Source organism: Armigeres subalbatus, unplaced genomic scaffold (assembly GCF_024139115.2).
Source record: "Armigeres subalbatus isolate Guangzhou_Male unplaced genomic scaffold, GZ_Asu_2 Contig515, whole genome shotgun sequence".
NCBI classification, from domain to species: Eukaryota; Metazoa; Arthropoda; class Insecta; order Diptera; family Culicidae; genus Armigeres; species Armigeres subalbatus.
The window spans coordinates 486,440-774,797 of NW_026943277.1; the positions used below are offsets into that span (position 1 = coordinate 486,440).

Here is a 288,358-nt window from a genome sequence, read left to right on the forward strand (position 1 = left end):
CTTGAGAGCGCCGTTCGGAACTCCATCAGGCCCTGGAGCTTTGTTCGTTAACATGGAATTGGCCACAGAGAGTAACTCTTCGTTCGTCACCGGAGCCACCATTTCAGCCGCACCCATATTGCCTTGTGGTGCAGGAGGCCAGAGGCTTGTGGCTCGGGACGGGAATAGTACCTCGATAATCCTCGCCAACCTATCCGGAAACTGTCTGGGGGTGATGAGCTCCCTTTGGTCTTGGCCATCATCATCCCAGGCGTCAAATTCGGATTCACGTTGGCCCCTTGGCACAGCCTGTTCATCTCTCCCACTGCTCTTGGCGCCCTCGCCGCGCCAGCTTCGCAGCTTGGAAACGCTTCTCGGCGGTCCGCTCTTTCATCCTCAGGCGGGCACGTTGCATCCTTCAGAGGCAGGTTGATCGAAGCGTCGCAATCTAGGGACTCCACCAGTATGCCAGCCGTCTGCCATTTCTCGACAGGGCTTTCCTCGGCATGGTGGCGTCATTACACGCGCGTGATAGGACAGTTCTCAACGCATCCCCGCTTAGACCTTCAGTGTTGGCTTCCAGTCTCAGGGCCGCGGTGAAAACTTTCGCTGTTGAAGTGATTATCCCTCCACCCCGGACCTGACAGGGATCCTCGTACCTCGGATACGTTGCACGCCATCGTTTATCTGAAAGCGAATTCCTAGATGATCACTAGGGGTGTAACCCTCGTCCAACCTCAAGTCCAAGTCTGGTGCCAGACCAGGATTGACAAACGTTACGTCAATCCACGACACATCGTTCCTTCTGAACGCGAAGCGGAACCATCATTGACTAGAACTGCGGTCGAGCCTCGCTAGCGCCTCTAGTAACGCTTGATCCCTTCGGCAGCGGCTGCCCCACTCCACTGCCCAAGCGTTAAAATCTCCTACTATGACGACCGGCTTACGACCCATTAGGTCAGACGACAGCCTATCTATCATCTGATTGAACTGTTCTAATGGCCACCTTGGTGGGGCATAGCAGCTACAATAGAACTCACCATTGATCTTAGCTATCGCGACACTCTCAGCAGAGAAGTGTACCACCTCTTGGATCGGCTATCGTCCCGTCGTGCAAATAGCCGCCATCCTAGACCCGTCCGCTACCCAATTGCTGTTATCGATAGGGACGTTGCATGGCTTGACAGGAGGGCGACATCTGTCCTCGACTCTGGAGACCGACTGCCACAACAGCTGCTGGGTAGTTGCACAGTGGTTGTGATTCAGCAGTTACTTGCACGGCTTTATTATTCTTATTTTTTCTCCGATGGGACACGAAGACCCACCCATAACGTTGTTACACTTTGGTGCCTTATCACATTCATGCGCCTTTGTGCCCTTCCTCACCATTAACGACGACACAGGGTTGCTACGGAGCATTGGACCCTTATAGTTGTAGGACTTGTGTCCCAACCCTAAGCACCACCGATAGCACCTGTCCACTGAATGCGGTTGGAGTTTGTTCACTGCGCCACTGACCAGCCGATCTTTCAACTTCCTCGCTCTATTACCTTTTATTTCCCCAATCGGTAACCTAAGGTAGGCTTCCTTCCAAAGGGACCGCCTCTTACGCGTACAGAGGTCTTGTCGACCTCTATACCCCACTGGTCTCAATTTACATTCGATGAAATTTCCATCCGACTAAATGTGTTACCACTGAAAGTTCTTTCAATACATGTTGCAAAACTCCCGCTGCACACCGTGCCTCGTAGAATAACTAATGGAAACATTTTTCACCGAGTTATTGTCCAACATTCTGCTTACGTGCCCGGCCAATGGGAGTTGACTGACGCTCGTGATGGGCGTGATGCAGTCAAAAAATGTTGATGCAATTCATGGTTCATTCGTCTCCTCCAATTACATCTGCAATCTTCTTCTATTTACCATAGATGGTCTTCTAGAGATGTACGTAACTAGTGAATGATCCATTTTGATACAGTTCGGCATAAGAATCTTACGGACACTAAAAACAATTTTAGTATATACTATTACGGAAGATTTCAATACAATCATTGTATTTAAATTTTACAATTAATTCCATAAAGTTGAAAAAAAAATCTATTCAACGTCAAGATGCGTCTCTTAATTTCTCTGCAGGTATACACATTTATGGATAACCGGTTTTCGTCACCTCCTATGCTATTTCATTATGGGTAGCTAACATTGTCTTGTCTTACAACTTCATGTTCAAATTATTGATGGTTAGTCCTCTTAGCTCTCCACTTCTGTCTAATGTGGTGGCCTCCTTCATCATCAGTTGTTTTTCAATCTGATAAATTAATCCAGCTTTAGGGATTGAATATAATGTTTGTTGTATGTGTATTGACTTTGGTATACTAAATTTAACCCTTAAAGAAGATTTCATTGCATAGGTGAAACATAAAAAAACGAATGATATCTAACTTAAATGGAAGCAATAAACAATATCACCTAAACTCACCTAGTTGGATAACAAATATGTATATAAATTATTACTTACATAAAACATCAAATCAATAATCATAATTATAGTCTTGCGTCCTTGTTTTCTCTAAACTATCACCTAATTAAACATCCATTAGTGCAAGTTCACACAATGAGCTCAAGAAGAGGACCGACAACAGAATTGTCAGTTAAACTCGTTTAAGGTCCAATTACTGGGGCCCCCGTGACATGATCCTTTTCACTTCCTTGGATTGTTGACTGAGTGAACGCTGTCAATGAGATATATGTAGGGGAGAACTGTCCGAGCCACACCTCTTAAGCTTTTTCGATGTTTACACCAATATAAACGAGAATACCGAACCATATCAACGAGTAGATGCAAAGTTTACAAAACCAGCTACATTTCACAATGATCTCCTATCTAAAACGACGAGGAGGTTTTCATGAGTTTCTAACGCATTTAAAAATGACTCAATTGCATGTAAAATAATGGTGAACGAATGGTTGTTTGTTTTTTTTTTCAAATCGTTAAATTTAACTGAATATAAAGGAATTTTGCTCATTGATGTTTAATATTGAATAAATATTATTGCATTTAATGGTAATATTTGATCACAAACGTTCTATAACAGTGAGTGATTTTATGAGTGAGGCCTTTTTGTCCCGTGGGTGCGTTATGCACTTTTCTCCCCTACGTTGGGTGCCCACACCACCACAAAATACTTGTCAACCTTTCCGGTCTCGTTTTTCACGTTTCTAAACCTAATCACCACCGGCACGCGATGTTTCAATTGCACATGGCCGGGTGTGAGGGTGGTCAACGGTCACCTGATCATTCTACTGCTCTGGATAATGATAAGCAACTGTTGATCGCAGAGACAATACATCGAGGACTTGTTTTCACTTCTTCGGCGCATTACCGTCGCCGATTCATTGCTCGAAGTTATCAACGGGATCAGCACAATATAGAGTCTCGAACCGGCACGGAATGTAATCAATTTAAAGTTAAATATAGAGCGGATTGAAACGGAAGGTTCTTGATTCACCGGCTCCCGTGTGCAATTTCTGCACTGTTCAACTCTGATGCTGCTACTTCAGGAAGATTGATAGCAAATTGTTTTTGTTTTCTACTTGTTCTAACAAGTTGAAACTGTAAGCGGTGCCAGGTCGCGCACTCAGTTGTTTGATCTCCACCGTAATGTGTGAAAACTTCGGTCAATTTGTTTCAGTGTAGAGGTATGAAAAAATAGATGCCGACTACGCCCATGGGCGTGAAGCGTCTTGAGAACAATCGAATACAGATCACGTTCTCATCGCAGCGAATCGCAAACGGATGATGATTGAATTATTTTTGTACGGGGCATGGGATTGATCTCAGCCGGCCGATTGACGTCCGCCAGTCAGTGCATTCATTCCCGCAACCCGCAAACAAAACATGGGGGTGAGGGTCCTCTTCATCATTGCAGTGTGTGCGTGCGTTAGGTACGTTCTGGCATTAATCTCCGCAGTCAATGCAGTCACATAACGTCATTCTCTTTGCACCAATGGTGATTGGTATGTGCGTCGCGTGGTGCATTGGAATCCAATAATTGCACGCCGGTTGCTCTATGCTGCGAATAGCGATATCCTTCGCGGTCAGTCAGTCGGTATATGGTGGTGTGAAAGCACGGCCAACGGAACGATCGGTATTCAAACGACGATTAGTTTTGTGTTCAAATGCCACCGAGCATGTTGAGGAGCTGGGAACTGGATAACGAATGCCTATCGGTTTTACTGATGACGGGGCTGTGGTCTGATACGTAATATTTCACGAAAGCATTCAAATAGCAATTTTTGTGTGAATTATTCAACAACATAGAGTGAAAAACCATTTGGGCATCACTGTCCTAGAAGTTACTCATCTAGTGATAAAAATCGGGGACGATAAAAAGGGTGCTGTTCAAATAGCACTGAATTCTATCACCTTTAGCAGAGTAGAGTATATTGTTAGAAAAAAAAAGTCTACCAATACTTGATACACACAAATATGTAAACGTTGTATAGGTTGTATTAAATAAAATATTTTTAAAGTATATTAAAAAAGTCGTTCTTGAATACATACTTTTAACTACATCCATCGAAGCGGGCTGAAAACTTAATAATTTATTGGAACCAAAGAACTTTAGCATTTTTCCCTACCTCAATTTTTCTTAGGCTCACTTCCTTGCCGAATTCCGCGTGGTAGTCTACGCTAACAGCGGAGGAGTGGTCAATTGTTTCTATCAACATCATCGTTGTCATCGTCGTCGGTGTTGTCACACTGCACTGGCGTGTAGTTGTTCGGCGACAGACATTAGACACAGCCGTCCTCTTTGCCATTGATGGAAAAATACCCCCATAAGGAAACCCCCTCATTAGCATAGAGATTATCGTTGCTATTTTGCTTTATGAGTGCGGGGATTTTCTTTCCAGGCTTGATATAGCTTAGGAAGCGGGGCGTTTCTATGGCCTCTTGTGTGTGAGGGCTCGAGGTGGAAGTGATCTTAGAATGGTCAATTTATATAAATGAATTGCTGAGTATAATTTGAGTGAGTGGTTTACGCATTTGGGTGTTGTCTCCTACAGGTTTTTGCACTGCAATAACTCATCCATCCTACTATAATGTGTCAGAAAACCATTATTCTTTTACAGAAGAATTATTAATTACCTAATTTGACAGAAACCTTTTGAAAATACAATTTATATTTCTGGAAATTATATGAACCTAAAGTTGGGAGCTGTCTTCCTTGGAAGAATTCAGAGGAATTTGCTGTGAAAAATGCAGGGGAATTTTCTGCGGAAATTAAAAGGTAGGGACACGGCAGGTATTTCCGTCCATCGTCGTAGGGGCTAAAACCAACGAAAGCAACGTACATTTGCTAGAACTCCACTATAGCAGAACTTTTCTTCTGAGTTTACGATTTGATGCGTATGAGTTTTACAAAAAAGCGTCTCTTTTATTGGTTTTCGAGACTATGACGAACAGACGAAAATACCTGCCGTGTCCCTATTTCGTGGCAAAAATGGTTCATGCGGAAATTCAGAGTATCTCGTGAAAATTCAGGGAAACTTCCCCAGGTGAAGCTCTCCTCGCAGCAGAGATGCATCCTGAACAGAACATGACCCGGGGAGACGATAATAGCTCATCAACAGTAAAACTTGATGCTAATAACAAAACATGATGTGAACTTGTTTGAAATAAGAGGAAGGTAACAAGCGTTGTTAATAAAATTTGTATCGGGATATCATAAAAATACTGTGGCTTTTGCTATCAACAAGAGCTTATCAATATCTTGAGCTTACAGTTTGTTCTTGTTACATAGTTAAAACTGATATTTTTGCAATATTTCGGTGCATTTTTTGTTATTTTCGCTCGTTATTTTTACTCTAATTTCAAACAATTTCATATCATGTTTTGCTATCCATACAATAATGTCCCGATTTTTTCACCCCCTGGTGAATTTTGGGGTGATAAACAGGAAAGAAAATGTGACAAAAATCTAAAAAAATATTTTCAATTTTAAATTCATTTAAAAATATGAATCAAAGGTTGCCTTGCCTTTGAAACGTAAAATGTGTGATTAGCACCTGTTATTTCTTGTGGAGAAAGCTTAAAATCCTTTGACAGGTACTCAGAAGTCGATTTATAATAAACCACAGGCGGGGAAAGTTTTTTCATGGAAATCAATGTTGTTTGCGGTATTATTTACAAAAATAAAAAGAACGACCAAAAATTTTTGGGATGACAAAATCGCATTCTTCGAACCGTTTTATGATTCCAGGCACCGTGGAGTGCGCGATTCTCTGCTTTTTTTTCGATTCTTATTCTTAAAGGACTCGTGGGAAGTGTTTTCGTGCATGCACCGTTCTTGCGGCACCATTTTAAAAACTTTTTGCGCACTTGATAAAATCAACCCACAGACTGTAAACAGTACACACTTAACGATGTTCAAGCAAAATTTCAATTAATTTTACCGAACGGATAAAAGTTGGCGCAATTTGATTGCGAATTTTCAACGGTACAACCTTTATTTAAATATGATTGTAATACAATATTGTATTATACAACATTGTCACTTAGAGTTCACGGATTCAAGCGTTTCGGCAGAATAATAACTCTCCGATCGAAATTGCATAAAAAAATAATGATAGGAGAAGCCATTCAGGGGGCGTACAAAAGTACTTATGGGGAAAAGGTTCTGTCATTTTTTACGTTCTATATAAATAAAAAATAATATGTACACAAAAAAATTTACATGGGGGAAGGGGGTCGAAAACCCCAGAAAAATGCTTAAGTAATTATTCTTCCGACACATGTTTCGAATTATTGTTCTCCCTAAGTTGTGCTTACCCAAATAGCAACATAAAACTTTATTCATTTTCACCTACTTAATGCTGCTAAGCAGGGAAGACAAGAAAGGTTGAGAGATAGATAATATTTTGTCGAAACTCAAATCAGCATAATCTCGTTTGCCTAGAATAATCCGATTTTGATAAAACCGAGACCATCAAGAAGCAGACACTCTTCTGGTATACTGTCCTCAGATAAAACCTCAGATTGGTAAGAGAAAGGCGAGACTTTTGTCGGTGATGTACTCACCAGCCAAAAGCGACGACAAAACCAACTAATAAAAAAGGTGTCAGCAGCTTTCGTGCACAGAAAATGGGTAACAAACGGCATCTCCACCTCAATACGACCTGCCTCAATTGTGCCCAAAAGAAACCAAAGCAGAACTCGGAAATAGATCGTTCGTGCCTACTGTCCCATTCTATTTGTCGCAATTGGACACATTCCATTTTCACTGTAGCTGCCAGGTCGCTGTAACAACCCGTTGTATCGGAAATGTTGCAATCGTTTAACTCTCTTGGTCTTCTAGGAGCTGTTGATGTGAAAGCTAAAATACTGATACAAATGATTTAGGAAGAACATTGGTCGTGAGAAGACCAACTGTTCGAAGAGCACGCTTCCCGATTGGCAACCTATCGTTCGAACCTCAAATGGCTTCAAGCCGCCCCTCAATGCTGCGTAGAGCGCTTCAGAACCAACAACCGACAATACACGTTGTCTCAACTGTTAAACTTTTACAGTACTACAACTCGGAAGTTTACTTTCTCGGTCCGAAGAGTCAGGACTGGCACGATGTTTCGGACCGGTTGTGGCTTTTTTCAAGGGTCTGTTTCGGCGACAACCCAATGGCCAAAATGTCGGAAGCGAAGTAAAAAGCATCGTCCTGATTTTTTCTTCACACTGGGGCACCCAACCTCCGAGTATTATCTTCATCCAGTCGAGAAATACCCTTGAACAGCACCACAGTCATCTACTGGACAACCAGAACTGTTATTTGCTTTACTACGTGGACAGTTAGTTTCTCAACTGTGCGCCGCCCTGATCGGTAGCTGACGAGCAACCAACGTTTTGGGTGAGCTCCAGCATTGCTTTGCATTGGTTAAAATCCCAGTCGAATATCTGAAAGGCCTTAGTATCGAATCCATCTAGCGCCCAACCAGTGCAGTGTGTAGTTTCGACGCCAGATGCTAATCATTTACAGCAGGATGCTTGTTAAGTCCTCTTTATACACGGTACTGTCGTCGAAACAACAGTCTTCGATGGTTTTCGGACCAAGCCAAACAGATACGAGTATTAGCACCATGCTATCGGTTCATTAACAAATGCTCAGCTCCCTCAAAGTGACCACCGATGCGATTCACTAATCTCTTTAAAAAGGTAAGCATGGGCTCAAAATAATCAAACCCAACAGGAGAGCTTCCAAATTGAAATTTGCCGTTATAGTCGCATCCAAGGTGCACGGCTGTTGCTAGTTTGACAAAGTCACCACTCAAGGTGCTGAAGTTGCTCACGGATCAGTTTGGATTGCTCAGACTATGTGCAAGACTTGCGAACATGAGAACATGCTTCGACAATCACCTTCCGGCACTGCTCCCTACAGCTACATCCTAGACTCATTCGTCCGATTGTATACTATACCGCCGAAAATCATTACGCAGAACGATATTCCACGGAATGTACCATTTCTCCGAAAGTCATTCCGCGGAATACCAATTGGCGGAATTCAGTTAGAATAATTATCGTTGAAATATTTATTAAGTTCTACTTAATTACATGGCGCTAGTGTATTGTAATCCGGTCTACATTCTTTTGGATTGTGGTTTGGAGCAATGATTTTTTTTAAATGAGTGCTTCTGGCCGGTATAAGACAAAGTGAGGGAGGACTGAGGAGTTATTGCCTTTTTGACACGTTTGCTTGAAAATGCGTTTTCCCGATTCAAGATGAAGGGAGGAAATAATGCCTTCTTCAAAAGAAGGCATCTGCCCAGTATAAGGCGAAGGGAAGGGTAATGCCTCCTTCAAATGGTAGCATCTGCCCGATGCAAGGCGGAGCGATGAGATACCTTTTTTTAAATGAACACGTTTGCTAAGTACATAGCGAAAGGATGGTTCTTCAAATGGATGCGCGTCTACGCGGTAAAATGCGCGTGGAGAAGGGATAATCCATAATTTAAAAGGGCCTGCCTGGTATACCGTCGTCTGGGGCTCCTTTTGACTCCGGGACTACTTTAGGTTTTTGAATCTATAAAAAAAATATCGAATTTGAAACAGAAAGTTGCCATCAACTATCAACAAGACACCCGAATGGTGATAATGGCAATTTGATAGTAATTTACGGTTTGTCAAAAGAAGCCCCGCACGACGGTAATAAAGGTAACGACGGTAATTGTACGGGCAGTTAATTTTTCGAAAACTTTTTCTACTCTGAGAGGCCTTTTTCAATCGTGCGATAAGATGCATAACTGCAAAGCAAGACTATGCTCAAGGCGACTGGGTTTGACTCCCGGTCCTGTCGATAGAAAATTATCCCGACAACTTTTCAAAACCTGAAGTTTCAACGTATTAACCCTCAGTGATATACGAATGAAAACAGAATGGTAACCCGAAGTAACCTCGCAGTTAATAATTGCTGGACAGCGAAGAATGACATTGTCCTGATGGGGGATGTAAAGCCAAGAAGAAGAAGAAAAAACCATTCTGAAACTATTCTGAGAAAATGACAATCTGCTAAATTCTACACCACCACCATTCTACACCAAATCATACACCATTCTCACTGAAAGAATGCCAATCTTCTAAATGCAATATTCCGCGAAGTGATACATTCCGCCAAAAGTCTTTCGGCGAAAGAGTGCACACATTCGCCAAATGTCGTACCGCGAAAAGTTACACACCGCCAAATGTTATTCCGTGAAATATTCAACCGCGAAAACGAATTCCGCGAAATGGTTTTCGGCGAAATGTTACACAATCCATCACGGAATGTCTTGGGAGAACCTATTGAAGGGTATATTTTCGTTTTTAGAACTGTCATGCGAAAACTTATTTCTCAGACCAAAATGTGTCATGCGACCAGTGATGGGAAATGTCAAAAAATGTCATGGGATTGGCATTACTAATTTGCTAATAACTTTGTTCAAAGGTTATTTACAATTCGTTTTTGTTTATTAAAGTGTAATGCTTAAAGGATCCGCACACTGGGACTTAGCCGCCTCGCAGCTTAGTGTCCATTAAGCGCTCTCCACAATTATTAACTGCGAGGTTTCTAAGCCAAGTTACTATCATTTTGCATTTCGTATATCATGAGAATGCCTTGATGATACTTTCATACCCAGGGAGAGTCGAGACAATTTCCAAACCGAAAAATTATCTAGAATGGCATGAGGAAATCGAACCGAGTCGCCCTCAGCATGGCGGCCTTGCTTGCGCGCTGTAGCCGCACGTCTTAACGCTCACTCTTCGCAGTTTCTCATGTGTACACATAAAACATTACAGGGATTTTCGGCTTTCAATCACATGCAAATGTTGATAATTTCAAATCATTACTTAACGTTTCGATCCGGGGGTTTTGATTTTTCATCAGGGCTCTCAAGATTGATAAACCTGTATCTGGCATGAAAGCCGAAAATCCTAATTATTAGCAACTAATACAGTCAAAATCCCTAAAAAAATTATGCATAAACTTCTGGTGTTCTTATTAAGGGCGAAAAATGTCATTAGCCACTCCCAAAACCTCAGGGAAGGGAACATCCCGGAGGAACATGTAGGAAGGGACATTTCCGTTAACGAACTAAAACGGGCAATGCGACAACTAATTGTTCGTGATTTCTCACGAATAATTGCTTTTAGCAAATCCACAAACGTTAGATTCCATCGAATTTCATATTTTTTTGCGTTTACTGTTGAACATAATGAAAAACAAAATGTTTATTATGTTTCTACTTCAATTACTTTTAGGAGTCAAATAACGTTCAGTTATGTAGAATGTTTAAAAACATGTTGTGAAATGTTTATAATGTACATCTACACATGGTAATAGAATCGTTTATACTTATAAGATTATTGGTCTTGTGGTACTTGCTTTGCGATTTAAAAGATTGGAGTGGTTTTACAATCTTTTGACTATCACTTTTCCCTTATTTTACCTTGAGTTTTAATTCGAGTAAGAGAATCGCAGCATTAGTAGTTTGTCTATAACTCATTTCAGTGGCGCTGTATTCCGTAATGTGGACTTCTGGCGCTATACTTTTCTCGAGAGTTCTACCAACCGAACGGTTTGTTTTGTTTTTGTTTTTCAATTCCAACTAGTTACGGAGTTATTGAGGCGCTTAGTTGCAGTAAATTAAAATTATTGTAAAAGCCTACCCTTGATGTTCTGTCCAAAGCAAATAGTCCATCTCCGAACCAAGTGAGTCTCATCTATTTTTCATGATGCACTGACAACTAGAGTTCTATTGCAGTAAACTTGGTTTGGCTCAATTTAAATTGAGTTATTAGATGGCAATTCGCCTAAAAGTCACTCACAATAAACATCCATTATCCGGATATTCGAAAGCTTCCTTTCATACGGCACGGAATGATGCAACTTTAGATTCAATACCGATTTATTATTGCATGGATTGGCGTATAATTTAACTTACATGGAACTGTTACAGCGACCTTTCCCGATGGCGTGGGCAAATAGATTCAGCTACATAGCAGACAATCGTGTATGCTACACTGGCTAAGAGCTGCGAATAGCCGGGACACGTACCATAGCTCACCAACCTATAAGTAATTGGGCATTTATAAATAGTTATTTGTATCCCATTCACACACCGACTATTGCAGGGTGCAGTTCCAGGTGCTCATAGCCGAGAGAGTATCCTAAACTGAACAATGTCCGTGCATAGTGTTCGTGATTAGCCGTAACGTTGCTACACTCATCCTATATGCGTTTCCAGCAACGTACAGCGGTTCGAGCTTTGTATCCACCTACTCCTCCACATCGACCACGGTTCGTACTAATCGATCCATTAATAGATGCATGATGTAAAAAATCCGAATTACGGCATCATCCATTCCCCTGACTCATACATAAATTATTGTATGGATTTACGTCGCAGCCATAGTGCCTCCCGCGCCCGTGCGGGTGGCGCCTTTCACTCACCACCTTCAAAGCACAGGAAGCTTGCAATTATATTCAAAATGAAGCAGGTTTTACTTTCCAGTCATGTTTGAATGGGATAGCTTCAATTGTTTGGACACCGACTGAAAGCTTCGGGCTGATATTGAAATTGGAAATTTGTTTACTCAATAAACTGCCGATTGCCGCCAGTGCAGTTAACGCATAATAAAATAGTGATTTCTTAAGTTAAGAATGTATGGTGATGCTTTAGCGACAGATGCGCATCTTCTTCCGATGTCGGTACTTACTTGAAGTTAATTTGATCTACATTTCAAGTGGTTTCAAATTCCTAGATTGAATAAACTCTTCAACATCCTTGCAATATGCTCGACACTGAAACTTTCCTTACAAAATCTGACCTTACATCTCATATTTGTTGTTGATATGGGAGGTGCTCTATTCTATTAGGCAGGATGAAAATCCTTCCATTAGGGCTGTTGAAGCTCCTGAGCAGGTCCGTGTATTATTCACGCTTCATAAATTATGCACATGGTACCATTTGCCATCCCTGTTTGATTTCCCAATCGTTTGCAAGAAACAGAATTGGAAAGCAGCACAGACGTATTACTTCCCTATATCGTTATATGTAGAGTAGCAACAACTGGCAACTGCATGGCACCTCTACCAAATCGGTAGCATCAAATCACAGTTGAGCCAATTGATCGCTAATTGAGTTATGCATATCAAAGGTCACACCCATCAATGATAAAATTATCGCCTCTATATTTCCGGCATATAGAATCTCCAATACGCTCTTTTATGTGTTTCCAACTCCGCATTGACTATACCCATCAGATAAATGATTCATAAGCAATTCCAGAAACCAATCCAAATCGTAGCCTGGATTGACAGTGTGGAAAAATTGCCTGCTTAGCTGTCGGAAGATCCTATCCTCTATGCTATTCCGTCACGATATCCACCGAGCGCTTCCCCGCGCTCATTGTTCTCTGCAAGACATTTTATTAATGCACCAGCGTCGTCAACGTCAACGAAAGCTCTTCTCGCGGCATGTGGCCCAACCGATATGGCGATGGAGATATACGATGGAGGTTGCCACCCACCACCACCCATGTCATGTCGGTAGCATAACTAACCGCCACCGCATCAAAAACGTTCAGGACAGCTCACACAATGCATGAAAGGAGTAGTGCTTCATCCTGCGCGAAATCGAACGAGGTCGTCTTTCTTTCGCTCGAGATGGATTCTACGTCAATTCGTCTTCGGGGTTGGTATGAGATATAAGAAGAAAATTTCGTTGGTTTTTATTTAAAGAAAACCAGTTTGCTTTAACAGTAATTGTTTGAACCGATTTCAATTTCTAGAAATGTTCCACATTAACTTTTTAAAAGAGATTAGTTTCATTGGATTGTGATTCCATATTTTTTAGAACTTTTAGTTTCACTATATATAAAACCACTATATAAAACTGCATAAATAGCTATGCACAAGATGTGCAATCAGAGAATGTTTTCACAATCTTACTATGTATTGATAGTTATCCAAAGAGATAGGTGCTGTTAACCGAGTAGAAATGGAATCCGATCTGAACCGTTCCATCCCTCTCATCAAGCCCAGTCCCAGTAGATGAGGTTCCTTTTAAAGACAACTGAACAGAACAAATCATAAAAGTACCGAACATGCCCAGAAGAGGCTGGCTGCCACCAGATAAGGCTATCCTGTTCTTATCTGTAAGTCCTTATTAGTGGTGCTGAAAAAGAACTTGCGGTAGGGCTTTGTGCTGCGCAATTCCGTTGTTGGCTGGTCTTAAAATGGTGCCTTAAAGGTGTGTGACACAGTTTCTCCACTTCGTCATCGTCAGCCGGTCTGGCCGAGAAGATGTGATGGAAACATGCGGTGGAATTTTATTCCCGATGGTAGAGGAGTTTCTATCTGGCTGAGAAAGTGTGTCGATGCGACGTCGATTTCTGCATTTAGGAATGGACGTCCCGGATCCTGATACACGTAATCAAACCGAGGTTTATAGGGAGTTTGCTGTCCGATTTCTGGTGAAACGTGATGAATCGTTACGCAGTACAGCAAAACTGGTGTGATAAACGCAAAATTCGCCTGATTTTTTTTGTATCATTGCACTTTTTGCATAACAATCAAGGATATTATCGATCATTTAGTTAACTGGGTTTGATCTTTTAGTAGTTTGTCAATAACTTATTCCATAGGCTGAATTTCAAAATGTGTTTAATAGTTGACTTCGAGTGTGAAGATTTTTCTTAAGCTCTGCTCCTAACAGTTCACGTTGACTTTGAATTCCACTAATAACTCAGAGCTGTTACACAGTTATTACTGGAATTCCAGAACAATGAACTAATTAGGTAAAGTTGTTAAATATATTCGCACTAGAAGTCCACATCGATTCAACATATATTTTTGAAATCCAGCCTCTAGAATGAGTTATTGACAAGAACTACTAAAAGATTGGAACTTAAATGAATTTGATTGAAATATGACATCCACTACTTTTGGGATTTCTAGACCCTTCCCCCGCATCTCACGCTTACCTGGGTAGCTGCTGTCACCAAATCTTACACCCCCCTCCCTCTAAAACCTGTGACATCATTTTTGGGCAACCAGAATACTAAAATCGATGTATAGCATCATTGATAACATCAATTAAGGAGATGGCAGAATGCTATATTGCATTGTTTCTTAGCACTTCTTCTAACCTTCAATGTGCTCTACATTCTAACTGGAACTTGTCGGCTTTTCAACTGTAGTATTCTATTAGAATTTCCTCAATTGTTAAGCTATGCCCGACATTGCATGAATATGTATCTTGTGTGACAAAGTACACTGGATACACCACCATTAGTCCAGGGTGTCCGAGAAAGTTTCCAACCCGAAAACATCCTAGACAGGACCGGAGAATCAAAGCCTCGCCATCTCCGTATGGTATTAATCTACGCCTTTGTTCTCGGCTACTGTAAAAACCATTGCAGATGGAAAAAAATTCTGCCAAACCCACTTTTTGTTCTCTTAGTTAGTAGGGGAACTGTTCCGATCCTTGCTCCATCTCGATTGTAGCCATGCTCTCCAAACAATCAATCATTACTAAATCTCCCAAAGAACTTTTACGGCACCAAATCTTTCGTCGCTTCTTTATACAAGTTTGTCAACATGCGCTTTGCTCACTGTTCTTGTAAAAATGAGCATTAAAAAATAACTATGGAGAGAAACCAAATGTTGTCCTTTCCATTTGGCACCCCCCTTTTGTTGTTTTGATGGGATGGAAATCAGAACTATGAGATTTCAAGCTGGCGAAATCGCTTGTTGCCTATTTGGCTGCTGATTTGAGATTTGCTGCGAAATCCAGGCCAATCAGAGTGTTTGAAAATACCTCGTCACTCATTCGATCTGATTGGTTCTGATTATCAGAATTGACTAAATTGCAAGCAACTGATTGGTATGCTGAACAATTTGGAACATTTACAAGATGATCAAATGAACTTTATATGTTTCGGCTGATTTATTAGGAGCTGATTTTATGTATTTTGGGTTTTAGTCAAATCATGTCAGCCAAACCTGTAAAATTCCATTTGTCATCATGTGTTCAAGAAATTGTTCTGCTTGCTTCTTTGCCGCTTTGCAAACTTTTTGAGGTACATCTTTTGCCGATCATTACCACAAGTGGAGTTAATCAGACAATCAGGGCCAATTGCAGATCGATGGGTGACGGAGAGAGGTGCAAGAACGAGTTGTTTTCTCACCCAAAGAACTTACAATCCTGGGGAGAGGTGCCGCTTTGAATTAGTGTGTTCTTGCTGGGCCAGTCTATTATGAGCGCTTACGGCTAGAGCATAAAATATTCACGTTCTTAATTCAAAACAAACAAACGTCGCAATGATTATTCAAAACATATATTAAAAGGATTAACGGAATCAAATTGCATCACTTTCAAAGATCCGGAAGTAAAATGTTGCCTCCTGGGTTGATTATAATGAAATTTTGTGTAAGATGACTTCAGCATGTGTAATTTACACACTAGTTTCATTGCGAAATTGCATTATTTATTATTTATTCAGACTAATGCCGATAGTGCGGCCTGTGCGGTATATCTCAACAGAGTCCCTTCTCCCATTCCGGCGGCTTGGTCCATGGCTACACGTCGCCAACCACACCGCAGTCTCTACCCGGAGAGGGTCCGCAAGTCATCTTCCACCTGATCGAGTCCACTTTCCCCGCTGCGCACCTCGCCTTCTTTGTGCTCGTCGGATCGTTGTCGAGAGGAACCATTTTCACCGGGTTACTGTCCGACATTCTGGCTACTTGCCCAACCCACCGCAGTCGTCCGATTTTTCTGCGCGGTGTGAACGATGGATTGGTTCTCCCAGCAGCTCCTGTGCAACTCGTGGTTCATTCGCCTCCTCCGATGTACCAAATCTGCTGCATCTAGCACCCACACCATAGATGGTACGCAGCACTTTCCTTTCGAAAACTTTCCAAAGTGCGCGTTGGTCCTCCACGAGAAGCATCGTCCAGAGTCTCTCGTGTCCGTGAGGACTACCGGTCTAATAGAGCGTTTTTGTAGATTGCCAGTTTGAGTACGGCGGCGAACTCCTATTCGATCGGAGCGTCTTTGCTGCAGTTCCCAAAGTACGTGCGATTTCCAGCCACTATACATCTCGAATTTCTCTGCATGGTATCATTTTCGGCAGTCTGGTGAGCCTAAGTACACCACAAATTCTTCTACCACCTCTGATTTCGTCACCACGATACCAAACGCTGGTGGGTGGTTCCACGTGTCTTCTCTTGAACCCTTCCTATCCATGTACTTCGTCTTCGACGTGTTGATGAAGCTAGTCCGATCCGCTTGGCTTCCCTCTTTAGTCTGATGTAGGCTTCCTCCATCTTCTCAAAGTTACGTGCTATAATATCTATGTCGTCGCGAAGCCAATGGCTGGACGAACTTATTGAAAATTGTACCTCGTGTTAATCCCACTCTTCGTATTACCTCTTCCAGCGATGTTGAATATATGGCAGACACGAAAGACCATCACCTTGCGCACGTAACCCTCTGACCGGGTTTCGAGAGGGACCTTCGAGAATGCCCTGAAACTCGAACTACGCACATCACCCGATCCATCGTCGCTTTGATCTAACCGTGTCAGTTTATCCGGAAATCGATGTTCGTGCATTAGCTGCCGCAACTGGTTCCGATCGGTGTATCATATGTGGCTTTGAAGTCCGATGAATAGATCGTAATGTATGGGCACGTTTTGTTATTCGCGGCATTTCTGCATTACTTGGCGAATGGTGAACACCTTGTCCGTGGTGGAGCGTTCGCCCATACAAAACCCGCCTGGTACTGTCCCACGAAACTCCCCTTGCAATTGGTGCCTAGTCGGCCAGCGCGCATAAAATTTGGGAGAGTACCTTGTAGGCGGCGTTCAGCAGTGTGATTGCGCGGTAGTTGCTACGAATCCAGCTTATCGCCCTTTTTGGTAGATGGGACACACACGGCACCTTCCATCCCACTCCTGCGGCAAAACTTTCCATCCCAAATCTTGCTGTATTGGAGTGCAGCGCCTCACCGTGTTTAAATATCCTGGTGATTCAAAAAGTCAGTCAGGGGGCTTTGTTGTTCTTCAATACAGCCCAAACTCATCATAGTTTCCTGGAATCCGGAGCAATAAGATAATGTCTGTGCACGTTCTCCCAGGTCCCATCACCATACCATATCTTCGTGCCACATGCCATTCAATTCTCTCTTCATGAATTACTGCCACTTGCCCGTGAACAGTTGAACCTCGCCATTTTCATTATTTACAAAGCATTTAGTTGTCCATCTCTTCACAGTCTCGATCTTCCCTGCTGGCTTTCCTCCGGAAATCGGTTTTGTCTGTTCCGCCTGTTATATCATCCTCGTTCCTTACTCGTGCGGTCTATTTGTGAGCAATCTCGCCCATGCTGCATCTCTTCTCTTTTACTAACTGCTCACATTCGCCGTCATACCGCAGATCACGTTTCTCTGATCCGGGGGCACCGTGCCAAGTGCAGCCCCGGTTAAAATGGTGCTTCCAATGGCTTGGATCGAATATCTCCAGCCATCTTCAAGAGACGATGCGCCTAGCTGCTCTTCCGTTGGGGAATTGCCACTTCCAGCTGCTGCGCGTATGCTTGGGCTAGTCTAGCGTCTTATAGCCGCCCAATGTTAAGCCGCGGCGACCGTTTTCGACGCGTGTTGGCATGCCACCGTCGAGAGTTTTGAGCGTAGGCATGCTGCAACGAGGTAGTGGGTCGGATTCAATATTCGCACTGCGGTAAATTTTGCGGACGATTCGTGATGTCGGAGAAGAATTTCTACCGTCGATTCAGAACAGTGGTGCATTTGGTTTTCCGTTTCTTGATTAGGTGATCTCCATGTGGCCTTGTGGATATTTTTGCGGGGAAAGAAGGTGCTTCGGACTACCATTCCGCGGGGAGGCTGCGAAGTTTATGCATCGTTGGCCGTTGTCATTCGATACGGTGTTGTTGAGCTATCCCGGTCCGATGACCGGTTTATACATTTCCTCTCGCTTTACTACCTGTGCGTTCCATGTCGCTTCGATGACGATTTTGACGATCACGCAGTCGGTATCCATCGTATGTCTGCTCAATAGCTGTGCGTAGAACGCTTCTTTCTCGTCGTCAGGTCTCCTCTTCGTATGGGCAGTGCACGTTGATGATGCCATAGTTGAAGAAACGGCCGCTTTAATCCTCAGCTTGCACATCCTTGCGTTGATTGGATGCCACCCAATCACCCGTCGGCGCGCATCTTATTTCCTGCACTATGAAGCCGGTTCCTCAGCTCGTTGAGTGGTGCCACAGCTTTGGTAGAAGGTTGCAGCCGCTCGATGCCCGCTTTTCCACCGCACTTTCTGTCCTGTCCAGCAAATCTCCTGCACGGCGCCACGACGTCGGAAGTTGCGGGGATGTAATGGTCATCGGCTAGATCATCCTGTTGCAACCTGCGAAACCTAGCAAATTGCAGTTCCATGTACGCAAGCTTCCAATCGTGATCCTTTATTCGTCGCCTAGGGTCTTTGTCGATTATAATGGTCGAGTCGCATTATCTCTTATATTGTTCGTAATGATTGGATTTTCCTAGGGCGGCTTATTGGGCCTGCGCAAACCCTCGTAATGTAAATCGTCGGAGGGCCGTCGTGTCCAGGGCTGTTTTTAGCGTCCCACACCACCCTAACACCAGGACTTGGGCTTGTGCGCTTTGAGCAGCACACGGTCGTCGTTTTGGTGGGGCCTACTTGCAGGATACATGCAGCTTTTTATGAAGAGGTTTCCAACAACGGAGGCCCACACTGTCAAACTCCCCCACCAAGAATCCTAGGCAAGACCCCACAACCTCGCAGATGGCCTGTTGGGGAGGGATCGTCAAGCCCTCTGGACATAGTCCACACTGCTTTGCCCTCATAAAGTAGGAATAATATAGTAGGAAGGAAGGGAATTTGAGGGTGCTTAAGTAATTACGATGCTGATGTTCACATAGTTGACATTCTTGGCGATGTTTCACATCTGTAACCAGGGACAAACATTTTTTTGGGAGACAACAATGAGAGGAAGACATAACTGGCCAAAACTATGTCAATCATTTTCTCGTCTGTAAATGCATTCAATATAAACAACAAAGTGTATTTTTTGTATTTATGCTCTTTTGATTCATCTGGCATGGTATGACCATCTGGTATGACCACTGGCGGAGTCAGTTGTTGTTATTTGATAGAGCACCACTTGGCGCAAGAAAGCTGACTTTGAGAACAACAGCGTTCTTGCGACGAGTGGTGCCCACCTCTGGTTCCATCAGTGACTATGATCTTTCTTATGTTAACCTTCATTCTTTGATTATTCTTATTGACTATTTTTTGGTCAAAATATTAAAAAATACAAAACACGCTAAAAACACTCACCCATATTTTTTAGCATTTTTTGTGACCGAGAAAGGCACTAACACTGCTAGGTGGATTAATAAGGGTTTTTTTTTTCGTCTAGCTTTTTTAGCAAACTTTACTTTATATTAAAATAAAAATAAGTCACGATTGCGTAACTAAGGATGCGTGAAATGCTTTTTGTGGAGATTTTCATAAAAACTCCAAGCATTCCAACGCTGATAATTTTGTTGCTTGGACGAGTTTGGAACGTAATTAAAAGTTTAATTTAGTAAATTAGTAAATTTAGTTATATTGTAAAAAAAGGTAGAAAAAAACTAGTAAATAAAATTTTGATTATGGATTTTCTGAAAACGGTTTCAGATCAAATAACTTTTGAAAACGTTTTACATTCCCTCATCATTGATACCTATATTGATTTTCATCTTAAAAATCACTAAAAACCAAGAAAAACACGATAAACGTGAACATTTTTTCATGTACATTTTTTTTATTAAACTAGTGCATGGAATTATGGGTAAAGTTTTGACAGTCAGCATTGCTTACAAATAAACAATATTGTCTCAAAAAATCCGCCTTGGCAAACTATTATTACTATTTGAGAGTTCAAAAGACGAAAAATAACATGGAAATATCAAACAAATTTGTTTTTGACTTTTGGCCAGGATTTGGGCTGAAATGCTCCTCAGTGCGCCATTAGCTTCATGTGTAGTTTTAACGCGGAAAGGAAACCCGTGGCACTAGCCAAGAACGTGAAGTGTTCAAAAAGTAATTAAGTGTGTAGAGGCTCCAGCAACAAGTGGAATAGAAAACACATCTCAAAGGATTGTACAACATTATTCTGAAACATGTGCTGTTCCTGCTCAGATGGGGCTGCAGTGATCAACCGTTAACATCAACTTAAACCCCTAGCAGCAATAATTCGAACCATTCTAGGTTGCTGCAACTCGTCAAATACGACCGAATTTAGTTGTGCATAAAAGGTAACATAAACCTATATACCACATGTGTGCTGTTCGGGCCTTATTTCCAAAAAGGGGTACAACAATCACGCAATATTTTCCATTGACGGTCTCCTTTCGTGAAACTGCTCTAGTCCGAATGGCTTTGAAGGATGGTATATCGTACAGGATTCTTGCTCAATCTGATTCGCTCAATTCGCTTGGGTTTAATCACTTCAGTTTTTCAGGTTTTCAGTAGAATTTCAAAACCCACAATTCTGTTACGATGGGATAACGAGTTGACTTCGATTAAATTAAGAAAATTCAGCGCCAGCCAGTGTTGGGAAATGCTGCAGTAAAACACCTGTGATTAGCTGCGAATGCTTCTTACATTTTATCCGGTCCAGATTTCATGCACCGCACGAACCGAAACAGTTTTCCAAAAAAATTGTAGCGCCCTCATTAGCGGTACATTTTTTGCCGATAAGGCAAACTGTTTGTTTACTGCTGCGTGATGGAACGTACACACGGTCAAGCAGTTCGACCAACATTGACTCCACCTCCCGTTTATTCAAACATTCATCAATTTTTATCAACACCGACACGAACAATCAATTTATTCGATCCAACAATATCAGTTACTACTGAACGACCGTAAGCACTTCAACTCGAGCACCAACCATCAAAAAATATATGGGGTTTGTGCAACTTCACTACAAATGCTCAAACATGTTCGGCGAACACTTCGACTCCACCCCCGATAACTCAAACCAAAATCAAAACCGTTTTAATTTTTTTCCAACTGAGCCGCCAACTGTCAAATGGTTGTTCGGAACAACTGTCACACACGTTCCAACAAAGCAGCAACCGAAGCGTTTTCTTGGGGGTGGAGTCAATGTTCGTCGAACTGCTTGACTGGTGTGTACGTAGCATGAGAGTCGGAGCCGTCGGTGCGGTCCCAGCATTTGCATGAGATTTCTTGTTTCGGTTCGTGCGCAGCGCAAACCAGAACAAAAATCAGGTTTTATTATTGCCTGTGGCGCAAAAGCTTTAGAAAGAATGCTAGCCGTTGGTACTAATTAATTAGTTCTAGTCTCTAAAATGAGCAAGGGAGTAATGAAATAATCATTTACTACGAAACACGGTCATACATCTTGAAATGTGCGTACAGAAACGTTAGAGGGGGGGGGGGAAAACAATAAAATCGCTGACTGTCGTCTGCTTGGTCGTGGCTGCTGCTGCGGCTGCCGTGGTTTTGTTTTGATTTTACTGCGTGGCAGAATGAATGATAAAAAGAAATGTCAACCGTTCCCATCCCTGGCGCCAGCTTTAGCGAATGGACGACGAATTGACAAGTTGACGAAAGAACTGGCATTGGCTGATATCAAGACACACTGGAATAGAATGTTATCCATGCACAAACGGTTCTGTTAGTTTAAGGGACCCGTTCAAAAACAACTCTGATCGAAGTGAAGCTTCAATCCAAATTCAACTTCAGTGGGGATGAATTTATGGAGGTAGGTGAAATGCTTCAAGCCCTCGAACCTGTTAAAGCTGCTGTGAAACTACTTGAGTTCTGCACTTCATATGAAGCTGTCATGGCGCTCCAATTTATGTTGGAGCAATTATCAAATCAAACTATAGAAAATGCCTCCAAGTTTTTCGATGCTCTCAAATTCCTGCCGTCACGCAATCGTTCAGAAATGATTTTGGAAATTTCTTCAAGATATCCATACTTTTGATTAAGCAAGCGGACCAGATGTTGAATCGTCTAATCATTCCTGATGCGATCGTCGAAGCTGAGACAAAGACCACACCTGATAACCAGTACGAAGAAGATGCGTCTGTGGATTCGAGGAGAGACTGCTTCAGAACAAAACTCTTGCAATGCCGGTGGCAACTACGCTGACGTCAGGATCCTTGATCCCATAAAGAATTCACCTACTATGAATCTGAAGGGATTAAAAGCAAGTACTTGACATTGATTTTTGGTGCTCTTGGGACCAATTGTCAAATTTTGGGTGAACCCGAGAGGGCATTCTCAGAAGCTGACAATATTTCCAACAAAGCGGATTGGGTGATGACTTGCTTATAATGTAAAATGTCTATTTAAGTTTCACTTTGCCCAGCTCAACAAGCAATGATTTCCACATTTGAAGTTTGTCTTCCACCCAAAAGTCCAAATCAAGAGAAGTCCCTAGGGACTCCCTTTACCCCACTGTGAACCCTATTGAGTGGAGATCTCAACAAGTCCTTTCTTATGAAGAGATTCGCCGCTGCGGTTGAGGCGCTCCGATCAATCGTACTACTAGAATTGGAAGATTATATAATTGCAGATGGCGTCCCCCTTGCGGATGTCATAGTATCCTTCATGTTACCTTAGTTGCCTTTATAGGCAGTTAGCTGCAGGGAGATCATGCTAGGGTTGGCACTTGTGTGGCCAGAGCGTGATTAGCGTTAGTCAAATACCTATGCTTTATCTGAACCAACTTCCACCCGGTAGGCAAAACTAAGTGGCACGCTTAAAATAGCGTGCTAAAAAGGCCGGCATGGTTTTATGGGACTGAAAACAGTACACCCACCGTTTTAAGTTGTTGCCATCCGGCTTTTCTAACAGAGGAAAATGGCATGGCTGCCTGCCCGCGCTTTCACAAGTCATCAATAGCCACAAACGCTGCTAATGACGTGCCTGCCAGAATTTTAATTGATTCATCATTGGATAGTTAATGCAAAAGTGTAAGATAAGATCCGATTCGCGTGATTAATATCTAATTAGCTTGGACCCAGCAGCCAAAGTACAGGTGCTATATGTGTCAAACCGATGTAGGTGAAAATCCAATACCTTGAATAACTACAGTGCCACTAGCGTTCTAGTACTAATGTTTCTACTCATTGGTCTCAATTTATCAATGCGCTACTGAGCGCTCCCAGATTGTAATTCATTTAGCCGACTAGCCAATTTAACTGACGTTGACGACTATCGATGTTATGATGTTGCTCTGCTCTTAAAATGCCACATTCCTTAGTTTGCAATTTTTGTTAGAAGTTTCGTTGGAAAATTTGTTTTGAATCTGTTTGACTGTATACTATGTGATGTTCATGAGCATAATATAACTTCTGTTGAAACGGGAAAATATGACAATATGACAATGATCCTTGTATAACATCTGACACGATTCTAAAACCCCACCAGAAACAGGTAAAGCAGCAACTGTATGAAATCGGCCCACCAGTAAGATTGATGCCATTTTTGCTTTCCGTTCTGCCTTCAAGCTAAGCATCCAGCAGCCATTCAGCGCACATGTTGACGATCATCATCCGCCTTCTGTTCTGCTTTGAATGGCAAACCTATACAGTGTGGGTGCTGATGGTGCAGGAATTTGAAAAATCCTCATTTAATGAAAGTTTCATTATCTGCAACTATGTACGCTGGAGTCTGGCGAAGTGGGTGGGCGAGGTGAATAGGAGAAGCATGACGGTGGCGCGGCGAAGCGTAGGCATTCAAATGAGCGTCTGCAAAAAATGTCACAACGATGGATCGATATTGTTGGAACGTGAAAACGGTGTTTGAGCACGTCAAACGGCTACTATCAAGATTTAGTAATGAACCTCCGTTTGTTCCAGTTTTGCTGTGCGCAAAATGTTCTCACGTTTGCTTTAAACGATGTAACAACCGTTGTGTTGATTATTACAAACTTATCGAGAAAGTAGAACGATTCATAATTTAGTACATAGTCCTTCCTAGAAAGTAGTTGCATTTGGTCAGCGATGGTTACAAATTGTAATGGAATTTTAAGTTCCCCCAGGAAAAGATATCCTTGGGGTAGAGTAAATCAAATTTGTATTAACCTCCTGTGTAGATACATGATTGGGTGTTTTCATTGTTCACGCATTTTTATTATTGCAAAAATGACAACGTTTGGATGCTAAATTTATTTATTTATTTAATTCATTTAAACAGTAACATAAGACCACAGTCTTTTCAAATTGTTACATAAGCTTTCGTTAACGTTAACATGACAATGTAAAGTTCAAGTCATATTTTCATGTATTTTTTTTTTTATGGATTTGGTTTTATTTTCAATGGGGAATTTATTTGGCTGGTTTCAAGCTTTCATACCATATCTCATTGCGACCGGAAAATCAACTACTAGTTGATATTGCTCTAACGACTGCTTCTTACATTATCGCTGCGAAAGTTATACATCGTGCAGTCATGTTTCGATACGTCCTGTCCAGTCATCGGCCTTGTATTTTATACAATCACTGAGAGGGGATTCCCTACTGAACCATCGCTTGTAGTCAAACGTTTTACAGATGACGTCAATCCGATCTATGAGTTGAAGATTGATTCCACATTTGACAGTTAGTCATATGCCTGCATGCTTTTAGCACGGGATCGAAAACACAGGGGGCAGCCAGATGTGTTAAGCAAATGAAATCAAAAGTATTCAGTTTCAGGAATTTGTGAAAATTGATCCTCCTGGCACTCGGTTGTTTTGACCAATGAGAGTACATAAAAATAGTCTCATTTGGCCTCATTGGAAGTGCTGATGACGATGCAAGAATAACAACAACAACAAATGCCCACCGAAAAAAACCGTCAATTTTTCGTCTCCGGGTCTCATCCTTCGGGAAATGGCTGGATGGACCGAGTCGCTGAGCTACGTCAGTTCCATGTCGGCGATGGCGGCGGCGAGGACAACAACAATGGCTCATATAGCAACTGCGATACGACCCCAAAAATAGCCCATCATCACCAAACCGAGTGGAAAACGCCGATGACGACGATGATGATGGCGTGTGCCATAGAATCCAATTCAGTGTAGTTTCGAACATCGGGAGATTATGTTTCAGCAGGTTTCCATCATCGACCATCCAGACGGATGCGTTTTCATGTTGTTGCCAACAACCAACCCCATTCTCCCGACAGTACGTGAATACCGAATGTTGCGTTGTTACCATGTGTGAGAACTACTGAGCTGGAAAGCACAAATTTAGAGGATGCTGATTTCCATACTCTCGGATGAATAAGCTGACTAAATATGCTGACGCAAGGAAAGGACTTTGAGAAGTCGGTGGGGGCGTGCTGGATTTTGCTTTGTATTGATGATAAATGTGGGGCGTTTGATTTGAATAATTCAAGCATGATTTTTCAAACGGTTATACGTCCATAAAAGAGACATTTTGTATGTATTCTTTACCATTTACCACAAAACCATAGACAGGTTAAGATCGAAAAACAATAAGCTTGCCCAGCGTATAAAAAAAAGTAAAATTGCTAATCATTTTCGATACATTTCCAGTCACTTATCTTGTGTAATGGAAACGAGATGTAGTTTTTCATGTTGATTATATTACAATGTTGCGAATATTAAAATTCTCATATCTCATGCATGAATCAAATCGCGAGCTAAAACCCACTGAACTCATGGCCCAGATAATCGTTCATTATTCGTTTCGCAATATCGTTATGAATAAATTAATTTGATAATTCAAATATTCTTTTACCAGAACTCCACCGTATAAGAATGACCCCCTGAGGTCATCTAGACTTTCTGATATTAGAGCGCTGAACTTTCGGAAATTAGCATTATTCTGCACAATTTGAGTTGTTGCATCCCCAATTATGGCTGACTGCTCATTAAAATAGTTGGGGCAAAGTTTTTTTTAGGTTTATGTCGCTTGCCACCGATAGTGCTTTTTTATTCTCACGAAGTTAAATGAGCAGACCAAAAAAGGAACTAAAATATTGATCCGATAGATTTGTGCTGCTGACTTGGTTCCTTGCCGGCGCTGTTGCCGCCGAGCTAGCTCGCCGTGTTTCCATTTGCAGCGTGTTTCCTTCTCTAGGTTATGATGAGCAGAATCGAGAATTCCCAAACGCGGATTCTATAGTTGGTAAGGTGTTTCATTCTGTTTTTTTTTTATCTCCACAGCACCCGTGTTCCCTCGTAGCGAGCGCAGTATTCGGAATAAATAGTTTGTTTGGCTAGCTTCCAAATTGTTTCCACTTGAAAACTATTATCCAGGTCAATGATCGGCATTTGTTCTTTCCCCCACGGGAAAACTTTTCCGGGGTGCTTATTTTTGCCTTGGCTTCTCTCAGTTTTTTTATAGATTTTTCTTTCATTAATTCTTTTACAAACCAAGTTCGCTATGCCAATGAGAAAGCAACTAATGATTTTTTTTCTCTCCCCATCGTTTCCATCTTCGTTTTTCTTTCCCCGTTCTATCTTCGCTGTCCGAATTATGAAAACCCCCGATGTTCGGAAAACCGCAGGCACAGAGCGACGATGAGGACATGCCGGAAGATGTGGCCGTGCCGGTGGAGGGCAGCTTTATGGAGGATTTTTTCAACGAGGTGGAAGAGATCCGTATCATGATCGACAAAATCCAGGCGAACGTGGAGGAGGTGAAGAAAAAGCACAGTGCCATTCTGTCGGCCCCACAGTCAGATGAGAGTAAGTCTAAATTTTGGATTGTTTTTGTTGAGTTTTTTTTTCGGATGAATATTTGTGTGCTTGTTAAATGAGGAAACTGTGCCAATGGATCGGTCGGCGGCAAATCAGTTTAGATTATAAAGATTTTGGAAATTTGGGAATTTGGGCATTATGTCACTTCGGAATTAAGGAATTCAGAAGTTTCAAAGCTTAGGATGTTAGAAAATTGGGAATTTAGGAATTAGGAAGTTTGGAAATTTAGGAAATTAGAATGTTACATTTTTGGAATTTTTCAATTTTCGAATCTTGGGAATTGGAAATTTTGGAGCATAGGAATTTGGGTATTAAGAAATTGAGGAATTTAAGAACTCAAGAGCTTAGGGAAATTAATAATTTAGGAAATTGGGAATTTAGGTATTTCAGAATTTAGGAATTGAGAAACTAGCAGTTGAGGAATTAAGAAATTTAGGAATTTGAAGGAGGAGTTGAGGAATTCTGGAATTTAGGTGTTCACGAATTTTGATATTTAAGAATTGATGAAATTAGAAATTCGGGTATTGAGGTATTAATGAATTAAGGACTTTGGGAAATTAGCAGTTGAATTAAGGGATTTAAGAATTCAAAAGTTAAGGACGTGAAGAATTTATTAATTTAGGAATTTTAGAACTAAGAAATTTAGGGATATAGGAATATAGGCATTTAGTAATTTGAGAATTTATGAATTGAAGAATTCAGAAATTTTAAAATTCGAGGATATAGGCATTTAGGAATTTAGGAATGAAAATTTAGTAATTAAGGAATTTACGGTTTTTAGATTTCTGGAATTTGGAATCTGGGAATTGAAAAGTTGAGGCGGAATTGAGAAGTGAGGAGTAAGAATTCAGGAAATTAGAAATATGGAAATTAATAATTTTAAAAATTTTGGAATTTGGGAATTTAGAAATTTAAGAATGGGTTTCCAGTAGCCTTGCGAGCGAAGGCGTAGGATTGCCAATCCGGAGATAGCGAGTTTGATTCTCGGTCCGGTCTAAGATGTTTTCGGGTTGGAAACTTTCTCGACTCCCTGGGCATAGTGTATCCATTGTACTTGCCACACAAGATACATACTAATGCAATGGCGGGCCTAGAAAAGCTTTCAATTAATAACTGAGGAAATGCTAATAGAATACTAAGTTGAAAAGCAGGCCAAGTTCCAGTTGGAATGTATATCCAAGATCCATATAAGAAGAAGATTAGATTATAAATAATTGAAAAAAAAAATTGGAATTTAGGAACTTAGGAATTAATGAATTTAGGAGTTTCAAAGCATAGGATATTAGAAAATTTGGATTAGGAAAATTAGAAATTTTGAAATGTTAAAATTATTGAATTTTGCAATTTTGGAAGTGAGAGGAAAATTGAGGAGCATAGGAATTTGGGAATGGAGGAATTGAGGGATTGAGCTTAGAAAATTCAAAATTTAAGAATTCAGGAATTAAGGTATTTGAGAATTTAGGAACTCCGAAGTTTAGGAACTTAGGAATTCAGGGGTTGAGGAATTAAGAAATTTTGGAATTGGGGAGTTAAGGATTTCTAGGATTTTAAGAATTTAGGAATTTGGAATCTGGGAATTAAGGAGTTGAGGAGTTTAAGATTTCAGGAATTCAGAAATATAAAAATAAAGGCTTTTAGAAATTTTGGTATTTTGAAATTGAGGAATTCAAGTATTCAGGAATTGAGTAATTTGAATTTTAGGCATTTATAAATTTAGAAATTCAAGAATTTAACAATTTAGAATAATAATTTAGGAATTTGGGGTTTTATATTCAGAATTTAGAAATTTAGGGAATTTCGAAATTCTGTAACCAGAAATTTCCTGTCGATCCCACAGTCAGGTAACAGTAAGTCAACATTTGGATTGGGAGAAACTTTGGGATTTTAGGATTTAAGGAATTTAGAGTTTTTCGAGCTCAGGATATTAGAGAATTAGGATTTTAGAAAAAAGAAATTTTAGGAATTTGAAAATTTTGGAATGGTAAAATTTCAGAATTTTGGATCTATGCAATTTTGGAATTTTGGTAATAAGAAGTTTGGAATATTATTGGAATTAGAAGTTTGGGAATTTAAGAATTTAGTATATAGGAAATTAAAATATTTGAGAATTTAGGAATTGAGAAGCTTAGGAACTCAGGAGATGAGGAATTCATGAATTAAGGGGTTTGGAAATTAAGGACCTGAAGAATTTAGGAATTCAGGAATTAAGAATGTCAAGAATTTGGAAATTTATGAACTTAATAATTTGGAATTAAGGAGTTGATGAATTCTGGAATTAAGGAATATTGATTTTTAAGAATTGTTAAAATTAAGAATTTGAGTATTAAAGAAATAATTAATAACGCCTTTTGGAAATTAGCGAACTGAGCAGTTGAGGAATTAAATAAGGAATTTGGGAATTCAGGTATTTAAAAGTTTAAGAATTGAAGAATTTATTCATTCAGAAATTTGGGAATTCAGGTATTTAAAAGTTTAAGAATTGAAGAGTTTATTCATTTAGAAATTCAAGAATTCGTAAATATAGGAATTCATGAATTTGGGAATTTAAGAATTTAGTTATTGAGAAATTGTGGAGTTTAGGAATTCAGGAATTAAGAAATATGGCATTTTGGAATTTCAGGAATTTTGGAATTAAAAAATTGAGGGATTTAGGCGCGGGGTTCTTTTGATTCCGGGAGCTACTTTGTATTTTTTATTTTCTGAAAAATATAAACGAAAAAGCTACATAATTTGAAACAGAAAGATGCCATCCAACTATCAACAAGACACCTGAATGATGATAATGGCATATTCCGAACATGACTCATATTCTGAACACTTGCTTTTAATCTGCCATTTTGGCTTTATTCGTGTAATTTTCTCGATAAGATCTTGAATTTGTTTGTAATCTTGATCCTCAGCACGGAAAATCTATGAAAGTTTTAGTTTTAGCTTTTGACAAAAACGCCAGTGTTTTCAATATGAGTCATCTTCGGAATTTGAGTCAAAACAGTGGTATTAAGGATTTAAGTAGAATTAGGTGTTAAGAAATTACGGAATTTAAAATTTAGAGAGATGTTGGAAAAGTTTTTATGCCCAATTTGGAAGTGAAGAACTGGGTGATTTGAGAATTTCGGTATTTAGAAATTAAGGAATGAAAGCAAATTTAAATTGCATTTTTATTCTGCAACTCAGCCAATACGAAAACTACTTAATTTTTTGGTTAATATCTTGGCTGTGCACTTTGCACAGCACATGCATCGAAATGAACAAATTGATATGAAATTTGCGAAAAAGAATTCACGTGTCTTGGAGGGACTCGAACACTCAACCTCCTACTCTCTAGATAGGCGTGATAACCCCTACACAACAAAACTACGTAAAGGTCACGTTTGCGGAAAAGCAATTTAAGAATTCAGGCTTTCAGAAATTTAGGAATCAGGGATTTAGATATTTAGAAATTCAGGAATCTAGAGATTGAGGAGTAGAGAAATTTAAGAATTAAGTAATTTACGAATTCAGGAATTTAAAAATTTTAAAGCTTAGGAACGTAAGAATTGCCTAGTTAAGGAATTTAAGAATTCAGAAATTTGGGTATTTAAGAACTTTGGAATTAAGGAATTTAGGTATTAAGGAGTTTAGGAGTTTAGGAATTTTGGCATTTTGGAACTTAGGAATTTGAAAATTCAGGAATTTAGGAATTTGAGAACTTAAGTGTTTAGTAATTAAGAAATTGAGGAGTTGAGAAATTTAGGAATTGAGTTTAAGAATTCAGGAATCTAGGAATTTGGAAACTGAGGAATTGAGGAATTAAGGAATTTAGGTGTTTAGTGATTAATGAATTAAGGAATTCAAAAACTGAGGAGTTTTGGATTTTAAGACATTCAAAGTTCATTAATTTAGGAATTCAGTGATTTAGGAACTTTGAAATTTGGGAGTTTAAGAATTCAGGAGTGTAGAAATTTAGGAAATTAGAAGTTTTTAGGACAAAGGAATTAAGGAATTAAGGAATTAAGGAATCAAGGAATTAAGGAATTAAGGAATTAAGGAATTAAGGAATTAAGGAATTAAGGAATTAAGGAATTAAGGAATTAAGGAATTAAGGAATTAAGGAATTAAGGAATTGAAGGAATTATGGGAATTGGGGTGAATTAAAGGAATTGAGGAATTAAGGAATTAGGAATTACGAAATTAGAATTAAGGAATTAAGGAATTAAGGAATTACGAACTAAGGAATTAAGGAATTAAGGAATTGAATTAAGGAATTAATTGAATTGAACCACGAACTCAAGGAACTGAATTAAGGAATTAGAATTACGAACTGAAGGAATTATGAACCACGAACCAGGAATTAAGGAATTAAGGAATTAAGGAACCATTAAGGAATTGAACCACGGAACCAGGGTGAATTAAGGAATTAAGGAACTATGAACCAAGGAATTAAGGAACTTAAGGAACCATGAACCAAGGAATTAAGGAATTAAGAATTAAGGAATTAAGGAATTAAGGAATTAGGAACTACGAACCATGAACCATTAAGGAATTAAGGAATTAAGAACCATGAATTATGAAACCAAGAAACTAGAAATTAAGAAATTAAGAATTACCAAGAAATAAGAAACTAAGAATTAAGAAATTAAGAAATTAAGAAATTAAGAAATTAAGAAATTAAAGAAATTAAGGAATTAAGAAATTAAGAAATTAAGAAATTAAGAAAATTAAGAAATTAAGAAATTAAGAAATTAAGAAATTAAAATTAAGAAATTAAGAAATTAAGAAATTAAGAAATTAGGAAATTAAGAAATTATGAAATTAGTAAATTAAGAAATTAGGAATTAAGAAATTAAGAAATTAAGAAATTAAGAAATTAAGAAATTAAGAAATTAAGAAATTAAGAAATTAAGAAATTAAGAAAATTGGAAATTAAGAAATTAAGAAATTAAGAAAATTGGAAATTAAGAAATTAAGAAATTAAGAAATTAAGAAAGTAAGAAATTAAGAAATTGAAATTAAGAAATTAAGAAATTAAGAAATTAAGAAATTGAAATTAAGAAATTAAGAAATTAAAATTAAGAAATTAAGAAATTAAGAAATTAAGAAATTAAGAAATTAAGAAATTAAGAAATTGAAATTGAAATTGAAATTAAGAAATTAAGAAATTGAGAAATTAAGAAATTAAGAAATTAAGAAATTAAGAAATTAAGAAATTAAGAAATTAAGAAAAATTAGAAATTAAGAAATTAAGAAATTAAGAAATTAAGAAATTAAGAAATTAAGAAATTAAGAAATTAAGAAATTAAGAAATTAAGAAATTAAGAAATTAAGAAATTAAGAAATTAAGAAATTAAGAAATTAAGAAATTAAGAAACTAGGAAATTAAGAAATTAAGTAATTAAGAAATTAAGAAATTAAGAAATTAAGAAATTAAGAAATTGAGAATTAAGAATTAAGAAATTAAGAAATTAAGAAATTAAGAATTAAGAAATTAAGAAATTAAGAAATTAAGAAATTGGAAATTAAGAAACAAGAAATTAAGAAATTAAGAAATTAAGAAATTAAGAAATTAAGAAATTAAGAAATTAAGAAATTAAGAAATTAAGGAAATTAAGAAATTAAGAAATTGAAGAAATTAAGGAATTGAAATTGAAATTAAGAAATTAAGAAATTAAGAAATTAAGAAATTAAGAATTAAGAAATTAAGAAATTAAGAAATTGAAATTAAGAAATTAAGAAATTAAGAAATTGAAATTAAGAAATTAAGAAATTAAGAAATTAAGAAATTAAGAAATTAAGAAATTAAGAAATTAAGAAATTAAGAAATTAAGAAATTAAGAAATTAAGAAATTAAGAAATTAAGAAATTAAGAAATTAAGAAATTAAGAAATTAAGGAATTAAGAAATTAAGAAATTAAGAAATTAAGAAATTAAGAAATTAAGAAATTAAGAAATTAAGAAATTAAGAAATTAAAAATTAAAAATTCAAAATTAAGAAATTAAGAAATTAAGAAATTAAGAAATTAAGAAATTAAGAAATTAAGAAATTAAGAAATTAAGAAATTAAGAAATTAAGAAATTAAGAAATTAAGAAATTAAGAAATTAAGAAATTAAGAAATTAAGAAATTAAGAAATTAAGAAATTAAGAAATTAAGAAATTAAGAAATTAAGAAATTAAGAAATTAAGAAATTAAGAAATTAAGAAATTGAGAAATTAAGAAATTAAGAAATTAAGAAATTAAGAAATTAAGAAATTAAGAAATTAAGAAATTAAGAAATTAAGAAATTAAGAAATTAAGAAATTAAGAAATTAAGAAATTAAGAAATTAAGAAATTACGAAATTACGAAATTAAGAAATTAAGAAATTAAGAAATTAAGGAATTGAGGAATTGAGGAATTAAGAAATTAAGGAACTATGGAACTAAGGAATTGAGGAATTAATGAACTAAGAATTGAGGAATTGATAAATTATTTAGGAATTCAGAAATTTAGAAATTCCGGTTCTAGAGATAACCCAGCGCCGGGCTGCAAATTTCTTAAACAAAGATAAAAAAGAAATTCAGGTAGGAATTTTGGAGTTTAGGATTTTAGCAATTTAGAAATTTTGGAATGTAGAATTTAAAGAATCATGGAATTTAGGAATTTTGGAAATAAGAAATTTCGAAATATTGAAAAAAGGATTTAGAAATTTTATAATTTTGGAAATTAGGGAGTCAAGAGCATAGAAATTTCGGAATTTAGGGACTTTAGAGAAATTTTGGAATACTGAGATCAAGAATTTTGAAATTTAGGGCATTGGGAAATTTAGGAATTGAGAAGTTAAGGAATTTGGAATTGAGGAATTTGGAAATTGAGGAATTTGGAAATTGAGGAACTTATGGATTTCGTAATCGAGCAATTTAGGTATTTGAAAATTGAAGAACTTATGGATTTAGGATTCAGAAATTCAGAAATTTTATTAGGAATTTTATTTAGGAATTCTGGTATTTTGGTATTTGGGAATTTATTTAGATTTTCAGGAATTTATGAACTTAGGAATAAAGGAATTAGACAATTTATAAATTTGGGTTTTGAAGATTTTGGATTTCAAGAATTTAGGAATTTAGGCAATTTGGAATTTAAGAATTGCGGAATCTTGGAGTTTGGGTATTCAGAATTTTAAACATAGGGTCAAAATTATTTCGTAATATAGCACACAGTGTTCATACCTACCAGCATTCGCGCACCGACCCAAGAGTGATTATTTTTCTGTCCCACAGAAACCAAACAGGAACTCGAAGACCTAATGGCCGATATCAAAAAAACTGCCAACAGAGTAAGAGGGAAGCTCAAGGTAAGCACGGAATACCGTCTTCGAAATCTCAAACCACTAACCGTTCCGTTCCGTTCCTCAGGGTATCGAACAGAACATTGAGCAGGAGGAGCAGACGAACAAGTCCAATGCCGATCTTAGGATACGGAAGACACAGCACTCGGCGCTGTCACGCAAATTCGTCGAGGTGATGACCGAGTACAACCGGACCCAGACTGACTACCGAGAGCGGTGCAAAGGAAGAATACAACGACAATTGGAAATTAGTAAGTGACCCGTGATTTCCTGTCCGTCCCGGGCGAGCTTCTAACTTGTACCGGCGTCGTCGTCGACGACTATGTTCGTTTATCTTTGCAGCGGGTAGAGCGACGACAAACGAAGAGCTGGAGGAGATGTTGGAGCAGGGCAATTCCGCAGTGTTCACGCAAGGGGTAATGTCGCGCCTTCCTGTGACGGCGAAGCACCGTGGACCGGTGTCAGTGTTGAACTAATCTCGTATTTCCCGCTTTTGTTTCTTCCCCATCCACAACCGCGCAGATTATCATGGAAACCCAACAAGCAAAACAAACGCTTGCCGATATCGAAGCACGGCATGCAGATATTATAAAATTGGAGAATTCAATTAGGGAGCTACATGATATGTTCATGGATATGGCGATGCTCGTCGAGAGTCAGGTAAAGTGGAATTCAATTACTATTATGCCTCGGCGACTCCCGGTGAGTCTCTCTGTCTCAAGTCCTTGATGATGATGACGATGAATTTTGCCGAACGAACCGACCGTGCCACAGATACGTCTTGGTGGCATGCAGCATCCGCATCCAAGGGGGTGGGGAAAGCTGCATGTTGCAAGTTTGTGACTGTCGAACGATCGGTGGCAGAAGCACCATATCACAGCGCACCTCTTACATCGAGGAAACAACTATACCTATAAGTAAATGTAAGACACACAAAATCCATACGACAATCTTCAGCCAGATTACCCCTGTTCTGTATATTCGGAGTAGAACGTGTTGTGTCACAGACATTGGAAGTTAGTGAGTGGGTGCTTCTGAAAAAAAAGCAGCACTCAGCATCAACAACCTACTTTTATCCCAGTTTGTTCAGTAGATCTTACCGATTCTGTGTTCGTGTATGTAGTTCTATAGCATAGCGTGTGTTCACTATATGATGCAATTTCCCTTTCCTCCTGGTCATTTTATCATTATTTCTGCTGATTAGAGTTGTGCGATTTAGAACAGGTGATGTTTGAGTGGGAAGATGCTGGTGGCGCAATTTTTAAGCTATTCACAAGCGGAAACACCTGAAAACTGTTTTTTTTGGAAATTCATTTAAAAACTATCAGTCGGGTGCCAATTTTTTTCATACAATTTGAACCCACTCTTTTCGAATTTTACAGCGCTTCTAATTCGTCTGACAAAACGAATTGGCATTCCATAGTTCAGTTTCATTTATCTGGATGCAAACCACGTCTGAAACATTCAATTTGTTGATCCTTGCCTGACGGACGGTGCGAAAGTTCGACAGTGGTGCAAGCAGCAACGAATGTTGGCGCTATCCGCCCATAACTGCTTGTTGAGCTGGTGCGAATTATTATTCGCTCCTCTGCCGGTTTAATTTAATTTACTCGTTATTTATCATCCCGCGTGTTGACCGCGCGCCGCACATTCATTCAAAGTGCGAGATAATAAAAGATGCGCCAGCCGCTCTCCACTCTTCGCCCCACAGATTTCGCACAGATCTAACTGCCTACATCATCGTTTTAAATTGTGTGATCCGACCATTCGTTTCGTTGGTACAGTTTTACTGACCCATTCCTTTATCCAGCATCATTGTCGTTATCGTTGCAGTCATATAGTGAACAGTGTTGTAGTTGCCTCCCTTTTCTTGTTTATGTTGTCAGCCTTATTTGTACCATCAACGGAGTAATTTTTTTTCAAAATTTTATCGTCGAATTTTGGATAATGTTTTCTAGTAAAATTGGCCTTTCCCGTCATTTTTTCATAGATTCTTTAACTTATTTATTGGCAACTTTTCCAAAGAACCAAAATTTCTTATGCCTTCAACTGAATTTGAATGTTTAAAACTAAAAAGTTATTCCCTTTTTTATTTTGACCTAACCGAATTCCAAATTTCGGTCAATTCTGCTGACCCTTTCACACCGCAGCACTTTTTCATTTTCATTATAAAAAAGTTTAGGGTTTTCAAAATATATGGGTTCTTCGGAAATGTTGATCGTAAGTAACTCAAATAATCAACTAAGACAATGAAACGAGATAAAAGCTTTATACCGTTTTATTGTCTCAGTTATTTTTTTCTTACTTATTTGATCAACATTTCCAAAGGACCTATTTTTTAAAATCTCTATTTTGAAAACCGAAAATGAAGACTGAAATCACGCTGCACGTATGAATCGTCTTGTATAATTTGTCTGATGTTGGTTCAAAATCGGGCGAATATTAGGCCACACTTAAAAAACAGTACAGATTCGATTTTATTGTTTTTGATTTTAAAAATAGTTAGAGGCGTACAAAAAATATGGGATCTTTGAGAAAGTTGTCCCTAAATAAGTTAAAGAATCGATTGAGCAAATCAAATAAAAAAATTTGCCTGGAAAGGCCAAACGAGTTTTTCAAAGAAAAGGTATTGTGAAAATTCTAAAACGATTCACCTGAACTCCAATTTGAAATACAGACAATTCAATCAAGTACTAGCAAAGGTTTTCAGGGGATTCTTTTAGGTTCTTATTGTATAATTAGGTTTTCCGACTATTTCGCTTCGATTTCTTAATTACTGCAACCCCTTTCGTTTTTAATTATTGCTTGGATTACATTTCCTCCGCTGTTACAATTAGTTTGAAACTGTTCACCTTAAAATGCTTGTCGAGCACTTCCTTAAAACCGTACATCAAACATTATCAAACGACGCAGTTAGTTCCAATACCGTCGAAACTCCCTAAACCGGATCGTTTTCGACGGTGTTGTTCGATTACAGCTGACTCCGATCCCAGGATCGAGCCATATGCAACACAGAAGTGACCTCCCGTCCCTGATGGGGAAAGCGGGGTCCAAGGACTTTGCGTTGATCCTCAAGCGCTACTTTGGAGGCTTACTACATCGTTCGACGACGCTACCTGTTGGCTCCACGCACACCAAGCCAAAGCCAGCTCCTCACAGCTCCAGCGAATAATCGAAGACGACGGCCAGGAAGAAAGCTTGGTGTAGCACAGGTAGCACCGACCGCCAACGAAAGCTAACGCCCGAGCAGAATCGACGGAATGTTCTCTCTGTCTGTGTGCGTGTGTTGTCGTCCTATACCCTCTCTGTCACTCTTTCACTGTCTCTGTCTGTTGATGTACCGTGCCTATACCTGATAACTGGATCGTGAATAAGTTGCTGTGTTGCTGCCAGGCCAGTTTTGTAAACATCCAGAGTAAGAACCACACTGACTAATGATGATGTAACGCCTCGTGATTGTAGTTCTGTATTTGTCTGTCCTATTCTTTCAAACTATTGTAACTACCTACGTGTAAGAGCAACGTGTTTGACCTAATGGCCATGTTTCTTGACTATGTGTCTGTCTCCTTTCCGAATTGTTGCTGACAGCAAATGATACACTGCAATGACCTGTATTTCACAAAAGTTATGATTGGGATTACTATTCTATGTTCCCCGCTCCACTGTAAACTGTGACTGTAACGTTTCCTGCTTATTTGTTTGGCTACGCGTTTCGAGAAACCATTCGAGCGCAAACTTCCAAACGTGAGCTTATGTGTAGGTTTCGGACAGCGTCGACGTGTCGTAGAATGATGAAACTTAGTGCCTGGATGTTTTGAGGGTTTAGGTACATATTGTCAAACTATTATATCTATATTTCGCGAAACAGTGTTTTCAAATTTGTATTACATTTAACCATTTTGAATTGAATGGAATTATTGTATTCAAAGATCAATCAAACATGCAATGGGGAACCAATAGTTGGAGCTTGGGATTAAGCGCTCAACGTCAGTGTGCACAGATATTGAAGAATCAATAATGGCGCGGGTCAATTCCTTACGGATTTTTAAGGAGTGCGGGGCGAAATTCTTTATTACCTGATGAGACCAAGATCAGTTATGAACAGTAGTGTCAGGAGGTACATTTTTAGTAGAGACGAGATAGAATTTGGATTGGAAAGTGATATGATCCATGCAGCCATAATGATTAAAACAGACAATGTAACTACTCGGCCGGGTTGCGAAGGCTGACGGAGGTCCTTCAAAGCTGTATTTAAAAAAAAAAAACCTGTCAGGCGAACTTCCAATACATTGAAAAAAATCGAGGTTTTAAAATTGTAATCGTTTTTCTCGATATTTTATAGACCTGATCTTATCTACTACACATCCCAATATCTGTAACTGTATCAGTAATATCTGTAACTGTATTTGTAACAGATCTGGCCGCCATGAAATGTACTCGGAACATCGACAATTCCGTTCCGATTGACCACTTTTGCAAAAAAAAACAAATATGGTTTGCTGAGCATCATTTGAGATATATGAGATATATCCTGGTGTTATTTCATAGATTTATCCAGCAACTCTTTGGAAAGTCTTCTAGACATTTTTCTGTAAATATTTTAAAAAATCTATAGGAAAAACCTCCAGGAATTAATAAAAACATTCTTCAGGCATACATTCATTATACAGAAATACAGAAATCCTCTAGATATTCCATCAAAAACCATTCCAGGAATTCATTTTAAAATTCCGACATGACTTCCTTTGGTAAATCCTTCGCAAATGAATTCAGAAACTTCTTCAGACCCTCTTAAAGAAGTTTTTCCAAATTTTACTTCCCACAAATTCCCTTGGGAATTTTTATGGGACAACCTAAGTAAGTTACGTAAAGAATTCTTTCGGAAATTTGATCAGAAATACTTCTAGGGATTATTAAGGGAATTCTCCCAAAAATTCTACAGACATTATTTCAGAAATTATTTAATTATTTTTTATAGAAATCGCTACATGAATAATTCCGTTAATTTTGAAATTTATCCAGTAGTTCATTTGGAATTTTCTCTAGAAAATTCTAGGACCAAGCTCTAGGAGTATTCGAACGAATTACAAAAGGTATTTCCAAAGTTTTGTAAAAAAATGTTCGAAACCCAAAATCAAAAAAAAAAATCAGAGGATTTTTCGAAGAAACTTCCTGAGAAATTTACAAGGACTTTTCCGAAGGTATTCCTGGAAGAATGTGCAATGGAATTACGGGGGGATTTTTTGATAATTATTTGGAACTCCTGGAGGAGCCCCGAAAGTATTTTTAGAAGAATATACAAATGAACTATTGAAGGATTTTCAGAAGGAGGATTTTCAAATAGTTTTTCTAAAGGAATTTCTGAGAGAATTGCTAAAAGAATTTCCGAAGGAGTTTCTAAAAAAATTCTTTTAGGAACTTCCGGATGAATCCCTGAAGCGTTTTTCGAAGGAATTTACATTGAAATGTCAAATGGATGTTTCTAAAAAGATTTCTCAAGGATTTTTTTTTCGGGATTTCGGATTGGCGAAAAATTATTTTTACGAACAATTTTGGCGTAAACAAATAAATTTGAGGGACAATATTCAGTTTAGTGGGTTGCGTGCATCATTGTGTCCCAGTTAAACTCCGCCAGTATATTTTTTCTAAGTAATGATGTACACGTAATAAAATGTTTAATAAATGTTTGAGTTGCGTTATGAATTGTGCAGTCAAGAATCCAGACGACTGGATGTGCTTGAGCCTTGAAAGTAATTACGTTTATGGCAGCGCACTATTATTATCTCTCTCTATGTTGAAGAGGGTACGGCAATTCAATATGATCCTTCGTCCTTCGAGATGGATTATTGGGAAACTATACGGTTCGAAGGACCAAATGTTGGGTAGCTGGCTTGCCTTCTTCGTTTTCAATCAGTGGGACCATCCTTCACTGACTCCGACTGGTTCAGGAAGAATCCTAAATGTCACAAAGATTGTACACACGGCTGTTTAAACTTAGCTTCAGGATTAGAACACAAGAGCAAGAGTGTTATTCAAGAATTTAAATAGGATGTTCGATATCACTGAATGAATTTGTTATTTGCAACAAGTTTCATGGATCATACACAAGAATTATTTTCAATGTGATTCTTTATTGGACTTTAGGCAGTGGTAATCCGGTCAATGATCGATCAATGATCGATCAGAAATAAATCAAGGAAAGGGGGAGGGAGGAGTATCAGCGTGGAAATTTATCTCTCTTCCCTTTCTCTTCAAATGGAAGCTTGACAGAAGTTCGTTCGATTCAAATCGTAACGAAAGTTGTCCACGGCTCGCTTTTTAAAATCCACTTCTATATATTTTTTTAAAATTTCTGTCGTATCTAAATGGAACTATCAATTCTATACTTTCGCCTCTAATTCTATAATGAAAATGTACATCTGAGTTTGGAAGATGATGTATATTTGTATTTCTACATCTTTGTAAAATGCGGTTAATCTTATGCAGAAGTAATTCCATAAATCAAAGAGATTCGAATGTTGTTTGTCTGAAATTAATAAATTGAAAACAATAAAATTTCATTTTTTTTAGAATTTTAAAAACATTCTTTAATAAATGCATGGATTGAGTTTTGATTTTTTCATTTAAAAAATAATTATTATTATCTCCTCTTGACCTTTCGGAGACCAATAGGACATAACTTCCAATGAATATTTGTAATGGTCTTTCCCTCTAAATAGAAACCCATATATCAGAAACTTACATATGTATTGTTTACTCTACTTGAACTAAATTTGAAACCACACCAATTGAAACTAAAAATGTGAGTAAAAAAATCCGTTAATTTCCACAGAAATATTCAAATCTCCGTAGTTTTATCTAGAAAGCATTCAATTCCGTAAATCTACGGAAATTTCCGTAGATCTGGCATCGCTGATTCGAGATTTTGCATTCATTGAGCTACTTCCTTTTTTTTCGCTGTTAATGAAAATAAGCATAATAGGATATATGGTCGGGGTTCTGCCAAATCAAAATTAACCGTCTTAAAAATAACTTTTTATCAGCCCAAGTTTTATTGATTAACAGATTTACCTGATTACAAATCTTAGGGGTCTCCAGTAGCCTTGTAAGAAAAGGCGTAGGATTGCCAATCCGGAGATGGCGAGTTCGATTCTTAGTCCGGTCTAGGATGTTTTCGGTGGGAAACATTCTCGACTCCCTGGGCATAGTGTACCTATTGTACTTGCCGCATAGTCATGCAATGGCGGCCATAGAAAAGCTTTTAAATAATAACTGTGGAAATCCTAATAGTATATTAAGTTGAATAGCAGGCCAATTTCCAGTTGGAATGTAGAGCCATTGAAGAAGAATAAGAAGAAGAAGATGATTAAAAATCTTATTGGATGTTCCTCAATCCCGTAACTGAGAATATCCTACAGCAAATGTACGTATGAATTGATTTCCGTTTTCCTTTTAAGAACAAAATATCGCAAGTCAGTCAAAAAGCCGTTTGGTGCAATTTGGCAGAACCCCGACCATATGAAAAATGGATCCGGAAACTAACGGGATATAAGGCTCTCCGGAATATAAGGATTCCCAACATCTTGAAAGGAGGCTTCCGAGCCTCTTGAAAGGATTGCACCCTGTTTGGCATAAAGTCGTTTGGCATAAAGTCATTTGGCATGATTGTTATTTGAACTAAACTTGCCGAGCCATTCAGCTACGTTGGTTTCACTATATGGGCAATACATGATAATTGGAAACAGGATTATATGCCATGGCAAATCTATATACGTAAAAATGATTTTCTGTTTGTTTGACCCTGTTTGTAGGCGTGAAAATTTGTATGCGGTGGTTTTTGGGGCTGTGTAAGGTTTTTAAGATGGTTCGAGACCTCTTCCTGCTCTAGAAGTGGGGGCTCCCATATAAATGAAATTCATATTTCTGCATAACTCGTCAATCAAGCAAATGGAACCCAATGAGGAATGTGCAAAACATGTTTTGACTTTTACTCTGCCAAACGAATCGAGCAAACATTAAAACTTAATTTGTGAATACAAAATAGATAGACTAACATCTTTGAGGCGAGACAAAGCTCGGCGGGTCTGCTAATTAAGAATAAAGAAGATTCCTGTAAAAATGGGAAGATAAATCAGCATTCAATTAATTTGACATTGGTGGCTAGTTTTGTTTTTCATGTAAGGATATGCCAGAAAACTTGCCCATTTCACCTTTTTATTGGGAAAGGAATTCGTATTCTCTCATGCGCTACGTATATGGTGCGTAAAAAAACTACAAACCCCCCTCCCCCCATAAGTGCTTACGTAATTTGTGTACGACCCCTAAGCAAATACTTGAAAGAGGGAACTATATCATCTTTTGATTTCTGATGGAACTTTTTTCATCCTTTGAAAGAAGCGATCATATCTTCCTAATTTTTAAAGCGAGCAAATTCCTGAATTAGAGGAAGGCATCATATCGTCTTTTGCCATCTGCCGGGCAAATGCATCCTTTAAAAGAAAGGATCAGTGAATCAATATTCGGGCAACGCCTAACAATATACTCTTTGTCATCAACAGAGTTTGTTACTGACAAACGCACCTAGCGACAAACCTTTATCCGAACCCGAACACAATATGACAAGAATCATTTGCTTTGCATGCTCTGATATTTCCGAAAATACGATGCTAATGTTGTAATCATTGTTCGATTCTCGAATATTTCCATAAAAGCAGAAACTATGATAACATAAAAGCGAAATTTGCTCAAGAAATAATGCAAAACAACGGGTTGAAAAATTAGCGACAAGATTGTCTTCTTTTTTGTTGTTGACAAATTTGTTCGGATCTTTGTCATTATTATCTCCAACAAAAATAAAGCTTTGTCGTTGGTACGCTTTTGTCGCTTGTTTCGCACGCGCATTCCAGAAAAAAAGATTCCCTGGAAGGGATCATATTCTACCTTGCGTTTCACCGAGTGAATGCCTGAACTGAAAGTAGAAACCATATCGTATTTTGCCTTCTGATGGGCAACTGCATTCTATGCAATATGGGATAATATCTTCTGTTGCCTTAAACTGCGCAAATGTCTGAATGGAATAAGGGAACCATGTCGTATTTTGCCTTCTGACCTGACCAACCTTTGAAAAAAGGGTTCATATCTTCCATTGCCTTAAACAGAGCAATTGTTTTAATTAAACAAATGAAACATATCCTCTCTTGTCTTTTGCCGAGTAAATGCATCCTTTGAAAGAACTTTCCTTTAACTGAATAAATGCATACATTGAGAATGAAAAGAATACACATTCTCCCTTGTGTTATGCCGGGAAAATGCATTATTTGAAAAAAGGAATCATATCTTCCGGAAAAAATCATTCTTTGAAGAAGGAAGTGTATACTTTTTAGACTTATGCGCCACAAAGTGTGCTAAAGAGATGATTATATCTCCACTACAAATAATCAATAAACTAGTTTTTGCTCTTGAGCACTTACAATTTTGTTATTCGAGTTTCCGCCTTTTGTAGTTTGTCTTAGTCAATGACGATCTTGCAATTGACTCAGAGGTAAAAGGATGTTATGTGCGAAAAGCAGATAATTAAAATTTCATGGAGTCTACCAATGTTCCTTCGAGTAGTGATTTGATACAATCTTAAATTCATCACAAAACAATTCAAAGCATCTCTCTTATAGTGTTCGAGCGATAATTATTAATATAAATATGATTAATTGAACATCGCCCGAAATCGGTGATTACATAACAATTATGCGAAATGACCATTATGCCAAACAGCCGTTATGCCAAACGAAATTATGCCAAACGACTTTACGCCCTTGAAAGGAGGCTTCCGAGCTTCTTGATAGGAGACCTCCGAGCCTCTCAAAAGGAGGCATCCGAGCCTCTTGGAACTTTCGAGCTGCATGGAAGTAGGCTTCCGAGATAAAAGGAGGCTTCCAAGTCTTTGGCAATGAAGCTACTGAGCTTTTTGGAAAGATGCCTTCATGTCTTTTAAATTCAGGCTTCCGAAACTTTAGATTTTAGATTTTTGGTCAGAAGTCAGATTACAATGAAGATTCAAGTCTTTTATTTACTGATTGACGTGCATATTATGTACAATACAAAGTTTTTTCTTGAAAAATCATACAATTATAAAAACTGTATAAAGAAGTTTTTATTGAAATTGTACTACATCCGTCATTTCGAATTCTGATCCGAGGTACCTCCTGTGGTCAGCGAAGGTATGTACCAGGTTGAAAATCGCCTAACTGTGAAATTCAAGACTCTCAGGCCATTGTGGAATTGAAGGAAATAAGAAAGCTGATTTACTCGCAAGACAAGGTTTAAGTGCTCAGTCATGTTAGAAGGACCTCCAGGCAACTGAACAAATCATCATTTCATTTAATAAAATTTCAAATAAATTGTAAAATCTGAGAAAAAGTTATCTGAGAATAGTGATCGGTCTTTTCACAGGTTGCTGTCTGATAAAGGATCGTTCAAAAATTACATTGCATTGCACAGCTTCAGGCATTAAGGATTTGCGAAATACCATTTTGTATTTTTATCTTGACATTTTCAGAGGTTTCTTCATACTTAGAAGTGCTTCGAAGAAGTATGTTTTTAAGAGTGTGTGTTTAAAATTATTCATCTCGAAATGAAATCATCAAAAAAAAAAAAATCGCTTCTCGGCCTAAAGGCTAAGATCAAAGTGTAGTATCTGTTCTTATCAGCTTAAAAAAAAAGAAATCATCAAAAAGTGGAGTTTAGATGTTTTCCAACTCCTGTTCGTCGTTCACATGGTTCTCTGTACAATTTTGCAAGTTCTAGTCTATGAAGGAGTAACAACTACGAATTGTAAGGCTTATGCTCATGCTCATTGTGTAAGATGTGATTTTTTTAAAAAAATTATTGAACCTTGTTGCTTGTGGGTTTCGAGAATCACTTTGGTACTTTGATAAAAATGTTAAGATTGTTGCGATTCCATAGAAAATGTTAGGGGAATATACCCTAGCTAAGAATAGACTGCTTTTATGCCTTAGCTATAACGATTTTCATGGGTGTTTCTACCTCATGCAGCAGTTAAACAAGATAGCTAGGCTAGGTGTACCAGTTGTGGCTATAGCACCAGTTGTCGCACTAGTGCTTTATATGCCAAATGGCAAATCGAATCACCGCAAACCAAGTTCAAATCGATAAAGCATATTCATATGATACGATAACACCTTTGATTTCCTCCCAAACAATCAAAGCATAATTGTAAAAATTGATTTTGCTTAATTTTTGACGTCCTTTGCACCAGTTGTGGCACTAGTGGTCCCTATTTGGCCAGTCCCATAAGAAAACAATGGGATTTGCCAAATAAGGAACCAAAATTAAGAATAGTGCCACAACTGGTGCATGCGTTCCTATTATGGATTAATCAATTTTGAGGATAATAACAAATTTTATTGTGGTTTTCACAGCTGTACTAAGGAGCAGGAAGTAAAATCTTTCGCTTGATATATAAAGTCCACCCACATGCCTTTTACTTATTTTTTAAAAATAGTTGTTCTTATGTATGGCGACAATTGGTACACCCACCCTAGCTGATGCCATATTAAAATTAGAAAAAAAATCTCAGTCATATTGATAATTTTCACATTTTAAAAAAGTGGTGATATTTTGTTGCCGGAAACATGAGGCAAAACGCCTTTAAGCCGGCAGTTTTTAGAAAACAGCGCATCACACGTCGGGGAATCATCATTCTGGTATGTATGGTGCGTGGAGACGCGTAGTACTTTGTAGGTTAGTTCCACTGTGCTTCCCAGAAATCAGAAAAAATATTTTAAGCTCTTTATAGTGGAATGTATTCAACCGTCTAAGATGAGTTAAGCTTCTTCTTCTTCTTGGCATTACATCCCCACACTGGGACAGAGCCGCCTCGCAGCTTAGTTTTCATTAAGCACTTCCACAGTTATTAACTGCAAGGTTTCTAAGCCAGGTTACCATTTTGCATTCGTATATCATGAGGCTAGCACGATGATACTTTTATGCCCAAGGAAGTCAAGACAATTTCCAATCCGAAAATTGTCTAGACCGGCACTGGAATCGAACCCAGCCATCCTCAGCATGGTTCAGCTTTGTAGCCGCGCGTCTTACCGCACGGCTAAGGAGAGCCCCAAGATGAGTTAGGCACTCTCCATTTAATTCCACTACGTACGTACGTAAGTACGAGACACTGAAAACAACCCCACAGTTTTGGTCGAAATACGTATCTGCAAAGATAACCTAACGTAGTGGAAATAAATGGAGAGTACTAAACTGGTCTGTTAGATGTTAGATGTTTCGTCAAGATGTGGAAAATTTTGGTTTTTTCCTAGCCTACATAATTTTACATCTAGTTTTGGTAAGGCTATCTCAAACATGGTAAACATAAGTGAATACCCAAAAGTTGTTTTGCCCCGGGGGCGTTTTAGGGCCGCTTCCCCTATACGTCGTTTGGTTTACTTTAGATGTTTTTTGCTTGTTTATCGTGTTTAGGAGACTATTGGATTTTGTTAGAATCTAAATACTGGAACAACAGCTTCAGGGCCTCATCATTTGATGAATGATTATCATTTGTCAAATGATTTGCGAAACAGCATTTTTGAAAATTTTGATTTTCCGTTTTCGGGTTTGTCGCTCAAAAATCCCCTTCATACGAAATTCATTCGAGGTACCGATTGAACTCTTTGTGCAGAATCCCGGTTTTTATGGTTGAATCATGTTGATCACAAATGCTGTATGGGAAAACAGTAGAAGCATAAGTACTAGAACGCTAGTGGCGCTGTAGTCATTTAAATTATTTTGCCAAATTATGCTTCAATAAACTTCAATTCTCGGGTACTTATTCAAAAGGACGTATGTGATTTTGTAAACAAAGATTCAAACGTCGATTTGTCCGATCTGATGGCACTCCCACGCAAACCATTACCATAGACAGATAGGGGGAGGCTTCGGCTACCTGGTGGTGGTGTTGGTTTGCGTGGGAGTGCCATCAGATCGGACAAATCGACGTTTGAATCTTTGTTTACAAAATCACATACGTCCTTTTGAATAAGTACCCGAGAATTGGATGTTTGGTTTCATCACCAACATCGGTTTGACACTTGTAGTACCGGTATTTTGGCTGCCAGGTCAAAGTAATCTAAATGTTAGTTACGCGAACAGCAAATATGTATATACATATAAAAATACACTGCTTTTAACGCGTTTTTTTACGTGGGTTGCTTTTACGCGATTTTTTTCGCGGATTTTTTCAAAAGTTTTTTACTCAGTTTTTTTTAAAAGGTTAGGACACATGTAAAACCACAAAAAAAAACGATTTTAGTGAAGTCGTTTTTAAACGTTTTTAAGCGGTTTGGTTTTACGCGGAACGTATCTCCCGCGTAAATCGCATAAATCGCGTATATTTTGAATCAACTGAGAAAACAGCGCTTCTAGCGTTCTAACAATTCTGCGCCTACTTTGTAAATGAATGAAACTGTAAAATGCACTGGAGATCTGGTCTCATTGTGTAAATAAGGCTTTGCACTACCAATCTGTGTTGCTTGGAGACCGAATTATCAATTTTCTTTTTTTTTTAATTTGGCGATGGCGACTCGAAACCAATAGAAATAAATATCATTTTCCTAGACATCATACAGATAAAACTTCTTGAAAATGATTTATCCGTTGATATTTTGCTACGTTTTCAATAAAAAATGCCTCGTCGAGTATGTTTTTTACGTTTAATAATTTTTTGGTGGTGAATAATCCATTAATTTCCATGAAATCGTTACTTCAATAAAGAAGTAACATACATTCAACTTTTGGGTTCGGAGACGAGCCAGCCTCGGGCTGAAAGTCTCTTTAATAAAGACAAAAAAAAAAAAAAAAAAACTTTTGGGTTATCGAAGTTGAAGTAAACCATGTGTCGAACTAGACTAGTTGAAATTTAATTAAGCGTTACATTACTTACCCTAATATAAAAATTGGGAACCCTGAGATTTAAAAAACTGTTTTCAGAAAGAGAAATGAATCAAACAATAAAAAAATGATAACAATTAACTGTTCAAAAAATAACTTATATCGTGTACTACATGAACGATTCATGATAATTCGTGAAGAAATTAATAGCAATTCATTTTGCAAGAATATGTTTAAATACAATATGAATGCATACTAAAAACCTATAAAAAACTTCCAGCAATATGAAATAAAAAAAATCCAAGCTTCGTCATTCTACGATTTGGTCTTATTCGTCGTCGCTGTACATTCCCTGTCTATCGATTACCCAAGCTCTTTCTCCGTTGCTACTGTTGTGTAAATAATGTTGTTTAAATGTATTGCTCCTTCGTGTGTAATAACTAAGTATAGAATCTGGAAGACACAAAACCCACATTTCTTGTTTGTTGATCTACTGTTGATTGCTAGAGTAATTCCCTCTCTCAAACCAAATGCTGTAGCAAAGTCGATACCCATCTAGATTTAATCAATGAGAGGTAAATCGCCGAAATCAGCACATCTCTCCGTCAATTACCGGCTCCGCACGCAAGGAAAACACGCCAAGGATCAACGATTGACGTTACCAACTAGGGACCGAACTATTCAAATTCACGCCGAAATTATGACTCCCACCTCCCCTTTATCGAATACCGAATGTCACCCCTTTTCTCTACCGTTTGCCGTTCTTCTCTCTATCTACCACTCAACAGGGTGAAATGATTGATCGTATAGAATATCATGTTGAACACGCAATGGATTATGTCCAAACAGCGACGCAAGACACAAAGAAAGCGCTTAAATATCAAAGCAAAGCCCGCCGGGTGAGTACATTTGACGACTTTTTAACTAATGTGTGTTTTTTTTTCTTTTTTTCTTTCCATTTTTATGTTCCGAATTCGAATCCCGAATCATCCGCCGCCTGATCCATCCTGTCCCGTCCTGGTCGATGTGAAAACTATCCGTCGTTGTCCTTGATTTCCAAAATGTTTCCACGCTTTTCTCTAATCCACACTCATAACCACAAACATAACTGTTTTTTCACACTTTCGTGTGGTGTGTGGCTTTGGAATCTTTAAAAATCTAACTTATTATGTTTTTACGTTATTTCGTTACGGCTTATAAACATCTAAACCATATATAAATCAATGTATTTTATACTTAATCTGCATGTTTTGATTATCATCATATAAACTTTTTATTGTTTAATGACTGTTGCATGTACCATATTTGTAATAATGCATGTGTGCTTTTCAAAATACTTATATAAAAATAAAACTATTATATGATATCTATGTGTGTCTGTATGCGCGTGTATGTGCGACAATGTATGTATGTGCTCTGAATGCTAAATGGGTTAAACGTTTGTGTAATGTGACAAATCCGGTGCTCGGTGCAACTAATCCGCGGGAAAATGGATATCACACTATAATTCACGTCTCATCAATTATGAATGGCCTTGATCTACTGTGTGCACCAACTGCACTATATATTTTTTCACTGGGATGTTTAATTACTCGTATATCGAATCGAATGCTGACTCTGTAACTGCAACTAACGATTTCCGGTATCGGCAAACCCAATTTGGCTAACACCGTTTTTTCGCGAATGCTGCTAAACTAACCGAAACAAAACCTTGTTGATACAACCAAAACCATAAAAATCGCCAAAACAACAACTGCTACAACTGTCTCTCTCTTTTTCCTACGGGTTCTTCCGAGTTTTCATTCCTCCGAACACGGTCACGTGGTCGCCGCTTCTTCCTCCGCCACAACCTCGGCCGGTGCCGGTGGCGTCTCTCGCTACTATAAATATCCTCCCTCTCCGGCAATGCCTCTCTCACGCTATAATCGTTTGAATCGATCCCATTCCCGTTCCCACGAAATCCTCCCCAATCCCAAATTCTCCCGGCGAACCGAACTCCCCAATCCGCCCATCGGAAACTGAATCTTCTCGCTGCGGCGCCGCGTTCTTCGCTGCCGACCGGAAAATCGCAATCGACCACCGATCTGCGTGCCGTCGAATGTCATCCTGGACCATCGTCGTCGAACGAAAGGGCGACCTGGTGGACCGAATTGAGTACCATGTTGAGCAAAGCGGAACTATGTGGCACAAGGTCAACAGGAACTGGTTCAGGCGAACAAGTACATGTCCAAAGCAAGAAAGGTATTTATGATGAGCGCACACTCCCGCGGTACGCATCCTCTCGTGCGTATGAGTGCGGTTGTATATATGTGTGTAGGAAGGACAATAACAGCAACAGCGGCAACACCGAGAATAGCGCTGCTGGCTTTTCCTCGGTGGGTGCCCGCTCGGAGGGTGGAGATATCGCTGCTGCTGTTGTCGTTGATTGTAGTTAACCTCAGAAACTAACTTATTACTGATCGATTGACGTTAACTCGGCTAATGATGTTTTGTATCGTTGTTCGCGGCTCGGATCTGGTGAAGGGTCTTCTGAATATGTTTTTCTCCTTTCTAGTTGTTTACAGCATTAGAGGATATAATAATAGCTCGCAAATAGTAGTGGGTGAAAACCCTGTAACGAAGAGGTTATTCCATATTTGTTCAATGGAGTTCGCTGGAGGCTCTTTTGAACTTAAATTGCTTTAATTGTTATGCATCAAAATGTGTCGTAATTGATAATGAATTACCTTTTCTAAGCAACTACATATGTCAAACGTATTTATCAATTGTGAGGTAAAAAGTCGTAGAACTGCTCCCATTTTTATCTTAACGTATATTCATCTAGTGGCGAAAGAATCCCTCTTGTCTTTCTACCTAACATGCGTGTTCACTGCCGAAAAAATTACAAAAATAAGAAACAAATCTAATTTCTTTTCATTGATTTGTTTTTGATGGGATGAACATAAGATTTATGAGATGAAGCTTTATGTATTCTCGAAGACATTTCGCAGGAAAATCATTTGAATTTTGAAGAGTATGATTATTTTCTGAATTTCCTCTGGACATTTCTATGCATTTCCTCGAGTAATTTTTCTGAATATGTTCGTGACATTCTTCTAAATTTCCTTTAAGAGTTCTATCTCAAGAATATTCTTCTAAATATCTTGAGAAATTCTTCTGATTTTTTTTTCTAAAAATTCTTCAAAATTTGTTCGGAAAATTTTCATGAGTTTCTTCGATAACCTATTCTCAATTTCTTCGTGAAATTCTTCAGAAAGCACTTTGGAAATTATTCGGAATTATTTTGAGCTTACATGTGGAATTCTTCTCAATTGCTTGGGAAACTAATTTCCACGGTGAATGGTTATTTAAATTTCTTCGAGTCATTTATTTTTTGAATTTTCTCATGAAACTCTTTTTAGTTTCCCTGAAAACTTCTTCAGGAATTCGAAAAAAAAAACTCTGAATTAGGGTCCATTTCCACTACGCAAAGAGGTTTTTGACAAGCCTGCCCAATAAAGAATACATAATCTGTGTACAAAAAAATGTGATTTGGAAAAAAATAAACATAGGTACTAATATTGTTATAATTTTTATATGAAACTAGTTGACCCGGCAGTCGTTGTCCTGCATAGTAGGCGAAAATGCGCATTGGGAACTGCCCATGCAAAACTCCCATATGAATCCTTATTTTAGTGTTTCACGATTTACACAACTTTACTAATAATTTTTGACTGAGGAAATATCATATAAACCCATCGGAAAGTATAACAAATGTAACTGTTGAGGGAATGAAGAAAATCCATCCAGCCGTTTTCGAGTTATGCGTGCGTATACGAACACAGACCATTTCATTTTTATTATATAGAAGATAGATAGATTAAACTGAGAAAATATATATTTTTATCGAATTATCTAATAATGCCAGACGTTGTTTTAAGCAACAACCATTGATATAATTGAGTTAAAATTTTGATATCATCACCAGAAAATGTTATTATGGAGGCGTGGTCTTAATTCGAAACTAAGTGCCGCAACGATGCTTTGGCTTGCAAACTCGTTAGATATTGTTATCGAAATGTGAAAAATCGTAGTATTGATATTTCTAACAGACAAGAAGGTAAACATTACCTGTCTAGATGAGCATTGACAACTTCAAATAATAAACATTCAATAAAATATTCATTTAGAACATACTGCATATTGATTATTATCATAAATGAATAATGAAAATGATCAAACTGACATTAGTTAACCCCCCGAAAGCCACAGAACGGGTTCCAGAATTGTATAAAACTTCAAGCTAATCTAATTCCTTTAATGATACATTTAATCTTAAAGATTCATTTCGGAATGAACATGATCATCTGGCAAAAACTGAACAGCGCAAGGTGTTAGTCATTTGTATAGCTTTCGTCAAAATCTAATAAGACATCTTACAAAGGAAAGAAAGGCTTCCGAACCACTTGAAAGGAAGTTTCTGAGCCCCATGAAAGGAGACTTACGAACCTTTTAAAATTAGGCTTCCATGCTTCTTAAAAGGAGCCTTTCTGATCTTTTAAAAAGAGCTTTCGGGGCCTTTTAAAAGAAGGGAGGGAAGAAAAAAGATAGAAAGTATAGAGGAAAAAAGTATTAAAGAAAGCATCCGGGCCTTTTGGAAGAAGGTTTCCGAGTTTCTTGAAAAGAGGATTCCGGGCTTCTTGAAAGTTGGCTTTCAAGCGTGTTGAAAGTAGACTTCCGAGTTGGTTAAAATGAGAATTTCGAGCCTCTTGAAAGGAGTCTTCCGAGCCTCTCGAAAAGAGACTTTCGAGCCTAAAAGGCTCTAAAAGAGAGAAAGTTTAAAGAAAAGAATGCTTTCAGACAGCTCGGAAGAAAGTTTCTGAACCTCTTAAAAGGAGGGTTCCGAACCTCTTGAAAGGAGTCCTCCGAGCTTCTTAGTAGGAGGCTTTCGATTATCCTAGAGATATGCTTCAAATCCTTTTGCAATTGAATGAAAGAAACAAATTTTAACTCTCGTTTCTTCTAGCTTCTATATCTTACTTACGATGAATGATTTGTTATCACCCGACCAGATTTGGTAGCACAGTTCCCGTAACACGGTAGATCACTTTGACGTAGTGTGTTGCGGTGTAAGATCTACCAAACAGAGCCCTAGCCTAATCCATTTTTCTAGCTGGGGCAATAAGTTGTGGTAATTAAGGATTCATCGTATTTAGTCCTCGCTACCAACAGCAGTCTCAGAAATAAAACGTAATTAATGTTACCTTGCAGACAGTTGAAAGACTCGAATTCCTCTTGTTTGAGGCTAAACTGGATGCAGCGGAAACAACTTTTCAAGCAATTAGTTAAAAAACCTCGGTACCCGGTCCTAGGCTGAACTGGCTGCTGGAAAAATCGAGTTAGGGGTTTAAATACGTACTAACTCTTCTTGAACTGGTGAACAATGGTAGTGAGAGGAACACATGGAAGTTCTTATTACTGAACAAATTCTCTTGCTTGAAATGGTCTTGTAGACAGAGCTAAATCCCGGGTTTTCATTGTTTCACTGGTGATATTCTAGAAGCAAGACAAGGATGTGGCTAGGGCTCCGATGCATGGCCAAAAACAGTATTACTGTTCTGTTTTCTCAAGAAAGGATTGATTTACCGATATTGCAACCGATACTGCATTGCTTCTCAATAGCACTGGAGTAATTCGACATGCACTTAAACACTAAGGGTACGGGTAACGCTACAATAGATCTAATAATTGGTCGCAGTGGCACACCCGGACAGGAAAAAAAACCGAAACAAAATAATCTATTGTATCGATATTAATCTTCATCTCGAAACTAAAGCACTATTTTCTAAACTTTCAAACCTGTATTGAATCCAATTTTCGTTTGTTTATGCTCTCCCGGATGACACTATTTCCCTTTCCTTTTCCTATTTCTTCGAGTATCAATATACTGCTTGTTCATGTTCGCTCCACAATGGATGCGACATGACGCGGACCAGTGTTGTCCCAACATTCCCCGACCTGTAACTCTGCCCGTCCCGGCTCAGGGTTACTTTCCATTGTGCCCAACTGAGGAAGTTCCGCTACTTGCTTTCTGATACTCCCATTTTTCCATGTCTGGCCCCATTGATTTCTTTCATATTTTGAACCATATTCTTATCTAGCAATGCGTTTATGTTCCGCCGTAATTCAGCTCTAGTACGAAGATCGATTAGTTCAACAATGTCATAATTCTCACGAACTTTTTGTTTTGATAATTCAGCACGCTTTAGTCACAGAGAAACAGACGACTCACTCAGAACACAATGCAATCCTGGTTCGCAAGTCGTTTTATGTTTCCTGTCCACGTGACAATTGGCGGCTCAGGAGTTCCTTCGGCTTTCAGTCGTTCGGTCCACTAGAGTAGCGGATGACAGAAAGGCGATCGTATCAAGCTGTCGTTTACCAAAATGAAGCGTTACATGCATCATTCGAAATATGACGGAACAGTTCGATTTTGCCCTTTGCAACTGTACCGATTCTTCTACTCGATGCAAGAGAGGATGGTGGTTTCCATTACATCTCTGCACCATACACCGGATCATCGAATAGCAGCGTCCACCACCATGTTTATTCAGGCAGACTTCACAGAACTGCTGCCTTCTGATCGCTTTAGACCGCTCTACGTTGATTGTTCATGTCTTTGAATTTTGAGCAAGCCCGGATCAGATGATCTGAACTTTTGCAAATCCAGCATGACCAGACGACTTCTCCACCACTTGAGTCTTCACCACACGAGTCTTCACTTTGCTCGTGAGCTGAATCATGTACATGCAAAATCTCCTTTCTGGGGTTTTCTATTCCAGCACGCGATCTCTCGTTTATCGACAGTAAAGAAAAATCCGCAACTTTGGACACGTCAGCGACAATGTCTGTTGCGAAGTTCGTGAACATCCTCAATGGGCTGCCCACTTTCCCACGCTTATACCGGACCTAATCCAGTTTGTAACTCGGCGGAAGCTTATCGACTAACTCCTGTACCAGCATCGGATTTTTGAGGTGATCTCCTAATCGTCCAGCTTCCAGATGATCACACAACTGTTATTCCGAAGTTGATGAAAGTTTCCAGTCCGTTAGCTTTCGGAGGGGAGTATTCCTAACCTTCACCATCAATGTCTTCAGAAGTTTCTCCGGCCTGCCAAATAGGTTTCAAAGATCGCAAATCATATCTGGAACCAAATCCGGCTTCAACTGCTTCAAGCGCATTTCCTTGAAGATAATTCTGTAGACCAGCGGTTCTCAACCTTTTTCGTGAGGGGTACCCCTTCGCACCTTTGCATAAATTGAGGTACCCCCTGTTCATTTTTTTGCTGTTAAATGAAAATAAGTGTGACTCATAAGGTATATGAAAAAAAAACAACTAAAAATTAACGGGCTATATGACTCTACATAAAGTTGGCTGAAATTTTCATTATTCCGAGCTCTTGGAGAAAAGCTTCCGAGTCACTTGGATTTCGAGGCTTCCGGGCCACTTGAAAGGAGGATTCCGGGCTTCTAGAAAGGAGGCCTCCGGGCCTCTTGAAAGCAGGATTCCGGGCCTCTTGAGAGGAGGCTTCCGAGCCTCTTGAAAAGAGGCTTCCGGGCCTCTTGAAAGGAGGCTTCCGGGCCTCTTGAAAGGAGGCTTCCGGGCCTCTTGAAAGGAGGCTTTCGGGCCTCTTGAAAGGAGGCTTGCGGGCCTCTTGAAAGGAGGCTTTCGGGCCTCTTGAAAGGAGGCTTTCGGGCCTCTTGAAAGGAGGCTTCCGGGCCTCTTGAAAGGAGGCTTCCGGGCCTCTTGAAAGGAGGCTTCCGGGCCTCTTGAAAGGAGGCTTCCGGGCCTCTTGAAAGGAGGCTGCTGGGCCTCTTGAAAGGAGGCTGCTGGGCCTCTTGAAAGGAGGCTTTCGGGCATCTTGAAAGGAGGCTTCCGGGCCTCTTGAAAGGAGGCTTCCGGGCCTCTTGAAAGGAGGCTGCTGGGCCTCTTGAAAGGAGGCTGCTGGGCCTCTTGAAAGGAGGCTTTCGGGCCTCTTGAAAGGAGGCTTTCGGGCCTCTTGAAAGGATGGTTTCGGGCCTCTTGAAAGCAGGCTTTCGGGCCTCTTGAAAGGAGGCTTCCGGGCCTCTTGAAAGGAGGCTTCCGGGCCTCTTGAAAGGAGGCTTCCGGGCCTCTTGAGAGGAGGCTTCCGGGCCTCTTGAAAGGAGGCTTCTGGGCCTCTTGAAAGGAGGCTTCCGGGCCTCTTGAAAGGAGGCTTCCGGGCCTCTTGAAAGGAGGCTTCCGGGCCTCTTGAAAGGAGGCTTCCGGGCCTCTTGAAAGGAGGCTTCCGGGCCTCTTGAAAGGAGGCTTCCGGGCCTCTTGAAAGGAGGCTTCCGGGCCTCTAGAAAGGAGGCTTCCGGGCCTCTTGAAAGGAGGCTTCCGGGCCTCTTGAAAGGAGGCTTCCGGGCCTCTTGAAAGAGGCTTCCAAAGATTTCCGGGCCTCTTGAAAGGAGGCTTCCGGGCCTGTTGAAATGAGGCTTTCGGGCCTCTTGAAAGGAGGCTTCCGGGCCTTTTGAAAGGAGGCTTTCGGGCCTCTTGAAAGGGGTCCTTCGGGCTGATGGAAAGGAGGCTTTCGAGCAGCGTAGAAGGATGGTTCCAATCCTCTTACAACGAAGCAACTGAGCTTTGCGGAAAAAAGCTTTCATGTCTCTCAAATGGAAGCTTCCAAACGTGTAGACTCTTAAATTTAGTTCAGAAGCAAATCTTCATCTGCATAGCATATTAAGCATAGCAGAAAATATAATTCAACATTTTGCTTCGATCAGGTAGATGGTATAGAAGATTTTAAAAATTGGTTCATTCGTCGTTCTGTTCTTTTGATTTTTTATCCACTGCCCCTAATTCACCGTGCTGGTTGTGAAGGGAATGACTCAATAATATTTGAGTTACTGATCGCCATGCATCTTCTTCTTCTTATTGGCATTACACCCCCACACTAGGACAGAGAGTGTTCATTAAGCACTCCCACAGTTATTAACTGCGAGGTTTCTAAGCCAAGTTACCATTTTTGCATTCGTATATCGTAAGTCTAACACAATGATACTTTTATGCCCAGCGAAGTCGAGACAATTTCCAATCCGAAAATTGCCTAGACCGGCACCGGGAATCACCCTCAGCATGGTCTTGCTTTGTAGCCGCGCGTCTTACCGCACGGCTAAGGAGGGCCCCGATCGCAATGCATATTATGAACAAAACAAAATTGTGAAAAAATATACGTATATAAAAATTTTATCAATAAGTTTTGATTAAAATTGTATAAACTCCGTCCGAGGTACCCCCTGGGCCCGGCGAAGGTACCCCCAGGGGTACATGTACCCCAGGTTCAGAACCGCTGCTGTAGACGTTTCACATTCTCAAGGTTTGAAAATCCACAAGCAACTGTAGTATACTCGAAGCTGCTAATAAACAACGGTCAGACTTCTCGTTCACCGCGAATCGTTGGAAGGCGCTGTGACAGTGCGTTCCGAGCGGCTAGCTGATTTCGCGTTATTCGGCCTACTCGCCCGACCCATCACAAGCTTTGCTGCTACGTACACTGTTATGCCGGCCCCGGTTGCGTTTCACCTCGTCCTCCGGTTCTTCGCCTGTTTCACTTTCATCGTCCGATTCGTCTTCATTCTCGGAAGGTATCGGCACTTTTCTCGCAGGCTTTGGCTTTTCACCAACTTTGCTTAAACCTGCACTCGCTTCCAAAAGATCTGTTCCCTTCGGATACGCTCCTCGAAAGTCGACGGTCGAAGGCTGCTCGACTGCTTTCTTGGTGTGGTCTTCAAGCCACTTATCCACTTTCCACTTGGGATTGTCTTCCTTCGTCCGGCTGACAACACTTTCTTGATCCTTCAAAGCTTTGACCCTATTAATGCATCTCTCGAACTGGTTCCGAATCGCCTCCCGCTTCTCGACAAACTCCTGCTCCGCAGCAAGCTGAGCATTTAGAATCTTCTGCTCGTGCTCTAGCTGATTTTCCTCCATCTCGCGCTCAGCCTGGAGTTCTGATTCCTGCATCTCTCGTTCTTGCTTCAGCTGTTCTTCCATCCACACTTTCTGTCTAACGAGTAACTTCTTCCGCGCCTCCATTCGATAAGTAGAATGAAAATTTGAGGATGGCATTGCAAAAGGTTGGATTTTAGAGTAGGATGTAAGATGTTTAGCTAGACAGTCGAATAAGCTATATGTACTAACACATTTTAATATCCTTAACTCGAAGAAAGTGAAAAATATTGCTATTCTAAATTATGTCTAGCTACTAGGGTACTAGGGTTCGCTTTTCTGAAACATTCAGAAAAGTTCATTCCAAACATTCGGTGGAAATTGCCGTTGAAACCCAAAGAATAGTCTTCGAAATTCCTAGTAAGACTTTTCTGTGGAAGCCATAAAAACCGAAAATTCTAAATTTCAAACCACTTTTTGTATAAACTCTACTTTCAGTGAAAATTCCGATAGATTTACGGTTGGAAACCTTAATAATTATTCGTTTAAATCAAATTTTTAAACTGGGAAGCGCCTCTTCTTCTTCATTGACATTACATCCCCCACTGGGACACTACCGCCTCGCAGCTTAGTGTTTATTAAGCACTTTCACAGTTATTATCTGCGAGGTAAAGGATGCGTTTTTTCAGCTCAACTCTGGCCTCTCCTGGTGGAATTTCCTAGAACTTTTTGAATTCTGAACGTCATCAATCTGTCTCAAACAAAAAATCTTTATCTTTTACATCTCATTTATTTTCCTTCATTGTTTTGTAAATTTTCTTTATTTAGCAGTTTATCACTAGAGAATAAACATAATAAAATAGTTTTAGCGTCTCGTATCATACATATTGAAAAGATTTCAGAAAAAATCAGGCTTTTCTTTATGTTTATTCCAATCAATGTATTGAATCTAGTTCAGACACATGGGAAGGTAATCCAGATATTGTGGAGTTGGGCTGCTCAGAATCGACCCACTACAACTGTTGAGTTGATTTTTACACCATCTGTAAGAAGGCACTCTTGCCTGCCGCAAAAGTGAAACTTTTTATGCTTCACTTCATTCACTCACTCAGTCATTTTATCAGCTCAAAGGATTGAGCCTTACAAAACGACCATAACGGAGGACAGTCTTGTAGCATGCGTTAGGGGGAACCTTTGGATTGTCATACTTAGCAGCATCCTAGATCTCTGTAGACTTATTTTTTGAAATTTGGTATATTTCGACAGTTTTTTGTTATTTGTTTATTTTAATATTATGATGAGATGCCTAACGATTACTAAATCCTCTGTAAAGTTTTCCGAAATTTTGACAAATCTTTCACCAAATTCAACGCTTAACAACTTCGTATTCTTGGTAATATTTCTTATGCGGTGTACGTCTTGCTTAAACATGCTAAAAATGCGAAAATACTGTAAAGACCTCCCGAGGGGAGAGGGGCGTTATGTGGCCTTTTATCCTACCTTGATTTCTCGTTTTTCTTAACAGTGAAAGAATTCCACGTGCCTACATAATATCGCTCAAAAAATGTAATACCATCTATCGCACATTATCCTCAGCTTTAGCTTAAGATCGGTGTCAGTCCGTGCCGGAGGGGTTTGCTTACTTTTCGTTTCGTCTCTCTCGGTGGTGTGATGTGGATGATGCCTATCTGGGCAAACAACCATCATTGGAGTGGGCCACTCGCTTTATTCATCCGTTGCTTGTCCTTTTTCACTTATCCACGGCTCGGGAGTCAGATGCCAAACTGGCAGCCTGCCTGTGGGCGTGGAGCATGATGGGTCTTATCAGCACATATACCTCCATATGCAAGGGACAACGTGGTGGTACCTTGAAGGTGTGTCACAGCCACGAACTTTACTTACCACCAGCATCGTTAACTTTTGTGAAATGTGGAACGTAGGTGTCGCTTCGATGCACCACTAAGGCCGGAATTCTCATTTCCTTCTGTTTTCATACTGAAATCCATTGTGATTTCATTCGATGGGCCTACATGGATTAAGCTAGATATGATGAAGTCTTGAAAGCGAACTGATTTTCGTTTGTTACTTTATTTTTATGTAGACAGTGTTAAAGTTAATTTTCGAACCAACGTTACGATTTACTTGAAGTTTATTTCACAAAGTTTGTCACAATTCTTACAAGAACAGACTTGGATGTGAACAGGCTGCTTCAGTCAAATTCATGAGAGACTACTTAGTAATCCTCTTTTATTACTTCAAAACATTTGAGCTCAGGTACCGAACCATCTTTCACCTTTAAATGGCACAGCACAACAACAGAGCCTACCCTCGGTTGATTCATCCCACAGCCATAGGGTGGCATTTGCAAATTTTATCCGGCTTGTTTGCCTGCCAGGCACCGACAACCTACACGAGGAAAACTGAAGGGTACAAATTACCCGAGATTTATTCCTGTTTACCGGTTTTGGTTTCGTCAGCTTGATGCTAGTAGAATGTGTTTCGTATTTTTTTGTTCTTGCGTCGAAAGGTCTTGCCACTGGTGACCTCTGGTAATTATCAGGTAGCTTCCTGCTGCTGTACCATTCAGCGGTTAATGCTGAACGGGAGTTTAGTGGGTGGTGGTATTTTCACTTCCTGTGATGCCTTCTGAAGTAAATGTACCGACCGTTGCGTTGCGGTGTTTTTGATGCTGCTATGTGTGAGCTGTTCCTCGAAATTGGATCAACTCGTTGCTGCCTACGTACAGCTCAGTCATATGTAGCTGCTATGTCAAAAGCTACACGTGGGTTTTGTGAAGCCTCCCTCTGCCGTGACATTTAATCATAAATATTTATTTTGTACTGGAATAATAACATTATATCTCGTCAAGCTTATCGATTCCCTTTAATTTATTTTAATCTAGGAAAAATGGGTTTCTATTTCAGTCAAAATGTATGATTACTAAATAGGATTTCTACGGTCATGCAGGGTTTTTTCATCATCAATATGTTGGTATATCAATAGTGATGATACTTCAATGATTGATGCATTTGTTAAGCCTAAGTTGCAGCAGGTGACCCAAGAAACAACGCATTTAAAAAAAAAATATGTTTCTGTTAGAAATTTCTATAAAAGCGTCTCTATTTTTTATCAATTTCTAAAAAACTCCTGTTTTGTTGTCAAGGCTGTTTCTTTTCAGTGCTTAAAAGTCTAGGAATTGATTCAGAAATTAGTTATTGATTTTTCTGTTTTTTCTGTATGCATTTTGGTGTAATAAAAAGTACATACTATGGATCCTTAACAAAAATGGTCAACAGTATATTTTTTCTCAGTCCACGGCAAAAATTCCCATTCGAGTGGTGTTGAGTCTGTCAAGTATTTAAATTAAAATAAGGTATGTGATATACACCAAGGCTTTTTTACACGGTTTGGTTTTAGTCGTTTAAGACCTTCAGCGTCAAATAACCCCACGAAAAAATTCACAAAAAATCAAAGAAAATTCAGGTGGTATTTAAAAAGCTGTGAAAGTTCGGGTTAACCGGGAAATTAATGAATTCCAACCGTGTAAAAAAACCTGGGTGTATAAGATAAGACAAATGAGAAAAGCATAACAAGGAAAGATGAATAAGACAAGACAAGAGAAATAATACAAGTATCTAGTAAGATACTTGTCTGTAAGTAGTAAGTCAGTAAATCTGTAAATCAGTAGTAAGAGAAGACAAATAAGAGCAGACAAAAAAATCAGATAAATAAAACAAATCAGATACGACAAATCAAACCAAGGCAAATGTGTATATCAGCAGAGATCACGCAAAGACTGCAAGTATTCATCAACCGATGTTTACGTTTTATAATTTGTGTCTAGCTACACAACTGGATTCACACTCTTTGAAAATTCGCCCAGCCCGTTGCTGGGGGCATATCCGAGCAAAGCTTGAGAGCAAATCGATAACTTGTTTTGATGTTGTGAAATCGCCGAATGTGATTACTTTATTTGATATCTCTTTGGACGGTTGAAATAACAAAACGTATAGCAGAAAAATCTTACTGTAACATCAAATGGAAATCTAATCCTGTTTTCGATGAGAGCACATCGAAAACTAATAATCTATAGTTTTAAATAAAACGAAAAATCTGCTCTTTTAGTTTTTTGACAGATTGAAGTGACATTTCGAAAATTTAGGATAAATACGACAAATTTCCGGAGGAACTTCTTGAGGCATTTATGAAGAAGTTTTCGGAGGAATTCCTGGAAGAACTTTCATCTGAATTTCTGAGGATTTCCGGAAGGAATTTTTGAAAGATTTCCTTGAAAAACTTTCGGAAGAATTTCGGAGGAACCTTCAAAAGAATTCCTGGAGGACCTTCCGGAATGCTTGGATGAACTTCCGAAGCAATTTCTGGAGGCTGGAAAAACCATCGTAGGAATTCCGGAGGAATTTCTGGAAGAATTCATGGAGAAACTTACAGAAGAATTCATGGTAAAACTTCCGCAGGAATTTTGGAGGAATGTTTTGGAGGCAATTTTGGAGGAATCCCTGATGAAAATTCCTGAAGGAAGTTCGAAGTGATTCCTGAAGGCTGGAGGAAGTTCCTAAGTAATGGTTGGAGGAACTTCCGGAGGAATAGAGCTTCTCGAAAAACTTTCGGAGGAGTTCCTGGAGGAACTTCCGGAGAAATTCCTTGAGGAATTCCTGGAGGAACTTCCGGAGGAATTCCTGAAGGCACTTCCGGAGGAATTACTGGAGGAATTCCTGGAGGAACTTTCGAGGGAATTCCTAGAAGAATTTTCAGAGGAGTTCCTGGAGGAGCTTCCGGAGAAATTCCTTGAGGAATTCCTGGAGGAATTCCTGGAGGCACTTCCGGAGGAATTCCTGGAGGAACTTCCACAGGAACTTAAGGAGGAATTCCTGGAGGAACTTCGGGAGGAATTCCTGGAGGAACTTCCGGAGGAATTCCAGGACGAATCAGGAAACTTCCGGAAGAATTCCTGGAGGAACTCCCGGAGGAATTCCTGGAGGAACTACCGGAGGAATTCTAAGAGGAACTTCCGGAAGAATTCCTGGAGGAACTTCCGGAGGAACTTAAGGAGAAATTCCTGGAGGAACTTTCGGAGGAATTCCTGGAGGAACTTTCGGAGGAATTCCTGGAGGAACTTCTGGAGGAATTCCTGGAGGAACTTCCGGAGGAATTCCTGGAGGAACTTCCGGAGGAATTCCTGAAGGAACTTCCGGAGAAATTCCCGGAGAAATTTCCTGAGGAATTCGTAGAGGAACTTCCGGAGTAATTCCTGGAGGAACTTCCGTAAGAATTCCTGGAGGAACTTCCGGAGTAATGCCTGGAGGAACTTCCGGAGGAATTCCTGGAGGAACTTCCGGAGGAATTCCTGGAGGAACTTCCGGAGGAATTCCTGGAGGAACTTCCGGAGGAATTCCTGAAGGAACTTCCGGAGGAATTCCTGGAGGAACTTCCGGAGGAATTCCTGGAGGAACTTCCGGAGGAATTCCTGGAGGAACTTCCGGAAGAATTCCTGGAGGAACTTCCGGAGGAATTCCTGGAGGAACTTCGTGAGGAATTCCTGGAGGAACTTCCGGAGGAATTCCTGGAGCAACTTCCGGAGGAATTCCTGGAGGAACTTCCGAAGGAATACCTGGAGGAACTTCCGGAGGAATTCCTGGAGGAACTTGCGAAAAATTCCTGGAGGAACTTGCGGAGAAATTCCTGGAGGAACTTCCGGAGGATTTATTACAATAAACAATCCGGAGGAATTCTTGGAGGAACTTGCGAAAAATTCCTGGAGGAACTTGCGGAGAAATTCCTAGAGGAACTTCCGGAGGAATTCCTGGAGGAACTTCCGGGGGAATTCCTGGAGGAGCTTCCGGAGGAATTCCTGGAGGAACTTCCGGAGGAATACCTGGAGGAACTTCCGGAGAAATTCCTGGAGGAACTTGCGGAGGAATTCCTGGAGGAACTTCCGGAGGAATTCCTGGAGGAACTTCCGGAGGAATTCCTGGAGGAACTTTCGGAAGAATTCCTGGAGGAACTTCCGGAGGAATTCCTGGAGGAATTTGGGAAAAATTCCTGGAGGAACTTCCGGAGGAATTCCTGGAGGAACTTCCGAAGGAACTCCTGGAGGAACTTCCGAAGGAATCCCTTGAGGAACTACCGAAGGAATTCCTGAAGGAATTTCGAAAGGAAATACTGGAGGAACTTCCGGAGGAATTCCTGGAGGAACTTCCTGAGGAACTCTGGAGGAACTTCCGGAGGAATTCCTGGAGGAATTCCCGAAGAAACTTTCGGAGGAATTCCTGGAGGAACTTCCGGAGGAATTCCTGGAGGAACTTCCGGAGGAATTCCTGGAGGAACTTCCGGAGGAATTCCTGGAGGAACTTCCGGAGGAATTCCTGGAGGAACTTCCGGAGATATTCCTGGAGGCACTTACGGACGATTTCCTGGAGGAACTTCCGGGGGAATTCCTGGAGGAACTTCCGGAGGAATTCCTGGAGGAACTTCCGGGGGAATTCCTGGAGGAACTTCCGGAGGAATTCCTGGAAGAACTTTCGGAGGAATTCTTGGAGGAACTTCTGGAGGAATTCTTGGAGGAACTTCCGGAGGAACTTCCGAAGGAATTGCAGGAGGAACTTCCGAAGGAATTTGTGGAGGAACTTCCGGAGGAATTGCTGCAAGGAAATTCCTGGGCCTCGATGATTTAATGCTGGCAGCCTTCCAGTCGGTATTTCGTCGGAGAACAATGGCTACGCCTCTTCCTTCTGACGATACGAAAATCTGGTATGCAGACGATAGACTCATGGTTGAGATGCGTGATAATGATTGATATGTCAATGTCACTGAGCTCAAAATGTTTGTTATTGTTTGAACAGACGTCCCAGTTCAGGATACCGATGGAGACTTCAAGGCCTATTTTAAGTAAGCAACTCTAAAATCGCTGAAGCAGCGGCCTGAATTTGTTGTTCTTTGGGACGACAAGTGCGTAACCGTCGTAGGTTCAAACACAGAGTTAGCTCAGTGAGGAGTAGAGGATGCTTGTTGATGGAGGCACTAGGTCCAATATTATCTTATCCTGGAGGTGAAGCCGAAGAGGATGCAGTCGCTGCCGCAATACGTTCTTGCACTGATGGAAAAGGCAATGGAAATGCTTGGCGACGAGACTAAAGTGGTGGCAGATTCTGTACATTGTACCGGAGGGACAGACGGGACGTCATTTAGTATCACGATTGCTTTTCGTGGACGCCTTTTTACGGATCTCCATATACTTACTCCGCAACTCCGCATATTTTGGAGCAAACTTGGTTGCTGCTTTCATGACCGGCATCTCTCTTAGGCTCAATTTTTTCGTTAAGAAATTTTTTTTGTGCTTTTTAGTGGAATGTCTTCACTTGTCATAAGACGAGTTTGTACAATCCCATTTAATTCCACCACTTAAGTAATGGAATTAAATGGGATTGTACAAACTTGTCCTATGACAAGTAAATTTTTTCGTCCAATAAGGCAATCCTTGGGTGCGTGGTTTTTCGTACAATTCACACAACCAGACTTCATATGACAGTTGCGTGTACCGTGGCCAAAAGCGGGGCAAGTGGTGTACAGCGTAGCATTGCGTTTCTTATGCTTTCGATGCTGAACACTTTGGACAATGATATCGTTGAGAGACCTAATTTTCCGCAAGTTCGCCTTTTTCCAAATGCACCTATCGCGGTGATATCCTCCTTTAACACATTGCTACTACACTGCCGTGAATCGCATATTTGTCCCATATGAATAGGAAATCCAGCAAAGATGGGACAGATATGCCATTCACGGCAGTACAGTATGTATGTCTCGCAATATGATCAGATGGAGCTCTGGACGCTTGTTTTCTTGATTCATATACTTTGAGACGTCACAAACCGTGATTCCATATCTATCAGGATGTTTTCGATTATCCCGTACCGCAGGTTGCCTTTACGATCTTAATGCCATAAGTCTGCCTTTGTAGCGCCTGACGTCCATTATGCCTAAAGTATTTATGCCTAATGGGTTATACCTTCTCCTCTTAAAGCACGAATTCTTCCAGAAAATGCGAAGAGCAATTGATTCCTTCTCTATTCACCATCATTCTAATCAGTATTATTCCAAACGAGAAAAAATTAAAATTATTTAAAGAAAACAATTCACTTTCTTCAAGGTACCTAACCGGGAATATGGGTGTCATAAAAGAATTCTCTTGTGTCATATTCCGGGCAAATGGATTAAGCATTCTTTTACTTCCTGTTCATTTCGAATGGCATTGCCTTATGTTATTCGGAAAACAATCCTACCTGACCAAACCGTTTGTTCCAAACGAACAAATGGTCTCTTCGAGCGAATTTAATTCGGGCATATGTCATTCATATCTGTTCCATTTGGGCGTTCGTTATGGAACCTGCTCCAGACTCTGTGTTGATTTTGTTTTTATTTAAGCAGTATGTTAATGGTTTCTTGGAATATTGGCATCGTGGGTACGACATACTTAAAGCGACTGAAAAGCTGATTATTTTCTGTTATATTGAAACACGTTGGTTATCATTACTCATCGTCTTCCAACAACGAACGGTTGTTATCTCTCATGCGATTGAACTTCTCGGTGCTGGAATTTCATTTTTTTACAGTACTTTTTATGTAGGTTTGAAGTGGTAGCATGGCTCGTTATTTCCAATTTATTGGGCTTCATGGAATGACATTCTGCTCATTATACGAGTGATTGAAAGGTCGTGGCTGTATCAGCATTTTGATAAGGTCAATTGATGATTTAGCACCATAAGCGCAACATGACATGGCATTTATTTGTGGCGTATCTCTGTCTTTGTGTCTGTGTACATTTCCCATTTGTCCGTTTAAGCATCCAACTTAAATGTCCACTCGATGTGTGATCGTTGGGATCATCCAAACTTGTAAAGAGGGCGGGGAAGTTTTGTGTTCCTACCCGGTTATCGGAAAATCAATCGTTTATTAAAGTGGAAAATAATTTGCTACCCATTTCTATATACATTCTATTGTCATGCCCGCCGTTGCTTGTGTAAATGTAGCTTCTTCCAATGGTTAGCGCACAGTTTTGCAAAAGACGTTTCGTTTCATCGTCATTTCAATGATTGTAATTGGGATATGAATCCGTAGTCGGAACTTCAATGTAATTAGACTGATTCAAAATTGGTAACTTTCATTTGTTCTACATATTATAATATTTTATTCGAAAGGCTGTTTTTTCTTTGGATAATCATATAATTCTGATAAGCCTAAAAATCTATGTTTCAAAATTGATTCCGATGATACGTTTGGCAACAATTTTCGATCAGTCTAGTTCATATCATCTTCTCATTGCTCCTTGTTGTCCTACACACCATCAATTTGGGTTCTTGGTTGTTGCCGTCCTTTATCTAACCAGCATAAGTGTGCCAGCAGTGTGAAGAGCACCTTTACCGCGAAGCCATAATTAAACTTTTTCTTTTCTTTTCGTTTCTCTTCTTTTCTTTCTCTATTTTGTACTTCTTTGCAGAAAGCTGTCTTGATTGCCATATGCGTTGCGATAACACTCATCATTTTAATAGTCTTTCTAGCAATTTACTTAACATAAGTACCAAAGTTAGAACCAAATATTGCACCGAGAGATGAACAATTCCCCTAAATATTCCTCACGTGTTACGACATTAATTCTTGATTCGCTGATAGGAGTGCAAGTGCAAGCGTAGTTTTAATGGGATCACGGCGAGCTGCCAGCTACGCACACAAGTAACACTTCTTATCACAACCTCAAGTTTTCCAAAATGTTTACCATTTTAAGTAGATGTCACCGTCGTATGAATGCCGAATAAATCAGAAATTTCTGATTGTAAAACGATAAAAAGTGAATAATAGTCATGTAATTGTCGTTTATCATCGTTGAGGAACTCGTTCCACTATATAGAATATTTGATTGCTGTGTTGTTTCGTTTTAGTTGTACATATGATAGAAAAGCGTGTTAGGCTTATTCTACGAGTAGATGAGTAACGAAGAGTCACTCGATCTTGACTATCCTTGAGTCTGTAAACTTGTAATTCAAATGGGACAATCTCACGCCACTCTACTCATAGAATAAGCACAAGTCTAGACAACAAAAGAACAACCATAGATATTTGCTGCCAAATCAGGGGCCCCATTGCGCATCGCGCCTCGACCGCATTTTCCTACGACAGTTTATATGATTTGCTCGTTTCAAATCGATATGCGCAATGCCACCCCAGTTTAGAACCATATTAGGAAAGGTAGATCTTAGGAGAACAAAATTTAAGTAAGCGTCCTTTGAAGACAGACATAGAGTGAAACATTCCTCGCACTAGTCAACCGAACCAGTTATTAGGATTTTGGGAAATACTTCTTAGTCGCTAGGGCTGCTTATTGTCACTGAGCTGTAGAACGAACAACAGAAATTATTAGAAACAAAATTGATGTACTAGGAAAGTCTAATAAGAGAAAGCATTGTAAATGTTTTTCAGTTGGATGAATGCTATGATACTACTGAAAGTAATATTTGTATAAAGTGGGCTTAAGTTATTTGGTATATGTATATTAAAGAATTTTATTTATTTGAATTTATTGTTGTCTTATGATTCTTGTGATTTGTTTGGGTGTCAATCCTTATCGAAATCCTTAGGTTGTCGTTAGTAAGTCAATGGTAACTAGTGGTTCAATAGACAGAAAAAATGAAAAAATATCAATTTACTTAATTTTATATTGTCACGACAGACAGCATGTCGCGAGATGTTACCTATCATGTTTAGATAACAGAAAAAGAAATTGAGCTATTTTCGTCTGCTCGGGTTTTCGAATCCATCTGAAAACACGTTCTGTAACGGCTGCCCGACAAAAGGGCCAAGCACGAAAGGCTGAACGATACAAAAGGCAGAAACACGAAAGGCGGAATCACAAAAGGCAGAATTCGTGATTTTCCTTTCTCTATGATAAGATATCCTTTGAACTTTGATCGACCAGATGCATGCTTTCTTGTTGTTTAGAGGGGAGGAGACCTTCCGTAGCGCAACGATAAGGCATATGACTTTGTACGAAGCATACCATGCTGAAGGTGACTGATCTCTATATGGTCTGAAAGGTTGTTGGGTGGCAAATTTTCTCGCCTTTCCGAAGCATAGAAATCAAACACTTAATAACTCTGGAAGTGCTTAATGGATACTAAACTAAGAGGCTGCTGGTGTTTCAGTTGTGCGATGAGATTCCAATAGATGGAAAGTAGACAAATATACGGAGGGGCGTGTTTTTAAAGAAGAATCATATCCGCCTTCAACTTATACCGGGCAAATGCGAGCCTTCAAAGAATAAACTATGTCCTTCCTTACCTCAAGCAGACGTCTGTGTAAATCAAAGAAATGGTAAATTTCTGCCATATAATATACTTCGCCTTTTGTTACATGCATAAGAAGGTCTACCTTTCGAGATTCTGTCTTTTGTGCTTCCGCCTTTGGTTAGAGTCCCGAACTCGCGATAAGTTTGTTATCGCGACCAGCACGGATTGGAGAGGATTCCTACTCTTTTCTAATCCATCTGAAAACGCGTTCTCTAGCTTAGTGGCTTGCCATGGAACGAGTATTGCAGTTGACATGAAATTGTTGATTCAGAGCTGCCTCAAATCTGTCGAAGTTTGGATCCAAAATATTCCAAAGTCCATGTGTTCTTTTTGGTTGGCTTTCCAAAACTTTAGAGAATTTTAGAGACCAAACCGTGTCCAATATAGCTTGAATTTGGCATTACGGCCTAAGACTTAAACAAACCAGCATCACAGTAGTCTCTACTGTCGCCGTTGGTTTTATTCAAGAGGCCACCACCGCTGCAGCTTCGACATAATCTGCTGAGCTGGCGTGTTCACCGCATTCCAAATAACTTCATCCCGGCACATCCTCTCAGTGAGGTTGCCCGGGCTCGTGCCATGCCGCTGACAAGCAGCATATCATGTCGCTCAACATCGAATCGTGGGCATGTAAACATCACATGCTTCCCCGACTCTACCACGCCTATGCATTCCGGGTACTCTGCAGATTCTGCAAATTCGAACCTATGCAAGAACTTTTTAAAACAGCCATGTTCAGGCAACATCTGTGTAAGAGGATAGTTGATCTGACCATGCTTTCTATTAACCCAACTCGACATATTCGGAATTAATCTGTTGGTCTAAGGACCTTTTACTGTGGTACCCCATGCACTCTGCCATTTGAGAGGCGAAGCTGCTCTCGTCGCTGTTGCACTTATTCCCTATCGTTGAAGCACTTAAGATCTTCCGCCAGGAGTATGTCTATTAGAGTGGGGCGCTGTTGTATGGAGAACGCAAACTTCATCCAATCAAGTGAGATCAAGGTTTTTCTGACTCGTTTTGGGACCCCAATCAACTGTGCAAAATATGGGCTCGATTGGTTGCAACCTCGCATGCCGCATCGCGTTTTAAATTTACATGAAGATTAGTATGGGAAAACGTACTTTTTTACATTTTTGCTCTTAGCGGTTTCAATTTATCATCAATCACGTGACTCAATACGTTAGCATATAGTCTGGAAGATGCCGAAAGACTTTACCGAAGAAGGTACGTAGCTGGAAGGTCTACAAAAAATGTTATTACGTTTCGAAAATTGATTGTTCAAACCATATGCAAGAAATCAACGTTTCTGCCAGCACCTATGATTGTCCGATGGCAAAACCCATCTTCCTTCTTGTCGGATTTTTTTCTTTGTGAAATTATTCCAGATAGCTCCCATTATCTCTAAAGCCCTATAAGATCAATTATTTTGAAATAACATTCAGTTAAATTATTAGTCTACGTAGTACGGCAGTGCTGGCAGAATAAACGATTTTTTGCATATGGTTTGAACACTCAATGTTCGAAGCGTTATAACTTTTTTCGTGGACGTTCCAGCAACATGCCTTCTTCAGCAAAGTTTTTCGGCATCCTTTGGGTTATACTTTAACGTATTATGCCACTTGGTTTACGATGAACTGAGGCATCTAGAAGTAAAAATGCAAAAATATACGTTCTTCCATACTAATTTCCATACAAACTTCAAACGCGATGCGGAAAGCGAGGAGCAACCAATCGGTCCCAAATTCTGCACAGTTGTTCAGGACCCAGATTGGCTTCGAAAAACCATTGATTTGAAAAAATGACCATGACGCCCCACTCTAATGTCTATCGGCATCATGTGCTTGCAACCCGTGTTTTACTAACATATGGATCCTGTACACCTCCGGTGGTGTAAAGGGCCGACTTGAAAGATCTCCATCCTGAGCGTTGCCCGGCTATCGCTTTAACCTGTTGCCAGGTTAGATTTCGGTCGACTTCTTTTATTTCTTTATTGAGGCTTCGCCGCCATGAGCCTCTGGGTCTGCCTCTGCTGCGATGTCCCTCTGGGTTTCAGTCTAATGCTTGTTTACAGATTTCGTTTCCGCCCCTACGTAGAGTGTGACCGACCCAGCCCCACTTTCGATCCCGAATTTCTGTTGCTATCGGCCTCTGGTGACAACGACGATGGAGCTCGTTGTTTGAGATCCAGTTGTGAGGCCACTAGGCCCGAATAATATACCGCAGGTATCTGTTAATGAACACCTGCAGCCGTTGAGTGTTCTCCACTGATACACACCATGTTTCTCTCATGTTTCTCTATAACAGCACAGATTTCACGCCAGAGTTCAAAATTTGTATTTTAGTTCGTTCACTTATCTGCCTGTTTTTTATCAGATATTTCTTAAACTTGCAAAGGCAGCCCTTGCTTTCTTGATCCGTGCGCCTATGTCGATCTTGGTACCGCCGTCTGACGCCATTTGGCTACCAAGATATTGGAAGCTTTCAACATTCTCCACTGGTTGCCCGGCTACTGTGAAACTGGAAGGAGTCACCGTGTTTACATCCAACGATTTGGTTTTGTTGACGTTGATGACTAAACCTGCCGAAGAAGAGCGCTCGGCAAGGTCATTGAGCTTACTCTGCATATCAGAGCGCCGTTGCGCGAGGAGTGCAACGTCATCAGCCAATTCGAAGTCGTTTAGGTGCTCCATGGTTATAGGCTGCCATAACAGCCCGCGGTTTGGTTCACGGTCAATCGCATCTACCAGAATCTCATCGATTACGATGAGGAACAGTAACGGTGATAGAATACATCCTTGCCTCACACCAGCTACGACCCGGATAGGGTCGGACAGGACCCCATTGTGCAGCACTCTACACGAAAAGGCCTCGTTCTGTGCTTCGATGAGGCCGATGATTTTCTCAGGAACCCCCTTGCGTCTCAGGGCGCCCCACATATTCTCGTGATTGAGACGGTCGAAAGCTTTTTCGTAGTCAATGAATACCAAGTAAAGGGACTCTTGGAATTCGTTGACTTGCTCCAGAATTATGCGGAGCGTGACAATATGGTCCACACAGGATCTTCCGGCACGGAATCTGGCTTGCTGCCGCCGGAGAGTCGCATGTGTCGATGTGCTCGAACCAGCGTTTCTGCTAGTCAGTTGGGTCGGTCAATAACTGATTATTCGCGTCTTTCACAGGCATCGTTGCATTCATCTTCGCCCCGCTTAAGCCCCGGTTGCTGCGGCTCTTTCTCCTTTGTCGGCCAGAGGCAGAGAGTCTGCCTACGCTCACTTGTCCCGTCGACATGAGCGTTTTACTTCCTTCTCAAGTATCGTTGACGGGCTAAGACTTTGGCTCCTCTGGTTGGTTTTTGATCGCTCTGCGCCTGCGGGAGCACAAAATGTTGGCTTTGGGGGAGTTGAAAGTAAATATCAGTGCACAAATGTGAGCCATGTGGTCGCGAATCTGCGCCTGCGGATGCACAAAATGTTGGCTTTGGGGACTGTAAAGGTATGCGGTCACATAGCGCACTGTTTTTTTAAACACATACATTCTCACATCCACAAATATCGCTTAAATAGCTAAAAAGAAATTTTTGGATTTGGGCAAGCTTCTTAGTTGTCGACTAAGCGTGACTAAGAAGGATGATACGGCTGGGGTGTACTCTTATTATTTTTTTTACTTTGTACCCGGCCTCTAGTTCCTTGGACCATGCTGGTACACCGTATCGGATAATAGACAAAGCTACACCCGCTATAAGCCTACGCACCTGACTTTGCACCGCCGTTCCGTTGGACATCATTCGTGATAAAGATTTTATCGTCAATGAAGCCGTTTGGTGTACATAATCGACGTGGAAAATTGAACCTACTTTTATCTTCGCTTGCTGCTTGTTATGCATCACCTCTTGTGATGTGCTACTGCCAACCTTCTCGAGTTGAACCATTCTTCGACTCTGCCTGTAACCTGTAGCATTACATCATCCGCGAAGTCTTCTATTTTCACACCGGCTGGAAGATTTGAGGATCGGTCCGAGGATCGATTCGTGTGGAACATCCGCTGACACTTCAACCGACTGCTGACCTGCATCGGTGTCGTAAAATGATATCCTGTTCGGAAAACAACTTTTCAGAATCCTGCACAGATAAATCCACTTTCAATAGATGCAGGGAATCATGCTCCTGAACATATCTGGAGCGGCAAGAAACGCGTGCTTAAGGACCAGGTTAGGAATACAACTCGCCTGGTAACTTATTTAGAAGTTTTCTTGCAGCAGCGATAAGCTCGTCGTTAGTCACTAGCGCAGCGGTACCATGTCCACTGACTCGTGGACGTATGTTGTGGGCCAGTCCGATGTGTTAGGCGTCGGGAACACACCTTCGACGATTCTGACTATCATCTCCGGGTATTTCTCAGAAGATGTGCTGTTGGTCATAGCCATCACTATCATGTGTGCATCCCCCATGGAATATTGATGGCCATTCTACACAGCTCTTCAAAGCTCTCTTACTGCATTTGATATCCTAGTTCAGAGCTTTGCTCGCTGTTTGAAACACTCGACGACACCAGCCTGTACGTGTTCTGGCACGTAGCAACCTTCTTTTAGTTCTAAGACAGATTCTGCGATTCAGCTGTCGTGCTCGTCCACCAGTACACCGGTTTGCCGTTCGTTGTCTATCTGTGGGCAAGTGTCGCCACATGGGTGAACGAAGGTTTCTCTCCCGATCTGCACGTCTACGCCTCTGATGAGAATCTTTACTTCGTGTGTTAGGCACTCTCCTTATCACGGCTATCATATACTGCATCCTACACGTCATCGAGTTTATCGTTCGTACGGGCATTAATGCTAATCAGACCGCATTTACTTTTTTGTCGCTTCACACGCAGATGTGATTGCTTATCGGCTTCAACCGGATAACTCTATTCCAGATCACCATGAAGCCAACTCCACAACTTGAATAAAGTGCTTGTGATGGGATCACAACTCGGAATTCACGTTCTCCGGTTTTGCACCACCATTCTTCCTGGATTGCTGCCAAGCTTACGCCGACTTTCTGTAGCTCACGAGCCAGGAACAAAGTTCTTTCGTTTCAATATACTTTTTTCCAATCGTTGTGCTTTGTCCGTTACCGGATGTGTTGCCGTGCAATCCATCCCTAATAATTTTCAATTGGATGTAGCTATTAAAGCAGCAAAATGTATCACAATTACAGTTCTGCAGCAAATGATAAATTGCTCCCTTTGTTCCATTATATTTGTAAGAACTAAAATTTACCGTTTTATCGTAAATTTTGGCGTCTATATTTTAGCTTAGCTTAGCTTTGACTGACTACACATATCTATGGTTTCTACTCCGTTATTGACCAGAATCAGTAAAATTGCACAAAGAATCAACTAAATGATTGACTGGGATTGAAATAGCGCTCCCTCTTTTCACGCTCAAAATTCCAAATAACGCTCCCTCTTTTAACGCCCTAAATGCAAAATAACGCTCCCTCTTTTTACGCTCTGATTCAATTTACGCTCCCCCGTTTTGGGCCAACCAATTTACAGACCTTCGGTTACGCACGTAGACCCTATAGCCTTTCTCCAAGGATTTCTTGTATGGCTGAGGGCTTACTCGAGAGATTTCTCCGATAGCGCAGAACATAATATGGTCGGGGTTCTGCCGAAACACATCAAGCGCCAGGAAAAAATCACCCATTTGTCTGTCCAAACTTTCGTTTAGCGGATTTAATTGATCGCAAATCGTATCGAATATCCCCCAACTTCATAACTGAGGATATCATACATTAGATATACGTATGAGTTGATATGAAATGATTCCCGTGTTTCTTGTGCGAACAAAATATTACAAGTCAGTCAAATATCCGCTTGGTGCGGTTTGGCTGAACCCCGACCATATGTTCTGCGCTGTTATGTAGTGATCACATTTGATTTCAAGGTGCACAAAGAGCATGTACCACTTCTGAGACAAGTTCATAGACCCATGGTTACGAGTGTAGACCTGAAGGCCTTTCTCCAGAGATTTCTTGGATGACTCGGAACATATACTGTGAACGCGTTCTATGCTAAGTACCACAAAGAGCTTGTAGCATATTTGAAACTGGTTGAATGGTCTTTGGTTACGCGTGTAGACTCTTAAGTCTTACTTCAAAGATTTCTTGTATAACCATGGACATAAGTTGTAAACCTTGACAATGTATATGAGTTTCTGGTTCCAAAACTGTCAAAATTATCCAAATCGGTTGAAAATTGTTGATGTTATGAGAATATCAATTTATGGGAACACGGGTACCCTGCCGTTGTTTTTTTTGTTGGCCGCATAAGGGTTAAACAGCATGTAGAAGTATTCTTCCGAAAAAATATTTTGGGTGTAACCACTTTTCTTCGGTGGGGCTTGAATTCACTAACCTCAAAAAACCATTGCACTGGAGTCGGTTTTTACGTGGAGGATACGTACCGGGTTAATCCAAAAAAGGTGTAAAAACGCTTAAAAATTCCAACCGCTTAAAAAACGACTTCATCGAAAATTGATTTTTAGCCCAGTCTAGCGTACTGAGGGTCATGGGTTCGAATCCCATCGAAGGAAGGTGGTTATACCTCTTACATTCTTCAAATCAAAATTGTTCACATAATGTATATATTCACTCCAATGTCCATGTCCAAGATCAATACCCGAAAAATAACAACAATTTGAAAAACCTTCGATGGTTTGAGAATTCGGCATCTAATTCGAAATCTGAACCCTCTAAAAGTTCAGAATTCCACTTGCAATTTTCAATTGTAAAAAAAATCTTCTGTTAGTCTGTTACTTTTTAATTCTTTTCAATTCGCATGAATCATATCAAGTACGAAAAGTGTTCTTATGAATACGAATATTCTGAACCAGTTATATAATAATCAATAAAGCAGTAAATATATGAATTTGATTATGAGTGGTGCTTTCACCCTCCTGGTAATTTGCACTTAATATTAACATTATCTTACAATCGTCCGCTGTCGTTACCTTCAACGTTGACCACGAAACACGATTCATCGCACCCCATAACCACCAACGCCTTATCCTTAACCTTTTGTGCTACAGGAGGTTCGCCAGCTTCGATTGGTAATGCAGGTGGGAGGCAAGAATACGCCGCATATCGATAAGCTGCAGGAAAGTTGGGTGCCTCTTCCCATCGCCGTGAGCCTGGGGAACGTGCTTTTCTATTTTTATCTGAGTATCTTTCCTTGTTCTACATTGTAGTGCCAGCCATCTCGTCGTCGCGACGCCAAGTGACACGGCTTATCATTGATGGAATAGAAAAAAAAATGGCATTTTTGCAAGCCGTGGTTCACACTTGACTGTGACATGTGCGTGCCATGAATAAACCTTATCTGGTAAACTTTCGTGTGGGATTATCCATCGAGCGGCCTAAATTTACCCACAGCGTACACTGAGCATAGATTGAAAGAAGGTGTGTGAAGTGCAATCGAATGAATGAATGGACGGTATTGAATGAAGAATGGTATGTTTTAGCGCGAAGCATGAATAATTTGATCAAATCTGCATGAATACATCGTACATCGTATTACAATAACATTTCAATTTATCAGTAGTAGTAGTAGTAGACAGTTGAATTAACTACGAATAATTTAAAACGTTTCTTAGAATAGTTTTAAGTAGTTTTAATGAATGCCCCTCAATCAATTTTATTACCGGTACAATCATTCATCGAATATCGCTTATTGGCACATATATTGTTCACCCACACAATCACTAGAAAGATAATCTACAAACTAGACTGAAACAGAGATGAATCTTGGTCACGCAGCAAAACATCTAGATCCTAGAGTTGTACCCTTCATATACAGCATCACAACCACCACTACCACCACCATCACCACCAGCCCACTCCAGCCAAAATATCTGCAACAAACTGAACAACAAATGGACCAAATCGATACTGTTTGCCATAGGCTCTATTCGTTTAGCTTCGTTTTTCCCTTTTAATATACCACCAGTTTGTTTTGAAAGTATCAATGTCGCCGTTATTTGGAACCTTCCTTTTATACATCCCAGATGCCATGCATTTAAACCCATTTATCTCTTAGATAGCGATAGGTTTCACTGGGCACGCCCGCGTTTCGATTTTCTTCTGCCACTTCTTCCACTATTTCCCACCAAAAAAAATAACGTTTTTTGGCGGACTTTCTGCATGATTTTCTACCATAGTTTAGTTACGTATTTTATGTTTTGCGTATTGATCAGTCAATAATAATAGTAACTTCTACTAATACAAGCTTAACTAATCTTCTAACATTCGTAAGGTTACAAATGGTGCAACAAGTCTCATTATATAATCTTCTGAACATTGTATCTAAATGTAATGATTTTCACTGGTAGTTTTCCACACAAAATGGTCAACTTTGATGCTCTAGATCTCTGTTGCCCGTGAACCGATTTGCTGAAAATTTGACCAGAGCTCAAATATAAATTTATTTATTTTTCTATGTTGCGACCATATTAATTCACAGTGTAGAACAACATTACAGTAATACGTAATACCAAATGTATTTTTTGGCAAAAAAAAAAAGTTTTCAAATATCTTGAAAACTACCACTCTTAGTTTACAGGTATCTTCAGCAAACTTTTTTTTTTATTGCCAAAATACGCGTTTTTGCTGAACATGTCATTAGTCTACAGCTCATAGAGTTCAAGACATTTAGGTAATACATTTTTGCTAAAAAATCATTTTGGTATTACCGCAATAATTTTTTACCCTGAAGGATCATTCGTGAAAAAATCTATCCCCTTAATGTGGCCTTATGTGCGACACTTACACCTATCAAGGCCAATCCTCGAAAAGCCGGTCCTGGAAAAGCCCGGAGTTGCACAATAATCGATTAATTTGGTGAGATTGTTCAATGTACTTTTATTAAAATTTCAATTATAAAAGAAACTATATACGCGCTGGATTTCAAATCCGAAAGTTTGTCTGTGGATCCATTATCCATTTGATAATGGTAGCATAAACAGGCGGTCTTATTATAAGGAAAAGTGACCTCGGACTGGCCATGAAATACCAGGCAGTCTGAAATGGGTCACTCGAGCTACAGTAGAGCTAGCACCTTCTAACTCCCGAACTAAATCTGACTGTAATACAGTCAGCTTTTTTCCATAACATCACTGGGGGATAGAATGGACACACACAGCAATAATTGTTTATCCTGTGAATCAATATGGTGTCAATTTAGTTATTATTCAACAAGTTATATCTGAGCTCGGGTCAAATTTTCATCGATTCACGGGCAACTGAGAACTAGAGCTCCAAAGTTGACAATTTTGTATGAAAAACTGCAAGTGGGCACTTTATTATGCCGGCCAGTGTATCTTAGTAAACGTAATAATGCCACGTCTACCACGTTGTAATCTCTACAGATAAGTAGTTCGACAATCAGTCCATCTTCAGTATTATGCACTCGACCTTAACTTAAACTTCAGTGTCTTGCACTGGATCACATGGGTATTAGCGTGGTTCAAATAATCGATTTCGCTCCACAGTGCTCATCTGATTCTTTACCATGTCCTGAGTTTCCTCTGAAAATTTGAGCATATTTGGATTAAAACTGATTTAGCACAAGCCGTTTCAAGTTTGCATGCAAATTAGTATGGGGAAATTAATTTTTTCATTATACTGTTTATGACGTTTCCTCATTAAGCGCAGGTTAAAAGAAAACCTACATAGCTTAGGGGCCATCCACAAAGTACGTCACCCTCCTAGGGGGGAGGGGGGGTTCCGAGCAGCGTGACGACTCTTACAAAATTTTTAGAGGTTTAATATAAAAAGTGTGACGAAGGGGGGAGGGGGGGTTGAAAATTGCCAATTTTTGCGTGACGTACTTTATGGATCTTCCCTTAAAGGGATACTCAACAGCTTTCACCCAACGAAAACCGTATGTTGATTAATCATCCCAATAATTAGTAATCGATTTTAAGACAGATTGCGAATCTTTAGTCATGATCGTTAAACTTCTTTGAGGGCATCACTGAAATGTGCAGTGCAACATAGTAGCCTGAATTCATGTGTGCTATCTTTCGCGCCACGAGCAGCAATGTTGCCTGTTGATGAGTTATGCAATTAGCTCCAGAAAACCACGGTATAGATTAAATTCGATTACTAATTATTGGAACGATTTATTGAGATGCGGTTTTCACTGAGTGAAAGCTGTTGAGTATTCCTTTTAGCTATGTAGGTTTTCTTTTGACCTGCGCTTGATGGGGAAGCTCCATTAACAGTATAATGAAAAAATAAACTTCCCCATACTAATTTGCAAGCAAACTTGAAACGGCTTGTGCTAAATCAGTTTTAATCCAAATGAGCTTAAATTTTCAGGAATCAGAACATGGCAAAGAATCAGATAAGCACTGTGGAGCAAAATCGATATTTTGAACCACCCTAATGGGTATCCTAAAGAATTTTAGTGGAAATCCCAACATTTTTTTTCTGAGGAAATTCTATTGTGTTTTTGTGGAAATAGCTGTGCAAATTCCAACAAAAAAGTTCCGTGAAAAGTTCAACGAATTTCCCGTGGAAATCCCAACATTTTCCGTGAAATTCCAAAAAATTTCCCGTGGAAGTTCTTAGGATTTTGCCGTGTAAATCTCAACGAATTTTTCGTGAAAAAATCATCTAATTGCTCGATTTTCCTATGGAAGTTTGAACGAATTTTCCGTGGAAAAAATGGTAACTTCTTTAAAGTTTTGAGAATTCTTTGGAATTTCCAAGGAAAATTGTTTGGTATTTCCGTGGGAAATTCTTTGAAATTTACATGAAAAAATATTCTTAATTTTCACGAAAAATTGTCTCAAATTTCTACAGGAAAATATTCAGAAAATTCACGGAAAGTTTTTGTTGAGTAATCTTTAAGATTTACACAGAGCATTTCTCAGATTTTCCGCGGGAGATTGTTGAGAAAAAATATTTTACGGGAAATTGTTTGAAATTTTCGTAGAAAATTCATTGTAATTTGCACGAGATTAAAAAAAAATTATTCTATGGAAAAATCTTAGGTTTTTCCCCGAAATTTTAACTAAATTATTCAGAACTTTCGAAGAGAGAGATCGACTAGAAGATTTGTTCTGGAATTTTTTGGCTTTCTCAGTCTTATGTATTCAAAACGATGTGTTTTGTTTTGCCCGACGTTTCGGCCTTTTATTTTGGCCTTTTTCAAGGGTGAAACTGTCTACCGTTTTTCGTTTTTTGGTTTGCCGTTTTTCATGTAGGGAGGGCTTCTAGAAATTCTTAACATGTTTAACACATGGAAACATGTGTTACTAGAAGCCCTCCCTACATGAAAAACGGCAAACCAAAAAACGAAAAACGGAAAACAGTTAGGCCAAAAATTTCATTTGGCCAAAGCGACATATGACTGAGTTGCTAATTTAGCCGAAAAAGCAGTCTTCCCCAACACGTTGTTTGGCTGAAATGGTTGTTTAGCCAAATAGGTTGTAAGGCCGAAAATGTCGTTTGGTCGAAATGGTTGTTTGACACAAAGGGCCATTTGATCGAAAATGTCATTTGCTCCGACGACCAAATGTTGAGTATTGAACGAGCTACATGGTCAAAAAATCCACCTGTTTGGCAAACGACCATTTCGGCAAAACAACCCTTTTTGGTCAAACGACTTTTCGGTCAGTCGAACGAACGACATTTTCGGCCGAATGTCCATTACAGCTGCCTAATGGTTTGTTCGGTCAAATGACATGTTTGGCCAAACATCTTTCGGCCAAATGATCCTACCTGTCGTCTAGCCGAATGTCAATCGGCGAAAAGTCATTTATTCGAATGCCACTTGGTTAAATAACATGTTAGGCCGAAAGTCATCTAGCCCAATTCTATTCAACCGAAATAAACGTTTGTCTGAAACGGAATCAGGTCGAAAATAGTTTGATCGAAAATTACGTTTGGCCGAAAGCGACAAGTAGTCAAAAGGTACATTCGGCCGAACTGGTAATTTGACCGAAAAGTTGTTTGCCCTAACAGTTCATTCGGCTGAAAACGTCATTTGGCCGAAATGGTCGTTGGTCGTAAAAGTCATTTAGCCGAATAGAACATTTAGTAGAAATCGTCGTTTGGCAGAAAGAGCCATTTGCCTCGAAAATGCTCCTTCTGCAAAGCAACCAGTTCGACTGAACGGCAGTTTCTAACAAATGACCTATTCAGCTGAATGGATTTTTAAACAAAAAATAATTTGTTTGGAAAAAATCTTATATGGGGGTTCGAAAAACCTGGAAAAAATGCTTACGTAATTAGTGTACGGCCGCAAATGACCAACTCAGCAGAACTACCTTTCGGCCGAATGCTCATCTTATCCAAATGACCCTTTCTGCCGCACGACCATTTCACCCGATTGAGCTATTCGTCCAACTGTTTTATTTTTCAACCAAAGGAACTACTAGACTAGATGGGTTTAAGTAAAATGGTTTGTTTTGTCAAACGACATATTAAACCAAATAATTTTTAGCCTTACCAACAAACAATTTTAGCTATATAAGCTATCGAGGACTAGTTTTGGTCATAAGCGCTCTATTCATCTTCAATGTTTGTTGGTTTGTGGCAAAATGCGAAAAAACTCTTCTCTGTTAAAAAATCCTGTTTCTACGTATATTTTTTTGGATTTCAACGGGAAATCCTTTGAAATTTACATTCGATGTTTTCTACCGAGAAATTGAATTTTGAAGGAAATCATTGGTATTTCCACGAAAAATTACGGGACTTCTAACGTTCTAGGGATTAATTGGAAAAAATCTACTGAAGTTTCACTGAATCTTCGGATTTTCCACGGAAAATTCAGCTGACTTCTTCAAATTTAAATCAGCGTGACAAATTTTAAATGGCGGCGCACTGTCTTTTCGAAAAAAAATCAGTTCAATCGGACTTTGTTAGGGGAATTGTGGGTAAAACCGACACTGCGGGTAAAACCGACACCACTTCAAATCTCTGATTTCAAGTGATTATCGGACAGAATTCCGACACACTTTGAATAAACGTTTAATTTCTTGTATTTCTAGTCATTTTGTAACTGGCGGAGACGTGTAAGAGTCATAATAAACATACAATTAGCGTTGATCACCATTGAGGAGATGAGTTATGTAAAATTTTGACATCGGTGTATAAGCTTTTTCGACAATAATTTGTTGATTTTCAGTATTTAATCCATCTCTGATCCATAATTGAACATCATTTTGTGTATGTTGTGGAAAAATAGTTAACTTTTCCAATTAGAAACATCCACATGTATCTCATCATTATTATGTTATCAGTTGGGGCAAATTCGACACCTGCCATTGAATCACGAAATACCTCTGTTTTATTAGACTCATCATTCGGAAATTATTATTCAAGTATTGGAAAACGAGGCGCCGGGGAATATAACTTAATCATAGACTGGTTACATACTATATCATCATTGGGCGAGACAATAGGTCTAGGGGGTTATATTGAGTCATAAAATCTGCAGGTCAGATAACAAAAGCTCTCAAAGAAGAACCATATTTTTGAGCTTGTTTTGCTCTTAGATATATTCAAGCCATTCTCTAGTGTTGTTCTTTCGTAATCCATTTTCACCCCTGTAAACATGTAGCTTGTCACCTACGGAACTAGTCATTTTCATTAATTGTCATAACTGCACCATACGCATTTATTTTAAATCGCCGTTATAAACAACTTTTTTAAATAAATGAATTTAAATGTAGGTCAATATTTACAGTAGTTAGTAAATTTGTTACTAACATTCTTAAACTCGATATATTTTTTTCACCCGACCCACTAAAGAAACTAAATAAAATATGATATATGGTAATGATTTTAAATATATAAAATTTTGTTCAACCATCGTTTATGAGTGACCCCTAAATATGAATTACTCAAATATCAAAATGAATGTTGTTAAACATTTTCAATTATGTTGTAACATAATTTAGAATTGTTCTGATGTTCGATTCCATAACGACTTGATGTGTCGGTTTTACCCTCATCTGGTGTCGATCTTACCCGCACCCCAGTTGGTTGGCCTTTTTCAAGGGTGAAACTGTCTATCGTTTTTCGTTTTTTTTTGGTTTGCCGTTTTTCATGTAGGAAGGGCTTCTAGTAATTCTAAACATGTTTAACACATGGAAACATGTGTTACTAGAAGCCCGCCCTATATGAAAAACGGCAAACCAAAACGAAAACGGAAAACAGTTAGGCCAAAAATTTCATTTGGCCAAAGCAACATATGACTGAGTTGCTAATTTAGCAGTCTTCCCCAACACGTTGTTTGGCTGAAATGGTTGTTTGGCCAAATAGGTTATAAGGCCGAAAATGTCGTTTGACCGAAATGGTTGTTTGACAGAAAGGGCCATTTGATCAAAAATGTCATTTGGTCCAACGGCCAAATGTTGATTACTGAACGGGTTACATGGTCAGAAAAAACCACCTGTTTGGCAAACGACCATTTCGGCAAAACAAACTTTTTTGGCCAAACAACTTTTCGGCAAGTCGGACGAACGACATTTTTGGCCGTATGTCCATTACAGCTGCCTAATGGTTTGTTCGGTCAAATGACATGTTTGGCCAAACATCTTTCGGCCAAATGATCCTACCTGTCGTCTAGCCGAATGTCATTCGGCGAAAAGTCATTTATTCGAATGCCACTTGGTTGAATAACATGTTAGGCCGAAAGTCATCTAGCCAAATTCCATTGAACCGAAATAAACGTTTGTCCGAAACGGAATCAGGTATAAAATGGTTCGACCGAAAATTACTTTTGGCCGCAAGTGGCAATAGCCAAAGGTACGTTTGGCCGAACTGTTAATTTGACCGAAAAGGTGTTTGCCGTAACAGTTCATTCGGCTGAAAACGTCATTTGGCCGAAATTGTCGTGGGCCGGAAAAGTTATTTAGCCAAATAGATCATTTGGTAGAAATCGTCGTTTGGCAGAAAAAGCCATTTGCCTCGAAAATGCTCCTTCTGCAAAGCAACCAGTTCGACCAAACGGCATTTTCTGCAAAATGACCTATTCAGCTGATTGAATTTTTAAACAAAAAATAATTTGTATTGAAAAAATCTCACAGGGGGGTTCGAAAAACCCGGAAAACTGCTTACGTAATTAGTGTACGACCTCAAATGACCAATTCAGCAGAACGACACTTTCGGCCGAATGCTCATCTTATCCAAATGACCCTTTCTGCCGCACGACCATTTCACCCGATTGAGCTATTCGGCCAACTGTTTTTTTTTTCAACCAAAGGAACTACTAGACTAGATGGATTTCAGTAAAATGGTTTGTTTTGTTAAACGACATATTAAACCAAACATTTTTTAGCCTTACCACAAACAATTTTTGCTATATAAGCTATCGAGGACTAGTTTTGGTCATAAGCGCTCTATTCATCTTCAATGTTTGTTGGTTTGTGGCAAAATGCGAAAAAACTCTTCTCTGTTAAAAAATCCTGTTTCTACGTATATTTTTTTGGATTTCAACGGGAAATCCTTTGAAATTTACATTCGATGTTTTCTACCGAGAAATTGAATTTTGAAGGAAATCATTGGTATTTCCACGAAAAATTACGGGACTTCTAACGTTCTAGGGATTAATTGGAAAAAATCTACTGAAGTTTCACTGAATCTTCGGATTTTCCACGGAAAATTCAGCTGACTTCTTCAAATTTAAATGAGCGTGACAAATTTTAAATGGTGGCGCGCTGTCTTTTCGAAAAAATCAGCTCAATCGGACTTTGTTAGGGAATTGTGAGTAAAACCGACACTGCAGGTAAAACCGACACCACTTCAAATCTCTGATTTCAAGTGATTATCGGACAGAATTCCGACACACTTTGAATAAACGTTTAATTTCTTGTATTTCTAGTAATTTTGTAACTGGCGAAGACGTATAAGAGTCATAATAAACATACAATTAGCGTTGATCACCATTGAGGAGATGAGTTATGTAAAATTTTGACATCGGTGTATAAGCTTTTTCGACAATAATTTGTTGATTTTCAGTATTTAATCCATCTCTGATCCATAATTGAACATCATTTTGTGTATGTTGTGGAAAAATAGTTAACTTTTCCAATTAGAAACATCCACATGTATCTCATCAATATTATGTTATCAGTTGGGGCAAATTCGACACCTGCCATTGAATCACGAAATACCTCTGTTTTATTAGACTCATCATTCGGAAATTATTATTCAAGTATTGGAAAACGAGGCGCCGGGGAATATAACTTAATCATAGACTGGTTACATACTATATCATCATTGGGCGAGCAAATAGGTCTAGGGGGTTATATTGAGTCATAAAGGAAAACCTGCAGGTCGGATAACAATAGCGCTCAAAGAAGAACCATATTTTTGAGCTTGTTTTGCTCTTAGATATATTCAAGCCGTTCTCTAGTGTTGTTCTTTCGTAATCCATTTTCACCCCTGTAAACATGTAGCTTGTCACCTACGGAACTAGTCATTTTCATTAATTGTCATAACTGCACCATACGCATTTATTTTAAATCACCGTTATAAACAACTTTTTTAACTAAATGGATTTAAATGTAGGTCAATATTTACAGTAGTTAGTAAATTTGTTACTAACATTCTTATACTCGATATATTTTTTTCACCCGACCCACTAAAGAAACTAAATAAAATATGATATATGGTAATGATTTTAAATATATAAAATTTTGTTCAACCATCGTTTATGAGTGACCCCTAAATATGAATTAAATATCAAAATGAATGTTGTTAAACATTTTCAATTATGTTGTAACATAATTTAGAAATGTTCTGATGTTCGATTCCATAACGACTTGATGTGTCGGTTTTACCCTCATCTGGTGTCGGTCTTACCCGCACCCCAGCTGGTTGGGCTGGAAGATGGACTGTTCGTGTTTTCATCATAAATCAAAATCTATCAAGAAATATTGTCCTGAGACCTCATGGACTGAAGCATGAAGAGCCGAAGCATGCTAGTATGAAATTTCTAGACCGGAAAATTGCTTCATAGATTGGGGAACTGTAAAGTTGCTTAAGGTGTCGGTTTTACCCACTTTTCCCCTAAGTGTTTGACCAAAGCGGTTAAAGTTTGACTTTTTTGAAATATGAAAATTTCCCAGGGAGGAAAGGAGATTGCGGGAAATATTCTAAGACAATTTCGGATTTTTTTAAATTTTGATGAAAAATGTCTTAGAAATGCATTCAGAAAAAAAAATTGAAAAAAAATTTCTTTGGGTCTGAAATATTTGGGACTTTGAAATTTTTTGAAATCGAGGTTTTTGTTTTGATGCCAAATGTTTTAGAAATGCGTGAAACGTCAAGCTGTGGTATTATCTCTTGAACAATTTTTTTGAAAGACATTTGGCATAAAAAAATTCGATCTCGAAAAAAATCATAGTCCCAAAAATTTTGGAAGTTCCTTACCCATCATTATTTTCATTTTTTTTTCGGAGTAACACCAAATGTCGACGTTATATGCACTTCTAAGACATTTGGCATAAAAAATCGATTTCTAAAAAAAAAATCCTAGTCCCAAAAACTCATATTTCTACGGATTTTTTTTTAGATAACCTCGAATCTCGGCGTTTCATGCATTTCAAGGGCATTTGGCATTAAACAAAAAATTGATTTCGAGATTTTCTTATGCCAAAACCCCCTCCCCCCCCTAGGGAAATTCTTGTGTTTCGAAAATGTCAAACTTTGACCGCTTTGGTCAAACTTTTAACTAAGTCCAATTGAGCTGAAATTCTGCATGCGGACTTTTTTTTTGAGGAGATGAAGCTTTTGAATACTACCCGTTGTTGAAATTCGATGGTCAAATTTTTTCACTTACATTCTATTGGCACCCTGAGCTCAGTTATTACAAGCCAAAAGTAGGGACACGGCAGGTATTTTCGTCTGTTCGTCATAGTCTCGACTCTCGAAAACCAATAAAAGATACGCTTTTTTGTACGTTTTGTACTCATACGTACCAAATCGTAAGTTCAGGACAAACGTTCTGCTATAAATAGTGGAGTTCTAGCAAATGTACGTTGCTTTCGTTGGTTTTGGCCGCTACGATGATGGACGGAAATACCTGCCGTGTCCCTATAACAAATTTTTATTCGTTTATCGTGAACTACCTTTTAAAATTTGTGCATGTGGAAAAAATGAAAATTCTCCGTGGAAATTCCAACAATTTCCTCGAGGACATTCCAACGAGTTTCCCTTGAAAATTCCATTAACATTTTACACGGAAATTCCAACGAATTTTCCGTGAAAAGGTTAACAAATTTCTCGAGGAAATTCCCACATTTTTCCCTTGGAATTTTCAACGAATTTTCCATTGAAGTTCTAACGATTGTGCAGTGAAAAGTTCAACGAATTTCTCATTTCCAATTTCCTTAAAAATTTTAATAGAATTTCACGTGAAAATTCCAACGCATTCCCGGATGATATTCCTACGAATTTCTCGAGGAATTTTCGACGAACTTCCCGGGGAACTCCAAACACATTTACCGTGAAAATTTAAAAAAAATATGTGGGAGTTCCAACGATTTTCCTGTGGAAATTCCAACGATTTGCCCGTTGAAATTTAAACAAACTTCTCGAGTAAATTTAAATAAATTTTCCTTGAATATTTCTTTGAATTTCCTGTGGAATTTTCAACGTATGCCTGAAGAAGATAAGTTTTTGAAATTCATTATTCTGTGGCTGTTAATTTCGAACGAAACGATATTTCTTAAGCAGGAATCTCCTTTGAATGTTGACGATGTGTGAAAGCAAGCGTTCATGCATTTTTGGAATGTTCAGATATATACAATAACTATGCATTGTTGCACCATTCGTAACGTTACCCCCCTTAGTACAAACTAGGACTCTTATTACATCTTCCGATTCTTTCATTAAGCTTAATGATTTCTCTCACCTATAGAGAGTTGTCGTTTTATCTTCACTTCGATAACATTGCAACCTTTTTCCAAACTCGTTTTATGTTGATTGTCTTCCTATTTTGTTCATTATTCGTTATTTTGCTCTTATTTCGTTACATTTCCTCTGCCTCACTGCTCAACGTGCGTTTCTCTCCCTTTTCTCGTTGCACACCCTGCAGAAGAAGATCATGATCCTGATATGTCTCACCGTACTCGGTCTCATTGCGGCCTCGTACGTCAGTAGCTACTTTATGTAAAACGTCTCAGCATCAGCGGCGGCAATAACAACCAACAAGAGCAACATCAACAACAACCACTATTACTACAACTACTACTATTACGACCTGATCAAATCCGGGAGGGAAGAAATTGTTAGAGACGAAGAATCAGTCTGAAATCTGAGAATTCCAGTAGGACTACGGTACAAAACTGTAGCATAAAACAACACCATCACCACCAACATCATCAACAACAACTATCAAACAGAACAAATCTAGTATTACATCGGCGTTGCAGTGCCCCCAGTCGGGAGCAAAGCGAAAGATATCATCATAAGCAAAATAGTCATATAGATACGAAACAAAAGTAATCGCTCGGTATTAGCATTAAGCACAGTGTCTCTCAATCTCTCACTAGTGTCTCGGTAAAAGTTGGTCATAGTGAAGAAAAGTTGAAGCAAATCTCTTCAATTTATGATCCCTTAGTTAAATTGTTTGTTATTTTCACGCGTTGTTCCCACGAGTATCGAAGAGAGCCAATGCCAAGTGAAGTGCGCTGAGAATGGAACGCTCCCACACCACAGATCCGCGTAATAGCCACCTTCAACAACTGCAACCACCATTGCATTAGTATGAATACTAACACTACACCACATACGGTCGTGTGTTGCTGCCGCCCCTGCGTTCTACCAGACAATGACACTTAAGGACTCACATCTGAAGTCTGTGATGGAGAAGTTCAACTGACGGAGACGATGCACCGAACTTTACTAGAACCCAGCAAAACTCTCCTTGCATTTATTGTAAAACCACTACTAACCCGTGCACAAACCGCAGCATCACAACAACCAACAAATGAAAACGAAAAAATTGATATCCGACCGGAATCCGATCCGAAACAAGTGCACAAACCCTCACAGAGTGTCCATCTCTTGTAATGTCTGTCGTTGTCTCTGTGTACGTGTGTATATCCTTCGTATCTACTGTTGCAAGCTCACAATAGAATTATCCCGGACGGCACGCGTCGTCACCACTACCACAATCACCAATATCACTAAATAAGACAGCAGACTAATGCAACCCCCTCCGTAAACAAGAAAAAGTGTCAGTGTAGCGAATGCCCCCTTTCAACCATCACCATTACCAACAGCCAACAATACTACCGCTCTACTACTACTACCACCACCACCCCACTACCACGTACTACTAATGCTAGTACTTCCACTCCTCGTATTCGTGCAAGCCAATAGCCCGTGTAAATTTATCATGTACATATCTTAATCAATATTTATTCGAATTGTATAAGTCTTATGAAAAAAAAACACCGTCGTCAATTTTGAGTAGATTGTAATTTATTATTTTAATTTTTGTTAGTGGAATTTTAGAATCTCACGGGTTTTTATTCGAGGAAATGGACGGAAAGAAATCTAGGATTAAAATAACTATCATCGCGGGTTGTCAAGATCTGTTGTGGCTGATCATAAATGTTCGAATACATTGTGAATGGCATTGTACAATCCAGATTAATATTTGGAGAAGCTCTGGTTGTCCTAGTCAACTTTGAGATGAAGCTTCATAACTTTCTGATTGTAATCAAATTGTTATTATACTTAGTTTAGGCAAGGCAAGTTAATTGCATAAGTCTATTCTAACTATTCCGGAACTGAACGTCTAAACACCTTCATTTATTTCACTTGAACGATAAGAAACTTCACTTCCTTCCGCTGTCAAAACGTAGCATAAGGCATGCAGAAAAGATAAGTCGACTGAGGGACTTTTTTTTATTAGAGTACATCAGTCTTTCATGGTATTTATACTTTCATCGGATACTCTAGTTTGTTATGCAGAATAGCATCCGCTAGGAAATGAGTAAAAAAATTGACTGAGACAAAAAACGAGATACAATTTATGACGGGAAAGGTCAATTATCTATTGATATGCCTGCTGTTATTTGTTGTCATCTCCAAAACCCTTTTTCAAATCAAGCATACCGACTGTGCTATCAGCTCGTTTATTTCAAGGCCAGAAAATGCTAAGAGAGTGGGAGAATAGCGGCTGGCTCCTGAACAAACAAACAGAAAATGTTAAAATTAAGCGACTGACTGAGTTAATATAGAGAGCCGTGGTTTTTCTTACGAATGGGTTCAAACGAACGGCTCGTGAGCATTCGCCCATCTTTACACCAAAAGGGCTCAAGTGTACACGGAAGAAAAATAGTACTTTGAACTCACTTTTGAGTACACGGTAAAAAATATACACGTCCATGCGAACTGTTCTGCATTTGAATATGCACTACTTTGGAATCAAATCAATATCAATAACTGAGCTCGTCGCAATCAAAGACCACCACTTCCATTTGACGTGCACAATGTTTTGAATATAAAACAACAAAATAAAAAAATGGAATTACCTCAGCTCAGATTCGAATAACATACCTTTGCTTGAAAGTCCTTCGTCTTACCATGACTCCATCTCACACTTCGAAATACCTCTTGAAATAAGCAGAACAGATAAAAGAGCTGTCATCTATTTTTAGAACAACACCAATATCGCTCCACTCTTAAATCAATAGCCTTGAACCTGTGAATTCAATAGCATAGCACTTCCAATTCTAGTGGAGACATTATTGGTGCTGATCGAAGTGCTAATCATTTCAACATCCAGTGAGTAGCACTTTGATCAACAGTGTTGATGTTATGGAATTGTCTGCATTCAACACGCTTGTGAAAGGTGTGACACCACTTCAAAATCAAAGGAATATCATTTTCAATAATAGTGATTTTAAAGTTGATCATTCAATAGATGGAACAGTTGAATTGGGCGTGTTGATTTTTTACCGTGTAGTTATCCCGTGTGGACTCGTTACGTTATGTAGCGTACACACGCTAAACATATTGGACTAAACGGTGACTCCGCCACCAGAAAAATGCTAGATGCTGTTCTGTTTAACCGTGTGTGAAGTTATTCTAAAACCTTTTGACAGTTGGCTGCTTGGTTTGGAAAAATCAAAGGTTTGGAAAAAAATCAAAGCATTTTGATTTTGGTATACTTTGTCGAGGGTGGAGTCAAAGTTGGCCAAATATTTTTCAGCGTTTGTAAGGAAGTTGCATAAAACATCATAATTTTGTTGGTACTTTAGTCGCACGTGGGTAATATTGTTGTTCGAACAATTTGATTGTTCGTGCTAATGTTGATGGAACTTAGCGGATGATTAAGCAATTGCGGGGTAGAGTCAATGTTGGTCAAACTGCTTGACCGTGTGTACGCTGCATTACGTGCTACGATAACCCAAATGATAAGAAATTGCGTTTTACGAAATTTTCTGTCAGGAATTCTGAAAGAATTCTAAGAAATGCTACAGTGTTTCAGCTGCTATTTTACACACAAATTCATCTAGAAATTCCTTTTTGAAAATTATTTAAACCTTTTTCCATAAAATCCTTAAAAATCATTCTAGTAATAATTTTCATATAGGAATTTCTTCAACAATACCTCCAGCAATTAATCTGTGAATTCTTCCAAAATATCCTTCATCATTTCTTCCGGAAATTGTTCCTTGAATTCCTCCAAAAATCACTCCAGGATATGCTCTGGATATTCTTCCGAGAATCCTTCCAGGAGTTCCTCAAGAGTTTTTCCGGATTTCCCCTCAGGTGTATCCTGTAGGTAATTCTGGATAAATTCCTGGAGGAATTCTTGGACATACTTGAACGTAGACGAAATTTGGAGGAATTCCCCAAGGTTGTCCTGGTCAAATTCCTGGAGGCATGCCTGGAGAATTTTATTAAGGAACCTTTTTCATGGTGAAATTTTTGGAAGAATTTAATGGAAGAATACCTAAGAACATTCCTGGATTCAGGTGAAAATTTTGGATGAATTCCAGGAGGAACTTCTGGTGGAATTTCAGTAGGACCCACTGAAGGAATTCCTGAAGTAACTCTTAGAGTAATTCCAGCACTAACTCTTGGATGAATTCCCGGAGGAACTACTGGGAGGGTTTATAAATGAAAGACATTTCTGGATGAATTCCAGAACGAACTCCAGAAGGAATTTCTGAGGAAGTTCCAGGAGGAACTGCTGTAAGCATCCTTTCAAGAGGCTCGGAAGCCTCCTTTCAAGAGGCTCGGAAGCCTCCTTTCAAGAGGCTCGGAAGCCTCCTTTCAAGAGGCTCGGAAGCCTCCTTTCAAGAGGCTCGGAAGCCTCCTTTCAAGAGGCTCGGAAGCCTCCTTTCAAGAGTTAAGTGCGAGATTTCTCTTGTTTCGGACAGCAGAACGATGGCGCGATCGGACGAAATATTGTGTTCTGCTTTGCGCGGCCGGTAATAAAAATCAGTTCAGTGCGAGATTTCTCTTGTTTCGGACAGCAGAACGATGGCGCGATCGGACGAAATATTGTGTTCTGCTTTGCGCGGCCGGTAATAAAAATCAGTTCAGTGCGAGATTTCTCTTGTTTCGGACAGCAGAACGATGGCGCGATCGGATGAAATATTGTGTTCTGCATTGCGCGGCTGGTAATAAAAATCAGTTCAGTGCTAGATTTCTCTTGTTTCGGACAGCAGAACGATGGCACGATCGGACGAAATATTGTGTTCTGCTTTGCGCGGCCGGTAATAAAAATCAGTTAAGTGCGAGATTTCTCTTGTTTCGGACAGCAGAACGATGGCGCGATCGGACGAAATATTGTGTTCTGCATTGCGCGCCCGGTAGGCCGGTAGTTAGTTTGTACTACTTTTCGCGCCCGATTCATGGCTAGGTAAAATCACTGTGTATAAAGAATGACACGGTCGTATTGCTTATCAGAGTGAATCCAGATCCAACGATGCCTACCAATTAACTGATAATCCTTCCTGTGGTTTTTGTGGAGACGCAGAGGTAAACACTGTCTTCAAATAGCAAAAACCACCTACTAATATTCCTTCCTTCTTCCTAACTGACTACAAGGACGTGGCCGGCGCCGTTATTGATCATTTGAATTTTAGAGTCACTGAAACTTGCACACTGAGAATGCTTGAACAATCCCAGTCAATCATTCAGTTGATTCTTTGTGCAATTTCACTGATTCTGGTCAATCACGGAGTAGCAACCATAGATATGTGTAGTCAGTCAAAGCTAAGCTAAGCTAAGCTCGGAAGCCTCCTTTCAAGAGGCTCGGAAGCCTCCTTTCAAGAGGCTCGGAAGCCTCCTTTCAAGAGGCTCGGAAGCCTCCTTTCAAGAGGCTCGGAAGCCTCCTTTCAAGAGGCTCGGAAGCCTCCTTTCAAGAGGCTTGGAAGCTTTCTTCCAAAAGGCTTGGAAGCATCCTTTCATGATGCTTGGAGACCTCCTTTTAGAAGCGTCTTTTCAAGATGCAAAGGGAGCCTCCTTTTAGTGGCTCGAAAGCCGTCATTTAAGAGGCTTGAAAGTTTTCTCTACAAGAGGCTTAGAAGCCTCTTATCAAGAGGTGCGGAAACCTACTTTCAAGAGATTTGGAAACTCCTTTCAAGAGCTCGGAAGCCACTCTTTCTTTTAATAGGCTTAGAAGCTTACTTTCAGGAGGGGGTACCTCAATTAATGCAAAAATTCGAAGGGGTACCCGTCAAGAAAAAGGTTGAGAACCGTATCTAGTGGATTTTTCGGCGAATCTTCCGAAATTGCTTTTGAGAGGAATTCGCGAAGCAATTGCTAGTGCATGTGCCTGAGGAATTCTTAGTGGAGGAATTTCAGAAGGAATTCCTGAAGGTATTTTCGAAAGAATTCCAGAAGAACTCAAAGGAAGACATCCTGAAGGATTTTTCAATGGAATTTGCAATTACAAATTCCAAGTGACTGCTGCATCATTGGCACTCTATAATTTCAAAGTATTACGGACGTATGGAGGAAAGCGACATAATTATTTGGGGGAAATGACGACTTTGGCAGATTTTGTTCTTTTATTGTCAGGGGGTTTTTGTTGACTTATTGATATGCAAAGAATGGTTAGGCCAAATTTGAGCATACTTTGGAAAAAAAACCCCTGCAAAACTTGCCAAAGGCATCATTTTCCCTACTTACGAGTTTCATTCGATATTTGGTTGCAGATACATCACATTTAGTGTTTCCAATTTTTGTATGAGCGAGAGAACGACATTGAGCCAATATCTTCACCTCCGCTTAACCTTTACGCGATGCTTACTCATACGCTCAAAAAGGGTTTATTGACTAAGCGGAGGTGAAGGAATCTGCTCTAAGTATTGCTAATTTTTGTAAAGAAGGCGAAAAGTACTCACATTTAGTGCTCAGTGCGTCTCCATTCAGCCCATATCTGTAGATGAAGAGGTCCCAAAACGGCAAGGCAATACGTCCTAGTGGGACTACAATGTACTACGCGTCTCCACGCACTGTCCATACCAGAATGCTGATTCGCCAACGCGTGGGGCACTGTCTGCCAGCTAAAAGGCATTTTGCCGCATGAGTTTTATACAAACGAAATATCATAACTCTTTTGAAATGTGAATATTATCAATATGATTGAGATTTTCTACAATTTTTAGAAGGCATCAGCTAGCATATTGTTTAACTGTTCCATGAGGTAAATATACTCGTGAAAATCGTTACAGCTGAGACATTAAACCAGTCCCTTCTTCCCCTACGTCGCCAGCCATGTAGTCTGTGGAAGGTCCGCAAATCATTACGATTTAGGGTTATTAATTTTTGTATGTACCTGAGCGGTTCTCGCATGAAATGCACAGTTCGTCTAAAAAGTCAAAAAGACACTGATTTGGGATAGTGTATTTTAAGTATAGTTACCGTTTCAAAGAATAAAGATCGTACAGAGAGGAAAAATTTGTGTTTCAGTAGATAAGAAAGTTATTTTGAGCTTTCAGTGGAATGTCTTTACTTGTCTTAAGACGAGTCTGTACAATTCCATTTAATTCCACCACTTGATTGTACTTGTACCGATACGTATTTCAGTGTCCTCAGTGTCTCTTAAGTCGAGTCAAGTACGAGACACCAGAGACAGCCTTACTGTTGAGGTCGAATTTTAATGGAATTGTACAAACTCGTCTTATGACAAGTGTTTCAGTAGGTTTTAATTCATTATTTACGGGATCTTCGAAGATATTTTTCTGAAATTAGATATAGAAGATATTTTTCTGAAATTGGTTAATGAATATTTTGAAGTACAAACAATATTTATGCCCAATTTTAGCACAATTGGTTTCGAAGAAAAACATTCTAATAAAAGATTATAATTTATAAACGTCGTTTATTCTTTCAAGTAAAAAAACTGTTCTTTCCTCTGATCAGCCCAGATAGATCTTGCAACCCGTGTAAATCGTTTGATAATAGCATTTCTCATTATCTTGTATATTTAGTATCGACACTTATAGGTTTAACAACATCATATTTATTTTATGTTTTGCATCGCATTCAGTCATCTCGAATACTGTAAATCTACCGCATTTGAAAATTCATATCCAATTGACCACTTTGATTGTCCAATCGTATTAGAACTTGAACACGTATTTGTTTGTAATTACATCCAAAACAAAAAAAAAAACATCATTTCCCATCATTGTGTATAGATACGACATAAATATCAACCATCCTTGTTTAGTTATTCTCCCATTCGCCCTGTCCTTGCATAATGTAAAACTACGCTCATGTGCCCCTAAAATCCCTTATTGATAATTGATATTGTGCATAAAAGAGAATGATCGTGTAAGTAAATACAGTAAATATGAACATAACATAATGTAAGTGTTGTGCGATCGAATGAAGAATGCAAGTAAAATAGTTTTTAACAATTATTGTTATTATGGTTTTGTGGGCAAATAAGTCAAGCAAACGAACAAAACTACGCTAAATGTAGCAGCCAGAAACGGCGTGTGTTAATAAATGCAAGTTAGTTTTATGAGTTTTATTTAAAATGCAAAAGTATTCAAACTGTACTTTTATAATTTAATATTTTACTTTTAGTTTTAAAAGCCTGTTCCTGCGGAATACAACCAACTTTGATGATCAACTGATTCGGCACTCATGTATCGCATTGTTTTGAAGTTTGCCTATATTTATTGATATAATGTACCGCTAACGATTCCATAGTAGTAACGACCAAGAATTGTTGGATTGGTATGCGATCATTGGAGTTCTAATTCGAAGACGTTAAACATCAAAGTTGCAAGAGTTGTAAATTAGTAAGCGTCGTAATTCACACTCGTGTTAAATCGATCATGTTGAAGCCGAATTAAGCGAATTCGAACAACTATCGAACAAAACAAATGAAATTTAATATCAATAAATGAATAATTCAATGTTTAAAACATATTTTTATTTGTCTTTTTTCTTATTCACAAGCAGTGTAACAGAAGAACACTTTTCTGTTGTGTGCAAGTTTCGGTTCTGAAGGTTTTTTTTCTTTCAAATACGACAGTCTAATAAGCTCCACGCTGCCGTAATGATTTTTTTTTCGTTCACTTTTTCTCGATAGATGCCAACTAATTACGATTTGGGACTTTTTCTTCTCTTTTTTTCATCTCTTGTTCTTCCACTGTCGCATTCCGAAAACTATTTCCAAAATCCAACCCTGCGAACATACTTTCGGCACACGTGAGAGCAGAAGAAGATCATTATCCTGATATGTGTGAGCATCCTTCTGATAGTGGTTGCGTCAACAATTGCCGGATATTTCGGTTTTTAAATCAATAAGCAAAGCATCGATCGTATCGTAATCCAAAAGCAGAAAAAAAGACAAAAAGAAAAACGAATGTTGAAACGTAATGATTTTTCGAGATACACACGCCCACAGCCAATTCAAACCTAGCGATATCAACAGTTGCCAACGACAGTGATGATGGTGAGAAGGCAATTAGCCTACAGGAGAAGCTATCGTGCGAATTCCAAACGTTTTTTCTTCGGTTTCCCTGACGCATCCACATTTCGAAGAGTCAGATTTGTCCATTGTCGAAGCTTCAGCGGTTATCATCGATGTCTGGAGAACACTAATGAAGGCAGCAGCAACATCAATACGTTGTCTGCATCATCGCTTTGCTCAGAAAAGCGGGGAACGTGATATATTTACCATGCAATTCGTAAGTATTATTACTGATAATAGAACTTTTGATTGTAGGTCCTTGGAAAATATCTCAAATACATAAATATATCTGGAGAATACTAAATTTATTTAAACAGATACTACAAAGTACTATGACGAATGCAGCATATTCTTCGCACTTAGGGTCTTGTTCTGAGCACTTTGTATTTGTCATAGAAAATCAAACACATAATATATGGCAGTTCATGAAAGCCCAAATGTAGTGTTTTTTTCATACTATGTAAGTGTTCAGGGTAATACACAGGATTCTGTTTTTACACTATTTACATTTTCTCAGTTTTGTGCTCATCTATAATCACGGTGTCTTTGTCCGATGAGGCTTATTTTCAAAAAATCAGTATCTCCAAAACACCCACTACCAAGTGGGTGTTTCAGAGATACTGATGTTTGAAAAATAATATTTCCCCATAGAGACACCGTGTAATGTTTACCGTACATTAATTACCATCCGATTTCTCTTATAATTATTTAGGATTTTTAGGAACAAGTTGCATATATTTTGGTGGTAAATTGACGCTAGGCAATCAAAAATACGACCGGAAAAAAATCGTGTAAAAACAGATTTCTGTGTAATTCCAATATTTCGTAAAAACTGTTGCAAAAAATGCGCAGAATTTGGAGCGGTCACGGCGTGTGAGTATCAGCTTTAAAAGCAACTCTGTTATGCTCTTCCTTCATAATGAGATAAAATAAAGTAATTTTCGTGCCAAAGCGTAATCTGTTTTGAAGCTTTCATAAGGATTGTAGGTAGGCATGGTTTCTTTGTCAGATAGAATGCATACAGTAGACGATATCGCAAGACGATTTCACAAGCAAACTTGAAGGAGGCGCTTGGCCTTCCATGCCATGCATTGTTCGATTGCTATTATAGAATACAACATGTTGCACACATATGCAACTGATATCTAATTACCATAAACATCTTTCAAACTAAAATCTACAGGATATTTTGAATTGAAAAAAAAAAAAAAAAAAAAAAAACTATGTTTTTAACAGACGTTGAATTTCGTGTCTAGAATCCTCTAACACACACATGAGCCCTTATTATCATAGGGATATAACTGCATTGATCGATTTGTTTTAGATGATGTTTTTTCTTTTATTAAAGCGAATTGCGGAAGTTTGCCATAGATTTAATGGTTCGATGTGACAAATGATGGTTTAATCTTGCACCAGAAGCAACAAGCACGATTATACTGTCTATGATCGCATATCAGTCCCATATGAATTTTCGTCGTTTTCCAGTTCAAACTGTTAAATAGAAATGCTATTTAACTATCGAAAAAACCAAATGCAATTCTACGGTTGTTTGTTTTTTCGTAAATTACATAAATAATATAATTGTTACACACTTAAGTTTTTTCACCGATCTCGGCTGTGCAATACTCGGTTTAATTTAGTTTTCTGAAATATCGGTGGCTCTCTTGATTGCCGCAATAAATAGATTACTTTTTCAGCTGATATATCAGCAGAAAGTCTCGAATCGAGTACTCGGCTGTGCGGATCTCGACAAAAGAATGAAAAAAAGCCGAACTGAACCAGCAGCTTAGTCTTGCTGGTATGACATGACCGCTGTACGGATCTGCCACATCGATTTTCGGAATGCCGCTTCAGATCCTACTTATGAGTTGCTTCGTGTCTTTGGTCTTACAATCATCTTTCAACGGAGCTAAGTCGACCAAAAAATGCAATACAGTTTTCGAAACATTCTCAGGTTTAAAATGTTCGACCGTGTTTGGTTTTTGCTCGCTTGAAAAAGTTACAATGTGTGCCGAAACACTTCCGTTTTCGACAGCATGCTGTAAGCAATGTTGGAGTTTTAGTGTGTGTGCGAAAATGCTAAGGATTCATTCCCATAAAGTCATATTTCTGTGAAAGGATTATTATTCTGATAAAAAAGTAGTAAAGTTATTCCATTTTTTTTTGTTGCCACCCGTTACATAAATAGTAATTTGACAAAATAGTTGTTTTGAAGATAGGACGTTTTTGGTCGCCGTTTGGTCTTTCTGCCAAATGACAATTATTACCAAATTGCATTTTTTGGTCAAATGATCTATTCGGTCAACCGACTTTTTCGGCCGAACGGTATTTTCAGTCAAATGACCTTTAAGGGCAAACAACTGTTTCAGTCAAATTACCAGTTCGGCTGAATGCTCCTTCCGACCTAACTACATTTTCGGCCAAACCATTTTCGACCTAATGATAGTTTCAGATATACGTTCAATTTGGCTCGGCTAAGTGGAATTTGGCTAGATGAATTTTGGCGTATTAAAGGCCAGCATGGACTTAAAATAAAAGAGAGGTTACGGTATTTTGTTCAATGGTCATTTTACAAAAAGGCCATTACGCCAAACGAGTGGCCATTTTTGACCATATTATCCGTTCAGTAGACATTTGACCGTATGCCAAATGACATTTTCGGTCAAATGGCCAAACGGCATTTCGGCCTAATGACTTCTACGGCCAAACGACCTGTTAGGCTGAACGGGTTTTTCGGTCAAATTAATAGTTCGGCCGTATGTCGCTTTCGGGCAATGGAATTTCCCAAGAACTTCTTATGGAAAATACAAGTCCGTAGAAAAATATATTTTTGTGTTTAAAACACTTTGAGAAATATTTTAGACTGAGTAACCCCTTTTACTGAAAATGCAACATTTCAGTACATTTCAATCCAAAACGTCAGCCCCATCCAGCATTTTACGTGCGGTAATGGCCGCCACAATTCTACTCATTTTCTGGTAGGGTGCAATCGATTTGACGTTTGGCTTGTGTCGTTTGACATCGTAGCGATCATCATCATCATGAATTAATCATCATGATGATGGAAACTTATCGTTTTGGTGTCAGACGACACAACCCAAACTTCAAACTGTTTCTACCCTACCAAAAACTGAGCTTGATTGTGGAGGCCATTAGCGTTCGTAAAATGCTGGATATACTAACTGTCAAAAGTTGGAATGAAGTACTCCGCAGTGCCTTGGTACACAAAAGACTTTCCGAAAATCTTAGTGTCGATTAGTCAGTACTGGAATTTCTCAATTTCAATAAGAGATGTCACGCAATGTATACATATCTGCCCCTCTGTCTCATGACGATCATGACCTGCTCCTGGTTCTGCGACTAGTTGCTGCATAAATTCTAATACCTCTACCTATCCTGCTGCCTTAGGCAGGATAGGTAGAAATGTTTGTGATTAGATTGTCGAAACAGCTAAGTATTTGAACGTGAAGGATCCGCAAAACAACATAATCAACAATCTGTTATCAAATGGCTACAGCCTATTAATGCGTTAATTTAAATTCGTTCGAACTGTAAAGTAAAACGTCAATGGAGCAGCCCAATCGGGTTGTACGCAAAGGTGACGTAGCTATACGAAATAGATGGTATTTTTCATCACAGTTTCCGATACAGAATCCGATAATGAAAGAATACGAACTGATTTTACGGCAACGACTCTTAGCGCGAAACAACGGACACGAATAGGAACATGGAACGTTTAAACCCTACACGCTAAAAATAAACTACTCAAAATTGAGTCGAATCCGACTCATTTTCATTAAAAACGGGACAACTCAAAATTTGAGTAAAAGATACTACTTCAATAAAATGATGATTGCACTTAACTAGGAGTCTGTTTGTCGTAAAATGCACTTAGATAGATAGATAAACTTGATTCGCATCTGTCGTATTAAAAATTGATGGAAGGCCAAGCTTAACTTCCGCGAAATCATCATTTTATTGAAGTAGTATCTTTTACTCAAATTTTGAGTTGTCCCGTTTTTAACGAAAATGACTACTCAGATCTACTCAATTTTGAGTAGTTCATTTTTAGCGTGTAGCCCAGCAAGGGCTCCTCATCGGTGAAATACGACTGCGTATTGCACGGATTCGTCGGCAGGAGGAGAGAGTTGGACGACGATTCAACACACGCCGACTGGAAGATGCCACGGTGAACCGGTCCTTCGTTGAAGAACTGGAGACGCGTGCTGTAGATATTCCGGAAGGTGGCAGCGTGGAAGACCAATTGACCGCCATCAAGAATGCCTTCATCGCCACCAGCGAGAACAATCTGGGCGAACTGCGCACCCAGAGAAAACAATGGATCACCGATGAGACCTGGAGGAAGATAGAGGAGCGAAGAAAAGCCAAAGCCGCTATATATCAATCAAAAACCTGAGGAGCTAAAGCCATAGACCGCCAACGATACTCGGCTCTTGAGAAGAAAGTAAAACGCTCATGTCGACGGGACAAGTGAGAGTGGGGAGACTCTCTGGCCGACGAAGGAGAGCCGCGGCAACCGAGGACATTCGCCTGCTCTACGATATCTCACGACGCTTAAGCGGGGCGAAGATGAATGCAACGATGCTTGTGAAAGACGCGAATGATCAGTTATTGACCGACCCAACTGACCAGCTGAAACGCTGGTTCGAGCACTTCGAACAACTTTTTCAAGTGCCAGACAGGCCACCACCACCGCGGCATGATCTGCCTAGGATCCGACGTATAACACGCGTCAATACCGAAGCTCCATCACTGCTAGGGGGTCGTACACATATTACGTAAGCACTTATGGGGGGAGGGGGGGTCGGTCAATATCTTACGCTCCATATAAATAAAAAATCATTTGTTTGAAAAAAATCTTACATGAGGGGAGGGGCGGGGTCGAAAAACCCAGAAAAATTGCTTACGTAATAAGTGTACGACCCCTAGAGATTCAAACAGCCAGGGTTGGTCATTTCTCACACTTCGTCTTGAAATGTGTAGAGATTTTACAAATAAAGAGAAGTGTATTGATTCACACTTGAGAGCGTTCACACGTAGGGGAGAATGGTCCAAAATGCACCCCTGGGGCAAAATGGCCTCACTCATAAAATCACTCATATTATCTGTTGTAGTACATTTATGAACGAATATCACCATTACAATTCATAATAAGTTATCCATTATTGAGCTCCATTAGAAAAAATTAGCAAAATCCCTTCATATTCACTCAAATTTAACGATTTGCTATTTTTTCACCTCACCCGTAAGATTGTAGTTCAATTCATTAAGAAAAAACAAACAACCATGCGTTCACCATCATTTTACATGCAATTGAGTCATTTTAGACCACCATTCGGGCGTTTTGCTCCACGCCTATTTTTAAAACATTTTTTAAATGCGTTAGAAAGTCATGAAAACCTTATTTTTTTGAATAGGAGATCATTGTGGAATGTAGCTGGGTTTGTAAATTTTGCACCTCTACGTTGAAATGGTTTGATATTTTTGTTTATATGGGCGAAAACATCGAAAAAGCTTAAGGGGTGCATTTTGGACCGTTCTCCCCTACGTGTGATTGAAGCCAAGAGAAACATGATCGATAAAGAGTGAGAATATTTTCGGTCGCGTGTGTTTTGATATTGTGTACAAAATGGTCTATGTTTAGGCGCTCACAACAGCGTATTTACATGGAAGATTTAGAATATGTAATGTATGCATTTTGGTAAACAGCAAATTACCATTTTCCTGTACTCTTTACACTTGTGGACTTGTGCGACGAAGAGTGAATACTACGCACGCTCCTTCATACAAAGATAAAGTGTATTTCTGCACAATACACTCGGATAACAGATCGAGAAAAGAGAAGTTTTTACACCTTCTCTTGATTACTTCTCAGAGCGAATCAACCCTGCAAACAGCCATCCAAAGCATGAAATCGAATAAAGCCCCAGGGGTCGATCGCATATCAGCCGAGATGCTCAAAGCTGACCCTATGATATCCGCTCAACTACTGCATCGTTTATTTCGTAATATCTGGGACACCGCAACTTTCCCGGTCGACTGGATGCAAGGTATCTTAGTAAAGGTGCCCAAGAAGGGTGACCTGACTGTATGCGATAATTGGCGAGGCATTATGTTGCTGTGTACCGTTCTCAAAGTTCTATGCAAAGTTATCCTAGCCCGGATTCAGGAGAAGATCGATGCGACTCTCCGGCGGCAGCAGGCCGGATTCCGTGCCGGAAGATCCTGTGTGGACCATATTGTCACGCTCCGCATCATTCTGGAGCAGGTCAACGAATTCCAAGAGTCCCTTTACTTGGTATTCATTGACTACGAAAAAGCATTCGACCGTCTCAATCACGAGAATATGTGGGGCGCCCTGAGACGCAAGGGAGTTCCTGAGAAAATCATCGGCCTCATCGAGGCACAGTACGAGGCCTTCTCGTGTAGAGTGCTGCACAATGGGGTCTTGTCCGACCCTATCCGGGTCGTAGCTGGTGTGAGGCAAGGATGTATTCTATCACCGTTACTGTTCCTCATCGTAATCGACGAGATTCTGGTAGATGCGATTGACCGTGAACCAAACCGCGGGCTGTTATGGCAGCCTATAACCATGGAGCATCTAAACGACTTCGAATTGGCTGATGACGTTGCCCTCCTCGCTAAACGGCGCTCTGACATGCAGAGTAAGCTCAACGACCTTGCCGAGCGCTCCTCTTCGGCAGGTTTAGTCATCAACGTCAACAAAACCAAATCGTTGGCTGTAGACACGGTGACCCCTTTCAGTTTCACAGTAGCCTGGCAACTAGTGGAGAATGTTGAAAGCTTCCAATATCTTGGTAGCCAAATGGTGTTAGACGGCGTTACCAAGATCGACATAGGCGCACGGATCAAGAAAGCAAGGGCTGCCTTTGCGAGTTTAAGAAATATCTGGAATTACAGGCAGATAAATGAACGCGCCGAATTACGAATTATCAACTCTAACGTGAAATCTGTCACAACTTGACTCCACTTTCGAGTCGAGTCAAGTACGAGACACTGAAGATGGCCTTACTGTTGAGGTCGAAATACGTATCTGTCAAGATACAATTAAGTGGTGGAATTCAATGGGATTGTACAAACTCGTCTTATGACAAGTGAAGACATTCCACTAAAAATCTCAAAATAATTTTCTTAAGTGAAATCTGGGCTGTCATATGCTAGCGAAACATGGTGTGTATCAGTGGAGAACACTCAACGGCTGCAGATGTTCGTCAACAGATGTCTGCGGTATATAATTCGGGCCTGGTGGCCTCACAACTGGATCTCAAACAACGAGCTCCATCGTCGTTGTCACCAGAGGCCGATAGCAACAGAAATTCGGGATCGGAAGTGGGGCTGGGTCGGCCACACTCTATGTAGGGGCGGGAACGATATCTGTAAACAAGCATTAAACTGGAACCCAGCGGGACATCGCAGCAGAGGCAGACCCGGAGGATCATGGTGGCGAAGCCTCAATAGAGAAATAAAAGAAGTCGACCGAAATCTAACCTAGCAACAGGTTAAAGCGATAGCTCAGGATGCAGATTTTTCAAACCGGCCTTTAGCACCACCGCACAGAAGGACCAATCTTCAAAAAGACGGTAAAAAACCATTTTTTCAAAGTGATCCAAATTACAAACTTGGATCACGAATTGATTGTAGAATACTTGACGATGATGTAAACACAGTTTTGAGTCATTTGAATCAGATGGATCTTACGTTTACAGTCAATACAAGTTGAGCATGTTGTCGATTTTCAATTCTGCTGAATCTTGTAACATTTATTTTACTGCTTCAATATGCTGACAACAACGTATACATCACCCAAACCTATTACATTCGGCACCATTACAAAGTGTAGCCCTAAAGCTAATAAAGCCACACATTTACGTTCGTAATTTTTTTTCGATTGCGCAGAAAATACTCGATCCTTATTATGTATAAAATTATTATTGTATTGTTTATTTACAATATTCATTGTAAAATTCAAAAAGGTACCATCAATGAAATTCACACTGTAGCTTAATTTTTTCTCAAGAACCCGATCCTGCAAAAATTAGGTTCCGCCACCCTCCGCCCGCTTAGTTATTTCGGTTTTACTGACGGTGGTCCTTTCGGCCTTGATAGTGCAGTACAGCAACGCACAATATGTTTCACCTCTCTTTCTCCTTCGTGCCCCAATGCACTGGTGCGACATCTGCTGAGAATTGTCTAGCATTATTTGTTCTTGTCTCAAACGTACTTTTGTTAAGGAAATCACTCGTGATCATGAGTTCTTACTTCTGCGCTCTGAGGCTCTGATTTTTTTTAAATAATGATAGGAAAAGTAGGACTACTATCAAGTCATGTCTAGATGCAATGGATAATTTTAGGAGAGGATTTTGTTTTATTCCTTACCTCTAATTTTCCAAACTCATTCTGTGAAAAAAACATAAATTTTTCACATGAACCGTAATATCAAGTCACGATTTACGCCTTTACGGCTTTACGTTGATTAGCAACGAAACAAAACCCATTCCATATGTTTACAATTTTCAATAATAGAATACATTTTTAGCATTGCAGTGAGTCGATTGAAATCGGTAATTAAATCTAGCAGTTAATATCTGTGGAACTGCTCAGAGAATGCTACACAGGCGTCGTCAGACATTGCTAATTGATGGCGCACCACTTGGTGCAAGCACGTTGTCTTTAAGAACTATAGCGTGCTTGCGACGACTGGTGCCCTACCTCTGACTTACTAGTCAGTGAGCCCCACTTTGGAATATAATGCGGATAAGATGAACCATGTATTCAATGAAATATCCTAATTTGCGGCCTGCTAGGCCATTTTACTCGCTTTTAACATTTTGGACCTTCTTTTTTGAAATTGGTCCCCATAAGTAAGTAGAGTAAGTGTCATCACAGTTTGTGTCTCTTTATTAACATTGATATTTCACTCTTACGAAAATCTCAGTATAAACTTTTTTCTTGCTCATCATTGATGGGTGGCCCTGATAAGAGCCGTTGGTTTTAGTTTTCGATGGGGATCTGGTGGATAGGTGGAAGACATCGGAATCCCAGAAAACATCATCCTCCAAAAAATGTAATAAAAAGAAAAAAACAAGCAGGCCCGTTTTGTTTCCGCCCGCGGTGGAGGGATACGTGTATCGTTCTCTATGGGGCCGATGAAAAAGGCAAAGGAAGTTCAAGAATTGATTACAAACAGTCCTTTTCAGTTAAGAAAATTATTTTGAGCTTTTTAGTGGAATGTCTTCACTTGTCATAAGACGAGTTAATACAATCCCATTGAATTCCATCACTTAATTGTATCTTGACATTTCGACCTCAACAGTAAGGCCGTCTTCAGTGTCTCGTACTTGACTCGACTTGAAGAAAATGATCGCAGCTTACACTATTTATAAGAGTGGTTAAAAAAATCGATTTTGCTCCACAGTGCTCATCTGATTCTTTACCATGTTCTGAGTGTCCTCTGAAAATTTGAGCTCATTTGGATTAAAACTGATTTAGCACAAGCCGTTTCAAGTTTGCATGCAAATTAGTATGGGGAAATTTATTTTTTCATTATACTGTTAATGACGCTTCCCCATCAAGCGCATGTTAAGAGAAAACCTACATAGCTAAAAGGGATACTCAACAGCTTTCACCCAACGAAAACCGCATGTTGATTAATCGTCCCAATAATTAGTAATCGATTTTAAGACAGGTTGCGAATCTTTAGTCATGATCGTTAAACTTCTTCGAGGGCATCACTGAAATGTGCAGTGCAACATAGTAGCCTGAATTTGTGTGTGCTATCTTTCGCGCCACGAGCAGCAATGTTGCCTGTTGATGAGTTATGCAATTAGCTCCAGAAAACCACGGTATAGATTAAATTCGATTACTAATTATTGGAACGATTAATTGAGATGCGGTTTCCACTGAGTGAAAGCTGTTGAGTATTCCTTTTGGCTATGTAGGTTTTCTTTTAACATGCGCTTGATGGGGAAGCGTCATTAACAGTATAATGAAAAAATAAATTTCCCCGTGCTAATTTGCATGCAAACTTGAAAGGGCTTGTGCTAAATCAGTTTTAATCCAAATGAGCTCAAATTTTCAGAGGACACTCAGAACATGGTAAAGAATCAGATGAGCACTGTGGAGCAAAATCGATTTTTTGAACCACCCTACTATTTATACTATGCGTAGGTATAATAATTTATCTAGGTACTTATCTAGTTACATTTACTACGGTGCTTACTTCTACTCGTTACCGTAGTAAATGTAACTAGATAAGTACCTAGATAAATTATTATACCTACGCATAGTATAAATAGTGTAAGCTGCGATCATTTTCTTCAAGTCGAGTCAAGTACGAGACACTGAAGACGGCCTTACTGTTGAGGTCGAAATACGTATCTGTCAAGATACAATTAAGTGGTGGAATTCAATGGGATTGTATTAACTCGTCTTATGACAAGTGAGTCCTTTTCCGGACTAAAACCATTTATCCAGGAAAAGAATTGCTCCATCGGTTCGTGGGTTATATTGCCTCAAAGGAAATGGAAATTCATTTTTATATTTGGAGATATGTGCGCACATAACCGTCGAATATCCCAGCATGCACTTAAAACAAATTAGTGTAATATATATCATGAGCAGCTGCACATGAGCCCAAAGCTTTTTTTTTATTAACCGAACAAATGAATCATAAATGCGTAGTAAGCTGACCACAATCTATGTGTGTGTATGTTCGGTATGCTCGATTGAGTTCAGAATTGCAACAAAGGTAGTTGAGTTAAAGATCAATCCCACAGAACATTATACGACTATTAAATGAACTTTCATATAGTTTCCGGCTGATTTACTGGGAGTTAAGTTGTGTACTTTGGAATTTATTGATTGCCATGAAAAACGTGCGCCAGCTTATGCAACAAGTGATTGAGCTGCGATTTTCATTGATTGATTTTCTCACCCAAAGGAACAATCCTGGGGGGAGCCCCGTAGAATTCGAGGACCATTTTTTCTCCCCATACACGGCTGGGCCAGTCTACTATCCACGGCCAAACGATACCGCACACTTTCATGAATACTTTTATGCGAAATTGATCAAAAAGCCCACGGTGCTGGATAATTTCTAATATCTCTATCTATCCTCCTTGGTTCGAGCTGTGAAGCAAAACAACTGAGTATCGACGCTGTAGCCAACCAAGTATCTAGGTAGGTATCTAAAAGTATCTACTGCAGTGAAAACTCTCGAGGTGTTGCAATAGTACGTTGGAGAGCCATCATTCAACGCGATGAGACCGTTATCCACTGCCTATTTGCAATTATCATCCACGAAAGTTTGATTTACAGTTTCGTCGCAGTTTTTGCGTTCGTTGAGATCTACGCAGATCAGAAATGGAGGCTCGAGGGTTAATATAATGTAGCGATGGCGACAAGCTAACAGTATTTCAAAAGTTAGCGAAATTCACGCAAACAATTTTTTTTATTATAGATGTTATAAGGTTTGTCGATTCACGGCATTCAAGTCTCTTCACTGTTTGTAACGCAGTCACTTGGCTAGATGGAGACGCAAGGTTAACGATGTTGGGGATTTCTTCTGTTGAGTCTGGTAGCTAGGTGCCAGGCGCGTATCACGCGGCTGCATTCCCCGTATTAAGGTTCCCCCAAACACACGCGATGCGACAGTCGCGACGCGATTCTATCGCTTGGCGACAGCGATTCTGTCGTCGGCAATATGGAAGCGTAAATACCAAATTGCTTGCAGCGACCCAACGATAGAATCGCGGCGACTAGTTGTCGCCGTCGCGGCGATGAAATCGCTTAGGTCTGGGGGAGCCTTTAAGGTTCCCCCAGACCTAAGCGATTTCATCGCTGCGATGGCCATTCTGAAGATTTGTCGTTCAATTCCACTATTTTGTAACTTTAAAGAAACGTATTTCGATCTCGGCAATAAGGTCTTCCTCAGTGTCTCGTACTGAACTCGAAAACTGTGGGCTTTGTGGCTGTGCGGCGTCAAATGTCTAAATGACCTCTCGTCGAATACGGTTGCTTTCTTCAACTTGTTTTTTCGTAAGTGAACAATGTTCTTTTAATGTTTATGTGCTACGTATTCAAAATTCGTATACAAAAATCACTAAAAGAAAGTTATAAAAATACAGTGTAGTTCCATTGTCCTGGCCGTAACACTGGATTTCAATAACAAATTATTCGGTTTTATTAGTAGAAAATCAAATCTCTCGTCGATTTCAATACGTTTGAATTGCAGAATAATGTGATTAACAATGTTTCTAGGAAATGTATTATTATTTAAAACTTGAATACAACATTAATACACTAGTGTTTGCACAACGTAATGAAATTTAAAAAACGTAAATACAACATACCGAAATAATATGTTTCATTATTATTGTACAATCCAAGGACCTAATATCATTAAATGTACTGAATGAAACTGAAATGAAACATTATTAATCAATTCCATCATTTTAGATAATTTTCGTCTCAGTGGCAGTCGGTCTATGAGTACCTCATATTTTTTGGATTTCGTCAATGCCGCCGACAATGCAATTCAACTAGCGTTCAACTAAGCAACAGCATCAGGAGCCACGATTCAATTACGCTGGCGGGAATAAGTGAAGAGACTATCCTAGGCGATATGTGTGGGGCGGTCGTGTAATCTCGAAATACGTTCCAGTTCAACAGGATTAGTGGTGTAGTGTGCTTTCCATCCATGAACTCGTGATTCGGCTCGAACAATTGCTTAAACTGTGTATAAAGCTTCTGAACACACCCCGCTTGTTGGTTGAGATATTTCATTAAGTTTGCGTATAGGATTAGGATAAGTTTCTCGCCGTCGTCGGGAGGCGTGCGTTTGTACTGTTGATTCGATTCGCGATGGGTTTTTCCGCTGTTGATTTGAACATTAGGCGAAACAGCCATTGCACTCTATATCTAGTCAAACTGAGTGATGGGCGGGCGAGTCCGCAGTGGAGTTCGGCGCCCCATAATCAAGTTACTCTTAGCCTAGTTGAACACCAAGCGAACGCATACAACACCCGAACATCCGACTTCGTACGGGGCTAGGCTTTGAGTTGGTTCTGATGTGTATATACTATTTAGGGAAATTTTATTTCGTTTTCGTTGAAGCTATGTATCCTACTCGAAACGAAGCGGTGTGTAACGGAAACTTATAAAAAATAGCTTTCGGTACTGACGTTTCAGTTCGATTAAAACCTTTGTCAGGGATACTGTATGTCTTTATTTGTGAAATGAAGACGTTTGGTGCTCCATATAGTGATATGATCTTAAAGTAGGACGAATATTGTGAACATGGAAGTAAAACATGGTAAATATATATGAGGCACCAAGCAATTTAAAATACAGATTCCCTGCTAAAGTTTATAAATGAACAGTGACCTCAAAGCTATTTTCCAAGCATACAACATAACAGCCGTAAACAATAAAGAAAGACGGAAACGGTTGAATTTTGCGCGCAAGGTTATGTACTCTCGTTCTAATTGATACAAGTTGCAGTTTGCAGTTTTTGCTTGCAAAATTGGAGTGTTTTAGGGCAATGCATATGCGTATTTGGGCGATTAGATAAAACAGAATGATCTTTTAAAAAGAAAACAAAACGGGATGTAGTGTGTGTGATAAGAAGTTCTATTTAGAGACGCCTCCTTAGCAATAATACAATGAAGAGGGACACTTCCAATCAGCGTTAAAAGTAGAATAAATTACACATACACACAGTCACTCACACGGGGGAAAGGGTAGCCCACTGGGTTTGATTGGCCGTCTGCGGATCTCGAGTGTACATAATGTGGTGCGATCGTCTGCGGCCAACGGAATCCATTGCACTCAGGGGAGGACAGGTTAAAATCATGCAAGCTATTGAAATTGGCTTAACGATCTCTCTCTATATATGCAAGCAAAATGTATAGCAAAGCAAAATGCCGAACAAATCAGTGGTCAAGTGTGCGAGTTCAAGGAAGCGATTGTTTTAGCGCGCGAGCATGAATGTAAAGGCTAACACGTGATTTAGAAATGCGAGAAGAGAGTACAGAACAAAATCATAACACGAACACTAATAAAGAGGAAGAAAAAATTTAAAATGTTCAAGAAAATGTGTGATAATATTTAAAAAAATAATAATCTCTAACATTAATTTGAGGGGAAAATATACAAGAGGAAGCCTATAGATATACTACTTACATGCTACTACAACACCTATTCACGAGACGAGACATCCTAACAAGAAGTCAGCAAGTGACTTAAAAAAAATGGACAATAGCGGGAAACCGTTGGTCATTTGACCGTGGACAACGTTCTTCTGTATTTCATCGGTGAGTGGCGAAATTTCTTTGGGCATTTTTTAGAAGCTATTTGTCTCTCATGTGATATCGAGATGGGAGTTTCAATAAGGTAATGACAATGAGCTGCTGGTGTTACCCGCGCTTAACAAATTTCTTTGTGCTGTTGTGTCAGTCCGGTCTGAAGCTGTCAAAAAATCGAGTAAATCTCGTCAGCTGATCAGAGCTGTCTCATGGGTTGCCTTATAATAGGAATGCTTCAAAGGGCTGCAGAGCGGCTTCACGGTAGTTGATTGGAATCTTAACCATGGCTGATTAAAGATAGATATCGTCAGTACTTCAGCTCTTTCATGGCCGCTCCGGAATCGAATTGTCACAATAAACAAGTCATCAAGCGTAGTTGCTTTTTTTTTCTCCATGACTACTGTGTATCAACTGATAATGCTGTCATTTTTTTTCTGTAAGCAACAAGATTGCTACGATTATCGATGTACAAACAAAATAAATGACGCTCATTAAAATAACATCATTTTAGAGTTAATCACTAATACTTCTGATAACACGACTCTTTTATCTTTTGGAAATTATTCATTAAAATTCATTTATAGCCATCTAAAAAGAGTAGCTACTCACAAAATAAACGTTGAATAAATTACAAAATATGGAGAATCATGGACTTGACAATGAATGAAATGTTCATCAACTGTAGCATCATTGCATCTTGTGTCATTTCGAATGTGTATTGTTTATTTACAAGCATTGATAGCAGTTAAACTATAAAAACCATACAATCGAAAATAATTGTCAATTTTACTATGAATTAAGGCCACATTGTTTAGGTTGATTCTCAAATCGACGAACCTCTTAGCATAGACAAACAGACGTGACACTATAGAAAATACCATCGACCATGACTAACGACCAATTTGAATTTGATTGATTGAGCGTTTCACAACTAGAGGCGTTAGCGTCGGAATCCTTCGAGTTTGACATTTCACTCTAGCGCCTTCTGGTGACAATGTCATACGAAACATTGCTTCGTGTAACATGCTCGCAAGATGGTGGTAGAGGAGTTGAGCGATGGATTTTTCAGAAAAATGTTCAAGCTGTTACGTCTGTTTGTCTGTGCTCTTAGTATGCAACTATAGTTGCCACAATGGCCATCCTTGTTCCTTCCGAATTGTCAAGGGCACACAGCTCAATGATTCACCAGTCAACCGCCTTTATTTTTCTATTCATGATTGCTGTAATGCAGATGCTGCTCCAATTTGATTCGATTTGAAATGATTTTTGTATCTCTATTTTCTTGAATTTAGAAACGGGGATCCATTGTTCACTATAGTAGACAATACTGTAATTGTAAATGTCAATCTTTGATTTTCAAATACGCTCTTGACTGCCCATTTAACTCGACTTATTATTATGAAACGATTGTATACAGCTCCCCAATTTTTGATATTCAAAATTTAGTTTTTTCTGATATTCCAATTGTTTCTCTTACTTGCTAATCAAGGTGCGATAAGAAGCGTTACCGAAATTCATTCGAATCATTCAGTCATACAGTCATTACACTCACACATACAAAGAATACTCGACGCAAAGCGGGACGACACTCAGAGAAAGAAACGAGAAAACATGAATCGTACTATACTGCCCAGAAAATTTAAACTTACGAAAGTGAGATTTAAGAATTTTACAACACTTCCCGATAAGATTTTTCACTAGTAGGAAACCGAAACCCAGACGCAAATCAAGGAGAAAAACGCTACCCAAACTGTACAGTTGTTGCGCCACCAAATCTTTTGTTTTGAGCTTATGACAATTACCTTTTTTGTAAGGTTTTAATTTATAAGACGTTCGTGTGTAATAAAGAGAATATCTTCTGCAGTGAGGCTACAATTGTTGCTCATAATGCTCAACTGGTTTGATTTAACCCAATAGTTTGGACTCCTGTATTGAAAAATTGGAAAATCAGCCAAAGGCAAATAGCAGCAACATTTTTTATTTTTGTTAACATATTTATTAATGACAGTTTTGAGTAAAACAGTGAGCGACAACGTTATCAGCATTACACAAGGAATGAAGTCTATATATGTAGCATTTAAAAAAGTAATATCTGATGAAAACACAAAGAGCTAGCCTATTCATTTAAAATAGTTATTTACCTTAAAGACGAAGCAAGTAATAGCAAGGTAAAAATAACAATTAAATTCTTATAGCCGAAATACTAGTCAGTTAGAAAAAGAACTCACGTATAGGACGTCTGCTAATCGCTAAAAGAGCAACAAATTTAAAATCAAGTGAAAGATAAAATGTAATTCAATCTTCTTCCTCTCGTGGACAGCGAATAAAAAACAAATACAAAAAGATACTTTGCGAATAAGATCAAAACACACACGAAAGCCCTAACAAAAAAGGAATGCACACAAAAACAAAACCAAACAATATCACGTCATCTAGGAGAAAAAAACAAATAAAAGCGCTCTGTTGTACAGAAAATATTTTTTCTCTATATTTCTCTATATCGGTTAATAACTAGTAAGATTACTATTAAGAACAAAGTATTTAAATAAAATATAAGCTACTTGGATGACGAAAAGCATTGACAGACCGGCCAAAGATGGCACTGCGTGCGAGTGCTGTCACCACCTGCAGTGAACCCTCTCTAGATCAATCCCCCTATTTTCGTGCACTGTAGGTTGTGAAGATTTTACAATCCCATTTAGACGCTGCATAGCTCTCGAATCACTGTTTCTTTTCTTTTCCATATATCTCAATATTGTAATCATACAAAAAAGTTGCATTAAATTTTAACCCTGTTAGAAAACTCGTGACACGTTTTTTACAGACGACTGTCGTGACAGCGAGTCGCAAGCGGCGCCATCTTGGGTATGTCAACCTGGAAAAGAGAAAATTAGCAAATATATATATAAGCGCAGCAGAGGCAGCAGCATTATTGTGAGATATAAAAAGCAAACAAACAAACAAAAAAATCGACACGTGTTAATTTTAATTTTCCTCCTAACCCTTTCTCTTGTATGAGATAAGGCATTTATGTTTTCTTGAAATCTTGATGTTGATAAAAAAAAATATTGCAAAACGAAAGCGAAACAAGCGTTGCTATTGGGAGGAATCGGCGGAAAAGCGTTTGACAGAAGTATAAATAAACAAAACATGTTTAGAGATGGATCGTGTATATTGTTACATTTAATCGTAAGTCCATTTTGAAGTTACTGACAAGTTAATGAAGAATCTCTCAAAATAGTGTTGAAAGAATCGTAGGAAAATCATTCATCTCTATCTACACAGGCAGTGCAAGGAATACAATAAAATACCAATTAGCCCTTCCTCGGTTTGACAGCAGTTTGCCATTACACAAACACGTACACACAGTTCCAGTTACCGAACGAAAATCAAACGGAAACACACTCATGTACACACATACATACACTCATTTCAGCATACACAGAAACTTTAGTCACTTCAATCCGAGAATAAAATCAACCACACCAACAGGTTTAAAGGCATACCCAAGAACATAGAAAAGAGATGATGTATTAACAATAACCTATAACAATGGAAAAATAGCGACTAACGAAGAAAAATCAAGATGAAAAATGGACAATTGAAAATTGGTTTTCATGTTATTTAATAAAACGAAACAAGTTAATAAGATTAAAGGAGAATCAAGTGATGGCTTTCAAAATTATATAAAAGAAGAATCTAAAAAAATAAATAAAGTTAATAAAAGCTAACAATTTTTCGCCTTTTGCATTAAACACACATCACGTACACGAAACATACATACACTGACACATGTAACACAAACATACAAAACATCAATGCTAGCCAACAACCAGTGATTAGGAAAAGTAACAATACTAAATTATATTTCTCTCTGTTTCTGTCTCTCTGAAGATAATAGAAACAATATGAAGGAAAACACTTACACAAGAACAAAAACAAATCACAATACACAAATGATAAACCAAACGGAAAGACTTTGACAATCTTACCGCACTCGTAGATACACGACACCGTCTACTTTCTTCCTGGTAGATATCCCTGTCTCTAAGGCAACGCAAATATGCAAAAGCAAATACACACACTCACACTCACAAACATTGATTACCTAATACACAAAGAAGGAACGTGCGAGCGTATGAAGCGAATCGCCCATCTTTTGTGCGACCCCACCGGTCACGTCTCGGGACTACCACAACTTTTACAACTACTGCTACCAAATTTCCTTTCCCAACTCACACAAACCTAACACAGAAGATACACACATTTCAAGAGAAGTCGTAGAAGAACTCTTTTCGTTCTGCCCGAAACTTATTGGTACCTTCACTTCAAGGAATAGAACAAATCACTTTACAACAGGAAATACAACAGCTCGAGGGAGAACAGTAGTACCCAAAAGAAAACACAAACCAACAAGAAAGCAAAGCAAATGCAAACAAAGTGAGAGTAACCGTGTGTAAAACTTGTCAATTTTTCGCATAAAGAAATGAAACATCTACTAAGAAAAATCGAAAACCAACATTTAGGAACAACAGCAACAACAAACAACCAGCAAACAACAGCAAGAACAACATCATCAAACTAAGTTTGAAACCAGCGCAGTTGTCAAACAAATGCAAACCTATCACAAACAGCTACCATCACACTTGTGAAAATGGGAAAATAGAAACGAAACCCAAATGAAAGTGGATATCCTTCTTTCGACTACAATTCAGTAGCAATAGTAACTGAACGCGGATTCAGTAAGAATCGGTTCAATGTGTAACATCCACAAAATCATCAAAACCACAGAAACAACAAAGACAACACAGCAAAACACGCTGAAAAAATGGAAGAAAAGTAATTTACGAAACACTATCATACACACAGAAACCAGGAAGCATAAAACCGCAGAAAGCAAAATCAGAGAATGAAAAACCAAGTAATCAGCTGTAATCTAATTCAAAACAAAAACAAACAAAAAAAATGCTATTATAGTATGTAATGAAATTTCACAGAACCAGAGAAAAACAAAATCGTTGCAATAAAGATGAAAATATTAAGGATAAAAATTAAAAAAAAAAACGACTTCTATAGTCTACTGCGTTTTATTGGAAAGAACAACCATGTTTTCAACGTTTTCTCGTTTCTCATTTCTCATAAATTAATCATAAATAATTTAATGTCTGAGAAACGGTCAAAAACTAAATTGAAAAGAGCTGAAATGATGAAAATCAAAAATATTTGAAATTGTTTAAACCCAATTCAGGAGGCGCTACTTTTGTTGTGAATATAAATTGCCACTCTGCCGAATAGAAATTGGTAAAACTTGCTTTATCTTTGTCGGAGCGAATGCCTTCGCTGCAGGCTTGCTGACCATCCAACTGGTCAAGGGTGGTCCCACCAAAGCAACGGTGGATGGTGTGCAAAACTGTGGGTAGAGAATATTTCGGGCGAACACTCCAGTTCGTTCGAATCGCGCCGGGGACTGAGAGAAGGTGATGAACTCTCGAGCCTGTTGTTCAACATTGCGCTAGAAGGTGTCATGCGAAGAGCCGGGTGTAATAGTCGGGGTACGATTCTCAACAGATCCAGTCAATTTATTTGTTTCGCGAATAACATGGATAATTTAGACTGGCCCAGGATACAAAAAGTCGTCCGATTCTACGGGGCACCACCAGGATTTTGCCTTTGGGTAAGAAAATCATTCTCTGAAAATTTCAGCCTGATCGGTTATTGCATAAGCTGGCGCAATTGATTTGAAGTTAATATGGGGGTTTCAGCCGAAATATATGGGAGAATACACCTCTGTTACTATTTCGTACAGGAAATTGGATGGAAAAGCCCGATTGAGCCCAAATTTGCAGAAAATGAAGTTAACATTCCAATGAACAATTCGGCATAAAATTCTACTATGATTAAATAAACTTTAAATTAGTTTTTAGCTGACTTATTTGAAGTTTGGTTGAGCACTTTGAAATTCATTGATTGCCTTGAAAACAAGCGCATGTTATTTAAGGTAGCTGCGATATGTGTTGTGGCGCGCGTGCAGTTACTTATGTTTCAGTGCGCGCGAAATAACGCATCGCAGGCACCTTTGATTGCATGCATATGATTTCATGGCAATTAATGAATTTTAAAGTGCTCAACCCAACTCCAAATAAATCAGTCAAAAACTGATTTAAAGTTTATTTAGTAATAGTAGAATTTTATGTCGAATTGTTCATTGGAATGTTAACTTCATTTCCTTCAAATATGGGCTCAATCGGGCTTTTCCATCCAATTTCCTGTACGAAATAATAACAGAGGTGTATTGTCCCATATATTTCCCGTAGAATCCGACGACTTTTTTTTCTCCCCATACTAGGCTGGACCACTCTAATGGACATTGTCGGCCAAACATTTGCAAAGGTGGCAAAACTGAACACAGGCCTGAAACGTGTGTGGTGATGATACATCCCTGTACTCAGCTTCTATCCAATTTTCTGCGAGCGGTAATGGCCGTCAGCTTGCCTGTGGGATAGTCTCTGATTTTGTGACGTTTGTGGAGGTCTACAGCACCCACCGTTCCGAGCATTTTGACCAATGTGGTAAATAAGAAGGCGTGAATTCACTTCATCAGCACCTGCTAGATGTTAAATGTTCAGTCTGTGCGATCTCTGGTCGAAGACGGTGATTCTGTCTATAAAATACTCGGAACGGTGGGTGGAGTTGACTTCCACAAACGTCAAATCAGAGACTAGCCCGCATTTCGAGCTACATCGAGCTGCTCATTGGATAGTATTATTGATTCTAGTTAAAAAAAAGTCCTCACTTTTAATTGCCAATCGTGTGAAATATTTTTTACTTTTTGTTTGGTGTTCGGTGGCCCACGCACATGTATTGCGCTTTGCTCCGGCCGAAACATGTGTGATCTTCAATATCTTGCAGTAGCCATCGAGCAGGTAAGTACATTGCGGAGTTCGTGATTGAACATGATACGTACCGGACGTGGTTGGATAGTGAAGGCACGTGAAGGGTCAAACACAATGGATACGTTTGCGTGCGTTTTGACAGTTTTCCCATGGGAAAAATGTATTGTATAAAAATGTATAAAAATGTATATTAAATGTATAAAAATGTCTACTCCTCGTGTCCGTCAATCATAAGAAACGGAAATATGTTGGTACCACCGAAAGTACGGCAACGGAGCCCGTCGATGTCGTTCACTTTTCTGTTTTAGGCGGTCATAAAAAACCTAAATACACACTCATCTCAAACAGCGGAGGTGGGTGCTTCACATAGTCGTAGTAATTTGCGATCGTGTCAACCACATTCGCTTCCTAATCGACATGGGTTCGGATGTGTCCATTATCCCCGCAACATCGAACGACAAACGCAAAACGCCAACCAATTCGAACATTAGAACCTACGTGACTCGATTCTTATACGTCGATCTTGGGGTTCGCCGAAGATTCGCATGGAATTTCTTTTTCGCTGAAGTCACTACTGCGATCATTGGAGCAGATTTTCTTTCGTTTTTTTCGGATTGGCAGTGGATTTTAAAAACAGACGCATTGTCGACGTGACTACAAATCAGACAGCTACCGAAGGGATAGTATCACGAACACTTATTGGTGTTACAGCTGTCGTTTCCTGAATTAACTTCCTTCCACGATGCGGTTGAAAGTAATCCACAACGTAACACATATAGTTACCAGAGGACCATCTGATAAACTAGAACTAATACATATAAACTAAAAGCAGCTCAATAGGAATTTCAACTGATGATAGAGTTGGGCATGCTCGAGCAGTATTTCGGCTAGCCCACTACACTGCGTGTCCAAAAAGAGTGAACAGCTTCGCTTGTGGGTGATTATCGACGCCTGAAGCATGCAACTATACCGGATAAGTATCCGGTCCCTCATATCCACGACTTACTCAATTCGTTTCATGGTAAGTCGATATTCAGTACGATAGATTTGGATAGAGCTTATCACCAAATGCCTGTTTGTGGGGTTTGTGGAGTAAAATGCCTTCAGCGTGTGTTTATAATTTTTTATAGATTTATAGAGCGTGGCAATCGGCGAGCAGCAAGCCATGACTCTGGCTTTTCTGATCAAATCTCCGCGGCGTGCCACGGAGAGTCGCTGTCATAATTTCGTTCCGGCCATTTAGAGCTGGGCCACATTTCGGCGTTCCAGCCAATCTACTTTTAATCCTGTCGCTGACGGTCTTCGTTGAAAATGGTTAGTGGTTTGGAAAATCACAAGACGCGTCTCGAAGACCGTCGGAAAATGGTTGTGCTTTGCAAAATCACAAGACGCTTCTCGAAGACCGTCGGATAATGCTTTTGGGTTTGCAAAATCACAAGGCACGTCTGAAGACCGTCGGATATTGGTTTGTGGTTCGCAAAATTACAAGACCTTCGGAAACAGGTTTGTGGTTTGAAAAACCACAAGGCTCGTCTGGAAGACCGTAGGTAATTGGCTTGTGGTTTTCAAAACCACAATGCGCATCTGAGGAGCGGTGGAAAATGGTTTATGGTTTAGAAAACTATAAAACGTGTCTGAGATGTATATCAGTTTGTGAAACTACAAGGTGCGTATGGAAGACCAACAGAAAATGATTTACGATTTAGAAAATCTCAAAGTCCTGGGAGCATTGATTTTGGTGAAAACAAATTTAGATTTCATGTAGCCACTTGGCGGCGATAGTGTGCAATGCACACTGTGCATGTACATGAGACTACCAATTGAGCTATATGATTTAACGAAATCTGAGAGAAATGGAGAAATATTCGATGCTGCACTGTTCGAAATCGTTCGGAAAACCAAATATGTTATCTGGAAATTTATATTGGAATGTGCTGACTTAGTAGCCATTGCGGAATTACCAGTAGGATCAGATATCTTGGAATTTGCAAAATTAATAAGGGGCCGGATTTTCACAAAGCTGGATTGAATTTGGTTTAGATTTGGATTGCATTTGGATTGGATTTGGATTGGATTTGGATTGGATTTGGATTGGATTTGGATTGGATTTGGATTGAATTTAGATTGGATTTGGATTGGATTTGGATTGGATTTGGTTTGGATTTGGTTTGGATTTGGATTGGATTTGGATTGGATTTGGATTGGATTTGGATTGGATTTTGATTGGATTTGGATGTGGATGTCGATGTCGATGTGGATGTGGATGTGGATTTGGATGTGGGATGTGGATGTGGATGTGGTTGTGGTTGTGTGTGTGTATTTTTTTTATAGAGCGATGAAAGCAAATATGCAAACAGACACCTGAAATTATCACTCAGGGAATGGGGTTGACAGAAGGCCGACTCACTAAACCCACACCAATGTCTTCAGAAAATGAGCAATTCAGTGTAACACCCAACCCCCAGGAACAATTCCAACCAGATTTGGTACACGTATTCTCTATTTTTGAGAATGGCTGTAGAAATATATAAAAATAGATCGATACTTGATACTTGATACTTAATGGGCTACAGCTCTTCGATGATCCTACGCCGAATGGAGTATCCTTCTCCACTGGACTCGATCCTGGGCCAATCGCTTCCAGTCGCCCTGAACATTGAGCGCCCTCAGGTCCTCTTCAACTGCAAAAAGCCATCGTGTACGCGGCATTCCACGAAGCCTGCGGCCTCTTCCGGGTTCTCTACTAAATATTATCTTCGCTTGACGTTCTTCCGGCATACGAACAACGTGACCAGCCCACCGTAGTCTGCCGTGTTGTATAAGCTTAATAATATCCAGCCCTTTATACACCTGGTACAATTCGTGATTCATGCGACGCCGCCAGATACCGTTCTCCTGTTTACCGCAGAGTATTGTCCGCAGCACCTTACGCTCAAACACTCCTAGAGCTCTCCGATCAGCCTCCTTTAACGTCCATGTCTCATGGCCGTATAAAGCCACCGGAAGAATCAGAGTAGTATACAGCGCGAGTTTTGTTTTCGTTTGCAGTCTACGGGAGTTAAGCTGGTTACGAAGTCCGTAATCAGCCCTATTTGCAGCTGCAATACGCCTTTTCACCTCGCGGGTAACATCATTATCGCACGTCACTAATGTTCCAAGATACACAAATTCTTCTACCACTTCAAATTTTTCACCATCCAGCACTATTTCGCTACCACCACCACTAATGAACCCACGTTGATTGCCAGCGACCATGTACTTCGTTTTGCTGGTATTGATCGTGAGTCCAATCCTCGTTGTCTCCCTCTTAAAAGGCGCAAAAGCCTCTTCCACGGCACGGCGATCAATTCCGATAATATCGATATCTTCCGCAAATCCCAGGAACATATGCGATTTTGTGATAATGGTATCGCTTCTTTGCACACCAGCTCTCCTAATCGTTCCCTCGTGCGCTATATTGAACAGTAGATTCGAGAGTGCATCACCCTGCTTTAATCCATCTAAGGTAACAAATGACGTCGATATTTCATCCGCAACCCTTACACTTGATTTCGATCCGTCCAACGTTATACGAATCAGCCGTATCAGTTTCGCCGGAAAACCATGTTCAAGCATAATTTGCCATAATTCATTCCGTTTCACTGAATCGTACGCCGCCTTGAAATCAATAAACAGATGATGTGTCTGCAAGGGGCCCTCCTTAGCCGTGCGGTAAGATGCGCGGCTACAAAGCAAGACCATGCTGAGGGTGGCTGGGTTCGATTCCCGGTGCCGGTCTAGACAATTTTCGGAGTGGAAATTGTCTCGACTACCCTGGGCATAAAAGTATCATCGTGTTAGCCTCATGATATACGAATGCAAAAATGGTAACTTGGCTTAGAAACCTCGCAGTTAATAACTGTGGAAGTGCTTAATGAACACTAAGCTGCGAGGCGGCTCTGTCCCAGTGTGGGGATGTAATGCCAATAAGAAGAAGAAGATGTGTCTGCAAGTTGTACTCCCGGAATTTATCAAGGATTTGTCTCAGGGTAAACATTTGATCCGTCGTTGATCGGCCCTCACGAAAACCCGCTTGGTATTCGCCGACGAAGGACTCTTCAAGCGGTCTCAATCTGTTGAACAGAATACGGGACATAATTTTGTACGCCGAATTAAGGAGGGTTATTCCTCGGTAATTGGCGCACTCCGGTCTGTGCCCTTTCTTAAAGAGAGGGCAAATGAGGCCGTCCAACCAGCTAGCAGGCATTTCCTCGTCTTCCCATATTTTCGACATAATATGGTGCAGAACTTCATAAAGCTGCTCACTGCCATGTTTGAGAAGTTCAGCCGGGAGCTGGTCCTTCCCCGCAGCCTTATTGTTTTTCAGCTCTTTGACAGCTTTTTAACCTCATCTAGTGTAGGTGACTCCACAGCTTGTCCATCGTCGCTAATATTTATTCTGTTCACCGATGCACCGTCACTTCCTCCATTCAACAAAGTCTCGAAGTGTTGCTTCCACCTGGCAGCCACTTCAGTTTTATCTGTCAGCAAATTCCCTTGTTGGTCGTTGCACATGACGGGAGATGGCGCTGTCTTTCTCCGCACGCCATTGACAGACTCATAAAACCTCCGCATATCGTTCTGCTCCATTTTTTCCTGCGCCTCACTAATAACTTGTCCTTCGTATTCTTTTTTCTTCCTGCGGTGGGTTCGTTTTTCGGCTGCTCTTGCTTCCTTGTACCGATCTCTATTCGAACGGGTACCCGACACCAACATCCGGCTTCTGGCAAAGTTCTTCTCGTCTGTCACTCTCTGACACTCCACATCGAACCAACCCGTCCTGGGTCGCCTCTGTGCAGTGCCTACCACTTCTCGTGCTGTTGTGCTCACCGCTCCATGGATCGACTCCCATAGATCGTTGATGTTGCCGCTAACGTTGATTGCACTTATCCGTTCGTCGAGCTTCTGGCGGTACTCAGCCGATACTTCTTCCGCCGACAATCGCTGGATATTGTAACGCATCGTTCGCTGTGATCTTTCGTTCGATACAGTTGACAACCGTGATCGAATTTTACTGACAACGAGGTAGTGATCAGAGTCAATGTTCGGACCTCTGAATGTCCGCACATCGATAACATCCGAGAAATGGCGCCCATCCACCAGAATATGGTCTATCTGGTTGCAAGTTTCACCATTTGGGTGTCTCCAGGTGTGCTTTCGGATGTTCTTTTGTGCAAAGTAGGTGCTACTGATGGCCATCCCTCTGGCAGCAGCGAAATTTACTAACCGTAGGCCGTTGTTATGGTAGCGGAGTGAAGGCTCCCCCTACCGATTATGGGACGGAAAAAGTCCTCTCTGCCGACCTGAGCGTTAGCGTCTCCGATAACAATTTTCACGTCATGCTTTGGGCACTCTCCATAGGCTTTATCAAGACATTCATAAAACGTGTCCTTCACGTCGTCGGATTTATCGTTTGTCGGTGCATACACGTTGATTAGGCTGTAATTGAAGAATTTGCCCCGTATCCTCAACACACAGATTCGTTCGCTAATGGGTTTCCACCGCATCACTCGCTTCATCTGCTTGCCTATCACTACGAAACCAACTCCATGCTCTGCTTTTTCACCGCCGATACGCCGATCGATACATGGATACAATTAGATGCGCTTTAGATCTACCTCTGTGGGTTTCGAGCTATAGCAATGGACATTTTAATTGCGTAATTTACTTTTCAGATCCGAGTAAAGCCGGGTACATATAGCCAGTTATACATATAATCGCATTGCGTATATTTGGGGGAACCCGAAAGCACATACTTAAAGATTCCCCTAGACCAAAGCGACTTCATCGCCGCGACTGCGACAGCTAGTCTCCACGACTCTATCGTTGGGTCGCTGCCGGTAATGTTCCATATCAACGGCGACAAAATCGCATTCGCCAAGCGATAGAATCGCGTCGCGATTGTAGCATCGCGTGTGTTTGGGGGAACCTTAATGCTACTCTCCGGTACTCATACTCAATATCACCCCGGGCAGCGGAGGCGTTGTTGATTTTTATCGGTGATGAAAACTATTTCCATCGCTGATAAAAATCAACATACCAGAAAATATAATAGAAATTATTCAATATTCAAACAGCATAACATCCATGATAATAACGATGTCAGCTTTGTAAACAAGAATTCAAATATCCCCGGTCATTGAAGCTTCATTTTGTTGAATTTCAGCCGCTTGTTATCAAGCAGTCTGGGGATATAATAACCACCTAAAATAAATGAATTTTGAACATATTTGTTATATAAAAAATATTTTAATTATAAAAAGCTTGTTAAGAGAATGATGTTTTTTTTTCTGATCTTCCGATTTTTGAAATAATAAATAAACAATGTGAAAATAATTGCTAGGCAACTAGAAGATTTGTGTAGATACGCTGCATGAGCAGTTTACAGCATGGTTTTTCACCTACTATGCAGGACAAAACCTGCCGCGTCAACTAGTAAAAAATAGAGTCATTGTGGTCCAGAAGATTGAAAATAAAAAAATCAGATATAGGGCACTGGATGGACTGTTTTGTTTTTTTTCTCACTGCAAAGAGATTAGAAAACAACAAGGCCACCAAATGTCAAATTTCATGAAGAACGTAAGAGAAAGAGATTTGTCCATGCAGTGCCCTATATTGATTGATTAATTATTATAAAGCTTACTATTTTCCTTAAATCTATGACTGAAAATCTTTTCATTCGTGCGATTAGGTCCATTTGTTCAAAAGTTATGAAGGTTTAATTTTTTTAAGAATACACCGTATTTTTGGACCACCCTATTCTGAAAATAGCCACTTTAAGAGAAAAACAAAAAATATGCATTTTGGGAAAATCGGAGAACATATTTTTTCGACTCTATTCTTTTTTCATGGAATCGCTCTATCTGTTATTCATGTTTTTTTGTGATACGTGATTACAATGTACCTGAAATCAGAAATCTGATTTTTATATATATCTGAAACCTAGTCTTAATTTTAGATTAGTTTAACTTTGGAATATAAATCCTTTTGCTCAGTACCAACTATCTTTTTCCTCGTTCCATTTTTATAGTTTTTTGCAATTCAAGACAAAATTTTCAAAACGACTTATCTGCTTTTGTAAACAAATATTCGAACGTCGATTTGACGAATCTGATAGCACTCCCACGTAAACCAACACCATCAATAGGTAGGTGAAGGTTTCTAGGGGCCGTCCAGAAACCACGTGGTCATATATGGGGGGAGGGGGGGGGGGGGTTGGAAAAAGACCACGATAAGCCACAGGGGGGGGGGGGGGTGTTGCTCTCCAACCACGTGGTTTTTTACACGAAAAACTTTTGGTGAATAACAATAGCGGTGTAAAAAATACAAATCATTAAAATTTAATGATTTAATCATTAAACGCAAAGCGCATCTTAGGGCCGATGCCCACGTAGCGTCTTTTCAACTCAGCGTTAAAAAGACGCAGGTGTGCATCGAGAAAAACCGGTAACGCAGCGCCGGTCATAACGCCGATGCATATCTGCGCTATTTGACCATCTTAGCCTTAGATCCGTTTTCCATAAAAAAATAAACGAAAAAACAGGTTGCGATTCAGTCTCAATTTCCACAACAAAAATTTGGAAAGGAAAAATGGGAAAAAATTAAAAAAAAAATCCACCGCGCCGCGCCACCGCCGCAGATGGTTTTTGGCATCACGCCGCTGAAACTTTTGCATCAGCGGACTGCAGCTACAAATTTGAAAAATATTCATGTTTTTACAGTGATCCAAGAAAGAACTTCAAAGGAATTTCTTGTGGATATTCAGGAAAAATCCAGTAAAGAAATTTGCTGTAAAAACTTTGACATTACTACATATAATCCTGATAAAGTGCTGGCATTCAAAATGATTTTTGAACAAATCTCTCTGAACAATTTTGCTTGGAAATTTTGCTACAAATTGTTAATGAAAAAAAAACCAAACATCTCCAGTGTGAATTGCGAAAAAAAAATTCCTTAAAACTCCGAAAAAAATTCCATGTGAATTCTGTCTGAAAATTCAAAACAGTCCCGTGGGAAATCCATATAATTTTCGGTGGAAAAAAAATGTTCAAATTTTCATATATTTTTTTTACATTCAAATGAAATTTTCTACGACAAGTTCTTTCGAATCTTCACCAGAAATTCTTCTTTATTTCCAAAAGAAGTTTTTCGAACATTTTAAGGAGTGAATTGGTTTTTTTTCATTGACAATTTGTAGCACTTCAAAATGTTCAGTCTCCAGTTAGCTTTGCGAGCAAAAGCGTAGGGTTGCCAACCCGGAGATGACGAGTTCGATTCTCGTTCCTGTCTAGGATGTGTTCGGGTGGGAAACATTCTCGACATCCTAGGTATAGTGTATCCATCGTACTAGCTACACAAGATATATAATCGTGCAATGGCTGGCATATAAAAGCTTTCAATTTATAACAAAGGAAATGCTAATAGAATATACTAAGTTGAAAAGCAGACCAACTTCCAGTTGGAATATGGAGCCATAGAAGAAGAAGAAGACTTCTAAATTTTTCAATAAAAACCCTTCTGAATTTCCGATAGATATTAAACAGCCAATGCCACATGAAACACTTTGATATTTCCGATGATTTTTTGTTTTTGGATTTTTTTTTTAATTTGGCATTTTGAAATGAATTTTTTTCGGAATACTTTTTTACGCTCTTTGTGAATTCTATCACATTTTTAAAAATTATACAAGTATTTTTTTTCGAGGCATTATTTAGAATTTCCACGGAAGAGTCTATAGATTATCTTCAAAAAATTCTTTGGATTTTCAAAAAATAAATCTTTAGAATTCTCGAGATTCTTGTTTTTTTAATTTGTACCATAAATTCTTCCAAAATTTCATTCTTCTTCGGGAAGTCATTTTGATTTCTTTGTAGGTTCACCAAAACATTGCTTTAAATCTTTACCATGCAAAAATGCACAGGAAATGATTTAGAAATTTTAAGGAATTTTCACATCAGAAAATCTTGAAAATTTTGATTAAATTTTTTAAGGAATTCTTTCAAAAGTACAATTTTTTCGTTATTTTCACTTGTAAAAACATCGGAATTTCCTCGGGAAATTCATTATTGGTGTTTCAGATGAACTTTTTTCGATTTTCTACTGGAAAATCTTAGGAATTTCCATCGAAAATATTATATTCCGAATAATTTGTTTTGGAAATTAAAAAAAAAGCTGCTGAAAATGTATAAGAATTTCTTTTGGAAAACGAAAAAAAAATCCATTGGAGATTTATAAGAATTTCCTTTAAAGATTCAGTAAAGTTGCCCAGGATTTTGAAAAAAAAAATCTTAAGAGATTCTGTAAAAAAAGTAAGCTGGATTTTTTTTTTCTAATTCATACTGAAACCTGTTAATACCTGTTAATATTCGAATGTAAACCAATTTGATGATTCTGAAAGCAAAACTGGAATTTCTACAGGAATGCTACAAAAAAAAAACAACAGTAGGAGGTTTTATTTGCATCTCTAAGATTACATATTAACTTTGTGATTCTCTGATAAACTTTTTGTTGTAAGAAGTCAGTTCAGATGCTTCGCTGAGGTTAATATATCTTAAGAGTTTCCAGTACCTCCAGAGCTACGGAAGGTCCCAAATACTCTTAATAATCTACAGGGATATTCAGTGATGAACTTTATAATTATTTAAAAAAAAATCACTAATAAAAAATAAAAAAAAAAAATAAAAATATAGGGATATTTTGGAAAATTTCTAAACCATTACAATTTTTTCTAGAAATTTTTATAACATATTCGCGAGTCCACATTTTTTTTTGTATCCTCCTGATGCATCGAAGGTGTACGAGTTCTAGATATCCTAATACCCGATACACATTACAACATGATAACATCATCAAAATGTTCGAATTCATGAAAATTTAAAATTTCCATGCTGGGCTCAGTTTGATTTTGAATCAGTTGAAATTGTCCATCTTCAAAATTGATCGGTTTAACCATATGTTTTAGTTACATAAGGTTTTTTTTTAATTTTTGTACTTGAGAAAAAACCACGTGGTCATAGGGGGGGAGGGGGGGGGGTCTGCCAAATGACCACGATAAGCCACATGGGGGGAGGGGGGGTTGAAAATCTTCAAAAATATGACCACGTGGTTTCTGGATGGCCCCACTATCAGATTCGTCAAATCGACGATTGAATCTTTGTTCTCAAAAGCAGATAAGTCGTTTTGAAAATTTTGTCTTGAATTAGTGTCTAAATGTTGTCTGTAACTGAAGCTACATGCTCATGATAAAAAAAAACTGTCAGGGAGAATTCATTAGATGTGCGAGAATTTTCATTTTAAATCTATCTCCATTATAAAGCTGTCGATTCAAGCTATGACTTGAGTTAGACCAATCTCGTATAATAAAATTATATGAGTTGAATTGCTATCATATATATAATTATTTAAAATTTGTTTTATTGACATGTTTTGTTTCTAATCGGTCCTTAGTGCACACCTTATGCAAGAAAGGAAACGGCTTAATCGCGATCTAGCATCCGACACAATGGTCATCGCACAGTATTGTGTGTGAACGCATATATTTAGCGGATATCGAAGACTATCGTCTCATATGCTTCCTGTGCTGAGCTTTGGCTACGATAATGATTGATTATTCACGTGTTGCTATTATTTAAATTCATATTTGTTTTTCACATTTCCAAAAACTCTTATGACAATGGTGATTATAGGATAACATATATAAAATATAAAAACTTCTAGAAGATCAAACAGAGTTGTAGCGAAAAAACAACAACCGGTTACCTTTATGAGCGAAAAATCTTTATCTTAAAAGCTTTCAAAACAGTACACATGGAGTGAACCTTATTGAATCAGTAGTGAAATTATTATGTTATTCAAGTTATCAACCAAGTAGTGTTATCATTTATCAGAATAACGTCCATAGTGCAAACATAGTATAAGTACTCAATTTCGTTTGTGATTCTGTTGTCTCCTGTCATACGCGCTACAACTTTGCAACACAACCAGTATGTGAGTTCGCATAAATTACCAACGAGAACGAAAACGGAAACGACCATGAACCCCTTCTGAACTGCTTCTGAACTAAGTCTGGGCAAAATGCATTTTGCTACTGGCATAGTATAATTGCATTGCTACCGGTTAATAACAGTTTTTAGCTACTCAATCGTTATCAGGGCCATATGGGCTATCCACACCCAGTTTGCCAAAAACGCACACCTGATGGCTCTCGACCGGCTGTCATTTATGTGCTGTAATACCCATTACCCATTGTCGACTATTATGTGACTGCGCTCCGAATGACCTACTCTCACGTTTTCGTGCTTTGTTGTTTGTTGCTCGCTATTTTTTTTTTGTGGAATGAACTTGTAGTTGCTGCCTCCACGATGTCGACGCCGAAGTTGGAGAAATTTCCAACGCGACGTGCTGCCTTAATTATTATTCAAATGGACGCCGTGAATCGAAGCTACAGTTGGAAATTCATCAACGCAAACTTCCACCCTCCATCATCGCTGCTGCTGGCTGTCGCGTTGCGAATCGTGAAGAAGGCAAAAAGACACGTTGTGCTTGTTTCACCTTTGTTCGTTTGTAGAGCAGCAGAGAAACAATGTGAAAATAGCATCTTGGCTGTAGAAATGAGAAGCTGACGTTATGTTGTCGATGCACAATGCAAAAAAACGTGCAAAATAACAAAATCAACCTGATTTATCCACCTAGCGGTTTCGGTGCTTTTCTCTTGCATAAGAAAAAGTTAAACTGGGGAGATGGCGAGTTTGATTCTCGGTCCGGTCTAGGATGTTTTCGGGCTGGAAACTTTATCGACACCCTGGGCAATGGGCATAGTGTATTGATTGTACTTGGCACACAAGATACATACTCATGTAACGGCGGTCATTTGAAATTTAATTTTTGACTAAACCTTCTATCGCTATTCGTTTTAACGTGTAATTCAAGTTCATGGCATTATTATTATTTCCAACAAAATGAGCACAAGTAATCAACATACAAATAAATAACTTTCATTGATTGAAAATTTAAATTATTTTATGCTGGAAGGCAAAATTTCAATTCAATATAGGGTTACTGCTCCTGGACTTCATCTCATAGTTCCGATATTGGTCCTTCGAAAAACAAAGCAATGAAAAGGTATTTGATTTGTTTATTATTTTTGTGATTTTTTTCAGCAGTGAGCACGCATGTTAGCAAAAAGAAGCGACGAAATTGGTGCCGTATTTCTTTGTTTCGCGATGAGATGAATATATGTTCAGTGAGATTGAAAACGGAACAGTTCCCCTAGTTGCTAGGAAATACTTAACTTGCTAAATATCACATAATATCGTTCTCGGAATAGATACGTTTTTTGACTTTCAACTAGTCGCTGCGATTCTATCGTTGGGTCGCTGCTGGCAATTCTCCATTTACGCTTCCATATCAATGGCGACAGAACCGTAGTCGCCAAGGGATAGAATAGAGTCGCGTGTGTTTGTGGGAAACTTTAAAAATTGGCTTGGGGGTAAAACGCAGTGTTGTGGTGCGCAGGAGATGAACGGTGAACGCCTGGTAGTTTATGAAACTTAGCGGAATAAACCAAATTCTTACGGGTAAGCAGTATTGGTAAAATCATTCACAAATCTCAATCATCGAGCCCTCCCGTGCGAGCAAACTCGTTTGCGAATTAAAAGGAATGCCTTCATTTATTCATTCCATTTATTCAATCTACATCTAAACAGATAACACTGAATCGACAATTTGACGCCACAATATACGGCTTGAGGCCGCATCTCTCCATCTTCGAATACGCCCCCCGCTCGCCAAATCGTTTTGCACCTGGTCTGCCCATCTCGCTTGCTGCGCTCCACGCCGTCTCGTACCTGCCGGATCGGAAGCGAACACCATTTTTGCAGGGTCGCTGTCCGGCATTCTTGCAACATGCCCTGCCCATCGAAAATACCTTTTAGGCTTTAAGGCTTTAGCTACCTTCTGGATATTGGGTTCGCCGTAGAGCTGGACGAGCTCGTTCATTCTTCGCCGCCACACACCGTCTTCTTGCACACCGCCAAGGATGGTCCTAAGCACCCGTCGTTCGAATACTCCGAGTGCTTGCAAGTCCTCCTCGAGCATTGTCCATGTTTCATGCCCGTAGAGGACAACCGGTCTTATTAGCGTCTTGTACATGACACATTTGGTGCGGTGGCGGATTTTTTTTACCGCAGTTTCTTCTGGAGCCCGTAGTAGGCCCGACTTCCACAGATGATGCGCCTTCGTATTTCACGACTAACAATGTTATCATCCGTTAGCAAGGATCCGAGGTAGACGAATTCCTCGACCACCTCGAAGGTATCCCCGTCTATCGTAACAGTGCTTCCCAGGCGGGCCCTGTCGCGCTCAGTTCCGCCCACAAGTATGTACTTTGTCTTTGACGCATTCACCACCAATCCAACTTTTGTTGCTGTTAGCTGTTGCTCCGGTAGCTGTTCAGTTTCCCAGATTCTGACTATCAGTTTGTGCAGGCAAGTGGCTAGCTTTTCCGGCCCATCTTGATGAGCTCAGCTCCGATACCATCCTTACCAGCTGCTTTATTGGTCTTTAGCTGTTGGATGGCATCCTTAACTTCCCTCAAGGTGGGGGCTGGTTGGCTTCCATCGTCCGCAGAACTGACGTAGTCATCGCCTCCGCTGCCTTGACTTTCAGTGCCTGTATTCTCAGCGCCATGCAAATGTTCCTCGTACTGCTGCTTCCACCTTTCGATCACCACACGTTCGTCCGTCTAGATGCTCCCATCCTTATCCCTGCACATTTCGGCTCGCGGCACGAAGCCTTTGCTGGAAGCGCTGAGCTTCTGATAGAACTTGCGTATTTCTTGGAAACGGCACAGCTGTTCCATCCCCTCGCACTCCGCTTCTTGCAGGCGGCGTTTTTTCGGGTACCTTGCTGCAGCGCCACCGCCCGCGCTGCGTCCTTCTCCTCCAGAATCTGTCTGCACTCTTCATCGAAACAAACGTTCTGTCGACTTCGTCCCACATACCCGACGTTGTTCTCCGCTGCGTCGTTAATGGCTTTGACTGTATTCCAGCAGTCCTCAAGAGGGGCCCCATCGAGCTCACCCTCTTCCGGCAACGCTACCTCGATCGTCGGTACCGGTACCAGCATCACCAGATAGTGGTCAGAGTCGATGTTAGCGCCACGATATGTCCTGACGTCGATAATGTCGGAGAAGTGCCGTCCATCAATCAGAACGTGGTCGATTTGTGATTCTGTCTGCAGTGGTGATCTCCAGGTGTACCGATACGGAAGGCTGTGTTGGAAGTAGGTGCTGCGAATGGCCATATTCTTGGAGGCAGCGAAATCAATTAGTCGTAGGCCGTTTTCGTTCGTCAGCCGGTGACCGCTGAACTTTGCAATAGTCGGTCACTCCTCATCTAGCCAACCTGAGCGTTCAAATCTCCTGTGAATTTTGACGTCATGGATTGGGCCGCTGTCGTATTAATGTTCCAGCTGCGCGTAGAATGCGTCCTTATCATCATTAGTGCTTCCGGAGTGTGGGCTATGGACGTTGATTATGCTGAAGTTGAAGAACCGGCCTTTGATCCTCAACCAGCACATTCTCTCTTTGATCGGCCATTACCCGATCACGCGCCTTTGCATATCGCCCATCACTATGAAAGCTGTTCCCAGCTCCTGTGCAGCTCTGGTAGATAGTATGATTACCTCTAAACGTTCGCACCATTGATCCAACGCACCTTCCAACAAACCTCCTGCAACGCCACGATGCCGAATCCACGGTCTTTGAGTACATCGGCGAGTATGCGTGTGCTCCCGATGAAGTTGAGAGATTTACAGTTCCACGAACCGAGTTTCCAATCGCTAGTTCCTTTTCGTCGCAGTGGCCTTTGCCGATGGTTCCGGTCCGTACTCCCTTGTTGATTGTTCGTTGCGTATGTTTTTTTAAAGGCTGGCTTGCAGGGCCTGACACCAAACCCCCTAAATTTCCGGAGAACCGTTCCTCCTTATTCCCGGTAGACCATGATGCACAGTTTCACTTAGAGTCCCTCGCTGGCACTCGCTTTCCTGTCAGCATACGACCATAGTTCCCACCGGGGTTGGTTACCCGATCTTCTCTAAGGCTGCTCGTATCCCGGCCAGCACCACGAGGAGGTACACACAAAAAATAATCGTTGGTAAAATTAATAAAACATTGGTAAAATAAAGAAAATTCGTTAGTGGTTTTCAGTAGAAAGTATTGAATTGTTAAATCTACCAATGCAAAAAATGTCATCTCGGCAAGAATTTTGACAAGAGGAACTTTTTCAAAATAACATTTTCCTGTCAAAACAAAAGGTGAATTTTACATTAGAATCAACTAGTGATACTTTCAAAATAACAAGTTTTGTTCATTCTCATACACTTAACCTTCTTTTTACGACATTTATGGGGGGACGTAAACCGAATGTGACGTATTTCACTTAATTCATTGATAGTTAGATACTTTAAAATATATTCACTAGGGTGGTTCAAAAAATCGATTTTGCTCCACAGTGCTCATCTGATTCTTTACCATGTTCTGAGTGTTCTCTGAAAATTTGAGCTCATTTGGATTAAAACTGATTTAGCACAAGCCGTTGCAAGTTTGCATGCAAATTAGTATGGGGAAATTTATTTTTTCATTATACTGTTAATGACGCTTTCCCATCAAGCGCATGTTAAAAGAAAACCTACATAGCTAAAAGGAATACTCAACAGCTTTCACTCAGTGAAAACCGCGTCTTAATTAATCGTTCCAATAATTAGTAATCGAATTTAATCTAAACCGTGATTTTCTGGAGCTAATTGCATAACTCATCAACAGGCAACATTGCTGCTCGTGGCGCGAAAGATAGCACACACAAATTCAGGCTACTATGTTGCACAGCACATTTCAGTGATGCCATCAAAGAAGTTTAACGATCATGACTAAAGATTCGCAACCTGTCTTAAAATCGATTACTAATTATTGGGACGATTAATCAACATGCGGTTTTCGTTGGGTGAAAACTGTTGAGTATCCCTTTTAGCTATGTAGGTTTTCTTTTAACCTGCGCTTAATGGGGAAACGTCATTAACAGTATAATGAAAAAATAAATTTCCCCATACTAATTTGCATGCAAACTTGAAACGGTTTGTGCTAAATCAGTTTTAATACAAATGAGCTCAAATTTTCAGAGGACACTCAGAACATGGTAAAGAATCAGATGAGCGCTGTGGAGCAAAATCGATTTTTTGAACCACCCTAATATTCACTTGTGTCTTACATGAGGTATTGTAAGACCTCTCAAAATCCAGGCATATGAGATGTCATAAGATCTCCAAATTGTCCAGGAGTTTGAATCAAATGGTCTACCGAATCAACCAAAGCCTTCATGATGTCCCAAGCCGTGGAATCAACTCAATTATGTTCTCCGAGGATTTTTCTTTCATTTGCGTCTCAAAACAAGACATATGAGGTGTTGTAAGATCTCCAAATAGTCCTGGGGTTTGAATCAAATGGTCTACCGAATCATCCAAGGCTTCCATGGTGTCCCCAGCCTCGGTGTCAACCCAATTTTATCCTCCGATTATTTGCCTTTCACTTGAGTCTTCAATTCTTGCATGTATAAAGTTGTAAGATCTCCAAATTGTCCTGGAGTTTGAATCAAATGGTCTACCGAATCTACTGAGGCTTGCATGATGCCCTCAGCCGCGGTATCATCCCAATCATGCCCTTCGAGTATTTGTCTTACACTTACGTCTCAAGTACAGATATATGAGATGTTTTAAGGATTCAAAATTGTCCTGGAGTTTGAATCAAATGGTCTACCGAATCAACTAAGTCTTCCACAATGTCGCCAGCTGCGGTGTCAACCCAATTTTGTCTTTTGAGTATTGGTCTTCCACTAACGTCTCAAATACACGCATATGAGATGTTGTAAGATCTCCAAATTGTCCTGGAGTTGAAATCAAATGGTCTATCGAATCAACCAAAGCCTTCATGATGTACTAAGTCGTGGTTTCAACTCCATATTGTCCTCCGAGGATTTGTCTTTCACTTGCGTCTTAAAACAAGACATAAGAGATCAAATTGTTCTTCAAATTGTCCTGAAGTTTGAATCAAATGGTCTACCGAATCTACTGAGGCTTGCATGATGTCCTCAGCCGCGGTGTAATTCCAATCAAGCCCTGCGAGTATTTGTCTTTCATTTGCGTCTTAAGTCCAGGTATATGAGATGTTTTACGAATTCCAAATTGTCCTGTAGTTTGAATCAAATGGTCTACCGAATCCACCAAGGCTTCCACGATGTCCCCAGTCACGGTGTCAACCTAATCTTGACTTCTGAGAATTAGTCTTCCACTTACGTCTCAAAAACAGGCATATGAGATGTTGTAAGATCTCCAAATTGTCCTGAAGTTTAAATCGAATGGTCTATCGAATTAACCAAAGCCTTCATGATGTCCCAAGCCGTGGTATCAACTCAATTATGTACTTGTTGTTGTATGTACTGTCTTTCACTCGCGTCTCAAAACAAGACATATGAGGTGTTGTAAGATCACCAAATTGTCCTGAAGTTTGAATCAAATGGTCTAATGAATCAACTAAGGATTCCATGGTGCCTCCAGCCGCCGTATCAACCCAATTATGTCCTTCGATTATTTGTCTTTCACTTACGTCTTAAATCCAGGCAAATGAGATGTTTTATGTTTTAAGATCTTTGAATTGTCCTGGAGATTGAATCAAATGGTCTACCGATTCAAACAAGGCTTTCACGATGTCCCCAGCCACGATGTCAACCCAATTTAGTCTTCTGAGTATTAGTCTTTCACTTGCGTCTCAAAACAAGACATATGAGGTGTTGTATGATCTCCAAATTGTCCTGGAGTTTGAATCAAATGGTCTACCATATCAATTTAAAATCCAATTTAGTACTATGAATCAAAACGGTTATAAGCAAGTTTTTTTAAAAGAGATAACAGCCTTTTGGTTACGCGTGTTGACCGTAAGGCTTATATTTCATGGATGGATGATATTCATGGATGATCTGAAACAATAGTTGAATCCGTGTTCACTTTGGTTCTATGGATCAAAAAGGGCATGGTCCAAATCATATGTGTCCGGATTAAGTCATAATCCAATTGCTACAACCATTTTTGTCTGACTTGTGCTGCTCGGGTTGTTACCGCGGCTTGGACATCATGAAGGCCTTGGTTGATTCGGCAGACCATTTGATTCAAACTCCAGGACAATTTGAAGATCTTACAACAAATCATATGCCCAGATTAGAGACGCAAGTGAAAGAGAGATACTCGGAGAACATAATTGGGTTGATTCCGCGGCCGTTGACATTATAGAAGCCTCGGTTGATTCGGTAGACCATTTGATTCAAGCTTCAGGACAATTTGGAGATCCTAAAACAACTCATATGCCCGAATTTGAAACACAAGTGAAAGACCAATACTCTGAAAACATAGATGAGTTGATACCACGGCTGGAGACATCAGCAGCCTTTGTTGATTCAGTAGAGCATTTGATTCAAACTCTAGGACAATTTGGAGATCTTGGAACATATCATATGCCTCCATTTGAGGCGCAAGCGAAAGACAAATACTCGGAGTACATAGGTTGGTTGTTACCATGGCTGGAGACATCATGAAAGCCTTGATTGATTCGGCATACCATTTGATTCAAACTCCAGGACGATTTGAAGATCTTACAAAATATAATATGCCCAGATTAGAGATGCAATTGAAAGACAGATACTCGGAAGACATAATTGGATTGATACCGCGGCTGAGGACATCATCGAGGGCTTGATTGATTCGGTAGACCATTTGATTCAAACTCCTAGACAATTTGGAGATCTTACACAATCTCAGATGTCTGGATTTGAGACGCAAGTGAGAGAAAAATACTAGAAGGACATAATTGGGTTGATATCGCGGCTGGGGACATCATGAAAGCCTTGATTGATTCGGCAGACCATTTGATTCAAACTCCAAGACGATTTGGAGATCTTACTACATCTTATATGTGTGGTTTTGAGACGCAAGTGAATAAAAAATTCTCGGAGGAAATAATTTGGTTGATACCGCAGCTGGGGAAATCATGGAAGCCATTGTTGATTCGGTAGACCATTTGATTCAAACTCCTAGACAATTTGGAGATCTTACAAAATCATATCATATGCTCAGATTAGAGACGCAAGTGAAAGACAGATTCTCGGAGAACATAATTGGGTTGTTACCGTGGCCGTTTACATCATAGAAGCCTTGGTTGATTCGATTGACCTTTTGATTCAAACTCCAAGACAATTTGGAGATCTTACTACATCTTATATGTGTGGTTTTGAGATGCAAGTGAATAAAAAATACTTGGAGTAAATAATTTGGTTGATGCCGCGGCTGGGAAAATCATGGAAGCCATTGTTGATTCGGTAGACAATTTGATTCAAACTCCTAGACAATTCGGAGAGCTTACAAAATCGTATAAGTCTGGATTTGAGATGCAAGTGAGAGAAAAATACTCGGAGGGCATAATTGGGTTGATACCGCGGCTGGGGACATCATGAAAGACTTGATTGATTCGACAGACCATTTGATTCAAACTCCAGGACGATTTGGAGATTTAACAACATATCATATGCCCGGATTAGATACGCAAGTGAAAGTCAGATTCTCGGAGAACATAATTGTATTGATACCGCGGTCGTTTACATCATAGAAGCCTTGATTGATTCGGTAGACCTTTTGATTTAAACTCCAGGACAATTTGGAGGTCTTTCAACATCTCATATGCCTATATTTGAGACGCAAGCGAAAGACAAATACTTAGAGGACACAGTTGAGTTGTTACCACGGCTGGGGACATCATGGAAGCCATTGTTGATTGCGTAGACCATTTGATTCAAACTCCATATCAATTTTGAGACCTTACAACATCTCATATGCCTGAATTTGAGACGCAAGTGAAAGACATATACTTGGAGGACATAATTGAGTTGTTACCGTGGCTGGGAACATCATGAAGGCCTTGGTTGATTCGGCAGACCATTTGATTCAAACTCCAGGACGATTTGGAGATCTTACTACATCTCATATGTCTGGATTTGAGACGCAAATGAAAGAAAAAAACTCGGAGGACATAATTGGTTTAACACCGCGGCTGGGGACATCATGGAAGGCTTGGTTGATTCGGTAGACCATTTGATTCAAACTCCTGAACAATTTGGAGACCTTACAATATTTCATATGCCTTGATTTGAGACGTAAGTGAAAGACGTATACTTGGAGGACATAATTGGGTTGTTACCGCGGCCAACCATTTGATTCAAACTCTAGGACAATTTGGAGATCGTAGAACAACTCATATACCTACATTTGAGACGCAAGTGAAAGACAAATACTCGGAGGACATATTTGGGATGAAACCACGACTGAGGAGTCTAGGGAATTCTAGGATGACCTGGAGAGGAACGGCTGTTTAAGGAATATTGAGATTGGTTTAGTAGATCATATAGATCATGAACCATTTTTGAAAAGAGATAACAGCCCTTAGGTTACGCGGGTAGACCTCAAGAACAAATAATCCAAGGAATTCTTGGATGACCTAGAACGGAATTTGGTTTAAATCATCAAATAGGGCATGAACCATTTTAAAAAAGAGATAACAGCTCTTTCGTTACGCTTGTAGACCTTAGGTCTTTGGTTACGCGTGTAGACTCCAGGAAATTCTTTGATGACCAGGAATGGAACAATTGTTGAAGGCAAATGATAATATACAAAGCATCTACTTTGTTCTTTGGATTGAAAAGAGGGCCTTCTTATAGGCTTACTTTTGGATGTCGATAATGTTTCAAATTCTTTTTACGTCATGTGCCGTAAAAAGGAGGCCGTAAAACAAAGTGACGTATAAAAAACTGCCGTAAAAAGAGGGTTGAGTGTATTTACATTTGCATTTTTAATTTTAATTTTCCGAAAATAAATAAAAAACATTCAAAAATCATAATTTTGTTGATATTTTTAAATCTTTATTAACCTTTTGCAAGCAACATTATTTAGTTTACACTCGAATTATATTTTTTAGATTCTGTGCCACGGGGTTGCATTTTGGGATGGCGGCGATCGTTGATGTAATTCATTGTTCTGCTTTCCGATGGCATTATATCGCGAATGCTTTATTGTTTGTTGTAATTTCAGAAGCAGCTTCGGCCTATGTTTAACATTCATACTATTTGAATTTTTGATAATTATTTTTACGAAATTTATAGTGATGGTGTTTCGCCTGTAGGTTGCCACTTTGTATAATGGTTTGAAAGAAATTTTGCTTCCTTCTGATAGAAGGCTCGGAGACCCATAGTGTTATATACAAATCGACTCAGCTCGACGAACTGAGATGATGTCTGTATGTGTGTGTATGTGTACAAAAAATGTGAAACAAACTCTTTTGTACTTGGCATTATCCGATTTTCTCGCAATAAGTTGCATTCGACGCAGATTGTGGCCTTGTTAGACCCTATTGAAAATTAGACCGATCACACAGTGCGTTCCAGAGTTATTAAAAAACATTGTTTTTTTTTCAGTTCAATCAAAGTTAATTGTCTATTTTCGGGGATTAAACCACCCGACTTGGACATTAATTTACAATGTTGTGAAAACTCATATGTGAATATGTACGTTATGTGGAAGATATTGATTTGGAAAATGTATTGGAGGTAACCACTTTCCCTTCGATGGGACTCGAACCCATGACCCTACAGTACGCTAGACTGGTGCTTTAACCAACTAAGCTCTACAAAGGACCTCCGTCGGCCTTCGCAACCTAGCGGCTACACATAACGGCTCATATTCACATATGAGTTTTCACAACATTGTTTTTTTCTCCAAGGGAAAAAAAAATCCAAAATAAAAAAAAAAACTTTTTTTTACAAACTGCTGCAATGCATTCAAATGAACGCAAATAAATGTGGATTGATGGAAATAACTGAATCTATCTCCCTAAAGTGCAATTTAGACCTCTTGTATGTGCTTTTCTTGTTACATTTTACAATACACGAGAAAGGCACCATCATCGCTAGGTGGATTATTCTGTTTTTTTTTTATAAAAACTTCCAATAGCGTGTGCCTGCGTGTGCACAGTCAATTTTTTAATCAAATCAGCTCAAAATTTGAAAGGCCGCCAAAAATGACAAAGGTAGTCGTCTAAGTAGATATTGGGAAGCGAAAAAGTCAATATTTTAATCACTCCGCATATTTTAATTTACTTATAGCTTTTCAGATTTGTGTACATTCGCTACATGGTTTATTGTTCGAGGTTTTGATGAACTTGCACGTGCAACGATCGACGCTGAACGATAAACTCAATCGAGGGTCCCAACTGGCATACCTTAGTAAGCCAGTTTGTTTGCCCTCTCCCAGCCATGCATATCTGATTCAACTGGAAACAGACAGTGCAATGCAATGGAGAACCATGGAGTCGGTTTTTGTTATTTCTCTCCAGTCAATCAAATTTATGCTCCTACAAAGCAAAGCTAGTCACCTCAGGCTCAGGCCTGTGTGCTGTGTCAGTCAGTCGCGAACCGCGTAGAAAGTGAGAACAACGACGCATGGGTGGAAAGCACCTACGATAACTGAACAATACCTCGACCAATGGGTGGTGAACCTACTGGAAAAGAGCAAATAAGAGTAAACGAAAAGAAGAATAAAAGAGAACAAACAATCGCGTGAGACCTCTGAGAGCGACAAAACGGTGCGTTGATTTTCCAGCTTTTCGTTGCCCGAAAACATAACGGTCCCAAGCGCCAAGCAGCTTACAAGTGGCTTTCCGAACCACATCAGAGGCACATTCAAGTTGACGCGTTGTTTTCTCCGGGAAACTTTCTCACTCGTTTCGCTACTTTGTGCGCCGCGCTTGAGGGGCACTCTGCCTGGCGCTCGTCGTCATTCGCGTCGTAGTCGTGGCCTGGCCGGGGGATAGAGCTCTCGAGAGATCGCTCTCGGCGTGGTGCGTTCTCATTTCCGATCGCGAAGTGCGCTTTTTGTATTACTATTTTCTTGGAGTTCAAGTCCAAGATCTTGTGCGCGGGGCAAATCGGTGGTTCAACAGCCAGCCAGTGACCAACTTGTGCTTGTGCAGCGTTCAGTCGGTGCGGAATTCGTTGAACTCTTTCTCGGTCCTCTCGCGAGCTTCACCGTGTTTCGAGCAACCCAGGAGGAACAGGGCCTGAGTGGGGCGGCCAATATCGCGCACTGTGTTCCCGTTGTTCGGGGAATTGAAATTGTAATTGATTTTATCTCCCTCGGAATATCTGCTGATGTTTTGTGTATTGGAAATCAGTTTATTTGTTTGATTGGTTTAGGTGCTCTAGTTATTGAGTAATGACCTAAATGTTAGTGCTGAAGTTTGATTCAACTTTCTTTTCTGTTTGCAATATCAATATCTAAGAGTGCTGTGACTTAGGTGATGGGAATTACAATGCACAAATAGATTTTTGTATAGGAAATGTCGTGTTTCTTTTTATGAAAATTCTAGTTTTTGATGTTTCATTTCCTTATTGTTCATCGTTTATCTTTTATCTCTTATCAAATTCAAGTGTATATAGAATTGTAGTGACACTATTCGATGCAACATTTCCTAGGAGTTGATGGTGTGTTTATACAAGGTTCTGTTATCAGTATCGTGTGTTGAGTGTTGGTGAAAGATAAAAATACAAGTTCGCTATTATCAGGCCAAATAGACGGCCCTTGGTTTGCAAAGTAGAGTGTGCTTGACCAAGAAAACGATGAGTTGTTCGGTATCTGTCTCGGGCTAATGAAATTTCACGGATCAACTGCGAGTGCATTAATTTTTACCGTTCTCCTCAAATTGTGGAGAAAACACGCCAAAGGAAGAAGCCCGTACCAAACCGAACCAAACATAGAATTTCAATCTGTAGTGTGTGATTCAGTGTGAGTGGGGTGCACATAGAAAATAGACCAACCAGACCCGATCCCATCGGAGTATACACCGCACTTTAATTAGATTCCTCTTTCTTGGAATCGTCGATCCTGATTTCTTCGGTTTTGATTGTCTGAACAGGCGCGTGTGCGACGCATCCAAACCCAAATGCCTTTGTTCAACAAAAAGAGTGCAAAAATCTCTAACCCATCCCCTCCCATGACGAAAGATCCTCACCAGCATCATTTGTACGAGAACAACAACAGCTACAGCGGCAACGGCAAGAATCTGGCAGGCAGCACGACGATGCCTACGGCGCCGCACATCGATGACCTGAACGGCAGCCACGAGAGCAACGTGACCAAGCCGCAGCTCGTGTTCAACTGCCAGCTGGCCCACGGCAGTCCAACGGGGTTCATCACCGGGTTTGCCAGCGTCAAGGAGCTGTACCAGAAGATCGCCGAATGCTACGATTTTGCGATGGATGAGGTAAGTGGACAATTATGGCTATCCGTGTACCTATTGCTGATGTGATATATGTACGTGTGTTGGGTTTTCTCCCGTGTTTTTGCGCTTCCCTTTTATCTTATCGCGATTAATATGGGTTTGCTTACAGTCACAGTTACGATGAATGGTTGTTGAAGATGATCACTTGTGCGGTTCGAATTTTTCCTGATACTATGCGTTTTTATCGTTGTAAATGTATTTTTCATTCAGCTAAGATTAATGTGATTATAGTTTTGAGTTGATTGACACAATTAAGCGTAAATTATATTGTCTTGCGATCCGTGGTAATTATCTCCCTTTTTCTTTCATCAACTCTGCAAACACAATGATCATGCACTTTATTTATATTCAACATTTATGAGACTTCTGAATTGGACTAAAGTTCTGAATTATTGATTTTATGTACTGCTGATAATATGATGTTATAGCAGTAGGTAGAACGTTTGCCTTTCTGATAAAATTTAATTGAGGAATTCTTTTAATGAACAAAGTTAGTTGATATATTTTGTAGTACCTATTTGATATTCCATCAACTTATTCGTGATCTTTGTTCAACCTACCCCTCCATTATATTTACCTCATGACGTTTATGCAGTTGGCATAAAATGGATTATCATTATCTCCTCTCTATAATCGGCTTTGGATTGAGATGCGTTTTGATAACGCTGTTGAATTGAATAAAAATTAAATTGATTTAAACAATTTGAGGTGTCGATAATATATGATAGATTGCAAGGAATATTTATTGATCTAGATTATGGAGAGCCAAAATAATCATATTTTTGCTTATTATTAATGATAGCAGCGAACAAGTTTAATTAATTTGACGTATACGTCATGCCCTGAGATTAGGCTTAAAGCCTATTTATATTACGCTATTTATGATAATAAATATCATCATAAAGAGTAACTTAATGCCAAAGCCTATACATTGAATTTTCTTTCTCATATTTGACACGATAATACTATATTATTTTAATAAATGTAATCTTAACAGGCTATGTAAGTTTTTCATAGTGTAACCTAAGGTCAATCGACAAATTTCAAATATTGACGTGCTTCTTGTGGTACTTAGTATAGAACGTGTTCATATCATATTCTCACATGGGACATTCTTTCTGTTCTAGAGTAAGTCCTATCATTCAAGAAATTCCTGAAGTTAATCCAGAAAGCATACATTTGATGCCATAAATCCTCTTAGTATCCCTTAGTAACTGTTAAGTTTTATAATGGTTTATTAATTGAAGTCTTGTAGCATGAGCATGAGCATGAGCCCACGGTTGCTACTCCGTTATTGCCAGGCCAGCTGTAATTACACAGAGAACCAACAGATGACGTTTGGGACTAACATCATCCTCAATGTGTAAAAACTGGTGACCCAATATACAGCAATACCAGCGCCGGCCGTGTCCAAATGCAGGTCAATTAAGGAATGGGTAGGAAAGTGTTGACGTGATACTCGCTTTGATGGAAGCCGACGAGTCATCTGCACTTCCACGAGAAATCACTGGGATGTTGGAAAATATGGGGTAGGACATGTAGCGGGGTTCGTCTTGGTAAACGGTATTCTGTGTATAACGTGTAGTTTGACAATCGCGGACTAATTAGTTCAATTACTGACCGCACCGTAGAACAAAAATTCCGTGATCTCGAGACCGTTATGTTAAAAAAAACACGCCCGATCGCGTACTTTACATTTCCTCAATTTTCCACTCATCCTAAATGTTTAACGCATATTAATTATCATGTGATTTTTCTTCGATTTATTCTGGATTTTTTGAAACATGTTGCGAAGAGTTTGGTGATAAATTGATGTCACACGATCAAAAATACGAGCGAAAAAAAAATCGTGTAAAAACAAAATCCTGTGTATTCGAATAACTTATCGCACAAAGCAGAACAAAATCTGTGGCCTCGAGACTGTTCTACTTTTTAAGTGAACACTATTTTAAAAACTCTTTTACCTTCATGGTATCGCGACAAAGAAAAACTAATACAATGCAGGCCCGGTGACTTCTGCATACTGAGGATCGCGCTTCTACCACCGAACCGACGCACACTCAAGAACTATATCAACTTTCATTTATTACCTGGATTGTCCCGCAATTAAGAGAAAATCTCGCACAATGTAAGCTTGGTAACTTTTGCATACCGAGAAACGCGTAACTTGAACCGAACCGACGCGCACTTTAACACGATCTTTGAAGCACTATTCCAATTATAACCAGGATTTAGGGTTCGAAATGGTAGACATTGGCTTATGTCATTCGTTCCGCAATGCAGTCAAAGGAATAGAATTCATATACAAAATATTGTGTGTAATGAATCTACATGTACATAATGAATACAATTAATAAAATGAAAATAGTTGGTTTTATCAGTTTCACATGAAGAAAATTATATATGAAGAAGGTAGAATGTAATACATGCTACTAGAACATCATAACACCGACGCACCGACGTGTCACTAACGCTCTGAGACTGTCCACTACTTTTTAACGGTCATTCGCTTTTTCGAGCGATCACTCCTGTCAAATTATCCAAGATCCAACTCCATTGCAATGTTGATACACGTAGGTTGGCGGTTGAGCTACGAGAACTTTGCGAGCCATTATGAAGGTGGCGATAGTGTTTGATGATTTTTCATCATGGTTCCGTGGGCAGCAAATATGAATTATTTTCTATGTGTCCCCGTCGGTTCGTCGGTGATCATAGTTCATTATCACATTTGTTTCTGTATAGTTTATTTTTATTTGAACCCTTAAAAACGCAAGGCAATTTGTTTTAGAAATCGTCGGAAATATTTTTAACGTAAATAACCATTAAATTAATTCACATTAAACGTATTTTCAGTTTGTTGTTCTAAAACAATATTGCACATTTAAGGGTTAACAAGTTCACTGAAGGCAATATGCTTGTAAATATTTTCTGTAGCTTGATACACCTTGTAGTATATGGTGGTTCCATCAGGCACCGTATTATCACCTTTTGCATAATAGGGATGCTTAAAATTTGATCTGACCTTGATTTTTGGAACGACGATTGTGCTATTCATTCAAATTATGTTGGTCAACTTATGTATCCAATAGAAAAAAATAGGTTACTATCAATCTAATAGCAGTAACGTCAGTTGAATGAAATATGTTGAAATGAGAGAATTACTTATTCCAATTTCAAGATTAAATACAACTTTGTCTTTAGAAACGTAAAATTATTCAATTTATTTAATACATAACTTCCTTCCTACGTGAAGTAAGATATAACAATATGTAATTTGATACGTACGGAATTTTGATGTTACTAAGTATATTATTAGCATTTCAAATGCTTGGAAATGGTTCCAGATTGTACCCGATCATACATACCATACCAATATTTCAAATTCAAATGGTTATATAGTCAAAAATAATAAGCCAACAAAAAGACAAATTGGAATAAGCTCACCAAATTTCCTTGCCGTTTGAGGTCTGTCCTGTGCTAGGGTGAACAACGGGAAAGCAGGACAATTCGAACTTCATCCAAAGAGTGCATGGTCTGCTCATTGGTCATAGCTTGAAACGGCGAACAATATTTTAAGCGGCAATTTCGGCATCACGTACACTTTTTATAAACTGGACAATGAGCTCAGAATTTTTAAGCAGATCTTTGGTTGAGCGTGTAAGACTTTATTCCCGAATTTCTTGGATAACACAGGACATATGATGCGAACACGGTCTATTTTAAGTATTGCAAAGATAGTATACTATATTTGAAACAATTCGATAGACCTTTGGTTATGCGTGTAGATCTTAAGACCTTTCTCCAGAAATGTCGTGGATAACTGAACCCTTACCCTACGCATGGATAACTTAGAATAGAAAGTATTCACAAAATACATACTGTGAATACTTTTTATTCTAAGGTTCTTAATATAATGTAAAGATTGGACGTGTTTTTTGAGAAATCATTTGCGGTTTTTGGGAGCCTAAACCGGACCGGGAATCGAACCCAGCCACCTTCAGCATGACTAATGAAGGCCCCAATTTACGATGCAGCCAGTTGAAATTGAAATCAAAGATGTAACTATGAGGTTTAGAGGTTGTGCCGGAGCACAATGCCTGGGAATGGGGTAGAAGACCCAATAGTGGAGGAACTAAGCTCATTCAGCCACTATTTAGTTGCTTACACCACGTCTATATTTCATTCGGTTACTTTAAATACGTATTCCAAAGGTCATCAATTATAGTTTGAACGAAGAGTGCTCCATTCGCTGCAGAACCCATCATTGTTACCTAAATTGATACCTCCAACTATTGGTCCAGTGTTCCAATAGTTCCATTTTTTAAATTCTTGTTCCTATAGTTGCGAAGCCCATTGTTATCATATGGGACTCGCACCTATAGGAACACTACCACAACTATTGGTGCAAAGCAGAGAAAAAGATAAGGTATTTTACGGATTTTGATGCAATTTTCAACTTGTTTTCCTCTATTTCTATCAACAAATCGATAGACTATATGGGTTGCTGCGTTAAATACGTACACACGCAAAATGTTAAACTTTTACCGAGATTCGCACAGCCATGGCCCAGGAAACATGTTTTCTTGGCGAGATTTCTGTCAAGATTTCTGATAATCAGCAAATAATTTGCCGAAAATCAGCTAACAAACGCCATTTTTGCCGGAATATCAGTTATTTATTTTGCTGGTACACGGCTGTGTGGATTTTCGCCGAGCTGCAGAAATAAAAAGTAAGTAACACTACCCCAACTATAGGAACACCCATGGCTATCGGAACTTTTACCCTACCTGTAGATACCACCTCCTGATTTTTCTTCGATTGTATGTGGATACATTAAGTAGACAATGTTTTAATAAATCCAAAGGCCAAAATTACCAAAAACAAAACCGCGTAACAAGTGACCCCAGTTTAAGCATCAATGATTCAGCGTGTGAAAAAAATTTGCGGGGAGATTTTTAACTATTTTTATTGCGTTGCTAACATTTTAAAAACCATTAAAAATCTAATCAATATTAAATTGTTTGAAGGAAACATTTTGTTACATACGGCCCATATTAGCAGAAGTGAAAATATTACTTAGCTTATCACTTTTGGAATTTCGGAACAGTATTTTTTTTAACGATTAACTCCCTCCATTGGAGAAAACTATATTCAAAGTCTCCCGTTGTATGCCGTCCGGCTTCCTCAGATCACTTTCAACAATGCAGATAATTTTGAAGCTCTCAACTCGGTCGACACAAGAGTTTTGCCAAAAACTATTTACAGTAGACGTTCGATAACTGCAAGTCATTTAACTGCAATGCTTTTTAACTGCAATTCGATAGTTGCAACAGTTTTGCAGTTATCGGACCGCTAAACTTCAAACTGATGTCAGACTCAATGACAGCTGCATTGCGCTGCACATTTAGATGCACTTTTATCGCATCTGACGTCGATTGACAACCGTTTGACGTCTAGAATGCATTGCAGTAACTGAACGGCATTCGTTAACTGAAAAGTAGACATTTTGCAGTTATCGAACGGCTACTGTATCTGTATCGAAGAAAGCGAAATTTTCGTTGTCAATTTGTTTTCTATTGAAAATTGGCTAGATCTGACTATGGGCTCGGAAGTTATAGCCAAAATACCATTTCTTTGGCATGAGAAAGGCACCACAACTGCTGGGTGGATTAATCAGGGCTTTTTTCTGAATAAATTAAAACAAGATCGTTTAAATTTCGTGCTTCGTGAAAATGAAACGTCATTTAGCAGGTGGGATCGGTAAAAGAAAGATAGAACATCGTGAAACGGATCAAAACAAACCAGCAAAGAGAGTACCTTTGAACAGGGGTTTTAGATGCTGATAGAGTAATCAGATGCAGACATACCAGACATACAGACATCTGGGGCAGCAGGGACTTTGTCCAAGGGCTTGACGACCCCTCCCCATGGCCACTGCGAGTTAGACCGGGACCATCGTCCCTAACCCCTAATCCCAAGGCGTCAAGCGACCCGTGCCGAGGGGATGCATGGCCAGGGGGGTGAAATAATAAGCTAGGCCTTTAACGGAGCCTGTGGGGTACCTGGGCACCCTCCACAGTAATTGTCCCTTACCGCGTCATGCTGGGCTCTGGCGTGGTGGACCACTTTCCCGAGCAACTCGTGGGACCAAAATGGAAAACCAAGTCAATTCTTCAATAAGTGGTAGTAGTGTAGGCGACAACCCCTTCGCAAGAGGTAGGTTGTTCAGGTCTCCGCCTAGGAGGCCAGAGGCAATAGTCGGCAACTCAGTGCGCAGCGCCAGCGTGGGTTACTCAACCTTCCTCTCGGCTAAAAAAACGCCGGCCGGTGACGGCCCATGGCTTGTGGAGGCGATGAACCGCAAACGCGTTGGGCTTTCGGCCTTCGAGGTGGCGACGGAACAGCTGGACGCCATCATCGACTTTGCGTCATCGAAGCATAATATCAGCAAGGAACTCAAAAGGAGCTTGCAGAAACTTCGAAAGTCGATGCTGGACGCCAAGCTGGAGAGGGCGGTCGGGACGGCCAAGTGTAAACCCGTGAAATCGGTGGAGTCGAGGTCTACCCAGACTGAGGCCCAAGGATTCGCGGACTCGGGCAAGGTCGAATCGACCGAAGGCGTGCCAGCGAAAACGGTGGTACCAAAGTCTACCCAGACTGAGGCTCAAGTATTTGCGGGTACGTCGGGGGTGACTGCTCCAACGGAGCAGACACAAAAACGGGGGAGACAGTCTCCAGGGGATAAGCTCCCTGGGGGCCGCTCCAAAACGCGGAGGGTTACTACCCTGGGGCTGGGAAGCTGAACCCCGGCCAGGTACCTCCAAAACCGGGGGAAGAAGGACCTGGAAAGGTCCGTCCACCCAGGAAAGACGGTGGTAAGGGGTTACGGCAGGCTGAAAGTTCTCAGCCGCCTCAGACCAAGGAAATAGAGGGGGATGACGCCTCCTGGACCCTGGTCAAGAACAAGAGGAAACCGAAGACGTCAAGGACCGAAAAGAAAGCCCAGACGAACGAGGGTAGCAAGAAGTCTAGGGTAGGCGCCAATCGCTTCAGGGGCGATGTCCTAGTCATAACGGCGGACGAGGCCGAGGACGTTTTGAAGGCGATGAGGAGTGACGTCAAGCTCGGTGAACTCGGCGCCGACGTACGTCGAATATGACGTACCCGGATGGGCGAGATGATCCTCGAGCTGAAGCGGGGCGTCTCGCAAAAGGGCGCCGCCTACAAGAAGTTGGCGGAGGAAGTTCTAGGCGAGACGGCCAAGGTGAGGGCACTCACGACGGAGGTGAATCTAAGGGTTAAAGACCTGGACGAGATCACCGAAGTCGGAGAGCTCGTCACGGCACTGCGGCGACAGTGTGAAGTGGAGACGCCCATCGCAGCCGTTCGGCTACGGAAAGGTCTGGCAGGGACGCAGGTAGCATTGGTTCGGCTATCTGCAGCGGACGCCTCCAAGGTAGTCAAGTTAGGGAGCGTCAAGGTGGGATGGTCGGTATGCCCTGTGGGCATATACGAGCAACCCGAAGTTTGCTTCAAGTGCCTTGAACCGGGGCACAAACAATGGGACTGTAAAGGCCCTGACATAAGCAATCTCTGCCGACGCTGCGGTTTGGAGGGACATAAGGCACAATGCTGCACGAACCCTGCTCCCAATTGTTTGGCTTGTTCCAGCAAAGCTGTGAACAGCAAGCACCCCATGGGGGTTTCGATGTGCCCGGCGTTTAAGGTGCGTTGCGTTGTAACGGAGTATTTCGTAGATTGCATACTGATAGTTGTCATGTATATTCTTTACCTTTCTTACAATGGAATGGGATTCAATGGAAATCCAATTGGGGGTCCAAAATTATAAAACATGAAAGCTATCATTGCCGGCCACGCCCATCTTCTCCGTTACTAGGAAAGGGAAGGAAATGATGATATGACATCTACTTAACGAGAGGCCAGCAACTCACCGACGCCCTCATAGATGTCAAGGAATTGGATGGTGGGTAGGGTATGTAGTTTAGGAGTATCATTATAAGCAAATGATAGAAAATTTGTGGAAATACGTTGGGAGTGACTTTGCTAAGAAATTTATGTCACTCCATTATCCTTGCCGATGATTTTCCTCGGATGGGGCGAAGGTATTAGCCTTGCCCTGGCTAATAGCCTAGGTTTAAGCGCCTTTGCTCGCTCTCTGAAACAAAAAAAGACATTGATCCTCTGCCGCATATCTAGAGAAGTAGCCGGTTTTTATGATTTTTTTTGGGTAAAAATGTATTTATTTCTAATAAACACAGCCATTTGTTGAAACGATTTTAGATTTGCTTCTGCAATACACAAGTAATCGCAGTTTTGTTTGAGCAGTCAAGTAGCTGACCTGGATCTTGTGAAATTTGTACCGCTCGCGTCAATCCCAGTTCTTCAATATATTCGATATCGCATAGCAGCCCCCTTACGCTGCATGTTTCAAAAGGATTTGAGAGCCTCCAAAAAAACGCATTCCACACTAATTCTCACGCGAATTGATAACCATTTGGTTTTAAAAGTCTAAATGATCATTCCAAGTGAACAACTCGCTTGCTGGTAGTGCTGAACTTCAGTAATTGAACAAGTTTTAAAGTTAACTTTAAATACGTTGAAGTCATAACCAGCAACAAATTACCGATGCTAAAGGCATCTGAGATGGAATCAAAACAAGCCGATCGGCAATCGTAGCTTAGGGTAATAAATACCGTTTGCCATAATACGTATGCCAATTAAGCTGTGCCCATTCTTACTTGAATTTGCCCTCCAACAATTAACTAATCCATGCTCAAATTGAATTTCAAAAGTTTTTTCCCTTTGGCTGCACAATTTTCAATCACTTTAATTCTCGAGTCAACCCCATGTTCGGTGCGCCTGTGCCTGTGCCGGGCTGGGAACGCGCATTTAAGCTTGTTAGTGCCCCGCCGAAGCTTCGTCATCATCGATTCGCACCGCTAAAACCGCTTTTCTGTCAATTACACTTCGGTTGGTGGATAGTTTCTATTTTTGCTACCGTTTCCTTCGGCTGAAAATTCGTTGACCTTGTTTCGGTGTTTCACAAAACAAAAAGAAACAAAATTGTTTGGTTTTTTTTTTATTTCTGTGTCGCAATGTGAGCAATGTGGTTTGGTTGTACTCTTCGTCCAGGAATGGGGCGCCGTGCATGTTATTGACCATTACATGCTGCTCGATCCGTCACTCTGGCGAGGAGGCATCATTTCGTGAAAATCATCGAGCATCATTCATTGCCTTTCATTACGACACTCTGCATAAACAGCTGCCACGAGAAAAAGCAACTTGTTCTCATTTTTTTAAAATAATTTACATTAAACTGACTCAGGTCTGACGCAGTTTTGCAACTTAAATGCGTCGCGGATATTATTTTGGGGCTCACAAGCTTAATTCGATTTAGTTATATTGTGTTGGGCTTCGTCATCCACAAAAAAAAATAAAGTTACAAGTTACTTACTGACTAATTTACATCTGGTCAATCAAGTGGAAAATGTTCAATTGAACAATATACTTTGTTACTGCTTGGTTGAATTCTGAATTCTGAACACATATCGTATTTCGTCTACTACTCGAATATTTCTCTAACGTTTTTTTAGTCGATGGAGTTTTAAGGAATTGCAGATGCAAACTATTTTCCAGATGAGGGTAGTCGGCCTTGGTCGGGTTTATACAATTGTAGGTAGAAATTGGAACAGACATAGAATAAATATTGAAATGAGCAGTAGCAGACGAACGAGCGTAGTTTATTAGAAGGCCTGTTTCACGCAAATTGATACCTACACAGTGTCAGTCTATTCCATCACTATCACCATAGCCAAGAAGAAGACTACTCTACTTATTTCCACCACTTTGATTGGTCTTAAATATACACATCACAAGATACTTTTGACTAGATTTATTCACTTTCATTAAAATATCTTGATAAACGTATATAAAATCTCCCCCTGGTTAGCAACATTATTACGCCAGACAGAGTCATTCAACTCGGAACGATTGTAATTCTACGCCATTCACATCTTCTCAAATGATGAGGTCCAAATGCATGCTATGTAGTGCACGCTATTATCTAGTGTGACAATTTGAACCCTGGGACCCCTCACGCTTGTGATTATAAATCCAGGGGCAACGCACAGTGAATGAAAAACAAGCTTCATCAAGTCCGTACAAAATATCAAACTGGTCAGATCTGCATGGCTCGATGGAAAGTAGTTGTTTGAAAAGTTGCAGCTACAAAATTGCGCTTTTTGAAGCTCTGCTCTGACACACGCCGAGTGGAGGCAAGTAGTCGCAACGTTCGCTGCCCCTGCGCTGGTCGCCTGGTACCTACATGGGTGAGTAATGAAACGAGCGGGCTTTGGTCGGTCGCTATGAGAGCAGCTAGAGTAATAGCGGAGATCAACCATATGTGATAAGTGATTCCAATCAAACTGCAAGATAAATTGCCGAGACAACGACGACAAGAGAAGGAAGCCAGTCGGTGGACTTTTGGAGTCCTCCGCTACCACCGTGCGAAGTCTGCACGGAAGCTCGGATTGTTGCTCCGTGCAGTTGGCTCGCTAGCAGTGGAATGTTCACTTTTGGTAGACAAACCAGACGTCAACCATGATGCGGTGACCACAATCGGGTTGGTAATATAATTTCACTTTAAATTGGCCCCACGAAGATGTGGTTGCACCGGCTATAAACAGGTTGTGCTAGTCAGCGACGTGAAAAGTGGATTGAAATTTCACTCTCGACTAAATGACACGAAGAGAAGATTGATCATTGTGTTGATGTGTGTGGCACGTGCTAAGTATTTCTCTCTTAACTTTTCAAAAGGACCTAAGTAACATTTTTTTCATGAATTAATTTGAGTACCGGAATCAAAAGCTTTCATATTAGTCTGTTGATTGCACTATTCAAATTAAATCATGAAAAAAAAATGTTGCTTAGGTTATTTCGAAAAGTTAAGCGAGATTTGCTTACAATCATCGGAACTGGAGGCTACTCGTTTTTGTTTCACGTTTGTAAATCCTAATGTAATATGATTGTCCTTTTTCGCCTGAACTGCTTTGTTTGGGGTGTTGAAACCTCGAGGCCAAAAGGGACATTACTTTAAAATGAGATGTCAGGGACAGGATGAAAAAAATTCCACTCTATCATCGAATTTATGTTAGTTACGTTAAATGCTAGTTCACGCTGTTTTGCTTATAACATGTCCATGCAAAATCACAGTAACAAAGAACAAAACAAAACACGTTCACGCCTTCCGCAAAGCTTGCAAATTAACAATGATATGGAAATGTTAATATCATCCTCCAAACTTAAAGGTACATGTTCATGGTTAACTTACACAGCATAACAAGATTTTGTCCACAACACCAAACAATGTATCCCTAGTAGATTTTGGTTAGCTGAATCCGACTTCACTGTCTTCAGATTTGCTCTAACACGTTGAGATTTTTAGATACACCTCGATTCATGTCGTAAAATCAATGGTTTTGGGCATTCTAAAACGGCCTTCGATATCCCTATAAAAATAATTACTAGTCAATCAAGGTCCAAAATGGGATCACATAAATGTAATCTTCCAAAATGTGGTGAATTTTGAGCGATTTAAAGAAAATAAGAGTCATTTTCTTCAATTTTAGTTATTTAAAGTTATACAGCGGTGTTCGGATAATGATGATGATGATGATGATGATGATGATACTACCATCTATTGTAGCAAGGCACCTGCCAATAGCACTGGTCATATCTGACAAACGATTTGTTCCTGATTATATTATTGTTAGTATTTCATCAAACTCCTGTATGAAGGGCCAAAAATGGGTGGGGTGGTTCCATAAGCAAATACGCTTATGCAAAATCCACGGGATGAGTAGAGAATCTCCTTCCAGAAGAAAGTTCGTACAATAAATAATATAATTAAGCCCTCGTTCCCCAGATTGACCCAATAGATGGGGAGAAGAGCCCGCCCTTTATCCACGAAATGTTAACAATAGGAAGTTGGCAATTCCACTCTTCCTATCCAAATCGCTTCAATTGGGTGCCCTGATGGTTTATTTTGAATTTATAGTCATATAGTTTCAATATACGTTAATAATAAATACAATGGAATTTTCTCACCAAATTTCAAATCGTTCGACCTGGTTTGACCACAAGATCCTTTCTCCAATAATAGATAATAGCACCAAAACCACAATTTTTATATTATGTAAGTTTTTATAGTTTGTATATTTCTGGGAAACAATTGAATGAGTAGTTACTAACTTGATTATAGGTTATAAAGGATACTAGAAGATTATAGAAATAATATGAATTGTGGAATATGACATTTAAATTGAACAATATGTCAAAAAAAGCTTTGATAGCTATTTGACCTAGTATGTCATTTTTCAACAAGTTGTTCAATAAATTTGATATTTTGTGTATGTCAATCATATTTGTAGTTCACTGCTTAAGTTTTATCTCATTCGGTCATCGGGGAAAATTGGGATAAATGATCAAAAGGACAAAACGTCGAGTGAACAAGTTTTAAAAAACTTCAATGAAATCTACCTGATTGAAACTAAATCACTTGTCATAAGACGAGTTTGTACAATCCCATTGAATTCTACCACTTAATTGTATCTTGACAGATACGTATTTCGACCTCAACTGTAAGGTCGTCTTCAGTGTCTCGTACTTGACACGACTTGAGAAGTACGAGACACTGAAGACGGCCTTACAGTTGAGGTCGAAATACATATCTGTCAAGATACAATTAAGTGGTGGAATTCAATGGGATTGTACAAACTCGTCTTATGACAAGTGAAGACATTCCACTAAAAAGCTCAAAATAATTTCCTCATAAAACTAAATGTTAAATAATTTGTTAATAATATGCTTGTGATCTAAAATCTAGAGTCTAAAGGTTTGAAAGCCTCCATTTGAGAGACATGATGGTTTTTTTCTTCGAAAAGCTCAGTTGTTTCATTTCACGAGGATTGGTAGCATCCTTCTACGCTTCTCGGAAGCTTCCTTCCTTGTAAGAGGTCCAGAAGCCTCCTTTCAAGAGGCCCGGAAGCCTCCTTTCAAGAGGCCCGGAAGCCTTTTTTCAAGAGGCCTGGAAGCCTCCTTTCAAGAGGCCTGGAAGCCTCCTTTCAAGAGGCCTGGAAGCCTCCTTTCAAGAGGCCTGGAAGCCTCCTTTCAAGAGGCCTGGAAGCCTCCTTTCAAGAGGCCTGGAAGCCTCCTTTCAAGAGGCCTGGAAGCCTCCTTTCAAGAGGCCTGGAAGCCTCCTTTCAAGAGGCCTGGAAGCCTCCCTTACAGGGAGCCTGGCAGCCTCCTTTCAAGAGGCCTGGAAGCCTCCTTTCAAGAGGCCTGGAAGCCTCCTTTCAAGAGGCCTGGAAGCCTCCTTTCAAGAGGCCTGGAAGCCTCCTTTCAAGAGGCCTGGAAGCCTCCTTTCAAGAGGCCTGGAAGCCTCCTTTCAAGAGGCCTGGAAGCCTCCTTTCAAGAGGCCTGGAAGCCTCCTTTCAAGAGGCCTGGAAGCCTCCTTTCAAGAGGCCTGGAAGCCTCCTTTCAAGAGGCCTGGAAGCCTCCTTTCAAGAGGCCTGGAAGCCTCCTTTCAAGAGGCCTGGAAGCCTCCTTTCAAGAGGCCTGGAAGCCTCCTTCAAGAGGCCTGGGAGCCCCCTTTCAAGAGGCCTGGGAGCCTCCTTTCAAGAGGCCTGGAAGCCTCCTTTCAAGAGGCCTGGAAGCCTCCCTTTCAAGAGGCTTGGAAGCCTCAGGAAGCCTCCTTTCAAGAGGCCTCAGGCCTCCTTTCAAGAGGCCTGAAGCCTCCCTTCAAGAGGCTCAGGCCTCCTTTCAAGAGGCTCAGGCCTCCTTTCAAGAGGCTCAGGCCTCCTTTCATGAGGCTCAGAAGCCTCCTTTCAAGAGGCTCAGGAAGCCTCCTTTCAAGAGGCTCAGGCCTCCTTTCAAGAGGCCCGGAAGCCTCCTTCAAGAGGCTCAAGCCTCCTTTCAAGAGGCTCAGAAGCCTCCTTTCAAGAGGCTCAGAAGCCTCCTTTCAAGAGGCTCGAAGCCTCCTTTCAAGAGGCCTCAGAAGCCTCCTTTCAAGAGGCTCAGAAGCCTCCTTTCAAGAGGCTCCAGCCTCTTTTCGAGAGGCCTGGAAGCCTCCTTTCAAGAGGCCCAGAAGCCTCCTTTCAAGAGGCTCAGAAGCCTCCTTTCAAGAGGCTCAGAAGCCTCCTTTCAAGAGGCTCAGAAGCCTCCTTTCAAGAGGCTCGGAAGCCTCCTTTCAAGAGGCTCGGAAGCCTCCTTTCAAGAGGCTCGGAAGCCTCCTTTCAAGAGGCTCGGAAGCCTCCTTTCAAGAGGCTCGGAAGCCTCCTTTCATGAGGTTCGGAAGCCTCCTTTCAAGAGGCTTGTCAGCCTCGTATTCAGCTAGCCAAAATCTACCGAAGACACAGTATTTGGTTCTGAGGACACTCAAAATGTTAAATTTGGTTCACCTGTGTTAGAGGCGAAAGCAAGTGGAGAGATATTAGCATCTACACTGATACTCTTCCCTTCCTCTTCATATGGAATCTTGACAGAAGAATGATCATGAGATTCATGTCGTCACAAATATTATCCTTCATTCGCTTTCAAGTGCAATCATTGTAAAAGCAGAAGTAATACACTAATTTCGTTAATTATAGCTTCCAAATTTGTTGGATCGTGAAAAAGCTTTACCTACACTGTCGTAATCTGAAAAAGTGACTTTTTAACCATTTTCCGAAAATGGTGTTAACGTGTAGTACTCATCGAGCTCTTTAACAGAAAAATGGAAAACTAGTATGTTGTAATTTGGCGCATACGTCACTTTTTCAGATCATGGCAGTAAGTCTCGATAATAAAGACATAAAAAAAAAACTTCGTGAGCCTGCAGCAGGAAGTTCTGTCGCAAATAGAGGCTTTCCAACCCCGAACCGTTTCCCCCTTTATAAGCGGTTCCACTATCTTTTTCGGTTTTCACTTACAAGGCCTCGCATCTATCTTTCAAACTCACTTGCATCGTTTCCAATGTAAATAAATACTAAGGTATGGAAATTCATATACTGTGTGCGTGCCTTTTGTGTATGGCGAAAAATCTTTCACTACTACATTCGAACGAGCTCCCATAAGAAGCCGTGCAAATATGTACGTCACCATTTGCTGTTTACATTTTTCATCATCCACTAATACATTTGCATTTGGTCTTCTTCCTCACCTTCTATTTATTCTCATTGCATCGTTTCCGTAACTACCAAACAATGCTTGGCCTTGCGGACCATGTGTCGCGATGCTTAGCATCGCTGGAGTACATATTCCTCGAACTGCTGCGGGACACTCGAGGTGAAACCAATCACTTATTGTGCCATCATCGTACCTCCAAGTAAAAAGAATGCATCGATCTGAGAACCTTCTTTGGCCTTCTTGGTCTTGGACAGTCTTTACAGCTGGAACAGAGTGTCAAAGTTTTTGAGGGTTCTGTTTTAATTCCTTGCAGACAGACTGCATATTACTCGAGGTATCGATCCTAATTACCTAATGATCTATCTATTGATAAATTCTGTTCTCGAGCCAGCGACATTGTTGCGTCAATGGATTTTAATTATCGTTTATTGTTCCATTCATGAATTTCCGGGCGGTGTTACAGTCAAACCTCCATAAGTCGATCTTCTATGACTCGATAACGCCTTGAGTCGCAAATTATGCCATTTTAAAACATATTTTCTGGGTTACCGTGATGGTCTCTTCAAAAAGCTTTCAAAGGATTTTCTCTTTTAAATTTTGCTTTTTGAATTTAATTGTTTAGTAAGTTCATCGTCCACCCCGCACAAAAAAAAACACGAATTTCTAAGCAAACAAGATGCTGAGCTAATTACTACTGTGTTCAACATTTCTAGTTAGTCTGACCGAACACATCGACGCATCGGGCGGCATGATTATCACAATAATGGACTCGACAAAGTTGGTATCTTTGTGTTGAGGAAAACACATTCCAATTCAAGATTATAGCCCTGCTCGAAGACACACTTGACTGTCACGTATGATTGAGTTTTCGGCACGAGGTGATGTGTAATGATAGGATACTTGTAATTAGCAACAGAGATAAGGTCGAACATAGGCAATTGTCTGCAATCGAGCGATAGGAACACGGGACATTTTGATTTCGTTTGGTAAAGAAACTACTTCAAGTTTGGGCTGATTCAAATATAACGTTCAAATCTCCTTCATTTGACGCTTTTTTTTGTCACAAAGTCTTGGGCTCTTCCCCCTTCTAACATTGGAGGTTATTTTTTAATCAGCCCTTATTAGTTATAAAAGAAATTCGTGTATCTGTCAAGATACAGGAAAGTAGTAGTAATCAATGCATTTATACGATCTCGTCGTCTAGACTTGTAAGGAAATTCCATAAAATGGGCCTCATACTGTTGTTCCTATTTCAAGTTTTGTGATAAACATCGTCAGCATTCTTTTTTTTGCATAACACCGAGAACACTCAAGTCTGCCTATCATGTCTTAGTGGTTGGGGTTCGAACTTTGCGGACGTATCTTTTGTTTAGTCATCAATCAACGTCTTCAAGATGATTACCATAACAATAATAATCTTGTTTTCTTCGAATCTGAACAACGTCGACTGATGTTAGTTGCTTTCCACATCCGACATGGCAAGGTGCATCCGATTCTCTCGCGCTGCATACCACCTCCGAGGAAGAAGTTGGCCACCTGTTCCACTGGTGCATGCATTGGTAACCACTTTTTACGCTCTCCCTACATATGAACACATAAATATTAAAAATAATATAAAAAGTGGCTGAGCAGTTGAACCTCTCAGCCTCTATGAGAGGATACATTGATCTTGGATGGGTTAGTTGCAGAAGAGAAGTGCAAGGGGACCGCAATGCACATAAATGCTTAATGTTGAAATCGTTCGCCAAACACATTATCTAACCATAAAAGGGAATGAATTAGCTTTATTTTCCGCATTGTTTGCAACACAGAGGCCCACCATATCCTCTCCATGTGCGGTTTGGGAATTTGGCCATCAGCGCACCTATGTTCACTGTGACTGCACTAAGTGCATTATCCAATGCTATTTGCACTTGAGTTGGAGAGAATTCTGCTCGGTGCATTTTGCCTCGGTTGGTTGGTTACTTGACTGGGTGTTGTTCATCATCAGCGTAAATATCGCACGCGTGTGTAATTCTGTTGACGAGCCAGCAGCGCAAGCTGCTCGGCGTGTCATATGAAAAAGGGTTTGAACAAGTTTGTTAGCATCGTTTATGCTGCTCGTGGATAAGAGGTTAAATGAAGCGAACACCGATGGTGCTATCTTTCTAGCTTGGAAAAATAACTTTCGATGACATCAATTCTCATAAGAATCTTGTCATAAGACGAGTTAATACAGTCCCATAGAATTCCACCACTTAATTGTATCTTGACAGAAACGTATTTCGACCTCAAAAGTAAGGCCGTCTTCAGTGTCTCGTCCCGAGTAGACGAAAATAGCTCAATAATATCAAATGTTGATAAAAGAGCTAAATGAAATATGGACATGATTGATATAACAGATAAAAGATCAGACAGAAAGATCAATATTTTGCACTAAAATATCATGAGGATATCAAAATATGTTATTTGTAATAAGTGATCGATATCAAGTGCCATTAGTTTGTTCTTATCCATAGCATATCTTGATATTTAAATGATATTTCGGTGCAAATTTTTGATATTGTTTCCTGTTCTTTTATCTCTTATATCAATCAAGTCCATATCATGTTTTGTTATTCTGTTCATGGCTTCTGCCCGGGGTACTTGACTCGACTACAATTAAGATACAATTACTACTCGACTCGACTACAATTAAGATACAAGAAGATACAATTAAGTGGTGGAATTCAATGGGACTGTATTAACTCGTCTTATGACAAGTGAAGACATTCCACTAAAAAGCTCAAAATAATTTACTTATAAGAATGTTGGTTTCAGGAAACAGTGCAGACGAAGACAGCCTTTCAGGTCGGCTCGCAAGGCTGGATGATCCAATACTGAGAAAGTCCATGCAAATTAGTCCATTTTTAGTCTATTTGAATCCAGTTGAAGACATTACACAAAACATCCTGCAAACCACGTAGAGAAGTTTTCGCTGTAATGAAAAGCAAAAGATACTTTTTACTAAAACTCCGCCTTTTTCGAGTTGTTTTTCCGATACAATTTTCAACTGTAAATTTGACGGATATTTTTTTTTCATCAAAATACTGTATTTACAAGATAAAGTTCCGTAAAAGTTTGGAATGAATTGATCACCACTGGCGGAGCCAGTTCGGGACAGCAACATCTTTGGCCAAAACCAAAACCAAAAATTTGGCTCATTTGTAATTGGGCGGCAGCAGTAAAAATAACAATTGGAGGGGTTAATCAGTCAAGCGATGAATCAATTTGAAGAAAACTCTGCGGAAATTACTTTCATAGATAAATCCAAAAATTCCTCAAGACATTTCATTGAAAATTCAAAGAAGGAATTCTAAGGAAATTTTTTCGAAAATTTATTTACAAAGTCTTTTTGAAATTCATTTTGGAGTTCTTTTGAAAATTTCTTCGGAAATTTCTTTAGAAATGCCTACAGAAAATGTTTTAGGAATACTTTCTAAAATTCCATTTGGAGAAATTGTACGTTATTTTTTTTTTTGAATTCCTTCGAAAATTAATTTAGGAATTTCTTCGAGATAAAGCCTGTCCACGTTAAATTTCGGACTCCCAACTTCCCACGGATTTTTTTAAAATTTTACAAAACACTTATACGAATCATTACCATGGCAGCTGAATCATTTCGCTTCATGTGCTTCTTTCAGCAGGTTTTAGCTGTCGTCCAAATTTATGAAATGGCGACAAATCAATTGAACATTATCTGAAGGTATAACGCGGACAGGCTTTATGATTTGGGAAATCTTTCAGGGATTCCTTACGAAAATTCTCTGGAATGGGCTTCATAATTTTTTCTGGAAATTTCTTAGAAACTTCCTCCAGGATTTTTTTAAAATAAAATTATACAAAATTCTTTCCTTGGAAGAAGAATTCATGAAATATCACTAATAGGTATTTGTTTGGAAATACCATTGGATATTATTTCATGGATTCCTTTAATAATTCTTTAGGAAATTCATTCAAATGTTCCATCAGAAATTCATCAAGAAATTCTTTTAAATTCCTTCAACAATTCATTCGGAAATTCCTCCTGAAATACATTCAATTTCACCACTTGATAAATGTGTCTCGTACTTGAATCGCCTTAAAAGTACGAGACACTGAAGGCGGAATCAAATGGTGGAATTAAATGGGATAATGCGAACTCGTCTTATGACAAGTGAAGACATTCCACTAAAAGCACAAAATAGTTTTTTCTTATACATTTGGTAATTCCTCTAGAAATAATTTATAAAATTTTAAAAGGAATATCTGAAGAAATTTCTGGAATAGTTGCTAAAAAAAATTGAAGGAATTACCAAATCAATTTCTTGTAGAATTATCAAAGAATTCATTTCAAATTTTCATCGGATATATTATGAAAAGCCCTTCGTAAATTGCTTCAGGAATACCTGCATTGTTTAAGCAACATTGTTTAAGGAATACCTTCAGAAATTTCTTTACGAGAAATCATTTGGAAATTATTTAGGAACTCCTTAAAAAGACCATTTTTTCAAAAACTCTCCTTGCATTTCTTTTTGAAAAATTCCTTCAGAAATTCCTTCGGATACTCTTCTGGTAATTTGATAATAGATTCCGTAGGACTTTCAGATATTGCTTTAGAAATTCTTCCCAGAATCTCTTCAGAATTTCATTCAGATTTTTTTAGAAATCATTTGGAAAGTACTTCAAGAATTTCTTCGGACATTCGTTCGATATTTCCGTTAGAAATTCTTCCGAAAATATATTCAGAATTTTTTTATTTATTTTTTGATGAATTTCAGGGAAAAAAAATCCTACAATATTTATGGAATAACTCCTGTGGGAATTTCGGAAGGAATGAATGGTTTTACTAGAAGGAAAAGGAAGTTCCAAAGAAATTTCCGGAAGAATTTTCAAAGGCCTTTCCTGCGGAATTTTCAAATGAATACCTAGACGAATGTCAAAAGGAAATCCTGGCATAATTTTCTAAATTATTCCTGTAGTGGAAAGAAGGTACAAAGAGGATTTTAAGAAGAAATTCTCGATGAAATTCCTGGAGAAATTTCCAAATGAATTCTCAAAGATATTTTCAAAGGAAAACCTAAAAGATTTTACAAAAGATTCTCTAAAGGTATATTTAAAGAAATTGCTTCAAGAATTTCCGATGGAATTTGTACAGGAATCAGAACAATTTTGGCGTGTGTTTTTAAGGATAAGCCTCCCGGAATCCAAAACTAAATACACTCGCGTTATTAAGGGCAGCTCATTCCAAACAGGAGCCACGCACAACTGTTATTTTTATTATTCCATCTTTGTTGCGTCGCAACATGTGTGGATTAATAAAAATGATAATTGTGCGGAACGTTCGTTTTTTATGGGATGCCCTTGAAAATGCGAGTGCATTTAGCTTTAGATTCCGGGAGGCTTGTCCTTAAATTTCGGGGAAAATTTTCGATTTGGTGGGTGCCCAGCTTATCTCCGCTAGTGTTGATCACTAAATTTTTATTTATTGATGGGCTACAGCTCTTCGATGAACCTACGCCGAATGGAGTATCCTTCTCCACTGGACTCGATCCTGGGCCAATCGCTTCCAGTCACACTGAACATTGAGCGCCCTCAGGTCCTCTTCAACTGCAAAAAACGAAGCCTGCGGCCTCTTCCGGGTTCTCTACTAAATATTATCTTCGCTTGACGTTCTTCCGGCATACGTACAACGTGACCAGCCCACCGTAGTCTGCCGTGTTGTATAAGCTTAATAATATCCAGCCCTTTATACACCTGGTACAATTCGTGATTCATGCGACGCCGCCAGATACCGTTCTCCTGTTTACTGCCGAGTATTGTCCGCAGCACCTTATGCTCAAACACTCCGAGAGCTCTCCGATCAGCCTCCTTTAACGTCCATGTCTCATGGCCGTAAAAAGCCAGAATCAGAGTAGTATAAAGCGCGAGTTTTGTTTTCGTTTGCAGACTACGGGACTTAAGCTGGTTACGAAGTCCGTAATAAGCCCTAGTTGCAGCTGCAATACGCCTTTTCACCTCGCGGGTAACATCATTATCGCACGTCGCTAATGTTCCAAGATACACAAATTCTTCTACCACTTCAAATTTTTCACCATCCAGCACTATTTCGCTACCACCACCACTAATGAACCCACGTTGATTGCCAGCGACCATGTACTACCAGCAAATTGATCGTGAGTCAAATCTTCGCTGTCTCCCTCTTAAAAGGCACAAAAGCCTCTTCCACGGTACGGCGATCAATTTCGATAATATCGATATCGTCTGCAAATCCCAGGAGCATATGCGATTTTGTGAGAATGGTACCGCTCCTTTGCACACCAGCTCTCCTAATCGCTCCCTCGAGCGCTATATTGAACAGTAGATTCGAGAGTGCAGCACCCTGCCTTAATCCATCTAAGGTAACAAATGACGTCGATATTTCATCCGCAACCGTTACACTTGATTTCGATCCGTCCAACGCTATACGAATCAGCCGTATCAGTTTCGCCGGAAAACCATGTTCAAGCATAATTTGCCATAATTCATTCCGTTTCACTGAATCGTACGCCGCCTTGAAATCAATAAACAGATGATGTGTCTGTAAGTTGTACTCCCGGAATTCATCATTTGATCCGTCGCCGACGAAGGACTCTTCAAGCGGTCTCAATCTGTTGAACAGAATACGGGACATAATTTTGTACGCCGAATTAAGGAGGGTTATTCCTCGATAATTGGCGCACTCTAGTCTGTGCCCTTTCTTAAATAGAGGGCAAATGAGGCCCTCGAGGCATTTCCTCGTCTTCCCATATTTTCGACATAATATGGTGCAGAACTTCATAAAGCTGCTCACTGCCGTGTTTGAGAAGTTCCGCCGGGAGCTGGCCCTTCCCCGCTGCCTTATTGTTTTTCAGCTCTTTGACAGCTGTTTTAACCTCATCTAGTGTAGGTAACTCCACAGCTTGTCCATCGTTGCTGATATTTATTCTGTTCACCGATGCACCGTCACTTCCTCCGTTCAACAAAATCTCGAAGTGTTGCTTCCACCTGGCAGCCATTTCAGTTTTATCTGTCAGCAAATTCCCTTGTTGGTCGTTGCACATCACTAAATAAGCAGCGCAAATCATGGTCGTCAAAGTCGAGTCAAGTACGAGACACTGAAGACGGCCTTACTGTTGAGGTCGAAATACGTATCTGTCAAGATACAATTAAGTGGTGGAATTCAATGGGATTGTTTAAACTCGTCTTATGACAGGAGCGCAAATCAGTTAACTCCTTAGCGAGTAGAATCGTAACACAGAAAACTTATTTTTGTTCATATAGATTACATTTATGCTAAGTGTTAAGTACCGACGCTTAGAGGTGTGCGCCGGTTCGAAAATCGGCGGCGGCGTTTTTGGCGTCACGACGAAAGCCGTTTTGGCTGGCTGGCTTTTCTCATGTTCGTTTCTCAACGATTATATTCTGCGTTTTTTTCGGATATTTTCTAGATTTCAGCAGGAGAATCTCGAAAATTCTCTAAGCTTCTCCAAAACATTATTTTTTAAAATTATTTTCGGATTTCCCATGGCAACTATGAAGTTTTGATATTTCTTTTGGAATTTACAAGGAAAATTACATGAAATATACATTAAAATTCTTCAGAAAAATTGTTCCTAGTTTTTACCGAAAAATGTTCGGAAAATCTACGAAAAGTGTCTGTTGAGTATTCTTCGAAAAAATTCTTCAGAGTTTTCGCGGGGAATGTTCTAAATGTTGATATAAATAAAATATATTAGAGCGTTAAATTGTTCGAAATTTTCTTCAGTAATTCGGAATTATAGCATGGAAATTTTTAAAATGTCTATGTTAAATTCTTCGGAATTTCCACGGCGATTTTTACGTGATTTTTTTTTTATTTCACGGAAAACTGTTCGGTATTTCAACGAAAAAAATCAGAATTTCCAAGGAATTGGACCATGAGAAATTCTTCGGAAATTCAACGGAATAAATCCAGATTAATCCACCTAACGTTGGTGGTGCCTTCCTCGAGCATTATAAGAATGATAAAAACACGTAAGACAGTTCAAAATAGCAATTAAGGAGGATGGATTTTACTATTTCCATCAATTTATATCTATTTCTGGCCATTTTAACACACTTGGACCGCATTACGCGTCGATTGCTACTTGTTTTTTTTCGGCTAGATGGGTTTTGTTCTAAAGGTTTATTCGGTCAAATACCACCAGGCAAAAACCTCTCGGCATTGTGGATTTCGGACAAATCTCGGGTACTTATTCAAAAGGGCGTATGTGATTTTCTAAACAAAGATTCAAACGTCGATTTTTCCAATCTGATGGCACTCCCACGCAAACCAACACCACCAACAGGTAGCTGAAGGCTTCCCCTACCAGTCTGTAGTGATGGTTAGCGTGGGAGTGCTATCAGATTGGACAAATCGACGTTTGAATCTTTGTTTACAAAATCACATACGTCCTTTTGAATAAGTACCCGAGAAATAGCCCTACCCGTCATTTGGTCGAAATATTAATTCGGCGAAAAGTCATTTATTCGAAGGCCACTTGGCCGAATGCCAAGTCATCTAGCCAAATTCCATTAAACCGAATTGAACGTTTGTCCGCAACGGCCGAAATGGTTTGACCGAAAATGACATTTGACCGAAAGCGACAAACAGCCGAGAGACCCACGTATCCAGTACAACTTTGTAGAACAATTTTTTTCGTCTTAAATGTATAGTTTTTGCCGAAAATGCATCTTTTCTCGTTTATCTTGCAATAGAGTGATAACGATAAAACGAATAAAAGTTAATAATTATTTTCAAGCGTCTTAGGGGGAAATTTACAAGGTTTTAAAAAATTATCTTTCTTTTACTTCCACTATTTCCACTACCACTAGTATAGTAGTCCACTAAAACAAACGTAGTGGAAGTAAAAGGAAGATAATTTTTTTTAAACCGTGCGAACAAAAGTGTTAAAGCAGTAGATTTTTGTATTTTCCATTTTTCACAAATGTCACCTTTTTACTTTTGGGGGTTTTCAAGACGGATCTTTTGCTATAAGCACATTGTCCGTATCTTTTTGCATTGTCGAGTATTTAAATTCATTATCATTCATTAATTCATTATCATTCATTAACAAATATGACATTAAAAAATTGATAAAACTCGAAATAAAACAACTATGACATTTAAAAAATTTGATAACATATGTAAACATATGTTTTTGATCTACCCGTATCGTAGAGATCAACTTTTGAAAAAATCTTAATTTTGATAGAAAAACTATTATAACTTTTGATCGGCAAAAAATATTGAGCATATTTACAGATCAAAAGTGGCATTTTGTTGAGCTCAAACGCTTGTTAAAAGTAATCAGAAGACGACTTTTCCAAAAAAAAAACCAAAATAGAAAAAGTAGATTAAAATATTGTTTTTTTGAGAGACACCCTAATCCAAGTAGATGAAATTGCTCTAAATCAGCCAGCTACAGAAAACTTTTTTTTAAGTAAAAGCTAAAAAGTAACTTTTTTTAAGCTGCATTACAACTTTTTTGAACATTACATGTCAGTATTTCTTTCTTCGTAAATCTGTATCCTGGACCATAATGCAATGGGAGCGCCGTAGCGTTTGGTTTGCCGGGCGTCAGGCCTTAGAGGGAACGCCGGATTTCTGAATTGTTGTATTGAAAAGGGTGACAAATTATTCTTAAATTCACTGGTTCAAAGTGATTCAGATTCAAGCTTTTATCAGACGATTCTCTCGATGACTATATTAACCGTTTGACTAATTTCCGGATTTCCCGTCAATAACCGAGATAGGTATCAGCACGTCGGCTCAGGGAGCATGTTCTCATTAATTTAGGAGATTTGTGCCATCGACTCCACTGTCTTTTTCATCATTTGCCTGACGGAAAAGGAAGTGAGAAAAAGGAGCAGGAAATGCTAATGGAAAGAAGAATGGAACAAGCTTCGGGAAAAATCCCTAGATGAGGACTTCAATACGCCAAAGGCGAAACACAGGGTAGACTGTGAAAAACGCGTAAATTAAATCCATATAGCTTATATAACTTTTTTCGCAACTAAGAAATCCAAACTGTTTTCAAACAATAGATACTCGGAGGTAGTGATAAGGAGTTTTTGTGGATTTGAGATGAATTCTCCTATTTTATGTAGACAAACTATAATAATGATAGCAGTGATAATTTGTTTTTTTTTCTCTATGGTCTGTATAATCTAGTAGATCTTTAAACAATCAGTACAAAATCAGTATAAATGACGGCACTCATCTAACGGCATGCTGAATACGAGAATCTGCATCGAGGGATTTTAGTGATGATGAAAACTGACTTACTTCAGAGTAGAGTTGGCTTTAAATTTTTCTGCTTTTATGGAAATATTTGTTTTAAATATGCAAAAAAGTAAGGGACAACCAATGAAGGTTTCGCCAAGGGCGCTGGGAGTCTACGCTACCGCCCTGGCAATGGGTCAAAATGGGGGTGAGAATGGGTCACTGATTCTATTACTTGGAATGCTTGTAGAATAGTTCGAAGGCATCTGAGGGCAAGAAGACTAAACTATAAGAGACCTTTTTGAACGATTTCTCTCTACCTGCGACCTCTATACTGCTTGTGGGAGCGATGACCCATTATCACCCCCGATGATGGTATCAAAACTTCGGCCAACTCAGAGCTGAAGATAGTAATCACATAGCGATCTCAAATTGAAAGACTGAATTCAATTATCATTTATTTCGCTTATGGTTAGCGGATCATTTCACGGTAAAAAATAAATTGGCTAATGTCACTACGTGACTTTATTGAAAGCTATTCCAGCATTCAAGTGTTGGGTGACGCTTCTGATCAACTCTGGTACTGGTTACTGGTAGCACATCAATCAAGAATTAGATAGCATTGTTTCGATAATCCGACGGCTAATATGTTCAATCACCTGACTATGTATATTGTAAGTATTATAAAAAGCCATTTCCACCGCATTATAGATAATGTTTTTCTGTGTCATGAGTGCAAAATTTATTATTTGTCAATAATGCCTACAAATTATCTGACACATTTTGTATCAGCTTTGTGAATCAATCTACCTACGATTACTGATAATGGTTGATAATAATCAATTGAAAGTGGATATTACCTTGCCAATCCCTCTGTACGTATCCATCAGTAATGGGCTTTCATTCACTGCCTGGTAGCTTAGGTACGCGTTGCGAACATGCGATCTCAATTTGTATGTAGGTTGAGTCATTCGATCTGTCAGCACGAATTCGCAAATTTCAAGTCTTCTTGCGAGATTTGAATTCGGCTAAGATATCACGTACTTCTGTTCGGCAGACCTTCGTGAAAACAACACATAACGCGCAGTTCGCATGCGCCGAGCAGACACGTCAAATTCAATCCAGCGTACATAAACAAACCCCTCCGATGCATCGCAAAAGCACCAGTTCTCATAGATTATGCTCCGTGCCGCATGGGGCATTGAAAATTTCACTTTTGTTCAACACACAGCCGCTGCGCTGTCGGCTAAGTCGGTGCGAGGAGGGCGAATCAAATTCAAACAGGTGATGAATTTGGCCATACAAAAAGAGCCATAGCAACTGAAACCATAGAGCACAGCGACCTCCCCTCGAACCACCGAGCCAAAAGCATGGCACCTTGCGATCGAAGCGACGAACATCGAGGGGAACCACGCTCTGTTTCACACGAGTCAACCCACGAATCACCCGGCGGTAGCGGACATTGAGACTCTGCGGGTGGTTGGATAGTTAGCGAAAAAAAATCACCTAAAAATGAAGCGGTGCAATGTCCGGCACTTCACAGGTTTGCGGCCGCACTGAGCAAAGTCAAACGAAAATGGTCACCAAGCGGCTTTCGAATCATGGACTTTTGAACGCTTTCAACATTTTATCCGATCATGGTGGTGTTTGGACGGGCTTAATAATGATGGTGTCAAGGTTATTCCGTGTTGAGATGGTCCAATTACACGAGAAGCTTCAACATCCGTGGAAAGCTGAGATTATAATTATCGTTCGACCTTTTTTATTTTATTTTGAAACTTTATGAACACTCATTGGCGTATAAGATTGCTTTCTGGAAATGGCCTGAGGTTTCGTAGCTTAATATATCTCACTAATGAGTTGCGAGCGATATTCCCGATTACTTTTTGAACCGCATTTAGAGATTGTGAGTCTAAAACTTGACCATCATCACCTATAATTATCTTATAAGCTAATACTTTTGTATGTTGATACACCTCCGTTCCAATCTGACCTTACTTTTTGGACGTTAGTTTGTCTGAGCCGGGTGGAACACCACTTTCTTTAGCGGCTATAAGCAAGTGCTTCCCATTTTTTCTTTCGGCTTCAATAAAATGATTAATTAAACCATCAAAACCATCGGATGGAAAAGATCTGGAAGTTCAGATAAGCCGATAAATTATTTAAATCTGAGGAAATGTTGGTTCTTTTGGAGAAGTGTAGTGAAGTTCAATGTCAATTGAGTTTATTTAGCCATTAAGTGAGTATAATTGAGTTATTGGATTTCAAATCCTACTAGAAATCAACATTGACATCATTATGGCATATCAAACCCAAAACTCATAAATGCAATGTGTCAATTTTCTAGATCAATCGAACATTGCCGCTTCCCAGCTTTGAGTGTTCAATTTTAACTAGAATTAAAAAAATAATAAAGTTCAAAAAAAGCTGCCCAGCTTATTATATTTTTCCATTCGTATATCACGAGGCTAACACGATGTTCGTAGTGGCTTTGAATTTACGTATTTTGACTAAGCATTCTTGGTTTTCGATAAACATTTTTAGATCTGGACAGAAAAAAAAAGAATTAATTTGAAATACCCTTTCTTTTATTTTCTTGATATCGAAAAAAGAATTTTCGTTGACTTCAGGAAAAACTTTCAGAAAAATATTAATAAATCTAAATCAACATTTAAAAAGAGCGTAACAGTCTAAATTCATTATTTCCGATTCCTCTCCATACATATGAAGCTAAATACATTCTACGATTTTTTATTTCGCCAGGAACATAGGAACATATTCTTCCAAATTTCTGAAGGAGAAATTATTCTTAATTTCTGGGGAAGGATTTCTCCAAATTCGAGCGATAGGGATTGTCATGATCTTTTGGAGGATCCGTTCCCCAAAATTTCTGAATGAGTATTTCGGAGAATTTCTGTAGAAGAAATTCTTGAAGGATGAAATTCCCCGAGTTTTTGAAGGAGGAATTCTCAAACAATTCTAAAGCAGGAATATACAGGGGATGGACAAAATAATTAGGATAGGCAAATTTTGGGTAAAATTAGATGAGTTGTAACTATCTTAGTTATCATCCGATTTTGACAATTCAGGCATGCCCGAACTAGAAAATTAATCCAGTTTGACGGCATGTCCATGGAACCGACTATGGCTACCGGATTCCGGAGATATTCCGGGTTTTTCGGAGGTAGGTTCAAAATCGTAAATTTGAGGTGAATATTAGGAGAAGTTGAGGTTAAAAATTGAATAATATTAGTAACCACAAATGAAGTAGGGCTCTTGGTGATTGGAACCATATATTGAGATTTGGAATCGGACCAGAATCAAGCGAGATATGGCCATTTATTTATAATCGGTTCCGATCGATACTTATCAAAGGGGTCATGCCACAACTTCATTTGAATCTCGCTTTTTTAATAGATCGTCCACTATGATTTTATTCTAGAAGGCCTCTAATGTGTCAAGAATGAAAAACCAATTGAATAAACGGATCCTGGAGTCGCTGGGATGTCCCCGGGGAACCTGTGAATGGGGACATTTAAATTTTAGCACCAAAATCAGTCATTCGACGGCTCTTTTTTCATGGTTTTCGATCAGGAAGCGAAGTATGAATATAAAATGGTCAATTGACGGTTCTGACCGCTTCCAGGACCTACGGATTGGCCCCGGGGAACTGTGGAAAGGGACATTTTGGTTTTACCACCAAAACATGTCGTTCGACGGCTCTTTTTTCATGGTTTTCGATCAGGAAGCGAAGTATGAATACAAAATGGTCCATTGACGGTTCTGACCGCTTCCAGGATCTACGGATTGGCCCCGGGGAGCCAGTGAATGTAGACTGGTTTGATTATAAACTGGACAGTTGCCGGTTGGAACCACTTCCAGGTCCTAGGGATTGGCCCCGGGGAACCTGTGGAAGGGGACATTTTAGTTTTACCACCAAAACCAGTCGTTCGACGGCTCTTTTTTCATGGTTTTCGATCAGGAAGCGAAGTATGAATATAAAATGGTCAATTGTCGGCTCTGATCGTTTCCAGGACCTACGAATCGGCCCCGGGGAACCTGTGGAAGAGGACATTTTAGTTTTACCACCAAAACCAGTCGTTCGACGGCTCTTTTTTCATGGTTTTCGATCAGGAAGCGAAGTATGAATATAAAATGGTCAATTGACGGTTCTGACCGCTTCCAGGACCTACGGATTGGCCCGGGGGAACCTGTGGAAGGGGACATTTATGTTTAGCACCAAAACCAGTAATTCGAAGGCTCTTATTTCATGGTTTCCGATCAGGAAGCGAAGTATGAATATGAAATGGTCCATTGCCGGCTCTGACCGATTCCAGGATCTACGGATTGGCCCCGAGGAACCTGTGGAAGGGGACATTTTAGTTTTAGCACCAAAACCAGCCATTCGACAGCTCTTCATTCATGGTTATCGATCAGGAAGCGAAGTACGAAAATAAAATAGTCCATTGACGGCTCTGACCGCTTCCACGACCCAAGGATTGCCTGTGGAGGGAACATATAAGTTTTAGCACTAAAATCAGTTATTCGACGGCTCTTTTTATAGGTTCTCGATCAGGAAGCAAAGTATAAATATAAAAGGACCATTGAAAGCTTTGACCGCTGCCAGGACCTACTGGTTGTCCCCGAGGAACCTGTGGAAGTGGACATTTTAGTTTTATACCAAAATCAAGCATTCGACGAAGAGCTGTAGAATGATTGATTTTGGTGTAAGCAATATAAGCAAAGTATGAATATAAAATTGACCATTGATGACTCTGACCGCTCTCAGGAACTACAGATTCCCCCCGGAAAACCAGTGGAAATAAACATTTAAGTTGCAGCACCGAAACCAATAACTCGACGGCTTTTTTTTTTCGTGATTTATTATCAGAAAGCGAAGAATGAGTATAAATTGGAGCATTAATGGATCTGACCGCTTCTAGGACTTACGGATTGCCCCCGGGGAACTGTGGAAAGGGACATTTTAGTTTTAGCACAAAAACCAATCATTGGACGGCTATTTTTTCATGAATTTCAATCAGAATGTGAAGTAAGAACAAGAAATGGACCATTGACGGATCTGACCATTTTCTGGACCTACGGATAGCTCACAGGGAACCTGCCTACTTTATACTTCGCTTCCTGATCCAAAGCCATAAAAAAGCAGTTGTACGACTAGTTTTGGTGCTAAAACTAAAATGTCCCTTTCCACAGGTTTCCTGGGCCAATCTGTAGGTCCCTGTGGGGCCCTCCTTAGCCGTGCGGTAAGACGCGCGGCTACAAAGCAAGACCATGCTGAGGGTAGCTGGGTTCGATTCCCGTTGCCGGTCTAGGCAATTTTCGGATTGGAAACTGTCTCGACTTCCCTGGGCATAAAAGTATCATCGTGTTAGCCTCATGATATACGAATGCAAAAATGGTAACCTGGCTTAGAAACCTCGCAGTTAATAACTGTGGAAGTGCTTAATGAACACTAAGCTGCGAGGCGGCTCTGTCCCAGTGTTGGGATGTAATGCCAATAAGAAGAAGAAGAAGAAGAAGAAGAAGAAGCTTGAGGTGAGAAGGCAGGCTGCAGTCTGAAAAAAAAATTACAGTCTGATGTGATCCAAATTTCCAAACAATTCTTGGAAGAATAATTCTCCATAGTATCTGAAAGGGACCATTCTTAGAACTACTGGGAAGAAATTCCCCATAATGCCGAAGGCAGAAAAACACTGTATTCTTGTAACATAAGTTTGCCAGAATTCCTGAAGAAGGAGTTTCGCAGAATTCCTGGGGGAAGAATTGCACAGAATTAAAGTAAAAGGAAGTTTCCAGAATTCTCATTCCAGAATTTAAAAAATATACCATATCCGGTAAACCACTGGCGTTGTGAGAAAATTTTGTTGTGAGAGAGGGGGGGACTCAAAAACAATGACTCTCAATCTTTTCGTTTCCTAAGCTTCTTTAGAGCAAATAAAATAATCAACACAACATATCGTTCTCTGATATTCACGAATAATTAGAAAGGAGTCGTCCCTACCGACATAGAATAAAAATGGTTATTCCTCCAACATTTATTGCATCCCAGTTCATATAAAAATTCCCTGGAGTATAGGTCTTGACTTCTTCGAGAGTTGTTAGCATTTTTACATCGCTGATTGTGTTCCGTAGAATTGTATTGGATGAGCGTTCAACATTTTTTTCCATTTCAGTTCATCCAAGAATTCCCTGGAGTTGAAGGCATTAAAGTTTGCACGTGTATCCTCACGGCTGTTATCTGTTTTTTTTTTTGAAATTGACAATATGCCTTGTAATCTGTAGAACTAAATTGGGTACGCCTTCAAAAAGTATATTATTCCAGGTCCTCTGAGAATTTTCTACCCTATTGGCTGCTTTTTTTCTAAGGCTCTGTCCAGTTAGAATCCGGAATCATTTATTGTATTGCAGCGGCACGGAAAGTGACCGCTATAAGAATTATTTTACAGCGGTATGACTAACTAGGCGCCCACTTTCTGTGGTATAAATTTCATGGTGTTTCGTGCAGCGAATCAAAAATTATTCCAGATGGAAGCCGAGAGGAGAGAAAAAAAATCTGCACACCCCCGTTGATAATGCTGCTCATCGACGGTGGAACCTACGTCAAAATAGATTTTGGGCAGCTTCCTGACCAAAAATTCTGCATGGCGAGGGCTCGAGAAGTTGTTCCTGCGAGATTAAATTTGCTTTTAAGGACAAATTTGCCAAAAACTGATGATTTGGCGAAAGATATGTAGCTGCAGAACAAAGACCAAAGTGTTCGTGACAAATAAGACGATGGACTAGAGTACAGAGTAGATGTACTAGAGTACTAGAGTAGCTGTACAAGGAAGAATGTCTCAAAAACTGCCTACTAAGTTTCACGAAAGCCCATGAAGGTCCCGTAAAGTTTTGGTCAGATTTGGCTAGTTGCCACTTCAGCCGGGGAGTCATCCAGTTGTACCGCGATAATAACGTAGATTTCAACAATAAAAACATAATCCACCCAACTCCCCGCAGTTTCGGCCCATCGAGCCATTTTGGGCAATAATGAAGCGGAAGCTTAATAAAAATGGATAAACAGCTCGGGACGCGACTCAGATGACCAAAATGTGGAACAAATGTGTCAAGGAAGTTGTCTCCGGAGGTGTGCAGCGTTTGATGAGAGGAATAAAGAAGAAAGTGCGAATTGTCACTAGAAAACTAGAAATGATTTGCATTTATTTTTTTCCTTAAAGTACAGTAAATTACCTTTGTTTTGATGTATTAACCTTACTTGTATGTCAATCCGTTACCTAGATACAGATGTTTTCTTATTCCGGATTCTAAATGGACATAGCTTTATTAGTAGTTCATGCTCTATGTGATCCATATAACTTAATTGAATAAGCCTTACATATGAAGTCAAGGCCCTCCTTAGCCGTGCGGTAAGACGCGCGGCTACAAAGCAAGACCATGCCGATGGCGGCTGGGTTCGATTCCCGGTGCCGGTCTAGGCAATTTTCGGATTGGAAATTGTCTCTACTTCCCTGGGCATAAAAGTATCATCGTGTTAGCCTCATGATATACGAATGCAAAAATGGTAACTTGGCTTAGAAACCTCGCAAAAAATAACTGTTTAAGGGCTTAATGAACACTAAGCTGCGAGGCGGCTCTGTCCCAGTGTGGGGATGTAATGCCAAATGCTATTTGATTCATAGCCATGCGGCAAGATGCGTAGCTACAAAGCAAAACCGAGCTGAAGGTGTCTGGGGTCTATTTCCGATCTGGTCTAAGAATTTTTTGGGTTGGTACTCAAATTCTAAAAAAGTGGCTTGGAATGGAACAAGCCTTCAAGTGACCTTTCCTTGTGTGTCGTTTTTTTGCTTCAGTCGATTTTTTAATCTATTTAAGGTCAACTTTTCCCATGAACTCATTTTTTTTGAATTCCTTTAATTATTTTAAAAATCGAAAACAAAATATGAAGAAGTGCTGCACGTATGAACCGACCTGAAGAATTGAATTGATGTTGGTCCAGGATCGGGCAAATGTTAGGCCAAACTTGAAAACAGCATTTTTTCTCCTGTCATAAGACGAGTTTAGACAATCCCGTTGAATTCCACCACTTAATTGTATCTTGACAGATACGTATTTCGACCTCAAAGGTAAGGCCGTCTTCAGTGTCTCGTACTTGACTCGACTTGAAAAGAAAATGATCGCAGCTTACACTATTTATACTATGCGTAGGTATAATAATTTATCTGAGGTACTTATCTTACTACGGTGCTTATTTCTACTCGCTTGATGCGCTTAATGCTTAGGTATAAACTTGAAGAGCCACCAGCTACGCTTTCCTTGATCTTTATTCAACAACCGCGTTTAGTACCTGTCAGAAGCAATCAAGCTCTGAAGACATCAAGTTTCCACAGGAAGAGACATTTCTTAGAAATTTTAATGTTTGATGTCAAATTGAATTGATTTTCACTGATATACATGTTCAGCTATGTAGGTCAAACTCATAAAAGATCGTTAGATGTAAGGTTCAAAGCCATACTTCTGCAATATGTTCTAAGAGGGAAACTGATAAGGATTAACGATCTTTTGTTTGACCTACATATACTTTATCAGTGAAAAATTAATTACGACATCAAACCCCATTAAAATTTTAAGAAATTTCTACTCTATCCTGTGGAAACAGTGTCTTCAGTTGATTGCTTCTGCTGGAGAATACTAAATCGATGCCGAATTTCCTCAGTCGATGGCGTAGCTGGTGGGTGAATAAAGTCGATCATAGGAACCGATACCCTCTTCAGTGGTTCATCGATCGGTGTCAGTGTTGTCAGTTCGTTTTCCGTAGGTTCCTCTGCTTCTTGCTGATGATTGCTTGTATTTTCTTTCCTTGTCGAGGATACGAGACACTGAAGACGGCCTTTCCTTTGAGGTCGAAATACGTATCTGTCAAGATACAATTAAGTGGTGGAATTCAATGGGATTGTCTAAACTCGTCTTATGACAGGTGAAAACATTCCACTAAAAAGCTCAAAATAATTTTCTTAGCATTTTTTCGATTTTCGTGTTAATTTTTGAAAATAGTTTGAAGCGTTAAAAGTTGATCTTAAATAAATTAAAGAAGTGATCAAGAGAATGAAAGTGTTTGACGGGAAAGGTCAATTCAAATAGAATTCGTTTTAAATGTTAACTAAGAACATGTTCCATATCTAAAAGAAGCTGTTAGATTTTTCGTTATGTGTATCGGCTTTAGGGCATGTACTCCAATTCTTAGACCTCGTAGATTCCTTGGAATAAAACATGCATTCAATTCAAAGCCAATTTGATTTAAATGATCACTAAGAGCATGTTTCATTTCTAAAAGGAGCTAATAGATCTTTCATTATGCGTATACTTCAGGGAATTTTTGAGTTATCTAAAATGAAACATATGTTGAAAGTATGTCCAATTTGATTCATGAATCGCTAGGAATATTGATATAGGGTCAGCTGGAAGCATATACCATACCAAAAGGCCGAAATATATTAGTTTACGCGTGGAGGTGTGAAAGCCCAAACTCCAGGGAATTCTTGAAAGACCTGAAACATTTGGCGATAACATATCCACCACAAAAGTTCAACTAGTGGACGGCTTATTATACAAAAAAAAAAAAACATTTTGGGTCTTTGGATTGCAATAATAATGTATCATATTTAAAAGTTCCATGAATTAAATGAAAAACACATTCACCACATTCGTTTTACGTTCTTCCAATAAGTGGCATAAAAAGATGTACGATTTGATGTACGAGTTTTTTTTTCAGCAGCGCTGTCGAAATTTTTCAAACGTATGAGGGTTTGATCGGAATTTTTCTTCTAAGAAATTGAGGGAGAGATACAAACTCCCAAAACTATTTTTTTATTGTCTTTATTAAGAAAACTGTCAGCCCTGGGCTGGCTCGTCTAAAAAAAACAGAATTGATTCATCGGTGCGCCTAAAATTCTCCGACGGCGCGGTCAAAAATAGTGGCGGCAGCGGTTCTTAAACATCGTCGGCGGCCGCGGTTCACAGTTCTAATCAGATCCTCTTTGTTGCGAAACGATTTGATGCTTCCAAAAAATAGTTATTCAGGAAATAACTAAATCGTGAGAAATTCTATGTAACACGTAAAACAATAACATCAATATCAATAATGATCATTTTTGTTTTTATTATAACTAGGCTTACAAAAGTCAGATCGTTTCGCAATGACAACTATCTTCTAGCTTAGGAAGTATTCTATTCAGTCAACGGGTTGATTATATTAAAGAAGTTAATGGGGCACCTCACAATTTTTACAAAAGTGGCTTTTTTCATAGTACACTCAACCGGTGATTATTACCTACTCACCAATGTTGCAGTTTAATTGTCGGACTCTGACGTAGACGGTGTCAGGCCATTAAGAAGAATAGTCATTAGACCAAACGGTCATTAGCCCGAATGAGAAGTAAGAAGCAAAACTTCCTTCTTCCTTTTTATTCTCCTTTCTTTGTTTTCTTTGTTTTCTTTTTTCTTCGCTCTTCTTTCTTCTTCATTCTTCTTACTTTTTTCCTAATTTTTTCTTCTTCCTTCCTTCCTCCTTTCTTGTTGTGCCTTCCTTCTTTCTTTTTCTTTCTTTCTTCTTTTTTCTTATTCCTTCTTCTTCCTTCTTTCTTCTTCCTTTTTTCTTCTTTCTTCTTCCTCCTTCTGTCTCTCCTTTTCCTTCTTTCTTCTTCTGTCTCTCTTCTTCCTTCTTCCTTATTCTTTCTTCTTCTTTCCACTTTTCACCTTCATTTTACCACCATCTACCTTCCACGTTGATTTTTCCACCTTCCTTTTTCTACCTTTCGCTGTCTATCCTTCTTCTTCCTTCTTCTTGCTTCTTTCTTTCTTCTTCCTTATTCCTTATTCCTTATTTTATATCTTATTCCTTATTCCTTATTCCTTATTTCTTATTTCTTCTTCCTTCTTCACTACCACTCCCCCTGTCACTCGGCCTAATGGCAATTCGGCCCTTTTCAAATGTTGGTCAAGAAATCATTCTATGACAAGTTAAGACATTCCACTGAAAATTTACTCAATCTTCCTCACACATTTCACTTCTATTTTTTCCAGATTTCTAAGAAGTAATTCTTTAAATTTTTTACCATTTATGCATAACTTAATGTACAGTTGCACTAAAACATAATATTTTTGTCTTGCTCGTATACTTAGTATACGAAAAGCTCAATTAACCACCACCTAAAACTCACACAGCTATAGATCGAAATGTACGGTAATGGTCAGATGTGTAAATGTCATCTGCAAATTCAAATCGTTAAAGAGTACCTCTTCCGGCAGAGGCATTTCGGTTCCGTCCTGGGCTTATCGGCGAGCGCTCGCTTGCCGGACTTGAGTCGAGTCAAGTACGAGACACTGAAGACGGCCTTACTGTTGAGGACGAAATATGTATCTATCAAAGGTACAATAAAGCAGTGGAATTAAATGGAGTAGTACAAACTTGTCTTATGACAAGTATAAGCATAAAATAATTTTCTTGTCTTGTTTCAGCCGTCTAAGACGAGTTTAATACTCTCCATGCTCTGCTACCTTTAATCTAAATTCGTAATGTAATCCCTTATCGTTTTCTCTTTTCGCCATACGAAAACAGATCAATAGATCAACAGATACGTATTTCGTTTCAGCTTGAAAAATTCTTCAATGTTTTTTTTATCGATAACAAAATACTGAAGAAGTTTTCACGTAGGAAACGAAATACGTATCTGTTACTACTAACAAAGTTTATCACAGTAAAAGTAAATGGAAGAATTATAAAGTCTTATAACTGTGTAACATTTCTCCTAAGACCCCTCCCCTCGGATATATGATCTTGCCGCAATGGGTGGGCTTACGCCATTAGCACTGATATGGCAACCAAAGACATATCCTGTCGTGGTGGTATCACATGTTGACTATTTTTGTTTGGTGCCGCGTCACATATCTGGCATTGGCGCACTGATTTACCGCATGTGCATGTGATCCAACGGACATCGTGTCTTGGAGCCTTGAATGGTAGTGCAGTCAGGCAGAGGCCTTTTTCATCAGTGATAATGATGTGAGTTCTCTTCTTTTCGGCAATACTTTTCTGATGCGTTCCCTGTGACGCTGAATCGTAGCCACGCTTACATTTAGCTAGCTAGGCATTTAATGAAAAACAAAGTATTCAAGAAAAACAAGTATTCGTAGGGAATCGACTGCTGGATTCACTGAGTAGAAGTTTTTCAAAACTAGGAACGTGGTGCCAGTTTTATTTCGTTATGCCTCACTTTGAAGAGCGATAATAAAAAATACCACACATTATAATGATGGTATATGAACAATCTTATAACGGCTTCATTCTCGATATTTTTTACAAATAGTTAGGCAATAGGCGTGATGAAGCTTTAGTTTGCCACCGAAAAGTGAATCCTATAGCTGACCTTGACTAGAACTTAATAAATAATCACCGTAATTAATCAACGATAAAGCTACTTGTTAGAACAATTTGAAGTTATAGGCAACGTTGACAAAAAAATATAATGTAACAAACTAAGTTCTTTAGCAGTTTCCACTTTTACATGATACATCTTACATTGAGTTTGTAGTGTCGACACAGCTTGTAAACATTGATGAAACAATGACTTACTTAGGTAAACAAAGTGATTTGACGAACGCATAACCTACACTCAAAGCAAACAAAGTCAATTGATTTTCATTCTACATAAATAAAAGTTATAAAATAGAACACTAATACGTAATATTTTTTATATTTTCAATGTGGTCACAAAAAGCTAACAAATTAAATAACTTATAATTGTACTATATGACTAAGTGACCTTTCAAACCACATCAGCTGCTTCCAAGGCAAAAAAAGAAGATATTGCATTTTAAACATTGCTTTCAAAAACTAGAAATCTTGAAATTATCATTTTAGCCTTTGATCATTGACTAGTTTGCATTCAATTACATTTTGCATTACTGTCGAGTCGATTGCAAATCCGAACTTCACTTCACCCCATCCTTATCCTACCCCATGGCGTTAAAGTGGTCTGCAAGGACTCTTCTGCCATTACCCTCTCTATTATCGGCTTTGGATTGACTTGCGCTCTCATTGCCCCACCAAACGCTGCAAAATGAAACATTTCTCCTAAGACGCTCTGAAATAATTGACAATAAAACAGTCACTCAGAAATTAAATAGTTTGTTTGAGAAACTGCATATATTCTGAATCCTCGTCCAAAAATACGTATTCTAGCATTTTGTTCAGAAAAATATGATTTTTTTTTTTTTGTTTGAGAAACTTCATATGTAGGGTGTATCCCCCCTGGTCAAAACGCCCCTTTTGATTTCTAGAAAACTATAACTTACTAAGGCTGAAAATCAGTTGGTACTTTTAAATAGTTAGACCATCATACTATGTGAATGAGGAAGTATTTTTGTATTACATTATGGAAATAAGGCAAAATTCAAATAATTGAATATTTGATGTAACTTTCCATGTTTGGTAGATCAATATTATAGAGCGACGCTGCTATACTGTCCGCAAAACTTGCACTGGAGATCTCAGTTAAGGCAATAAAGTCACTTTTCTGAGCACTTTTCTGAGTGGCTAATATGATGCTTCCATATTCAAAGATGTTACGTTTTTTTTTTGAAAATATGTTTCACTGATCAAAACGCCCCAGTTTGCCCTTACATGCTGCACATAAGTGCGACGAGCCCAGCAGCAATTGCTTCAAAATTATGTGGAAACTTTCTAAATGTTATTCAAACCCTCAAATGAACTAATGCTGGTTTTTAATGACAAGCACACAGGGGTTTGTAACCTTTTTATTATGTGATAGATAAAATACTAATGAAGGGCTTTGAAACGTCTTTGGTTATGGCAGGGCGTTTTGCCCAGGCATTTGTTGAAATTCATTTTTCACGACTTTTTAAAAAAGCTTAATTATGTGTTCTCTGTAATATAGTCATATGACTATTCACAGGCAATGCATTTGCGACTTTTTGGACTACCAAATAACACAAAGTTTGCATAAATTGCGTTGAAAAGTATGAAGTTATTTTGGTATTGCCTTGGAGGGGTGGTGGGGGTGTGGCATATTATTCCGTCTTACCCTACACGCACTTTACAGAGCAATAATGGAGTACTGCTTGAAATTTTTTAACGGAAAGTACCTCAGGGTGTTTTACCTAAAACTATTGTCCAAAACTAAACTTCGATACAGAAGAAATCGAACTCGTTTAAAATTAGTTTATTTGTTGTTTTCTCGGAATTGTGTTAGATGAATATATGAAGTTTATCAAACAAATAATGATTCAGTTTTGGTTGTGTGCCAAGGCTAGTTGCTATAATCGTCCTTCCTTCTTAAGTGGATTAAGTAATTAAGCCATTTATCCATTTAGTGATTCCAAACAAATATTGGCAAAAAGTTCATAAGTCACGAAGGCTCATCACCCACAATTCACAAACCGCCCATCTACAAAAGCACATTCTATGATGTGGTGTAATCGGTTAGGAAACCTGTCGCAGCGGACGATGGTGTTATACTTTATGAGATTAAATCGTCGTTACCTTACCGCCATTACTCCGGTCAACCTGCATCATAACAAAAAAGCAGATGGCTAACAGGATTATTGCATTTGCTTCCTTGTATTGATCGGACATCTAAATAGTGAACGAGTTTTCTTCGTTATCTGAATGGATTATGCATACGCCTGTCACAATCATCCAAATCCCTGCCACGTACAAATAAATCAACCCAAAATTTGGGTTCAAAGTACCTAAAGATGAGACCATCACATTTTTTCATTGATTGTTGTCAAAGCAGAGATGCATCGACTCAACCGGTGTTGCTCGGCACAAAAATTCAAATTCGAGTAAATTCGTGTATTTTCAATTTTGAGTTGAATAAGCTAATCTTCGGGTTAGCTAAACTTAACTTTGGGTGACTGTCCCGTGGGGTTAAGGCAAAAGTGTCAGAAAAGTGATTTTATTCATAATTGGGTTATGAGCCGAAGTAGGGGTTTGAGTGGAAACAACCCACCCACGGCAGTTTTGGGGCTCTTAACTCGAACAATAATGAAAACTATATACTTTTATTCCAATCCATTGTAAGCTGTTTTGTTCATTTGAGAGAACTTACGATTCTCAAGATTGATCGGAAACAGCCTATAGCCAAATATGTCTGTCTTTATGAGTGAGAACAATCAATTGCGTTGCGGTTTCTATTTTGGAATTAATGCAATGTTTTTGCAGCATCAAAGGTATGAATAAAAACATTTTGCTTTTTTTCATTTTCGTAGTTCTGCGCTAACCAAGAAAAGTGGAGTGCACCATAAAAACAATTGAAAAGTGTAAATTGAGTAGCCGCCCAAAACGTCTCAATGAAGAAACCTGATAAAGATGTCTATCGCAGCCGTTCGCTTTCGTGATCGGTAGATTTTCCAATTATCAGGTGAAATGTGTGAGCCTATCGAATAGTAAGTTAATGTGCAGTTGCTATGAAGACGTAGTCAATCCGGGTAGATCTCATTCGTTGCTCTGGAGAAGCAATAAAGCCGCCACTGACAGAGGAAGGCAAAGAGAAATAGTAAAAGCCAAGTGATGACCATGGAACGTTAACGGTTTATTTTTAATCTCTATTTTGGGTTAGTTGTACAACGGCAGATTTAATGTCTGTCCAACAGACAAGCTTAGTGTTTAGTAAAGTTTTCAATCATTGATTTATATTTCATGTTTTATTTCTTTCAATTCCACGGTTAATAACTTCATTATTGGACGCGTCGATTAAACACCTTATTTAAAATTAATATCATAATTGAACAATGGTAAATATTTAAGATATTTTGCTGACATTACATTGGATCAAAAAGACACCTTGAAAAAGTAATACTAATCATTTTCGAACATATATGCCATTAGTCATGAAAATAATATGAACTGACATTAGTGGCTATCTTTTCGAATCAGTCACCTTTTAATCTACGATGGATCACTTCTGCACACGTGATGTTATCGATGCTATTTCTGGCTTGCCTATGACCTATATTTATATATTCAGTCAGAACAAATAAAACGTTTATCGGGTGATATTCGCAATGTGACGACAGCAACGCGTGCTCGTGTTTCTAAATAAATCACTGAATGGAGCGAAATCAATTCGCAAATGAAACCAAGGCTAGTCATGCTCAATGTTCACGTGACCAAGCCCTTGTTTTGTGCAAAGCGATAATATTATTGCAGCTACAGCGCCTAGGAAGCATCGATGGAATGCACCTCCCACCACTGAAAAGGGAATAAATATAATTGTGTGCAGCATCAACACCTTCCTTCGTAGTAATTATTGCTCCATTCAATCAGTCGCTAGATTTTTCCCACTCATTAAATCAAGCTCTTAAAGAACAGTTGGAAACAAATCATAAGCGATGTGCATTCAGCGGCATTAGTAAAAGGCTTTTCATTACATTTTATTTCGAAGAGAAGTGTGAGAAATGGTGTGAAAGGGCGGCATCTATTTCAATAAAACAAATGCAATGCAGATTTTGCATCTACTAACTGGGTGTATACGGAATCCGGAATTACGGATGCTCAAAAGTTTGATCTAAATTCGAAATCGTTTTGTAAAATTTTAAACATTTAACATTTATGGAAATATGTGATTCGCATGTGCTTATTGAACCGGAGTGGGCATATACTGACTAGGAGAACGTTGCAAAAGATCTTGGACTGAGCTCTACAACGTGTTTCGGATCCTTGGACATCTCATATTGATGGAATTCGGGTTTTCGGAATGCGCATATGCGCACTGAATTTGAATTGGTGTATGTCGATTATGGATATATTGCAAAGGTTGTGTTTTATTTGGTAATTAATATGGTTTGTATTCGAGAACGTTTCGGAAAATCAAAACAATTTTACTGATTTGCATGTATGTACCATGATTTTTTCTTCACTACGAGTTGCACTTTTATTATGTTGGCTACATTTCAACATTCAATATATCGTCAGGGTTAAAAACCGAAACGGTTGATGTAGTTTTGATTAACAGCGAAAAGTAACGATTACAAGCAGCATGTTTATAGCAGCATTTACTCTTCAAATTAAATTAAATGGTAGAAACGTGCTCGAAAGAATGCGGAGCAAGTTTGTTTATAAACATTAACAAACCATAAGTGAAGAAAATAATGGTTTTATCAGATAGAAAGTTTCAACTTCCTTCCTGGTTCAGAAAAAATATTTCAAGCTCTTTTTAGTGGAATGTATTCATCCGTCTAAGACGAGTTTAGTACTCTCCATTTAATTACACTAATTATTTTGTTATCTTTGCAGATCGACCAGTTGAGTCAAGTACGAGACACTGAAGACGACCACACAGTTGTGGTCGAAATACATATCTGCAAAGATAACTAAATAATTAGTTTTCCTTCCTGGTGTTATTTATTACCTGCTGCTTTGCCTTGTCAATCGTTAATAAATCTGATCATTTGACAACGCTCGGTCATTGCGTTCAAAAGTTACGAAGAAAATGGTGGAGAGACGCATTATGATTTCGTGTTAATAAAAAATAAAAATATTACAACCCATTCTTCAACGGAAAATAAAGGGCGAAACCTTCGTGTCATTTGTAGCAGATTGCAAAAAAGTTTGGAGATTTTTTGCACTTACTTGCAAAAATGAAAAATTTCCTCGAATGCTTTCAAAACTCAGCTTATAATTTTCCCACATAAGCCGAGAGCTTCTTATTTGAAACCTTCTAGCAGACATATTGTCACTATGAATGGGGTTCCAATTAATTGGTAAAGCAAAGCTAAATATTTAGAACTTCTACTAGATAAAAAAATAACTTTTTAAAATCATATTGAAGGCATTAAAGCCAAATGTAACAAATATATTAAGTGTAAACACTTATAAACAGAAAATTTTGATTTACAAAATTTTTTTTAGACTAGCCTAGTTGCTACAATACCACAAAGAAGGCACATCAGAGGAATAAAAATAAAATTTTGAAAATGATTCTGATGTTGCCTCCGTGGTATAGTACCAATGAACTTCATAGAATTTCTAATTTTGAGACATTGCAACAAATGTTCAACAAAGTAATTTCCAATTTTAGACAAAAATCGTTGCAATCTTCTATTGCAGCGGTTCTCAACCTTTTTTTTGAGAGCATTGACCGTCATTGAGGTACGCCCTATTTTTGCTGTAAATAAAAATATGCATCACTTAAAACATATGATCAGAAAACTCACCAAAAAGTTGTCTAAAGTTTTCGCTATTCCGTGAAGCTTCCAATTTAAATAAAGTTTATACGTCAGGCGTCAGACGTCAATAATAAATAAATAAAGTTTATACGTCAGGCTTCCTATAAGTGTTTGAGGACTTTTGGAGTTTTCCGAACCTTTGAAAGGAGGCTTCCGAGCCTTTTGAAAGGAGGCTTTCGAGAATCTTGGAAGGAGGCATCCAAACCTCTTGAAAGGAGGCTTCCGAGCCTTTTGAAAGGAGGCTTCCGAGCCTTTTGAAAGGAGGCTTCCGAGCCTCTTGAAAGGAGACTTCCACGCCTCTTGAAAGGAGGCTTCCAAGCCTTGCAAAAGAAGGCCACCAAGCATCTTGAAAGGAGATTTCCGAGCCTCTTGAAAGGAGGCTTCCGAGCCTCTTTAAAAGAGGCTTCCCAGCCTCTTGAAAGGAGGCTTCCCAGCCTCTTGAAAGGAGGCTTTCAAGCCTCTTGGAAGGAGACTTCCGAACCTCTTGAAAGGAGGCTTCCTAGCTTCATAAAAAGCAGTTCAAAGCCTCTTGAAAGGAGGCTTCCAAGCCTATTAAAAGAAGGCTACCAAGCATCTTGAAAGGAGGCTTCCGAGCCTTTTGAAAGGAGGCTTCCGAGCCTCTTTAAAAGAGGCTTCCCAACCTCTTGAAAGGAGGCTTCCCAGCCTCTTGAAAGGAGGCTTCCCAGCCTCTTGAAAGGAGGCTTCCCAGCCTCTTGAAAGGAGGCTTCCCAGCCTCTTGAAAGGATGCTTCCCAGCCTCTTGAAAGGAGGCTTCCGAGCCTCTTGAAAGGAGGCTTTCGAGCCTCTTGAAAGGAGGCTTCCCAGCCTCTTGAAAGTAGGCTTCCCAACCTCTTGAAAGGAGGCTTCCCAACCTCTTGAAAGGAGGCTTCCCAGCCTCTTGAAAGGAGGCTTCCAGCCTCTTGAAAGGAGGCTTCCTAGCCTCTTAGAAGGAGGCTTCCTAGCCTCTTGAAAGGAGGCTTTCCAGCCTCTTGAAAGGAGGCTTCCCAGCCTCTTGAAAGGAGGCTTCCCAGCCTCTTGAAAGGAGGCTTCCGAGCCTTTTGAAAGTAGACTTTCGAGCATCTTGGAAGGAGGCATCCAAACCTTTTGAAAGGAGGCTTCCTAGCCTCATAAAAGGAAGCTTCCGAGCCTCTTGAAAGGAGGTTTCCAAGCCTATTAAAATAAGGCTACCAAGTCTCTCGGAAGGAGGCTACTAAGCCTCTTAAAAGGAGGCTTCGAGCCTCTTGAAAGGAGGCTTCCGAGCCTCTTGAAAGGAGGCTTCCGAGCCTCTTGAAAAGAGGCTTCCGAGCCTCTTGAAAGGAGGCTTCCGAGCCTCTTGAAAGGAGGCTTCCGAGCCTCTTGGAAAGAGGCTTCCGAGCCTCTTGAAAGGAGGCTTCCGAGCCTCTTTAAAAGAGACTTCCGAAACCTTTTGATAGGAGGCTTCCGAGACCTTTTGAAAGGAGGCTTCCGAGACCTTTTGAAAGGAGGCTTCCGAGCCTCTTGAAAGGAGGCTTCCGAGCCTTTTGAAAGGAGGCTTTCGAGCCTCTTGAAAGAAGGCTTCTGAGCCCCAGGTTGAGAACCGCTGTTCTATTGCAACGATTAGCTCTTTGTACCATTAGTATAAATTAGGTTAAGTTCAAAATTCCTACATGGTTTAATTAAACCAGCGGAAAATCCTAACTGCCAGAGGCAATTGAAATGTATTAACTAAAACATGTATCATAGCAAATAACGATGAGAGTGTTAAGAAAACATGGAATACCTATACGAAAATTATTTTATGCTTTTAGTGGAATGTATTTACTTGTCATAAGACGAGTTTGTACTATTGAGATTCTCATGTCCGAATGTGTGAGTGTCGATAAAAGGAAAACAAACACTCCTAGATGGTGCAACTCAGCAAAGCTTGGGTTAAAATGAGTATATTTCCATATATTTTTTGACTCCTTTGCCATCATTGTGATGACCCGATCAATTTTGAGGTTATGAACAGAAGGAAAACAAACATGTATTCACACATGCCGAACTGCACATTAGTGTGTGGGCGCTAAACGTCACTCATCTCTATTCCATTTATTTCCACTACTTTATTGTACCTTTGACAGATACGTATTTCGACCTCAACAGTAAGGCCGTCTACAGTGTCCCGTACTTGAGTCCAGTCATTGTGGTAGCTCTCCTCCTATATTCAATTCTATTAATGAATGAATCACTTAATCTTATCAGCAATAGTAACCGAACAGTATCAAATTTGCACCACTCGTCCATATCGTGCGAATCGATTTGATGTTACCTCTGACTCCACGTGAAGTTTTATCGGTTAGTCGCGCAATAAATCCAAAGCAAATCTCGATACAAAGTGGGAAACCACCCCAAAAATTGTTTATGACACTGTTTCATGAGTTGCAAGATACTTACACAATTTCCAATCTCGATATAGTGGCAGTGGCTAGAAACCCATTATCATATATCAACAAATGTTTAAAGGAAATTAATTTTACTTAAGAATAAAAAACAATGGCCCATAAATCATGTGAATCGAACCTTAATTGTATTTTAGGTAAATCGTGTTCCATATTAATCGAATCGAATAAATTACCTCGCATTCCATTTCAAAACACAACTTAAACGAATGACAATTATTAGGTCTGGGTTTACAATTTTTAAATTCTGGTGCGTTTGACATTGAAACAAGTACCGTCAACAGTCACATATTTTTCAGCTTTCAGCTTTCATTGTAACCTTTTATTAAAATTCACAATAAACTGTCAAATGGACAGCTGAAAATGTGAGCTCAAGATTCATGAGCCAGTCTATTGGCTTAAGGACGGGGATTGCATCATCACTGCCAGCAGCCGTCGTAACCCCGTGTAGCCGGCTGCCAAAGTTTTGCTTCTTGCAACTTGATCTTATATCGACTGTAATTTACCTAGTGCGAGTGCAAGCCCCACTTAAAGGCACTGAGTGATCATTGCTCACAGTTGATGAGAAAATTTGGTGGGACCAAAAATATGATTTACTGCGTTGTTTTTGTTTATCTGGGAATCGAGGTGATTTGGTAATTGGAATCTGAGACGATTTCGATCGAGTGGACGTCGTTCCGAAATCACACTTTGGGTTTGTAGGTTAGCCGAAATTCATCCATTTTCTTGAATGTTGACTTCAAAACAATTTCGAAAGCGTCAGAGATTGACTTCCACTGTTAAGCTGCAAAGTCAATTTATATTAATGCATTATAAAACAATATTGATAATACTCTATGTCTAATTAAGTCGAAAATGAAATATTGCGATAACATTTTTTTTAGAATCTGGATTTTTTTTCATAAAACATGAAAGATGTTTACCCAAAACAAACGAATTCATTAATATACTTTTAAGCCTTATAATTCGCTTGATAAATGAAGGGACTGGGGGTCATATGAACACCCTGGCCTAAGGAATCACGTCATTTTCACGTTGTCAAAACGTTTGAAAACGTTGTAATATTGGGGACTTAAACCACTTATGTGAATCTTAAGGTGAAACACTACGATGGCTTGAAGTCAATTTAGTGGCAATTTGCCACTGGCAAACAATCAGATTTTGTAATTTTTATAACAATGAAAATAAGAATTAAAAAAAACCGGGTTAAAAGTATGAGGATGAAATGGACATAGTGTGTGGGTAAAACGGACATGTTGAGAAATTAAGCTTTAAGCAATGAATTTAATTGATGAATTGTATGCATAGGCTTCTATAAACTGTGCTTCTTGATAAATAGTTTAGATAACAATTGATATTTTGGTAACTTATAATGATTTTACTAAAAAAGCATGTTACATAAAAAATCACTAAAAATGCTATTGGTCTGAACAAAACTCGGAAATTTGAATTTCCTATAATGAATGCTTAGTGTTTTCGGAGGTAAACAATATAAACTTTTCAAAATTAAATTTAGGTGAAACAATGTATGTACTTCATGTGGTCCATATTACCCACACCTAGGGTGACCATATGGTATCCTAAAGGAGGACATGGCCTCCTTTTTCATTAAAAATCAGATGCCCTCCTTTCGCGCTAAAATATCCTCCTTTTGGATATATTGTAAAAACTGTTAAATAATTAACTTTGTTTGTAGAAGTTCTTGTTTAATAAACAACACTGCAGCAGAGCTCTATTCGATGCATAGATTAATTGGTCGGGGTTCTGCCAAAACACACCAAGCGCCAACAAAAAATCACCCATTTTTCTGCCCAAACTTTCGTTTAGCGGATGTAATTGATCGCAAATCGTATCGAATATCCCCCAACCTCATAACTGAGGATATCATACATCAAATATACGTATGAGTTGATATAAAATCATTCCCGTGTTTTTTGTGCGAACAAAATATTACAAGTCAGTCAAAAAGCCGCTTGGTGCGGTTTGGCTGAACCCGACCAATTGTTGCACACATTTGCGTATAAGTTTTCGAATAAAATCAATGCAAATATCCAATGTGTGAGTTACAATAACACATGTGTTGAAGATATCATAAAAATCGGAATTGTGAAAAATGGATTAGGAAGAACGCAATTTTTCTACAAGTAAACACCCATCGAATGGCTTTCGGGATGCATCGCACGGTACGTTTCTTGAATATGTGAAGTAAAGAGCAGCCGCTATGTTGCACAGTTGAGTTTCTTTAGTCTAAATCTAGTTTTGATTTTTTTTTAGTTGAAAACTTGGCGATACAGTTAACCCTTAAATTATGATTCTCAATGGCATTTAAGAATTAAATCTCCACTGGTGTATTAATATCATCTTGTGTTCGTTCCTTACAGAACGTAATGTTCGATCAGTTATCTATTGCCAAATGTTTAGAATTGTATGTGCTGGTCTTTTCTTGTTAAAATTGTGTGAATATCGCTGAAAGTGTCAACATAATAATATTCAATATTTGCTTTCTGTTGATTTTAATCAGTTGAAGCTAAAATCTTACCACTACAAGGAAGGTGTTTGCAGTTTATAATTGAAAAGTGCTTAATATGGACTACTTTGACAGTTGGAAATATTCCATCTGGAGATGTAATGTTAATAAAGTAGAAGAAGATGTCGTATTTCCGAGCCAAAGTTGCATATGCGAATAAGTGTATGTACTGGGTGGAGGCGATATAAGCACTTGCCTCAATTTGACTTCATGCAAAGTTTAGATATTATATGGTCTCCACTTACAAAAATTTCTTCCAATAAAGTTTAGTGTGATAAACTTTTTCAAATTTCATATTTCTAGTCATATTAAAAACTTAGAATCGAATCGATGTCCTCCTTTTTAACAAAATGTCCTTCTTTTTCGCTCCGATTCGGGTGAATTGTCCTCCTTTGGGAAAATTCCATATGGTCACCCTACCCACACCTGAACCTATCCGTTTTATCCCACTATGATCAAATTTCTTTAAAAATTCACGAAAAATCAAATTTTGAGATAAATTATCAATTCAACCCGTACATAATCTTTGAATAGACTAAGTTTGAGATTCTCGAGGATCATGTGGATTCGTTTTGCCCATTTTTTGTTCTAAACGCTTAATGCAATTAATTAGTTAATCATTAATATACAGAATAGTTTTCATTATTTAAATGTAGTGGAACATCTACATGTACACGTAGTCATAATTTGGAATACGCAATGAGATCCACTTGACGTGACCCCTGACCGTTTTACCCACCCTGTCCGTTTTTTGGGATAGTAATTCTTGAATCGAAGTAAGCCTTGCGCGTGGTCGGTTGCGTTCAATTTATTGACAGCGCTTTCCAATTTGACTAATGAGTAGAAGCATAAGTACTAGAACGCTAGTGGCGTTGTAGTAATTAAAACTATTTTGCCAGATCATGGTTCAACAAGCTTCAATTGGCCATGCATCATGTTGTAGTGCTAGTTTGGTTTCATCACTAGCATATCGGTTTGGCACTTGTAGTACCGATACTTTGGCTGCCAGGTCGAAGTAACCCGGATGTTAGTCACGCGAACAGGTACGACATTAGCAATATTATACTTTTGAATCAATTGACTAATGCTGTGAAAAAATTATTGGTGAACATTTTTCCGACTAGAATTACGAATCTCGCCGAATCGATAGCATCCGCAGAGTGCGTGAGTGTCTATCTCGGACTATCCACCTTCGCCCGGTGTAATATTCCGCTTTGCAAACAGCTTGTTATTAGTTTTGCGCGAGATGTCCAGCTAAAACATTAAAAACTCGATACAAGAAGAAAAAAGACAAGATAATAATACATAGCCAAAAACTAGTAAAAAATTGAAAAAAAAAAACGTTCGAAATATTAAAAGAAAAACCAAGTGTGTTTATAATTTCTGGAACAGTCTAAATTGGAGCCAATTTTGAAAAGATTTTTATTTATCTATTATCTGATTAAGGCCGGAGTGGACTGTGCAGTGCATAAAAGTCTTCTCCATTCAGCTAGGTCCATGGCTACACGACGCCAACCACGCAGTCTGCGGAGGGTCCGCAAATCGTCCTCCACCTGATCAATCCACCTTGCTCGCTGTGCACCTCGCCTTCAAGTTCCCGTCGGATCGTTGTCGAGAATTATTTTCACCCAATTACTGTCCGACAGTCTGGCTACCTGTCTGGCTCACCGCAGTCTTCCGATTATCGAGGTGTGGGCGATGGATGTTTCTCCCAACAGCTGATCCAACTCGTGGATCAATCGCCTTCTTTACGTACCGTCCGTCATTTGCACCCCACTGTGTTCGTAGAGAACTACCGGTCTATTAAGCGTTTTGTAGATAGTCTGTTTGGTACGGCGGCGAACTCTATTCGATCGGAGCCTTTTGCGGAGTCCTGAGTACGTACGATTTCCTGCCATGATGCGTCTCCGAATTTCTCTCCTGGTATCGTTATCGGCGCTCACCAGTGAGCCCAAGTACACGAATTCTTCAACCACCTCGATTTCGTCACCACCGATGGAAACTCGTGGTGGGTGGCTTACATTGACCTCTCTTGAGCCTCTTCCTATCATGTACTTCGTCTTCGACGTGTTGATGACTAGTCCGATCCGCTTAGCTTCCCTCTTCAGTCTGATGTAGGCTTCCTCCATCTTCTCAAAGTTACGTGCCATTATATCTTTGTCGTCGGCGAGGCCAAATAGCTGGACGGACTTATTAAAAAATTGTACCACTCTGGTTAATCCCTGCTCTTCGTATTACCCCTTCCAAAGCGATGTTGAATAGCAGACACGAAAGACCATCACCTTGCCGTAACCCTCTGCGGGTTTCGAAGGGACTCGAGAATGCCCCTGAAACTCGAACTACGCACATCACCCGATCCATCGCCGCTTAGATCAACCGTGTCAGTTTATCCGTAAAACCGTGTTCGTGCATTAGCTGCCATAGCTGGTCCCAGTCTTCAAAGAGCATCCTTTTTTGCGAAGGATTCACAAAAGTATGCTTTGAAAAAATGATTCACTGTGTGATGCACTGGAATATCAACATTTAATTACTCCTTTGCACACTTGATTGAAAATACTGCATAATTGATTTACATCATTTCAAACATGCTCCTTTTCGATCAGGGGGGTGTAAAACGAAAATTTGCAAGTCGGAACCTCACAAGTTTAGGCAAGATTTTTGATGCTAATAGCGTTTTAACCTTTCGATCTATTTTTAAGATTTTAAGATGAATCCTCTCGTATACTCTACAGCAATTTGCCAATTCCATTGAAACTATTGATTTATTAACGACAACATATTTAGATCTTCCGATGCTATTGTCGAGAGCAACAGTTGGAAAACTAAGGCGCTAATAAAAAATGCATATTCACCGCAGTTCACGTGTTCAAATGGAAATATGGTCTGTAGAAGTGAGTGTATGTGTCGCTGGTGCAAATGTACGGTACGTACGCGTGTTTGATCTGCCACCGAAACTCAATGGTGATGATTTATGTGTCATCGGAGCTAATGAAAAAGGTAGTCACATTATTTGTTAAAAATTTCAGGTTCAGGTTCAATCGAGCCGGTGACAAGCGTGGTGTCATCATCATCAATAGACATAGCCCGCTGTCATCATTGAAACGCAGTATGAAAAAAATATAGCCCGGGACATCCTGGCTACGATCTGGCGATGGGCTAAACAATAGGATGTCAATAGCCTGGGTTTAATACTTTGGACTCGACCATGGACAGTGCGTATATTCCACTAAATGACAGACGTCATTGCCTACCAGAGTCTCTTAATTCTCGTGCATACATGGATGAGACAGTGTGCTATGAGCTACAAAAGCTCTCTAGTGCGACGAGAGAAGTTAGCGCGCGCATAAAATAACTGAGTGAGCGTGTCTCAATGTTTGTCTCATGAGACCCATCTCATGCGCTAGGAATGCAGTGCTGGGGTTGCTTAGGCGACGATTTTATTGAATGAAAATTTCCCGCCTAAGCTGTTTTACGCACCTCCGTTGTTGTTTGCAAATGTTTGTCATGGCAAACAGTGCATGATCTGATCGCATTGAGATGTCTCAATGCGACTCACCAATGTTGATATGAGGTACACAAACTTGGTGAGACTCGCGTGCGCTAAATTTTATGTGCGCGTAGCAGTCATTGCTCAATCTCATCCTTTTTTGTACGCGTGCATGATGTCTGGTACAAAGTCGATACATTCCGAATTGGTGCTTGAGAAGATGTCTTTCAACTGCATTTCATCATCAACGATGTTATCATCGCAATCTTCGTCAATATCTGCTTCTGAATTTTCAAAGTCGTCCTCATCTGGTACATCATCAAATATCATATTTACCTCTTCATCGAAAACGTTCAGTGCAAGTGCTTGCTCAGCACCAAGTCGTTTGACGCATCCGATCATATTTGAACCGTTATCTACTGTAACAGCGTAGATATTGAGCACACTGATTTGGTATTGCTCCAAAACTTGAAGGATTCGTTCTTTCAAATAAGAGGTGGGCTGCCTTTCATTAATTTCAAGCATTGACAGCGTTTGAACTTGCACAATACCATTATGTAAGTATTGTGCATTAACACCGACACTTTTTTTTTCTCATGACGTGATGCACTGTCACATTTGAGGCATATCATCCGGTTTTTGATTCTTTCAGAAATTATGTTTCTTATTTCAGAAGCTACCTTTACTACTTCAGTGGATACCGAATCTGAGTTTATTGTTATTCCGAGTGCTTTAGCCAAGGGACCAATCGTCTTATTGCAAGCTTCTGAATTGAAGAAATTGAATGATATCGATTGCTTGGCCGGCATTTCAACAATCCCAGAGCGAAACTCATTTGGATCCAAAGTGACTATAACCTTTTTCACCACTCTTGCAACAGAGTTGTCATCTTGAGCTTCTGGCTTGCGTTTGATTGAAATGCCAAGCACCTTATCAATGAATATGCAATTAAAAATATGGTTATCATCAACATCAAGAAACAGGACAGCTGATAAATACTTGTGCGATATCGGGATGCTTGTTTGAAATGTGTCGAGAAAAGTTTCCGATATGGTCTTTTGTGAAGCCATAGCCAGGGCAACCATCGATTATACATTTGATTTTTTTTTCTAACTCGGACCAAGCAAAATATTTTCGACATTCACTTTGCTTTTCTCGACCCATATTTAAATAGTGAACAATTATGTTCTCAATGAAACACTTTAAAACTGGGTATGAATTCTCCTGCCATCGTCTCAGATATACACTCAAAGGTTTGACAGCGGTTTAAAATACGCACTGAGGACTAGATGATGCTTTTTCAACATAAAGAGAAGGTAAATGATTCAAATCATTGATGCGGTATTTTTACTAAAATGATGTTTTCAATCTAAGCAAGGATGGATTGATTAAATAAGGAGTTTGCATTCTCCACCTCCATGTTTTTTGCATCAAAGTAACGCAATGCAAAGGAACTTTTGAAGACTGGTGGTCCCGATCGATTGTATCATATGCGGCTTTGAAGTCGATGAATAGATGATGTGTGGGCACGTTGTATTCACGGCATTTCTGCAATACCTGACGTATGGCGAACACTTGGTCTGTGGTAGAGCGTTCACCCATAAATCCTGCCTGGTACTGCCCCACGAACTCTCGTGCCATTGGTGTTAGTCGGTGGCATAAAATTTAGGAGAGTACCTTATATGCGGCGTTGAGTAGTTGCTACAATCCAGCTTATAGCCTTTTTTGTAGATGGGACACACGACACCTTCCATCCACTCCTGCGGCAGAACCTCATCCTTCCAAACCTTGGTAATTACACAGTGCAGCACTCTCACCACCGTATTTAAAAAGCTCTCCTGGTAGTTGGTCAACTTCAGGAGCTTTTGTTGTTTTTCAGCCGGTCAATCTTCTCCTGGATTTCCTAAAGATTCAGAGCCGGAAGTCATATGTCCTGCGCCCGTGCTCCTAGGTTCATTACCATACCGCCACCAATGTCTGCAACATCGCCATTCAGGTGCTTTTCGTAGTGCCGCCGCCACCTTTGGATCACCTCACGCTCGTTCGTAAGAAGGGTCCCGTTTATGTCCTTACACATATCGGGCACATGGCCCTTACTTGAACGGTTTAACTTCTCATAGAATTTTCGTGCGTTATTAGCACGGTACAGTTGCTCGGTCTCTTCACGGTCTCGATCTTCTTGCTGGCGCTGTTTCCTCCGAAAAATCGAGTTTTGTCTGTTCCACACCCGTTTGTATTGCCTCGTTCGCCCTCGTGCGGTGTTGCAACAATCTCGCCCATGCTGCATTCTTCTGTTCCATTAACTGCTCCCATTCGCCGTCATACCAGTCGTTTCTCTGATCCGGGGGCACCGTTCCTAGTGCAGCGGTTGCGGTGCTTCCAATGGCGGATCGAATATCTCTCCAGTCATCTCCAAGAGACGCTGCGCCTAGCTGCTCTTCCGTTGGGAGTACGACTTCCAGCTGCTGCGCGTAGTCTTAGGCTAGTCTACTGTCTCTTAGCTCGCGGTGGACGACTCCGACGCGTGTTGTACACTGTCGAGAGTTTTGAGCGCGGACATACTGCAACGAAGTAGTGGTCGGATTCAATATTCGCACTGTGGTAAGGGCGTACGTTCCGTGATGTCGGAGAAGAATTTACCGTCGATTAGAGCGTGTTCGATTTGGTTTTCCATTTTTTGATTAGGTGATTTCCATGCGGTCTTGTGGATATTCTTGTGGGGGAAGAAAGTGCTTCGGACTACCATTCCGTGGGAGGCTGCAAAGTTGATGCATCGTTGGCTGTTGTCGTTCGATACGGTATGCAGACTATCCGATTCTATTGCCGGTCTATACATTTCTTTCCTTCCTACCTGAGCGTTCATGTCGCCGATGACGATTTTGACGTCCCACAGTGGGCATCCATCATATGTCTGCTCCAGCTGTACATAGAAAAGAAGCGTTCTCATCGTCGGATCTCCATTTATAAGGGCAGTGCACGTTGATGATGCTATAGTTGAAGAAAAGGCCTATTATCTTCAGCTTACACATCCTTGCGTTGATTGTCTGCCACCCAATCACGCGTTGGCGCATCTTACGCTTACCCAAAACTATGAAGCCGGTTCCCAGCTCGTTAGTGAGATTTTCATATGCTTCTAGGAATGAAAAAAAAAAAAACATTTTTCATACCTGGAATTTTATGAGATATGGTCTGGAAAGTAAGGGAATTTTATTCTCAAATATAAGTCGACACCCTGTTATCATATTTTAGATAAACTGTATATTTATATGTTGTGAAATTATTTTGGCCTCTATTTCATGTTGTTCAAAGGGTCTTTCGCAAATTACGTAACGCTGTAGGGGAGGAAGGGGGTAACGTTACGACAACATTCTGGGATCCCAATATATATCTAAGCAAGTTCTAACCCTCCATGGTATGGTATGATGTCGATATGGTACGCTTGTGTTTATGACTTGTAACGATTGCGAGAAATTTTTGCCTAACATTATCAATTGAAAGGTTCACACCTCTATTCCGGCTTATACTAAGAATCCCCTAAAACACGCATAGCATAGCATAGCATAGTTACGGTGTACTTCGTAGATTGGACACTAGTGATACTCATGTTTTTCTTTTGAAATCCTTATGCAGATTGCTATCAGAAATCAAGAAGGGTGTGGTCCTTGATTTCAATCTATCTATATAATAAAAATTAAATGGTCTGTGTTCGTATCCGCATAACTCGAAAACGGCTGGATGGATGTACTTCATCCCTTCAGCAAATAGGTTCGTTATCGTTTCCGACGGGTTTATATGATATTTCCTTATACAAAAATCACGAATAAGGTTGACCAAATCGTGAAAAACTAAAATTAAGAACCGTATGGAAATTTCGCATGGGTAGTTCACAACGCGCATTTTCGCCTACTATGCAGGACAACGTCTGCCGGGTCGACTAGTCTGGGATAAAAATCACAAAAGCATGAGGATTACTACTCCTGGCCTGGCCCCCTTCACCGTTACTTGGGAGGGGAAGGAAGTGTTGATGTAGTACTTACTTAACAAGAGGCCCCCGACTCAGCGACACCCTCATAAGTACCACGGAGTTGATTATTGGGGAAGGTATTCTTGGGTCAGGATTTGCCTTTAGCTGACAATGTGACCGAGGTAGATCTTACACCGTAACACACCACGCAAAGGTGTCTACCCAGCGTTACGGGACACTAATAATCCCCTAAAACACGCATCATAAAAACAAGTATGTATTATCAATCAATTGGAAGGTATTTTATCAATCAGAGAATATTGCTGACATCCAACTGTTATGGTTTCATCGCTTCATAACCACGCGTGAGACTTTCGTGTCATGTTAATGATCTGGGCTAAGCAGAAACCCCGAAATATTCGTCGATGCTCTAAAAAGTGCACTTCACCAATGTGAGCCGTAGTCAGTAATAAATCACAGCGTGTACAATGTATACATAGCAAAACAGTACCAATTAAGTAGTTGCATTTCCGCTTCAGCTGAGCCCGCTGTTACCGGAGATTTTGTTTATATATATTTACTTCATTAGTGAAAAATCGTAACAAACTTACTTTCGATTTTACATACCCACGTAAGTTCACTATAAAAGCTGTACGAAGATTGCCTGGCAGGCATTTACCTGCGGCTTGAATTTGCATGATACATTTATCTGTGTGGATGTATTAATACTGGCATCGTGGCTGGTAATTATCGCGTTCATCATTGTGATGAATTGATTCCGGTGGAAGCTACATGCTGGGAGGAATGGTGCAGTATGCACCCCGTTGACTAAAAATTAATTGAAATTAAATTGATTTTTTGTGATGAAATTTGGAGAAATGGATGCTTTGGTGGGCTTGCTCTGCTATTGGTAGGGTACACCGCACCTGCAGCTTGAATAAGTTATTAACAGCTTCTTTTAAGCCATGTTACTATTTATGCTCTTTGTTCATCACGTGGCTGGAACAGCATCAGGTCATACAATTTAACCCTTGAATCTTCTAGTCTGATCAGACTTCTAACAAATCTACTTTTAGTATGATTTATCTTTTCTAATTTGTCGCCATTCCATTGCCGAACGGCTTAACGGATTTACATTCCTCTAAAACATTCGTCCCGGGATTTGAGAAAAAATATTGTCCCAATCCACAAGGTGGCCACATTTTAGCCAGTGTGAATTTTACACCCCTTCCCCCCAGATGAGAGCGGTTAAGCTGGGGGCACACGTTGATGGCAATGGCGATGGTGATGCTACAGCTGTCTGCATAATTCACTATCAGCTTTTTCGGCGTGATGCTGGGAGTGAAGTTCGGCCAAGTTGGATGCAGGTGGAACCGTTAGTTTGTCCGGAACTGCCTCTCGACCGGTCGTTTGCTCAGCTTCACTGGTGACTCCTAGTAGATATTGGAAATCGCGAGCTATTGAGCCCAATGTGAATTGAAAGGAAAATCGCAAGTGAAAGTGTTGTACTAACTGATCAAAATTTAGAAAAGAGACAACACATTTTTTTGTATCTGCAAACGTCCCATTTCCTATAGTATAGAGACAAATACTATTAAGAAAGTGTTCAACAATTGGTCGTAACAAGTCTATGAATAAAATAAAATAGTAAAGTTGTGTGATACATACTTTGAACTCGTGCAATTTGTTGTAATTGTTTGATAAGTGTAAGTATTAAACTATTCTGGTTCTTCAACGACAGGTCGTTATGGTATGTCCTTTTGCTGTGGTTGTGTAAGAATAGTTGATTCCTTTATTAGAGAAAATTGTCACGATTTTTTTTTCATTTTCGTGGAAATCGGAAATCGAAAATTAACGATCAGAAATTATTTTGAGCTTTTAGTGGAATGTCTTAATTTGTCATAAGACGAGCTCGTACTATCCCATTCAATTCCACCACTTGATTGTACCTTTGACAGATACGTATTTCGACCTCAATAGTAAGTCGGTCTTCAGAGCCTCGACTCGACGGCACGTTTACAAAATAATCAACTCGAAAAGATGTTATCAAGAATACTACAGGATTGAACAATCAGCAAAGGCCCGGCAATGTTAGACAGCGATAAACATTTGTGATTTTATTTATATATATTTTTTGAAATTTTTTAGTTTTTAGTAGAAATAACCAAGGATTCAGAAGTCGCTCTCAATAGATAATGAACGACGAAAGACGATAATTTCTCTTTGAAATGTTTGTGATTCATTTCAAATATTAGGTGCCTGATCCTGAAAATCCTTAAAACTTTAATGAGAAAATTATTTAGAGCTGTGAAATGTCATCACTTGTCATAGGACGAGTTAGTACTATCCCATTTAAATTCCACCTCTTGATCAACAGTAAGACCGTCTTTCAGTGCAAGTGTCTTGTACGAGTACGACAGTCTAGTTAAGTACGAAACACGGAAGACGGCCTTGCTGTTCAGGTCGAAATACGTATCTATAAAGTTACAATCAAGTGGTGGGATTTGAAAAGGATAGATCTCACTTGTCTTTTGACAAGTAAAGATTTTAATCAGAATGCTAATACGGTGGTAGGTCATTTGGGATTAAGTCGTTTGGCATAAAGGTCGTTTAGCATAAAGGTCGTTTAGCAAAAATGTGGTTTTGTATAATGCCGTTTGGCATAATGGTCATTTGGCATAATTGTGAAATCACCAATTTCGGAACTAATGTAAAATATGTTATTTTTTTTATAAATATTGTGGCTTTTACAGCAAAAGAGAGATGTTGTGTTTCGTATCTCCTTTTCCACTTATCATTTTTTTTGCCCAGCAGAAGACAAGGAAGATTGATTCCAACTTTCAATTAAGATATTTGCTCGCTTTTAGGTACGGAAAAGTATGATTCCTTCTTTCAAGGGATGTGTTTGTCTGGCAGAAAGCAAAAGAAGATGTGGGTGCGTCATTCAGTTCAGGCTGTTCCTCGGTTTTAGGCAACTGGAGGCATGATCCCTTTTTCAACGGATCTATTTGCCCGGCAGAAGGCAAGAGAGGATATGACTCCTTCTTTCAATTCAGACATTTTCTCGATTTAAGGCAAGGGAAGATGAGATCCTTTTTTTTTTTCATAGGATGCATTTGCCCGGCATAAGGAAAAATAGGATATGACTCTTTCTTTCGATTTAGCCATTTTCTCGGTTTAAGCCAAGGGGAGATATGATCCCTTCTTTGAGAGATGCTTTTGTCCGACAGAAGGTTAGCGAGGGTATGATGCCATCTTTCAATTCAGACATTTGCTCGGTTTATGGCAAGGGAAGATATGATCCCTTCTTTAAGGAATACATTTACCCGGCAAAAGGCAGGATAGGATATAACTCCTTCCAGTTCATGCATTTGCTTGCTTTAAGGTAAGGGAGATACGATTTTTTTTCAAGGAATGCATTTGCCCGGCAGATGGCAAGGGAAATTATAATTCCTTCTTTCAATTCAGAGGGATGTATTTGTCCGACAGATAGCAAGAGAGAATATGACTCCTTCTTTTGATATAGCCATTTGCTCGGTTAAGGGCAAGGAGAAATAAGATCCCTTCTTTGAGAGATGCATTTGCCCGGCAGAAGGCTAGCAAGGATATGACTCGTTCTTTCAATACAGGCATTTCCCCGGTTTAAGGCAAGGGAAGATATGATACCTTCTTTCAAGGAATGGATTTGTGCGGCAGATGGCAAGAGAGAATATGACTCCTTCTTTCGACTCAGGCATTTGCTTTGTTTAAGACAAGGAGAGATATAATAATTTCTTGATGGATGCAATTGCCCGGTGGAAGGCAAGAGAGGATATGATTCCTTCTTTTAATGCAGGCATTTACTCAGTTTAAGTAAAGGAAAGATATGATCCCTTCTTTCGAAGAGTGCATTTGTCCGGCTGATGTTAAGGTAGGGTAAGACGGCCTAATATGCCCTCCTTTGGCGTATTTGGTAGTCCAAAAAGTCACTAATTACCTGTGAGAAGTCATATAAAAATATTACTGTGAACACCTATTAAAGCTTTTTTGAAAAGTCATGAAAAAGTGGGATTCAACAAGTGCCTGGGCAATACGCACCACCGTAGCCAAAAACGTTTCACAGGCCTTTATTAATATTTTTTTATCACATAATAAAACGGTTACAAATTCTTAAGAGCTTGACATTGAAAAACCAACATACGTCCATTTAAGCAGGTGTGAATTACATTTTAATATTTTCCATATAATTTGGAAGCAACTGCTGCAGGCTCGCAGCGCTTGTGTCCAGTGGGTAAGGACATATCGACCAGCCTACTCTTAGGAGTTTTGACAAGTGAAACATATTTTCGAAAATCATTACATTTTTGAAGATGGAAGCAATTTTATATCATTTTTGTTGCCGAAATGAGTGTTCCAGTGTAAGATTTGCGGACAGTATACTAGCGCCGCTCCAGAATGTTGAGCAAACAAACATTAAAAGTTACATCAAAACTGTTATATTATTATTTTCATTATGTAATACAAAATTACTTCCACATTCACAGAGTATGATGTTTTTACAAATATTTTTAGGTGCCAACTGATGTTTACCTTTAGTTAGTTATTGTTTTCAAGAAATCAAAAAGGGGCGTTTTGGCCAGGTGGGGCCCCAGTTAACATTTTGATACGTATAGCTTTTGATATAAGTTGTCATATACAAGCAAGCAAACTTGTATATAATGCACTGAATCGCTATATACATACTAAAGTGGAGGCCATATACGTACTAAACAACGACTTTCTTGAGTTTTCGTAAGCATTATTACGATCTAGTAAACACAAAAAAAAATTGTAAGCAACCATGTCTCGAACATTTTACCTTTGGATCTATAGGCTAATGCTCTACCGATGTGCTAAACAGCAACTGTTGAGAAGCAGCAACTGTTGAGAAGCAGCAACTTTTTGACAATCATAATCTAGATGAAACTCCAGTGTTGACTACGATATCACAGTATACGATGTCTATCACATTTATACGATTCAAGTACTTGTTGTTGTACGTACAAATGTAGCTCGAGTCTTATATGGAAGCATTTTGCAATTGGTCCGATAATGTTCATGCATAAAACGATTACGCAGCATTCTAAACGATTCTGCTCACATATAAACGATGATGAAATGTCAACATCAAAATTTCGCCGTGTTTACCACCAGTACTGAGTTATTTTCATTTGTTTAAAGTTAAGTTGTTTTTTTTTCAATGTTTGGCAGTGGATTTATAGAACGGAGTTAAATAACAGCATGTATACAATGGAATTCAATCCTATCGGATAGATTGAAGTAAGTAAAAATGAAATTTATTTTATCGCTGAGATACAGTGGGCTTTGATGAACGTGTAGAAGTAAAAACTATTTACGTACAACGCACATCCGTATACGATTTTTATGACAAAACGTAAGTGCTTATACGATATTTGCGATTCAATCAGATTGAACGGATATTATTTATATCATTTTACGATTTTTTTTCAACACAATCGTAAATATTCCATATGCAGGTATTACATACGATAGTAATCATATTTGGGCTATTTTTATAAGTAATCATTTACGAGTGCGATAAAAAAACTGTAATATATGCGATCAAATATATACTTTTATATACGATCTGTGGTTTACTGGGGCGCATTATACCGTCTTACTCTATATGGTGCCGATGGATATGAAGCATATGATGCCGATGGTGGATAAGCAGGCGAACTTCCAGTTAGCATGTAGAGCCATTGAAGCCGAAGAAGAAATAATAAAAATTAGAAATGCAAAATTGGCAGATTTTCCTTACATGGGAAACAAAACTAGCCACCAATGTCAATTAAAATCAAAGAAGATTTATTTGCTAGTAGGTGTGTCAACCAGAGCTTAAAATATTAATCTTCATGAAGCAACTTCGGTTCGAATTTTGACAAGCATCGCATGATTATTCAAAACATAGAATGACATAGTCAGACGACTACTCCACTTATTCAATCATTCGACTGTCACTGAGTGTGCTTACTGTATGCAGAAAAAAACATAATTAGCATTGTTTATATTGATGTTTACCGTTCAAAGTGCCTCACGGACGAAAAATGGATTCATTTCTATGTGATACATTACATTACTAATTTAAAACGTGTTCAGATTTCAGATAATTTATCAATTTGTAGAATGTGCATAAATGTTCAACGACTTATATTCAACCGAATATTGATAGTCCAAAGCCGACTATGAATGTGTCTTAATGTGAGCTGACAAGTGAAGAAAGGTGGACTTCACCAGCAAAATTCGACTATTTTAGACTCTGGTGTCAACATTTAAAATATTTCTGTTATTACAGGAACCTTCTTTACTCTTCTTTTGCCTTTCTTTTGCTGAATGGCTCGATGTTATTCATAAAACACAACGCTATAATATCAATTATGCACGCATTATGCCATACGACCTCATACCAAACGGGGTACAATCACTAATACTGGGTTAGGGAAAAAAGGTCGAAAGATAAAACGTCGAAAGACAAAAGGTCGAAAGGGACAAAAGGTCGAAAGGGCAAAACGTCGAATGGGACAAAAGGTCGAAATAAACAAAAGATCAATAAGATCAAAAGGAACAAAAAATCGAAATAGACAAAAAAAACCCAGATTAATCCACCTAGCGGTGATAGTGCCTTTCTCGTTTCTTTCGAGTGAGTAATTTCTACGCACTTTTGGTGAAAAAAAGTATTTTGACCATAACTTCTGTTTCTGAGCCTATGGGTCTCCGGAACTCCTATCAAAAGTTCGTTTTTGGAGCGAACATATAGCCTTTACGTATACTTTGTATACGAGAAAGGCAAAAAAAAACTTATGAGCGTAGACATATCAATCAATCCTACAAAAATCCAAATGTCTTCTAAATCTTTCGCATCTACATCCAGTTACCATTTTCTCGGGGAACCCCCATGATATTACCGCGGATACTATAGGACCTCTTTATGAAACTTAGTACGTATGTGCGCTATGAACGGGTAGCGTGACCAATCAACTATACCTCATGGTTACACTAGCGGGTAAGGACTTGGCCACTGTATTGACAGCACGGTTCTATTCTCGGCTACAGGTTACTCCAGCCTAGTGTATGAGATAGCTATATATGGTCTGGGTTATGCTAAATCGCACCAAGCGCCATTGAAAAGTTATTGTTTATTTCCGTTTGCTTTTACGGACTCTCTCTATCTTATTGGCATTACATCCCCACACTAGGACAGAGCCGCCTCGCGGCTTAGTGTTCATTAAGCACTTCCACAGTTATTAACTGCGAGGTTTCTAAGCCAGGTTACCATTTTTGCATACGTATATCATGAGGCTAGCACCATGATACTTTTATGCCAAGGGAAGTCGAGACAATTTCCAATCCGAAAATTGCCTAGATCGGCACCGGAAATCGAACCCAGCCACCCTCAGCATGGTCTGGCTTTGTAGCAGCGCATCTTACCGCACGGCTAAGGAGGGCTTTTACGGACTAAGTATCGCAAATTCATCAAAAAGGTGTTTCACCGAACCATGACCATCGGCCATTTGAAGCAGCGAGAGATCTCGGATTGCCTGGTTTGACGTTGTGCCATTTCTACGAGCGACAGCGCTTACAAAGAGTGATTACTCTGCAGAAAAGGACTGGGAAATTGGGGGTTACTTGAATGGATTTATTGACTCGGTAATACTGACGATGGACGCATAGTTGTCCTTAAATTGAAACGATATCAACATGTTATTAGTCTGTTTCGGAAGCTTGGAGTGATGGGTCAGTAAAGGTACAATGGAGTAATTTTGTTGTATTATTGTACTTCTGGCTAGATTCTTCTTCTTCTGATTGGCATTACATCCCCACACTGGGACATAGCCGCCTCTGGCTAGATTAATTGCCATAAATACCTGCTCTTGGATTACGTTGATAATTATTATTATTAATATCTTTATTAATGAGGTTTTCGGCCCTGGACCGGTTCGCCTCGTTAACGTTGATAATCTTCTATATAGACTGACGCAAAATGAACTCCCTCAAGAAATTATGACGTTTGAGCGGGTCGCATAATGAACTTTTGTTCGAGAAGACGAGCCGCTCAAATGTAAAAATCAGGCTACTGTCATGCTATTTTTTAGCCCATCGCCAAATCGTAGCCTGGATGTCCCGGTCTATAATTTTTTTCATACTACTTTTTAATGGTTTTCGTACGGCCGAGTTGCCGAATAATATGCAATTAATTGTAATCAAGTGTCGGTCTTTCACCGTCATTAGTCGTCTGAGTACACGCGACCGCTTACGTTAAGGCAATCAAACTCATCAAATGCTTTAGCCAAGCAAGCCTTTGGCACAGCAGAGTGCGATTGAATTCGCATTCTATACCGTCCCGCCCAGACAGTTACTGGGCGGCATGGAGTGCGATCCTCTCGTTTAATAAACAATGTGCACTCGCTTGGCTGTGGGTATACAATAGTAAAGCACATGTGGAGATTGGACAAATCAAGCATCCGAAAGATATTCAATTTGCAAAAAAGAGAGCTAACCGCGGTGGAGGTTGGTACTCGGATTCTGATGGCTTTTCCGCAAACGTGACCTTTAAGTGGTCTTGTTGTGTAGGGGTTATCACGCCTATCTAGAGAGTAGGAGGTTGAGGGTTCGAGTCCCTCCAAGACACGTGGATTCTTTTTCGCAAATTTCATATCAATTTGTCCATTTCGAAACATATGCTGTGCATATGCACAGCCAAGATATTTAACAAAAAATGGTTTTCGTACGGCCGAGTTGCCGAATAATATGCAATTAATTTTACTTTTTAATGATGACAGCGGTCTATGTCTATTGATGATTATGAAACCGCGCTTGTTACAGGCTCGGTAAAAATCCATCGGGTGAGTGAATTCGAAAACAGCTGTACAGGTCTATACATAAAAATTAATTTCTGTCTGTCTGACCATTATAGACTCCGAAACTACTAAGCTGATCAGCGTGAAAATTTGTATGCAGAGGTTTTTTTGGGACGGGGAAGGTTCTTAAGATGGTTCGAGACCCATCCCCCTTTAGGAAAGGGGGGCTTCCATACAAATGAAACATAAATTTCTGCATAACTCGAGAACTAATCAGAGAATAAATCAATTTTAGATGAAACGAAGTTCGTCGGGTCTAAGGAATAAGGATCTAGGGAAGGTCTAGGGTCTAAGGGTCTAGGGAATAAATAACTGGTCTTTGATGATTCTGCGAGCGTTACGGCCCATACAAATTTTAGAACCCTTCCATACAAAACACATTACGAGGGGGTGGGCTTTTCGGTAAATGGCAGCCGGTGTCACTGAGTACATCGAGAGTATTTCTCATGGCAAGTGGATACGGTGGGTCAGATTTTCATTGACTCTGTTTTGATTAGTGATTGTTGCGATTACCGGAGGGGCCAGCAGGAAGCTGCAATATTCTGTATCAAGACAAAATTTTCAAAACGACTTATCTGCTTTTGTAAACAAAGATTCAAACGACGAATTGACGAATCTGATAGCTCTCCCACGCAAACCAACACCACCAATAGGAAGGTGAAGGTTTCCGCTACCTGTTGATGGTGTTAGTTTGCGTGGGAGAACTATCAGATTCGTCAAATCGTCGTTTGAATCTTTGTTTACAAAAGCAGATAAGTCGTTTTGAAAATTTTGTCTTGATATTTTCTCGAGACACTCAAAAGGAAACCGAGAAGGAAACAATGGAACAGGATTCCGCGTCGAATGAAACTTGTTGCAAGCAAATCGGTTAAGAGTAAGTAAAAAATATGTTTTGGCCATAACTCCGAAGCCCATAGTCTGATTAAACCAATATTCGATAAGAAACAATGAGACAAGATTCTGCATCGGGCAAATCGGCTAAGAGTAAGTGCCTAAAAAATGAAAAAAAAATGTATTTTGGCCATTACTTCAAATCCAATAGTTCGAATCGACCAATTTTCAATACGAAACAATGGAACAAGATTCTGCGTCGAATGCAACTTGTTGCAGGCAAATCGGCTAAAAGTAAGTGCCTAAAAAATGAGTGAGAATTTTTCTTGTCAACAAATGTATTTTGGCCATTACTTCGAATCCCATAGTTCGATTCGACCAGTTTTCAATACGAAACAATGGGACAGCATTTCGCGTCGAACGAAACTTGTTGCAAGCAAATCGGTTAAGGATAAGTGCCTGAAAAATGAGTGAGAATTTTGTACGTGTTCATCATGTGAAAAAGTGGATTCTGGCCATAACTTCGAAACCCATAGTCCGATCTGTCCAATTTTCAATACGAAACAATGGGACATGATTCTGCGTTGAATGAAACTTGTTGCGAGTAAATCAGATAAGAGTAAGTGTCTAAAAAGTGAGTGAGAATTTTTGTTGTAAAAAAATATATTTTGGCCATAACTCCGAAGCCCATAGTCCGAATCGGCCAATTTTCAATACGAAACAATGGGACAAGATTCCGCGTCGAATGCAACTTGTTGCGGTTAATGATAAGTGCCTAAAAAATGAGTCAGATTATTTTGCGCACACACATACACACACACACATACACACACACACATACACACAGACATCACTTCAATTCGTCGAGCTGAGTCGATCGGTATATAACATTATGGGTCTCCGGGACTCCTATAAAAAGTTCGTTTTTGGAGCGAACATATAGCCTTTACGTATACTTTGTATACGAGAAAGGCAAAAACTGAAACGGAGAGAATCAATCTCGCAACAGAGCTGCCTTACACAATTGGCAAAAAGCTAATTTTATTTTTCACAATTTTCAACAATTAAATAAGTACAGATGGATGTTTGAGTTTTCTAAATATCACTTCGTTTTTTCAAAATGGCACACGCCGCACATCAAATACACCGGTGTGTGTTAAGGTTCCTCCAAACACACGTGACGAGACAAGCGCGACGCGATTCTATTGCCTGGTGACTGCGATTCTGTCGCGATTGATATGGAAGCGTAAATGGAACATTGACAGCATCCACTCAACGATAGAATCGCGGCAATGATATCGCTTATGTCTGGGGGAGCCTTTGCATACCGGTGTATTTTCAATGCACGCGCTTGCATTTTTATCTATAACCAGTCTTCACGAAAACAAACACCTTGTTGAACCAAGTGTATTTTTCGCGTGTGCAAGTTCAACTTTGAACATGTACACTAGATCTACCCGAGTTTATCACAAACCAAACGAAAAAATGAACCAGTTTGAACACGAGTGCAGCGCATATGTTTGAACATGGAAGTTTAAACCGTTTAAACACGGTTTGAAAATGGAAGTTAAAACATCGGTTCGCACACCGCTTGCTGTTCATTGTTCTGATTGATAGAGTGATTTCGAATCGTACGATCGTTATGCATTATGCTTGTGTATGTTATATGTTAGAAATACTGTAACATGCAATGTCCACCAAATGCGAAATTTTAGCTCAGGTTGTTGATAGTTCTAGGGTATAATGAAGATACTAGTTGTAAAATTTGGGGCTCCTCTCAAATTCCAAATTTTAACTCGTTCGCTTGCGAAGGATAAGCTTGCGAGTTGTTATGGTGGTGGACTGGTCGGAACTCAATCTAAACCCTTGCGTCGCGCTCAGACCAATCAGGATAGTTTCCTATTACCTGACAGTGGAGGCTAACAGTGGTTTAGGGTGCTTCTCCTCAAATAAATTACCGTTCGCCAATAATGACACGCCGCAAGCGGGTAGTCTACAAACCGGGGAATGGTAATATATTTGTGGCCAACTATTCCTTTGTCTTCAGACCAATCAGGCTAGTCTCCTAGTACCTGACAGTGGAAGACGAGGGAAAAACCTTTACAGAGTCCAATTAATACTGCACTGTCGAAATGACACGCCGCTCGGCGGGTAGTCTACAATCCAGAGTGCAAGTGTTTAACTGGAAGATCAAGTTTGAACTTAGAAAAATTCTCAGACCAATCAGGATAGTTTCCTATTACCTGACAGTGGAGAATTTGTTTAAGTAAAAACTTTAAAGGGATGTCAATATATTTACCTGGGAATTTCTTTGAAAAAGGAGCAGCCAACACGATCGAGGTTCCAAACACAAGTCAATCTCTGTATTCAAGGTACAGGGTATTTATACAATTTTTGGATGATAATTCTAACTTACATCTATTGAAAAAGAAGATTCCGTCACGTCCTGTGAAAAGTTTTATTACCGGCCCTCTCAATGGACTTCAGACATTTTTCCATTGTTCCCTATCTATGAAACCTATCAAAATTCTAAGCATAGAACTTTCCTACAGGGCCCGGTCCTACAACGATTATCGCGCTAATTTACGACCTTTCTTTTAAGTAATAAAAAACGCTCCTACATTGAACGAGACGGATCGATCGTACATTCTTTTGTTATCCCTTTTTTCGTTCAGTCCCTTGCGCTGCACAATTGCATCCATGCCCTTTCACTCGAACGATCGAGTGATCGTGCACCGTGCGTACGTTTTACGACTTTTCTCGCTTATCTATGCTCGCCGCCCCGGACGGTACGTCGTACGCATGGTGCGCGATAGGAGTCAGACCTGCTGTCGGTCGTATGTATTTTGTTTTCCCTACTCTCTGCGGTGCGGCGACGTGCGCATCATCAATTATGTTCCCTAAATTTCCTATCGAGGCTCGGCGACTGACGACGGGGTTTGTTCAATGATTTGATTGAATTGCAAATTACGAATAGCACTGTCGCGTTTTTTACACTAGTATATTCTTGTTTACGTTTTAATGCACTTTCGAACGAAGAATAACATGCATTCTCGTTTGAGCCAGCAAACTGAAATGTGTGGAAACGATTCGAATTCGGATTCGATAAATCGTTCGTCCGTTGAAAAAATCTATTCGACGAAATTCAGACTGCGAGTATCGAAAAGAGTAAATATACATCTGCAAAATACATGGCCCTGAGCCATCAAAGATTAATTATTCTTGAATCCAAGTCGAAAAAATGAATTTCTATTGGTTGTGAGTGTGACTAAACAAAATTGGCTTCAAGACAACTGGAGAAGCTTTGTAAGCAAATTGCGTTCTTATTAGGGTAAACGATCCAATAGTTGTGGGTGTTCCTATAGTTGCGGTGCTATAGTTTTTAGAGAAAATACGAATTTAACGCAGCAACCCGCATTGTCGGTCAATTAGTTGACATGTCACAACACGCAAGAAAAGAAAATGGCTTGCAAATTCCCTCAATATCGGTAAAGTATTACTAAAAACCTTATTTTTGTTTTACTTTTGCACCAATAGTTGCGGTAGTGTTCCAATAGTTGCGAATCCCGTATGAAACCCATGAGATTCGCAGCTATAGGAACATGAATAACAAAATACCGCAACTACACCCGGTTCTTTTTTTACACGGGTGTGTTTTAGTTGATTACGACCTTTAGCGTTGATAAAACTATGAGTTAACCCCATGAAAAAATTCACAAAAAATCAAAGAAAATTCAGGTGGTATTTAAAAAGCTGTGCAAAATTAGGTTACCCGGGAAATTAAAGAATACCAAGCGTGTAAAAAAAATATTGGGTGTATTGGAACAGATGTGCCCACACATCATCTATTCATCGACTTCAAAGCCGCATATGATACTATCGATCGAGACCAGCTATGGCAGCTAATGCACGAACACGGATTTCCGGATAAACTGACACAGTTGATCAAAGCGACGATGGATCGGGTGATGTGCGTAGTTCGAGTTTCAGGGGCATTCTCGAGTCCCTTCGAAACGCGCAGAGGGTTACGGCAAGGTGATGGTCTTTCGTGTCTGCTATTCAACATCGCTTTGGAAGGGGTAATACGAAGAGCAGGGATTAACACTAGTGGTACAATTTTCAATAAGTCCGTCTAGCTATTTGGCTTCGCCGACGACATAGATATTATGGCACGTAACTTTGAGAAGATGGAGGAAGCCTACATCAGACTAAAGAGGGAAGCCAAGCGGATCGGACTAGTCATTAACACGTCGAAGACAAAGTACATGATAGGAAGAGGTTCAAGAGAAGACAATGTGACTAATGTGAGCCACCCACCGCGAGTTTGCATCGGTGCTGACGAAATCGAAGTGGTAGAAGAATTTGTGTACTTGGGCTCACTGGTGACTGCCGAAAAATCGAATAGAGTTCGCCGCCGTACCAAACTGACAATCTACAAAACGCTCATTAGACCGGTAGTCCTCTACGGACACGAGACCTGGACGATGCTCGTGGAGGACCAACGCGCACTGGGAGTTTTCGAAAGGAAGTGCTGCGTACCATCTATGGTGGGGTGCAGATGGCGGACAGTACGTGGAGGAGGCGAATGAACAACGAGTTGCATCAGCTGCTGAGAGAACCATCCATCGTTCACACCGCGAAAATCGGACGACTGCGGTGGGCTGGGCACGTAGCCAGAATGTCGGACAGTAACCCGGTGAAAATGGTTCTCGACAACGATCCTACGGGCACAAGAAGGCGAGGTGCGCAGCGGGCAAGGTGGATCGATCAGGTGGAAGATGACTTGTGGACCCTCCGTAGACTGCGTGGTTGGCGACGTGTAGCCATGGACCGAGCCGAATGGAGAAGACTCTTATATACCGCACAGGCCACTTCGGCCTTAGTCTGAATAAATAAATAATAATGGGCAGATTGGCAAATAATAAAGGAAAAGTTAGCGTTGATAACGAAAATATTAGGATAATCAAAATCGGTTAAATTGAAAAATGTCAAAAAATGGCCTCCATTAGCAGCAGTGTTAAAACGCTCGCAAACATTTTTTTTTCAAATTTTAGCAATAAAAAATTGTCTAATTTTTTACAGCTAAGTGTAAAAGCAGATTATTTGTTGTTTCAATGTGATGAACATCGGTTTTCAGATTGTAATCTCTGTCTTATAGAAAGCAATTTGGGCTTTTTCGTAAGATCTTAATCGTCTTTCAGGACGTTACCCAATATTGATGGGTAAAGGACTATCTTGTGACGGAGGGATTTTACAAATACGCGGCGTTAGTGTCCTTGCAATATTCTAGTATGTATGAAATATTGCTTTAGCATGGAATTCTTTGTACATACACTCAAATTCTGTTCGTCAAAGTCGTTCTGGAAGTCCAGGACTACAAAGCGGTGCTCAGTATAATGAGTACTTTTTTCAAGAGGTGACGCTAATGAGCATTTATTCTTCTTCTTACTAGCATACATACCCCACTGGGACATTAGCAGTTATAGTTGAGTACATATTATTTCTTGAAAGATTTTGCAAGCGTAGCATTGTTAGCAAACTACAATGTTGTGTTAAGCTGTTCTAAGTTTTCTTTGCAGTTTTCTATTCTAGTGATGCAAAAAAAAATAGTATGCGTTCACAGAATACATTCTTGGTCCAATATTTTTTTGCATTTTCATTGATTTGTTTTTGATGAGATGAACATCGGAGCCATGAGATTCAAAAGCAGTTCCCCTGTATATAGATAGTAAACTGATAGGTGAACGCATTTTTTTTATTTTAGATAAATATTATTCTAAAGAGTGGAAATCTTATTTAAAGCAATGGTAAAAAACTAGACTAAATTAAATCATTCATTATAGATACGCTCAATTGCTGATTGAAGTAAATCCTTGTTTTGGCACAGTATCATGAGGTCATCCAGCGTACTGGAGGACATACGTAGCCGGTGTTGTTCCAAAAGCAATTTAATGCCGGAGAAGCAGCGCTCTACCGAAGTCCGAAACCCCTGTGGCTGCTGCTGACAAAGCCACTATAGCAAGTTCATACAACTCTTCATCTTCGTATCGACGAGACTCCCAGTGCAGTAATATATCGGTGCTGTCCGAAAGTCTGGTTTTTGAATTGGCCAACTTGAGAAGTTTCAGCTTTAGATCTACTTGAGACGAATTCGAAATTGAAGCCGACGCTCGTTTGCATTCCTCTTGGAGTAATTCCTCGAATGCGTCCTCTGACCTGCGGGGGATTTCGTTTTGGTTATTTGGCTGCTGCACTTGATTTGTGTTACTTTTATTGAAGGTTTTCAAGATATTGGAAACTTTCAGCATGTGTTCCTGAATATAGAGAAAATTTTAGTTTGGGTTTTGTTATTTTTATAACAGATTAGCTAGTTTTTCTTTTCACATCATTTCACGCCAAAAAAGGTTATATTTAGCATGAAATTAAGTCGACGACACACAACAGATAATAAATACTATAGAAGATTTTCCATATAGTGCTTCTGAATTGATTTTACTGCTTCGTTGATCATTATTGTCTAAAAGTTATGACAAAAATGGAACTACGTGTTTACTTACGATAGCACTTAGCTTGTCCTCGGTGCTTATATACGGATAATCAATGAAACACCACCGTTGGTCAAATAGTAGTGCGGCACGGAAGGCATCGTTATCCATCATCGATAACATTCTTCTTTCTAGCGCCCGCCTTATGCTCTCTGTAAATCTATTACGGACACCTGAGAGATTTTCATATGGCACATCTTGAAGAGCTTGAAAACGTCTCCAAGAATCAGTCAGTTAATCAGTGTTGCCTTGTAACGATTTTGTCAAAGCAAACAAGGATTGGAAAGCTTCGGTATATTATTTGATGTAGACCCATTCTTCCACACTCAAATTAAAATTGGGGAATTTTTGGCCCATGTCTTCAAAAAAAATTGTTTTTGCGTGAACATATCCAATCTTTTCAAATTGAGATCCCCACCTTGTCTCGACATCGATTTTTGGTAGCGATACTTTGCTGATTTCAAAAAAGGGGCGATAATCATTTTTCCTACAGACTTTTACCATATTTCGGACTCGACATATAATTTCATTGGTTTAGTTCACTGCGTCTTTCGCCACTAAATTAATAGTGTGGGCTGCACATTTGACCGATGAAATGCATGATTCGTTTCCATTCAGATATATAGATTCTACAGCATGTAGCTTGTAGCATATCATTCACTTCCTTCTCGGCTTCGATATCGATTTCTTTGTTCTCGCTTCTATCTTCTACATCCACAGAAACATCAATATCTGCTGAAAGCGCTTTTTCCTGACAATCTCTAAGCTCCTGGCTGCATTTTATCATATTTCTGTCGTTATCTGTTGTACACGAGTATACGTGTTTAACATTAGTGTTGTACTTCTTCAAAACATTTTCAATAAAACATTTCAAATTATGTGCAGTTTGTTTTTCCTTTATCTCCATCATTGCAAGTGTTCTGGTGTGTAACATTCCATTTTTTAAAATACGTGCATTGATTCCGAATATTTTACGGTTGTGACGGACATCCCCATCAAACTAGAAACAGAAAAAGTGTTCAAGATCCGTGGCGATCTTATCTCGGATAATGTCAGCTGTTCTTGAAACACTTGAAGCAACGGCTTCTCCATAGACCGGAATATTCAAACTTTTCGCCAGAAATCCAATCTTATCACCGCAGGCTTGAGAGTTGAAGAAAGTGAATGATATAGATTTTTCTGATACCATTCGAATGATGCCTGTATGGAACTTTGTTGGTCCACTTGAACAGTAACTGTTTTCAAACGTTTTGCTGGAGATGATGAGACTGTTGACTGTGACTGTTGAGACTGTTGACCATCCTTACGACTGCGACTGTATCCAGCTATCCCAGTTTTCTCCGCAATATCAGGATGGCAATGAGCCAAATGTCGTTTGGTGCTGCTAAAGTTGTCCTTAAGCTTTTTTTTTTGCAATTATTTACTTTGCATTTGTAAACCTTTTCTTTCTCATCAAAATCGAAAAATCGAGTTTTCAAATCAGTGTTTGCCATTTCACCTAAAATGCGAAGTCAAACTGTGACAAACAAAGTTCTGGTTTTTTGTAGATTTTGATAGTTGTAAAGAACGATCAAACACAAGTATTATTAAGTATGCAGTATCTATCTCTAATACCTATTTTTACTACATTCGGTTACAAGACATTCCGAGTTTGTTTATATCCCAAAGTCAAACTACCCTTTGGTTAATTGTCAAAGTATAATGTCCGCTTAATGCAGCCCCTTGTATGCTTGTAATGGATCCTCTAGTGTGTTTGCATTTCAAAAATAGATACTCAATTGACGAGCCATAATTTCATTTCATTTTCATTTTCATTTTCATTTTCAAGCCGAGTCAAGTACGAGAAACTGAAGACGACCTTACTGTTGAGGTAGAAATACGTATCTGTCAAGGTACAATTAAGTGGTGGAATTAAATGGGATTGTACAAACTCGTCTTATGGCAAGTGAAGACATTCCACTAAAAAGCTCAAAATAATTTTCTTTACTCTTTCTTTGAAAATTGCTCATTCTTCAACTTTGATTGATAAGATGAGTGTGTTATTTCTGTTTGAAATTAAATGCAATAGATTCCTTTAGAATACACCCAACTTGTTCTTTATCGACCTTTTGTTCCTTTAGATATTTTGTTCTTTTCGACCTTTTGTCCTTTTCGACCTTCTGTGCCTTTCGACCTTCTGTCCCTTTCGACGTTTTGTCTTTTCGACCTTTTGTCCTTTCGACCTTTTGTCTTTTCGACCTTTTGTCTTTCGACCTTTTGTCCTTTCGACATTTTGTCCTTTCGACATTTTGTCTTTCGACCTTTTGTCATAGATTCGCTAATACTACCTTATGTTTCGCAAAAGCCTTATTTTGTTCATTTTTTACACTTCTAAACTGCTGTTCTACGCATTACTGTCCCATGTTGCTTTCGAAAAATTCAAACCAGCAACGCGCAGCGTCACTAATTTCAGAATCGATTGGATCTGTAAATTTAATCAATACTTTTGAATTGTAATGAGCGTTATCAAAACTTTTCCAGTACATAAAACGGATCACTATTTCTTCTTCATTGTTGGTATTACATCCCCCACTGGGACATTGCCGCCTTGCAGCTTAGTGTTCATTAAACTCTTCCACAGTTATTAACAGCAAGGTTTCTAAGCCAAGTTACCATTTTTATATTTGTAGGATGATACTTTTATGACCTAAGAGATAAACTTTCTAATTCAAAATTTCCTTGAGCGGACCAGGAATTGAACCCAGCCATTCTCAGCATAGACTTGCTTTGTAGCTGCGCATCTTACCACACGGCTAAGGAGGGCCCTAATTATGTAAACGCTTTGGCAGTAATTGTTATCTCGAAATCTAAAAAGTCACGGGATTTTTACCAAAATCAAATGATTTTTCATAGGATTGGTTTGCATAATGCTTCCGAATCAGTACACAAAAAAATGCTTTGCCATTCGCTAATTATTACATACATGCATCGGGTGTGGCAAGGCGTCTGAGAAGAATGAATTTGGGTCATCGTTCTCGCTGGCGATCTATAGATGGAATATCTGAAACGTTCAAAAAGATCTCTAATAATTTAATTCTCTTGGCCTCAATATATCTAACTTATTTTAATGGCATTCTAAGTTGTTGAAACAATTACTCATACTCAATGGTTCCGAAAGACCGTCATTGAACTGTAGTAATACATTCCTACTGTTTTTCGCCTCTTTTATTGCAGATTTTATTTTGCACGCTAAACTCGCACAAGGTCGACATGAGTAACCTGCTGGGTGGACAAATCGGGCTGAACGATTTCATCTTCGCACACAAAAAAGGTCGACCCAAGGAGGTGGAAATAGTCAAATCGGAAGACGCCCTCGGACTGACCATCACCGACAACGGTGCCGGATATGCGTTCATCAAGCGGATCAAGAACGGCAGCGTCATCGATCGGATCCCACACATACAGGTTGGTGGATTGTGATGTTCGTGCAAGTATTTAACCCCTTTTTACCTCGCATTGTAGGTTGGCGACCACATCGAAAAGCTAGACGGTATCAATGTGGTCGGAAAGCGACACTACGAGGTGGCCCGTATGCTAAAGGACATCCCCACCGGATCGACCTTTACGATTCGGTTGGTCGAACCGATGAAGAGTGGTTTCCAGGGTATCGCGCCTCGGAAGGGTGGCGCCAAACAGTCCAAACCTGGCTACGGAAGTGGAAAGGAAACGCTTAGGTTTAAGGCCAACGGAAATGCCACTATCGAGGACGAGGTTTGTCGATGGGAAAATTATCAAACGAACAAATCAAACATTTTTTTTGTCTCAATTGTAGCACGACGACTCAACACAGTGCGGAATCGATGCCATCAATACACTGCTAGATTCATTTATGGGAATCAACGACACTGAACTAGCGACGCAGGTTAGAATCAGTACATACTTTGAATCACGCAGCAATGATAATAACTTTTCAACTCTGTAGATATGGGATCTAGGCAGCAATAAAACCAACTCAATGGACTTTGCCGAGGCGATTGATGCTTCCGACCTAGAGGCGTTTGGGTTCACCGACGACTTCATCATCGAACTGTGGGGTGCAGTCACCGACGCTCGACAGGGTCGTCATCGGAGATAAGACATGATATTGCCGAGGAAACTGTCGTAGCCAATAGTAACCGCCAAGCCAATCACTTTGAAGCGTGTTTATGTTTTACTTCTACTTTTCGGAAAATAAACATAATACGTATTTAATTGTGCTTCTACTTGAATAATATTTCTAACGTTCAAAATCACAGGGGCGTAACTGCATTGATCGATTTCTCTTTGTCGATGTTTCCTTTTTATTATTGTAGTGAATTGCAGTAGTTTGTGGAAGATTGTACTGTATGAGGTGATAAATGTTGATTGCATCTTGTACCAGAATCAACAATCACGCTTGTAGTTTTTATAACAATTGAGTTATTATCAAAATACAAAAAAGATTGAAAGAAATCGATCAATATAGTTACGCCCTATGATTCTAAGCGTGAGATTTGTTATCTCGGTAGAAAATACGGAAGAAATAATTTAAAATGACATCATCTTCTCCCAATCAAAAAGCAATAAAAGCGATGAAACACTTTCCGATAATCATATAATAATAGCATTTATGTTGAATATCCTATGTTCAGACTTCGCACCTGTTACATGTTGTTCGGTTATCTTGATGGCATTTCGCTTGATAACATGTTAAAACGTCGTAGTGTGAATGTAATATTTATAGTAATGATCAAAAGAAGCAATCTGGGAGAACTTAAAAACATTCCTTCAGGAAAAAACCATACTTATGATGAGAAGCGTAGCTAGCTATCTAAAAGTTACTCAAACAAATGAAAAGACATTCGTACATGTGGAAGTGATAATATCGATAATTTTAACTAATACGTAATGTTATTCAGAGCGAAACGTAGGAGAACAAGTGTACTTACTGTTGGATGGAGAAGAGGAGTTTATGTAGATTTTTTAGTAGACTGAAGGAGAATAAAATCAAGTCAAACATTGAGTAGAAAAATGAAGATGAAGAATTTATTTTAACCGTGTATATCAAGTAAAGATTCGACTTATACGTTTAAGCAACACGAACATCTAGAAATACAGAGTTAAGGTAAAATCGAAAGATGACTCTTATACCGACAGCCCTCATATGATTTATTATGCTTACCCGCTTTTTAATACCTGCCGGATCAGCAGCGGACACCATCTTTGCAGAGTTGCTGACAACCTGCCCATCGTATCCTTCCAACTTTACCTATACCTGAATTCTGGGTTCGCCGTAGAATTGGGCGAGCTTGTGGTTCATCCTTCGCCGCCACACACCGTCTTCTCGCACACCGCCAAAAACCCAAGAACGAGTCTCTCGAATACCTCGAGTGCTTTCAATTCCTTCTCGAGCATAATCCAGGTTTTAGTTCGGTTCCGCCCAAGTTCAACTTTTGTTATCTACCACGTTTCAGGCGGGTATACCAGATCCACCTGAGACCACCTTTTCAAATTTTTAATCGACAATATCCACATGATCCGCGAAACAACACTTACACTTTCATAACTTAAGACCTGCGTTCCATGGAATTGTTGCAAAATCTAGAATGTTCGTACAGCATTAACAATCGTGAAATTTTCATCGTTCACTAATTCACTGTCCAATTTAAATAACCATTATTTGACCAATTGATCACCCGTGACACGCTCAAGTTTGACGTTTGCTCACTACCGCCATGCGGTTCGTCCAGAAGTCCACTACTTTTTTGTACCTTTGACAGATACGTATTTCGACCTCAACAGTAAGGCTGTCTTCAGTGTCTCGTATTTGACTCGACTTCTTCGACTAAGTCGAGTTAAGTACGAGACGCTGAAGACGGCCTTAGTGTTGAGGTCAAAATACGCATCTGTCACAGGTACAAAAAAGTAGTGGAATTAAATGAAATAGCACAAACTCGTTTTATGACAAGTAAATACATTCCACTAAAAGCTTAAACAATTTATCTTAACAGAAGTCGTTAGGATTTTTACGACGATGAATTGATGAGTGTATGTTCAATGTATTATGTCTGCTTGTCTGTGTCCGTTTACTTGCTTGATGAGCTAGGAGGCCGTACACAGGTTCATTCATTTATTTAGTCTACATCTAAACAGATGACACTGAATCAACAATTTGACGCCACAATACACGGTTCGAGGCCGCATCTCTCCATCCTCGGATACGCCCCACGTTCGCCAAGTCGTTTTGCACCTGGTCTGCCTATCTCGCTCGCTGCGCTCCACGCCGTCTCGTACCTGTCAGATCGAAGCGAACACCATATTTGCAGGGTTGCTATCCGGCATTATTGCAACATGTCCTGCCCATCGTACCCTTCCGGCATTACTGGGTTCGCCGTAGAGTTGGGCGAGCTCGTGGTTCATTCTTCGCCGCCACACACCGTCTTCTTGCACACCGCCAAAGATGGTCCTAAGCACCCGTCTCTCGAATACTCCGAGTGCTTGCAAGTCCTCCTCGAGCATTGTCCATGTTTCATGTCCGTAGAGGACAACCGGTCTTATTAGCGTCTTGTACATGACACATTTGGTGCGATGGCGAATCTTTTTTGACCGCAGTTTCTTCTGGAGCCCGTAGTAGGCCCGACTTCCACAGATGATGCGCCTTCGTATTTCACGACTAACATTGTTATCAGCCGTTAGCAAGGATCCGAGATTTATGTTCTGTATCTGAATCGATCTTTCTATTCAAGAACCCCACAGGTTTTCAATTGGGTTGAAGTCTGAAGGTTGGGGAGGATATGGGAGCGTTGATTCGACATTGTACAGCAGCCACTCTTTAACGAGATTGGAAGAATTTTTAGAAGTATTGTTTTGGACAAAGGAGTCGTACACTAATTACGTAAGCACTTATGGAGGAAGGGGGGTATGTCATTTTCTAACGCACTATATAAACAAAAATAATTTGATAAGAAAATTATTTTGAGCTTTTTAGTGGAATGTCTTCACTTGTCATAAGACGAGTTAATACAATCCCATTGAATTCCACCACTTAATTGTATCTTGACAGATACGTATTTCGACCTCAACAGTAAGGCCGTCTTCAGTATCTCGTACTTGACTCGACTTGGTCGACGAAGTCGAGTCAAGTACGAGATACTGAAGACGGCCTTACTGTTGAGGTCGAAATACGTATCTGTCAAGATACAATTAAGTGGTGGAATTCAATGGGATTGTATTAACTCGTCTTATGACAAGGGAAAAATAATTTGTTTGCGAAAATCTTACATGAGGAGGGAGGGGGTTCGAAAACCCGCAAAGTATGCTTACGTAATTAGAAACTCATGAAGCAAAACGCCTTTCATCTGGCAGCTCTTACGGAACAACGGACCATGCGTCAGTGAACCAGCATTCTGGTATGGATAATTCGTGGAGACGCGTAGCATATTGTAGGTTGGTCTCACAAGGGCGTTTTGCCTTCCCAAAATGTTAGATGTTTCATCAAAATGTGGAAAATTTTGGTTTTTCATAACTTCCTATCTATTATTTTGACACTTTTTTCGCCTAGCTACATAATGTTAGGTCTAGTTTTATCACGACCATCCCAAAGACGGTAAATATGAGGGAATACCCAACAAGCGTTTTGCATCGAGGGGGCGTTTTGAGCCCTTTTTCCCTATCACATACTGTACCGACGATCACGACAGATTACCAAGACCTATTTCGGACAAGCTTTTGCTACCATTCTGAATAAATTTTCGTGTTACTATCGAGATTCATCTGGCACGGCAAATGCTGGGTAAAGCGTACCATTGGTACTTACGTACCTGAAGGAATAGAATAGACCCCATCTCGCGATCCTTAGCCTCTTACCCAGCAACTCCTATCCCTACCTCCCCGCGGTGCTGGCCGGGATACGAGCAACCTTAGGGAAGATCGGGTAACCAACCCCGGTGGGAACTATGGTCGTATGCTGACAGGGGAGGGGGGGTTTGCTCCTCTCCGGAGGTGCAAATCTAATTGAGCGTCTGTTCGCCATGTCAGGATCGGCTCACAACAGCGTCTGTTCTCCATGTTAGGGGCGGCTGATCATCGTCCAAGTGCCAGCGAGGGACTCTAAATGAAACTGTACACCATGGTCCACCGGAAATAAGGAGGAATGGTCCTCCGGAAATTTAGGGGGTTTGGTGTCAGGCCCTGCAAGCCAGCCAAAAAAAAAACTCACGCAACGAACAATCAACAAGAGAGTACGGACCGGAACCATCGGAGAGGACCACTGCGACGAAAAGGGACTAGCGATTGGAAACTCGGTTCGTGGAACTGCAAATCTCTCAACTTCATCGGGAGCACACGCATACTCACCGATGTGCTCAAGGACCGTGGATTCGGCATCGTAGCGCTGCAGGAGGTTTGTTGGAAGGGATCATTGGTGCGAACGTTTAGAGGTAATCATACCATCTACCAGAGCTGCGGCAACACACACGAGCTGGGAACAGCTTTCATAGTGATGGGCGTTATGCAAAGGCGCGTGATCGGGTGGTGGCCGATCAATGAAAGAATGTGCAGGTTGAGGATCAAAGGCCGGTTCTTCAACTTCAGCATAATCAACGTCCATAGCCCACACTCCGGAAGCACTGAGGATGATAAGGACGCATTCTACGCGCAGCTGGAACGTGAGTACGACAGCTGCCCAAGCCACGACGTCAAAATCATCATAGGAGATTTGAACGCTCAGGTTGGCCAAGAGGAGGAGTTTAGACCGACTATTGGAAAGTTCAGCGCTCACCGGCTGACGAACGAAAACGGCTTACGACTAATTGATTTCGCCGCCTCCAATAATATGGCCATTCGCAGCACCTACTTCCAACACAGCCTCCCGTATCGGTACACCTGGAGATCACCACTGCAGACAGAATCACAAATCGACCACGTTCTGATTGATGGACGGCACTTCTCTGACATTATCGACGTCAGGACATATCGTGGCGCTAACATCGACTCTGACCACTATTTGGTGATGGTTAAACTGAGCCCAAAACTATCCGTCATCAACAATGTTCGGTACCGACGACCGCCGCGGTACGACCTAGAGTGACTGAAGCAATCTGATGTCGCCACTGCATACGCGCAGCATCTCGAAGCAGCGTTGCCGGAAGAGGGTGAGCTCGATGGGGCCCCTCTTGAGGACTGCTGGAATACAGCCAAAGCAGCCATTAACGACGCAGCGGAGAACAACGTCGGGTATATGGGTCGAAGTCGACGGAACGATTGGTTCGACGAAGAGTGCAGACAGATTCTGGAGGAGAAGGACGCAGCGCGGGCGGTCGCACTGCAGCAAGGTACCCAGCAGAACGTGGAACGTTATAGACGGAAGCGGAGACAGCAGACCCGCCTTTTTCAGGAGAAGAAACGCCGCCTGGAAGAAGCGGAGTGCGAGGAGATGGAACAGCTGTGTCGTTCTCAAGATACACGCAAGTTCTATCAGAAGCTCAACGCATCCCGCAGAGGCTTCGTGTGGCGAGCCGAAATGTGCCGGGATAAGGATGGGAGCATCTTGACGGACGAACGGGTGGTGATCGAAAGGTGGAAGCAGCACTACGAGGAACATTTGAATGGCACTGTGAGTACAGGCAGCGGAGGAGATAACAACGTCAGTTCAGCGGATGATGGAAGCCAACCAGCCCCACCTTGAGGGAAGTTAAGGATGCCATCCAACAGCTTAAGACCAATAAAGCAGCTGGTAAGGATGGTATCGGAGCTGAGCTCATCAAGATGGGCCCGGAAAAGCTGGCCACTTGCCTGCACAAACTGATAGTCAGAATCTGGGAAACCGAACAGCTACCGGAGGAGTGGAAGGAAGGGGTTATATGCCCCATCTACAAGAAAGGCGACAAACTGGAGTGTGAGAACTTTCGAGCGATCACCATCCTTAATGCCGCCTACAAAGTGATATCCCAGATCATCTTCCGTCGTCTGTCACCATTAGTGAATGAGTTCGTGGGAAGTCATCAAGCCGGCTTCGTTGACGGCCGCGTGACAACGGACCAGATCTTTACTGTACGGCAAATCCTTCAAAAATGCCGTGAATACCAGGTCCCAACGCACCATCTGTTCGTTGATTTCAAGGCGGCATACTGTCGTATAGACCGCTTAGAGCTATGGAAAATTATGGACGAGAACAGCTTCCCTGGGAAGCTTACCAGACTGATCAAGCAACGGTGGATGGTGTGCAAAACTGTGTGAAGATTTCGGGCGAACACTCCAGTTCGTTCGAATCGCGCCGGGGACTAAGACAAGGTGATGGACTTTCGTGCCTGTTGTTCAACATTGCGCTAGAAGGTGTCTTGCGGAGAGCCGGGTGTAACAGCCGGGGTACGATTTTCAACAGATCCAGTCAATTTATTTGCTTCGCGGATGACATGGACATTGTCGGCCGAACATTTGCAAAGGTGGCAGAACTGTACACCCGCCTGAAACGTGAAGCAACAAAAGTTGGACTGGTGAATGCGTCAAAGACAAAGTACATGCTTGTGGGCGGAACCGAGCGCAACAGGGCTCGCTGGGAAGCAGTGTTACGATAGACGGGGATACCTTCGAGGTGGTCGAGGAATTCGTCTACCTCGTACCCTTGCTAACGGCTGACAACAACGTTAGTCGTGAAATACGAAGGCGCATCATCTGTGGAAGTCGGGCCTACTACGGGCTCCAGAAGAAACTGCGGTCGAAAAAGATTCGCCACCGCACCAAATGTGTCATGTACAAGACGCTTATAAGACCGGTTGTCCTCTACGGACATTAAACATGGACAATGCTCGAGGAGGACTTGCAAGCACTCGGAGTATTCGAGAGACGGGTGCTTAGGACCATCTTTGGCGGTGTGCAAGAAGACGGTGTGTGGCGGCGAAGAATGAACCATGAGCTCGCCCAACTCTACGGCGAATCCAGTATCCAGAAGGTAGCTAAAGCCGGAAGGGTACGATGGACCGGACATGTTGCAAGAATGCCGGACAGCAATCCTGCAAAGATGGTGTTCGCTTCCGATCCGGCAGGTACGAGACGGCGTGGAGCGCAGCGAGCGAGATGGGCAGACCAGGTGCAAAACGACTTGGCGAGCGTGGGGCGTATCCGAGGATGGAGAGATGCGGCCTCGAACCGTGTATTGTGGCGTCAAATTGTTGATTCAGTGTTATCTGTTTAGATGTAAACTAAATAAATGAAAAAATCGAGATTCATCTAAGTGAAACAGCCATTTTCCTATAGAAAACCTAAATTTTAAAGAAATTATTGGGATTTCCACGGAAAATGCTTTGTACCCCCCATAAAAAAATCTTCGAAATTCTATGAGAAATTATTAAAAAAGAGAAGGGTTTTTTGACCGAAAATTATTCGGCGGAAAACCATTTGGCCGAATAATATGTTAAACCGACAGTCATCATCCGTATTGCTTTGGCTGAAATTACCGTTTGGGCGAAGCAGTCTCTAATCGAAATTGATCGAAAATTTCATGTGGCCAAAATAACAGACAAAGGATAATATGGCCCGGAAGCCACTTGCTCTAACAGATCATTTGGCAGAATCATCAGACCGGATATGCAGTTTGGCCAAAACGGTCGTTTGAAAGAAAAAGCCATTTGGTAGAAATGGTCTTTTGGCAGAAAGAGCCATTTGGTACGAATCTGTCTTTTCTGGAAAACAACCATTTCGGCCAAACGGCATTTTCTGTCAAATGACCCATTAAGGATAAACCAAAGACTAATTAAGACGTTCATGTCCCATACAAAAGCCAGTTTTTTCAGTGCTCATCAAATATGATGAACGATGAACGTCTCTTGCTTCACTACCTGCCCGTACTAGGTCTGGTTGTTCTGGTCAGCTGTAGAGTAGTCGTGGTGTTCCGATCCTTCGATCTCTCGACACGATACTTGACTGTTCAGACAGTCAATCAAAATCAAAATACACATTTTATAGAGCGCAATGGATTCTATGAAGAATCTAATGGATCAAGGCGAGATGCGCAACGAGCAAGACTCTGTAGACTGAATGGTAGGCATCACGGACGTATTAGATTCTGCAAATTTGATGCACAAATGAATAATTTGTGCGGACAATCACCCTACGCACATTTTCTCATTATTTTCTTCAAAAATTAATAATATATCAAATAAACTGAAATAAGTAAAGATAAACTGCAGGAAATTTTCTCCGACATACGAAAACAAACATGGATTTCACATTCCGTACACAAGGTTGTTTGGTTACTACTTGTTACTACTCCACAGTACTCGTCAAGGTAGATAAAAAGTGGGGTTTTATCATAAATGTCAAACTTGGGTACCGAGGGACCGAATGCAATACTAGAAGTGGTCCCTCCGAAGAGCTCGACAGTGACGTCTTAATTAGTCTTTGCACAGAGAATCTTTGGATAAACGATTGAGCTATCTAGGTAGCCAACCATTTTTTTTAGCCAAAGGAATTGTTCAACCAAATAACATTTCCGGCCAAATACCTTTAGGCTAAATGGGCTTCAGCTAAAAGGCTTATTCGGTAAAACGACATAATCGACATAGTAGGCCGATTATGTCGTTTTACCGAATAAGCCTTTTGGCTGAAGCCCATCTAGCTTAAAGGTATTTGGCCACAAAAATGTTATTTGGTCGAACAATTCCTTTGGCTAAAAAAATGGTTGGCTAGATAGCTCAATCGTTTATCCAAAGACCACAGATAACAGACATACAGGCTAGAACAAATTTTACTCAAAAAACTGTGTAAATCAAAGTACGTTAGAATTTTTTCGCCTTCAGTCAAATGGCTTTTAGCCAAACCATTGTTTTCCGTTCAAAAACTCTATTTAAGGACACTCCTCACGGAATCCAAACTGTCATTTTTATAATTTCAGCTTTGCTGTGTCGCAGCATGCGTAAAATTATAAAAATGACAGTTGTGCGTTGCTTCCGTATCGAGTGGTGTGCCCTTGAAAACGCGAGTACTTCGAAATTTGGATTCCGTGATGAGTGTCCTTAAAGGGAAATTCTTTTGGATTTCAACGGGACATTCTACGGAATTTCCACTCGAAGTTTTTCCTAATTTTTAAAGAGAGCTTTACGAGATTTCAACGGGAAATGTCAAGAAAATCATTGGTATTTTCACAGAAAATTTTCTGGAATTTCAACGTGGGGCTGTGGGGTTGAATAAATCAAAGGTGCAGCAATTCTGGTATGGTATTATGTATTTTATACCTGATTTTACATGCGCATATGCTGCACTGTCATTTTTTTTACATAGTGTAAATAACAGACTAATATCATAATAACAACAGTTTTTGTTGTGATTTTGTGAGTGTTTTGTTAATCTTGTTTCACTCTCCTGGTCCAGCATCTGCACAATTGTTTGGGACCCTCAATAGGGTATTTATTTCATTATTTATAGCATGCTCCAAATCAATAATATTCGCAATAGGGACAAATTCAGTTTAATCTGTGCCGTATTTTATTGCTATCCAGCGTGCTCACTGCTGAATAAAACCAATTCTCCAATTCTTCGTGTTATTTATTGTTATTATAGGTAGGTACAACTGTACAAATTATGAATTGAATGAGCAATAACCGTAGATCCGAAAACCCGATTTAAGAAAAAATACCATGATGCCCCACTCTAATATAAGCACTACACGACTACACCGTTTTACTATACCGTAACAGCGCCAGGTGGGTATGCAATGCTTAACGATGATCGGTTGAATACACGCTAAGTTACTACTATCATGAATTGTGGAACTTTAATTAGCGTTTGCTTTTGGACAATTCAATAACTTATTTTTACAAGGATTATGTATACTGCCCCAACTCGCATATCAGTCTTATACCGTTTTTTCGCCTGCTGAGATAATAACTACTGTAGTTTTGTATCGCATCTTCCATATAAATCTTATAAATTGAAACATCATCGGATCTAGTTGAAATTTCGCTGAGTTGTTCATCATTCGATAGATTACCGTGAGACAATTTAGTTTAATCGACACGTTGCTTAGTTTTGTGCAATCAGGTCATCGTCATGTAAATTCTTAATGGGACTGTTATACGGGTACTTTCAATATGAGACGCACCTGACTTGATATTTTTTCGCTTATGGACATGCAAAATCGCTATATTTATTATGATTTATGGTGGTACAGTAGAAAGGAACACTATTCATTGATTGACAAAGATTCTCATGATAATTTAAGAGTAGGATCACGTGAAAGTGTTGATCCCTCTCGATTTATTGAATATTTGATTCTTCCCATTTCAGTCCTGCACATTATCTGTTCATCGACTTCAAAGCCGTTTTTGCCTTTCTCTTATATGTATTATAAATGTATCTGAAAAGTAAAATATGTACGTATGTACTCATGTTAGTAAAAGAACGCATGCTGAATGCCCTCCTCATCTTTCCACATCAGAGTAATCGTTCTATCAGAATCGAAATAGGTAATCAAATCAGTAGGCAAAAGTAATAGCCATTACATCACGCCTTGATTGGTTGATCAACCAACGAGCAAGCTGATGACATTTCAAGCGTTTTTTATTTATCTCCGGAGGTTGTACGACTTTGAGCATGAACCGCCTACAGATCGCCAATCCACCAAGTACTCGATCAAGAAGGCATCTAATAACGGAAAGTTGGCCACCTGCTAACCAATATGTTTGAATTGAATAAAACACACCCCCCTACAAGCTTGGAAAAATAAACAAATTGTGTAGCAAACGGCAGGGGAGAGTGTTACAAAGCACGCACCAGCTAAGCTGGTGTTGAATATCTAATACCGTGCGTCTCCATCCGTAGAAGAACCTATTCGCAATGACAGCTATCCGTCTTTCAATTCATGGCAAACTTCATTGTAACGCGTCACAAGACAAAGGACATCGCCAACAACTCAACTATACTCAACTATCATTTGTCGTACATAGTAGAATAGCGCAGCTCCCACCCATTTAACATCATAAGCGAGGGACAATCAAGCAATGAGAAAATTATCAGCTAGCGGGAGAAGAGATTGATTTTTTACACTTTTGTAATAACTTTAAGAACAATTACCATTTTGAATTATATGCACCAGGAGATTCAATGTGTCCGCTTCTCCCTTGAATGGAAATTTTTCTCATCGAGTTGGCCAAGTGACATAACTTTTTTTTTCAGTATCTGGTCAAACTACCATCTGTGCTATGGAAATGCCCACCAAGAAACTCTAATAATGACACGGGGGTCACTGGAGAGAGCTTAATCTTCTGAGATTCAACCTCCTCGAGTGCTTAAGCTGAAATGTTGCACATTGCAAGCTGGAGCTGTCTCAGCCTCCCGTGCAGATTAGATTGTAATGGTAATGTAACATAGACGGTGCCGATTGGCTGCCATGAAACACGTGCTCGTCGTGGTACAACCAAAAAAGGCAATAAGTGATAACGTGCCGGAAAGTGAATCATGTTGCGAAATTTGCAAGTGTTAGTATGGAGGATATGGTCACAGTAACTTATTTTCCGACCTACCAAGTGTCGCAAGACAAGCCTCTAAGCAAGTCGGTATGAATACCTGTCCATATTTGGAAGCGTGTCTAGTCTAGAAGGAAAGTTCACGTGTTTCATGTCATAGAACACGTTGAATCGTACGAACAACAGGTGGTCATCGTTGTATATAGGCAGTAAGTAATTCAAGCTTGTTGTGCAAATTAAGGGACACTATAACGGATCTATTCAGTATAGTGGTCAAGTCAGGCACAATAAGCCGCCCGTTATTGTAAAACACACTATTTCGAGCAAAGCGGGAACTTGATGTTATCGGCGAAAACCCACGCCGGATTATTAGGTCAATAGTATAATATCCATTTTTCGGTTCAAACTATTTTTAGTTCATTTGTCTGGTGGTTTCAGGAGCCAAAGCTGATTATAATATTTATTTAACATTCACACTGTTCAACACTGTTCGGGTGGCATAATGTTCAGCACCTTAAAAATATAGTTCTAATTCTAAAAATATCCCGCAAAAGTAATCCATGGAGCGGAAAGAAAAATACCAAACAATCGAGTACCTAATCATAATGATTTTCATTTTATACGCGAACATTATTACAAATTTTTTTAAAGCTGAATATTTTACAGTTTATTACCTAATATGCCATATATTCACGGTATTAAATTTTCAATTATTCACGAACTCCTGTAATAGTTTTAAGCTGTACTGCTTCTAAAAAAAACTGAATACCACCGTCTAGGGGAAAATAGGGATGAGAATGGGTCACTGTTTCAATTACATTACATGGTATGCTTGAAGAATAGATTTAATGTATCTGATGACAAGAAAACTGAATTATAAGAGACCTTTTTGAACGGCTGTCGGTGAGGGCGCTGACTTATTCTCACCCCCAGACCCATTGTCACCCCCGACGACCGTACTGTTTTTTTATTACCTGCTATACAACAATAATTGCCCTCCTTAGCCGTACGGTAAGACGCGCGGCTACAAAGCAAGACCATGCTGAGGGTGGCTGGGTTCGATTCCCGGTGCCGGTCCAGGCAATTTTCGGATTGGAAATTGTCTCGACTTCCCTGGGCATAAAAGTATCATCGTGCTAGCCTCATAATATACGAATGCAAAAATGGTAACCTGGCTTAGAAACCTCGCAGTTCATAACTGTGGAAGTGCTTAATGAACACTAAGCTGAGAAGCGGCTCTGTCCCAGTGTGGGGATGTAATGCCAATAAGAAGAAAAAGAAGAACAACAAAAATTGCACGAATACCTACCTGGATTCTTGGTTGGCTACAGCGTCGATACATCTATAGTTGGCGTATTGTAGAGCTCCATAATCGTCTCTTTTGGGAAATGTTACATAGTCCCGATATCGCGTCTGATCATCACCTCCTCATCGGCGAAATACGCCTGCGCATTGCGCAGATTCGTTGGCAGGAGGAGAGAGTTGGACGACGGTTCAACACACGCCGACTGGAAGATGCCACGGTGAAATGGTCCTTCGTTGAAGAACTGGAGACGCGTGCTGCAGATATTCCGGAAGGTGGCAGCGTGGAAGACCAATGGACCGCCATCAAGAATGACTTCATCGCCACCAGCGAGAACAATCTGAGCGAACTGCGCACCAAGAGAAAGCAATTGATCACCGATGAGACCTGGAGTAAGATAGAGGAGCGAAAAGAAGCCAAAGCCGCGATAGAGCGATCAAAAACCAGAGGAGCCAAAGTTTTAGCTCGTCAACGATACGCGGCTCTTGAGAAGGAAGTAAAACGCTCATGTCGACGGGACAAGCGAGCGTGGGCAGACTCTCTGGCCGACAAAGGAGAGAGAGGACCGCAGCAACCGTGGACATTCGTCTCCTCTACGATATCTAACGATGCTTAAGGGAGGCGAAGATGAATGCAACGATGCCTGTGAAAGACGCGAAAGATCAGTTATTGACCGACCCAACTGACCAGCTGAAACGCTGGTTCGAGCACTTCGAACAACTTTTTCAAGTTCCAACCAGGCCACCAACACCTCGGCATGATTTGCATAGGTTTCGACGTATAACACGCGTCAATACCGAAGCTCCATCACTGCTAGAGATTCAAACAGCGATCCAAAGCATGAAATCGAATAAAGCCCCAGGGGCCGATCGCATATCAGCCGAGATGCTCAAAGCTGACCCCATGACATCCGCTCAACTACTGCATCCGCTCAACTACTGCATGGATGTATTCTATCACCGTTATTGTTCCTCATTGTAATCGACTAGATTCTGGAAGGTGCGATTGACCGTGAACCAAACCGCGGGCTGTTATGGCAGCCTATAACCATGGAGCACCTAAACGACATAGAATTGGCTGATGACGTTGCACTGCCCGACCAACGGCGCTCTGATATGCAGAGTAAGCTCAACGACCTCCTCTTCGGTAGGTTTAGTCATCAACGTCAACAAAATCAAATCGTTGGATGTAAACACGGTGACCCCTTCCAGTTTCACAGTAGCCGGGCAAACAGTGGAGAATGTTGAATAGGTACTTCCAATATGTTGATAGCCAAATGGCGTCAGACGACGGTACCAAGATCGATATAGGCGCACGGACCAAGAAAGCAAGGGCTGCCTTTGCGAGTTTAAGAAATATCTGGAAAAACAGGCAGATAAGTGAACGCACCAAAATACGAATTTTCAACTCTAACGTGAAATCTGTGCTGTTATACGCTAGCAAAACATGGCGTGTATCAGTGGTGAACAATCAACGGCTGCAGGTGTTTATCAACAGATGCCTGCGGTATATAATTCGGTGGCCTCACAACTGGATCTCAAACAACGAGTTCCATCGTCGTTGTCATCAGAGGCCGATAGCAACAGAAATTCGGGATCGGAAGTGGGGCTGAGTCGGCCACACTCTACGTAGGGGCGGAAACGAAATCTGTAAACAAGCATAAGACTGGAACCCAGCGGGACATTGCAGCAGAGGCTCATGGCGGCTGGATAGCTAGACAACGCTCAGGATGGAGATCTTTCGAGTCGACCCTTTGCACCACCGGAGGTGTACAGGATGCATAAGTAAGTAAGTAAGTAAGTAAGCGCCCAAGCACGATTGCTTTCGAGCGAATGCTTTCTCGATATCGTAGACAACCATGTGCAGAAGAGTCACGGTGTACTTTCCAGATTGGTCTTCTTCTTCTTCTTCATCTTCTTATTGGCATTACATCCACACACTGGGACAGAGCCGCCTCGCAGCTTAGTGTTCATTAAGCACTTCCGCAGTTATAAACTGCGAGGTTTCTAAGCTAGGATACCATTTTTGCATCGTATATCATGAGGCTAACACGATGATACTTTTATGCCCAGGGAAGTCGAGACAATTTCCAATCCGAAAATTGTCTAGACCGGCACCGGGAATCGAACCCAGCCACCCTCAGCATGGTCTTACTTTGTAGCCGCGCGTCTTACCGCACGGCTAAGGAGGCCCCACCTTCCAGAATGGTAAGCATATTGATTAACATGAAGATTCATCACGAATGTGATGATCGATAATACGTTCTAAGCATTTCCGAATAAATGAGGTCAGACTGATGGGTCTAAGCTATTTGCTTCTTCATACGAAGCAAGTCCTCCTTTTGGGATAAACTTTACAGTGACATCCCGCCAGGATATGGGAATATAGTTGCAAAACTGCATACTAAAAGCCGATCATTAAAGAGCCCTCCTTAGCCGTGCGGTAAGACGCCCGGCTACAAAGCAAGACCATGCTGAGGGTGGCTGGGTTCGATTCCCGGTGCCGGTGTAGACAATTTTCGGATTGGAAATTGTCTCGGCTTCCCTGGGCATAAAAGTTTCATCGTGCTAGCATCATGATATACGAATGCAAAAATGGTAACCTGGCATAGAAACCTCGCAGTTAATAACTGTGGAAGTGCTTTATGAACACTAAGCTGCGAGGCGGCTCTGTCCCAATGTTGGGATGTAATGCCAATAAGAAGAAGATACTAAGGGCCTTTTCAAAACATGTTTGATATGCCCAAAACCTCTCTGAGGTAGAACGGGGTAAATCCCATCCTCCCCTGGAGATTTGTAGGGAGCAAAACTATTAAGTGCCCATTGAATCGATTCAGTAGTTATGATTCTACGTGCTTGAGCCCAAGACCCATAGCTACATGGAAAGACAACAGGAACATCCGAAGATGTTATATCGACACATCCAGGGAAATGCGTATCAAATAAGTGCTCTATAGATTCTTTATCAGAAGAAGTGTAGTCGCAATTTGGCTTGCGAATTTCGATAAGAAAATTATTTTGAGCTTTTTAGTGGAATGTTTTCACCTGTCATAAGACGAGTTTAAACAATCCCATTGAATTCCACCACTTAATTGTATCTAGTCGACTAGTCGAGTCAAGTACAAGACACTGAAGACGGCCTTACTGTTGAGGTCGAAATACGTATCTGTCAGGATACAATTAAGTGGTGGAATTCAATGGGATTGTTAAAACTCGTCTTATGACATTTGCGAATATCGCCAACTTGGAAATCCTTGGATCTCGCAAGAATTTTATTCAATCGAATGGCTTCACTCAAATTGGAATCATTCACACAGAACTTTTTCTAGCCGGATCTTCAACAGATCATAGAGCCTTCTTGTAAGCTTTGCGAGTTAACTTGAAATAATCCGTCCCTGCTGAATGGCGTCTGTACCATCTCCTTCTACACTGCTTCCTGAGCTTTGCCAAAACGGAATTCCACCAAGGTGTTCCTCTTGAGGATTTTACAGAAGGGCAAGCTTCTTGAATGCTTCCAAGATGTGCCCTAGGATGCGGCTTATCCAAAGCTGCAGCTTTCCACGCTAGCCATAATGGTGGCTGCTATAAATATATTTGACAGTAACTGCTTCCGACGCTCTCCGACGCTAAGCTAATTTCGGCGCTGTTCTTAACTTAGCAACCATTTTCACATTGTTTGTTTATTGTTATGAAAAAAGAAATGGAGAAAATTATTTGTAACAAGCTTGATTGGATTGATATCTTTGCGGAAGGTGGGAGCGGTATTACAAATAAAAACAAAATTTTGACAATGGCCCATTGATTTTTTGGACATTCATACAAATAGAAATGGAGAGTTTTGACTGAAATCATCATCTGAATGCATTGTTAAAATGCGGCAAGCCGACGTGGAGCAGCATGGCTTTGCATTCGATCAGTTGACTATATTAAAGACTACTTGCTGCAATTCCCGATACGCAAATCAATGAACTTGGAAACCTGATTGATTAGGCTGGCGACTTTGAGTCCAGAATACGATAAATGCTAATGTTAACAATATGCACTATTGAAACAAACACAGGTTTTGTCACTCGGGTCATGACACTAAAAAGGTTTTCCGATTTTATTACCTTACATATATATTCAGCTGTACATCGGGATTCTCCCAAATGGATTCCAAAGGTGACATTATTTTCGAAGAAACCAGAACACAGAAATAAGTGGAGATGCTCGTCATATTTTAATGTAAATTCCTCGGAACTATGCGGATTTCAGTGCTTAAATGTGTTGAAATCTCAATTTCAGTTCTCCACTGCATTTATACATGCCTATTTTGAAAATCATCAGTAGGGTCCCAACGCGCGTACTAGAAATATTGTTGCCTATAATATAACGAAAAAAATGCACATTATTTGTTATATAAACCATAGTATTATTGAAGATTAAAAGCTTTCTACAACAAACGTTCTCCATTTTCCTCGAGTCGTTAAATTTTCCACAACAATAACAAACAATGCAAAATTGGTTACTAAGCTACGACCAGCGTCGAGAATAGTTCAGCGTCGGAAACAGTTACTGTCAGATTTTATTATAGTAGCCGCCATTATGGCTAGCGTGGAAAGCTGGATTTTTCGAATGTTTCCGAAACCTGGAATTCGTGTGCTTAAACGCTTTTTTATGGCCAAAAAGAGTAGCCTCAGAGTTTGAGGCCAAAGTATTAAAGTTTAGAAGTCACGCAAAGGCCTTTAAGGTGATTTTTTGATCATCAAGTTTAGACTTTCATAACTTTGGCAATTTTCATTTGATTTATAATCTATTGTAATTAATCTCTCCAGTATAAAAATTATGAAAACTTTGAGAACAGCTTTTCATTATGGCACAACATTGTTAATACGTCAAAACAAGAAAGCATAATAAAATTCGTACAGGTAATGCAGTTTTCTAGTAAATTTACTATGCTTAAAAAGTTTTATACGACTGCGGTATAATTTCATATGAAAAGGAACTATAAAATTTAGAATGTACTATAAAAATAATAAGATTATGGCCTACCGTGCTTGTTCAATAGAACAATTGTTTTGCAGGTCTAAAACATTAACAAATAATGGTTTTAGAAAATCAGTTTGTTCTAAGAAAAATTAGAATACAAATTTCTCTTTGATTTCATATATCAATATTCGGATTCGGCTGATATTTGACTAAGTTAGAGCGTTTGTAAAACTGATTTTCCTTAAAAAAAAAGCAGAATTTTCTATCAAAATCTGAATATTACCAACATTTGGAGCTGATTTGGATTTTCCACAAAGTTTTCATAAATTTTATACTGGAGAGATTAATTACAATGGATTGTAAATCGGATGAAAATTGCCAAAGTTATGCTTATGTTTATGAAAGTCCAAACTTGATGGTTTGGTAATATCCATGTAATTTGGTAGAGAGCAACTCTGTATAAAGATCCCAGTTTGTTGAACGAGGATTTCTAAAACGCAAGGTCTACGAAGTAACATTCAAATGATCAAAGTAGATGTAGCGATGGTCAGATATCGATTCCTCATCAGGCACATGCCAATACGTCAACTCGTGACTGATTGTATTGAAGCAAACACCTCTGCTCTATTACCATAAAGGTTGGGCGATTGCTTATGTTCGGTACTACTTATTCCATCAAGCTGGAGCCTCTCAGATTGATATCTGAGCTACCCTAGATGATGTGATGAGTATTAGCATCACTGCCGACAATTTGCGGAAGGCCTTTTGGAGTGCAATACTCGTGTGACAGCATCCGCAGGGGATGGTTCATCATGTGGTAAATAAACCGAACAATAGACATATTTCCTGACGAGAGTTCCGTCATTTGTATCAATTGTGACAGCACATACATATCTGGTTGTTAGTTCAGAGATAAGTGTAGCAACGATAGTATTGCACTATGGTCCAGGATACAGATTAACGCGGAAAGATGAATTTTACACCAAAACTACATTTTTTAGAAAAAACTGTTGTTCTACAAAATTGTTCGAAATAGTAAGGCCATCATTATGGTGCAACCAAAAAATAGGGTGGCCAATCATATAAAAAAAAATTAGAAAATATTTTTTACTTTCTGGAATATTGACATGTTATGTTCTACAAAGTTGTAACGCAGCTTATTCCAATCAATTTTGCTATAAATTTTTTTTCTGTAGCTCTTAAGTTGGCTGATTTAGAGCAGTTTTACCTAATTGGATTAGGGTGTACCTCAATAAAACAGTATTTTTAATCTACTTTTTTGTTTTAGATTTCGTTTGGTGGATGAATATGCTCAATATCTTTTACCGATCAAAAGTTATAATCGTTTTTCTGCCAAAATTACATTTTTTCATAAGTTGATATCTCCGGTTAGGGCAGACCAAAAAAATATGTTTACACGGCATTTGAAAGAGAAATTCATATTCTTTATTATGTCAAAAAATTGGGGATATGTTATTTTTTTATCTCAAGTTTTACTAATTTTACTAAAATCATGTTTTTTTCAAAAAAAAATTGACAATGGAAGAAGATACAGACGATATTCTTATAGTAAAACACGCGTTTTGGAAAGCCCCAAAAGTCTTCAGAAGGTGACATACGTGAAAAATAAAAAATGAAATGAGCAGATCATAAATATTGTTTTTTGAGGGACACCCTAATTTTGGTAAGTAAAATTACTCTAAACAAGTGAGCTTAAGAGCTACATAAAAAGTTTATATAGCAAAGTTGATTGGGAAAAGCTGCGCTACAACTTTGTAGAACATTTTATGTACATATTCCGCAAAATAAAAAAATAATAAAAATTCACATTTTTATAAAATGGCCTACCCTATTTTTCGGTAACTCTATAATAAGGACCCGAGTATCCAGAACAACTTTGTAGAACAATTTTTTTTCTTAAAAGTATGCTTTAGGCCGAAAATGCATCTTTTCTCGTAAATCTTGCAATACGATGATAATGATAAAACTTATAAAAAGTGTTAAAGCTGTAGATTTTTTATTTTTTATTTCACACAAATGTCACCTTCTGAAGACTTTTGGGGCTTTTTAAAACGCGTATTTTGCTATAAGAATATTGTCTGTATCTTGTTCCATTGTAAATTATATCAATTTTTTTGAAAAAACATGATTTTAGTAAAATTGGTAAAACTTGAGATAAAAAAATAACATAGGGGGAAAGACGGCTTTGGCAGGTTTTGTTCTATTATTGTCAGGGGGGTTTTTGTTGTCCAAATTCTATGAAATTTGGCCACAATATTCTTTGATATGCAAAGAATGTCTAGGCCAAGTTTGAGCTTAGTCGGTCATAAAAAAACCCCCCTGCCAATAATAGAACAAAACCTGCCAAAAGCCGTATTTTCCCCTATCTCCAATTTTTTGACATAATGAGGAATATGAATTTCTCTTTTAAATTCCGAGTAAACATATTTTTTTGGTCTGCCGGAGATATCGACTTATGAAAAAGATGTAATTTTGACAGAAAAACGATTATAACTTTTGATCAGGTAAAAATATTGAGCATATTTACTTATCAAAAGTTGCATTTTTTTGAGCTCTAAAAGTCACTTGAAGACGACTTTTTCGAGAAATCTAAAACAAAAAAAGGAGATCAAAAATACTGTTTTTGTGAGGTACACCCTAATCCAATTAAGTAAAATTGCTCTAAATCAGCCAACTTAAGAGCTACAGAAAAAGTTTTTTTAGCAAAATTGATTGGAATAAGCTGCGCTACAACTTTATAGAACATATCATGTCAATATTCCGAGAAAAAATTTTTTTTTATTTTTTTTATATGATGGGCCACCCTATTTTTTGGTTGCACCATAATGATGGCCTTACTATTTCGAACAATTTTGTAGAACAACAGTTTTTTCTAAAAAATAAAGTTTTGGCGTAAAATTCATCTTTCCGCGTAAATCTGTATCCTGGACCATAGTGCATTGTTAACAAGCACACATGCACGCGGCATTGATCGAGAGTTTGTCATTTCTTTACTGAAAGCAGCAAAAACCGAGTTCATTAGGTAACCAGGTAGAAAGTACCCTTGCGAAAATAGGGTTCCTGTACCAAAGCCACATACCTATATATACACTGGATTCTGTTCTTACACGATTTACATTTTCGCAATTTTCCACTCAACCTAAATGTTCAACGCATATTAATTATCATGTGATTTTTCTTGATTTATTAGGGATTTTTTGAAACATGTTGCGAAGATTTTGGTGATAAATTAAAGTCACACGATCAAAAACACGGGCGAAAAAAAATCGTGTAAAAACAAAATCCTGTGTATATAAAAATGAAATGGTCTGTGTTCGTATCCGCATAACTCGAAAACGGCTGGATGGATTTTCTCCATTTCTTCAGCAGATATGTTCGTTATCGTTTTCGACGGGTTTATATGATATTTCCTCATGCAAAAATTACGAGTAGGGTTAAAAAAATTGTGAAAAACTAGAATTTAGATTCGTATGGAAATTTCGCATAGGCAGTTCACAACGCGCATTTTCGCCTACTATGCAGGACAACGTCTGCATGGTCGACTAGTAAGTCTACAAAGTTTAATCGTTGCTGTTCTATTATGCTGAAGATTGATTTGAGCTATCTTAACTGAAGCCATTGCGAATTAAGATATTACACTCCACAACTTCAGCATTAATATGAACAGCAACGATGAAACCAAATTGGTATCTTATTAGGAACGTACTCATAATCCCATCCCATAATCCAATGCAAAAATGGTAACTTGACTAAAACCACGCAGTTTATAACTGTGGAAGAGCTTAGCTACTAAGCTACACTAAGCCACGAAGCAACAATATCCCAGTGGCGATGTAATGCAAATAATAAGAAGAAGATGATTGTACTCATTAAATCGTCAATCACACAACTGACTCAATAGTAGATCATTTAAGTTTTTTTCCTTTCTTATACACATTGAAATCAGAGCTCCAACTAAGGCAGGTAAACTCTTGCGACAATTTAATAACATATGACTACGAAAAGGTTTGCTCAGAAAGTGCAATTCTTTTAGTAAATAACAGGGCCTGTGTATAAAGGTACAATCAAATACAATTGACTATTTGGCCACATGTAGAGATAATTGATTGACATTAGTTGGCGCAGTTCTCTTGCAAGCGTATCGAAGCACCATACTGAACTACTCCATTGTACAGGAACGGTTGACTACGTTATTGCACTTGTTCGAAGTATCAGGTTGGGAGGTATAGCTACCACTATAGAAGAACTGAAGTCAAATGTCTGCGCATGGAGCACGCACTACGCCCGATAAACTCCCGCAGCTCGAAGCAATAATGGTAATTGGCACCACCAATAGTGAAGGTGAAAATGGCTTTAGCCTATAACCTTCGTCATCCTATGCCCACGCCGATGCCGATTGTAATGACGGTACTGCTCCAAGCTGAGGTGCTGCTTGCAAAGAGTTTCATTATTACTAATATTTGACACGTCAAGGCCGTTGACCTGCATTGTTGGGAAGGCTCAACGGAGATCTCGTCACGTTGATTTCGTACTTCGCTCATACTTGAAATTGAAAATAAGCACCTAAGAGGTGCATAAAAATGTAATTAATCATGTTTGAGGTTACCCATTGGCACATATGTCTTACTACGGAAAACGTGGTTCATTCAAAAGATTGTGAGTAGTTTTCAGGAATGATGTACAGCACATTTTCTGAACATTGTAAGTTTAGACAAGGCAAGTAAATTAAACAAATCGCGAATCGAACGTCTGAAGACCTTCATTTAACTCACTTGAACGAAAAGAAAGTTAAGAAAGTTCAACTTTTGGCATGACAATTTAATACAACTGAGTTGTTCAACTCACTTGTCCTGCCTAAACGTGGCATAAGTCCAGATTTCCAGTAGGCTTGCATGCAAAGGCGTACGATTGCTAATCCGGAGATGACGAGTTCAATTCTCGGTCCGGTCTAGGATGTTTTCGGGTAGGAAACATTCTCCACTTTCCGGGCATAGTGCATCTATTGTACTTGCCACACAAGATACATTCTCATGCAATGGTGGGCATGAGCTTTCAATCAACATCTGAGGAAATTGCTTATAGGATATCAAGATAGAAAGTAGGCCAAGTTCTAGTTGTAATGTAGAGCCATTGAAGAAGGAGAAGAAGAAGGAGCCAAGATTTCATTTTTTTCCTAAAATTGTATTTAATGTTTCAACGCAGCCAACGCAGACCTTAAATATAAATTTTCAATTCAAATTACCAGTACCCTAGGTATAGGTATTCATGTTCATTTTATTTATTTTTTTTAAGAATACGTTGAGAGCATCTTGTTTTATTTAACTATTTAAAATTTAAACAGCCGATTCAAGTCAAATACGATACACTGAAAACATTTCTGTTGAGAATAAATGTGATAGTACTAGCTTGTCTTATGATAAATAAAGACTAAAAAAATGATTACACAGTGTTTTGTACTTGACTTGCCTTGGTTGACTGAGATAAATATCTTAATAGAAACTAATTTTCTATCTCACACAATTGACTTTTACGTCAATTATGTCGAACGGTGTTATACCAAACGTACCGAACTCCATAATATAATTATTACTAAAACACTGCTCCATAATCAAGCCATATCGTTACGTTACGAGTTGGCGGTCACTGGCACTTCTAGCAGGTAACGAGGTATTGCAGCCTACCGGTCGATGTAGCACGTACCAACTGTGCAACTTCCACTTCCACCCAAAGCAGAGACCACCCCGAATCAATAAGCAACCGTCAGGTTGTCAACGTAGATATTATTATAATGTCCGTCCACATATTATGCAACATTTCCTCGACCTTTGGTAGAGGTCTCCTCGGACACTGTCTGTCAGTTAATTCATTCGACGGAATTGTTTTGCTGTTTCGGTCAGTGCGTTATCAGAGTCAATGACTATCCAAGTGCACTTTGATTGTTTGTACTCCTGCCGCATAGCAAATTATTGTTTACTATTTTGTTTTTATTTCAATTCAGCATGCAACTCTTAGCAGAGAAATCGTAAACCAAATGCAAATCGTTTTGTGTATTTATATTCCATTGGTTTTTTGTATATGATAGATGTAGATATCGTTGTCCCCGTAGTTGGTTACCGATCGACGAATATACCGCCGACAATCGCACAAATCAAATAATGATGGTAGTTTCGATTATTTGGTCGCAAAATGAAGGCTAGCTACCCTTTTGTCAAGTCCAATGGCAAAAGTGAAGGTTTTATGAACGTTTCTTGTTTAGGATTAGTATATTAGTGATTAGTGAGTCAGAATAACCTTCCGGGACTCGCATTGTTGTAAAAAGTACAACACATTGAGTAAAAATTAAGTATCTTTTTAGTCAATTGACCAATTTGCACAAAACCACCATGTATTTCTTAAAAAAATAGTTCTCCATCAATTGAGAAGATAATAAAAGTGATTCTATAGAAAGTTCGGGTAAATATAGCTAAATAAAAGGCGCAGGTGCATTGGGAAAAGAGACCAATAATGATTTATTTATTTATTTCGTTAAAAATTCATCCTAAAGTACGCGATTTTTTCTATATAATTCCTGACAATAACCTTGGAGTTAATTCACAGTTCTTACTCACCTATGACCGTAGGCGGCCTTCCGGAAAACCCGGAACGTTCGTAAAAATGGTTATTTTGGAAAGTTCGTCCTACAGCAGCGCATTTTTTCCTACGCAATTTCTGATGTGATCTTAGAGTCGATACACAGTTCTCACTCTGCTATGACCACATGTGGCCACCAGACAGCCTTATCGGGATAATCCGGAACGTCCGAAAAAATAATCATTTTGTGAAGTTCGTCCTAGCTCAGTACAATTTTTTTTAAACTATTTATGATGGTGATTTTGGAGATATTTCACAGTTCCATATAATCCGGAACGTCCGTAAAACTGGTCATTTTGGAAAGTTTGTCCTAGAGCAACGTATTTCTGTCTATTCAATTTCTGACAATAATCTTGGAGTTAATTCGCAGTTTTCAATCACCTTTGACCGTGTATGTGGGCCATTGATGATAATAATCACATCAGGTATTCGACAGACATTGAATATCAAATCAATACATCGTCTAAGTTAAGTTATGCGACAAGTCTGATGTCTTTTTCAGAAAAAATATTTTAAGCTCTTTTTAGTGGAATGTATTCAACCGTCTAAGACGAGTTTAGTACTCTCCATTTAATTCCACTACGTTTTGTTATCTTTGCAGATACGTATTTCGACCTCAACTGTGAGGTCGTCTTCAGTGTCAAGTCGAGCTAAGTACAAAACACTGAAGACGACCTCAGGCCAATCCCAACATTGAATGCTGTTAAGGGTTAAAGCTACTAGGGGCCCTCCTTAGCCGTGCGGTAAGACGCGCGACTACAAAGCAAGACCATGCTGAGGGTGGCTGGATTCGATTCCCGGTGCCGGTCTAGGCAATTTTCGGATTGGAAATTGTCTTGACTTCCATGGGCATAAAAGTATCATCGTGCTAGCCTCATGATATACGAATGCAAAAATGGTAACTTGGCTTTGAAACCTCGCAGTTAATAACTGTGGAAGTGCTCAATGAACACTAAGCTTCGAGGCGACTCTGTCCCAGTGTGGGGATGTAATGCCAATAAGAAGAAGAAGAAGCTACTTCTGCTAAAAAGCTTGATTGTTTGTTGGGATGTGATAGGAACGCAAAATACGGAATTCTAATTGGATGTAGAAAAAAGTTTTTTCTTGCATTTCTAATGTCGTTTTCGTTTATTCGCACCGCTTGCACCGGTGTAGGCAAACTTGCGCTGGAATCGTTCGTTTTTAAAAACGGTGCAGTTCCGTTCTTGCACCTTTTTGCCACCGGTGCAGAAAAATCTACACCCTACCCGAAACGAGTGTAGCGGGTAGGCACCGTGTGGTACCAATACTTATGCGATGCGGAGCTGTCATAAGTTTCCTACTGCGTTTCTTATTAGGTTCTTCGGGTGGCTTTGTTTTTATTTTATTATCTGCTGATATCTATTCCTCATTGATATTATATTTAATAATGTGTATCAATGTTGTTGAAGTAGAATCAAAAGCTACAAAGAATCTGTATCTAAAGAAGTTTCTATAAATGTATAATTTGTTATAATATTAATGAATTATTCTAATCTAATGAAAGAGATGTGAAAATTTATGTTGAAGTCCATAAACTCGTATTGCATTATTTTTCTCAAAATCTATTGATCATTTTGATACCGTCATTGGGGGTGACAAAGAATCAAATGGGGTTGAAAATAGGTCACTGTCAACAACTTAAAATGTTTTTTTTTAATCTTGCGTTTATTTAGAAGGCTCATTTGCCATTTGGCGTTACGGAGACTTAAAATGTTGTTAGTAGCAAGAAACTAATTAACCATAAGAGTCGTTTTCCAACGATTTTGTTATCGACCTCTTGGCTGCCAGTAACAGCGATGACTCATTCTTAACTCATCGTCACCCCAGATGGCGGTATTTGAATCGATCTTCGTTTTTAATAGTTTTCAAATAAATATAAACGGCTAGATTCCATGAATTTCTAACATAACAATTTATAAAATTCTACAAGGGCCCTTTGTTTTTTTGAAGTTTTTCTACATTTAAATATGTTACAAACAATAAACAAAACGCATAAGAAACTACTTTATACGTTTTCAATTTGCAAAATTAAATTACAAAATTTGTGTAATATTTTGTGCAATATAAAGTAGATATTTAAAAAAAACATTAAAAACAAGACAAAAATATTACATAATCATATAACATCCTTACCAGGGTTCGTATCGCTCACTCAATCCCAGGAGCACAGGATGCTCCCTCACGAAAATTTTCGGGGAGAAATCGCTTTTCGGGAAAGAAAAACAGCCTGGAGAGTGATAACCATTTTTCGCTCACTTCGATTGCCGCCAAACGTTAGTTTGCTCTTTTTCTTTCATATTCGAGTGTTTCCGTTGCGTCTTTAATGCAGATGGTAGTAGGTTATGTAGAACAAATAACTTAATGCTTTCATACAGATAGCGTGGTGGTGTGGCTAGAGTAGGCGCATCCCTACGGCTATTATTGTTACTACTCTGGGTTCTGAATCCCGGTGCGGCCATACAATTTTTTAATTGTTCTGCGATAATTCTCGCGAAAAGTGAGTGAGTGGGTAAAAGTGATGAAACGAAAAAGGATTTTCATCTAATAGGCAAGATTTTCGTTTATCATCCAAGGCTAATTGCAGAGAACTGGGTGAAAGATGATCCTCAACATAAACAACGAAAAAAGATTCTCCCTTGGTCCGAGAAACGCTTGCTTTGGTCTCATTGAAACGAAAAGTTGAAACTCTGATCCTTACAAATATTACATCCTTACATAAATCTCAATAATATTTACTCGCTATATGATATTTGATAGATTAAATCAATCAAATTTTGATTGATGACATCACTAATACCATCGAAAACATGTGTTGGCAGTCAAAAAGTTGCACCCAAACCGTTCGTATTTGCGGTGGCAAATGTTGCACCGCCGGTGTACACCGTTCGGAATAAACGAAAACGACATAACTGTTGCTGCTAGACTAGTTAAGTCAAGAAGGTACAGGTTTGGAATGAAAACGGTACGGAAATCCCTTTCCTATTCTAGAGATTACAGAAACATGAGAAATATATAAAAAAAAAGATACAAAGTAGGCGAATGCAATGGGACTGAGATCGAATCCAAGGCCTCCTGCATATGAGGCAGAAACGGTAATCATATGACTACCTAGCACACTTTTCAAAACACATTGGTTTTCAAATCCCAAATAACTATGAAAAACGGCACTTTTAAATCCCACATATCATGAGATATCTAGCAAAACTGGTTGACCCATATATCACCACCCAGCGGAAGTAATCCGAACTAAACAGTTTTTCAGTATATTAGTTTTCATCCACAGATTTGGGGATATATAACCAAACTGGTGGTCGCATATGCACTAGCACTACTCTACCGATGGTTTTTCAACAATTTTCCAACATATTGGTTTACAATCCCCGAACAACTTTGTAGAAGACTGCAATTTTCTAGATCCTACAGATCCTGAGATATCGAAGAACTAATATCTCATATACAGTAGCGCCTCCTTGCGGATCAAATCTAAATTATTCAGTACTTCAACATATTGGTTTCTAATCCTTGAACAACTTTGTAAAAGACGGCAATTTTCTTAATCCTACAGATTCCGCGATATCGAACTAAACTGATCACCAATATACACTAGCGCCGCCTTACGGATGAATTCTGAACTAAACAGTTTCTCCACATATTGGTTTCTAATGCAACTTTCTTAATCAAACAGATCCCGAGATATCAAACCAACCTGATCTCTCACATATAGTAGCACCTCCTTGCGGATGAATTCCAAACTAGTCTGTTTCTCAACCGATTGGATTCCAATCCTCGAACAACTTTGTGGAAGACGACAACTTACTAATTCCCACAGATCTCGAGATATCCAACCAAAATAAAAACTCATATACTCTAGCGCCGCCGCTAAGTGGGAGAATTCGAAATCATTTCAAAAATCACGTCAATATAATTTTTATTGGCTTTTTATACGGATTTTTGGACTGTTGTACTTTTTACAGCACGCGAGTTCTTGTGTTATGAAAGTTGAACCGAGTTGCGGAAGGTTAAGATACTAATTATTGAGTACATATTATTAAATAACTCTGATACCAATAAATAGCTTTTTTTTTCACTCTGACACAAAGAAAATATTGTCATAAACATAAAGTTAAGAGCTGAATAGAATGGATACGTTTGCGTGCGTTTTGACAGTTTGACCATGGGAAAACTGTCAAAACGTACGTAAACGTATCCATTCTGCTCAGCTCTTAAGTATCTGGAAAAGTAGTATATTTTTATTGCTACCCAGCTTTTTACGCAATCGTGCCATAATGCTTTGAATCACCCCTTTGGCACATACTGTACCTACTATAATTTTTATAAATTGGTCTTCGGTCTTCAGCAATCTGTGACTAGTTGAAGTTCTCAGTAAAAAACATAAAACTTTCATTTTGTTTGAAATTCTAGATTTTTTCTTAAACTAACAATTGTGAAACCAGGAGTGATTCAGTTTCATTCCAAATTTTTGACCACTATTCTATTTTGAACCTGGAGCCAAATAGAACAAACTCGCTGTTTTCCCCAGCAGTGTTCTATTCATGTTTTTCAAATTTTAAATTAAATGAAATCATCATGTTGGCGCCAAGTAAGGCGCCGTAATTGCAAAGTGGATTGATCCGTAGATAAAATGCCGCATTCATACACCAAAACAATTGGAAAATATTTGAATCTCGTGATTCAATCGTGGTTAAAATCTGCAGAAAATAGAACGGAGCGTTATACCAGTTTTATTTTTTGACATTTGACTGGTATAAAACATGAATCTAGAACAGCTGCTGGGAAAATGAATGTTTCAGATTCATATGCAAACTGACAGCCCCGAACGATTTGAATCACTGCTGATTTTACCCTATTTTACTATTTTTATACACATATTTCAAATGGTTGCTTCTTTTATGCGCATGGCCGAACAACGATTTATAATAATCAATAGTGGAAGTAAATGGAAGAAAGCGGTACGCATTTGAATATATTTCACGATTTTTCTTCCTGGCACCGTTTCTTATAATATGACTAGGATACGTGCGTTGAGCAACAGTTCAACAGTACTTCGTAATTGGCAAGAGCTTGCGATGAACCGGGCGTCAATGTTGACAAACTATTAGTTTTTCAAATATGTATGTTAAAACTCAAGGGCAAATGAAAATTGCAAATTTTGACTTAATTTTCAAATCGTTTTCACATAATTATTTAATTGCTCAAACTATTCGTCTTCCACATCAATGAAAAGTTTAGAAACGACTATTCTGTTGGAAATCCATTGAATCATAATATAAGTAATAGCTTTTCCCGGTAGTTTAAAATCATGATCAAGCAATAGCATGTAGTTGTGATAAGTAAATCCTATTTTCTCTAGATTGAACAACAGTTTCCAATTCCGTCTAAAACAAATGTATGCTTCTAATTATATTTACATTTGGCTTACATGTTGGCAGTTTACTTAATAATGTATGTTATGGAATATGTCAACTTTGTCCTAATTCGACCGGCTCTTGTATTTTGGTTGAAATGAGCTGGGTTCATAGTTTTGTTTTGACACGATTTGCTTTTACTAATCAAACGCATTGTGAATGTATCAGAGTTTTGAAAACGCATAACAGTATTTTAAAACCAACCAGTTTCTTTGCAGTTTTTGTTTTAAAAATGTCAACTAATAATAAGCGAGTAATAGGCAAATCTACCACCGTTTTTTTTTTAATATTTTGCTGGTAACAAAGTATGTCACAAACAGTATGTCACACCTTAAATAAACAAAAATTACTTCAATAATACAGCACACACTAGTAACTATGGAAACCATTATTGTTCTTTAGTATGCAAAGATCGCTTTGACTGGTTGAATATATGTCAAAATGTTTTCATGATATATTATCACAAAAATGGCATAATTTAAACTGACTGACTGACAAAATCACGTGTTAGAAGTAGAATATATTAAATGATTTAGATTTGGGTTAAACGGACGGATTTATGTGATGTAAAAATCGTCAAAATTGTTGAAATAACCATTGGACAATTGTAGAGTAACCAATTTTGTGGTTTTCATGGTTCACTAAAACTTCAATATCTCAGTCCCGATTTTCAACGAAAATCATAAAAAAATTGGAGTTTTCATGATATTTAAATGGTTGTAGGTGTCATATAATTCCATAATACCAACCGAATTGCCATGTAGGATATTCATTATGGCCAACAAAAAGTTCAAAATATATTTAACAATTGGAAAATTGATTAAAACGTGGTGAATAACAAGTACGAAAAAACAGCTTTTTTTTCTCCAAAATTTGGTCTGGTGACAACGTGGTGACAACAAGTACGAAAAACAGCTTTTTTTTTCGGAATTTGCTCTGTCGGAACCTCTGAACTATTTTTCAGAATTTTGGGTTGTTCTACAGAAATGCTCCAAATGTGAAAATATTTCATCTAAAGCTTGAGCACCATGACTTTTCGAACATAGTTTTTGGGACACCCTAATGTGCATACAAGTCTCTATCCGAAATCTAACTCTGGTATCAAGCCGAAATCGACGCTACCCACGAGCTGGAAATAATAAAGTTCATGCAAATGTGTGTGGAACGACGAATTTCGATATTTTATCAAAATTTTATCGGATAAATGTTAGGCATACTGGGTTGCTTTCGGTTGGATAACAAAAATTGTTAGACTTGTAGACCAATTGATATGAACTCCAGAAGAATTTATAGAACCTAGAACGTCTGCATTAAATAAATTTAAACAGCAAGAACTGTGCAACGGCTCTAGGAAATTCTATGAATATGCTGAATTGATTTCGACCAAGGGTGGTTAACCATGTAAACTAATTGATCAGAGCACCAGAAAAATTTAAAGAACCTATAGAATACCTGCATGAATCTAATTTGGTTTGTATATGATACGCAAGAGCTCTAGGGACTTGTATTTACATGCTTGGTTTATTTCGATTGCATACCAGGTGTAGTTTATCTTGTAGACCAATTGATCTGATTTGCAGAACAATTTGGAGAACTTAGAACAGCTTCATTGAATAATTTTGGATAGCACACAATGCGCAAGGGCTCTAGAGGTTCATTCTGATTGGATACCAGGTGTAGTTAAGCTTGTAGACCAATTGATTTAAATTTGAGAACAATCTGGAGAACCTTGAACATCTGCATCAAACTAATTTGAACTAAACATACTACGCAAGGGCTTGAGGGACTTGCAGGAACATGCTGTGTAGATTTCCGTTATAAAGTTCTTCTGAATCGGTAAACTTTACATATATTGAATTTGAAATATCGAAACTTTCTACATTTTGAACCCTCTAACCCTCAAGACGGCCTTTAGATGGGGTACTTTTTTGTAATTTTCAATTGTTCACATTTCGATGTTGATGTCGATCAATAATATATAGGGGAAACCGCCAAATGTTGAACGGCTAATTTTGTCGCCTATTGTTGAACTCCCATAAGAAATGCACGTGCGTTCAACAATAGGCGAAGAAATTAGCCGTTCAACATTTGGTGAACTACCCTATTTCAATGCATGTTTAAAGCGAAACAGTCCAAAATCCAAATGAACTTCACCTCGAATTTTCGGAGGCACCTATCTAACCAAAGAAGCAACCGATGACTGCCATCTTTCTTTTTTAGCTTTGCTGTATTGCAGCAACCATACAATAAAGAGATGACAGTAGCTCGTTGCTTCAGTATTGATAGTGGTGCCCTTGAAAACGCGAGGTGAACAAATATTGGATTCCGAAAATTTCGTCTTTAAATGTGGTTTACAGTAAATTTTCGGAATTCTACACATTTATAAAAAAAAACTTGAAAATTGAAATCGGAAACCTTGTGAATGGTCTGAAGTAAGTCTTCTGTGTGAGAGAGAAACAGATGGAGAATTTTTTTCTCTCATAACTTTTTTCAACACAATTATAAAGTCTGTTAAATTAAAACCTGAAATATTTGTTAATACAGTAATATCCCGATTTTATCACTCCACTGGTGAATTTTGGTATGATAAAATAGGAAGTCTGACAAAATTGAAATGAAAAAAAATTTTCGATTTTATAATTTGTTTCATAAATATGAATCAGTTTACCTGTACCTCGGAGAAGCAAAATACGTGAACGAAACCAATTAAATTATTTTGAGCTTTTTAGTCTATTTTAGGCTATGACAAGTGAATAATTTCTTGTCTTCGCTTACAAAATTCTTGACATGTACTTATAAATGATTCATAATAAACTACAGGCGGTGAAATTTATTTTACGGAAATCATAGTTTTTTGCGGTATTATTTACAAAAATAAAAAGGAGGACAAAAATATTCAAAAAATTGAAAAATTGGTTGACAAAACCGTGATAAAATCGGGATGTTATCAAATCGGGGGTAGACAAAATCGGGTCGATACTGTATTAATTTTCTCATCTTAATTTGGAGAAAAAAAAAACTTCCACGAAGATGTTAGGATACAAAAAACTAATATTTTTCAAAGGTTCCATATATAAACCATGCTTTCAGTATTCTATAAACGTAATTTAGAGCGTTTTTTTTTTTTAAATTGCAGGTATTTTAAGGAATACTACTAAGACTCAATATCTGTATTCATAAACCATCATATTAATTTTTTGTTCATTACCTACCTGATTATGACGAACTTCTTTCTTCATTTCCAACAGTTGTTCTACTGACCACGTCTTGTGCATACATAATTTATCTCCATTTTCATATCAGCACACTTTCAGATATGTCATTGTTTATAACTCGTAAATATGCGTCACCAATTACGTGATGGTTTTATTTAGTCTAAGATGAACGGACAATCGTCCGACCCACATGCCTTTACACAATTCAATCTTCGCGCAGCAAGTCGACGTTGCGCTTTATGCTGCAACTTAAGCAATGCCAAATTTTTGCTGATCACGTCCGTTCGCGAATCTCGAGCAAAACCCTCAAATGATGCGATGAAGGCGAAATCGGGCAGACCTCTTGAGGTACTGACTTCGCGCACGTGTTTTCTTGCATTGGCAAATTGATCTCGGGGCTGCGCGATGATGTTGAAAAAATAAACTCCCAAAAAGGGGGCAATCAAGCCGTCAGGTAGGTCAGTTACTGGGGTTGTTTGCTGTTATTTATTGGTTTGTTTTGACGATGAATTTTCCGCAGTCGGATTATGTAAAGAATGTATACGTTCGATCTTTCTTATTTCTGGACAACCAAAGATACTTTCACGGAATCTCATAGTGTGACCCAGCATCTGCGGGAACGCCGTAACACGTAGGCATAAAACCACTTTACGTAATCACAGGCAAAGCGATCATAATTCTTGCCCGCGGACACTTCTGGTAGAAAGGAATTTCACAAGCGTTGTGTAATCAACAAGGCGACGAAGCTACGCCAGCTAAAATACTCCCAACCCACCTTATTCTCCAATGCACAGCTTGACTTTGCATATTTTATATGCACTGGTAGGTTTTTATGGTTCCATGCTCATGAGAGCAGGTTCTATTTTCGTACACTTGCCACAAACCAGACTAATTGTATATGTGACAGGACAACTAATAGGGGGTTCCAACTGTAGAGTGCCCTAATAATTCGGTGTCAATAAATGCAGTGGCTCTAATCATTTTTTGAATACCCGTATCAAGAAAAACAAGTCGAATTAATTTTAGTCTCAATCCCAAATATCGGCGGACGTATCCCATGGAAGTGCATATTTTCGCAGCTTCCCCTACTTAATGCGCTAGTACCTCACCTTGCGATCAAGATTATTGACAAAAACCGCCTCACTCGACTCAAGGCAGGTTGAGGGTGATCTAATAAATGATTTATGTGTATGAAACCTAACCGCTTCTGCCACTGAGCCATGTAGCTTGCGGATCAGGTACCTCCACCTTACCGGAGAGGGCACCACCTATGAAACCGGTGGCATTTCAATGGACGAGGTTGAACGATATGGTCCTACACAATCGATATCTCTGAATGGACTACACCCCCGGAAATTAGTTTAAAGCATTCACTGATTTTCATACAAAATGGTCATGTTTGAGAATCAAAATCCCGATTTCTAGAGATTAGATTGACGACATTTTTGGCATCCCAGCCTAAAGTAAGCTAAATATTAAATTAATGAATGTTTTTATTGTTTACATGTTTACTGAAACTTTACGTATTAGTTGAAAATAATTGTAAAGTCATCACTTTTTAAAATAGAGTGTCTTTATAATTATACAAACAAGGGAGTGGAGCTGTATACTTATTTCCAACTGAAACGTTTTTTTATGAATCTTCATTGAAGAAATGACACGTTCTTTTTCAGAAAACATGCATTACAAAAAGATCATTAATTAAAAATTTAGGTCATTTTAGGTTGGGAAAAATGCCTTCAATCTAATGTATGTATATATGTAAAGGGCCCTCCTTAGCCGTGCGGTAAGACGCGCGGCTACAAAGCAAAGACCATGCTGAGGGTGGCTGGGTTCGATTCCCGGTGTCAGTCTACACAATTTTCGGGATTGGAAATTGTCTCGACTTCCCTGGGCATAAAAGTATCATCGTGTTAGCCTCATGATATACGAATGCAAAAATGGTAACTTGGCTTAGAAACCTCGCAGTTAATAACTGTGGAGGTGCTTAAGGTGATTATACAATCAAGCCATGTGGTGAATTTTAAATTCACCACACGAGTTTCTACTCCTATTATCAAATATTCAAATCTAGCGTAATAATTGTCGTACAATGCTGAAATTAAAGTCGATTGTTTAGCATGAGTAAGGAAACGATCTACGAATGTTTCATCCCCATGGGCGTTGTGGTTCTCTCAATTTGTGTTCTTGAAAAATCACTAGAAAAAGCACGTGGTTTCCAAGATGGCCGATTTGTGGCTTTGTTGTATAACCACCTTAATGAACACAAAGCTGCGAGGCGGCTCTGTCCCAGTATAGGGATGTAATGCCAATAAGAAGAAGAAGAAGAAGAAGAAGTATATATGTATGTAGTTAGCCATCATCCTGACTAGAAGCTTTGCTCTGCTCTGCATGCGATTTCACTTGACAGTAAGGCCAAATTTCAATATGATTTTGAATTCAACATATTGCTGTATGAAGGGCCAAAAATGGGGGCGGTGGACCTGTAAGCAGAGACACTTACACGGGAAAATAAGAATCTCCTTCCAGCAGAATGATCCAACAAAAAGAATAATGAAATTTTCAAGCTTTCCATGGGATGGTATGTTTGAAGAAGGGCGCGTCAATTGGTTAACAACTGTTGGAGATAAAAGTTGTTCAGGAATGATACAACACCGGTTCTGTTTAGCGTGATGCTTTAAGCTAAAATGCATATTTATTAATTAGAATTTCAATTTGAAAAAAAGTATGGGAAATCTTACAAATTCGGTTTGGTATTAGGTGATTCCTATTCCGTGAACAAGGTATCTAATTTATAACTCGGTTTCTTCCTATAAGATGCACAACAATTTAGTTATGTGAGCAAGATAGATTATAGATATTGCATACAACTGGATTATTTATCAGTAGCTGATAAGGATGTTAGCTTCTAGTTGGACGTGGTACCTGGGATACCTATGGAAAAATAGTTTTATCTTTAGAAAATAATCTTCAGCTCTACAATTTATCTAACCTACAAGTTACACTTGAAACTAATTATTTGAGTGAATCTTCTGAGGTTTCCACTGCCACTGTACCCAGAGCTATAAACTATCCACTGATCGACCTATTCCAATAGAATTCAATTAGTTATAGGATTTTTAAACATTTTTATGATAATTATACACTATAAATTTATCAGCACTGTGCATGCGGTCACTTTATATCGTTGCAATTCAATCAACTCGCTATTGTCGTTATTGCTGTTATCGCTATTGACATGGCATTATTCTATTCCAACTGCGCATCATCAGACAAGGTTGCCAAATTCTATACTGTATCGCCAACAAAAGTAATAGACGTGAACGACTAATACTTTCCTTCGTTGATTCCGATTGGCTATCACTTCATTGTCCAATTGTTACTTCATTGATGCGCCCTGATGCACCCTCCCAACCCCATCAAATATATTTACAGTCAAATCAGCAATATTGTAAAGGAAATTCAGGCATGTGAAGAGAATATATGAAATAGAGATCTGGTAGAGAATCCTATAATTCTACGGTGCTCCAAGAGCAAGGCCTGAAACAGCAATTTCATTGTTAATTTAGGCTATAAATAACTAGGGGGAATGACGGCTTTGGCAGGTTTTGTTCTATTATTGTCAGGGTTTTTTTTATGACTGATTTTGCTAAAATTTGGCCTAAGCATTCTTTGCATATCAAAGAATATTGTGGTCAAATTTCATAAAATTTGGTCGACAAAAACCCCCCTGCCAATAATAGAACAAAACCTGCCAAAGCCGTCTTTTTCCATGATTCCATGATTCGGTTGCCATTGTTAGATTATTTTTTAGATGAATTAACATCTGAGGAGGGTCATACGTCGCAATTACTGGTTGACGGTTGAGCGTAGTGGACGGGTGTCCCCCATAGCCGCCCCATGACGGTTGACGAGGGGGCTGGGAATCGAACCCATGATCGTCCGCGAAAATGTAGCCAACTACGCTACGGGACCCCCCTAAGCCTCTTAAAAAGAGAATTGAAAGGAGGCTTTCGAACCGCGTAGAAGAATACTTCCAAGACTTTTTTTAATTCTTTTGGAAAAATGCTTTTATGCCTCAAGGCTTCTGAACCTTCAAATTCATTATTTTAGTTAAGAACTATATTCTTAACATATTTCATAATTTTGTTTCGATCAAGAAGATTGCTTTTGAAGATTTTTTTGATACTATGTCCCACAATCCTTCATACACTGCAGTGTACTGTGTTGGCTGTGGTGGACATTATTCGATATGTTTTGATTTACTGATTTCTATGCATATTATGTATAATAAAAAGTCTTGCAATATAAACTTATTCAATTATGAAAACTTTTGTAATACGTCCGCCATTACACATTTTCGCCCGAGGTACCCCCTTCCGGTCTTGAGGCGCATGCCCGGATTGAAGCAATGGTGGATGTAATCCCTACTTTAAAAGTAGGCATGTGGCCAAAATAACTTAATGATGGATGTGATCCCTCTTTTGGAAGTAATTCTGCCGTTTTGTTATTTCGTTCTTCCGGAAAATGTCTACCATCAGTCTGAATTGATCAGAAAACAGCCTCGACCTACATTATCTACGCTAAACATTACATGGAATATCCCTTTCGCTTTCACGGTTCGAAATTATGCGAATTATGCGACGTTATGCCAAATGACCTACTCTTTTCTTGCAGTACAAAATCATGCTAAATGTCCGTTATGCCAAATGACCATTATGACAAATGGCCTTTATGCCAAATGACCTTATGTCAAATGGCGTTATGCCAAATGACCCAGACCATATTTATCAGATCAATCAAGGCTTTTACCAATGTCCTCATGGTCGGTATTCACCCGATCTGGTTTTATAAGCATATACGCATCATGCAAATCCAATTTTCTTGAATTCGGGATGCTCAAGGTACTCCAAGACGATCTGGAGTTCAGCCCACGGTATCTATTAGATCATTCAAGGTTTTTGCAATGTTCTCATCGTCGGTATTTACCCAATATGGTTCAATAAGCAAATACGCGTCATGCATACTCTATTTTCTAGAATACGAGATGCTCATGGTACTCCTAAACGTTCTGGAGTTCAGCTAACGGTATCTTCCGGATTAATCAAGACTTTTACAATTTCCTCATCGTCGTTAAAGCATAGCATAGCATATGTGATTGTACAAATCGTGGGTGGCTATACAATGCTCAATTGAGCAATCTACTGTATATTGCCGCAAATTGGTACTTGGGATTAGTACCTTTTCCTATACAGTAGCAGTTGTATACCTGGCCACGTCCTTACAATCACGGAAGGAAGGGAAGGAATGTTAGTTCAACATCTACTAGTGAAGATGCAGGGAACCCATACTACCTTCATAGATGTCTCGGGAAGGAAAATTTGTGTTAGTGGGAAAGGTGAATAATAGGGAGCTCTATTCGACAATATAGAGCGTTTGTCAATAACAGTATATAATAAAATATATTCATCAATTTACTTACGAACCGTCCTAAGGAAAAACAAAACAAAACACAAAATTTCGGCAAATCGCGCGATTGTTCTGCCGTCCGAAACAAGAGCCAACACGCACTGAACTAATTAACTTTATTACCGGCCGCGCAATGCAGAACACAATATTTCGGCAAATCGCGCGATCGTTCTACCGTCCTAAACAAGAGCCAACTCGCACTGAACTAATTAACTTTATTACCGGCCGCGCAATGCAAAACACAAAATTTCAGGAAATCGCGCGATCGTTCTGCCGTCCGAAACAAGAGCCAACACGCATACAATTTCCTCATCGTCGTTATACCCCTAAAATTCTCTCGAGTTTAGTTCACAGTATCTTCCAGATCAATCAAGACTTTCGCAATATCCTCTATCAATATTTACCCGGTGTAATAAGCATATGATCCAAATTTCCATGAACATGAGATCCAATGTCCAAGTTGCTCCAAAATAATCTTGAGTCAAGATGCACAATGACAATAAGGTTAACCTGCGATTTGTTCTGCGTACACGGACTTAGATGATCAAGTACAGTCAAACCTCCATAAGTCAATTTTCTATTCCTTGACATCGACTCATGGAAGCAAATTATGCCATATTAAAACACATTTTCTGGGTTACTGTGATAGTCCCTTCAAACAGCTCTCCAAGGATTTTCTCTTCCTCATCTCGATTTTTCCATGAGTCGATGATCCCTTCAGTATCGACTAATGGAGGTTTGAGTGTAGATCAATCGTTACGGGTTTTCAGGACGTTTTGTTGAACATAAAAGGTTTGTAGTAGCTTTTATGAATAATGATTGAAGTCGTATTAACTCAATGAACCTTCTGGGATATCATATCATACACCATTCATTAGTTGGTCCACAGACCAACCACATGATCCGAGCTCTAAAAAGTGGCTATAATGCAGCCGATCCTCTATGAGCCGCTAATGGAAGGACCATTGACTCAAGCATACATCGAGATGTGGAATAGAAGTTCCTTGGAAAATTGTTCGGAAGAGCCATCAGAGTAACCGAGAAAATATTCTTAGTATGGTAATTTTCAGCTAGTCGATATCGAGCCGAAGAACATCGAATCATGGAGGGCCTATTGTAGCTTGTGAAAATAATGAATAAAATCGTATCGACTCAATGAACCTGCTGTGATGTTTTGCGCTAAACAGATACATCGTTCAGGACTTCATTAATCGGGTAGATAGCACGTTCTGAACTCCATGTCGGTTTGAAGAATAATAAAGACCTGTAGTAGCTAGTAATTGACCTGGTGGGATAATTAGCAATGCACTGATACATCAGTTCAGGACTTGGTTGATCGCGTTGAAAGCATGCTTTGAACTCTATGGCGTTTTGGAGAACCAAAAAGGCCTGTAGTAGTTTGTAAAAGTAATGAGTGAAATCTTACAGGCAGAGAGGGGAGGGCTCACGAATTACCACACGCAAAAAAATGCGTTCCCGAATTCGTGAACCAGCAAAAATACACCGTGATTTAATTCATGGATTCGGGAACACCCGTCACGTTTTCCAGAACGTTCCAGAAAACGTGACTGTATTCCCGAATCCGTGACTGTTGTTCACGAAAAAATACACCGTGAACTCGTTAGTTCACGAATTCATGAACGCTTTTTTTTGCGTGCAATGAAATATTTCTTGCCTATTATATCCACCACATGCCAAATTTGGTTACATTTGCTTGATCAGTTTCCGAATTATGCAGACATTTATGTTTCATTCATATTAGAGCCCCCCCTTCCAGAAGGGAGAGGGATCACAAATCACCACAAAAACATTTCTTGACTTCAAAAACCTTAACATGCCAACTTTGGTTGCATTTGCTCGATTAGTCCTCGAGTTATGCCGTTTTTTTTTTAAATTTATGTGGAAGCCCTCCATTCAGAAGGGGGAGGGGTCTCCAAGCATCATAAGAACCTTCTCGACTCCAAAAACTTCTGCATACTAGTTTTCACGCCGAAAGGTTCAGTAGTTTCAGAGTCAGACAGACAGACAGAAATCCATTTGTATGTATATAATATATGAGATTATTTTATCCCATATTCCCCTAAAATAAACATACTCTCCAGATAAAATAACACTGCGCTTACCCAACAATATTCTAATCATTCAGATTCAATCAGAAATATGCCTTAAACTGCTTATTACGGCTGCATTCCGTTCATAATACCAAAGTTCTGGGGGAAGTTGGGGGAAAACGTCCAAAAAGTCCTATTAGGAATGGCGTGCCGTATCCGAAATTACTCCCACTCGATTCCTGGGAAAATTTTGTTTAGGAAAAGTTCTTGGTCACAAATTTCATTCAGCGGCCCTATAAGTTATTGAATTTGGCCCGAAACATGCAACATTTTCCCCATTGTGGCAATGGCAGGCATAGAAAAGCTTACAATTAATAACTGAGGAAATGCTAATAGAATACTATGTTGAAAAGCTGGCCAAGTTCCAATTGGAATGTAGAGCCATTGCAGAAGAAGAAGAAGAAGATAGTTACTTCGGAGAAAAAAGTGCTAACTTTAAATTAATGACCATATTGCTGCATAATATTAACTGGAAAAAATAATATGAGTGAAATTCGCAACTAGGCCCACAACCGGATACACTCCCCTACATATATTAGACGGGAGGTGTTATTCAATATCCGGGTCGTAGCTGGTGTGAGGCAAGGATGTATTCTATCACCGTTACTGTTCCTCATCGTAATCGACGAGATTCTGGTAGATGCGATTGACCGTGAACCAAACCGCGGGCTGTTATGGCAGCCTATAACCATGGAGCACCTGAACGACTTCGAATTGGCTGATGACGTTGCACTCCTCGCGCAACGGCGCTCTGATATGCAGAGTAAGCTCAACGACCTTGCCGAGCGCTCCTCTTCGGCAGGTTTAGTCATCAACGTCAACAAAACCAAATCGTTGGATGTAAACTCGGTGACTCCTTCCAGTTTCACAATAGCCGGGCAACCAGTGGAGAATGTTGAAAGCTTCCAATATCTTGGTAGCCAAATGGCGTCAGACGGCGGTACCAAGATCAACATAGGCGCACGGATCAAGAAAGCAAGGGCTGCCTTTGCGAGTTTGAGAAATATCTGGAAAAACAGGCAGATAAGTAAACGCACCAAAATACGAATTTTCAACTCTAACGTGAAATCTGTGCTGTTATAGTGAAACATGGTGTGTATCAACGGCTGCAGGTGTTCATCAACAGATGCCTGCGGAATATAATTCGGGCCTGGTGGCCTCACAACTGGATCTCAAACAACGAGCTCCATCGTCGTTGTCACCAGAGGCCGATAGCAAAAGAAATTCGGGATCGAAAGAGGGGCTGGGTCGGCCACACTCTACGTAGGAGCGGAAACGAAATCTGTAAACAAGCATTAGACTGGAACCCAGCGGGACATCATAGCAGAGGCAGACCCAGAGGCTCATGGCGTCGAAGCCTCAATAAAGAAATAAAAAAAGTCGACCGAAATCTAACCTGGTTACAGGTTAAAGCGATAGCCGGGTAACGCTCAGGATGGAGATCTCTCAAGTCGGCCCTTTGCACCACCGGAGGTGTACAGGATCCATATGTAAGTAAGTCAGTTATTCAATAAAAAACGCGAAAGGCAAAAAAGTAATTTGATGTAAACCGCTCCTAATACTAAGGTACTAATGCGTATTGAAAACGCTAGAGATCAATAGAATTTAATCAAAATGTGTTTATCGAAGAAATAGTGTTTGAAAAAAATATTAATTAGGTATTTCATCAAACTTCCTTTAATTTTGTTTTTAAATTATTCAATGGACTTGTTAGGCGTAAGTAACAAATATCTAGATATATGTAAGTACACTGGAGTCGCTTTCCGCGACTTTCTTTATGCGGATTTTGGTATTTAAGCGGTTTTGATTCACGCGCAACGTACCCCCCGCGTAAAAACCAACTTCCGTGCACCACAAATCTAAAACTGGAAATTAATTCCTTTTTATACATGGTAAAATTATTCCTAATTCAAATTGAAACTCTCACTGTTGTTTGCGGTCAGTCAGTTCAGCCAGTTAATAAAAGCGAGAGCTGCGCTTTGCGATATATTTTTGAAATACAATTATGGAGTTTATCGAAGTAGTTATCCAATGATTCAGATGTCGCGATATCCTAACGTTCTTAACGTTAGGATCTCATTCTGAAAAAAAATAATGCAGTGGCTGATTTCTACATACATTTTTTTTACTATAGTTTTGTACACAAAATCTACATTCCCACGGAATAGTAGTCCGAAGCACCTTCTTCCGCCGCTATTATATTTACAAGGAAATCACCTGACCGAAAAAACTCATGTTTCACATGAGAAACATACAGGATCCGATACGATCTTAATAGAAAGTTTACCAATCTCCTTGGTATAATATAACTTAAGATGTTTTCTACCATTCAAATTTGTAGGGGTCGACTTTGAGCTGCGTCTCGCGCGTCGATATCAATGCTGCTGAGAGCCGTGAATAGAATTCCATTACCACATTTTCTCAGCAGACTTTCTAAGTACTCTCCTTCGTTATGCTCTAGTAAACATGTGCTTGATTATATTAGATTTGAGTCGACCTCTAAATTCCACCAATCGCGGAATTGAACTACCGAACATGTGGTACATTTCCCAATAACTCTCTGTGGAGGAAACTTAACTATCATGTTTTCATTGGTCCAATTGAAATGCCGAAAACTTACGCCGAACATCATCCGCCCGACACTGGTAGAGGAAGTGTATGCTCACTGCGAGTCCGGAACGTTCTACCAGCAATACACATGTTTCGCTCGGTTGTAACAAATTAACCAGAAAGTAATTGCTTTCGGTCGGCTAAGAACCACCTTGATGTATGCCGTATGGGGAAATCTCAGAAACAATGCAGCGCCAACATTTCGACAGATCCTACAAAAGAAGCAAGCAGTAGTGGAAAAAAATACTCAGCCTAGCTTTGCAGCTCAGTAACAGACACAGATGCCGATGCCACTGAAAAGGCATACGATGATGGATATTAAGCTCACGAGGTGGTATTTTATGCATAGAAGGAGATCGTCCATACACTGTTAATCCCTTGAAGATTTGAATAATAATCTACGTAGTTTCGGTCAATCGTATTTTAGTATTAATATAACATTCACATTTTTGACAGATCTGTCGTAACCTATAAAAGCCTATAAGTATTGCATCGATTGATCGTCGCCTGTTCTAGCAAAGTTGTGATCTGCGAACATGACTCGGCAAAAAAAAGATAAACATAACTATAAAATGTAAAAAATCAAAATGTGAACTTTTTAGTGTGTATGTATTTATATTTCAGTATTTTCAGCAGAATTTCCAAAGACTGGTACATCACACATAAGGTACATCCGGTTCGTCTCATCATAGATGCACAACACTATGTTACCACCAAGATGAATATTTACTGTTTTGGTTGAAAATGCGCATTGGTCATCGCTAGATTTCCATCTTTTCTAGCAGTTCTCGGGCAATATTACGGTAGAAATGATAAGACTTTTTATTTTGAACTTTTATTTTGAGTCAAGTCAAGTACAAGCAGGCTACGAAGCAGGCTCATATGAATAAAAACCCAGGATTGATCCAAACAGCGAAGTGCAGTTTATCCATGTTTTTCTGTGAGCAAGTGCTCTCAAACAATATTTTATCCGGATAGAAAGACGGGTGATAAACTCGTGAGCGCCGGCATGCCGGATAATTTAATTTTGCACCTTCAAAAATGTAGATCCTCGACGGGATTTGAACCCAAAACAATTTTAAAATGTTTAGAGCGCCCACTATAGCCATACCACCACACTAACTTATTGAAAGCAAACAGCTAAACTGTTGTAGTATTGAACCTACCTATTGACTCGACTTCGAAGTTTGGAACCGGGCAAAACATTAGGGTGCAGGAAATTGAACCATATATTGATAATATTTATTTATTTATGGAAATTTTGTATTTTTTCATGGAACATTTTTATTTCTTAATGGAAAATTCTTCCTTTATAATTGAAATTTTTCCTTTGAAAAGTGCTAATTTATTTTTGTTTTGTGGAAAATTCTCAATTGGGTCCTAAAATGAAGAACCGATATTCGATTTTATTTCAGGGAACGATGAAGTTAATCATCCTGAACGCGTCAGTTTTTCTTTTGACACAAAAATTGAAAGGAACATTGTTAAATTTGAAATTTGAAAATAGGTGGAAAATGCTTCCTCGACATTTTTTTGTCTTGTTTGACGTAAGGATTCAAACGCACTAGCAAAACACCGCAGGGCACTTGACTCAACCTTCGACAGTTAATATATGGGCCTGACGTTTTGGGCTGATGGTTGATTCGTTCTGAAATGTTGCACAGGCCAATATTTATCTCAAAATGTATTAAACATAAAAATATTATTTTTTTCTGATTTGGACTTTTACCAGATTTTTTATACTTCGGTTCAAGTATTCTTGCACTATCGTTTGCAACCATAAACGAGGTAGGGTTTTAGGACCCAATTGTTTTTGAGAATTTTGCATTATTTGTGGAAATTTCATATTGGTTTATTGTTCATACCCAGATTTCTTTATTGGCAACTTCCTTATTTTTTATGGAAAATTTGTAATTTTTCAGGGGGGGGTTTATTTTAGTCGCCGATAGATGGTTTCATAAGTTCGGCCGGCGGTGCAAATGAATTAGACCAATCCTAGGCGAAAAGTGATGCCTCGTGAATTATTTTGACGTAGGACCAGTCTTCCCAACGAACATCAAACCCGCTCGGTACAAGAGTACGCGTACTCTTTTTGAACTCTCTTCTTCCGTTCGAACCGCAACGCACGATGATGTACTCAAACCCGAACTTGCGTTCGAGTTCATTTTCAAACCCAAGTTCAAACTTCGGTACGGTAAGGGTACAGTACAGCTGACGTGTTGTGTTTCACACTTATGTTCGTTTATTCCGAACGGTATACACGGGAGGTGCAACATTTGTCATCGCAAATACGAACAGTTTAGGTGCAACTTTTTGACTGCCAACACATGTTTTCGATGGAGTTGGTGATGCCGTCAATCAAATAGCAAGTAAATATTATTGAGATTTATGCAAGGATTTATATTATATTTTTATATCTACTTTATATTGCACAAATTATTACACCAATTTTGTAATTTAATTTTGCAAATTGAAAACGTAAAACATGGTTAGGCATAAGGTTTTGTTTATTGTTAATAATGTATGTAAGTGTAGAAAAATAAAAATAAAACAAATGGTTCTTGTAGGATTTGATTAATTGTGATTGCTAGAAATTTATGGAATCTAGCCGTGGAAAAGTTACTGGATTCCAATCATATTATATGTTTATATTTATTTAAAACTTACTAAAAATGAAGATTATTTCAATTACCGCCATCGACATTACTGACAGCCAAGAGGTCGATAACAAAATCGTTCGAAAAGGACTTTCATAATTAATTAATTTTCTTGCACTAAACACATTCTAAGCTGTTGAAACAGTGACCAATTCTCAACCCTATTCTCACCCCTCGATAACTGTATCAAAATGATCGTAAAATTTGAGTTTTATCCAAAAATAATGAGTTTGTAGACTTCAACATAAATAATTTATTAATTTATTATTACATTTATAGATGGTTAAATTAAAAAAAAATAGCACGTTGCAGGATTTACTTCAAAGTCGGTCTCTGGAAACTTGACATTTTTTCTTTTACTCCAGTTATTTCATATAAATAGTATAGAACATAATTACACAATACATTTATATTAATAGTAGAAAAATTCAGATATGTGAATGATCCAAGTTTTGAATTGAAGTCCACCTTATATCTTTGCTTAAAAAATGATATGATGCGTAAAACTGATTGAAGTTAAAACCAAGAACACTGTTCTTGACCGCATATGTGCAAATTTAAATTATTTTTCGATTTCAACATAGTTATGTAAATCGACTATTAATTTGAGATCTATTTCAGAATTTCACAGTGAAAAACTGTTAGATTATGTCAATATTTGTTGGAAAAAGTTAAAATATACTAACTAATTGTTAGGTAATATGACTGACTGCAAGGTAATATTGAATATAGAAAGATTTTTCTATGAAGATTTAACATGTATTGAAATTTGATCTCCCTTTTTTAATGTCTACCTACTTTTGTTGATTTTGATATATTTAATCGTTTATTTTAACCACTGATAATTGTAATAATCCATAAATATTATAACAAATTGTACATTTATAGAAAGGTCTTAGATAAAGAATCTTTGCAGCTTTTGATTGTACTTCAACAACATTGATACAAATTATCAAATACTAGTCGACCCGGCAGACATTGTCCTGCATAGTAGACGATAAAGCGCGTTGTGAACTGCCCATGCGAAGATTCCAAACAAATCATAATTTTAATTTTTCACTATTTACTAAACTTTTCACGTAATTTTCGCATGAGGAAATATCATATAAACCCGTCGGAAACGATAACCAACATACTTGCTGAAGGAATGAAGAAAATCCATCCAGCCGTTTTCGAGTTATGCGGATACAAACACAGTCCATTTCATTTTTATTATATAGAAGATAATTTTAATGAGGCATAGATATCAGCAGATAATAAAACACACAAGTATTGTTACCACGCGGTGCCTACCCGCTTCAGGCAAAGTGTAAATTTTTCTACACCGGTGGCAAAATAAAGCAAGAATGAAACTGCACCGTTTTTAAAAACGAACGATTCCAGTGCAAGTTTACCTACACCGGTGCGAATAAACGAAAACGACATTATTCTTTTTTATTCTCTGCTGAAAAAAAAAATAAAATAAAAATTTCTTTCGACATATAAAAAGTAGTAGTAGTAGTAGTAAAATTCTTCTTTATTTAAATCATTTTTTGTTCTACAATCATTTTATACATGTACAGTGATCGGCCGGCATGGCCCTCCAACTTCAATTTCAATTATTGTTATTATTATTATTATTATGCTATTACTTAATTTTTAAAATATAATGTATCATGACGGCCTTTAGGAGGCGCTGGTGTGTTTTTTAAAATTTGATAACCTAACTACTATGTACACTAATATTTACAATAAAAAATTTGATAACCTAGATTGGAACTAGCGCCCTAATTGGAGCCTGATCCGAATGCAAGCAGCGGACCCTAAACTTTTCTTTACACTCACCAAAGCGTTCATGTAAGGTTTTTATTCCGGCCAGACGGTGGACCTCGGATGTTCTTGTCCTGGGAGGGGTGTTGAGGATCATCCTCAGGAATTTGTTTTGGACCCGTTGAAGTTTGAGGTGGTGGGTTTTAGCGCAGCTCTCCCAGACCGGCATGCCATATTCGATCACAGGGAGGATGATTTGCTTGTAGACAGCAAGTTTATTTTTCAGGGACAATGACGACCGGCGGTTGATCAAAGGGTACAGTAGTTTCAACAAGACGTTACACTTTGTCACCGTTTTGTCAACCTGTTGCCTAAAAATAAGCTTGCTGTCGAGGGTCAAGCCAAGGTAGCCGGCCTCATTGGTCCATTCCACAGTCGTGCCATTGAGGATGATTTTACAGTCCCCAGGCGGAACAAGTTTAGGTGATTTGGAGTGGGGGAAAATGATGACCTGGGTCTTCGCCGCGTTGATACAGATCTTCCAGCTGGTGAGGTACTCTGTCAGGGCATCCAGGCCTCGTTGGAGTTTTGCCACTAGCGCTCTGATCACTCTACCGTTGTAGACGATGGATGTGTCATCTGCGAACAGAGACAGAATGCCGCCTTCTGGAGGTTCTGGCATGTCGGAGTGAACAGATTGAAAAGCAAGGGCCCGAGGATACTGCCCTGGGGACGCCTGCGACGATGTTGTGCGCATTGGAACTCGCTCCGCTGATTGAGACCCGGAATGTCCTTGCCGACAGGTAATTGTTGATGATTTTCACCAGGTAGCTGGGAAGATTGTAGCGTTGTAGTTTGTACACCAGGCCATCATGCCATACATTGTCAAATGCCTTCTCGACATCGAGTAAGGCCATGGCGGATGTTTTTGAGACAAACTTGTTCCGTCTGAGGACGCTGGTAACTCGGGTCAGTTGGTGTACAGTTGACCGACCGCGTCGGAAACCAAACTGTTCCTCGAGCAAGATGTTGAGATTTTCGGCAGACTCAAGTAACCGATGATGAATAGCTTTTTCGAATAGCTTGGATAACCCTGAGAGAAGGCTGATGGGTCGATAACTTTTGGGAGAGGAAGGATCCTTCCCAGGCTTCCGGATGGGGATGACTTTCGCTGACTTCCAGGACGATGGGAAGTAGCTAAGCCGGAGACACTGATTAAAGATCAGCGAGAGGTGCTCAAAGAACGGAGCACTCATGTGTTTGAGCTCGAGATTCAGGATGCTGTCGAAGCCTGGGGCCTTCATGTTCTTCGACGATTTGATATAGGCTGAGATCTCCAACTCCTCCGAGAAGTCGTTGGGAATCAAATGGATGTTGTTAGCATGCTCGTTGACGGCTGCTTCGTGTGGACTGACGATGTTCTGCCCAAGATTGTGTGAGCTGACGAAGTGACGACCTATTTCCGCGACCTTCTCTGCAGGAGTTATCAAGCGATCCTTAGAGCCATTATTGTCTAGTGGGATCAAAGGTGGAATGGGCCGAGGCTTGGATTTTAGAATTTTGGTCATTTTCCAGAACGGCTTAGCATAATCTGGGAGAGTGCGGATCTTATTCGAGAAGTCGTTATTTCTGAGGTCCACCATTCTGGCCTTGATAATTTTTGTGATTCGATTGCAGCGTGTCTTAAGCTCAGGCAGTCCAGTACGCTGAAACTGCCTGCGAGTGACATTCCGCAATCGAATCAAATCTTTGGTGAGTGTATCGATGTTTAAGGAGTTGCTTACCTGCCGAGCCGTCGGTACGTGTTGCTCTCGGGCCGCCGTGATCGCCTCCTCGATAGCGCACAGCTGGCGGTCGATACTTTCCGGCGTCTCCGGACGCACCTCGTAGTCGACGGTGTTATCGACGCACTGCTGGAAACGCTGCCAGTTCACTCGGTGGTAGTTCCGCCGTAACTGCTGGTGCCGATTGACCGAGGAGCCCAGTTCCGCCACCACCGGATAGTGATCCGAACTGAGCTCCTGGTATACAACCGGCTGCGAGACGTGGTCACTCAGGTTTGTTACGTAGAGGTCGAGCGTTGCGTGGGCACCGGACCGACTCAGCCGAGTGGGGAATCCGGGCTCAGGATCGTAGTGGCCTTCCTCCATGTCGTTGCTCCAGATGGTGCCGTTTCGATTGCCGCGACTGTTGCCCCAGGCTTGATGTTTGGCATTCAAGTCGCCGGCAATGATATACTGGCCTTGCCTCCGCGTCAGCTTGACGATGTCCCTCCGAAGGGCAGCCGATGATCCATCGCCGGCTTTGGCCTGCGTTGGACAGTACGCCGCGATGAGCGCGATTGTGCCGACCGAAGTGGTGATTTCGACACCGATGGCCTCGATGACATTGAGCTGGAAGCTTGGAAGCAGACGACAGTTGATGTTGTAGCGAAGAGCGATGGCCACACCACCTCCCCTGGTCGGCCGGTCGAGTCGCACGATGCGGAAGTCCGGGATGTTGACGTTAACCTCCGGTTTTAGGTGCGTTTCGGTGATGAACGCCACGTCTATTTCCTTCTCCTTAAGGAAATCCTTCAGCTCGATTGATTTGCTCTTTAGCGAGCAAGCGTTCCAGTTGACCAGGCCCACCCTAGCAGCCATTTTCAATGATGAACATGCCAAGTGTGAAGACCTGGTCGAATCGGGTTTTGCAGCCGCGCAGTCGAGTGGCGAGCTGCGCGAAGATCGGCATCAGTTGCTCCGGAGTGTACAGCGGGGCAGATTCTTCCGGTGGGACGGCTTCGTTCTCCCACCGCCGACGGAAGCCAGGAGGAGGAAGCGGGGCCATTCGCTGGTGGATGGTGCCGACGATGCTGGAGCTTGGACCGATGCAGCTGCCGCTGCCAGTCGCTTGTGCGGCTGTAGCGGTGGGAGTATTGGAATCACACGACGGGGAGCCGGGATGGCTGGAAAGTTCACCTCGTTGATTACAGGAACACGGTTCTTCTTCGGAATGGTCCTGGTGGAAGCCTTCTTCCGGATTTCCAGGAACTCGGCTCGCTTTGGGCAGCCCTTTGTGGTGGCTCGATGTTTGTCGCCACAGTTGGCGCACTTGGGATCGGCCACCTCCATTTTGTCGCACTCGTCCGTCGGATGGGGTTCGCCACACTTGTTGCAGCGCGGCTTCATGCGGCAGTTCCTGGTGCCGTGCCCGAAATTGAAGCAGTTGGTGCATTGCGTGACATCGCGGTGCACTGGCCGATATCGCTCCCAGTCAACGACGGTGTAATTTATAACGCCAACCAGCTTCAGGTCCTTCCAGGTAGTGGAGCCGTGCTCCAGATGGATCAGGTAAAGCTGGTCGCGATATTTCCTCGCCTTGTCGTGACGAGCGATCTTGTGGACGGCTACTGGCTTCAGTCCGCAACTTTCAAGCTCTGCTTGGAGCTCTTCCTCCTTCATGTCGTGAAGTCCTCGCAGCCGTGCCGGGGTGGTCATGAGTGTAGTACTCATACTTGTGGACCTCGAGGAACTCCACGACGGATTGATGATGGTCCCTGTTGGCCGGCATCACTTTCACGCCCTCGCTGCAGAGCCGAAAAGTACATTTCAGCCCCTTAGCGATCAGCTGGCGAATTTTTGGGCGTAAATCTGGCGGATCGCCCTTCACAAACACGGGCGGGCACTTCTCCTTCCGCTCCGGTTGCACCTGCGGCAGCTGCGATTGCTGCTTCTTCCTCTTTTTCGGCGGATTGCCGGCGTCATCAAGCGGCAACGGCGAAAACACGTTGCTCTGCAAAAGCTGCTTGGAGGGGTTACCCGCGCCTCCAAGAGCAGTGCGCTTAGGCACTTTTCCAGCGACCGAATCGGCCACCGAGTCTCCCATGACGGGTCCGGGAGAAAATAACGCCAACGCGACAGGCGAAAACGTAAACAGCGAAAGAACGAGGAAAAAACACTTCGAAAAAATGCGCGAGCAAAAAACACGTCCGTACGTGTTGCTGTCTCGAACTGGAATGACATATAAAAAGAACGCTGGATCAGAACACTAGCATTCAACTCTTATCTTTACAGCCTCTCCCATTCTCCTTTCGCTTCTTTTCGTCGAAGTTTACAGTGACATACTTCGTCTTTTGTTCGGATATAGCTCGTCTGTGTTTGGTGTACCACAGTTCGAACCGAAGTTTTGTACTTCAGTTTATACATGTACCGCTCGGTACACGGTATACATCCGAACCTGAGTACAGTAGCGATGCGGGTTTAGAACTGAACGCAACTGAAGAAAATTAAACTCAAGTTGAACTCAGTTCAGGTTCGTGGGAAGACTGCGTAGGACTTACGTATTTCTTTACTATACTGGATGTCATTTGGAATTTGGAAATCGAGAGCGTTACGCTGGAAGGGAAGATTTCGAACGTTACTAGCGCCTTTATCTTTCGATGGATTTTCAAGATTTATATATCAATTGACTCGGCCAACTTTATTGAAACTTATGATTTTTAACGATAAGCTATTGAAAATTTCAAATCTTGTCAAGGTCAATAAAAATTTCATATATAATCAATCTCGTGCATTCCTAACACGGACATCAGAATGCATTGCCACGTGCCTTCGGATCCACCGCAAGATTTACTTTGTGCATAAAAGAAGCAGTGCCTTCCGTGTGCGAGTCATTACAGTTTGTGACAGCAGCGCGTACTGACGTGCTTTTCGCTCCCGCATTGTTTCTCGCATTTTTTTACCTACACAGCATGCAGTCGCCAGCGGGAGAGCTCCCGGTGGGTCTGCGAGTGTGCATGAAAGAAGAGGGCGCATTTTTTTGCCGTTCTATGCTTGATGATGGTCGGATGCAGTGGTGTCGGTTGAGATCGATACAATCGCCTCGCTCGGAGTTCATGGCAAGAGGCTGCGAGGGCAGCGGTGGTGGATGAAGAATAATAAAATTATCCCAGAGAGATTTAGTCTGCTCATCCAGGGAAAGTGATTGGTTTAATAATCCACAACTATAACAGTTCTGATTCCTTAGCAAACAATCAACTACACTATTGAATATAGAAATTGATTAAAAAAATTATTTCATTCATTCGCAGCAGGCATTGGCAATTAAATGATACACATTCAGCAATGGTGTTGATATCCATTTTAAATTAGGAAATTTTGCCGTGTTAAATGTAAATGTTTTAAAATAGTCCGCAAAAAATAATTTCCAGAAGAATATTTTTAATAAACATTATTTTATACTTTGGTTCTCATTTTCTGAGAAATTATATTATTAAACTGAACTCATAGTTTGGAACCAAAACATTAATAGTAGTTTGTGCAACTAGTTGCAAAAAGATGATTTTTTCAGCACGAGTTGTACGTTTATCCAACGAGGCTGTTAAAATTAAATCCTTTACTCAAAGACGAACTGTAAACCAGGTACACCCGATTCTTTTTTTACACGGATTCTCGAAATAACACGGATTTATTTTTATACGGAAAGCATCCCCGCCATTAACAAAGACCCGTTTACTTTTTTTACACGGATATGTTTTGCACGGCTTTTTTTACACGGATTCTCAAAATATCACGGATTATTTTTACACGGTTTCTCAAAATAACACGGATTATTTTTACACGGATTTTTTTTCGCACGGCACGCATCCCCCGTGTAAAATAAGAATCGGGTGTATTATGATCAGAAATTGCAAAAATTCTAAAAATTCTAATTCTAAATTCTATTTCTAAAATCTATAAATTCTCTACATGTGTTTGAGTACATAAGGGTTCAATAGTTAGAAACAATGCGATTCTAATTATGTATTTAATTATTAGTTTCATTTCCAGAAGTTTTGAAAAAAACAAATCGTTAATAATTCTACATAGTATGAATGTTGTCGTTTCCAATATCAATACCTATACCAATCAAACCCCATGAATTCCAAAGATAAATGTAAATACGTTACGATTATTCAAGTCCTACTTCTTCTCGCGGTTATGTTTAAAACATTACCCAGTATTTTAACCATAATTTCTGATCCCATAGTTCAATATGGTCAGTTTCCAATAGGAAAAAATTGGACAAAATTCCTCGTCGAATGCAACTTGTTATTTCGTTTTGCGTTGTGCGGCCGAATAATAGTTCGTTAAAATCATTGTGCTAAAAAACTGGTACGATGCCTACCGACTAAGTGGTGAACCTTCCTGTGGTTTTTGTGGAAACGCAGAGGTTAACTACCTTAAATAAAAAGCTTAAATAATAAGCTTTGACTTGCTGAAGACACATTGTTCCTAAAATATCATCTTCAAGGTGAAAATATTTGTTTCCTCCTAATTTCCCGGCGTGGCCCAACGTGCAACGGCGGGCAAAGAAAAGCTTTCAAATAATAACTGAGAAAATGCTAATAGAATACTAAGTTGAAAAGTAGGCCAAGTTCCAGTTTGAATGTAGAGCCATCGAAGCCAGAAGGGATTCTGAAATAATTCAGGAATCGTACTAAAGATTGACCCAAAACTGGAATTCATCCGGAATCGGTGAAGAATTATGGTTATTGCAGCAGTTTTAATTTTTGAAAGCCCTTAAAAACAGACGTCAGGGCAGTTAACAAAGGTGATAGGAATTAAACATAGACTTTATTATCACGAACAAAAAACAGAAGAAATAAAGGCAATATAGACGTTTTCCTTCCTATCATGTCGATCTGCCGCATCAAACAGTTCTTCTTGCATTTACGGCAGCGCTGTTTTTTTTCTGTTGTCCTCACGCACTTACCGTGAGTGTGTTTCGAGTGTAGATTGCAATAATGCAAAAGCAAATGGCATGCACACGGATACCTTAGTTGCCTATTTGCGGTGGAAACGACAGAAAAGTCTAGAACGCCTAGAATGACTTATTGAGCTTGGATGCTTGACTGTTCAAGGAAAAAGGAAACGCTTTTTCATACGATAGCAGACTGTTTGCGAAATTCCTTCCACGCGCGCAAATTCCATCATTGCACTGAGGATTTCGTTGCATCAAATGCGATGATCGTCTAGGCCGCGTGCAAAAAAAAAGTTAAAGGCTAATTATCACTAATGGAGGATAGTGGATGGGTACTCTGTTTTGGAGTGTCTTTCGACCTACATCAGACAGTACCTAGTTGCCGCATCGGACCATCGTCACAAAGGCCGCAGCTGTTTCTAAGTAACAAACAAGAGAGCTTAGAAATTAGATAGCATGTTTGACGTTGGTTGCTATTGACCCGACTACTACTACGTGTATCTGCCAGAGAGGGGTGTGTTTTGTGTGCGGCTTGAAGCGGTTAAGTAATTTGCTCAAGTTGAGTCTTTTAGCCTTTCTTTAAACAATAAGTTTTACTGGAAGGATACACGTTCACTGCAAAAACGAAGATTTGGTAGAAGATCTGGAAATGGAATGTCATACTGTCATATACGAGTCGGTTCATTTCGATAAATTTAGGTGTTGTCTGTCTGTGCGTATGGTTCTTCACAAAGCATTAGTGATTAATCATAGATTTAATCATGGTTAATGAATAATGGGTTATTTAATCATTATTCATTAATCATAATCATACAAAAAATCTGATTTAATCATCAATCACTAATCGTTAATCATCATTTTTACATTAAATCATTAATCACTAATCATATTCATAATTGTTTTGAGTTTTTTCATTAATCATCAATTTTAATCATTGCGTACATCGCTTTTATTCATTAATCTTTAATCACAACCATATAATTTTTATACCTTTAATGACCCAATTTGGTAGAAAGGTTAGTTGATTATTGATCACTATGCAAATCATTCAATTTGATTATTCATAATCATTAATCATTAATCATATCGATCGTTAATCATTAATCATACACATATTGTGTCAACATTTAATCATGATCGGTAATCGTTAATCATACTCCAAACGTTTTATTCATTAATCATAATCGTTAATCATTGTCAAAAAATAATTGAATCTTTAATCATAATCATTATTCATTGTCAAAAATGAATAAATCATTAATCATAATCTTTAATCATAGAGTTGAATGATTTATTCATAACAAATTTAATCATTCATTGGAAGTTTTATTCATTAACGCTCTGTACTTCATACATGTTTGTGTTTATGCATGCAATGAGTGTATGCAAAAAACACCGTCCTGGTGGCATTTAAAAAGCTTTGAAAGTTTAGGTTAACCAAGAAATTAATGAATTCCAACAGCGTAAAACCTGGATGTTCTGATCTTTAATATTATTTAGTCGCAGTAGATCAATCTACTTAGTTTCTTTCCTGTATCCATTAGTAATTGCATGTTTTTAACATTTGCATTTATTTTGATAAAATGGATTGATTGTACAAGTACAAGAGAATCAGTTACTGCCAGTTTACTTCAGGTAAGTGAAATACTTTAATGCCAATTTTGTTTTACTATGTCAGTTGCTATAATGGGCCAGTTCAATTATCGTGCTTTGAATCATAGCGGCGTAACTGAATTGGTCGGTTTATCTTAATCGAAATTTCGTCAATAATTCAATTGTTCCAAAAGCTACAAGAGTTATTATTGCTTTTGACGCAGGATACAATCATACTATATCACACCAAAATTTTAGATCTTCGGAAAACTGTTGCAATTCGGCACATTATTAATGAGAAAGCATCGACAAAGAGAAATCTATCAATGCAGTTATGCCCCTATGATTCTAAGCGTGAGAATGGATTAATGAAAAAGCAAAATCTGCCGCTGTGCAATAAGTAGATAGCTCCACCGTAGACTAGTTCCTTCAAAACCTCTCGCATGATAACCTACATATACAGTGGCGGCTTTGTTTTGATGCGGTGAGTGCAATATGAATATTAATTATCCATTGTGAGACGATTTGTTCAAATCATAATCACTCAAAATGCAATTGATGCAAACAACTATGCGGACCATTATTGGCAGTGTACCTTGGTTCGTTTCTTGTTTGCATTATTGTGCGTCAGTGGAAAAGATATTTTAGTTACAAGATAAAGATTGTCGCTGTGGTTCCCTTTGTTCTGCTGTCCGAAACATGTGTGGTCAAATCGTATGTATTTTTCCTTCATTGACATTTAGATCCCCTATCCTCGCCAGCAAAAGATGTTCCGGATAGCGACGACAGCGACAATGTTTATCTGGTAACTAAAATATCTTTTGTCCGTGGTAGACCTGTGCGCCGGTCATACCATCGGCGGCGACGACGTCACGGCGGCGCGCCGTTGACTTTTATCGGCGGCGGCGGCGTAAACCGGCGTGGATGAAAAAATCAATTTTTACGCGGATTTTTGGATTTACCCGTATAAAAATCAACTTCAGTGGATTAAAAATGCAATATTCTAAGTTTGCCGATCATCAAACAGCACATTCAAAATACTCGGTGCCACTAATCAATATCTGATTTCAAAATGTTAATTAAACCAACACTATTCTGTTATTCTCTGATTTTGATGAATCAAATATTAATTAATCCTGCGTCACTAGAAATGTTGAGTGAGAAATTTCGGTGTCATAGAACTAATAAGTTTTTTTCAAAAGTTATTCCCAATTCATGATCAATATATTAATATATTTGTTTAAAGAAAATTTGCAGTGCTACTCTGTGTACCTGCTGTGATTCCTGGATCCTGGAAGGACATACAGGATACAATCCACTCATGACAACCACAATGGACAGTTTATTCTGCACTTTGCGTTCTTGTATGCACAAATCTCAATAGTTGATTAACATAACTGAAAATGGATACTGGTTGAATTCAACTGGGGCACGATGACCAACCAAATTGAATATTTTTCCAGAAATTTGGTTAAATATGCCAAAAAAGTTCTTTGCGAAGTCCCTGAAGGAACTTCTGGAGGAAACTAGGATTTTTTTTTTAATTCCTTCAGAAATGTCTTAGGAAATTTCATTAGGAATTCGTTCGTAAAATCCTATGAGAATTTCTGCAGAAATTTATATAGGTATTCTTTCTAAAATCTATTCAGGATCTCTTTGGGAAATTCCTCTAATAAAACCATACAATATTCCTGCAGGAATTCTTTCGGAAGTGTATTTGAGAATGGACTAGTCTCCGATGAAAAAAAAAAGTTTTCTAAATGACTTTCCGAAGGAATTTTTGGAGTAATGTCGGAAAGAGTGGATGAATTTCCGGCAAAATTTTTGGAGAAATTTCCGGACGAGCTTTGGGAACTGAAGGTTCCCAAAGATAAGTTAGTAAGATTAAGAAAATTTCAAAGAAATCATTGTAATTTTCAAAGGAATTCCTAAAAGAATTCCCGAATGCATCCCAAAAGCAATTTTAAAAGAAATTTTCAAATAAATTTGCGAAGAAATTTCTAAAGGAATTTTAAATAAATTTCTGAAGAGATCTCGAACAACGATGTGAAGGAAATTCCCAAGAATGTCTTCCTAGAGTTACCGATACCTATTAGATGGTACACTTCATGTTGTCTGGTGCAAAACCGGATGTAATTTACTATTCCAGGTCGCTCGTTTTTGGGCTGCCAGTCGCCAGTCTCCCTGCACACGGGCTGCACGCGCATCTTTCCCGATTGCACACAGCTAGCGAGTGCGGGGTCTACCCTGGAATCAACGTTCTCTTCCAGGTTATTTTGCTAGTCTCTTTTCTGGCATGCGCACTACTTGTTCAACCCACTGTAATCTGCCGATTTTTTATCAGCCTGCCCATGACTGCATTTTTGTACACTCGTGATTCATTCATTCGTCTGCGCCATTTACCATGTTCCACCACGCCGCCAAGTGTTTAGCGCAGTATTTTCCGCTCAAATACTTCGAGACTGCATCTTTTAATGTCCATGATGAATGGCCATACGAATAAACGATGAACGAATGGACGAATCAACGATGTGTACAGAGCTAGTTTTGTCAGTGCATGTAGGCTTCCTAAAGCTACCAAAAAATTTACTGTAGAAATTCTCAAAGGATTACCCGGAGAAATTCTCTAGAAATTGCTTAAGGTAGTTTTGAAAGAATTCCTAAAAATTGTTAAGGGACTTGCTAAGTAACCCTTAGAGGAATTTCTAAAAAAAAAGAGATAAATCCCGAAGTAATCCGTGACTAAATTTCTGAAAGAGTTTTAAGAGATGTTTTGGAGGACTTTTGAAACAATTTCCGAAGGAACTCTTAAAACATTTTCCTTAGATATTTCAAAAGGAAATTGAGAAGGATTTTCAGAAGGTATATCCGAGGTCCTGAACGAATTCTAGACGGAATGTCCAAATGAATTTTTGGAGAATTCTAAGACTGTCGAAAGTTCCTTCAGGTGTTACTTTGAAAAATCCTTCAGGAATTCCTTCGGTTATTCCTTCAGGAACTTGTTCAAGAAATCTTAAGAAAATTTAGTCCTAGGCTAGAACTTTGCAAGGAATTCGTTAAGAGTTCAAAGAATAATTTCTGAAGGATTTTCCGGGAGAATACGTGCTACGATTTTCCCAAGGTTTTCCTAAACAAATTTCTCAAGGAATTCGTGGAGGAAATTCCGAACTTTAAAAGTGCTTGGCTGCGTTAGGGCTCCGGTAGGTTTCCGCTCTTTCCTAGGTACACATGCGTCTTTAAAAAATAAATACTGTCATATCTCAATAATTTTACAACCTGTTCTACTCATCTATTTTAGAATTGGGTGTAATTAGGTCTTCTGGCCTCACACTAACTACATAAGTCGTAACGCCTTGGAAACAGATTTATTTTCAACCAATGGAAAATTAAACAATCAAACTATCAAATTATAATTAAAAACTTGAAAATTCGTTGGATTGATACGCAACCTGGGGGCCGTCCAGAAACCACGTGGTCATATATGGGGGGAGGGGGGGGGTTGCAAAATGACCACGATAAACCACAAGGGGAGGGGGTGTTGCTCTCGAACCACGTGGTCTTTTTTTATACGAAAAGCTTTTGCTGATTAACAGTAGCGGGGTAAAAATACAAATCATTAAACGCAAAGCGCATCTTATGACCGATGCCCACGTAGCGTCTTTTCAACTCAGCGTTGAAAAGACGTAGGTGTGCATCGAAAATAACCGGTAACGCAGCGTCGGTCGCAACGTCGATGCGTATCTGCGTTATTTGACCATCTTAGCCTTAGCCCATTTCCATAAAAAATAAACGAAAAAACAGGTTGCGATTCAGTCTCAATTTCCACAAAAAAATTGGAAAGGAAAAATGGGAAAATATAAAGAAAAAATCCGCCGCGCCACCGCCGCAGATGGTTTTTGGCATCACGCCGCCGACACTTTTGCATTAGCGGACTGCAGTTACAATTTTGAAAAATGATATTCAGGAAAAATCCAGTAAAGAAATTGCCTGTAAAAACTTTGACTTTACTTCATACAATCCTGATAAAGTGCTGGCATTCCGATTGATTTTTGAACAATTCTCTGTGAAAAATTTTGCTACAAATTGTTAATGAAAAAAAAAAACAAAACAACTCCAGCGTAAATTCCGAAAAAAAATTCAACAATAATAAATTAGCACTTGTGAAAGCAAAAACTGCAATTGTGAAATAAGAATTTTCCATAAAGAAATCAAAATGTTCCACGAAAAAAGTACAAAATTTTCATGAATAAATCAATATTAGCAATAAACAATTACAAAAATTTTCACAAAATAGATATTTTTTTCTACACATAATCTCTATATAATAAAAATGAGATTTCCTTCCTGACGATTTAACTCGCGAACGGGTTGACCGATTTGCAAGATTTTCCCCTAATCGATTCGTTTTGGGATCCGCAAGGTTTGTATATACAAAAAGTTAGTGAATTTAACGGGGAAATGTAAAAAGTCATTAAAATACAATTTTTGGTCAGCTTTTGAGGAAAAGAAAACAAACGCACGGAAATTGACCTAGAGTGCGGTGCTGCAAATAGTTCATTGTGACATTTGCAACACCTGGGCAATGCTACATCAATAAAGAGCAATAAAAAATAAGAAAATAAGAAAGAAAAGCAACCAAATTGATAAAATTTTCCATGAACTTCAAACGGGTTAATAAAGGAAAAATGCTTAATTTTATTGCTTTTTTATATTCTTTGATAGAAAATTTCCTTTTTTTTCAATGCTCATTATTGATTTTTTCATGGAAAGTTTTTAATTTTTTGTTAAAAAAATATTTATTTTGTTGAAAATTTTTTGTATTTTTTTTTTCTAATATTGATTTATTTATGGAATGTTTGTATTATTTCCGTGGAACATTTTGATTTCTTTATGGAAAATTCTTCTTTTATGTTTGTAATTTTTGGTTTTAAAAGTGTTAATTTATTTTTGTTTTGTGGAAAATTCTTAATTGATAATGGAAATTTTGCATTATTTGTAGAAAATTTGATATTTTTTTATTGCCAATTCCATGAATTCTTTATTGGGAATTTCCTAATTGTTATGGAAATTTTTTTAAAATTTTTAGGCTGAGTTTTCATTTCAGTCGATATCGTATCTTAGAACATCGACTCATGGAAGGTCTTGAAAGTAATAAATGAAATCGCATCGGCTCAATGGACCTGCTGGACCTGCTTAGCGATGCACGGATATATCGCTCAGGACTTGGTTAATCGGATCGTTTCAAAACTCCGTAATATCATGTCTTGGGACATTTTGTTTCTTGACATGATTTTTGATACTTTCGAGGATATGTACTTCAGAGCAGTTTGGCCTATGACACCCGAAAAAGTACGACTTTTAGTTCTTTCTATACTAGTGATGGCAAGATCGAGTGGAAACCCCTAAATATGTACGTTAAATCCTTGTAAAAAAATCGTCCTGAGAGGGTTAAATACCAAAATATAACAATAAATTCTAGAATACCAAAAGGAACCCAAAGATATTAAAGACTGTAGATTTAAAATGAAGACTTGCATTTTAAGCCAAAACTGTATAATTCAAGCAAAGGAATATTAAGGACATTGTGTTACGGTTCTGGTTAGAATCGTAGAATTTTGGCATAATGAAGAGAGTTTTGAGATTCTGAATGAAACTTGTATGCCCTTAGAAAAACCTTCAGTTCAGTTCAGATGCTGCGCTGAGGTTAATATATCTTAAGAATTTCCAGTACCTCCAGAGCTACGGAATATCCCAAATACTTTTAGGAATCTATAGGGATATTCAGTGGTAAACTTCATAATTATTTAGAAAAAAAACACCAATAAAGAAATTTTAAAAAATATATAGGGATATTTTGGAATATTTCTAAACCATTACAAATTTTTCTCAAAATATCTCCCGGCAACGCTGCCCCAAGAAGCTGTACGACCTCGCAGAAGCGACATTTGGTTTCATCAGCCGCTCTAGATCGTACCGAGGTGTCGATTCGAAACATTGTTGATGGATTGTTTTGGGCGCAGTTTAACCATCAACCGATTTTATTCCTGTTCGAATGTGCCACTGCGACCAGACAGAACCATCAACAGATAGTTCACAGCGTCTATCTTATGTCGTTATCGTTTTTGAGGTGTAGCTACACCGTTTAGTGCGGCACTTGGCACGGCAAAAACGAACCTTCAAGAAATATGCTACACTGGTGTAGTACCAAAGTACGAAAATCAAAAACGAACATTTTCGGCGCAAAATGGTAGCACGTGTGTAGCTACACCGCGAAAATGAAAACGACATTAGTGCCAGAACATGACGTCGATAGTGTCGAGTGAGAGACGTCCACACAAACAGAACGGGGTCGATTTGTGCTTTGGTAATCTCTACTATGTGATGTAGGTGCCGATATGTAAGGTTTTGTTGGAAGTAGTTTTGTTTTTGACACAGCAGTGAAATAACAGTTTATGTTATTTCTATAAAATACAGTTGAAGAGTTTCGGCTACTTCCAAAGGATATTTAGTTTATTTTTAATTGTTTTCTGAAATGATTGAATCCTTCGTGTCAGGTGGCGTTACCTAGTACTTACGTATCGTAAGACGTTTTTCCGAATATGCTGTTATAAAAACCGCGCACGACGAGAACTCTTGTGCTACAACCAGACACCACAGGCAATGTAACACCATTACCAAACTGTCCGTACAAGGAAATGCATTCGCGCATTCAAATCAACTACAGATCCAGCTTGTAAGTGAGCAGTGCAACCTTAGACACTGTTTTTTCTTCTATTTTCACCCGTTGGGTTTCTGTCCATTTCGATGCAAAAACTGGCTGGGTTAGCCAGGCACCGGCACACTCGACTGCTCAGCCGCTTAGAAGAACTATTCGATGCGTTGCATAATCGTGACCCACTTTTGCCTTCTCGCTGCGAACAAATGTGATCCAAATCTAGAGGCTCGTCGGCATCGGCGTCGTTGGCGCCGCAGTTCGTCCCTCCGTTCGAGCTTAATACCTACTAAATCAGCAAACGGGCTGGAGACTTTCGTTTTTTCGCCTCATACTTTGTTTTGCACCAACTGCCTATTACCATGGCACTGACTGCAGTGAATGCGAGTGCAAAACGGAAAATCAAACCGGGTCGCAGTGAGACGAAATTGTTGATAAAAGTTGTTATTTCAGATGATTTTGGAGTTGAATTTATTTGAACTTACTGAATTTACTAAGCTCTTGAAACATTTTCTTATTGTAGGTGCTTATTCATTGGCAGTCATTGTCACTTAAACACTCATGGAAACTTACACTCATTTTAAAGCCTAAATTAAAATTGCTAAGGTAAGTTTAAACAAATGACATGCAAATAATATTTCATGTAAAAAAAATATCTCAGTGCTCACCAGAACTTTCTAACACTCATGGGCTGGTCACTCGTAAATTTTTTTATTTGCATCAACCAACACTCATTGGTACTTAAGAAAGCAGTCATTGGAACTCACAGACCGCTAGGCTGCCTTCATCCAAAAATAGTATAATCATACCAACAATATAGTCCACAGCTCTAGTAATTTGCTTTATCTAGTAAATTTGTTTTATCGGTGATACTGATCACCCATGTTAACTAATTTAGATCAGAGCATTAGTGATTAATCATATAGATTTAATCATGATTAATGAATGGGTCTCCAGTAGCCTTGTGAGTAAAGGCGTAGGATTTCAATCCGGAGATGCAGAGTTCGATTTTCGGTCCGGTCTAGGATGTTTTCGGGTATGAAACTTTCTCGACACCCTGGGCATAGTGTATCCATTATACTTACCACACAAGATAAATACATACTCATGCAATGGCGAGCATGGAAAAGCTTTCTATTAATAACTGAGGAAATGCTAATAGAATACTAAGTTGAAAAGCAGGCCAAATTCTAGTTGGAATGTAGAGCCAAAGAAGAGGAAAAAGAATGAATAATGGGTTATTTAATCATAATTCATTAATCATAATCATATATACATATATACATACAAAAAATATGGTTTAATCATTATTCACTGATCGTTAATCATAAAATTTTAAACTTAATCATTAATCACTAATCATATTCCTAATTTATAATAGTTTTGGATTTATTAATTATTTATCAATCTTAATCATTACATTCATTTTTTTTTATTTATTAATCTTTGATGATTATTATATAATTTTTATACATTTGAATATCCCAATTTGATAGCCTTAAAGAAAGATTAATTGATTATTGATCACTAAGCGAAGAATTCAATTTGATTATTCAGAATCTTTAATTATTATTTATATCGATTGAAAACCATTAATCATACACATATTGTGTTAATATTTTATCACAATCCGTAATCTTTAATCATAGTCCAACCGTTTTATTCATTAATCATAATCGTTAATCACTGTCAAAAATTCATTTAATCGTCAATGATCATTAATCATTGTAAAGAATAAAGAAATCATTAATCATAGAGTTGAATGATTTCTTCATAACATACTTAATCATGCATTGGAAGCTTTTTTCACTCACGCTCTAGATTCCTTAGTGCCATACCGCCACTGTTGATAACGACCCTGCATTCCGTTTAAGAATGCACGGTTCGGGCAGAGAGGAAACTCCGCATGTCCAAATCTGGACATCAGGTACTTAAAAAAACCTGTCAGGAACGTTGGATGAAATGGAAATAGTTCTTACAATGCTTTCTCGCGATCCGCATAAAACATTCTAATAGTCAACTTATGCGTTCATAGCCGTAAATAGTAATTGATTTTTTTTTTTGTGAGTTTACACTGAGTATCAGGTCAAGGAAAATTTATTGAGGACCCTCACACACAACCACACACACACACACACACACACACACTGGGCACTGTTGACATCAGCTAGAGTCATGCTTGTGGGACCAAAATAGAAAACCAAGTCAACTCTTCAATTAGTGGTAGTAGTGTAGGCGACAATCCCTTCGCAAGAGGTGGGTTGTTCAGGTTTCCACCTAGGAGGCCAGAGGCAATAGTCGGCAGCTCGGTGCGCAGCGCCAGCGTGGGTCACCTAACCTTCTCCCCGGCTACACCGGCAGAGGTTATGGACGGGAGAGAGTGGGGCTGGGAAGTTGAACCCCGGCTAGGTACCTCCAAAACCGGGGGAGGAAGGACCTGGAAAGGTCAGTACACCCAGGAAAGACGGCAGTAAGGGGTTACGGCAAGCTGAGAGCTCTCAGCCGCTCCAGACCAGGGAAATAGAGGGGGATGACGCCTCCTGGACCCTGGTCAAGAACAAGAGGAAACCGAAGACGTCAAGGGCCGAAAAGAAGGACAATGCGAATGGGGGCAGCAAGAAGTCAAGGGTAGGCACCAATCGCTCCAGGAGCGATGCCCTAGTCATCAAAACGGACGAGGCTAAGTACTCGGACATCTTGAAGGCGATGAGGAATGACGTCAAGCTCGGTGAACTCGGCGCCGACGTACGTCGAAATAAGACGTACCCGGATGGGCGAGATGATCCTCGAGCTAAAGCGGGGCGTCTCGCAAAAGGGCGCCGCCTACAAGAAGTTGGCGGAGGAAGTCCTAGGCGAGACGGTCAAGGTGAGGGCACTCACGACGGAGGTGAATCTAAGGGTTAAAGACCTGGACAAGATCACCGAAGTCGAAGAGCTCGTCACGGCACTGCTGCGACAGTGTGAAATGGAGGCGTCCACCGCAGCCGTTCGGCTACGGAAAAGTCCGGCAGGGACGCAGGACGTTCAAGTGCCTGGAACCGGGCACAAGCAATGGGACTGCAAAGGCCCTGACAGAAGCAAGCTCTGCCGACGCTGCGGATTGGAGGGACATAAGGCACAATGCTGCACGATGCCACACATGCGATGCCACCATGCCTAGGAAAGTCTATCCTAGAAATGGGAGGCCACCAGAGATGCTGGAGAGGACAATCGCGGGGCTCTTCCCACGCCATGACTCAAGTCCCTGGCCTCACTTTGTGGAGCTGCCAGGGGCAAGGGTGGCCGACGAGGGAAGAGTAACTGTGGCGGAACTTGCGGAGATTGCACAGTCCCTTAGTGTAGGTAAGGCGCCAGGACCGGATGGTATTCCGAACCTGGCCCTCAAAGCGGCCATTGCTGAGGCTCCCGAGATGTTCAGATCTGTTATGCAGAAATGCCTGGACGAGGAAGTCTTCCCTGAAGCATGGAAAAGGTGGAGCTTGGTCCTATTGCCAAAGGCGGGAAAACCACCGGGGGTCCATCGGCATATAGACCAATATGCCTGCTTGATACGGCGGGGAAGGTGCTCGAGAAGATCATCCTCAACAGGTTGTTGATACGCACGGAGGGTGTGGATGGTCTATTGAGTAATCAGTTTGGCTTCCGAAAGGGTAAGTCGACCGAAGACGCTATCTTGTCGGTTACAAAATCCGCGGAGATAACTATCCAGCGTAAGAGGGGAGGGGAGTTCGCTATTGTGCAGCTATTGCAGATGCGCTCCTGCGTCTTGGAATTCCCGAGTACCTGTACAAGATTCTCGGAAGCTACTTCCAGAATCGAGTACTGGTATACGACATGGAGGCGGGTCGGAAGTGCATTGACATAACCTCAGGGGTTCCGCAAGGTTCCATACTGGGTCCGGTGTTATGGAACGTCATGTACGACGGTGTCTTGAGGTTGAAGTTCCCGGTGGGCGTGGTAATGGTCGGCTTCGCTGACGATATTACGCTGGAGGTCTACGGTGGAGTTGAATGCAGCCCACTCGATCGCAATTGTGGAGGAGTGGATGAGTTCCAGGAAGTTAGAACTGGTTCACCACAAGACTGAGGTGGTTGTTGTTAACAGCCGAAAGTCGGAGCAACAAGCACTGATAAGGGCTGGCATCTACGCGGTCACCTCTGAACGCTCTATCAAACTCTTGGGGGTAATGATCGACGATAAGCTCACCTTTGGTAGCCACGTCAATTACGCCTGCAAGCGTGCCTCCACAGATATCCCGGAAGATGTCCAACAGCTCTGCGGTTTATGCCAGCAAGCGCAAGTTTCTGGCTAGCGTCGCTCTGTCCATACTGAGGTATGGGGGCCAGCTTTGGACACGGCCCTCGCCCGAGTGTCCGGTGTGCGCAGGTTTAGAGGAAACGGCGGAACACGTGTTGTTCGTGTGCCCACGTTTTCGCGCAATGCGTGACCACATGCTTGCCACATATGGTCTGGACACTACCCCGGACAACCTAATTCGGAGGATGTGTAAAGATGAAGTTGGCTGGAACGCCGTTTTATCAGCTATCGTCCAAATCGTCTCGGAGCTACACAGAAGGTGGCGCGTGAACTCAAGGATGGCTAGTTCAGGCGCAAACAAGAGGTGGTCCAAAGGTTCGGAGTCGGCTTCATGGGTCATAACGGTGGTCGGTCATGCTCTGTGGTCGAACTCGATCCTTTTATCGAACAAGTGGCCGCGCGAAGAACAACATGGTATCGTCGCTTTCGCGGCGTCGGTCAACCGGGCGGGTTCCGAGCCCGAGGACGGAAAGGGGTCCTCGTCAAGGCTGGGGCAGGCGTAGGCACCGCGTCGGCAAGTCTCTCTGTGTGTTGGCGAATAGGCCCTATCGCAGAGAGGTCAATTTGGGGTGCACGCGGCATCATCATTCTTGATACCAGTCGTGCAGAGGGAAGCAGGCACGAAGTCGACCCTTCCCACCTTCCGAGGACATACGGTGTGGTAAGGCCACCTGGAAAGCCGGCAATGCGCTGGCATGATACCATGGTGTTCTTCTAAAATAGCGAGTCACGATGTTCGATGCTGCAAGGACACGCAGCTATCCTCGAGGGTGCGTTGTGCACTGGCCCCCCTTTGAAGCATTACTTTCTGGTTGTACCGAATGGACGATGGGCTTGGCGGCACTGGAAACGGTTTAGCGGGTCGGGGATGCAGTCCTGCCTCGTTGGAGGTGGCCCCTAACCCTGCACTTCCTGGTCAACCCAGGATGTCTGTTGAGCAGATTCCCCCTCCATTGTTTAGGAAGAAAAAAAAAACACACACACACACCATACGGCGAGGCCAACATCAGTAGAGATCAAGCCCATGTCACTAGCCTTGAACAAGTTACGGCAGCAAAAAGCCTAAAAACTAATAAGGCTCCGGGACTAGATCCCAAGCAGCACAAATTGTTTCACCACTGAACATTTCACTGTGTTGCAACTATTCGGAAAGAAACGATCGTTGCGTATGTGCCATCAAATATAACTCTCTTGCAATCTAAAAAGCGCAAGAGGTGGAGCCTACGGGAACATCCTTCGATTGCAGTAAAATTGCAATAATGATACAAAATACTACAGCGAAAAAAATAAAAATATAAAACTGGATTCGATTTATGGATCTTGTGGTTGATAGTCCTTCACTCTACCACAGCACCATTCAACACTTCGAAGGGACTGCATGTCGACTCACAATAAAAACCATACGATTATGAAGTTTTGTACTCGAGTTTCCTGTTACTTGATTGCACCATCACAGGAAAAAAATGTGAGTTGTCAAAACGTTGAACGATGCTAAATTAAACATGAAGACACATTCAACTTATCTGCAACTTAATTTAAACAAACAATT

General features: G+C 39.6%; 2 protein-coding genes and 1 pseudogene across 8 annotated transcripts; all 3 read left to right on the plus strand.

Annotated features, from left to right (window-relative positions):
* Nucleotides 1-27,061: 27,061 nt before the first annotated feature.
* Nucleotides 27,062-112,599, plus strand: LOC134204300 (syntaxin-1A). 6 transcript variants are annotated; one of them, XR_009977829.1, is made up of 8 exons: nt 27,062-27,275; nt 34,522-34,595; nt 34,657-34,840; nt 34,932-35,005; nt 35,112-35,249; nt 49,277-49,387; nt 97,500-97,971; nt 110,253-112,599. XR_009977829.1 is itself a non-coding variant. In XM_062679126.1 (7 exons), the coding sequence occupies exons 1-7, from the start codon at nt 27,077-27,079 to the stop codon at nt 110,254-110,256; spliced, it is 783 nt and encodes a 260-aa protein (XP_062535110.1). In that variant the 5' UTR covers nt 27,062-27,076; the 3' UTR covers nt 110,257-112,599. The 6 variants fall into 6 exon arrangements, 4 of the variants coding, with proteins under 4 accessions (XP_062535110.1, XP_062535107.1, XP_062535109.1 ...); XR_009977830.1 differs by lacking the exon at nt 49,277-49,387 and adding an exon at nt 50,620-50,729; XM_062679126.1 differs by lacking the exons at nt 49,277-49,387; nt 97,500-97,971 and adding an exon at nt 50,620-50,729.
* On the plus strand, nt 45,240-45,345 carry LOC134204335 (U2 spliceosomal RNA; annotated as a pseudogene).
* A 28,992-nt stretch (nt 112,600-141,591) lies between the features above and the next one.
* LOC134204298 (PDZ domain-containing protein GIPC3-like) lies at nt 141,592-220,957 on the plus strand. Of its 2 annotated transcripts, none has more exons than XM_062679116.1 (6): nt 141,592-142,288; nt 143,087-143,434; nt 219,044-219,274; nt 219,332-219,580; nt 219,642-219,731; nt 219,792-220,957. In XM_062679116.1, the coding sequence occupies exons 2-6, from the start codon at nt 143,114-143,116 to the stop codon at nt 219,942-219,944; spliced, it is 1,044 nt and encodes a 347-aa protein (XP_062535100.1). In that variant the 5' UTR covers nt 141,592-142,288; nt 143,087-143,113; the 3' UTR covers nt 219,945-220,957. The 2 variants fall into 2 exon arrangements, with proteins under 2 accessions (XP_062535100.1, XP_062535099.1); XM_062679115.1 differs by having other exon boundaries at nt 141,593-142,288; nt 142,602-143,434.
* The last annotated feature ends 67,401 nt before the right edge of the window (nt 220,958-288,358 follow it).

What these genes read in the sequence shown, in the direction of transcription:
- LOC134204298 (XM_062679116.1), top strand. Translation starts at nt 143,114, where the DNA reads ATGCCTTTGTTCAACAAAAAGAGTGCAAAAATCTCTAACCCATCCCCT. An exon ending in ACGATTTTGCGATGGATGAG is followed by an intron (nt 143,435 to 219,043) that starts GTAAGTGGACAA and finishes CTTTTATTGCAG; the next exon opens with ATTTTATTTTGCACGCTAAA. An exon ending in ACACTGAACTAGCGACGCAG is followed by an intron (nt 219,732 to 219,791) that starts GTTAGAATCAGT and finishes TCAACTCTGTAG; the next exon opens with ATATGGGATCTAGGCAGCAA.
- LOC134204300 (XM_062679123.1), top strand. Translation starts at nt 27,077, where the DNA reads ATGTTCGGAAAACCGCAGGCACAGAGCGACGATGAGGACATGCCGGAA. An exon ending in CGATGCTCGTCGAGAGTCAG is followed by an intron (nt 35,250 to 49,276) that starts GTAAAGTGGAAT and finishes ACCACTCAACAG; the next exon opens with GGTGAAATGATTGATCGTAT. An exon ending in ATCAAAGCAAAGCCCGCCGG is followed by an intron (nt 49,388 to 88,886) that starts GTGAGTACATTT and finishes CACACCCTGCAG; the next exon opens with AAGAAGATCATGATCCTGAT.